Source organism: Chironomus tepperi, unplaced genomic scaffold, assembly GCF_022539635.2.
Source record: "Chironomus tepperi strain 1889 unplaced genomic scaffold, CSIRO-AGI_Ctep_v1 contig_316, whole genome shotgun sequence".
Lineage (NCBI taxonomy): Eukaryota > Metazoa > Arthropoda > Insecta > Diptera > Chironomidae > Chironomus > Chironomus tepperi.
The window spans coordinates 24,724-313,081 of NW_027226438.1; the positions used below are offsets into that span (position 1 = coordinate 24,724).

General features: G+C 31.4%; 3 protein-coding genes and 1 long non-coding RNA gene across 8 annotated transcripts; 1 reads left to right on the top strand and 3 right to left on the bottom strand.

Moving 5' to 3' along the window:
* Positions 1 to 17,247: 17,247 nt before the first annotated feature.
* Positions 17,248 to 237,049, top strand: LOC139092937 (RNA-binding protein Musashi homolog Rbp6-like). Of its 2 annotated transcripts, none has more exons than XM_070643510.1 (14): positions 17,248 to 17,386; positions 38,314 to 38,395; positions 56,753 to 56,806; positions 61,878 to 61,962; positions 65,756 to 65,797; positions 126,141 to 126,233; positions 159,756 to 159,804; positions 195,432 to 195,514; positions 195,914 to 195,998; positions 214,927 to 214,959; positions 215,889 to 215,972; positions 235,994 to 236,074; positions 236,402 to 236,628; positions 236,857 to 237,049. In XM_070643510.1, exons 1-14 carry the CDS (start codon positions 17,350 to 17,352, stop codon positions 236,896 to 236,898), a joined length of 1,077 nt encoding a protein of 358 aa, XP_070499611.1. In that variant the 5' UTR covers positions 17,248 to 17,349; the 3' UTR covers positions 236,899 to 237,049. The 2 variants fall into 2 exon arrangements, with proteins under 2 accessions (XP_070499611.1, XP_070499612.1); XM_070643511.1 differs by having other exon boundaries at positions 235,994 to 236,059; positions 236,857 to 237,048.
* Positions 140,927 to 146,286, bottom strand: LOC139092938 (uncharacterized). Of its 3 annotated transcripts, XR_011544653.1 has the most exons (4): positions 146,215 to 146,241; positions 145,986 to 146,134; positions 141,661 to 141,762; positions 140,927 to 141,476 (listed from the first exon to the last, which is right to left on the bottom strand). It is a non-coding gene; the product is annotated as an uncharacterized lncRNA (long non-coding RNA). The 3 variants fall into 3 exon arrangements; XR_011544651.1 differs by lacking the exon at positions 145,986 to 146,134 and having other exon boundaries at positions 146,215 to 146,286; XR_011544652.1 differs by lacking the exon at positions 146,215 to 146,241 and having other exon boundaries at positions 145,986 to 146,196.
* On the bottom strand, positions 181,607 to 187,833 carry LOC139092935 (uncharacterized). 2 transcript variants are annotated; one of them, XM_070643508.1, is made up of 4 exons: positions 187,678 to 187,833; positions 183,717 to 185,081; positions 182,375 to 182,490; positions 181,607 to 181,858 (listed from the first exon to the last, which is right to left on the bottom strand). In XM_070643508.1, the coding sequence occupies exons 2-4, from the start codon at positions 184,976 to 184,978 to the stop codon at positions 181,749 to 181,751; spliced, it is 1,488 nt and encodes a 495-aa protein (XP_070499609.1). In that variant the 5' UTR covers positions 184,979 to 185,081; positions 187,678 to 187,833; the 3' UTR covers positions 181,607 to 181,748. The 2 variants fall into 2 exon arrangements, with proteins under 2 accessions (XP_070499609.1, XP_070499610.1); XM_070643509.1 differs by lacking the exon at positions 187,678 to 187,833 and adding an exon at positions 185,141 to 185,213.
* Positions 237,050 to 279,225: 42,176 nt separating the features above from the next.
* On the bottom strand, positions 279,226 to 283,800 carry LOC139092933 (protein PFC0760c-like). Its single transcript, XM_070643507.1, has 2 exons — positions 281,863 to 283,800; positions 279,226 to 281,352 (listed from the first exon to the last, which is right to left on the bottom strand). Exons 1-2 carry the CDS (start codon positions 283,417 to 283,419, stop codon positions 279,226 to 279,228), a joined length of 3,684 nt encoding a protein of 1,227 aa, XP_070499608.1. The 5' UTR covers positions 283,420 to 283,800.
* Between the last annotated feature and the right edge of the window lie 4,558 nt (positions 283,801 to 288,358).

Sequence of the window (288,358 nt, forward strand, 5' to 3'; positions counted from 1 at the left end):
AACAAGACATTATGTTACCTTATGACATATTATTGTTTACTTACGAACCTAAAATGTCAAAACACATTCAAGCAGTAATAAAAAGAACCTTTTTTTAAAATTCTTCCGTTACCTTCTTTTCAAAAAAAAAAGTCCATCTTAAAGAAAAAGGAGCAAAAAAGAAAACAGAGAAAAGCTGTCAAGAAAATAAAAAAAGACGATAAGGAACGAGAGGGATAAGGCAAAATCCTACAAAAATTCTTATCAAAATCTTATAAGCTTTAAGATATTAAAGCTGCTTCCCATTTTCCACGAACCAAAACACATTCAAGCAGCAATAAAAAGAAAAATTCTTCCTTTTTTAAAAAAAAGTCCATCTTAAAGAAAAAGGAGCAAAAAAGAAAACAGAGAAAAGCTGTCAAGAAAAAAAAAGACGATAAGGAACGAGAGGGATAAGGAATGATAAAAAAAAGCAGCAAAGTAGAAGAAAAAATTTAGCATAAATACATGCAAACATATATACACCCACAGTATGACATCGATAGAATAACACAGATAAAAACAGAAATAGAAAATAAGTTGACTATAGCTATCATCAATCATAAGAAGAAATCCGTTAAAGTTATAAGAATGACATACGAAATTGATTGCCTTTGAAAAATCGATCGAGTGAATGTTTAGGCAATGGCAAATGTGGAAGTGAGTGAGAGAGAAAGTGGAGCTTTACTTCCCATAAATAAATCATTTTTTCTTCGTTTTTCATGCTTCTACTGCACGTACGAAATGTTTAATACAGACTAGAGTATAGTAATATCCCCTTCCAGACTTCCTTGAATTGAGTTGGTGTATTCTTGTGGATAGCTGACTAGTTGGGAGTTGTGTAATGATTTTGTTGTGGTTTAGGGTGTTTTGGTGGATGGGATTTAGTTTGGGGATGTAAATGCTTTGGGAATGTAGGTATGGATTGCAATTCTTGGTTCCTTTAAGGATTGACCCTCAATTGAGTACTTAATTGAGTTAAAAATCCGAGTCCAACTTTGAAACAGTCCAGGTTGGTTACTTACTTACTTCCTTCGCTGGCCATACTATGATCCATGTGATCCTCCCTCAGATGTCGCCTAAAGCAGGTTCTATAGCCGGCTTCCACCTGCCAATTGCCAATATCAAATGCAATGCTGTCTCTATCAGCAGCTTCCTTCCAGAAGTTCTTCGGGTTCTACTTCAGGTCGGTTAATTGAATTCAAAAGTCAGCACTGACGTGACTCTGACTTGGCGCTGATTTGAACCAAATCCAACACCAAATCAGAGTCTTGACAGTCTGGGGCCGGATATTCAATCGATCAACCGATTTGTGCTATTCAGGATTGTAAGGATGGGGGTTCAATACACCTACAAATCCACAAACAAGCACAAATCACTTAGTCAGTAAATGCGGAAAGATGAGTAAAAGTTAAATTGTTTGTCAATATTCATAATTTGTTGAGTAATATGATATCTCCTCGGAGGGGTATAATATACACGATATCAATGATGTTGTAAATGTCAGTAAAATTGCATGTATACATAAGACACATATACACATTTGATTTCGTGCATGCAGCGGTTAGGTAAAATTATTGTTTATTTTTTGATGAATTTGCTATATCAATCTATATCCTCATATATTTATCTATCCATCAAAATGAAAATCTATGCATGCACGAACATTTTCTTTTTTTTCGTATTTACAGCTCCCAATCCCTATTTGTTGGTATATATATAGGCATATTTTTTGAAGATTAATAGAATGTTATTGATGCAATTTGTCTTGTTGCCTGAATTTTTCATATTTCTGATCGAAAAAATTGTTTACAGGCACGGAATGTTCTTTTTTTGGGGTAAGCATAAAAAAGAAATCATTTGAGGAATTCATTCAATATTGATGAATGAAAATTAAAGTATCGGAAGTTGGAGGCTTGAAGTTGTGGATGAGGAAGTTTAGGATTTTTTTGGATTACTTGTGGGCATTTGTGGTATTTTTGAAGATTAATGGTGGTCGTTAGGAGAATTGCTTGTAATATTGGTATTCATACTTGGAATGCTGAGTGCCTGGTGGTGCTTACATAAATTGTTCGTAATATTGGTATCCATCTGGTATCCATACTTGGCGTACTAAATGTCTAGTACAATGGTAAGAAACCTATGTGACGAGCAGAGCTCAAAGTCGACTCTGATTTTGTATGGAGTCGAGTCGACTTGAGTCGATTTTTTCATGCAAAATCCGAGACGACTTCGAGCTTTGTAGACACGGCAGGAATAATCTGAGCTTTAAAACATCTATTTTCTATTTCTTAGGAGTACCGTGGCACAAAAAAGGTCGCGAATCACTGGTCTAGATGACTATAGATGTATAAATGACCAATGATGTCTAGATGACTAGCTTTGTCTAGATGAACAGTAATGTCTAAATGATGCATGCCAAAAATGCGCTTTACCAAAAATCCAAAACTTCTCCCTTTTATCAAACTCATGTCCGGCAACCTTTCAAATTTACATAAACTATAAAAGCTAAGCAAATTCCTTTAGTTTTTAATGGATTTTTTGTGTATCATATTTTTGCATCATGAATATTCCAATAAAATAAAAAGAATATCCAGATCAGTCGGGGATTTTTTCAATAATAAAACTTTGATCCATAAAACATTCAAACCGTACCTCAGTCCATCAAAGTCATCGATGATTTTTCATTTATTAATTAGCAGTGCTTTCATCAAATTTTCTTCAATATGAAAAAATAAAATGATTTTGATTCATTTATATTTCATATTCTCATCGCATGGCTGTCGTATTAATTTCACATAAAGTGAATAAGACTAAAATAGCATGAACGGCACAGAGAGAGAATTTAAGTATTAAACAATAAAGTACTTGTGCATGTATTCTTTTTGCCCTTTTCATATTACTTTATTCTTTTCAATTTCATTTACTTTATTTTACTTTACTTTTTTTTATTGTTGCTGTTGTTGTCTTGAATATCAAGTCACACGACATGTATTTATATTTCTGTGAATGACATGAAACAGTTGAGTAGCTAAGAATATGCTATTTTGCACAAAGTTATCTTATTATGGGTCATTAAATGGGAGATTAAGGTGTTGATTTGTCAAGGTGTCTAATTGATGTATGAATTTAATTGCTTTTTTGGGGATTGTTAGGTTGACTAAAGATTGAACTCAAATTCTTATTGAAACGTTTAGTCAATATTAATTTTTTTAAAATTTCTCAAATTTTTTAAAATTCTTTCAATTCTTTTTTTTAAATTCTTTCAAATTTTTGAAATTCTTTTAATTCTTAAAAATTCTTTCAAGTTTTTTAAAATTCCTTCAAATTCTTTCAAATTCTTTCAAATTCTTTCAAATTCTTTCAAATTCTTTCAAATTTTTTTCAAATTCTTTCAAATTCTTTCAAATTCTTTCATATTCTTTCAAATTCTTTCAAAATTCTTTAAATTTTGTCAAATTCTTTAAAATTCTTTCAAATTCTTTCAAATTCTTTCAAATTCTTTCAAATTCTTTCAAATTCTTTCAAATTCTTTCAAATTCTTTCAAATTCTTTCAAATTCTTTCAAATTCTTTCAAATTCTTTCAAATTCTTTCAAATTCTTTCAAATTCTTTCAAATTCTTTCAAATTCTTTCAAATTCTTTCAAATTCTTTCAAATTCTTTCAAATTCTTTCACATTCTTTCAAATTCATTCAAAATCTTTCAAATTCAACTCTTTCAAATTTTTCAAAAAATTCTTTCAAATTTTTCAAAAAATTCTTTCAAATTCAAATTCTTTCAAATTCTTTCAAATTCTTTAAATTCTTTCAAATTCTTTCAAATTCTTTCAAATCCTTTCAAATTTTTCTTTCAAATTCTTTCAAATTTTTAAAATTCTTCAAATTCTTTAAAATTCTTTAAATTTTTCAAAATTCTTCAAATTTTGTAAAATTATTTAAATTTTTAAAATTCTTTGAATTTCAAAATGCAAATTTTTGAATTTCTTGAACTTTTAAACTTTAAAATTTTAAAATTTAATAATTTTTCAACATTAATTCATTTTAAATTTAGAAAAGATTCTGACTGAAATTATTACAAACGTGAGAAAAATGCATTTTAAGACCACCAATCCCACAATTTTTTCAAACTCGTTCCTCACTTAAGCGACAATAAAATGATGAATAAAATAATATCACATTACTGAACATTTTTATTGTTTCTATTTTACTTTGCACATTTTCTAATGTTTTTCGTTCTTTTATTTTTTTATTTTGAGCGGCAATTTTCCTACTCGTGACTGACTCCGCTCGCTTTTGTGTTTGCCTTTTTATTCCTCCTATATATGTATATATTAGAATTTAATTGAAAAGAAAAGGGAATTAAATGAGTAATTATTGTTATGTATACAAAACGACATAATGTCTTTGGACTGTAAATTAACTTCAATATGCTTTATTTTTTTTATTCTTCTGCCTCACTTCTTTATTATTATTTTTATTATTCAGTCATTCTCCCTCGAACCAACAGCACACAACACACAACAATTATAATTGAAACAAATTAAGCATTTTAGACTGTCCCAGCGAGGAAATAAATTCTATTTTTTTTCATTCTTGGTTGGAAGTGTCGCAGCTGATTGGAGATTCACATTTTTATAGTGTGTGTGTGTATGTTAATTAATTGTGCTAATTAATTTAATCTGTTGTTGGAACATTTTTATATTTATTGCTAAAATAGAGCATTTAATTACGGTGTTTGCTTGTTATGAGTGTGAGGAAGTTTGAACTAAATTTTGATGAATTTTAAAAAACCGGAAATTTGATTTTAAGATTTAGTCAAATTACGATTTTTAAGACTTTCTTATAAATTTCTTAAACCCTACTTGTATGAGTAAAAAATTGAACTCAAATTCTTTTCTTGTAAAAAAATCTATTTCTATTTTCGTGACGGAAGTTAATAATGATGAATGTCTCTTAAGTCGCTCTTTTCTAGTCTTGGAATATTTTAAGAATTCTTTTAAAAAAAGAGTCGATTCTAGTTTTAACTTTTCTTAGAATTTTATTTATAAAGATTTTCTCAAAACGAATAATCTGAATCTGCCAAATTAGTAACATAATTTAATATCTGGGAAGAATGTTTTTGATGTTGTCAAGATTTTTTTTTTTTTTTTGTGAAAATAGAGGGCATTTTTAAAATTTTTTTGACTAAAAATTTAGAGAGGGCATTTTTAAAATTGGCCCGTCTCTAATAGTTACTTAGAAGTCCCAATTTATACAAAATATTCTTAGACATTTCCAATTTTTTTGAGGTTTTTTGGAATTTTTCTATTCAAAAACCTAGCAAATTGAAGAAATTATATCATTGATGTCCAATAATACCCCTGAGGTCTTTCAGAAGCTCCTTCTGGTTCAAATTTGCTTCCATACTTCACTAGCCATACAAATCAATTATGATGTTTTCGCTCAGATGTCGCCTGAAACTTGTTCTGCCCCTAATAGATGGATGGACATATTCACTTAAATGAGCATCCACATGAGTACATTCAATCAATATAATTGAGCATGGTCATTTTTGTGAGCATGATTCTTGTCTGTTAGGTTGTAATTGGGTATCACATGTCAATTTTTATCGTCAAATGCAATACTGTCTCTGTCAACAGCTTCATTCTATGAGTTCTTTGGTCACTTTCTTGATTTATTTTCACCATCACAAAGGCCACCTTAAAGACCTTATTTTACGGAGCTTCTGACTCAGATACTTGATCATAATCATAATTATTGCCAATTTTAACTCAAAAATAATTTGTCGCTCGGGTAAATTTTTGTCTAAAGTTCATCAAACTAGAAAGAAAGTAACGTATGAATTGCTTCAATAATTTCCTCTTATTTTCAAGTGCTAAGCTACAAATTTCACACATTTTCTGTCATGCTCCGCTTAATGTCAAATTATTTGAATTTCTATGGCTTCAGAAAAAAAAAATAAATGTCTAGAACATTTAGTTCTGTAATATTGGCATTTATGATAAATGCTATGATGATTTATGACGTTGTCATGGTATGACTCATTTTAGTGATGAGTTGAGTACATTTGCCATTAAGGTGTCAAAATTAGTTGCTTAATTTATTTATCTTATTAAGTTGCAGAATTTTGTAGAATTCTTGAATATTCAATAATGTCATTAACTGCGCATCAACCTCCAATTCTAGTCAAATAGACACCAAAATTCTCCCAACTGGGCGCCCCACAAACATGCAAATTGTAATAATATTGTTTTCCCTCTGTTCATTTCTCGATCAAACTTATGAGACACACTCAACGAGCCACATCTCATTCCACACGAACAGAGATAGTGCCGGCAAAACTGCAAAGTGAACAAACAGAATAAGAGACAAAAACAAAAGAAACTTAAATAAGAGAGAGATAAATTCTATAAACAAAAAAACATATCGCATTGAATTGATTTAAATTGATATTAAAATTTTCATATAAATGATGATCATGATGATATTTAAGTTTTGTGCCTATGTCTGATGTGTGCCTCGTTCGATATGTTTTATTATTGGAATGTATATAATTATTGGTGATTGGTAATTTGAGTAGATGTGGGTTATTGATTGGGATTTTTGGAAATTATGAAGTGCTTCTTAATCAGGCCATCTGCTGTATTTTTGCCGGGACACTGCTGTACTTTTCGCCCTGGCTTCTGAGTCCCGACAAAGCCCCAAAATGTCCCAAATTTTTCCAAAAGTGTCCCAATTTTTTTGCGAAAATCCTCTGGCTACCCTATGCTTAAATAACCAGTTTTTGACGTTGACTCACTTCTCAATAGGTTCACCGGGTTTGGCCATGAACAGAAGACCTGCATTTCTTGCATGTTAGATGCACTGCTCTGCATTTTCGCGTTTTATAGGCGCAGGCCTGCATTTTCTGCATTTTAGATGCACAGGCCTGCAGTTTTTGACTTTATCTTATAGCTCGTCAAAGTCTACAGGCCTGGAGTTTTGGATGAACCATAGGAAGCAGATTTGCAATTTTGGTAGGACCTAGTGCCGAAGCTAGAAAGTTTTTAAACTAGGGATTTTATAATTTTTGAATTTTTGAGGGAGGAGGAGTGGTTTTGGGCTATGGACCCAATTTCCCATTTTCTTCAAAATTATAGATCCCCTCTCCCTACTAATGCGGATAGCTTTATGAATGCACCTATAAAATTGTGACTAAACATGTCACCTAACAAGACAAAATCACCCAATAAAATGAACCTGTCATCAAATTAACTGACAAATTATAAAAAATAACCATTTTCAAGTTCAAGTGTGAATAAACTCATCGAATAAAATTCCACTTTTCATAATTTACGAGCATTCCGACTAGTATATGTGTATATAAATAAATGAATATATTGAGAGTTAAATCATGATGGCACACGATACAGTATTATTAGAACTAAAGAATGGGGAGAGAATTGAAATGACATTCAATAATCATTAAAAGACCGTCGATTCCCTATTTATAGTACACACTACAGAGATGATTGTGAATATCACGAAAACAAAAGAAAATGCTTTTTTTTTGTGCTGTTTATTCATTCTTTAAGTAACGAGTACAAAAAAAAAATTCTTTAAAGATTCTCGGTACTTTATTTCTTGTAAAGACGAACGTGAACATGAAGAAGATGAGAAAGAAAGAGTCTGCTGTGAGTAAATAATTGTGTACTTTATTTAAGATTTTTTTTTTTTTTATTTTTCGTTCATTCTTCGATTCTTATTACAAAAAATTTCAAGTATAAGGAATAAAAATAGCAGACTCATGACTTCTTTTATATTCTCGCAGTCTCTTCTCAAAAGAAACTTTTTTTTTTCCTTTCTTTTTTTTACGTTAAACACATTTTTGTGGCATACAAGAATAGATTTTTCCACTTTTTTTTTGTTCTGTGCGACTTCTTTCTTGAGAATCGAATTTCTTTGTACTTACTGACTGTAAGTTTGGAGGGATTCTTATGACATTCGTGGAGTTGGAGGGAATGCTTTATCAAGATTTCAATTTTTTGAGGAATTTATTGGAGCTTCTTCTTTAAAGAGGTTGTTGGTATGTGCTTGGTATTATGCAGGTCGACCCCCAATCCCTACCTAAACTCCCAAATGACTGTACTTTCTAAAATGCTCCTAAGATTTGACTGACATGATTGAACCGAACATGACCAAGCAGACAAGGTGCATGCTTAAGAAAACGCTCATTTATGTGAGTATGCTCATTGTCTGTTAGGGGTTAGCAATTCTCAGACAATACCAAGGGAACATTCGGAAATTACGCAGCGCAAAAATAGCTATTTAGACCCCTCTTCGTCACTTTAGGTGACAAAATCATGACCCAAAAATAGAACTCCGTAACAAAATCCTAGGTCCCTCTTCACTGCCCTCCTTCCTCCCCGCCAAACTGCTACCTAATTCCCAAACGATTCTCAAACACTCATACCCATTCTCAAAAAATTTCACCAACCTCTTAAACATTTCATCACAACACACTAATGTATGCATAGAAACAGACACCAAAAAACATTAAAATTAACACAATCCGAAGACAGGCAAACGAAAATGATGAAGAAGAAGAACAATAAATTAAAATGCAATCAATGTTAATTCTTGCGAAATTCGAATACTTCAAGCATCAAAATCCCGTCTACGTCTAGTGATGTGCTTGATCAGACACAAAAAAAAATGTTTAGAGCAAAAAGAAATAAATAGAAACAGAGACTGTGAATAAGAAGCAATGGCAAGATGTTGAAGGTTGATGTTTGTTGTAAGAGAACAGAAATAAATAGTAGTAAAAGTTGGATGTGTGGGATTTGGTGAGTGGATAGGGCGCATTAAGGTGAATTTGATTGGACATGAAGGATAGAAGATAATTGCTTGTCCGGAACTACTTTGTAGACTGTCCCATACCCTCTTTCCTAGCACATACAGACTTATTCTACTTGCTCTACTTTAATATACTAATTAAGCATGCTCACGAGCGTGTTCTCAACTGACACTGCTCTTGAGGGCTTGCTCTTTGTCTGCTGGGGCTGCTTACTCACGTCACTGGACATACAGACCAATTATGACTCATAGCCTCCCTCACAACATCCATAACACAAGACAAAACTCCAACACAACATCCCAATTCCTTCAAAAAATCACCAACAGTTTGCAAAAAGTGCCCTCATCTAGCTGAGCGATGACTATCTAATTCTGTCTATGTATGCAAAAAAATAACATCTCAAATGTACCAAAAAAGCAGCAACAACATGCTATAATAAGAAAAATAAACATCCAATTCATATGTATCGATAATTCCAACAATTTTTCATACCAAATCAAGTATGGCAATAAAGATTACAATTTTTGTCTGTCTAATGACTTCTGTTAATAGTAAATACAAAACAATAATAATGACAACTAATGATTGACATTGCTATTGAGATGTCTCAATAATTATTTATTAAGCTTTTCATATTATCATAACATTAAGAAGAATTGAAGGAACGAGAAGTTTGAACAGCTAGGCTTTAAAAATAATAAATTATTCACATGTCTAGAAAGTAGATTAAGCTATCTAATCAATTCACAACTTTCTTGACACTACTTTAGGATGATTGATGTGTAGGCCCACAGTTATGCGTCAAATTTGACTGAAATTGTCAGCAAAAAAAGAATGAAATAGATTTATTAATTTTTTTTTCGGGTGCTTGCAATTTTTTTGTCTGTTGTCAAGTGACAGGAGCTGATATATTGAGGAATTTGAGGATGAATTGTGGATCGATTGCTTTGTGACTGAGGACACTGCTCTAGGTGTCTTCAATTGATGGTTAAGGGGTCTTTAGGGGTTAATAGAGCAATTTTGGACAACACAACCTGATTAATCGATCCATCGACCCAAAATCCGGTACTAAAGCGACATGACTCTTGCAAAGTGCCTGACTTCAACAGAATCCGACACCAATCCGCTGTCACGACACCCTGATCAGATAAACTATTTTGTGCTATTCATGTACATAAAAGACATTCACGGGGGTATTCAGACTCCAAAAAATTTCAAACTTTTTTCCTGTCAAATTCTATTTTTATTAACCAGATTAAATCTACATCTACATTATTATTTTGCAAACATTCATCCGTTTAGGCTAACATAATATTGAACCATTAATATTCTTTTGTAAACGTTCACAATTTGCCTCATGAATATTTCATAGATCAATTGAATCAAAATTCTATTCAGTAAAAAATGGAACCTTGACCTTACAGTCAAATCTTACAGATTCATCGATATATATTTTATTTTTCAATTGAGTATGAATAATATTTTAGAAAATTGATTTAAATTATTTTTTATTTCGTTTCCTCTGTTCTTTTGCTTGTTTCCTCACAATCACAGTTTCATGACTTTAGTAAGCTTCAATCAGAACAACATTATTTGAGATATGCAAAATTTTATCAATTTTTTGATAACAAACAAATAAAATGAGTAAATGATATGTGAAGTTTGACGTCAAATCACCACACAGAAAGTTAGTTTTATGGTTGGTTCCATCATTGAAGGCTAATTTGTGATTATTTTTCGATTTTAATAAAAGAAGTCTGATTCTATTAAAGTGTAGTTAATTTGTCGAATTTATGGTTATGATTGTGGTCTGTAGGAACTTGTGATGTGAAAGTCAGGGTAGTGTAACGACTGACTTCGCTGGCCGTACAGATCAAGTGTGATCCATGGTCTCCCTCAGTCGGTTCCTCAAGCTGGCTCTATCGCTGGCTACCGCTTCCACATTACCAATTCCAATTCCAAGTAACGACTGACACAAGTCGGAAAATCAATCCAAAATCTGGCATTAAGCCGACGTGACCCTGGAATATGCTTAATGCTGGAATTTATTAAATCGAATTCGGTACAAAATCTGAGCTAAGTCGGTCTGGAGCTGAATATTTGATCTATTGACGGATTTAATTTTGTATAACAATTTGCATCCCGGATAGACAAGGAGCATGCTTATAAATATACTCACAAAATTGAGCATCCTCAAGTATATTGATTTAGAATAGTCATGAGCACGCTTATTTAGGTCAGTATCCTCACTGTCTATTAGGGCATCACCAACCCTGAACCACAACAATCTCTTCATTATCTCTACAATAGAAATCAAAAACAAATGAAATTCTTTATAAATTAACTTAAAGACTGCAATAGAATCGAAGAAAATGGGATCATTGATAGAGCATTTATTGACAAAAAATCAAGAAGAAAGAAAAATATCGACATCAGTAGATGATGAAGAAAAAGAATCGAATCAGCAAAAAATAGCGCACGACAATGTAACAAACAACAACATTTGAAGTTCAGATATTTGTAGAAATGGTGAAATTCTTTACTTAGAATGGAAATTAGATGAAGAAGAAATCGACACTCAAAGGAATTTTATTATGGGAATTGGAATTTGATGATCTTAAGCTATTTGGGTATTTGTCAGTTTTGTGGGGAACTGGAAGCTCATGTTTTGGATATTTTATGCCCCAGTGGGCAAGTGTATGTCTAGGAATAGCACAAATTGGTTATTAGACAGAAATTGACCTAGGTCGGTGTAGCTCAGAATTGAAGCTGGATTCAAATCGAATCCAAGAGTCATATCTGCTAGGTGTCGGATTTTGGCCATCCTGAAGGATTAGTCGTCCTCATAACTAGACATACAAATTCTTAATGCCTTAAAGCTTATCTTACATGAAATTTACTTACAACCATCAGACTTTATTCAGAAATCATTGAAAGACTTTAATAGATGACTTTTGTCCAAATTGTTCATTCACGTCAAGTCTATAAATTCATAGCTTTATTTCCCTCCAAAAAAAGAATCTTCTTCTTTCAGTGCCTCTTCTTTGCCTCATTCATCTGTTTATAGCCGTCTTCAACAACATCTCATCTCATTCAATCTCATGCGTACAGTTCAATAACAAAAAATAATGATTATATAACAAACTTAATAAATTATTCAAATCCGTAATAATAATTTTGACTTCAATTATCTCAGTTCCTTTTGTTATTCCTTCAACTTGATTGGATGTATATAATTTCTCATTAATCTGACTGGGATTAGTTAGTTAGTCATTATAGGATATTGAATAATAGTAATATTGTTGATTGTCCTTAAGCCACATGAGAATTAATCTTGATGATGTCTTCTTACTGAATTAAATGACGTAAAATATGCAGAAGTTCAATCAAAAATTACAACAATTAAAGAGATCCGCATCCACGTTTATTTGTTGTCATTCTGATTACTATCTTTATATAAATGGCACGTGAATTGTCATTTAATCTTCATAATGGCTTTATTGTTTTTATTTACATATTTTTACTCATGTCAACTGATTGTTTAATCTGTTCTTTTTTTTTGACAAAATAATTATGACAGTTACGATGACGATAGAAATTTTTCTGTATGTAATGTAATTACTGACCTTTGGTCATTAATTTAACCATTATTTTGTTCATGACGTAATGGAATCATTATTTTAAAATCAAGGTTCGACGAGTGCATGTATTAATTTATATAAGTAATTGGATATGGTGATTAAAATGATTTTTAGATGAGATTTCAGGTTTTTTTAATAATATTTAATTAATACTGGAGCACAGGAGCATACTGGGAGATCACACAGGGGTGGTGACTGTTCAATTTGCTAGGATTTTTCATGAAAAAATTCATAAAAATCCTCAAAAATTTTTCGATTCATACAAAATATTCAATTCTCAGCCTCCCTCCTCTCCCTAAATTTCTGTCTAAGCCTCTGCCAGACTGGGAAGACACACTAAGTAAAACTCTCCAAAAATTCGGCTCCAGGCTAGATTGACACTGGGAACAGGTCAAATTTGATAAAATTCGGCTTCAGGATAGAGTTAAGTCAACTTGGGACCGGATTTTCGGCAACTTCTATATCGTGTGAGATGTAGGGAGACCTGCAAGATGTGGCAAAACCAAACCGCATTTTTGCCATAAAAATGAATCAAAATAAGCCACAATTTGGGTTGTTTGATGCCATCGAGACATCAATGACAAGAATTTGACCCTTAAATTCCCTCAGTCAAGTAGATACCACTAGCTTGAGAGTTGACCATCAAAACACCAGGGCAATTTTATGTCTTATTAGTAATACAGCGACATAGCAATGCCCTACCAAGCCCATGGTGATGGTCTAGTTATTTTTTCAACATTCTTTCATTGAAACCAGAACTTGAAGTCGACTCGGATTTTGTATGGAAATGTCGACTCAAGTCGACTCGACTCCATATAAAATTTGAGTCAACTTCGAGCTCTGATTGAAATTTGATATGAATAACTCAAAGTTCATATAGCCATACCCTTTCCCCTATTCCATTAAAATTGAAACTTAATAAGTGAACAAATTCAATCAAAAAATGTAAAAAGTCAGTCAATTATAAATAATTAAATTAATAAGTCCATAAAATCACTAAATACTCAAAAGAATATTTCTCTTCATAAATGAGCACAAAAATTAACAAAATTCTCACTGATTTTACCTCATTTATACCAAAAATAAAAAAGTTCACTTTATCTTCCTCCCCTTTGAGTCTCATTTACATTCATTTACATTTACAAAGTGTTGTGAAAATTTAAAGATATAAGAAGAATTTAATTAATTAATATCAATGATTTAATCCTTTTAATTTACTGGAAATTTCTTCATTTTTATGTGTAAAAAAGGCACAAAAAAAAAGTAAAAAATTCCCACTCAAAAATCTCTTTTATGTGCCGAAAGTGCCTTAAGGAAATTTCAAGGCTGATACCTTTCATTGTTGTTGTTGTAAATACTTAATGAGCTTTCACACTGCTTTGGAATATTATTTGTATATTCTCAGAAAAATGAACAGGAACAAAAATAATTTCTTGGAGCTTTTGGAATGTTTTAAATAAAAATAAATAAATGATGATAATTGAATTGCAAATAATTTTGAGTTCCTTACATTCGTACGGTTCATTCGTGTTTAATTTACTTCATTTCCTTGTTTGTGGAGTACTTTGTGTCGGATTTTTTTTGGGAGTTTTTGGAAATGAAATTTTCATACTTCTTTTTTGATTGAAGTGGGATTTTGAATTTTGAATTTAATTTGACTTCAAGTATTCTTATATGAAAATGGAAATATGTAAATATAATTTATGTAAATAAGAGTGGAAATATGAATGAATTAAAGGAGGGGAAAGGTTTGATTTTTTTGAGTTGTTGGAGCAATTTTGGAGCTTAGATATAAATAGGTGCTCGTGATTTCTCGACTTTGACAGATTCTGAAGATTTAGATCAAGATAATTCCTATATCATAGATTCAGTTTCAAGAGCATAGGACATAGTCTCAAGGCAAAGGGATAGTATGACCTCTACTGACGTCTTGACTTCAGCAGATTATTGAATTTGAGACAAGAATGAGATCAAGACAATTAGACAGTCATTATTAAACATCATTATAGTCAACTAGTGCATTTGGTACCACCCGTGACGCCCATCTTCAGAATTTTCAGCTTCACACGGCTTCACAAAATGTCTTCACAAAATTGCCATACTTCACATGGCTTCCGTTCTTGTATCAAGCAAAATAATTAGATGTTTCTAATAGTCAATTACTGAAGATTGTCTTCCGATGGAAATTGAACCTATGTTTTCACAAGCATGGTGGGAAAATTCAGTGTGTTGCTTAACCACTCGGCCACAGCGGCCTTAGTTTTGCACCATCATAATCACTTATATATGACTTGATATCCCAGATTCTTCTTTGCTCAGATCAGGGATGTATCCTGAAATTTTATGAAAAGGGAAAATATTGAATTCTTTTTGCATGGATCGCAAACAATTAAAGGGAGAAGTTCGGATTGGGATTTTTTCATGAAAAAGTCTAGAAAATTGAAAAGTTTTTCCAACACCCCCTGAATACATCCATGGCTCAGATACCAAATTCAAAAATTTTAGAATTTTAGGAAAACTGGACTCTATTCTTGGAATAAATTAGAAAATTAATTCCAAATACTCCAAAAGTTGTTCAGCCATACCAACCAGAAGGGTGTTTCTTCACTCATACCCCCAAAATAGTATTTCAGTTATGCCTCAACAATAATATCAATGATAAACTACTGACCATATAATTGAACTGAGAATACTTAAATCGAAATAATGAAAATAAATTCGAATGATAGCATTTCCAATGCCCAATGTTCTAGCCACAAGCAATTTCTACCTTCTTTTTATTCTCATTTAATATCCATCCAACCCCCAAATGACCGTGAAACTCTCCAGCAATTTTAGATACATAAAAAAAAATAAATTCGTCCAACATACACACTCATTTACAGCGATTCCAATAAAATCAGACAAAAAAAAAGCAGAACATGCGTTAACATTAAGGGACCTCTCAACATCGTAAACTATAATTTAGCCTCTCTAATGCCTTGTCGAAACTTTTTTCTGCTTTTTATTTTAACTGCCAACAGCTACTTTACGATTCATTTGGTACTCTCTTAAATGTGTAATGGGCTCCTTATACACCTCTCTATATTTTCTACTCTTCCCTTCATCATACAATTTATCATTATTTACTTTACACGTGTGTGCTTTGTATCCTTAATATCAGTTTCGCTCGTTGCGAATATGTGTGTTAAAAGCAGCATACGTAAGCACAACCTTCCATACGTTCCAATCCGTAAAAATAACCCACGATAAGAAGAAGTAACGAAATCTTCTCTTTTTTTTGGTATTATGTTGGATTGTTAAGTATATTTATATCCATCTACACGTAAAATGAGTTTGAATGTGAGAGAAAGATGGAAAGAATTTTTTTTGGTGCTTACTCACTTCCTCAGCAAATAGAAAAAAAGGGGGTAAAAATATTTTATTTCTGCGAAAAGAAAAACTTTCGCTTTTTTGGCGTTCGTTGTTACTTGAATCATTCATTTTTCTCGCTTTTCTTCTTCTTGTTATGCCTTATGCCGCATGCTACACACTGCTGTACTGAATACTACCGACCTACAATTTGCTTTATTGCTCGTTGTTATATGGAGAGTAAGGAAGTTATTAGTATGGAGTGTGTGTGTGTGGAATGGATTTTTTTTGAGTTTCTTGTGTTTGGGGATTAAGGATGAATTTTGGAAAAATTGGAAGTATTTGGGGTTTTATGTCTGTACACTTGGTTTTATGTTGGACTTCTTCTTCTTGTTGAGGGAGCATTTCTATTTTGCGACTTAGCCTGACGATGAATACTTTACTTATTTAAGTACAGGAGCATATAGGGAGACAGTAAACGTCAAAATTCTTACTATTACGACAAAATACTTCAATTTTCTAGGGTTTGTTGAGACAAATAGGAAATTGGGGTTCATTGAGGGGTCGGTTGACGGCAGAACTTCCCCTATTTGGTGAAAATCGTACCTAAATATTTCCATTGAAAACAAAATAATTTTAAAAATAAGATGTTATACCAGGGGTGTAGCTCAAGTCAGGAACCTGTTCAAGGGGTTTAAGAGTGTAGGGGCTCAGGGTATTTAGGGTCAACTCTACCCATCCCTTGTTTTTTGGAATTCTTCGATCTGTTTGATATTTTCCCAAAACTCCCTAAATTTTGGGCAATCCATATGCAGCCTTGGATCAACTTTACTAGATTCTTAATCCAACATACTAAGCCATATCACTACAATCATCTTAAAATCCCAACAAATCATAATTTTGTCGCTGATTCTCTCCATACCACCATACCACCTCGACTGTCTTATCAGACGATACCGCCAATATTAAAATCATTTCCCATTTGACTCAAATCGATTTTTCGATCGTAATAAAAAAAATTTTATGATTTCTACACATTCCTATTTCCTCGAAAGTTACTCAACAAGTCCTACAGTCAAAACAAATTTTCATTACATTTTCTTCTTAGAAAATTGCTCAGAAGAAGTACACCATGTGGAAGCTTTCTCCAATATTTTCTCTTGCTCTTCCTCTTATATCGTTGAATGGAACTTAAAGTAAAATTGGAATAGTATTTTGAGGCTCTGTGTGATGGGAATGGGATGTAAAGGAAAAGTTTCTTATGCTGAAGATGAAAAATCAATTTCTTTATTCAATCTGAATGGATGGAATGTACAAGCATGTATGAGTGTTCATAAATTTATTGTTACAGCAGTTCTTTTCCTCTTATTCTTGATTTATGTCTGGATGAAGATGGATGGAAGTAGACATGGTCACATGTGCAACTTTTTATATATTTTTTTTTCATCACATCCTTGATATTTTGACTAATTTTTCCTCATTTTCTTTATCTTTACAGAAAAATGTTTATAGGAGGACTTAGTTGGCAAACAAGCCCAGGTAAATGTTTGATGATTATGGATTATATTACCAATGGCAAGTCATCCAACCAACCAAACGGCAATATGAAGAAAAAGAAAACCTATTTTTTGATTTTCAGATTAAATAGCGACATTACGATTACGACGTCATGTTTGCTTACGAATTTTGTTTTGTGTGTGTTTGCTTAAAATCTTTTTTTTTTCGTATCGCTACTGCTGTTGATGTTACTGCCTTTTACAAATTTGTTCGGTTGATGATTTTTGGCCAATACGCGGATGTGAATGGGAAGCCTGGTGGGGATTTTTTTGGGGGATCAGATTAACTAGGAATTTGGATATTATGGACATTATTAGGGATTTGGATATTATTAAAAGCTTGGAAGGAATGAACAGGAGTTAGATCACTAGTGGGTATCCTTTTATTTTTTGCGGCACACCTTGGGGGTAAGCCAGGACGGAAAACACGACATGCGGTTCATGCCATTTGCAAAAATTTTTGGAAGCTCACAGGTTGTCCATCACTGGGTAAGACATTTATCAGGAAGTATTTTAGGAGGTAGGACGGTTTAAAATGGTCTCTGAATTAACAATAGACATTAATGTTGAGTTAATAACTAGACCTTTGGCTGATTAATGACACTATAAACGAAATTTTCCATAAAATTTACATTAGTCGAATGATGAAGTTATAAACTAGACAATAATGTCGGGTACCATCACTGGGTCATCATAAATGTCGTTTTAAATCCAAACAACAACTTAATTAAAGACTAAATTTGAAGATTTAGGAAACTTATGATGTCATAAGATTGTTAACACAGTTAAATTTTTGATGGAAGTCATATGTGCATGACCCTTGACCCCATTACATATTTGGGTTAATCTGGTTATTCTAATAATCAATAGTGATGCTTATAATCAAAATAATTTCAATTCTCTAATGAATAATTTATGAAATCTACCTTCAATCCGTCCATTTTTCTCAAGTTTTCCACACAGGAAATTTACTCAAAATCCTTAAAATATCCAATATTATGGGAACGTTCAGAAATTAAGTCACGATAAAATTAGCATTTTTAGACCCTCTTTTACCACAATAATGCTTTATAACAAAACATGTACCAAAAGTTAAGTCTCCGTTCTGAAAATTTGAGACACTTCCCTCCCCCTAAATGTTACGTAATTTCAGAACATCCCCAAAAGATCCCACTCGAATATGAATTCCCATTTCCTTAATAAGTCACCAGAAACCTTTATTTTACTCTCCTTTTTCTTCCATCTTCTTACATTTTCAATTTAAATTTTGAATAAAAATTAGACCACTGAAACCACAAAGCATGAATAAAAGCCTTTCTCTTCTTCTCTCACATTCCCCACAGCCCACAGGTTCATATAATGTAAAAAAGGCCATCACTTGTGAATAATTAAAATTCGTTTCCACATTCATTCAAAATTAATTCCATCCAGTAGATTATGAAAATTAAAATACATAAATTTCCTACAAATTTTCTCCACTGGACTTTTTTTTTGTTCCTCCTTTCCCGCCATTCATTCAGTTCGGGTGCTGTTCATACAATATATAATAAAATTTTTTCGATATGAGACGAGAGGCAGCAAAAAAAAAATTGAAAAGTGAAAAACTTTATGTCAGAAATTTTCATTTTTTTTTTGTTACTTGTGCTATATTAAAAAAGTTGTATCAAAATGCTCAATGTATACATTACATATTAAGGGTAATGGAATCGGTTAAACAAAAACTTTGAGTATGTGAGCTTATAAGTTGGTGTGGGAATTGAGCGATTTTGATGTGATTTTTAAGGATTTTATTGTTAAATGACATGATGAAGCATTGAATTAATCATTTAATGATTTAAATCGATGGCAATTGATATCTGAGGCATATTCAGGCAGTAGAGGGGGTTTAGGGTCAACCAGGGTATCCAGACATCGACGTCAAATCGAGTTCAATTTGCAGTCCAGTCGACATTTCCATAAAAAATTCCAAATCAACTTCAATCTCTGCAATTTTCGTCCAAAAACTCAAAATTCAAATTTCGTCCACTAAAATGGACAATCTGCAGACCAAGAGTCATCTACTCACACTGCCACCCCCTCAAAAAAATCAGCACAAAAGGAATATCCGGAAAAAGCTTATCTGACATAAAGAAACACAATAAAAAATTGTGTGTGTATGTTAGCATAAGGAAAAAGGGCCTTTCCTCTTTCGTCCATGCCATGATGACGATGATGGTTTAGAAATCAATCCCTTAGTTAAAACGATATTATTATAATTCTAATGCTTTATTTGCCTCCTTTTTTCATTCTTTTCCATTCTTCTTCATTCTCATTTTTACTCGCCCAATTTCGTTGTCTATCACACTTAATTCTATAGTATTGGTCATGTATATCTAAATGCTTAGCCAAAAATAGAGCATAGAAGTTAGGGGGGATGGAATTAATAATTTATTGGACATTAAGCGCAGTCAGACTGGAAGGTTTGATTGGAGAGGAAAAGCAGTTTAAGGTTGCAAATGTAGTAAACATAGGCAGAACGCCACCCAGGAAGTAGGTTATTTCGTGACTTAGCACAAACAGAAACTTCAGTTCATTCAGTCATTGTTAGGATTCGTTCAAAATTGCAAGTATGCAGTCTTGGACGAACTATAAGGTACAACCCAAATCATCATCTAAAATGCAGCAAGTTTAAGATTGCGGTTCATACCCGAATCCTATATTTAAACTAAAATAATATAAAATTTTTGCAAAATAAAAAGATAACTTCATAGAACAAATACAAACAAATAATTTAAGTATTATAGAGCAATTATAGAGAAATTAAGGATTTGAACCTATTACTTCTTAGAAGTCAGAAGATTTCAAATTTTCAAAACTTCCTTCTTTTATTTTTAAAGTTAATTTGGCGAACGAGCATGTTTGAAGAATTCGACAGGCAAGGTTTGAAATATACGGAAAATAGCCCAAAATAGCTCAACATCAGGGACACTGGTCCTTCATCGTAATTACGAGAAGCCGTGAAATGGTCCTGTCGACAACTTGACGGATGATTTTGATCCATTTTACGGCTAAAATTGTGATTTACCTCATTTTGTAGCTCAGGTAGTGTCCCGAGTGCATCGTTAGCTTTCATGGGGATGTATCTAGTTAAGTTCTATTAAAATCCTGGTCACACCAGCCAAAGGGAATATTTCCTAACTTTCCCACGTCATGCGTCTTTCTAGATAAGCAGAACAAGCCAAATTGCTGCCCAAAAGTCCAAAAATCTAGCTTAAAAAATTGAACCAGAAATATAAAAAAATTAATATCACAACTCAACTGAACCCAAACAAAAAATATAGAAAATAATGTTTACATTCAATTATTATGTACATTCATCCCCGAATAAAAAAGAAGAAGAATAAGCAGAAAAAAGAAATTCAAGAGCAAGAATGAAATAGAAACATGCGATGGCAGAGAAAATTATCTGCAGAAACTCTTTCATGCGGAATTGAGATAAATGATTATCATTTTCTGCGTTGTGTGTCTTCTTTTGAATGAAACACATGATTATTAATGGTAATAATGTTTCGAATCCATATTATATTCTCAACGGTAGTCTCTAAATGTCATTAAAATAATTTTTTTTGTGGGTCTTGTCGGGTGATGTGAATGGTAATAAGAGTAGATGGTAGTAACTGACGTAGACGTGTTTGGATGATTGTCTAGATTAGTCAAGTGAAAAGATACTTTAATCGGAGTTACGTGCTTTAAATGGAAGCGATTTTTTTGGGTATAAAGAGCCCGAGCAGCATGAGACGGCGAATTTCATTTTCCATCGTTAATATAGGCTGAAATCAGCCATAAAGAAACTGTCAGCGCAACTTCATGTCTGTGCTTACTTACTTACTTCCTTTGCTGGGGTGCACGAGTGCCCATTGACAACTTTTATCCAAAAAGTCTGAAGTAGTTACTTTAAGGACTGGGGCGTCACTTGGTCTTCTGTATACATGACCTGCTCGACTCAAGCGATTCGCAAGAAGTTCATGTCTGTGCTACTCGAGCAATAAAATACTGTCTCGTGTTCTCTAAACAGTTATAAAGAATATTGTGGGAAAATTGATACTATTCATTCTATAGAAACATGCACCTTACAGCTAATTATTGGGAACTCATTAGAAATATCCATTCAACATATGACATTTCAAAAATATCTGACATTTAAAGATTTCAAATGAAAATGACGACTTACTGATTAATTTTCACAATTTTCTTGGAATTGTCTCATTCAGCACACACATGTTTGCAATTGATCTTTACCTTACTTTGGTGAAATTTAATATTTTGTGTAAAAGGAAATTGAGTAATAAGTCTATAGCTCGTAGGCAATTTGGATTGTAGGCAGTTGAAGGGAAAAGTCAACTCGTGTCGACTTTGAACTTAACAGACAGTGAGTATACTCATTTAAATGAGGGTGGTCATGAGTATACTTAATTAATCTTAATGACAATGCTTCTTGGGGGCCTTTAACTTAATTATACTTACTTACTTACTTACTTCCTTGGCTAGGGCGCACAAGGGCCCATTGCCGCACGTAGGAAATGTCTGAAGACAGCTCTATCGTTCGAAACCTTCTGCCAGTTCGAGATTTTAAGGTCTATAGCGTCCTTTTCAACACATGCAACCCAAGAACTTAATTATGAGGCATGTAAAAAAAAGGTTTATTGACCTTCCCTTAACAATTCTCCCTGAGAGCACTAAAAGCGTAACAAGCATACGGCCCCTTGTCTGTTCCGGTTCATTTTGGAAGTAAAGTACATGACATTCGGAGTCGGTATATTCCAGTCTAATGAGAGAACTCTGGACTGGGGACAACATTATTACCCCAAGCGGTACAATGCATCTAACTGCATTTCTCGCGATAGAACTAGGTCGAAATAAGCAATTATGATGCTGTCCGGGAGAATTAGTGTCTAACTGTCAAAACAATGACGAAGCGTTGCCTTAGCGATTACATTGTGCTATTTGGACATCTTTTAGTGCATCATTCGGATTACTATATAAAACTACAAATCAGCGACTCATCCAAGGGGGGATTCGGGAATAAATTTCTCATAAAATTCTCCAATATACTAAGGTTTTCATGACAAAAATTCCCCACCAAAATTCTAGTCATTATTTCATTTCAATCTTATTCCCATCCTGCCCATTAAAGCCAAAACTTTTTTCCCACCAAAAAAAATAAAAATCATTTAAAACTCCCCATGGGTCAACTCCTATGCATCTATTTCATCTCACCTCATTTCACTTCCCATAGAGAGATCTGCACACGCTATCTATGTGATATATTACAATTTTTTTTGTGTATGTTCACTATGTGAATATATCTGATATAATTTTTTTGTAGGATTTTTTACGACATATTTTATACGAGATTTATGTTACAACAGAAAAAAAAAAATAGAAAAAATAAGAGAAATGAACAAATTCAATACATTCACACGTGAAAACGGTGTGAATATAAAAATCGGGGCCACACAACATTCACAATTTATATATTTATTTGATGGCGATTGTATTTTGATGAGTATACAGAACGATAGTCGACCTCTTCTCTCACGATATCCATCTATAGTTTATGTGAATGGACAATTGTTCCATCCATAAAGCGTTGTGTTCCTGAAAAAAACAAGACGAAAAAGAAGAAGCACAAAAAAAAAAAAGAATTAATCGCATAAACTTTTGCTGCTCTCTGTTTTGTGCTTGATGAGGAGGAATTTGCCTTTTTGTGTACTTTGCGAAATTTTCTCTCTCAGAATTTTGAGAGAAAATTCTCTCACAAATACAAACTCAAATTTTTTACTCTCTCGGACTTTTTTTCCTCTCTCTCTCATTTTCTCTCTCTCAAAATTATTTTGGACTAGATTCTCTCATCAAATCAAAACAAATGATGAGATTCTCGCACATCAAGTCACATGGTTTGTCGGGCGAGGGAAAGGAAATGGAGAGTTGATTGATTTTAGTTCATTAGAGTATTTTACTCGTCATGTGAATTTATGATGACGACATAGAAAATGTGCTCTGTGCCCCTTTGGATGATAAATGATTTTGCATGTCTTGAAAAAAATTTTTAAGGAAATTTTCTGGGGTTTAAGGAATTAATTTAGGGCTATGAAAAAAATATTTTAATTTATAATTAATGATGAAAGTTTTAGATTAAAAGTTTGTTGTTGTTGTTCCTTATATGCGGTGAAATTTAGGGAACAAATTGGAGCTAATTATTCAGGGTTATAAGTTTTATGGCAGTCAGCAACTATAATTATTAGGTGTGTAAGTGGCTCAAATAAATTTGAGTGATTATAGAGGAACAATGCATATTTTTGAGGATTTTTTTGAATATTTAATTTTTGAAAATTGCCGGTTCCTTTTTTATGGCTTGACGTCATACATGAAGTTTTGTTGTTAAAGGTTGTAGTGCTGATTATTTTTAATGAAATCATGTGATTTTTTTATGTGATGAAAAATTGGCAAACTATTGAGAAATATTCTACGGTATACGGATAAATGTGCCATATAACCTTATAAAATGTGATATATTTTGTAGTTCTTCCTGAAAAAAATCATTCATAAATTATGTCAATTGTTTTACCTAGCAATACAAATTAGAAAGAGTCCAACTGGATTCCAAGTGGAGACTGAACTCAATTTGGCTTCAAAGGACAGACTTATGTTGTACCTAAAGGGTACTTTAGTAGTAAGAACTCCATGTGGCTTCATATATACAGTCTCACATTGTGTATAAAGGATATTTAGGATTAAGTAGAATGAACTGATGACCTCATACACAAAAGGAACAGGCTATGATTATTCGACCAAATGTCTAATTATGAACTTGATATTCTATGACAAGTTGCACAAATGTTAAGTTTACTATTAGAAATAAGGTCGATGAACTTGTGCAACTTGCCATAGAATGTCAAGTTTATTACTAGACATAAGGTTGATAAACCAAAGCCTGTTCTTCTCGGAATTTGATTTTTGGGATCAAGGTGCAATATTTTGGGTTGCCTTCTTAGCGTTCACCTTAATTTGTGTCTGGAACTCATTTTACCTCTCTTTAACAACCTAAATTCCAGGTCAAGACCATACAAGTCCATAGAAAACGTTAGTTAAACTTCAATCTCTTCTAAAAGTGCTTGTAACTATGGGAAGTGACTTCAGGTCGGCTAAGACTAATCTTGAAACGAATTCAGTGGGGAGCATTTATGCCGAGAGTCTTTAAGCTGGCCTAATGCTGACTGCATGTCAGATCTTTGAATTTTTTGGGATATTTCACCTTCCTTAAATCCCATTAATATTAGAAACTCCCAAAAAAAAAGCTTTAAAAATCACAGCAACAGACTTAAAAGTCAAAATAATTATCACAAAATACTCAAACTTGTTTATCAAACCTGACCATCTGAAAATTTTCCATCGACTCATTCATCTGCCCAAAAAAAAATCATCAAACTCATTCATCTCAATTTTCGTCTCGCAAATCACGCGCGAAATTTTCTTCTTTGCCTAAAATATTTCATTCAAGTTCTCATTTAGCCAAGACGCAAACCATTACGTACCTAAAATCTTCTCATTCATAAAAAACTTCTTCTTCCTTTTCATTTTGTTGTTTTGTCGATCGACGAAATACTTAAAATAAGAAAAATCTTTTTTTATAAATGAAATATTTTCATCACAACTGTAAAAATGGCAAGGAATAATACGGATGTGGAAATGATATTTATACGCTCCATTAAAATGGATGTAAAAAAGTATTTCAATTAAAAAATATTTCAACCGCAGATGTTTAAGTAATAAAGACATCATCATTACAGGCAGTTAATAATTTTACTCTTTTCTCAGCTCTTTTTTTATTGGTCGAAATATGAGCAAAATTGCAAATTGAAATCGTAGTTACTTTAATTAGAGTCAATGTGATAATTTTTGCACGTTTGATGGAGATCATGAGATTGCAATTGGAATTAGCATGTGACCGGATCAAATCATGTCTCTTGAGTGGTTATTTGAAGTTGTGTAATTTTTGATTGATGCTGTTTAAATGGGTCACAATCTGTTGTTACGGTACCGTAAGGGCAACTTTGAGTATTGCCGTTAATACGGTCATGTAGCGTGGTTCAAGTGAACATGCTGAATTGTTTCGGTAAGAATCTGTCTTTAGCAGCACAATGAAGCTGCTAGATTACCACTATATTGCCGTATTGACCGTCTCTAGCTTCACTTTGCCTGAAGAACACAAATTGAATAATGGAACCAAAATTTGGACCCAGAATGGCGTGATTCTTCACTCTGAGTTTCAACTTCCTGGTGCTCAATGAAGCCCATGTCACACCTGTCTGAGGAAGGATTTTTGATTGATTAACCTACCTACTTACTTACTTACTTCGCTGGCCGTTTAGATCAAGTTTAATCCATGCCCTCCCTCTGTTGGCGCCTAAAGCTGACTCTAACTCTTGCTACCACAAGCTAATTACCAATTCCAAGTGCAACTATCTCTATCGACAGCTTCTTTCCATGCTTGACAACATAGAAAATTAAATGCAAATCCTTTAAATCTACATTTTAATATAACTTAAAAATTGAAAGCTAGAAGGTATGCAGCATATTTCGGCCAGTTATAATACATCTGCAAAACTCTTCCTACAGCACATCCAAGTCACAAAAAACATCCTTGACACAATCATCCTTGCTCTCATGTGGTGAAAAAATTCTACATCCTTAAATTTAAATATTTTTTGACGGTTGATCTACCTCATAGTCACAAGATCCTTGGTAAAATTCTCTGAAATTAGCTTTACGGAATTACATAAACACAGTTAAATTGATTAATAATAAATAAAGTAATGAATCTTTTACCATTGAATTTTAGCGTTGGAGATAATTACATGATTATTATATTCACACCGTTTTCACGTGTGAATGTATTGAATTTGTTCAGATTGAAAAATCAGTTTTTTGGATTTTTTAGCAAAGTTAAGCACAATAACAAGTTTTGTTCTATCGCAAAAAGTTTGTGCCTGGAATTCCTCACCATAATCAAAAAACAGATTTGAAATTGGTTGAGGCATTGCTGAGAAAATCGAAAAATTCGCTTTCTGTAAGCAAGCAAACAAGCAAACAAACAAGCAAACAAGTTAATCAGCAAGAAATCTCAATAACGAGACATCGTAGAGACTTCTAGTTTTTTGCAAACGATCCGTGCTGCTCTATAGAAGAGCTGATTAGATTTTGGGCATGGCAGGAACAGCCGTTGCTTCTAAAAAAGCAAAAAACTTTCTTTTTCATACAAAATTTCAAAATCAATGTTTTCTATGATTTTTTGAATCCTTGAACGTTGTATGAAAATTATCAAACATTTGCCAAGCGAACCTTGGCCTTCCCGCTGGAGCCTAATTCCTCAAACATTTGCCAAGCGAAGCTTGGCCTCAAGCTTGATCCCTCAAACATTTGCCAAGCGAAGCTTGGCCTACCCGCTGGAGCCTGATCCCTCATTTGCCAAGCGAAGCTTGGCCTACCGACAGCTTGATTCCTCAAACATTTGCCAAGCGAAGCTTGGCCTACCCGCTGGAGCCTGATTCCTCAAACATTTGCCAACGAAGCTTGGCCTACCCATGGAGCTTGATTCCTCAAACATTTGCCAAGCGAAATTACTGGAATTCCTCAAACATTTGCCAAGCGAAGCTTGGCTACCCGCTTTACCCGCTGGAATTCCTACATTTGCCAAGCGAAGCTTGGCCTACCCGCTGGAGCCTGATTCCTCAAAATTGCCAAGCGAAGCTTGGCCTACCCTTGGAGCTTGATTCCTCAAACATTTGCCAGCGAAGCTTGGCCTACCCGCTGGAGCCTGATCCCTCAAACATTTCGGCCAGTTATAATACATCCAGCGAAAACTGGAGCTTGATTTCCTTTGCCAAGCACATCCAAGTCACAAAAACATCCTTGACACAATCATCCTTTCTCTCATGTGGTGAAAAAATTCTACATCCTTAAATTTAAATATTTTTTGACGGTTGATCTACCTCATAGTCACAAGATCCATTTGGCGAAATTCTGCCAAGCGAAGCGGCCTACCCACTGGAGCTGAGCGAAATTAGCTTTACGGAATTACATAAACACAGTTAAATTGATTAATAATAAATAATGTAATGAATCTTTTACCATTGAATTTTAGCGTTGGAGATAATTACATGATTATTAGATGATGATGTTGAAATATATCCGAGGTCGATTAAATACCAAAAAAAAAGGATAAAACGTTTTTTGATGTTACTGAGGATAATTAAATATTTATGTTTGAACAATTTACTTGTGCCTTTTCTTCTTTTTGAATTTGATTTGAGGAAGGAATGATTAATTATATTTTTTTTGGTATAGGCAAGTTCAAGGCTGAAGGTTGTGATTAAGGAAGGGATTTTAAAATCGGGTTAAAAATAAAGAATAAATGTTGAAGTTTGCAATCAATTAACGGAGTAATTAGGAAAACGTTGAACCTTGCTTACGTTGAGAAAATGAAGGATATGCCTCCTGAGTAGTATAAATCAGGGTAATTGATCAATTGTCTGACATAAGACTGTTGTGACTCTAACTTGATACCATACTTACTAACTTACTTATTTCGCTGACTATACAGATCAATTGTTATCCATGGCTAACCATAGATGACGTCTAAAATCAGCTCTATCACTGGCTACCGCTTACCAATTTCCGATTCCAAGTACAATACTCTTACAAGCAAAGAACATGCTTTCATGATCCAGACAGTATCAATACGGTGCCTAAAAGTAGTTTATTTGCCTGTTAGGAATACTGTCTCTTTGGACCAGAGTTGCAAAACAGGTGCCTGTGACAGGCGAAAACCATACAAATTCTTGATAATTTATATGGTTTTGTAGGAAAACTGTTTTGCAACTCTGCTTTAGACAGCTTACTTTCATAAGATTTTTGGACACCCAGTTGATCTTTTGCCATCCACAAAATCTACGGTTTAAATCTGGCATCGTAGAGAGAGTCAACCTAGCCTGATACCGATTTAGGATCAATTGACCGACTTGTGTTCTTCAGACTTCATACTTTGAAGCAGCACAAGATAATTGCTAGAGCGCTGCTACATTAAAATAGCTAGTTTAAGGCAAGATGGAGGGTATCCTGGTTGCAACGTTCCAGATGATTTAGTCATATTTTAACGGCAATAACTGAATAAACCCTACTTAACAAAGATCATGCTCTCGGGAGCTTGCTCAACTTAAATATACTATTTGAGCTTGATTGTGCGCTGTACTCTTAGATTACTCTGCTCTTGAAAGCACGCTCTTTGCCTGCTAAGGAAACATAAATTTTAAACTTTTTTGAATATATTCAAAAAATTCCACAAAATCTATCAAAATCTCTATAATTCAACAGTTTCCGATACCAACAGAGTCAATAAACCCAATAACTAAACATTCACTTCATCAACGGCGTCGCGTCAATTAACAATCCATTCCATCTCACTCCCTCAATTTTCAATTTAATTCCATACACAACTGCATAGCTCATGACAATAATCAACATTCATATTCATCAATAAAAAGAGCATATCGTGAACAATATCGACATTAAGCATACACACAAAATCCCTTACAATCAATTAATCATTCACAATCCAATTTCAATTTAAGTAAATTTTTATAGTTTCTGTTCAAATCATCAATAAAAATAAAGGAATTCAGTTTGATAAAAATCTAAATTGGCAGACAATTGAAAAAGTTGACATGGAGATACAAAATTATAAAAATTGTACACAATTACCCTCAATTGAGTGATAACAATGACCAATTAAATTCAAAATGTACACAAATGTACATGCAATTTACATATTTTTTTTGTTCTACCTCCCAACTTTTAAAATCCGCCCAACATCAGTTGCCCATACTCGATGTGTTTGTATGACTTTTCAATATGCATATACGCTGTGATGTTGAGAATAAGGCATACTACACGTGGTGAGCATGCGTCTTATGTTTTGTTTTTATTTTGTAGCTTCAAGCATGTGACAAAGGTTTCGTGTTTTTCGGTCAGTTTCTCTGTTTCGGCTGCTTTACGTCAGAATCTGATTATGTGATTTAATTAGGGTATTTATAGACTAATTTGAAACATATAAGGATCGGTGATGACACGATTGTTTGTAAACATTTTGAGCGTCTGATCACAACAACAGTTTTTATTGATCATTTCTGCTGAGCATATTATGGTGTTTTATTGTTACACACGTAAATGTGACGTTGACACTTAAAATTTCTGAATGAGTTTGTGAAAAGATGAAGATAAATTAGACACTTTTTTTTAAAATGCTTGGGAAACAATCTAGAAGAAATAAATCTCAAGACCAAGACGTTGAAAAATTGTCTTGAAGAGTCGGTCAAATTGCAGTCCCGCTCTTAATCTCAGTTTGGTATTAGGTGTCGCTCTCGATGTTGAACTCAGTTTTGGTTCCGACTTAATTACAATTTTAATGTCGAACTCGGTTCTTGTTTTGGTATTTGTTCCGATCTAAGTCTTGGACCTGTTCTTGATTTCAATTCCATACTTGATCTCGGTTCCTTTCTTAAGCTCGGTTTTAGTCTTGGTCATGAATTCGATCTCGAGATCTATTTTAGTCTTCGACTCGGTCTCGGTATTGGTCTCAATCTCGGTCTTGATCGCAATCTTGGTCTGAATTTCGGTCTCGATTATAGTAACTGTCTCGATCTTGGTCCTGGTATTGGTTTCAATCTCATTCTCGTTCTTGATCTCCGTCTCAGTCTTCGTCTTGGTTTTGGTCTCGAGATCGGTTTCAGTCTCAGTCTCGGTCTCGATTCCGGTAAGTTTCTCGGTCTCAATTTTTGTCCTGGTGTCAGTCTCGTTCTCGGTCCTTGTATCGGTTTTAATCTCGGTCCCGTTCTTGATCTTGATTCTGTTCTTGATTACGGTTCCGTTATTGATCTTGAGTTTTGGTCTTGGTTTCGGCCGTGAGATCGGTTTCAGTCTCAGTCTCGGTCTCAGTCTTGGTTTCAGTCTTAATGTCGATCTCAATATCTTTTTCGGTCTTAATATCAGTGTTGATATCGTTTAAAATTTCGGTCCCGATCTCAATCTCGATTTCAGTCATGGTCTCGGCCTCAAAAGTTCATCGAACTCTATCCGATAGTGGACATTTTTGAATAAATTTAAGTAAATTTACATACACTTTAGGTAAATTTGATTTGAAAAAGCAAGTTTTACGAACATTATTAATTTAATTATTGTAAATTTTCCACTTATTAATGAAGCACATGTCATTCGTTTCATAATGTTAAGCGCCATTAGCAACAGAAATTTACATGTCCAAAATTAAACCTGTTAATCAATTTCAAATATTTGCCATCCTATACAATTCAAAAAATCTAGATTTAAGTTTTCAATAAAAAATCAACACCGACTGATTGCTGAAATCATTTAAAGAGCGTTTTTTGCGTGTATCTTCAATTAACACCTCCAAAAAGAATTGACAATAATCATAGCATGGCATAAATATAACCAAAAAAAGCCAATGTTTGGCTAATAAAACCTTTAATTCATTTTTATCCTCTCTCACCTATCCGCCATGTCAGCACATTCTAGGCTGATCAAATTATATATTTTTTATAACAAGTCATTAAAAAGGAGAACCTAATCACCTTTATAGTAGATGTTTTGTGTCTGTGTATCAATTTTCCATCATGATACAATTTATTTTTTTTTTGTGCTGGATTTGCGAAGGTAAGCAAGAAAAAAAAATCAGTAGCGGTTGACATTTGATAGGCTGAGAAGAAGAGGACAGAAGGGGGAAAAAAAAAAATATTATCAATATATAAAGTTGTTGTGTATGGCAGGTGGATGAGATATTGGCATAAGGTAACAATTTATATACACACAGCATAACAATAACAATGATGATGACACAATGCCTGAAAGGAGGCGAACGAGAAGTGGAGAGAATTTTGTTTATGACTCAAGTAGGGAATGAATTAAGGATTTGGAGTTGAATGTGTGTGGAGAATTAGGCGCATTTATTTGAATGAAGGTTCTTAGGTGACTATCTAAGTTTACATAAAATAATATGAGCAACTATAACCCAACTATAGCCAATATTCTATGAATCTAGGAGTAGATCAAAGTAATCGTTAGGCCAACGTTACGTTATCAGATTGACTATAAAACGTCAAAAACACGCAGGGATGCCTTAATAGCACTGTAACGGCTGTTTTCGACTCATTTGACAACAATTTAAATGATCTTATCCACTGCATAGCGACTTTGTGATATTATACATGCATTCTTACCCAAAACAAGCATTTTTCACTTGAGCAGCACATAATAGTCGCTTAGAGACCATCATGACGGTAAAACTACTGTTTCCAGCCTATTTTGTCAGGACAGAATGAACTTGACCTTTCAGATGCCTTTTAAATATAATAAAACAACATCAAAGTCGCTCGTCGTTAGTTTGAGGTCTAAACTACTGTTTCTTACTCATATTTACAGTCTTGATTGAGCTTGATAGAGCAAGACCACAGCATACTGCTTGATTGATGTTGTGGATGAATCCTTACCTAATAAAAGTATTTCCAATCCGAACAGCACAACATAGTCACTAGACCATCGCTTTGTCATCATTTTAAAGGATTCTTACTATTTTTTGTCCATTTTGTCTACAAGAAATCAAATTTACCGTAATGTACAACTCAAGCCAGTCAGACACAAAACTCACCAACACAACAATCTTCCACCTTATCCCAAAACACGCTAAAAAAGAAGAGACATTGGCATGGGGTGATTAATTAAAACACAGAAGCCCATTATTTATAGCATAATAAAATTTATTGCATTCTCACATGATTAAAAATGCCTCGAATAGATATTGAATATTTGTGTGCCTGCCATTGCCATTGCCTGCTTGGTTGCCTACTACTGTTGTTACTCAAAATATACAATGATATTCTATATATCATTTAATGGTGACAAATACACTTGTATTACTTTGAAATATGGCCAATAAATATTATTTATATAGCGAATGAGAATGGAATGTGTTTATGTATTTTATATTGTAATATTATGATGTTATGCCTTCACTTTCTATGCCTTTTGCAATTTTGCCTCATCTCTTTACTGTTTTGTGACTTTATGAGAAATAATTCAAGATGTATGGATATTTTTTTTTGTGTATGTCTGCATTCTATGACAACGAATATGACTCTTGCAGGCAGATTCTTTTGTCATAAAGGCTTCCTTTTGTTACTGTCGTATATCCTTTTTGAGGCAGAATGATGTAGATGTGGTGGAATATTGGATGTATTTCTTATTGAATTGCTAATTGGTGAAAATTGATTTTTTTAAAGATTTTTGACAGCATTAGGAAGGTAAATTTGATTCAAAGTGGAAGTATGCAGCTATATTATCATCCTACACCTGAATCATAACTTCACAGCACTGAAATATCATTTAAATCCCTCAAAACATTTACAACCTTTTTAAATGAAATCATTTCCACTGTTAACCTTCAAAATTATTCCAAAAACTAACAAAAAAGAAGTCGTAAATTCCAACAAAAATTTATTACCATCAGTCTCTCTTCCTTCTTATTCACATTCAAGTCAATTAATTTGTAGGCACGAATAGCTTCTTTTTCTGTTAATCAAATTTTAATTATCAATGTGAAAATGTAACTATCGCTAACGTCATTATTGCTTTCATTGCCATAGTGTGGCTGTCTTCTTCATTTGGAATGGTTTTATTGGGGTTTTATAGTGAAAACTGGGGATGGAAATATTTGGGTTTTGAGGAGTTTTAGTGTATTTGATTGAAAAAATCGTTATTTATAGTTTAATGAGACTTCATGAGAGGTTGATCACCTGCTTAGTTCTTTAGATTGTTTTCCAATGAATGTATCTATATGTTCAGGAATTTCTTCTACTTTAGGAGCTTTTATGGCAAATGATCTCTGATTTTAGATTTAAAAACATCCCAAAATGTCCACTTTCTGGTATATAACAGCCAAAATTCGTAGAAATCAGACAGTGTTCAGACCTTTGTCACTTATTGCATAAACTTTTACTACTTTTACTTCTAAATAAAAGCCTAAAAGGCATGCGACGTAATAAAATCTGGAAAATAGTCCCAGCATGCTTAACATGCCCTTTTGTCCCTTGTCCAACATGCCCAAGTAGAAATTAATATTCAATAACTAGTTAAAGGCAGGTTAATGCCTATTTAATAATTTAATGTCTAGTTGGTTGTCTCCATTCAAAATGACACTAGTGTTTAGCCGGAATTTGCCTAATCCGACTCGAAACCAGAATCACGCTTGGCTATGGACACTAATTTCCAATTTTTCTACTCAATGTGCCTTGTTGGAAGCTTCATAAATAAATGACCCCTAAAAGACTCCAGAATAGGCAATAAACCTCTCTAAACCCCACCAAAAAACTCACCATCATCCCTAATGACTTCATAATCCAATTCCTCATCACACAAATAATCCAAGTTGCCATCTCAATCCATTTCCATTTAACTATCTCCTCAAGTATAATAAATATATACTGTAAAAGTCGTTTGTCGCTGAAAAGTTATCGACATAAACAATTTTTGTTGTCATTGACATAAAATTTATGGGTTATAAGAAGGCGCACATAATTAACATAAAAATGTCAAATAGCTTCCTGCTATTTTACATGAAAATGATAGAAAATGGAGGCACACCGCCTTCCTTAAAACGATGATATTGCGGTTGTGTCTTTTAACTCAAAATGAGTGATAAAAAGCTCCTTTTTTTTTGTTGCTGGAAGGGTTTCCTGCTTTCGTACGCAATTTTAATTAAAATCATCTTAAAAATATTTTTCATCATTATTATTATTATGTTGTGTTATGCTTATGCTTAATGTTTATGTTTACTCATGCCTCATAACCGCCTCACCTTCATTCATTTATTTAATTCTTATAGAAACAGACGACTTTTAAGGTTGATTCTCTCAGGCATGTCATAAATTATATTAAATTATATTTTCGTACATTCTACTTGAACTAGCTAAAGAAAATGCTTAGCTTTGCAGTTTCTCCTTCATGCTCAATTTTGAAAGTTTATCGTGAAAATTGTCTTCCTTTGTGTTTTTGTTGAGGAGAAATAAGCTTCTGAATGTGCTGGAGAAATTTATGTTTATGTAAATTAAAAGGAATGGAAAATTTTTTGGGGATTATTTAAGGAGTTTTTAGAGTGAATTTTTGGGGTATGGTTATTATCTTTTTGTTTGATTTCGGTTTTCTGGATTATTTTTGTTATGCATTATGAGCAATTCTGAGTGTTTTAATGATAATTAGCTTATGAAGTGCAGATTTGAATATTTTGGGTGATTAAAAAGTATATTAAAGATTGTGATTGGATGGAAAGTCTTCCTGATTGACATAACAACATATGCTAAACAGGGGCGCATTTAGGGAGGGTTCTCGAGACCAAGACTTGCTGTCTTCCTAGTCTAATTCTCGAGATTTGTCGAGACCGAGACTTCAAAGAATTCCAATGTTATCTCAATCTCGGTCCCAATCTCGGTCTTAATCTCAATCTCAATCTCAGCTCCATTATCGGTCCCAATCTCAGCTCCATTATCGGTCCCAATCTCAGTCCGAATCTCGGTCTCAATCTCAGTTCCATTCTGGGTGTCAATCTCGAAACTCAAAATCAAGAAACCTTAGTTTTGTGGGTCAAATCTCTTACTTTTGGGAAAATTACTCAATTTTCTAGTTTTTCGTGAAAAAAGCACAACTCCACTAAATTGTTGTGATCCATTTAAGACCCTTCTCCAAATATCCTTAGCTACCCCTCTGATGCCAAACTATGTATACATCCCAAAACTTAAATCCGCAAAATCAATCAAAGTTTCAATTCCTTTTAAAAAACTTTATTTATTTTCCACCAACAATATTTTATTACATACATTTTTTATATCCGATTTATTCAATTGACTTTATGTGCATTCAATTGTTCATGAAAATATTCTTTTATTTTTTCCCGGACTCATTCAAATTAAAGAGATAAATTGATGTGCTGTGGAAGTCATACAGATGGAAAGTAAAATCCTTTCGAAATAAAAAAAAATTCTCATAAAAATTAAATATTTCCGTAATGTTTTTAATGTAAATTTTTTTTTTGGGATACAGAATATTGTGGAATGAAAAATTAAATGCGGGAACGGGTTGGGAACTTTTGGGGAATTTCGAGGTTATTGTTTTCTCAATTTTGATGCTTAATTCTTGATCGAGGGGCATTTAATGGATATTTCCTTGAGAGACTGTCCATTTATAGTCCCAAATTGCACAAGTCACTTTATTGATGCCAATTCCACTTCCATGCCGATGCGACTTAGGCATGGTGTCTGCTTTAGATCAAATCCGGCACCAGTTCAGAGTCAGAACGACCTGGACCGAATTTCTGATCAATTTACCGATTTGTACCATTCAACAGCCTAAACTAGAGTCCCAATATCACCTAAGTTGACTGCCAACTTCTCATGTCCCCACTCTGCATACCACCAATGTGGAAATTAATAAATTTGAAGGATTCACGCGTTTTCTGCAAATAAAATAAATTCCAACCACACACAATAAAAGAAAATGCAACGGAAATGATATATCAAACAAATTCCGAGCCAAAAAGCTCATGAGCTTTTTCCATTTAGCATGTCTATAGAGGAAGCATAAAAGTCTATCCATGTAGTGGATACAACACAGCAAATAAAAGAACGAGAAATGAAAGAACTTTGATTGGCTTATGAATATTCATACAAAAAACTGTATTTATTTAAATTTTATTACCATCATACATATATGTGAGCTTTATAGCTATTGCAGATAACCATAGAGGGAAAGAATGGCAACAACGATGGCTATACACTGTATTTAATAACATCCAGACATGCAATGTTGAATAATAATAATAATATTTTTATGATGTGTTAAAATAAATAATTAAATCTGAAGTATATGCATAATTTAAGGATATTTTTTTTTTGTGTGTGTATGTGCTTTGATTTTCTTCTTTATGGACTTCCCTTGGTGGGATTTTGAGGGAATTCGGACAATATTTATATTTGGCAATATTTATATTTTGAGGTTTATTCCTGTTATGGTACGATTATTAGTAACGCAAATGAAAAGGGTGGTTCATCAAGGTTTCTGGTGCTTATGTTAAGTATGTAAATAAATCGGGGTTACTTAAGCCATAAAGTTGATCTGGTAGACATTCTATTCTGTTGAGTCATATCCTTTGGCTCAAAATTAAGAGAACAAAACCTTTAACTGTTCAAGATTATGAACCTGAATATCATGATGCTGTCAATTTTATTTACGCTCATAAAAATGGGTCATATTCAACCGTCAGGTCACCTTTACATCTTACCCAAGATATATAGATGTGTACATACAAAGTATACTCGACCATACTCGACCATACGTAATTTCGTATACTAATGTAAACAATAACATTTGAAAAATATTGTAAATTTACATTCAAAAATTTTCTAACAAATATAAAAAGAAACATTATTTTTGAGCTTTAGTCAGTTTGATTAGCATATAATAAAGCATTTACAATGCTTCTGTACTAACTAAACTCATCTAAAAGTAGAAAATTTTGCAAATCAAATTTTTATAAATTTTAGCAATTTTCTTTCGTAGTGTTAGTGTTTACAAAAAATTCAAATTTTTGACCGTTAAAAACGACCGAATTTTTATATGAACACATCTATATATCTTGGTCTTACCGTCAAAATGTCAGTTAGTACAGTCCTGCCATACATTGTGCTGCTTGAGGAGGACTCATTGAATACAGACATGATGACTTATTTGAATTTATAATCCATTTCATTCGTTCTGAATCGCAGTTTATCATAGCTAAATGTATGGACCCTATTGAAGTATTACGAGTGAAATTGATAACGATTAGTTATGAATTCTACTGAGACATGGACTCGCACTTCCTAATATTCATTCACTTCTACCAATATCAGTCGGGGTTGCTTTTCTAGGTTATATTCTTACTTACTGGGTTATGATAATTATCTGGAAAGCACACGTCGTAGAAAAAGCCAAAAATCTGGTAAAGAACTTCATGAGTTTAGGCCAAATTTCACTGAATCTGACCTAAAGTCGAATTTTTCATCAGTTCTACTTAAAATTGCAAAATATCCAGTCCCAGTCACAAGAAATCACACGACAAACCCCCTTAAAAATCAGAACAATTTCATCCTACCAACACTTGATTTTAATTCCTTCCCATGTGTCGGTTGAAAGCATGTTCATGCACATTTTCTTCTTTATTTACGATATCCATCTCCTTCATCTTCTTCTTACTCATTTTTTTTTTATTCCTCATAAAAAAAATAAGTTTTCTGGCCATTTATTGTGTGCATTTTCACATGCATATTCATACTTGGTATAAGGCTTAAGGGGCTCAATCTTACTTATTTATTCAGCTCTATTTTTTATGAATACAAAAAAAAAATAAAAAAGAATTTTAATATTCATATCTATTCATCCATCCATTGGATATGTATAATTTCTTGCTTAAAATCACTCATTCATACATGCATTCATGAGGTTTGAGTTTTAATGAACTTTTTAATCCACAATTTATTAAATTGATTTCCATGCTGAGGTTTTAGTTTGTGGCAACTATCATATGTAGAGGAGGAGTGGTGGGAAGTGGTATGTGGATGGTGAACAAAAAGAGAAATAATTTTTTTTTTTGTGTCAGAATGGATATAAAGAATTGGTTGGTTGATGATATGTGCTGTATGCAATTTTTAAATATTAAATTTTTTTGAATAATGAATTAATTTATGACATAATTTTTCTATATTTTATTCACAGAGAGCCTAAGAGACTATTTTAGTAAATTTGGAGAAATAACAGAAGTTATGGTTATGAAAGATCCCACAACACGAAGATCAAGGTATGTTGAATTTTATATTTAAATTATTTTTTTTTTTGGGGTTTTTTCGTTGTGAATTAATTTGCTGTCATTTTTTTACGGGTGGATTTTGATTGCTTTCTATGACTTTTTAATGAAATTTTTTGATGTCATGTCCAGCTTGATATAGTTTGGACAATACTTAATGATGACATATGAGTTAGGGGTCATTCAGATACTACTTAATGAAAAGAGCATGATCAAAATGGCCAATTGGCTATAATTTTTGCATTGCTGAGATTATGGTATGTTAGTGCTCGATTCATGCGACTTATCTGTCTTCATAGCTCCTGTGAAATTACTGTGTGATAATAATGTAGTCACAAGGTTCTTGTAAATAAAGTGATACGCATTCGTTTAGCCGAGACAAGTTTTTTAGAATTTCTTCTTTTCTATTAACTTTAACGAAACAACTTTTTTACTATATTAAATCTTATTAAAAATGTCAAATAACAAGCATAAATTAAAGACTGTTAAGTTAGGATTTTCACGGAAAACTGAAAAAAATTGAAAATTACAACAACAACAATACGCATTCGTTTAGCCGAGCTTCCAATTTTGTTAAATTTTGATGAAATTGCATAATCTAACTAACGTTTTATATTCTTAAACACTAACTATGAATACAACAATGCTTAATCATACTTAATACTATAGCAATACTACATAGTTATGTTAAAAATTTAAATTTCAAAATGGCGGCAAGAAACTTATGATTTTTCAAGATTTTGGCACGATAATTATATATTTTTTTGAGTTTCTTCAATAAATCTTACTGCTTTTTCATTAATCTTTCAGATAATATATAACTTGTTACTATTTATGTAGATTAAAGGGAAAAATTTGACAAAAACTTTTAGTTACTTGAAGTTTTATTCCAAAGTTTTTTTCTTAATCTTAAATTTTTTGTTATATATCAGCATTATGCAATTAAAACTAGCTTTTTCATATAGTATTTTAACTAATAAATCAACTCCAATAAGTTAATCAATGATGTAATGACGGATTTTTCAAAAAAAAGTAAAATTCTAGTGTCATGAGTCTACACTTATGAAATTTAGTGAGTTTCCTATGAAAAAAATTTTTTTTCTTCCAAGACTAGAATTTTACTTTTTTTTTGAAAAATCCCTCATTACATCATTGATTAACTTATTGGAGTTGATTTATTAGTTAAAATACTATATGAAAAAGCTAGTTTTAATTGCATAATGCTGATATATAACAAAAAATTTAAGATTAAGAAAAAAACTTTGGAATAAAACTTCAAGTAACTAAAAGTTTTTGTCAAATTTTTCCCTTTAATCTACATAAATAGTAACAAGTTATGTATTATCTGAAAGATTAATGAAAAAGCAGTAAGATTTATTGAAGAAACTCAAAAAAATATATAATTTCGTGCCAAAATCTTGAAAAATCATAAGTTTCTTGCCGCCATTTTGAAATTTAAATTTTTAACATAACTATGTAGTATTGCTATAGTATTAAGTATGATTAAGCATTGTTGTATTCATAGTTAGTGTTTAAGAATATAAAACGTTAGTTAGATTATGCAATTTCATCAAAATTTAACAAAATTGGAAGCTCGGCTAAACGAATGCGTATTGTTGTTGTTGTAATTTTCAATTTTTTTCAGTTTTCCGTGAAAATCCTAACTTAACAGTCTTTAATTTATGCTTGTTATTTGACATTTTTAATAAGATTTAATATAGTAAAAAAGTTGTTTCGTTAAAGTTAATAGAAAAGAAGAAATTCTAAAAAACTTGTCTCGGCTAAACGAATGCGTATCACTTTATAACCATGTTCAAATGCATTCACATGGCAACACAACATCACTTTATTTCGGAATAGCGCATATCAGTTAATAGATCAAGAATTTCACCAAAGCTCTGCGTGACTCTGACTTAGTCGCCAAGTAGTTGCCAAAGTCACTCTGGCCTTTTGCATGAATGTGGAATCATTAACCGACTTCTACAGTTCGAGTCAGAAATCATTGTCGTTCAGGATCCTGAATTTATGCTTGATCGATTTTCTAGTACTCAACCATTGAGGATGAGCTGAATGCGGATTTCGAAGGCGACTTCGAGCTTTGCTATTGAGTTTGAGTAGTTGATATGATGCTAATTCATCTCAGAAAAGCACTAGTTGGTTATTGGATCTAAAATCCGACACTTGACTTGCATGATTCTGACATCCGGAGTTGATCCAAATCTGGCTACAAATCAGAGTCATGCCAACCTCAGGCCGAATTTTTGAATGATTAACCGATTTGTACTATTCTGGATTGATTACTGATTATTATTGAGTATGCATAAAGTATCAATTCATACTCTGCATAGACAAGAACTTTCAAAAGATTGCACAATTTCAGTGCCAATACAGATGACACATATATTCCATAATGCTAGCAAGCCCTTCAACCTCCCCTAAAAAGTATCACAGCAAATTCAATTTCACAATGAAAAACTACAATAAAAGGAAAGAAACAATTACAATAAAATTTATAACCCCTTTACTCTAATTCCCATTGGGCAGTTTTAACCCAATTATTACAAAAAATTTTACATTTTCATTTCTCTGAAAAATGATTCATCATTTAAAATAAAAATCAGAAAAACTTTTAATTTTCATTATTTTTATTGCTACGAGACACAAACAAGCACATTCACTCTAATATGGAAAAAAAGCATAAATTGAACGTCATGATGGAGTTAAATGTGTCCTTTTTCATTTACAAAATAATGACAAACAACAACAAGCGAGCTAAAAATTATGAATACATAAGGCACTTAGGCATCAAAGTCATTTTTATATTTTTTGACATTAATTAGACAAATTCGTGTCAGGAAACATGATTATTATAGCTTGTCTCTTCGTTTTTCTATTCATTTCTCACACCATTATCACTTTTTAATTCTCACTCGTTCTAAAATGGAGACTGATGGGATATTGGCTTTGGAGTGGGTGACTAAGGCGCATTTTTAAGTAAAAACTGAATTTATACTCAAATTTTACAGGACAAAATGATTTAAAGTCACAAATTAATCTCAAAATTCAAGATATACCACCTATTGCTACAATGATGACGACGACAATGACGATAACAGCAACATCAACGAAAGAAAAACTAAATATACCTTCCTATGAATATATCTCTTTTGTTTTCATCTTATTCACGTTTTTCTGCTTCCTTTATGTACAATCAACATCATCGTCAATGTAATGATGATGAATAAATACGAAAAGAACGCACGAAAGTCATGAAAAAAAGTTTTCTTTTTTTTTATTATGTTGAATATATGAACATTAAAATATTGCCTACTTGCTTATCTTTCTTTTCTAGTTCTCCTTCTCTCTCTCTCTCTCTCTCTCTCTCTCTCTCTCTCTCTCTCTCTTGTTCATTCTCTTATCCATCCATGTGACAAGTTATTAAAAAAAGTCATCACAATTTTCTATTTAGCGGGAATTTTTTGGAAGGTATATGGAGGGTTATGTGGGGTTGTAGGATGACTTAGTGTCTGAAGTGAGTGAGCTAAGCTTATGCTGAGCTGTATTTTAACTTAAGCTAAGCTGTATGATGAAGATCAACTAACAACAAGTGAGAAACGAAAGCAGAAACTGATCCAAAAGTCATAGCGTTAATAAGTCGTAAACCTTTGGCTTCAAGTAGGATTTAATAAAATCTGGCACTACGACAGTAACACTGGCCTAAGGACACAATTAACTAGGGTTCGGAAAAGAACTGCAAATCTTGCTTTCCTGATTTTTTGTCTCTTGCATGTTTTGTCTCTAGATCTGCAACTTTGAACGAATACTTCAATTTGCTGACAATTCCATTACTTGAGTCTTTCGGATAAACCTCATCTTTTATTTCATCTTCAACTTCAGTGTATAGCTTAGCTCAAGCTTAAATACAGATCAGCATAAGTAGCATACAATCGGCCATCTGCTGTATTTTGGCCGGGACATTGCTGTATTTTTTTCCCTTGCTGCTGTGTACCAAGGCCTCCCACTCTAAGCATAATTTGATACAGAGCTCTAATCTTAACCTGATACCTCAACAATGCGTTCTCATCATCATCCATCCCACAAATAGTCACATTCAACTTTCCATTCCATATTCCAGCTTCCATTTTACCACCCGTTAATACACAAAGTAACTCACTAAGTAAGCATCTAGACATGTGACAAAGGGAACGAAAAAAATGTAAAGATAGAGAGCACTTACGTATATTTATGAGGGATTTATGTACGAATGGTAAAGAGAACTTTTTTTTACATTTTTTTTTTTTTGTGAATATGACAGCCAGTATTTCATCATTATAAATTTTTCTATTGTTCTCAACATTTTACACAAAAAAATATTTTTTGTCACCGTCAAGACGTCAAAAGCGAGTGTAAAATGTTAGAGTGGGAGAGTCTTGATGGTGTACAATTCTGATGATGAAGATACAACATTGTTACATAAGATGAGTGGCAAAAACAAGAATTTTTTTTTATATTTAAACTTATTTTTATTCAAAGTCACGTTATGATGTAAAGTGTAAAGCGTCAAAAGTTGAAAGAATGGCGAGGATATTGCAGATGAGTTGATGTTGTTGAAATCATTGAAGTTGGAAAAAGAATTAAAAAGAATTTCGTTGTTGAGAATGCGGATGTTAAGTTAGAAGAGATTACAAGAGGATATTTGTAGCTGGAAGAGTAATCAAATGTTTTTAATGTCAACGGAATGTCACGGATTTATTTTTTCACTTTCGATAAGTAGGTTTTGTATGGAAATTGTTGAGAGATTGTTTTTGAGATTTATGATTAGAAATTTTTTGAGGATTCTTGTAATGTTTTTAATGATTTTATGGGATATAAATATTTGTATTGTTTTGAGATGAAAGATGGAGTGGCACAACAGCATGATGCATTGGATAGGGCATCGTTACAATGTCGTTTGAATGCCAATACGAGAAGTTACTCTGATGGCACTGTGACTGAAGATTTAGTCCCATTTTCACGAAAAAAATGCAATTTATCCTAATGTTGCAATTCGTGGCAACCAATCAGCATAAAACGTCAGATAGAAGCTAATATACAGACCTTTTTACCAGTCGCATCGACACTTTTTGATAACGATGTAACAACTATATATTAATTTATTTTAAGAAATTCGAACCCTAAATACAATTTTTACCCACATTTGGGAGAACCTAAACTCAGAGTTGTGAAACGGCCTGATTTTATTGGTCGGCCAAAAACGGTGGCAGATAGGAACATTGGCCATTTATTTTTTAAAACGATGGCCGATAAAAAAACGACGAGCGATAAAAAAACAATGGCCGATAAAATCAATGAACGACTGGCCGATTCTATCGGTTGCCGACATCGGCAATCACACATCTACCTAGACTTCATATTCAAATATCAACAATTTACTTATCGTCTCGAAAATATTGCTTCTCAAACTATACTCTGCGATACACTAGTGTGATGCAGATTTCAGATGTGTCCAAAATTTATGGACATACCAAATTGACTATAAATCTTAGAGCCAAATATAACGGTTTTAGGTAATTAAATTTTCGTAAAACTTGATTTAAATATAGGTTCTTTGTCTGTTAGTATAAATTTGTCGTTAAGTGTATTGCGCTAAAAAACGTCGAGAAACAATGCCTTAATAGGAGTCAGTAAAATACTTTAATTATGACATTGCATTGTGTCCTAATAGATATGTGATCAAACAAATTTTTGAGAATTCAGCTGACAATCCTTACAAAACATCGTGATTGCACTCCTTACAAAATGTAATACGCTGTTGCCCTGACGGGATCCTGATGGTCAATTTCCGAACTATGCAACTTGAGAAAATTTGAAAATTAATTTTAAATTCTTAATTTATAGCAAAAACAAAGTCGCAATAAAAAGATTAATTTTTATGATCTCCCATCCATCTAATCATCACATCCAACAACATCAAGTTGCAAAATATAAAAAGTTCATTTCAACAATTAAAAACTCAAGCAATATAAATTACTTAGTTCAAAATGTTCAATCACAAAGTCACTTTTCCAAATTAAATTTCTTCTTTCCTTCAAAAAAATGTGTTATTCTAGATTTCAATGCATACAAAAGGAAATTTTTCGGATGCTCCATTAAAACATCATCATTCAAATAGAAAACGTACAAAAAAAAAGAAGCTATTCTATTTTATGAAAAAGTTTCTACAATACTCAAACAGAATACGAGAAGAAATTAATTTTTCAATTTAAAGTTTCTCTATCTCTCTCATGACTCTTAATTCATCTCTAAGGGCATAAAGTAGACAGATAGATAACTTCAATTATAACCTTTTTTTCTTCCATAGTTCTTCCTTGATTTCTCCATTTCAATCTTCAAAAAGTCCAATTTTTTGAAATGCTTTCATGAAAATTGAAAAAAGCTTCAAAATTCAATAAAAATCGGAATTTATGATAGTTTTCAGTTGAATTTAATTTCACAAATTGATTTCGCTTGTTATTAAGATAATCGATTTAGCAATATAATGGATACCTTTTTAATGTTTTGTACATCTTTTTTGTTTTGTTGTTTCCCTTCACATTCCCATTCCCTCCTTTTTGGTTTATTCGGTTATCTCTTCTTTTGTTCTCTGTAGATTTTCTGTATTGTATAGTTTTTTAGGTTTTGTGTGTGTAGTTGTGTATCGGAAGCTTTTGTGTTTTTCCAATCGTCCACTCAATATAGTTTTTATTATCATTCATTTTTATGGACACGATTGTCTACAATGTTGGTGGATTTGGTGGTATTTTGGCAGATTGGCTTAAGGTGTTAGCAAATTATTTGGAATTGAGTCAGTAGTTCAAAGAATTTGATAGGATTTGAGAGTTTTAATGAAAATCGAAGATTCATACTTATGACTTGCTTATAACTAGCATAATTCCAACATAATTCCTTGATTTAGAGATGAATTAAAGGATTTTATGATTACTCGGTCCCACATGATTCCTTCACCGTCACTTGTTCAACAGAACCGGGACGGGAAAGGAATCAGCGAACGCTAAGAGGAGGTCTTCCTCTAGCAGACAAAGAGACCGCTTTTAGGTACCGAAGAGGTCTTTCTGCAATATGAGAGCATACTATTTTCCTGTTGGGCTTCCTTAGATACCAAATCTTGCATAATAGGATTTTTCAACGCATTAAGTCACAATATCGATTCTCTTTTGATTTCAAAGATCCTGGGGGTCTGAGGTTCCTCTAATAACCTAATTATGAGATGTTTTTAGATACAACTTCCCCAATTTCTTATTGCAATCAAGCTCTGATGTGGATTCTAGGTTACCACAAAAGGCTTTCCCTTTAACTTTGGTGCTGGCCTCAATCCTGGCCTTAATACACTGTTTGTACAAATTTACTGCTAACCAATGCAACTGACATTCTCTCAGAATTATCATACGTGCCTCTGTTTCAACATTTATACTTCTATCTAACTCAGGACTAAACTAAGTCTATAAACAAAACAGTGATACCCTAACAAACAAAGAGCATGCTGATTAATTAATGAGTATACTCAAAGTATGCCCTTTGTATGTTGGGGATAAATACTTACTTACTACTTCCTTGGCTGGGGCGCACGAGGGCCCGAGGAAAAATACAGCAATGTTAATTTTAATTATAGAAAAGTCTCAAAAATGCGTCCACAACCCTTCCAACATCATCCTAACTTTCCAACTCTTTAATACTCTCTTCTCTTCTTTTTATTGAGTTTGGATAAATTTTTTTATACTGATTGTACACAATTCATAGTGTATAAATACATCAGAACCGTTCGTAAATGAATTGTGTGCGGAGATTAATTGAAAAGTTTTTTTTTTTGTGTGTTGGGGATGGACGAACTTTTTGTCTCACAAAAATTTTTATCATTCTCTGTTTAATAATAATAACTTTTTTTTTATATTATCTCTCTTGTTTGCTGATTCATGTCTATTTTGACATTTAATTGCTTTGTTTGCTGATTGTCATTCTGTGATGGTTCAATTAATGAAAGTATCCGAAATATTGAATTGAATTATTTTTTATGTGTACATGCATCCGTCTAGCGATATGTGACTGCTTTCTACTTTTAAGTTCAATTAGTGGAATATTGGATTGAGTATTGTAAGAATTTGAAGTATGTTGTGGATGAATTGATGAGATTGATGGATATCAGGACAGTACTTGAATTCTGCAATATCAATGTTGTGCTGGATCTCCATAAAAGCCCTTCAGAAGCTTCCATCATCCACAAATCCCTCCCATCTCATCCGCATTCACATACGAATCGAATATCCCATAAATATAATTCCAAAACAATCAATTATGACACAAAAAGAGCAAAAAAGAAGAAATAATAAAAATAATTATCCAAAAACTAATATATCAATTCATTTGGGAAATGAGCTTATACACAGACTACATAGAACAACTAAATTGCCGAGAAAATAATATTGCAATGCATTTTCCATTCATAGAGTGACTGCTTATACATAATTTATTAAATGAATGAGAAGAGAAAACAATTTTCGAAAATTAAATTTCATATCAATTAAAATCTTTGAAATAATAATAGCAATAATAATTTGGCACAAAATCTGAATTGTGCAATTAAAGCTTGATAATTTTTAATTTTTTTATATTCTATATCATATCTTCTTGGTGGTGGACATTGAGATGGAATTGGATGGAAAGGGTTGGGAAGTTTGAGATTTTACACAATAATCCGAACAGCAAAGTATGTTTGTGTAGTAGACATAGGCCGAACGCCACCTAGGAAATAGGTAACTCCATGACTTAGCACAAATTCTCAGGTGCTATATAAGTACAGCCATTTCCTTTACATTTGCTAGGGCACCAGTACGTCTCCAGATCAATAGTAAAATGCCAAGTTGCCCTTATGGCTCCTTGGCGGCGAATTCTGGCAAAAAAGGAGTTTGGGGGATATTGTGTCTTTAGGGTAATTTGGAATTTAAGAGTTTTGCTGTAAATTCTAGCTTGAAAAACTGAATCATTCGATTTTAAAGAGTTTAAGGCTTCTCTAGCGGCAATGCATAGTTACTATGACACCACATGTCTTAGTGCTGACAAGAAAATGTAAAAACTATGCAAAGGTGCTCTGATGATTACATGAGAGCTGTGTTGAGCTCATCCGAATGGCACTAGTCGGTTAATCGATCCAAAATCCGACAGAAGACCGGTTTGACTCTGGAAAGGTACCAAATTTGTATTAAATCCAGTTTAGATCTGGATTAAATCCGGTACAATAGCAGAGTCACGCGGGTTTGCAGGCGAATTTGGAAAGATTAACCAACTTGTGCTATTAGAGCCATTATGATGGCAATAAATGAGATTTGAAGCAACATCTTACTAGGCCTCACATCTCAACCAAGTTGCATCACCTTGCCTCCCATCTCATCTCAAGCATGCATCAAAATTAAAAACTTTCCGTCCTCTTCCTCATCTCTTGATCTCATTTCTGGTTAATTTAAAAAACAAAAACAACAGAAACATATAATCACAAAAAAACAAAAAATCCTAATGGAATTTTCATGAGTCTGTGTGTATATTAAATTTTTTTATGGTTTCTGCTAAAGTGCTTGCTTTTATGATGGCTAACCAGATATGAATATTTAGTTGCTTGTAAAAATCTTTGCGATTATCAACAATAAAAAGAAGTTTATTTTCTGTTTTGTTATGGTTTTAACCCTTCTTTAATAATGTTATACTGTTGCTGCTTTATTATCCAAAATTTCCTCTCTTATTTATCCGAGATGTAGAGAGACAAAACAGCAGCAACAGCGGCAACAACAATGTAAATGTGTAGCAATTCATAAAGAACAGCTAAACAGTGAATTACACATATATTTATAATAATCATAATGTCTTTTGTATATTTATGTAAAGGCTCGCATTTTAATATCCCAAAAATATCATCATCCGATTCCTTTGAGGAGATTCTAGATTAGGGTGTGAGGAACGGAATGAGATGAGAAACATAAAACATATGAGAAAAACATGTGGGGTCGTAAAACAATAAAAATATATATATGTACATTTATAAATGAAACAAGTTATGAAATGTCAACAAGTTTCTCTTGAGGGGATACTAAAGTGCAGTTTAGATCTGAGAATTAAGATGAGAGGGATTGTGCAGCAGGTAGAGATGTGTTGGTTAATAAAGATGAAGACTTTAACATTAGAAAACTTTAATTTGACAATGTGGAGCTGTCATGTCGACAAATTAGAGTGCATAATTGTAAATTTACTGTTTTTTGGTTACAATGGTGCTTGAAGGGCACAAAACGTGGATATGGTGGGAAATTAGGTTATGGCTCTGTGAAATCAGGCCCTACTCTAGAGTCATGATGGACTGCAGACAACATATTTCGCTATTTCAACGTTTTGTGGCTTTCAGATGCCATTTGAAGGTGTTTAGAGTGGGAGAAAGTCTACAGAAAATAAACAAAATCGCAATTTTGACTGCCAAGATTTGCATTGATCACCATTGTTCAATTGCAGCAAATTTTAGACCGTAAAACCTTAATATCAACTAGAAATTTGAAATTTTGTGAGAATTAGCGTTATAGGAAGGAGATTATCGATTGAAAAAGTATGTTCCTTTGTATTGGTGATTGGCAGATGAATGTCAGCATTAGGCGCCATCTGAGGAATCCAATGGATCATATTTGATCTGCATGGCCAGCGAAGTATTAGAGGAATTTGAGTTTAATGGTTTTAAACTCTTAGAAAACTCTTAAATCTGAGTCAAAATTCAGAAAACATGTTCAGTATCCAATAATATTCAATAAAATGCTGTACACCATAATTAGGGACAGTCATCAAACTTGGTCATTTCATCCACCTCCCCTATAAACAACCCCAGTTAAATGACGACAAAAAAAAGAGGAGAGGCATGACATTGGGGGATATAAAATGTTCATATACATAGAAATCAAAAGCACACACAATCGTTGTTTATTTTCATCTCAACATACTTATTGCATGTGCCTTGTGCCTTTTTTTATTTATATTGCTTTACATATACACAATTTATATTGAAGACTTTTTTCTCTCCTTCTTAAACGTACGTAAGGATTTATTCGTTTTTGCGTATAAATGACTCGCATACAAGCAGCCATGAACGATTGTGAGGAAGTAAAAGGGAAATCGAAATGAAAATGAAAATAAAAATAAATCTAGAATGGAATGTGGATGGGGGTAGGGTGGGTAATAAAAAATGGCATAATAGAAAAAGAAAAATCCGAGAGTAAAGCGATTAATATTGATCGGTTAAGACTTGAGGTTAATAATGAAAATAGAAATACAGGCACAACAGCAGCGGCACATGAAAAATTAACTTTACACTTGAATAAGAGATTTTTTTTCATAAATACTAAATCTTATGACAATTATAAAAGAGTCGTATTGGTTAATGGCTCAAGCAGGTGTCACATTCACTACAATAAGCTGTGAACGGAGAACATACTTTTTTTCTAAAAAAAGAATAAAAAAAAAATATTTAATTAAAGCAATGAGAGAAAGAAAAAGAATAAACAGTGAAAGAGCGAGGATTTATTATTTCATTTCCAAATTAATTGCCTCAAAAAAAGCTCTCATTGTGTAGAAATGTTGGATGACATTAAAAATCTCTCTTTCTCGTTTTTCTGGTTCCTTTTTTTGAGGGGAATTTTCTTGTTAAAAGAGTGAATTTATTTCAGTTTGACTGTCAGGTTGATAAGAGGGTAAATGTCCTTAGACCAAGAGCATGCTTTCATGATACAGAAAGACCACTATGGTACCTAAAAACGGTCACTTTGCCTGTTAGGGATGTTAATCAAGCATGATATTTAAAATTTAATTCTAATAGCAAAAATCGGTTAATCCATAAAAATTCGAAATGCAGGAGGACGTGACTCTGACTTGGTACTAGATTAGCTTTAAATCCGGAACTATAATAGCTTAGGTGCAAGTCTCTAAAATTAAGGAAATTTAGAATTTTTAATGAGGCTCAGCAGCTCGGGATAAAGTACATCAAACGGTCCATCTCAAGTCATTTCCAACTTCCTAATCCTTATGCGATATTCAGTAAATCTGCTCCGTTCAACCTTTAACATATAGTAGACCGAAAAGTGGTCACGATGTGTAATGACGGCAGTATAGTTGTGAATATCGTATCCATGTGGAATCACTCGTACACATCGTCATTGAGTGGTGTAAAAATTATCTATTTATGTGACTTACCCATGTCATGAAGGTCCTCTAAAATCATTTTCATACAAGCATGTTCACATTCATAAAGATATCATACACCCTGCTCACCTTTTTGGCCTCAAACAATTCCTAATTACGTCCCTGGTTCACACACATGCACATCAGGCAACTTCATCAATTTAACAGTCATTGAATCTGTTTAACAATTCTATCCAACTTCTTTAACCTTGACTGTCTAGAATTAAATGTTCATACATTCATCTAATGCGTTTTAATCATCAAAATTCACCAGTTAACCCCAATTTTCAAGCCAATATATTTCTAAGGGTAAAAGGTATGAAGATGAAAGAAATTATTACGAAAAATCGCATGACATAAATTAAATTCATTCATTTCATCTTCATTTTTACCTCTTCTTAATATTATTATTCTCCACAATTTTTGGAGGGGAGGGGTGTCAGGGGGTAGGGTGTGAAAAACAAGAAGATTTTTATTTTCTTCTTTTTAATCAAATGCGACAAATTTTTCATGTTATGACAAAACTTTTGGTTTTTTTTTTTCTGTTCTTTCCTTTAAAAGAAAATTGAAAGTGAGCAATTATTTAATTATGTATGAGAGTGTAAAATTACTTTATGAAACTTGAGACTTTATACTCAGAAGGAATAATTTTTTTTTCGAGGGTAAATTGGAAAGAAAACGAAATTATGAATAATTGGAAAGATGTTTAAAATATTTAAAGCAATTTAGAATGGAAAAAATGATTTATTTACTTGCAATTAAAAATGTCTTGAGGAGTGGATTTTGGTGTTTTAAGGTGAAGTAGCTGTTAAATATGTTTGGGTATGTAAATGTTGAGATTAATCCACTTCATTATTCTATGTTCTATCAATATCCTTCTCGTAATGTGGATCTTGTTCCAAATTTCGTACCATACTTCAAGATTCTCTACTTCCTTACTTACTTACTGGAATTATGCTCCGAATTGGAGACTAGGCTGCTTCAAAAAGCTTTAAATTTGATTTTATTGCTGGCAGTATCACAAAGCCATCTCAAGAATTAAACAAATCAAAGAACAAAGATAAAAGTATTTATAGAATTCATCTCTTTATGTACGCAATTACAAATTGGACATAAGAGTCACAACATTCACACATACCATTTCCCTATCAGTAAATAAATAAATTTCACCACGATGATTCCATAAATCAAGAAAAAAAGAATAAAATTTTGATAAAAACAAAAACCGAGAAACTTTTTTTTTATTGAAATTTCAATTTTTCATATCAAACACAAATTTTTTCTGCTATTTTCATATCATGCAGAAGGCAAAGTAAAGACACAATGTATGCATACATATATTCATAAATATTATATAGACCTATCAGACACACAAACAAGCATAAATTCTTTACACATTTTTTTTTTTTTTGATCTTCTTGCTTTTCTACTATTTACTATGATAGTACCAAGAACTATCAACTTAGAAGGACCAATCTCCTATCAAATTTTATTCGATTCTTCTTTTGTTTCTAACTTGAAAAATTGGTTTTCTTCTCGGTCTTTTTTTCCTTTTGGTGATTTTTCGTGGAAAACAGAAGGAAAGAAGATTGAAATGGAAAGTTGAGTAGCTTTGATGGGGAATTTGTGACTTGAAGCGCTGTAAATAGGCAGAAAAAGGAGTATTGACAGTTTAAGTGACACCTTAAAAGGTCTGAAAATGTCCCTAGGTCAGCTGACCCCTTAAAAAGTAAAAAGCATGCTTTCATGGTTCAGAATGACCACTATGGTCCATAAAAGCGGTATCCTTACCTGTTAGGAACCCTAGCGTGAGACCAGACTTTGCCTAAGTCGACTCAAAGATAGAGTTTTACGGAAAATAGTATCCTGATGCCAGTTTGACTCTGAATTCGAGTTGAGTATGGCAAAATTCGGATACATGCTAAGATCATGCTATCCAGGGAACCATGGGGACATTCAGGAGCGGTGGGGTTTGGAGGTTTAATTGACACATTTAGAACCTGAGCATTAAAAAGTTGCAATGTACTCTCTAACAGGCACAAACTCCGCTTTTAGGTACCATAGTGGTATTTCTGTACCATGAAATAATGCTTTTTTCCTATTAGGGCAATTCTTGCACGCAAAAGATATAAAAATATTGGTTGAAAAATATCATTGAGCATGAATAGTTATGTCTTGATTGTAAATCGATATTAGATTGATACAGCATATTATACATATTGATAGTATCATCATTTTTTGTTGTTGTTGTTGTTATTTAACCCTCAACTCGTCAATTCTGTCTTTTTTTTCAATCATTCCTCCTTGTAGTTCAGCACAAGACGTAACAAATTTAACATATGTGCACTCTGTATCATTTTTTTGTACATTTGTTCAGAAAAGTAGCGATATCATCCTTATTTGCGCGTAGATCTCTCTTCAGAATGCTTTATTTGTTAGACATAAAAGATTTAAATAAAAAGCCCATCCAAAGCCCGGAAGAATCAATCATTTTTCTCCCCTTTTTGTACCATCGTTCTTCAATCTGTTCTTCTTGTTGTTTTCGTACTTTTCTCGTGAACGATTTTGGTGAGGTTTTTAAGATGGAATTGGGGGGATTGTTCTTATTTTGTCTAATTTTCATGAAGAAGTTGAAGTTGAGTCAGATTAAATATGATGTTGAGTCAAAGCTAGTCAAGTCTTCTAGCTAAGCCCTAATTCACTACGAGCTCTGGTTCAGGTTCACAACCAGAAATTCAAAGAAGTATTTAACCTCAAAGACTTAGATTGGGGATTGATTCTTACGTGCTCAAGAAAAATTGTTATCCATGACATCAATTAGAGCGCTAGATGCTGGGTCTATATGTGGCGATCTCTGGTCGAATGGTCGACCAACCCGAACAGTCAAGGAACATTCTCATGAGTATAGATTCAGATAATTAATCATACTCAATTGTATTGATTGAGTTTTCACATGACTAAGCACATGCCGTAGCAAAGTCAAAATATCCGACTCTACATCACCATGAGTCTAATCTGAAACCAGATTTTACCAAAATTGTTCCTTAACCTCATGTCGGCTTATAGACAAACTTATCGCAAAAATATCGAAATAAGGCATCGCATGGACGATCAAAGAACTCTTGAAACGAAGCTGTCGATAGAGATAGTGTGGTGCTTCGCATTGGAAATTGGCAAGTGGAAGCAAGCGATAGAGCCAGCTTTAGGCGACACCTGTGGTTGGTCAAGGATCACGATTGATCTGTATGACAAGCGAATGAATGGTCGTTACGGGCACCTTTGCATCTACCAATCAATGCAGCAATGGACCAGAGTCTTAGTGATTCCAATTATTGAGCAAAATCCTTATCTTCCTCCGTATATTAAATGCAGAAAAACTCTCATGTCAATCAATCAAAAATGCGTCCATTTCCTTCAATTCCCACCAAAATTTACTCTTTTTTGTTGCCTAAAAATAAAAATGCACGCGTACATGACTGTTCAAATGATAAATGATTATCAAAATTATTATCTCATGTGTACATTAATATGTGATTTAATTTCATTTTGCTTTTCTTTTTCATCATCATCATCGTTTACCCTCTCACTTACTCTTTTTCACTTACTCAATCTACTGCAACTTATTATTCCTTTTTATTTACTTTTCTTATCTTCATTATCATGATGATATTTCAGTTTTTTTTGTGCAATAATAATTTTCGGAATATCAAATAAGATAGAAGAGATTATATGTGAATAAATTTGTAATCTGATAAATTATTCAAATTTTATCGTCTTTCGAACTTTTCTTCATGATGAACAATAAAACAGAGAAAAAAAGTCTGTAATTGAAGGAATTAAAAGTTTTATTGGAAATTTTATGAAATGGAAAATAATTTTAATATTTTTATTGTTTGTTGAAAGTTGAGTCGGGGAGGTTTTTAAAGGGTTTTAAATGTAGCATAAGTTTTGTTATTGATAGTGGCTGAGTGAGCAAGTTAACACAATGTCTTGAGAATAATTGGGTCTGGGGTCAATTGAGGCAACGTTCGGAAACTTCGTAATGCTAACCCCTCACTCCCTTAGTTAATACGTACATTACGGAGGATCCCTAACGACATTTTCTCAGGTATTTTCCATAAAATAGTAAAAAATAGGGCTAACTATCAATTAGACATTTTATCAAGTTGTCCACTCGGGGTAGAAAAATGAAAATTGACGATATAATAGAAATAAAGGGTTATTTAGGGTAATTTAGGGAATTTTAACTCATAAGCTACAACCACAGTAGCAAAAAGTCGATTATACTTAAAGATCCATGATACCGTAGAAATGCCTAATATGCAAAGCGTATAGGTTTACTTACTTACTTACTTGCTGGAACCATGCTCCGACTTGGAGCCTAGGTTGCTACAAAAGGTCTTCTATCTACGCCATGTTGCTCTTGTAGCTTATAGGTATTTAGGGGTCAAATCCTCAATGAGATCCTCAATGACATTATCTAGGTGGTCCCAAAAAGTCAGTCATCGTGAACACAAATTCACTAAATCTCAAATCTTAACCTTTTTGAATATTCAGCAAATGTTCGCGATTTTCCACAATTTAATTCAATATTCAATCTCCATTATGCACTTGAATACATCAAACAATCTCGAAAATCTGAATTTCTTCCCAACTTTCTTCCCAACATTTCAAAATAAATCACAAGACAAATTCAGCGACAAGAAATCTCTTCTCATACTTATCTCCATACATTTTTCATCCAATCCAATCCCCTCAAAATCTTTACATGTTATCATTTGTATAAAAATGGAAGAATATAGTAAAAAATTCACGGATCATTGTGCATTTCCTGACTGCATGTGATGTCATTTTGATTTCACATGAGACTTACAGCTTTCCTTGTTCACATTACTTGCATTAAAGAAATTGTTTCATGAAAAAAAAGAAAAAAATCAAGATTATGACATAATAGTCATGTGGAAGTATCATAAGTTATGAAATTGGCTTTGATGTTGTGTATAAAATGTGACATTTAACTTCGAAAAAAATAGAGAAATAAGTCATGTATTATTAAATATTAAGTTTGACAACTTTGGTTTCCACCTACATACTTGATATAGTTGTTTCTGTATTGTTAGTTCTTATTTTGTGGAATAAGTTGGCAGAGTTGAAAATTTTGAATGATGAAAATATGAGAAATTTTTAAAATTTCGGCTCCATTTTGGTGTTAAATCTAGACAACTTCCATAAAGACAGGTCGATAAGTCTTGGCAGACTCCATATGCCTGTGTATTGTCGTGGCATTGTGCATATCCATGTTATATCGACATCACCTTATATAATGATTGATTGATCGGTCTCTGGTTGAGATTGAACTCACGATCACACAAAAAAGTTATACAGACATCCGGACTGTTGCTTTATCATTCGGTTTTAGAAGCCTGGCTCTTGTATTGGAAGATTTGCGTTTAAATGGATATCCTAGCTGGGGTAGTAGACTGTCATGCTCCAAAAAGGCCACTCTGGTACCTAAAAGTGATATCTTTGTCTGTTAGGGATCGATAGCCCAGATTCTGGTCTGTTGGAATACCCTAAGGTGCCAAATTTAAGTAAATTTCATTTGGTGTTAATAGAAGAGCTTTATTGGACTATTGTTCAATTGTGCCCCTTGAGAAAATTGCAGGAAAACTGAGAAAAATATCAAAAAAATCCCAAAAAATCACAAAATAATCCTAGATTTCCATCTCTGATCCTTCTCAATACCAGACCGCACTACATTCCCTCCTTGTCTGTCTACAAACATCATTCATCTGACACACATAATTTAACTTTTTTTTTGTCTCCTACAATATGTCATAAAATTGAAATTCGTTGTTGTTTTTACGTGTCTTACTCATCATATCGCACAATAAGCAAAACTGATAGTGAATGAAATTTTAATAACTTTTTTCTGACACACACACACACACAAATATTTTTTAATGAGTTTTTATTTAATTTAATTAATTAAATTCCCTCTTTTTAATTGTCTCGAAACCCCAAAAAAAATTTGCATTGTTTTATTTAATTAATTGATTCAATATTTAGAGATATCTGTATGAATTATTTTTGCAGTTCAACTGGTATGGGAATAAATGACACAACAGGTCCGCTATTTTCTAGACCAAGGTAAGTGAACAATTTTATTGCTTTAATTAAATTATTTGGTACATAAAAATTGAAGAATTTTTTATTGAATTTCAATTAAATTTGATTAAAAATCATAAAAAATATCTTCATTTTTGTGGACAATTTTTGGTTATGACTTGTGATAAATTCTCGTGAATTAAGTTGTGAATTTTGTTAATTAAGTACCTTATCAGGTAAAGGACATGCTTTTGTGGTACAGAGATACCACTAAGGTACCTAAAAACCTGTTAAGGGTATCCAAAAGTATTGATAATTCAATGTTAAAAATTGTAACTAAATCTGTCAACAAACGCCACTCAATCACTTGACATCCAGTGACTAATCCCTCAAATTCTAATAATTTCCACTAACTTGTTAATTCCTGTATCTAAAAATAGCCCTCCAATACTCATAATCCCAAAATATCACTCAATTTACACATCTAGAATCTTCTATGAACAAAATAAATTTTATCAGAAATTCTTCAACCAAAATTCACGTCAGTTCTTTGACACACATTACATTCAAGGCAACGACAATAAACTTGATTAATTTTCACATAACAATATCAATGAATCTTTATTTTGTCATATCTATCTCCGTCTTCAAAGATGTCTATTTATAAATACATCACTAATTAAAAGAAAAACAAACAAAAACTCGTGAGATAAAAATATTTTAATTATCTGACACGAGAACGTGTTTCAGATTCTTTTTGTTGTAGACGAAACTGAAATTTTATATGAAAAAAATTCTTGAAGATGATTTTGTAATTGGAATGTTTTTGATTTTTTCTTGGATTAAATTTCAATTTTTAAATGGCAATTAATTTCATTAATTCTATTTTATTCTTTTTATTTTGAGGGATATGAGGAAGCCCCGATTCTTTCAATTGAACTAGAAAATTCAAAAAAATGATCAAAATTACTAGAAATTAATGAAGTAACTCACAACTCAAAATTCAAATTGTGGATATGAATTTGAACTCTAAAAGAAAAATCAGATTGAAAATTAATTGGAATTTTAACTCATTTTTCAAAAAGAGTTTTTAGTCAATCATTAAATTTGGTCATTATTAATGAACGTTAGGCTACAAATTTCCTTTTGGGGATTCAGAAAGGCATAGTCTGACTCCGAAGCTGATCAAGCATTAATTCTAAACCTTCTTGTGATAACTTATCACTGATATCCCCTGATATCGTTAATTACATCGTTGGTTGGATGAAGATTGTACCGAGGTACGAACCTAATTTGAGGAACATATTCAAATTCTATACAAACTACTTCTTTTATAGGATAGCAGTCTCATAATCAGGTCAGGGAAGGCTACTTTATGTTGTTAATTTTAACAGAACTTAAGAGCTTAACAAGGAATTTTTCAGATTTTTCCAATTATTTTGAGAGGGCACTGCTGTGTCGCCGTATTAAGTTTAAGACGCAAATTTGCCCTGATGAACCCATTCAAGCGAATTTTAACCTATTTTGCCAGCAAATAATTCGGTTCCCTGCATTGTGTTGCTTAGTTACTCCCTTGACTACACCCTCGCAAAACCATCCCTATTCCCATCAAAACTCATCACAAAAAATTTTGCTCAAGGTCCCCACGACATACAATAAGAATTTTTCTACATTTTCATGTTGCAATGTGAGCCTGAAAAAAAAATTTAAATGATTCTCGAATTAACAGCATCAAAAGAAGATTTTTTTTTCCTATTCTTCTTCTTGTTCATTCTATTCGCACGCTCATGACATGAACAAAAAAGAGAGGAAAAAGTTTTAACAAAGACACATTAAAACTTTTTAATGTCTATTGCGCAAAAAAATAACATAACTGAACATGCAGAGTAACACAGAACAAGAATTATGAATAAGAATGAATGAATTTGCAGAATGAAGCAAAAATCTTTTGCTGCATGAGAGAATGTTGCTGTTTTAGCTCACAAAAAGCTTCATATGTGAGCATTAAAAAAATTGTAGTTTTTTGTTGTTGTACGCGTGAATTTTAGTAAGGAGGTGTGGGTTTGGATGAGATGGAGGATTGTTGACTGTATATGGAACTTGAATTGGTATAGCTTTAGAGATTGTCTTGGGACAGCTTTGGGACAAAAGTACAGCATCGGGTGCATATGACTCTTGAATTATTAGAACAAAAAATTGATAAAATGGTTTAAAATCCCCTCGAGACGAACATTGCAGGTGCCCGGGTAGTCGCAAGGACACTGCTAGGTCTCTGCATTGATGGCAAGATACAAAAGGGTCCTAATAGCACCTGGATGGCTGTTTTCGGGCAATTTTTCTAACGAATTGTAAAATTTGCCACATCTTGTCAAATTATGACTTAATTTCATACTTAAACCTTCAGAAATGCGCTTTAAGTCCTCCTGTAGGTAGAGGAACCACCTACAACTAGTATTTTATATCCTTTTATCAAAAGAGTTATTCTACCTTTTATTGTGAAGGCAACATTTCTTTCTTTTTTTTCTGTTACAACAAAAAGTGATGAATAAATTCACAAAAGAAACTTTTCAGCTACGAAATATGAGTAAAAAAGAGCTTACATCTCATATTTCATAAAGCTACTTTGCATGATTGTTATTAGAATGAATTATAGAATGAGAAGCTTTTTAACTATTGTGTACAACTATGCTGTACACATATACACACACATTATAATAAGAATGATCTACAAAAGAATTGTTATTTATGCTTGTACACATTGTGTGTGTGAAAAAGTTAGTCTGTAAATCTGGGAGAGATGTAAAGGGGGTCTGGAGTAGTGTGGAATAACATATAAGTTAAGATTGAATAGGTTACAAAATTTAATAAGTATGAAATTAACAATTAAAAAATTTTAAAACTAAAAAAATTTGAAAAATTGAAAAAAATTGAAAAAAATTTGAAAAATCAAAAAAATTAAAAAATTTGAAAAAATCAAAAGATTAAAAAAATAAAAAAAAGAAATTTCAAAATTTTAAAAAAAAATTAAAAAAAATTCAAAAATTTTAAAAATTTCAAAAAATTTGAAAAGTTTAAAAAAATTTCAAAAAGTCACAAAATTTGAAAAATTGAAAAATTTGAAAATGTTTAGGAAATTCAAAAAATTTGAAAAAATTTAAAAAATTGAAAAATTCAAAAAATTTAAAAATTTAAAAAATTTAAAAAATTTGAAAAATTCTCAAAATTTGAAAAATTTAAAAAATTGAAAAAAAAATATAAAAAATTTGAAAAATTCAAAAAATTCAAAAATTTTATTTTTATTAGAAAATTCATCAATTTCTTTAGAAAACCATTTTACAACTAAATACGCCTAGTTTTCAATCTCAATCCTCCAACCTCAGCTCAACTAAATTCTTCAATCTTTCATTCCACTTCTTCTTCATTATTATTATTATAATTATCATGACTCAGTTACATTCAGGAATTGATTACATAAAACGGAGGAAATTTATTGTGTAATTTAGAGTACATACCTCCATACACAATAATCTACAGCAGTTGATGAATTTATAAATTTATATAACTTGCTAACTTTTCTCATCATCATTGTTAATCTTATTTGTTGTTAAAATATAAAAGGATGAGCAACTGAAATAAATTAATTAAATTCAACTCTTTGAATTTAAACATCCTATTATATATCTGTATCTAACTGTAACTCAGTGCAAATATTTGGATTTTTGTTTTACTTACTTGAAAAATTATTTCAGTTTATTTAACCCTTGTGAGGATGTGAGGATGAGTTTTTTTTTGTGGGAATTAAAGCAGATTTTTGGGGATTTTTTTTTTGGAGTTTGTGCATTTTAATTTGATTTAAATTTTGGGATTTTGCAAGTATTCTCAAGTGGAATAATTATAAGCTAAGCTCAAAGTAGACACGAATCTTATATAAAATCAACTATCCTTAACTCGACTTTTTCACACAAAATCCGAGTCGACTTCGAACTCTGGTTATAAGTGAAGTTCAAAGGATGACTAGTGTTGCTGTACCCGAGCGACATAGGTGTGGAATCCACCATCATGTTGCTGTTAGGACATTTTTGCTTCTAAGCACTTATAAGGCGATGCTATGGTACCTTAACAAATACAGTGTGCTGTTCGGGAATTAAACCTAGTTTAGGTCATATTTTGATAACAACATGACTATACATGTCGACCATAGAACCAGGATATTGACTTTTATCCAAAATTTCATAAAATCCTTCAATTTTCATTTCACACCCTATCAGGCATAAAGATAGAGCCTCATAGAGGCTTTCATGGTACATAAAGACCACTACGGTACCCAAAAGTGGTCTATTTGCCTCTTAAGGAAAACTACAAAAAATTTCCTAAAATCAAGAAAAATTACTACAACTAGGTATAATGAAAAATTGTTCATTATTCAATTAGTTAAACAATTAAAATATTTTAGTAACTACAGAGTTATGTATTTGTATTTCTTTAGACTATTTTTCAAGCAAATGTTTATGTTTGCAATTGTGAGCAGTTCCTTTTCCATTTTCTATTTTCTTTTGTAAATGAAAAGTTTGAGTTTGAGATTTAAATTGTGTAATTTATAAAATAATAGAAGAATTTTTGAGTTGGAATTGTAAAGTATGGAAATAATTTTTGTATTTGAAAGGAATTGATAGGAGAAAAATTAATTAATTAAGGGCTGATTTTAAGAATTTTTACAACTTTCAGATGAGTGTCCCGAACAGACAAGGAGCATGCTCATGAGTATGCTCACAAAATTGAGTATACTTCTTACTTCTTACTTCTTTGGCTGAGGCACACGGGGCCCATTGCCGCGTCTAAAATACGTCAGTAGGCAGCTCTATCTTTTGATAACTCCTGCCAATTTGAGATATTGAGCACTTTAGAACTCAAAAATTGAATATACTATACTAAATTGATTGAGTATACTCATGCGTACGCTCATGCATTAGTTGACAATGCTCATTGTCTGTTATGGGTCTCATCCTTGAGTTTTATCACAAACAAGTCTTTAAATTCTACAAAATTATCAACAACTATTTTTAATTTGAAAAACCAAAACTTATGAATTTATTTCTATTTTTTCTTATTCCAGGGGGTTTGGCTTCATCACTTTCGCAGATCCATCTAGTGTAGACAAAGTTTTAGCACATGGCACACATGAATTAGATGGTAAAAAGGTGAGTTGAACAACATTTCTATTATTTCATTAACTTGAACCCGAGTGGACACAATTACGTTAGAACCTGAGTTGCGATCTATCTGTGAACAGGCACTGCAAGAGAACAGGCAAAATCTGTGTAAGATACTGCCTGTAATTAGGCAATTCCTGCCAAAAGGCAAATTCTGTGACAAATCTGTTTCTTGTTTCTGTCACAGGCACCTGTTTTTGCAACTCTGGTTAGAACTAGACATCAACTGGACATTAACTTGCCAAAAACTAGTTACAACGTGTTTGTGTCCACTCTTGATCCACTCGGTGAAGAAAATTAGAGGAACAAGAAGAAGATATCCCTGCTTTATGTCTAGCATGCTCCCCTAAATGAGCGTGATCCTGAACATCCTCAGCCTGCATTTAAAAATACACAGATACACAAACAGCATGTCTATAAAGGAGACAAAATACTTTAAGGATCTTAAAATGTTCATTTCCTTATTTTTTCACTTTAATCTTTTCCTGTCCCATCCCCATCCACAATCACAATACAATAAAATGAAATAAATCAGCATAAATGTAAAAATCTCAGTATTTTAAAAATCGATTTTAATAAAAGAAAACAGCACAGCGAGAGGATAATGGCCATTTGTCAATATCCAAAATGTATATAGCAAAAAAAGCATAAAAAACACACAAGCAATTCCTCTTTGTGACCTTCCAAGAAAAATAAAACAAAAGGAAACGAAGGAGAAATAATTTTTTATGGCAGTGATAATGGTCAACATAACCGAGGGTAAGGAATATAGCACGGCGAATGAAAATTTATTTGCAATGGATGGATGGATGTAAATATGATTTTTGGGTCAAGACACATCAACTGAATGAAAATTGCTCACTTCATCGTTGTTGTCATGATCCTTATGATGATACCCAAGCAAATAAAAAAAAGAAGGAAAAAAGGAATATTATCGATGTAGATGTGTATGTGCGTATGTAAGCGATGATGTCAACATTTGTTAACGACGTCAATTCACGGGTACGATATTGCTTTCATGTGGTAGTTTTGTCAGGATTATTGGATATTGCTGATTTAAATGAGGACTTCAAAAATAGGAACTAGCAACTATTTTATTTTTCAAAATATTATCACGTTCTTTTGGGGCTAAAGCTGCTCTAAATATTGGTCATCGATCATCATCACTCTGTTCCTAAATCATGATGTATTTAATCAGCTCGAACAGCACAAGTCGCTTAATCGATCCAAAATGCGGTACCAAATCAGCGTACCTCTAGCAAGGTATCGGATTTAAATCGATCCTGCACCAAGTCAGAGTTACACCGGTCTAGGACCGGATTTTTGATTGGTCGATTTGTTCTATTCGGATTTTATTGAAGCTACAAGGATTAGGGACAAATACTAGCCCTAATCCACAAATAAATATATCTTAGATTCCAAAACAGCATATTATAGTTGATAGGGTGCCACTAGGCCATTCCGTTGATAGTCATTCTCGAGGTTGCTCTAAATACTCAAGACAGCTGATTCTGCCAAATTTTTTCAATTAACACTGAAACTTACCTAGTCGTGCTGCTCGAAATTGATGCTAATTAAATTTTTTAGCACATAACTACCTTTTTTAGGGACGTATTATGCTTTATTTGATGCTTTTAAATCCTGATTGGACTAAATATAACTACTTGATTCTCTGTATAGTCCCTAATCTAGATCCCCCCGTTCTATAAATCCTGCTTAATCAAGTAACTTCTTCAAGACACATCAATATGTGAACCCACCCCAACCCCATATTAGTCAGACTTGACTGCAAAATTTAAATAATAATACAAATCATCTTTAAATTCCACCCTCCTGCACCCCCCAAAAAGTATAAAGAATACCCCATCCAAAAAAATATTCTGACAAAACTCCCATCAAAGATAAAAAGACAAGACGTCAAGAGACATACATGCGGTATGGCTATCTTTGTTTGTTTCCATAAAAATGCAAATAAAATCTTTTATGGCAGTGCTCAATATTATTCAATATACATACATTATTACATCTTCTACAATCAATGTAAGATGGTCTGAGGAGATGGCGTAAAAAGCCAAAAAGAAAAATGTTAAGGACTGAGGAGGAAGAAGGAATCATAAATTGAAAAGCCTTATTGTCACTGATCGCTTTTTGCTGTATATGATTCTTTATTGGGGTGGTTCTCATTCTTCTTATTATTATTTCATTGTGTATATTAAGGACACACTTGGCTGTGTATATATAAAGACAATATTAAATCAAAAAAAGGAAAAATACCGCACGACGACAACAACAACAACAACAACTAGAAAGTCGAGGATGACAAGCAATTTTTACGGGGTGTAACACATGCAGATCATATATAAAGACTCTATACACTCCCAAGCATGCATGCATTCACATAATATGAAAGAAGAAAGAAGGAAAGAAGGAACAAGAACTTAGTGCTAGTCTAAGCTCAAAAAAATTGATGGTGAAGGCAATACATGAAGAAGATACACACAAATAGATAAAAATGTATATTGTGTGTTGGGGGGTGATATTATTTTGTATACTTGGGATATATTCCGGACAACATCAGCAATACTATCAGTATCAATGGATTAGTTGTTTCTTAAAAATAGTTAGCAATGATTTTATTGGAGATGGGTGGTTGATTGAGGTTTTGGGAGGAGGCTATGATGTTATTTTTGGAAATAAGGAATAAGGTGAAGAATCTGATGACAAGTTTATGACTTAATGGCTGTTAATTCTATTAAGATGAAGATTTTAATAACATAGTCATCATAGAACTGGTGTTTGGTCATTAAATCTTAGTAGACATTGATTTGTGAATATTTGAGTTGAAAATTTTAAGTTTTGTGAAGTTCGTGATAGTGAAGAAATTGCAAAAAGTCGGTCAGGATTGAAGGTTTTCATCATTTCATCACTCAAGCCTCAACCAGACCCCGAAGTCATCTTGGATTTAGTATGGAACAGTCGTCTTGATTTCCTATGAATTTTGAGTCGACTTCGAGCTCTGGCTTCAAATTTACATGGAATCAAATTTGGTAACCATCCATTTTAAATACAGTAAAATAGTTTATGCTATATGCGCTCCCAAGAAACCCAAACCAACTGCTAATCTTCAAAAGAAACCACAAACTTGCCTATTTTCTGTTTTATTATTTTCTCATAAGAACAGCAACAGCAACAGCAAAAAGGAAACAATACGATAAACATCAAGAGCGTTTCCTTATCGAAAAACTTGTCTCACTCGTACATACATACATGTATTGTACATGTAGATATACTTTAAGTTCCTTCATCATATTCCCTCATTGCCTTTTCTTTTCGGTACCATACCGTAACCATTTTAACAAAATTGCTGACTTTTGCATAAATGGATTTCAATAAACAAGATTATTTATTGTGTATGATGAAGTTTTTTTTTTCTCTTCCTTTACTTGTGCTGTGTTGTCTCCTATATCTTATAGATATGTCTGTGTGGATGCCTTTCTAAAGAGAACAATAAGATTTTATAACATTACCCCATTGAATGTGTTCAGTTAATAATTTAGGATGGGTTCAAATATTATCATATTGTCTCATACATGCCTTCTTCTTCTTACTACCCATATAACATTTATCGCCTTCTTCTTCCTTCAGATCTTCTTCTACTTTTTTCCTTATCATTTCTCATAATTTATTTCTTTTGTTTATTAAATTTACTTTTTTTATATTCCTTTCATCATGTGATTTACGTATTTGTACTGATTTGTTTGTATGCTTTATCTATTTACAGATTGATCCAAAAGTTGCATTTCCGAGACGGGCACATCCAAAGGTGAGTCTAATGATTTTAGTTATTTTGAATTTAATGAAATTCGATATGCTGCGGAATATTACATGTTTACACGAATGTTAGGGTACTTAGAAGTCTGTTTAAATGGCAGAATGTGGTGTCCGAAAACTAGACACTTGAAAGTCACTTCGTGCTGCGGTGATATAGAAACGGACGGCACACGAGGTTGAAAAAGCAAAACTTACGGCCAAATCCGGAGTATAATTTGCTTAGGGAGCAGATTCAGTGAAATTGGGATTCAAGGTTAGGCTTGCGTCAACCTGGAGCTGTATTTTTCATCATTTTTTCATTATAAACTTTTTGGTGGTATTTCAAGAATATTTAATAATTCATAGTTTGATGAGATGCAATGGTTGGGTGTACATAGGTCTCTAAACGGGCCTAATTTGATATAAATCCTTGAAAATAGTGGTATCATAGTCAATGAGAGGCTTATGGTCAACCACATTCTCGATATTTTGGAGAAACATCCCAAAAACCCTAAATAACTGGATAAACCCCAACTCAAATCCATCAACGTATTTTAAAAGCTGAAAAATTGAGCAAATTAAGAGCTCTTAATCCAGTTCCATCGCAGCCAACACAGATAGCCGCATAAATTTATGAAAATTTCTTATGAAAATATTTCCATCATCATTCATCGTCAGTTCCTCATCCTTCAGTCCATAATCAACAGCCTATTATCTCAATTCCTTTCTACCTCTTTCCCATCCAACTGCTGGCAACTTGAAAGATAATTTTCCAAGGTATTCTTATTCTCTAAAAAATAAATGTATTATTCTGAATTAAGTCTATTATAATCTTCAACATTTTAATATTATCCATTCTTATCACTTATGTCCATATGAATGAATAATTTCCTGTGCTTTTTTTTTTTTGATTCCTTTTTCTCATATACAAAAGAAAATTGAAAAATCATGAGAAAAAAGGCATGAAAAGTTTTTTTTTAAATCGCTTTTTATCTCTCGTAAGTCAGAGTTTGTCCAAACATTCTCATACAAAAATAGTAAAAGTTTGTAATATTAGAATAAAGGAAGAAGAAACAATCTTTTTATGCTGCTGCTGTTTGCTCTCAGAAATAAAATCAAAAAATTGTAAGAAAAACTTCTTCGAGAGATGAAAAATCAGTGAAAAAGAAAAGAAAATTATTTTTTAAATACGTATGAAAAACTTCTTACTTCTTTTGTCAAAAACAATAATCTTTTTAAGTTTCAACTATTTGCAGTAATATTGAATTTGCCTTCTGATTGTCTGTTTATCATTTGTAAATATATTTGCTTATTTTGGACCATATTTTCTTGGAATTGTGAGTTATTACTTGTTAAATGACTTTATATGCTTGTATAAACCGACAAGGATGATGCTCAAGAGCATCCTCACAATATTGAACATGCTCAGTTATGTAGATTGAGTATATTCATGAACATGTTCACTGTCTGTTAGGGTTAGATATTTTCACCTTCGGAGAAGGCTTCAATGGAATATAATTCGATTTCCCGGAAGGTATACGGCATCGAAATGGACAAAATTCTGCTACGGACGAGCTTTATTCTCTCTTGCTCAAGGTCATATCAGGAAAAAATCAGAAAATTGTATCTCCAGGACAGCATGATGGCGTGAGGCCAGATTTGAAGATTGTTGCAATGAGAGACCAAACTAGATTTTTAATCAAATTTCTTTATTGTTCTAATTTTTTCATTATTTGATGAATCTGACTAGAAGTCAGAGTCACTCTGGCCTATAGACACTATTTTTCGACTTGATCATGTCACGTACCTATCGGTTAAATGTTAAAACATAGAATATAATTGGAACAATGGGAATCAGAGCATTTATTGAATGTTTTGAGCAGTTTTAAGTAAAATATCCCAAAGCTCGAAGTAGACTTGGATTCTATACAGAAAAATTCGACATAAGTCGGCTTAAGTCATACAAAATTCGAGTCTACTTCGAGTTATGAAATATCCTAAACTCTTGATGTCTTACAACAAATCAATTCTAATCCATGAAAACTTCCAGTTGGTGTTTAAAACTGGTCGTATAGCTGGTTGCTTTTGCTAATAACCAGAACCAAATGCTTCACTGTTTCAATCACAAGCATATCTCGTAGAGTGTTTTGGCCATCCTCGTGCTGAATTTAGAATCACACAAGATAATTCACAACATAATTTTTCATACAAATTGAGTCAAAATTTTAAATTTTTTTAAATATTCAATTCTGAAAATCTGATTGTTGATTTTACAATTTTCATATTCTTTTCCATATTCCGAATCAAAAAATTGAATTAAAACAATCAACTAAAGGTCACTCACAAGTTTTCTTTTTAATCTTCCTATTCTTAAAATGTGCACATGATATCATCCCTCAATAAAAATTTCTAGACACATAAAACACCTTCCTATCTTTTCTAAATCTATAAATAAAATTCAAAATCACCTTTTTTCCGAAAAAAAAAACAACCCAAAAGCAAAACAAAGCCAAAAATGCGCCTCATTTGCATTCAATCCCATGACACAAAAGTGATTCCCTTAGCTTGTGTAATAAAATATATATAGGAAGGTAGAAGGTAGAAGTAAAATGAGCATTTGAATTGATTGTTAAGTGGATCAATGATATGTTTATGTAAGCAAAAGAATTTCAATTTTCGATAGGAGAAGAAGTTGAGTGAGTGAGATGGAGAGAGGAAAAAAAAACTTTTTTTTATATTCCTTATTTTTCAATTCTTTTTCGATTTTGTGTATGCACAAAAATCCAGCAATGTCTAACTTTTTTTTTCTTCTGTTCCTTAACATTGCTTTCTATCTATATCTTTTGGCTCACTCTCTCTTTTTTTTATTGGTATGAAATGGATGAGCAGCAGCAAGGTAGGAAAGTTCTTTATAGAATTTCATTTCTCTTGTTATTTCAATATTCAGCATTAAAATGGATGATATAATGTCGAGGATAATTCGCTTTTTGCTTGGAAAAATTTATTATTGGATTTTCGTGTTTTCAATTGCTCACTCTCTATATCCACTAATATTATATCTACTTTTCTTATTGAAATGTCTCTTAGAGTTTTTTTGCTTATTTTGCTTCTATTTTGACTGCGTTTTGGTTTCTTTGTGCTTCTTCGTCCCTTGAGTGGATTTTTGGACTATTTGAGTAATTGTGGTGTCCAGGGTTGAGCTTCAGTTTAGCTTTTTAAATGCTGTAGATACCAGAACGATGAATTGAAATTTAGTCATATACACTTACTGTAACCATGTTCCTATGTGGAGCTTAGCTCTCGATTTAGCTCTGTTGTTGGCTCTGTCGCCTGGTTTTTACAAATTCTCTGTCTACACATGTTATGATGGGATTCTATCAAGATTTTTCTGTGCAGAGTATCTTTTAGAGCTCCAGGCATCATATATGTTGAGCACCTAATTGCTCTGACCAATAAACTTGTTTTAGGTTCAAGTCAACGGTGACGTTGGGGTTCCCTAGACTACATGGTGCAAAAATTTCGAGGTTTTTATGCGAAAATTAAATTAATTTTCCAAAATTTGCCTTAAATTCTGACAAAATTCTCTTAAAAGTCCGTATTTCCTGTACTCCATATTTTTTGTTCCTCAATATTATTTTAAACCACACCAAAAAAAAGTTTCTCCATCACATTTTATTCAAGATTTATTAAAGGTAGCACAAAAAAGTGCCACCAAAATCCACTTTTATATTCATTCAATATAATAAAAGAAGTGGAAAAATATTTTTTTGATGACTTAATGCTTCTTTTTTTCTGAAATATTCATTCTCACATAAATTGGTTAAACAGATTGATGTACTTGCAAAAGCGATATGGAATTCTCAATGGAATTTTTCAATGTTTGCAGACAGTGCAGATTTTTATTTTTGTCTAATGGCTTGTCTTATGGGAATTTGATTTTTTTGGTTTAGATCGAAATTTCTTGTTTTTTATGCTTGAGATATTTTAAAGGATTAAGAAGAATTTTGGGTTGAAATTTTGGAAAAAAAACTTAATTTTTGTTCAAAATTTTCAAACAATTTTGCTAAAAATTTAATGCAAGAATTTAAAGTTTAAAGTAATCAGAATCAATTTTCAGAATTTTCATCCATAAATGCTCTTAACATAATTTTAAAGACAAATTAAAGTCCTAAACCTTTAATCATATTTTCTAAGAATTTCTTATAAATTGATTACAGTTCAAAGCTTTTTATTAATTTCAAAATATTCACAAGAATTCGTAAATAGAATAAAAGTTTTGATTATAATCTTCATAGTAATCCTTCTTGGAATTCAATTCAAAAGAGATTCATGTTCGTGACAAGAAAAAAGTTTCAATTTGAACTATTTAATACCCTTTTTAGGTTCCAAGTATTTATTTTTTATAAGATTTAAAAATTTATTCACTCAAATTTAAAAATTTGATAAAAAATACAATTTATTTATGAACATAAAACTTGAAATTCTTTAGATTTTTTTACTAAATAGAATGACTAGAAAATTTTAACAGAATGTCTACTCATTTCGCTACTCATTTTGCTACTCTACCCATGGAAATTCATTTTTGTTCACTAGAGTAGAGTAGACCTAAAATTGAGTAGAGTAGATTCTACTCAGAAAATGAGTAGATTTTTAATTCTACTCTACTCGAGCTATTAAAGCTAGTCAGCTACTCAGCTACTCGAGCTACTTCTTGAAATCTTCTTCCGTGAGTAAATACGGTGTTATTTTAAAAACAGAACAAATTTTCTTAATTTTGATTTTTAAATTTTTTTAAAAATTCTTCAATTAATATAAAACTGTGAGGTGAACGCTAATGAGATATTTTAAAAATTTTGCAATTTTTTTCCAATTTAAGAATTTTAAAAAATATGAAATTTTAATTGAAGAGAATGTGAAAGTATCAAAATTGTTAAAACCTCAATTTTTACAATACTGTCTGACTCTTGACATTTCAACGGGACTCCTGCAAATCAGTAATTTTTCGAGAATAGACCATTAAATTTTTAGTTTTCAAATTAAAGTGGAAAACTTGAAAATTTGTCTATTTTATGTTTAGTTACAATGAGAACTCGAACTTAGATTTCTAGAATGCAATGAGAACTTGCATCCGGATGCAACTCGTCTTTTGAACATCTATGTTTTTACATAATATTAACTGAATCCTATGAAAATTCTTTTGCTTAACAATAAAGCATTTATTGCAATTTTTTCTTCCTAAATATTGAACAAATTTGTTTAAAATACAAAATACAAACCCGAATTTTCTCCATGAACTCCATTTTCTCACAACCTTTTTCATTTCAACTCATAGTCTCTCCATTCCTCAAACAAAACCACTTTTTAAAGAAAAATTATTAAGAACAAAAGCAAAATATTAATGCATAATGAGAAAAAAGTGCGAAGAACAAAACAAAAGGAGAGAAACAAAAAAAAATCTTTAAAGAATAAAAATTACTCAACATTTTTCAAAGTGACAATAACTCAAAAAAGGCAAGCAGCAGCAGTAGAAAAAAAAGTCATTTAGTAGAGTATGAAAGAAGATAGAAGAATATAGGCTCGCACAAAAAAAATATTTCTTTGCATTGAAGCGTGTAGTAAATATGTGTGTATCCTTATGTACAGCATAAGAAAGTGGGAAAAGAAGTTGAAAAACAATAGATGGGAGCAAATTGGGGTCGATTGGAAGTGATGTCTGTTAAAGTTTGAAGTTTTATGGAAGGTAGCTTTAATTCAATGCTAAATATGAATGCATGAAACTAGACTTCCTGATTACTTTCTTAGCTGACCGTGCAGATCAATTGTGGCTCATGGACTCCTGAGATGGTGCCTTAAAGCTGATTCTATCGCTGGGTTTCGTCTACCAATTTCCAATATCAAGTGCAATACTGTCTTTATCGACAGTTTCCTTCCAATAGTTCTATGGTCGTCAGCCAGCTCATTACTATCATTAAAGTCAAATTTAAGGACCATATTTAATGGAGCTTCTGTAGGTTTTCTAATGGAGCTTCTGTAGGTCTTTTTATGGAGCATCTGTAGGTCTTCTAATGGAGCTTATACAGGTCTTCTGATGGAGCTTATGCAGGTCTTCTAATACAGCTTCTGTAGGTTTTCTAATGGAGCTTCTGTAGGTCTTCTAATGGAGCTTCTGTAGGTCTTCTAATAGAGCTTCTGTTGGTCTTATGATGGACTTTCTGCAGGTCTTCTGATGGAGCTTCTGTAGGTCTTCTGATGGAGCTTCTGTAGGTCTTCTAATAATATGTAGAGTCCATCCAATTCTGTTCACTTTGAGTGAATACCGAGACTTTCAATAAATCAAAAACAGTCCGTCATTTCCTAACAATCCCCAAAAAAAACCAATGACTGAGTAAGTAAGTGAGGAGGAACTCAAAAAGAAGGCACGGAGAAGGAAAGAAAAAAAAATATTGCTAAGAAGAAGAATAACTGAATTATCCTTTTAAATAAATCATAGGCAAATAAACAAACAAAACTTTTTCTATCCAATCCTCATCCTCTCTTAAACTTTTTTTCCATTCTTCTCAGGGGCTTCTTATTTTCCTCAATAATACGAATATATCAAATGAAATGAATATAAAAACTCTCTCTTTGCTTGCCTATTTTCTTCTTATTATTTCCATTTCTTTTCTTTTCAATTCTCTTCGTTTCTTACCAATAAGTCACGTGGAAAATTTTTGTCGCGCGTGCGATGAAAAAAATAACAAAAAAAGAAAGGAAAGAAAAATAACGAAATGAAATTTCAATAAAAATATTATTTTAGTGTCTTGAAAGTCATCTGATTATGGCACTAAATGCTTTCATTGTTTACTATTATTACATTTGTATTAAAGTACTGACCTGGCTGTGTCTGAAGCGGAATTTGTGATTTTTTGTTTTGTTTTTTGGGTGGAAATGGGTGGATGAGGAATTTACTGCGTTTTAATTTTTGGATGTTTTTGTTTGTTTCTTTGGGTGGCTTTGGAAATGCGTGATTTGGGAAGGTGAAGATATGGCTCTTGTGGATTTGAGTTTCTTTTGTAAGCACAAGGGACGGGGAATATTTTGTTCAGAGTTCCAGAATATTTCCTGGAAAGCACACAGCATAAAAGAGACATATTATATAGTTCCGACCGTCATGACTCTGACGTGGTTCTGGGTTTAGCTAAATCCGGTCCTATAGCAGAGTAAGGTCAATCTAGGTTTAAATTTTGGATCCTTTAATACAACCTGTGTCCGGTTGAATTTGGAATTATATTTGAGTCTACAAAAATTAACTTGCCTTTACATATTGATAACCAAAGCTCGAAGTTGACTCTACCCGAGTTGGCTTACCCGAGTCTATTTATTCGAGTCGACTTCAAGCTCTGCCTTAGGCTGGACTATATGAATTCAATTTGGCTTTAAACAAAAGCTTAAAACAAATTTTATAACGATATGGATAGGCTTGACTTCATGTATGACTCGAATCGAATTCGAGCTCTTCTAGGGAATAATAAAAAGGAAGTAAAGAATTAAGTCATAAAAAGCGCTTTAAATTGTTGTGAATCTCAAAATCTTCTTTTTAATCATCTTAAAAACCTTAAAAAAGCTTGAATCATCTTCAAAGAGTCATAAGCAATTTGCACGTAATTAAAACAATAATTTCAACTTAAAATCTCACAAATCATAAACAAAATTCCCAATAATTTAAATATCCATCAAAAAACTTTAATATTTTTCTTCATTTCCTTCAATAAAATCCTCAAAAACAACCCCAAATAAGCCCACAGCAAACAAAAGTCTTATCATGAAAATGTTGCACACAATTCGTCGATCGAGCTTTTTTTTCCTCACTGCTTTTGCCTTCGTAAATTACGATAAAGATTCCCCAATCGGAAGAGAACTTTCGAAATGCATTGAAATTCACCACAGTAACCGACTTGATAGTAAAAAGAAAAGCAAAACGTCTTCACATTCATCATATACAAAATGTATAGAAGAGCAAAAAAGGGCCAAAAAGGAAAGTTATTTGAAAGGGGCAGAGAAGCTTTATTCGCCGTTCGGCAAATGAGGGGAGCATGTCAAGTAGATACCAAAAGGGATATTTATCCTCGTGCTTTTAACATTTCGTATGGCAAAGGATATTTTTCCCCTTACGAGACATTCAGCAAATTGAACATAAAATTCAGACCGAGTATGCGCAGTTGGTGTCGCATGAACAGACGATATATTGAATGGTTAGTGGAAAAAAGGCAATTTCAAATTGAACGTAGACTCGCCCGGAACGACAATTTAGTGTAGTGCTTAGCATTCGCTGTTTAGCGCTTAACGAGTCGAGTTTGCACTGATTTACCGTCCTAGAGGTTACAAAAAAAAAGTTTCACAAATTTCTCATTCGCAAAAAAATAAAATATTAAAAAAAAATTTAGAGGAAGTTCAAAAAAATACAAAAAAAAAAATAAAAAATTTAGTGAATATTATTGTAAAGAATATAAAGTAGATAAAGCAAAAAATCACGAGATTTTAGTCGAAAAGAAGCTCATGCCGCATAGTAAATTGATGAATTAATATTACTTAGTAAATCAATTTTTTGGTGGTATAAGAGCATTAAGCATAGCCCAAAAAAGTTTCGATAATTTTCATTAAAATTCGAGTAGAATTCGCGATTTTTTTTGATATTCCGCGTGTGTAATTTTTTTTAAACAAAAATAAAAGAAGTGAATTTCGCGTGAATTTAATACAAAAATTCAATTCCGGTGTATCTGAAAAATATACATTAAAGGAGCTAAATATATAAAAAAGAATAAAGCAGAGTAAAAAAAAATTATTAAGTAAAATTTGTTCATGTTTTTCATTTTCAACTCAATGTGTTAAAAAAGAGGTATTGGCATAAAAGTTATTTAGTCTCGCGTTGTGGTCTGCAATCAACATTTAATTCATTTTAATTCTCGCATCGACATATTCACGAGAGGAAGTTCATTTTTTTTGACGTGATATCGCTGAATTAAAATTGTTGTGTGACTTTTTTGTGAATTTAAAAAAAGAATTTTTGAAAAAATAACAGAAAAAATTGTGAAATTTGAAGAATTTTTCAAGATTTTTTAAAGGTCAAGAATTAAAGTTGATTAAAAAAATTTGAAATTTTGAAATTTTTAGCTAAAAACTTGTTAATTGAAATTTGAAAAATAGCCTAAATTAAAATATTTTATCGGCTAAAGTTTGTTGAAGTAGATACAAAAATTGACATTTTTGACTGAATTTAACTTTAGTGAAAAATAAATAAAAATTGTGACTGAAGAAAAAATTCTGACTGAAAATTAGCTAAAATTCCAATTCTATTGACAATAAAAAAATTAAATAAAATTCTCAAATAAAAAAAAAAAAAACTTTAAAGAACAAAAAAAGAAAAATTTTTAAAGACAAGACAAGAAAAATAGAAGAAAAAAAAAGTGTTGTTGATTTTCACAGAGCAAGAAAAATTTTCCCAAGCAGCTTTAATAAGAAAACGGAGAAAAATTTCCTCATTCATCAAGATTTCAAGTGTCTCAAAGTAGAGTAAAAAAGTGGAAAAAAGAGAGAAAAAATAATTTTAAAGATAAGAAAAACTCTTGAAAAGAAAAGAAAAAATTAAAGAAGGAAGAGAAATTTTTTTCCCGTCCACAATTAAGGAACTAAATCCATTACAAACTATTAGCAAAGTCATCGTAAGTACACCCAATACTTTTTTTATAAGCAATTAAATTAAGCACCAAAAAGAGTTCAAATTAAATTTTTTTCGACTCTCGAATATTTTTGTGGATGTGCTGTTTTTGGGTTCTCAAATGCGATACAAAATATAATATTATTTGTGTATGTGTTGCCAAAAAATGAGTGCTTACTCCTACGGTTTGGGGATTTAGGAATGTTAAACATAAAAATAAACAAGCTTTTATCGTTGAAAATATTCTCGTTTTTTTTTCTGGCTGCTGCTGCCTCCCTACACTCCATCCATACACAACATTCATTCAGGGCTCATAAAAATTGCTTTAAATTTATCTCTAATGTGTATGTATGTGGCTTCATTCAATGTGCAATATTTTTTCGAGTTTTATTTTCAAATGATGGTCGTGCTTATAAAATGTCTATAAAAAATTATTTTTGAAAGGGAAATGAAATTGGCTTAAAATGTAGAACAAGTCATTGAGTGACTTTATGATGCAATTTTCAATTAATTTAATGATGATTTTTAATGCATTTTGATGATAAAAAAATATTTCTTATGGAAAAATTGAATGAAATTGCACTAAAATTTGACTTATTCTTTTCAATTGACTTGATGGGGAAAATGTTGTGAAAATTTAAATTTTGTGCAATTTTCTGAAACAAAACTTTTGAAATTTAAAAGTTGCTCTAAAAAAATTTCTGAAACTTGCAAATCAAATTAAATAAAATTCAAGTTTGAAAAAGTTGCAAAAACATTCAGAAATAACTTTATTTTAGTTGTATTTATTCACAAAACCCAACTGACCTAAAAATAAATTTTTTTCGTAAAAATTTGTATTTTATTTAATAACGAGAAAAACATTTTTTTTTGATATGTGCTGAACAGAAATTATTTGCGATGTAAAAATAAAAAAGTTGAAGAGGATTTGTTGTAGATTTCGAGTGGTTTTGTGAAAGTTAAAGAGAATTTTTTTTTCTGGTGAAAAATTTTGGATTGGATTTTTTGGGGGTTAATTTCAATTTGTAGGCTTTATTTTTGTTTTGGGTTCTGGTAACTCTTGATGTGATTTTAGACTGAAATTTTGAGAATCAAAAGTGTTGAAAAAATGACAGAAAAATATTTCAGAAAATTTCACAATTTTTAAGATTTTTTTAAGTGCTTAATAGTTCAAATTCTAAATAAAACGAAAAAGTGATTAGTCGAACTTACGTCTAGTTTAAGTTGACAGTTTTAAAATTTTCATGTGGTTTTCAAATTGATGGCAAATTAAGCCTAGTTAGTTATGTGAATCGGAAGTGTTAAGTGAATTAAATACATTTACAACTACTCAGAGCTCGATTAGGTTAGTGAAGTAAAATCAGAGCATATTAATCTTATTTAAATACAGTTTAAATTGAATCTGTTTGAATATCTATTAAATTGAATATTTGCTGTAAAAATGGGCCAAAATTATCCATCATTGTACCTTCATGGTGCCTTCAGATAGATTAACACTGTGACCTACAGACGAGGCATCCTATCGACTCATTGTCTTATCGACTCGGTGTCCTATAGACTTGGTGATCAGATATTAGTCCTCACATTTAGTAAGCCTTAAAGTACATAAAACCATTAAATTACTGATTGACAATTAAATATTAAATCAAATAATCAAGAAAAATTCTTAACAAAATCCTTCAAAACAACCAAAAATGGATAAAAATACAAGAAACTTGATTAAAATCCTTTCAAACACTTTATAAAATTTGCAATTTAAATTTTCCTAATTTCAAATAAATTCCTGAAAATGACAGCAATTTTATAAATTTGTTTCTACTCCAAACTTTGTCCTAGAAAAAACAAAAAATGATTTTTTAAAATTTTAATTAAAAGCACGTGACTTATTAATTGAGAATTTTTTTTTTCATGCCTCTCTCCCTCACTTCTGTCATAATTGAATAATTAAAAATTCATATCTGTTTGAAATATTCATATTGAGAGTTTTTTTTTATATTTTTTCGGTTCTGTTTTTATTCTGAATATAAGGCATTGAGGATAGACAAAATGTAGACATAAATCCATCTAAAGTGTCCAATTTCATTTAATTTCCAATTACTTTTATGCCTCCTTTGACAATTTACTTTCAATCCTTTTTATTTTTAAATAAAAAAAGTTTTTAATTCTGTCCCTTAACTGCTGAACTTTTGAAGAACTTTTCATCCAGCACTACCTCAAAAATTTGCTTTTATTAAATATTTTAGGGATAATTTGTCTTATCTTTCTATAAATATTTTGTGTGTGTAAATTTATTTATTTATTTATTTTTTTGGAAAATAACACACAAAAAAATAAAGTTTTTTGTCTGTGCGGTGCGATAATTTTTACAACCCCTGAAACGAGAGCAGCACAAATAGAAACAAAAAAAAAACTATGCCATAAATTACATACTCAAAAAAATAAAAAAAAATATTCTGTTGCCTTTTTTTTCTGCTGATATGTGCTTAAAAACTCATCTTTTGGGATATCAAATGGGAAGGCAAGGCACACAATGGCAAAGAGAGAGAAGAAAAAAAGGAAAAGAAAAGTGGAAAACTAACAACTGGCCCTAAGATTATTGATTTTCCCAAGAGGTTTTTCCTTTTATTTTATTTACGTAGTTTTCAATACAAAAGCAATTATGGCACCAATACCATTACATGACATTACAGCAAATTCTTTCTACTTTTTTTATACATGTTTGACGGCATGAAGGAAGCAGCCAAGAAGGTTTTTTTTAATGCTGCTGCTTCTCCTTTTCTCAATGCCGTTGATGATGAAAATGATGATGATGATGGTTGATGGTTAGCAGTTCCTCTTTAATATTATGTACATTTTTTTCATTCCTACATCCTTCTTACTGTATATGCTACAACATATATACAACAACATACAATGAATGAAATGAAAATACTTCAAGTGCGGGTAGATTTATTTCATCAGTTGAAATGAAAAATTTTCGCCAATCTATTTAAGTCTCGGTGTGTGAATAAAGAGAGAAGTGGAGAAAATTGAGTGAAATTGAAGCGCGTGTGGGGGGTGCGGTAGCGTAATTTTTCCTATTGGAAATACTTTTCTTTTTTTGATTTATTTCAGTTGATATTGGTGGTAATTTTGTGTTTCAATGAGGGTATTACAGTAATTTTTCATAAAATGACGGGTAGATGCAGACTTGAGAGGTTCTCTTGGTTGTCTTAAATTTGGTTAGAATTTGACAGGAACTCTGGCAATATTTTTAATTTTTCAGAACTTAAAATTGAGATTTTTCATGAATATTAGTTCAGAATTTGATCAAATTCACTTACTTCCTTCGCTGGACATACAAATCAATTGAGATTCTCGGTCTTCCTCGGATGCCACCTGAAACTGGCTCAATCTCTAGCTTCCACTTGCCAATTTTACTTCATTCCCCCAATTTCTCACACAACAAAACCCAAATTCTCAGCTGCAAATAAAAAAGTAAAAATTCACATCAAGGGTACGGCAAGCAGGCATCAGAAATTGAAGAATGAAGTTAAAAAAGTATCAGATTCAGAAGAAATTTTCTTTACATTTTCATTATTTTATCCATTCTCATTCAATCTAGTGGATGAACATTTCTGCTACTTAATACTTTATTGTGTGTATACAGCTATATACACATTTTTTAATACTTATGGTTCATGGTTCAGCTAGAGCTTCATTCCATTTTTAAGTGGCTTTCTCGAGAAAATTGAGCTTTTTAAATACGAGAAAGTTTTTTCAAGCAGAATTTTGTTTTTAATTTTTTTTTTTTGATTTCTTTTCATAAATAAATAAAATAAAAAAAGTTCTTCGAGTGGATATACCATATACCCTTTGCCATTGATTTTCCTATCCATTTCAAATCAAATGTCGATTTTTTCCTTCGTGTGGATGGAAAATTTGAAGGATTTTTGATCGATTTGTCTGACGTGAATTTTTGTGAAATTTTGAAGGAAATTAATATTTTAATGTCTAGTTAAATATTTTTTCGAGTGCTTAGTTTGGGTATTTTTGACATTGATGGGTATGAAAAATGGGGGATTGTAGAGTATGGCAAGCTTGGAAAGAATTTAATCAGAATTTGGAGATTTTAAGTGATTTTTTAGAGGTAAAATACAGTGAAATTAAGATTGTCGATTTTTAAGATCGTCATTTAGTCCTAGTGTCTTTTTGGAAGGCATACAACCTAGAAAATGTCCCAAAGTTGACAAGAATAGCATGCCTCTGTCTTAGAAGCAAATTTGGTGCAATTCAAGCATAGAAAATTGAAATAAATCTCTAAAATGTTTTAGAATTCAAGAAAATATCTCAAAACTCCCCAAAAAAATGCGTCAACAACCCCAGCATTCACTTATCACTCCACCTTCAATTCCAACTAATTTTCCCTTGTTATTCATTTATTCAATCGATGTCTGTTTCACTCGTCTATCTAACCTCACAAACCTACATTTTTATATATATTTTTTCCACTCTTTTCTCGCCTGAAAATCAAACTCAATATAACACACATGTGTAAAGATAGATCTATAAATTGTATGTGCTTTATTGCTTTTTTTTCTCTCTCCTCCTTGCTTCCATACACGATTCTTTATTGTACATCAAATAATAAAGTTTATGTTAGAAATTTCCACATTATCGCATTAATTGATTGAAAGCTTTTTTTCACTTGATATTGTTATAATATGATGGAATTTCTTTTACAATAGACAATTTAAGACATTAAAGAAGCTTTAAAACCATTCAACGACATGCTCACATACCATAGGTATCAATTTCATATGGAATCTCCATTTATTAAAGACATATCTATGATGATGATGATGAAGACGACGAGAAAGTTTTTTTTTTCTATATATGTATCTTATATTTTGATGAGGGGAACGAGAATAACAACATTAAAGCGTCAATTTAAAGTCTCCTTTTTTATGGTAGAAAAATATTTTTTTCATCTCCAAGAAAATCAATAAAATGAATGAAAAGAGACGAAAATTTCATACCCAAAGAACGGTTGAGATAAGAAAAAATTTCACACTATCAAGAAAAGTTTTTCTATTCTATGTGATTTTTTTTTTGTTATACCTAAAGTAATAAATATGTGCCATACTTTACATTGTGTGTATATAAAAGAAAAAAATTTTTCTTTCCTCATTCTTCTTCATTCGGTGCTTTTCACACAAAAACCCATTTTTTATACTCGAACTCAGTCTCTTCTCAGTCGAGAGTCGATTTTATATATTATGTACGATATTACACACATACAGAAAGCATGTAGGATGTTTCAAAAGAGCGAACAGCAAATTTTCCGGTTCAGCAAGGTGAGGCAGCACAAATATCCCTTGAAGATATTTTGACAGAATTGATTGCTTCATTGTTTTGATGGGGAGATGCTTAATTTTGAGAAATTTTTGGGGTTTGTGAGATTTTTTGGAAGATTTCACTTGAAAATCTGTGAAATTTGTGGAATTTTGTATTATTTCGAAGTCTTTATGTTCAATACTATAAAGTATAATCTGTCATTATTTGATGACATGTACGTGTCATCCTCATCAGAGTAGCTTGTAATACTTTTCATCTTGAACAAATACTAGTATTGTAGCTTCAGAGCATTCATTCAACCAATAAAGACTCTATTAGAAGTCAATATTCTGAATTAAGACTTTGTCAATCATCCCAAAGTGACAATAAATCAAAAAATGTAACGAATAGCTACCAAAATGACTTAATCCATTATTTCTCTAGAAATAGCACCAAATTTACAGCTCAAAGATTAAAATTGATCAAAATTTTGTAAAGATTAAAGCATTTAACTTCAAATATAATTCGAATTGACGTCAATCTCTCCAGAATAGTATGAGTTGGTGATTCAATCGAGACTCTAAGATCAGACCAGCACGATTTTAAATCGAATTCGGCTCCAAATCAGAGTCACATCAATTTTGCTGTTCGGGTCTTGTCCCCAACAGCACAGTATGACAAATTTCATTAATAATAGTAAAAATGACTTAAAATCAGTTGTCATGGTGCCCTGCATAGTCCTATTAGACCACTTCCATGCATTTCCTTAGCAACCAAGTTGTGCCATTCAAAAGTCCAGCTTATTTAAATATGTCTTTAAATTCATTCTGAAAAAAAAAATCATTAAAAATTCAACAACAAATAAATACCCAAAAATACAATTTCCCTTCATTCAACCCAAATAAATCCTCAAAACTTACAAAAAAAAAAAGAATCTCCATCAAAATATTTTCAAGGGTATCGTACCTACAAGAAGTGATTCTCATCCACCTTTTTTTTGTGCTGCTTTCTCTTTGTATTAAATAATATTTTATATAAAATAAAAATATATATATTTATGTACCTTCGTGTGTGTCTACGTGTAGCTATAAAGTGTTATATGTGTGTATAAAAAAAAAGTGAGAAGGATGAAGAAAATGTGTCACCTACCTTACTGCTGCTTCAACTGCTACTACCGATGCCGAAAGGTGTTTTTTTTTTTTTGGTAAAATATTTTCTCCATTCTTCATGATTCTTGTGCTATGTGCTCAACTCGTGCTTGTGAAAAGTACCGAGACGTGATAGAAGGATGTGTAATTAATATTTTCCGTATATACTCTTCACAATTTTATTTTTTTCTATCTTCATTCTTGCTATCTATTTCTATATCTACATGTGTCTATCTACCTTAACTTTCAAGTTCTCTCCAACACTTTTATTAGCTTCTTTTCTTACGTTTTTTTTGCTTCTGATGGATTTTTTTTTGGTAACATGATGACAATCTATGTCATGATACTTCCTAAACTTCTTTTTTTTACTTACTCGTATTTTATATTGCTGCGTGTAGAGAGGAGGAACACACTTAATGTTTGAAGAGATTGCTAGATACATGAAAAAATTTAATGTTGAAAGATATGAGGAAGAATTTTTGGGAAATGTGCTGAATACTTTTTTATGGGAATTTAAGGGGTCTTGAAAAATTGGGTTAATAATGAAGAAATTAGAGAATTTTTTAGTTTGTGCCAAATTTGTTTACTTACTTTACTGGGATTCAGGTTGATTGTGATTTATGGAGTCTCATTGGTGTCACTTGAAGTTAGCTTCTGCTTGTCAATTTTCAATAACTAGTGCAATACATTCTCTATCAAGAGCTTCTCTGCACGAACTCTTTAGATGCCCTAGTGAAGGTTTTTGTCAAAAAAGCAATCGCAAGAGCAAGAACTCGAAGATAATTCTAATTTTATATCGAAAAATATTCATAAAAAATCCAAGTCTTCTTCAAACTCTGTCAAAAAAAGCATAAAAAGCTAGTTTCAATAAATTTCAAATTTATTAGTTTCTTCCTGTCTCTGGTTATCCAAAGTTTCGGTCTTGATGAATTTTTGAAACCGAGACTGGTACTTAGACAAAGATTGAGGACAAAACTTCAAGAGCATTCTTCGTACAGATCAACTGTAAGCCACTTTAGTTGGAATATGAAGCTGAGTCTATCGTTGGTTGTCTTCTGTCAATTACAAACACTAAATGTAACACTGTCTCTATCAACAGCCTCTTTCTAAGAGTTATTTGGTCATCTACAAAATAACATGACTGACAAGTCTTGGTCTCTGTCTCAAAAGCCCATACTTGTCTACCATGCTTAACCACCAATATTATTGAGTGCTTAAAACACGTACCTTAAGTAAATTATGCACTAGAAAATTTTCTACCAATCAAAATTCCACTAAAATATTAATAAAATTACAAACTTAAAATACCTACCCATGCCTATTTAAAAAAATTGATAAAAAATCCCCAAATATCGTTTCCACATCAAAAATAACAAAATTCTCTCAATTACCTCAAAAATGTTCTCCATCTACGAATCAATTCCATTTCTTCAATTACTTTCATCACAAAAACAAAAATTCTTTCATAATAAAATTAGCGATCAAATATATAAATGGAATCTTTGCCCTTTCAGAGCAAAATATTCAAATTTTACATCCACAGATGAAATGTTTCATTTCAACTAATTTGATTTCAACTGTTTCCAACTTCTTCTTTCATCTCAATCGAATACTCTTTAAAAAGCAATCATAAGGGAAAAAGCAGAAAATTTAATTGAAAATCGATAGATTTTTTTTTCTTTTTTTGTATTTTTCTATTTCCCTCATCATCATCATCATCATCATGAGACATTCTCATACCAAAAAAAAAATGAACTTAATAGAATGTCAGATATTCAGATCAGAGACTGTCTATCTGTCTAATAATCAATCTCTCTCATTTTATTCATCATCTTTTCAATTTTTTTTGTGTTGCTGCTTGTTCGTCTTCATCGAATGAAGCAAAAATCGAAAAAAAAATGGCATAAAAATTGGACGCTTTTCTTCCGATTCAATTATGCATGAACGACATCAGCAGTAGCTTGAAAAAATTATTTTTTTTTTTCTATTTCTTTCTCCCTCCGGACGAATTTTTTAATGCTCGATATTCATTTATTGGCAAAGTTTTCCACTGCTTTCAGTTCCTTTCTCATCATATTTCAAATGTCTTTTGCCTTTGCGGAATATTTTTCGATAATTTTTTTTCTTTTCATTCTTTTGCATAATTTTATTAGCCTATTTTTGTCATCATTTGATGACATTATGTGGAGAGAGAGAACATGTATCGAAGGATTTTTCTGTTGAAATCATCAACAACATGAATATAATGGAAATGATAAAAATATTGTTGAAAAGTAGAAAGTTCTTTTGGAGGAGACTAGAATGGGGATTATGATGCTCGAATTTAGGGTGATACGGTCGAGACTGATGAATTTTGGGAATTTTCATACCAATGAGTTAGAAGAAAATTTTGATTTTAACTAATACTTTTGAAATTCATCCCTGTCAAGAGTCAGCATATCCAATAAATCAACTGTTATCGAATAATAAGAACTAAGGGATAAACTATTGTTTTGCTGAATTAGTACAGCATGCAATTGAATATTAATCACAAATTTGGCAATTAAGTTGATATTTCAATTCTAAGTCGAGTGAATTAGGCTGTGACTAGTCTACCATAGTTGATTATAGTCATCTAGTAGTAAATTTGATTTTTCTTGTCAGGATCTACTGAATAATATAGGTTCCATGTGATAATGGGAATATTCAGTTAAGAATAGTTTGGGATTCCTTTTCTGGAACAATTGACTAATTATTTTGAGTCTTTTTAGACGAAAATTCCAAAAAGTCCCTTAATTTGTGCGTTTCTTAAATTTCTGGCTCTGATCCTGCAAATGTTTCATTATAACTGATGCAGTTCCTTTTAAATTCCATCAATATTCTAGTTTAAAATAGAGTTCAGTACGTTTCTTGCAATTTAGTAGGGTTCGTCTAGATGCGCAGACCTGCAGCAGATCTACAGTTTTTATTCATCTATGCGCATCTGATTTTGGCAAACCCTACATTTAAGATAAACATAGATTCTACCATGGACGATTAGTTCAAGCTTTTAAGTTAACTCTTTCAGCCCTTCAAAGACTCGAAACCTGAATTTTTCCTCTATGTATACAAACGCGCTTCAAAAAACTTTTTCAAAAACATTTCCTTTTTTCTGATTTGGATGAGCGGAAAAATTTGCTTCTGTCATTGCTTGTGTGCATGTTATTGCTATACCAAAGTTATGTAGTGAATAATTACATAATAATGTTCAATAATCCATACACAAGAAAAAATGGATAATGGCACACGAGAGTGAGTGAGATGGAAAGAGAGAGAGAGACACACATTCAGGAATAACAATATAATAATAATAAAAAATTGTAAAGTCACATATAATGAACATATACAGGCTACGGTAATTTTATCTGCTGCTTTATTATTTATTTTTTTCAATGACTGTACATGAATGAATGTCGAGATATCATCACAGCAAATGATATAAAAAAAAGATCCCATTGATATTGAATTGTATGTATGTCAGTGGTGCAGAAATAACAGGAAACGAGAATATTTTATATATATGCTGCCATGTCTCTCCCCCTCATCTTCTAAAACTACTATAGCTGCCTTCAATTCTTCAGTCTGTTTATTTTTCTCGCAATTCAATGAAGAGTTAATTTGCCATCGACAGAGATTCAAAATCAGTTGCTTTATGTAGATATATGCTGGCATGTAAGAGAAGTCGAGGGTTGTCTCATTGAATTGAGAATAGAAATGGCAATGAGAGAGAGAGAGATAGAAAAAAGAATCAGTGGCAAGTAGACATTTATCTGACATAAATTAACATACGAAGGGTATTCACTGCCAGGTGGAGGGATTAAAATTTAGGAGATACTTGAAAATGTTTTTTTGTAATCTCAATAAGGCTTCCGGTGCTGTTTGTCTTGAAAAATGGGGATTAGATGGGCTTGAAATTGAGGGGGTATATTGTCGTATAATTTAGAAGGATTTAGAGAAATTTTTTCGTGAATTTATGGTAATTTTAGGGAAGTTGGAGTTACTTTTTGTAGAATATATGGAAATTCTGATAAGAAGTTGACTGAATTTTGAAGCAATTTTATGTGAGTATGCATAATAGGGGGACTAAATAGGTTGAGATGGATTCTTCGATTTAGTGACTAGAATTTTCCTATTTTTGACTCAAAAAGTACCCCTAACAGGCACAGAGTATGCTTTTAAGGTACAGATCCACCACTACGGTAAAAGCGGTCTTTTTGGCTATTGAGGCACTCAACATACCTAAACTTCAGGTCAAAAATCAGCCAAAATCTCCCCACTGGCTAAATCTCGTTTTCCTCTCTGTTATCCACAATAACTTCTGATTGTATGTACATCCGTATTTTTTTCAAATCCATTATCCGTATATTTTACACAAACAAACTATCTATCTACATATATCCATGAACAATTTTTTTTTCCTCCTACTTTTTTTTGTGCTGCTTCCTTTATTCAACTTTATACACCAAATAGTAAAGTAAAAGATACAGAAAAAAAAGTATATTTACAGTCACATTGAGGGAAAGAAAAAAAGATTCTTTCTTATTTTTATTCCATTTCTTGAAGATGTAATAGAAAGGAAAAATGAGGTCGGAAAGTCGATACATAAAGGAATAAGCGACAGCGCATTTCTTATGCATTATTTAGTTTTGTAATGTCATGAGAATAACCAGTTAATGTGATTTGAGAATTCACAAGGTGAGGTTTTTTTGTGGATATGTGAATGTTTATTGAGTGGGATAAGATTGTCGGGATGAATTTGGAAAATTGAGTGTGAATATGGGTATAAGTGTGGGAGATAAGCATCATTACATGTTTATTGCTTAAAATAACTGAGGATGTTCCTAAAAATTTTTACAATTTAACATAAAAACTCCAGTCAGCCCGACAAAAAGACCCCAAACATAATTCCAGCACTCAAATCCACATTTAGTAACTAATCCAACAAAAATAAGGCATGGCACAGTTGTCGTAAAGTAACAGCAAAAAAATAAACTCTACACGTTGACATCAAGAGACTTTTTTTTTGCATTGAAAAGCTAAAATAAAACTTTTGCCTCCACTTTGAGTACTTCTTACTTACTTTACCATCTTTTTTCTCTGTGCTCATTCAATTCCCTACATTTTTTTGTGTCTTGTCAGTTTGATGCTATTTTGCATGAAAATGGAAAGATGGGCAGAAAATAGAACATGGAAAAATTTGTATTTTTATCCTCTTGAATGGATGGAATTGAGTGGGTGTCCCGAGTAGCACAATCCTAACATGGTACCTATGGTACCAAAAGCGGCCTATTTGCCTATTAGGGAATTTGGTGAGCCAAACCAGTGAAACACCAGAAACACGGTGTCTAAGGGCATCTTTCAACTGACCGTTAATAAGGCGACGTGGAAGTACCTTACAAACATGATGTGCTGCTCGGGTTTTGTCAGAATTTTTCTAAAATTGCCAGAATTTTAAACAACTTTAAACTGATTAAATTTTCAATTTTAAATCAAAATTGTCTAATTTTTTTCCATATTTTACACCCCTGCATACCCTTTCAAATATGCAGAAAATCTAAGAATCTGACAGTATTCCTTCAACACCACCCCTCATCTCCATGATTTCGCCCCACATATATTTACATCTATTCTACCCAGAACAAACTTAACGAGACATTCACAGACATATTACATGTTGATGCTTATAGAAATATATAAAAATTTGTATGCAAGTCGGGAGGAGCATAAAAATTATGTTTGGGTGTATCACGAGTACATAAAATGCTCCTCATTGTGTCAATGACGCCAATATAGAATTTGCATCAAAACTTCATAATAATTTTAAAAAAAGAAATTTGAAAAAATCAATAAAATAAAATCAGCGATGAGTTTTTTTGCAAACATTATTGCAGAAATATAGTTCTAGCTTCATATGCAGCATAAAAAATAATAATAATAATTTTCCATAAAATATTAAAAACAGTCAGTAGCATAGAAAAATAAAAAGTTTGCTTTCCGTAAATGCCAACAAGCAATTGCACAGGCATTTTCTAGAAATTCCAACATATACCAATTAGTGCCTCTCCGGGCACGAAAACAATTTTTGCTGTTGTGTTATTATTTTTATTTTATTTTTGTATACAATGCAATATGAGCTCAGCACTTCCAATTTGATGAATCGAAATAATAGAGGCTGTAATGGTTGTGTACGAGTGAAGGCTTTTGTATATTTAGATGTGGGGGTAGTGAGAGAATAGGAACGGGAGGTAGGGTCGGGATGTATTGTTGTGTTGTGGATTGTAATGCACTAAATGCACTAGATTGGTAGGGATTTGTGGTTGGGGGCTCATTAGGATGGTAAAAATTACTACATGCTCAGTTTTAAATGTTAAAATTGAGTAATTTTGTATGAAGAGTTGAATGGATGAAAGTTGGGGTACATAAGCTTGGACCCAGAGGTGTAACCAAGGGGATGGATCGACATTACTTGCATGAATCGCTTTGACCCCCTAGCACCCCTTACCTACTGAATACACCCCTGTTTGTACAATTTTACAATCAATAAATCGCTGCAGCACCAGAAAAATCGACCCAAGCTCAACTTTCATGTAAATCCAACAAACTTTCAACAGAATTCTCAGAAAAATTTCCCAAAAAAATCTAATAAAATGTAATAAGATTGAAGTACCCCCCGATAACCCTAATAAGATTTCAATTTTCACCAATAATATAATAAATTCCTTGATTTCTGCAATATCCATAAACATGTCAATTCACAGCAAAACCCTTTTCAAATTTTTGTCTCTAAATCCCCCAAAAAAATATGTATGCTTATCACATAAAAAATTCAACATCCAGAAATTCCATCCGACAGATAATTTATCCCCTATTAAACTCCTCAAAAAAACAGCAACATTTTTGTTCCTACTTCATCATATAATGTGAATATGTTTATGCTATAAAGTGAATACAGCGTATGCTACACACCCACCTAACCAACCATTCATCCAACAAATTTTCCTTCCTTTTTCTTGCAGTTTTTTTTTTTTTTGGTTCTTGTGGAAAAAGTTTTGTTTTTTACGAGATGCTTTCTTTCATCCTCGTTTTCATGTTTAATGAGTTTTATTCCTTACTTTATTCCATCCTCTTCATTTTCAACTCACAGGATGAATTTCCTTCTTCTTTTTTTCGGTAACAATAATTGCTTCATTTCTAAAGGCATGAAAAAAAAAGTAAGAAATATTTAAATTGTATTCACAGAGTGTGCGGCAGCAGCAGCAGTATATAGTAAATAAGTTTTTATGAAGGAGAAAATCTTCTCCGGGTTTTATACAATTTTTTCGTGTGGCACATGAAGTTTTGTGCTTGTAACTACCAAGGATTATGCATTAAAAAAAAAACTAGAAAAACTTTCTCATTTTACTTTAAATTCTAATCAAGTTTCCTTGCGTGTGCTTCCTTAAATACAAATTATAAAAAATATATTTTTTTCGTGTGGTTTGAACTTTAAATTAGTTGCGTAGATATTAAAGCAGCTTCAGGGCTTGCATAAATATTTGTGAATAAACATAAATTTTTCTCACGTTAGTTCGTGTCCCTTTTTTTTTTGGATATCAAACGACCTTCTGTCTACCAATCTAAACTTTTTTATTTTATTTTTTTTTCATCTGCAAACAAGAATTTTTACTGTAGGACGATGTGTTGATGATGTTTGCTGTAAGCAAATCTATTGCTAAATTGACAATTTGGAGAGGAAAAAATTTTTGTCCGTGTTTGCAAAAATATTGAAGTGCTGATCCTTTTTTGTAGGATTATTGCCTTATACACATGTGAGGTGTGAGAATTTTTGTCATGCAAAAATTGCAATAATATTAGAGTTGGAATGTCCATTTATGCAGATTTGAATGGAATTTATGGGGGTTTAATAAGATTGTTGGCTGCTTTGGGTTGTCATGAATAATTGTGAATAGGTCAAATTGGGCAATTGATCAAAAATACGCAATTATGATGGCGTGACTCTGATTTGGTTAAATCCGACATCATGCCAGAGTCAAGCCTACCTGGCACATGATACTGGCCTAATCACGCTTGTCTGGTCTCGGATTTTAGATCAAATAACTGTTATGAGCTATTTGGGCATCATGAGATCAATCTTGTCTTAAACTCAACTGCCAAAATCCATTTTATATCCCAAAGTCACGTTGCCCATCACTACATAATGTCATAGAGTATAATTAGAGCAGTTATGTCTCTTAAACTTCCTTTAAAAAATCTCTAATTTTATCCAAAATTAAAATTCTCAAAAACCCAAACCTTAAAACTTTTTTTTCAAAAATATTCCTTTTTTCCATACCACCACAACCTTTGAGGCTACGTTAGCTTACACATTCACTCGTTCGAGTTTCCATCTACATCTTTTTTATATCCTCATTGCCCAATTTCGCATATAAACCAAGTTTTGGAATACAACATTTTTCTCTCTCTTATTTATGCTTTCGATATTTGACTGTATCTGTTTGACTTTACTTACACCCTTGTGCTACTTTTTTGCTCAATACTTTAACAATTTACTTCAACGCTCGCATGTGAGGCTGTAAAAGAAGAAGAAGAAAAACTTTTTCCTTTTAAGAATTGAAAAAAAAGTCAGAAAAAAAATTTTCCTTTTTGCCTTTTTTCATTGGTGAAACGGAGATGCGAGAGCTGAATTCGAAAATACCGGAAAAAAGTAGAAAAAGCATTCAACTGTGTTTATTTTTTGGAAATTTTTACTTTTTGTAGCTCTTCGCATCCCAATAAGTAATTGAATCAATATAAATATTTATTTATCTTTATATGTTTGGGGGGAGGTTGAATTGTTGCTTATACTTTTTTCATCCCCAATTTTACCCACATATCCTTTTTCAATATTATATGGATGGTATGAGAGCTTCTTGAACTCTCATCGTGACTAGTTGCAAGATACAAAGTATCATGGTATCTACTTACATACGTATGTACAAAATGAAGGAAAACATAAAGGCACATTGACTTGATTATTGCTTCTCATCATCATCCTCATCATCTTGGCAGTAGATTGAGGGAATCGACACAATATGTTTATATATGCTGGTTGGGATTTTTTCATCTCGAATTCATTATTACTTCATTGTATTGTAATTTTGAGGGCTTTGAAGGTTCTGCTTGATAGATAATTGAAGATATTGTTACTTAAATTGCATGAAATGTCGGAAAATTTATTGAGTATTTCCTATAGAAGATCCAATTGAGTTAGAAAGGTTGCTGATTAGGGGGGTCTTGAGCGGATGTTGGAAGGAGCTTTGAGGTGTGTCTGGGCATCTAATGAATGGGAATTCAAATCAAAATGAGTCTATGCAAGCCACAAGAGTCAACCAAAGTCGCACTAAACCTTAATCATCAAAATTCTCAAAACTTCTATCGAAATTCAATTTAATCTTCAAAATAACAGAAATTTTCCACCTTTTTGATCCCCAATTAAGCGGGTACCAATGATATTTTCTCACAAAACTTTTAATTCCAACCAATAAAATTGAGAATCCTCTTAATGAACTTCTAAATTTCTCTGGAAATTTCAAAGAAGAAAAAAACTTCAATTTACGCTTTTCCCAATTTTCCAACCCACAACACAAGCACCTCAAACCATCCAATTTACTAATTTTTGTTCTTTACTTCAAATGAAATGAAAGCGAAAAAAAAATAAAACTTTTTATTTTTCAACTCACAAAAAAGCAGAAAAAAACTTTTTTTTTATTCCATGTCCATTTGAGGAAAATTTTTTTATGTACACAATGTAGACACACAATGTGAAGATGGCGGTGATATACATTTCGATAGATAAAATAAACGAGAACAGATACAGATAGGTGAACAACTGTGCGTATTCGCGTTTTAATCTTTTAATTTAAAATATGTCAAAAGTTTTTTTGTTTCTGCTTCGAATGTAACAAGCATAAAAATGCTGGTAGGAAAAAAAAGAAGCTTTTTTGCCAATTACAGCACACAAAAAAAACCTTCGATATCTCCTCGTTCATATTAAAAACAAAAAAAAAAAGCAGGCAACAAAATTGTTCTATCGCACAAAAAAAAAGTTTCTCTTTCTCGCTTGCGTCGATAATTTTTATTTTATTTTATAACGCAGAACACATACAACACAGTGGAAGATACAGCATAGCAAGAGAGATATTCGTACGATGAAATTTTTTTAGCCATTGCTACAATTAAATTGTAAGAGATTCTTATTTTCCCATTTTTTGCATTGCTATTATTAAGTAAATATAATGATGAGATAAAAATGATGAAGCAAGAAGTGCTTTTGGGGTTTTGGAATAGGAATAAGGAGGAAAAAAGTTTGAAAAGATTTTTTGTGGGGATATTTGGAATTCTGCAGTAGTTTTGTGGTGTTTTTGAGGTATTTGGGGGAGTTTTGATCAGAGTTCGAAGTTGACTAGGGTTTGGTATGGAAAAGTCGGGTTGTTTATGGGGTCTGGCTTGAGACAATGAGGTTTTGATGTTTAACTGGTCAAAAATTCGTTAGAATTTGACATAAACTGGACATTTACTTACCATAAACCATAGTTTTGTCGACTTGAAATTGAAACAGTTCTTACAAGTTTTTGTAACCCATTCAAATCGAATCCAACATCAAGTAAGAGTCAAGTCAGCATTGATTCGAGTATTAGATCGACTTGTGCAATTCAGAATTGCTAGTTTTAGGTAAAAATTACTGATTTTTCTCAAATTTTGGAGTAAATTTGTCATTATTAACGACTTTTCCTTTAAAAATGGCAATGTGCCCTCGTGTGCCTTCGTCAAGGAAGTAACTAATTAAAAACCGGATATTTTTGACCCAAATTCTCACAAACTATTGAAAAAAAGTTCCGCAAACTTCAAAACGGAAACAATAATTGTTTCTATAGCTAAGCATTCCTCTTAATCCACCAATTCCCATTAAATCTCAGTCAACAAATTCTCAAATTAATCCACAAGAATTCTCAAAAACAAACCCAAAAGCTTTCAATTCCTCGAATTAGATCTCATAGATTTCTCAACATCAAATCTCGACTAAAACTCTCCCCCCAACAAAGCACAAAAAATAACAAGAAATTGAAGCCCACAAAAAAAAGCAAATTAGGAAAACAACAACAAAAGCCAAGCACTTGCACAGGAGCACAAGGAAATGGAAAAAAAAAGCAAGGAACTCAAGAATGAGAAGTGGAAAAAATAAATTAAATATCAATTTTGTGTCAAATTAAATAAGAGAAAAAAATAATGTGTATGGAAAAATGGCCAAGGAAATTTTCCACAAGGCTATAAAAAATGTGAGGGAAGAAGACGAGAAAAAGTGTAGCACAACCTGACAGAAATCTCACTCATTTGCTTGCCCTGTTTTATGCCTAAAGGAGCAGAATTTTGTTTTGGGGAAGGAGTGGGTGTGGCTCGGTGCAGTTTGTCTTTTCGGATATTTTGAGTCTTTTTGGGGGTTTTGTGGGGTGCAAATGAAGTGTGGTAATCTTAGTGGATTCTAGGAAGTTGTCCGGAGGGACACAATGTAGGAACGGAGCCAATATGGACGGTTAAGTCAAATAATCTCAAATTCCATCAACTTTTCTTACAAAAACTCACAAAAACTAGGTGAAATGCGTCTAAAACCCCCACAAAATCTACCACAAATTTCCTCCTAAATTTCCTATTTAATAGGCACAAAAATGGTCGTCGACATTCGAGATTGTAATAAAGTATAAAATGTGTGTGAGCCGAAAGAATGAAAAGAAAGAAAAAATTTTATTGTTGTCCGAAATATAATGTAATATGGGGAAGTAGCATTAATGCAGAAAAGAGAGAAGGAACAAAAAAAAATTGACCCTCAACATAAATTTGTTGTAAGAAAATTAAAGTGAGTGGGTGAGTGAGATGGAGAGTATATACATAAAATTTCATACCTAAATCAACTTTAACATTAATCATAATGTTTTCTTATTATTTGTTATTTACGATGAATGAAATTTTCTTGAATATCAAAATATTTGTAATTTAGCACAAAAAGTATATAGCCATTAATGACTTGAAAATAGAGCATGACATGGTCAGCTATGGTTGAATTTAATGTCAACTAAATAGTTTCTATTTGGGAATTTGAGGTGAAAACTTTAAGAAAGGATTGTCAAGTTTTCTGTCTCATTTCCATAAAGTTTTCACTATAATGTGCCAGACTATTGCTTATTATAGCCACCCTCAGGTCACTCAAGGTTCAAGTATCTTCACCAGACCCCCATTGATACTTCTTGAATAATATTTACCCAAACATTACCAATTTCTTCATCCAATCCCACCCCAAAGGACCAATTTACTTCCCCATCATGCATAAAATTTAACGATTATGCCATTTTGGGGTCTCTTCCTCGCCCATAATTTCAAATGAGATTCCAAAAATGTTTCTCTCACTAAAACGTGATTCTTTAATAAACATCAAAAAAAAAAGAATATTTTCGTGCCATTTCCATCCTTCTCATTTTCATTCGCTGCTATGTCTTTATGTCTCGTTTGCGAATCATGCTCAGCACAGACGAAAAAGAGCAAGAAAGATTTTCTCTCCTCCTTGTAAATTTTTTCTTCTCTTGATTCTCAATGTCATTGCGTAGTTTCACAGCACAGAATGCTGAATGTTTTTTTCGGTTGTGGATGTGACCCCTTGTGGGGGTTTTCGTGGGATTTTATGGAATTTTGAGTTGGATAATTTGGGGTTTTGGAACTGTAGATTTTAATAGGCATTTCACACTTATTTTACTTCCTTAGCTGGAGCACACGGTGGTCCATTGGATAATGGGAATAATAGGCATTGTTGGACCCAGGGTAGACATCATTAATGGGAGACTTCCCATTAAGATAGTGGAATTAGATGAATATTTACAAATATTTTAGTCAAATAATTAAATAAGCAGCAATTAGTAGCAGTAAGGGTCCTAAAGATTAATACCATGACTTCTTAAGCTCGGTATTGAGATTTATCATGACTAGAGCTTGAAATCGACTAAAATTTTTTGGAGTCATGGAGATTCGAGTCAACTTCGAGCTCTGTTTAAGACCAAGACTTCGAATAATTCTCTTCTAGTCTTAGACATGATCCTGATCTCGACCTCGATCGTGGAGTCGAACATTCGACAAAAACCGAGACTTTGGGAAACTTTAGGTATCATTATCAATGCTGCTTAGATAAATGGGAGATGATGATGGCAATTATGGTGAATTTTGGTGGAGCATTAGGATAAAGACAAGGGCATGGAACTGTCTTAATGATCCAAACTCACATAAGTTGCCCAAAAACGATCTAAACCGCTAAAAATGGAACTAACCAGTTCATCATTCTTAGATAAAGAACGAAATCCACCAAATAACTCAACAATAGCTTTACCATTGCTTTATGTCTATACATATATGTATATTTATTTGTCTATTGTTGATGCTTATTTGTTGTTATTTGCCATACACGTACATACACGAACCAAATTTTTCGGAGAGAGCAATCAATTTTTTATGATTTAAATATTTGATGAGTGATGAAATTTTGTGCGATGCCTATGAAAATAAAAATAATAAAAATAAAAAAAATTTAATACAATATTGATATTGTTGAATTGCTGAATGGTCGTTTTGCTAATTGAGAAATTTTGTTATCTGATTTTTTATTTTATGTATATTATTTGGGTTATATTTGATATTTGGCCGTTTTTAGTATGATATTCCATCATCAACACTGCAGTTATTTTTCATCAACAAATATTTTCTCATGTGAAAAACGAGAGGAGTGAATTGAATTATGAATTACGTACAATGCAATACATTAATGAGTTTCTGGAATTTCATTAAAAATGACGGATAATTTTTCATTTTGAAAATTATTCTAAATTTTAGTCACTCGAAGCCAAATAAATTATTTAGAATAAAGTTTTGTCAAATCAATTAAAATATTCAATTTTAAATCACTTTGTGGCTTTTTTGCAGTTTATTTTATGTGAGTTTTTAGAGAACATTTATGGTTTTTGAAATTGATAATTTGAAATGATTCGGATTATTTTGGTGTATTTTCCTAGAATTTTCAAAAAGCTGAACTCAAGTTAGGCTCGTATTTTGTCTGCTATCAAATTCTGCATACTTTCATAAGAATTTCATGGCTGCAATGTGCTGCTCGGGGTGCTAACTAATTAAATTCAATTTTTTTCAATATTCTTTAGCTAGTGCTAAAGTATACAATTCCTAAATAATGACTAGAGTTCGATATTGACTCTTAAATACTATATGGAGTCGAGTCGACTTAAGTCAACTTTCCCATGCAAAATCCGCGTCAACTTCTAGCTCTGATGGTAACATAATTTGAGGTATCCAAGCTTTTTAGATAAGAATACAAAAACGGGAAGCTTCCGTTTTCTTAGCAACTTTACTTCCTTTTCATTCAAAGGATGCATCAGAAAACTTAGAAAACAAACTACACAATAGTGAATAAAGAACTAAACAAAATATATAAAGATACAAGAAAATAGCACAAAAATAATTTAAAATGAATGAACTGAAATCTAATCAAAAGAAGGAATAAAATTGTTATAAAATGAAGCACCCCGACAGGATAGAAATATGAGACGAATAAAGAGAAATCAAGCATGAAAAACCCTGCTGGTAATCATCATTAATATTCCTGAATTTAAGACAGCGAAAAAGAAGGGAAAATTAGTGGGAAATGAAATATTCTAAAATATTATAAGGAGTTAAGGAATATCGTGGATTTCTAGGGTTGATGACATTGCGGTTAGCTTAAATCAGATCTAGAAGTCTACTTAAATATTATATGGCATCAAGTCGACTTGAATTGACTTTTACTTACAAAATACGAGTTGACTTCGAGTTCTAGCTTAAATTTGATAGAAAATTATTGAGAATCTTGTCCGAATAAGGCAATTGAACGCATTGCCTCCAGCTCATAACGTTGGGCCCTTCAAGCATTATATATTATGCAAGAGGCTTGATATCCAAAAACCCTTGAATACACCCCTGAAGACCATGATACACTATTAAGTCATTTATAACAGATAATCAGTTAAAAGGTCAAAATATCCCTATGACTACATACATATCATGCACTTTCGTCAATGTCAAAAATCCAAGTCTAGTCGATTAAATTAAATTTAAAATCCCAGCCATAATTGAAAAAATCTCCAAGCAGAAAAAAATCTTCGAAAAAATCCAATTTAAAGTAATTTTTTTTTCTGCTTCTTATTAAACCCCCCTCAACGATAATTTTCCTTCTCATATTCCTTTAACAACTGAATAAATGAAAAGAATTCTTTTAATATCTTACCCGCTGCTCCGACTCATTCCACATATATAAAATTTATATACATACACATCACAAATCCTGCTACTTTTCATTTGATTTCTTCACTCATATCTCATACATAAGACATTGTAGGCATTCTACATAAAAATCTTCACATACTCAACTTGTGTATGTATCTTAAGGATATTGTTATATATCTTGAAATATGATGAGGAATATACATTAAAATAAATTTTTTTTTTCATCATCTTCAAGGAACATCAGCAGCGGCAAGGAAACTCGAGTGGATAAACTTTTTTGCTGTTCCTTATTGCAAAGGAAATATTAAATTGAAATTGAAATTTATTCTCATGACTTTATAATCAATCAATTTCATTAAAATATTTTTGAAAAAATATGTCTAATCTCTATACCCTTGGGGGGTCGTTTAGCTGTTACGGTCGCTTTTTAAGGGGGTAAGGGAGAGTCTATGACTTTTTAAGACTTGAAACAAAAGAAATTGAGATTTTCTAACGAGAAGGGTAGGGGAGGGGGTCTAAAAATTCATTTCATTGCGTAACGTAATTAGAGAACGACCCCTTATTTGAGACTGTATTTTTTTGAAGGGTGATGTTGTCGATTATGATGAAAATTGTGGAGCGTATGTTTTGAAAAATATTTTTGGGTTACCAGATTGGGGGTTTGTTGATGTTCTGTGGATGACTTGAGAAATTGTCGAATTATTATGCATGGTTAAACAAATTGCTTGCAAATTGCTGAACTTCTTGGTTTTTCTGGTACGATTCAAATTGCAAGCCATGTCTAGAAACAGTTTGATGCTGCATTGAGAAGGTCAAGTGGTCTGCAGGACCTCACTTAATGAATTGAACAACCTAGCGACTCACATTTCCAAGTCTCATACTCAAAAATCCTCTTTAAAGCTGTACATCATCCAAAAATTCCACCCCTAATCTCATCTAATAAATTTAATGGAACTCATATGAATGCCTTTTTTGGATTATCAGACGAAACCTCAAGGCAAATTCTCCACATGCAGCCTCTCAAAAAAGTAAGAATAATTCACCAAAAAAACAAGAGTACAAATCAAAACAGCAGACACAAAAATTCAAGAAATTTTTTTTTGGTATAAATATAATATCTTTAGTAAATATGTAGCAAGAAAACTTTGTTCCTCTTCTTATATCCTCTGAAAAGAAAAGAAGAATGAAATCAGCAGATGTCACCGAAATTGTTTACAAATAAATTATACGATACGAGAGAAAAAGCACAGAAAAAAAGGAGAAAGGAAACATTTTAGCAAGCACCCCAGCTCATCCTCTTCCATAGTCTTCCTTCCTTTTTCATGAAGAATCAAACAAAAAAAAAATGAGATAAATTGAATTTAAGCTGAGAAACAAATTTCATATTTTTTTATATTTGTTTGCCATTCCTGTCATTATTGTCGACAGTTCCGTTCAGAATATGAGTTATTGATATACAAAAATTGAGGATCAATTTACCAAGCCAAATTGTATTTAGCATAATTAGACAATGGGATGAAGGGCATGGCAACAACTTGAAGAAGAAACGAAGAAAAAAATGCCTTGCATGCGCTTAAGATTTAGCGTCCTCCTAAAATTTATGCAAACATGTGTACGCAAGACTAAAAAGTGCCGATGGTGAAGGCGTAGTTTGTACTTTTTTTTTTGTTGCTTCTCTTCTCGTTCCACTTCTTCATACATCATATTCTGTATTTATTTGGAGCAAAAAAAAAAAAAAAAACTCGGAGGCTTATGGCATTGGCATGCTTAAGGAAATATGAAACTTTATCTTCTTATCATAAACGTTTCCTTTATCTTCGTCTTATTTTATTCTCATCTTTTACTTTACATTACTTTATCTGTCATTCCTTCACATTCGCAATTTTTCTCTCTCACTCACTCAAAAATTTGCTGCTTTTACTGCTTTCATGATGATAATGTGAAGGATGTTGTTCTCTGTGTGTTGAGAAGTTTTTTCATGTTTCTTGTTATTGCATGCCAATGTCATATACATGTGTGTGACATAAATATATCAATATATCTCAACTCATTTCATTTATCTATCCACATATGTATTTCTACTCCTTGTTCTGTAACGCATATTTTTGATGGATAAATGCTGAGGATATGTGCTTGATTTGGGATGGGATGAGGATGTGTCAGTGGTGATTAATTCATATTTTTTAAAAAGAGGAATTGGATTTATTTGAGAAGGAATCTTGAAGGGAAGTTTTATATTTCTGGAGAATAAGAGCTGTTGGGAATTTGGAAGGATTTTGATGAATTCTCGAATAATTTGCGAATGATTGCAATTCTAATGAATCATTTGGGATACAGGGATCATGTGGAACAGACTGTTAACGTTAGCTTCAGCCATGTTACCCGACTAGCAGTTAAGCTAGAATTAGGAATTTAGTAATGAAATAAAATCAACCAGGAGTTGAATTTCAAGCTCTTCCTCAATTCACTGGCTGAACAGATCAATTGTGCTTCATCGCCTTCCTAAAATATTGCCTATAACTGCTCTTATAGCTAGTTGTCTAAAAAATATGCAATACAATGCGCCACATACCCAAAAACCATCTCATACCACCCCAAACTTCTAATTTTTCTTGCTATTCAGCTTCAAACAATTCCTACAAAATACATGTATGTATAAAGAAATCATTTCATCCATCTACCATGTGCGTAGGCGAACGTACAAGTGAGTGACTGAAAGGAGACACAAAAAAGAGAGAAAAAAAATATTTTAGGAGAAATCAATCAATCAGAATTGCTGTGAAGACGTTTGACGATATGTCACAATAAATTTCTTTTTCTTACTTTTATCGTTCCTCTCTCTTTTTTTTGTGTATGTTTTTATTACAAAAGATATCTCTTTTGTTTTCTCGAGGGAATTTTTTCTTGTAACAAAATTTTTTCATATCTGAAAGTGCTTTAAAAGGATGTTTGGGATATGATTTTGATGTAATACTTTTATTGGAAAAAGATGAATATGATATGTTTGATTCATTGGAGAATTTGCGTGTGTTTAGACCTGGGTTGAATGTGCTTTAATCAGAGCATTGGTGTCGACCTCGGGGACGTAGCTAGATTATTCTTGGTGAGGGTGGGGGGTATTATATGGATCGGAAGCATTTAAGGGCGGTTTGGATTTTTATCATGATAAACCCTAGCAAAGAGGGCCCAATCGCCCTCCTACCTTCAAGAGGCTCCTAGTGTCTACTAGAATTTGCATTTAAGAGTCGATTTGAGCCCTGTTTTGAGCTTAGTATCACTATGAGCTTCAATTTCAAATGAATAGAACGAATTACTGGAATTTATATTGAAATTTTGAGTAATTTGATAAGAACTTCAATTTTATTCATAAATTCATCACTCGACTACCCTTAAAACTGACAAAAATTCTAAAATTCACCAGAATTTTCCCTTTAAATTCCCATCTTAAATCCAAAATTTCATGAAATTCCCAAATAATCATAAAAGTCACTCAAAATAAATTCAAACGAAATTTCTCATTCAACAAACATGAAAATTCAATAAAGTCAATAAAAATTTTTTTCATTCAATTTGCTTTCATTCAGAGACTCAGACTCATTTTTTTTTGGCAGACACATTGACATTTATGTCATCAGATGCATTCGTCAACACATACAGTAGACATGTCTTTTTTCATATTTAAATAAATTTTAAATTCTTTGAAGTATGTGATGCCGTAGAAAAAATTTTCTGTTTGTGCTTCCCCCATCCTGCGTTTCTAATTTCATTCTTGGAAAATGAAAAGAAAAGAAAAAAAAAGTCATTTTGCCCTTGTGCTTAATTTCATATTTATATTTCAAAAGAATGGTAAAAAAATACCTTTATTTTTATGACAAAACGTTGATGAAGAAAATAAAAGAGTGAGACTTGTATCGATTTATATGCTCGTGTGTATGTGTTGTGCGTATATGCCAATACTGGTGTTGCGTGAGGTGCTTCTCGATACACACGAAAATAAAAAAGTTCATTTTCTCGTTAAAATAACAATTTTGACATTATAAAAATCCTATAATTCAATTCATGACTGACTAAAAGTATTGAAGCTTCAACTTACAATTGGATGGGTGCTTCAAAGCCTTAATTACATTCTTTCTGAATTTTCATTAATCATTATCGATAAACAATTGAAAATTTACTTAACTTCTTATATAAATAAATTACTTCTAATTAGATTTAATTACTACTTATCGAAAATTAAAAAGAACAAAAAAAGTCGATCGACTTCCTCATCGAGAGACTATAAATGTATAATGAATATATCAGGCAATCTAAATATTTATCTATTAACTATTAAATAACAAATAGGTCTCGAAAATAATAATAATAATGAACGGCAACAACAACAACAGAAAAAATTACACTGAAAGCCGAAAGGAAAAGACATTAAGTCGACGACGATATGACATGACGTGACTTGAGTTCTTCATGTTCAAATAAAAAAAAAGTGGAAGAAAGAAGAAATGAAAAAAAAAAGGAAAATTGATATAAAAATGGTGAACTATCATGAACATGACAAAATTGTAGACATGGAAGAAGTATTGGGGGAGGCTTTAATTTTTTCTAAAGGATTAAGGAAGGAAATTAAAGACTTTTTGTTGATGAATAATCGTAGAATTTAAGTTAGTTGCCAGTCAGTGGAGTTGAGTCCATAAAACAGTCCAATAAACGATAAATTCCATCCAATATTTATTTTTCATCCATTCTCGCAATCAAATAAATTTTAAAACCATCAAACATGATACAAAAAAAAAGTAGAAAATTCCAACTTCATTGCCACAGGGATGACTCGTGCAGCAATTCATCAATATAAAATGTTCCGCTCTCAATTGCTAACATAAATATTTCACTACTCTATTTCCTTCCCTTCATTGACGCTAATGAAACTACAAACCTACATACAAGCTGCTTACCTTTCTGCCTACATGCTTTTTTCTTTTACTTTACTATCTTTTTCTCGACTCGACTTCTTATTGTTTTGTGAATTATGTGAGTACACATATCTCTCGTGTGTATATATAAATACATGAACGTACATGAGGTAGGCAAACATACTCATCAAGGAAGGCTTTTCTTTCTTTTTTCGTCGGAAGAATGAGGAAAAGGAAAAGAAAAAAAAGAAGTAAAATTACGTCGTGCCAAAAGGAATGAGCAAAGTCATAAACTCACGCGATATAAAATTTTCATTTTAATTTATTATTAAAAGTATTTTCTTTCTTATTACTATTTGGTATTTACACATTATACCCACGATATAAGAAAATGATGATGATGACGAATGGGGTTGGGGGAATGTTAAGCAATGGGGGTGGGTAGTCTCCAAAGAGACTTAGTAGATAGGTACTTTACTTTTCATAATTTAAGGACACTTTTTGTTTTGGGTTGGAATTGAGTTTTGTTCAATTTGAGAAGAAATTGGATGGAATGAAAGTTTGTATGGTTGGTTAATGGTGTTGTATAGGCATTCCTATATAGATTGTTGAGAATTGTTGTTGAAAATTGTGTCAATTTTCTGCATTCTTACGTCTGACATCCAAGAATTTAGAGGGTTTGGTAGGGTGTTTAGGCATTTTAAATCAAAATACAAACATGAGAAAATTTGTAAGACTATGAGATCCTAGATATGATGTATTACATTCTTCTTCGTAAGATACTTAATCCAGTAGGCTTGATGATACAAACACAATCAATATATCTCAATTTTTGTCAATAAATGCCTTGAAAACTGTCATAATTGAAGTGTCAGGGCAACTGTAAGTCCTTCAGGGTTTAATCGTTAACAAAGTTACATATTGGAGGCGAAGAAGCTTTCCTGAATAGCACAACATAGTCGTTTGGTTGTCGCTATGTCACCTCATTGATGACAAGACGTAATGGTGTCCTAATGGCATCATGAGACTGAATCCTTGATTATTAACAGACATTTCGTTTCAATTACTCATTAAGCTTTGATATATAGCATCTTATGTGATATGTGGACGACCCTTGTAACTCCTAAAAATTGCCTTAAATGACAAAGCAATCTCGAACAACAAAATGCCTCAAATCTAATTTTTCGCCATAAAAATGGCCAAAATATACCCAATAATTGCCACATCTTTGAAGATCTATTTATAGTTCATATTGAAATTATTATTAGACATAGCCCAATTTAGTCAACACACGTGTCTCTTTAGTTTCTATATGTAGCTCCGGATCCTCTCCAAACACATGAGCCTATCAACCCCACTTCAAAATACTAAATGACACATATTTCTCCATGAATTTACGTTGTTTATCACATGAAGGAAACAAAAAAAAGAACCCATCAGAATGTCTCATTCTACCCACTCTGTATATTTTTTATGTGACTCCCAAATGAGCCTCTTCAAGAAGTAAGGAAAGAAAAAAATTCCTTTTACTTTTTTATGCTGAAAGAGGAGTACAAAAAAAAGTAAAGAAAGGAAGAAAGGAAAGAATAAAAAAAATCGCTTTTCGTGTAGGAAATGGCTTTTGTCATAAAAATGTATGTTTAATTAAATTCCACTCTCTCATTCTCATTTTAATTTTATATTTTATTTAAAAAAAAACCGCGCTTTAGTCTATGCTGTACATGCATATACATACAATGTTGTATGTAGTAAAGTAATGGGAATTAAAATCACTTTTAGTCTGTTCCTTTTTTATATTTATTTTTTTTCGTCATAATGAAAACGTTTTAGATGAGAATTTGTACTTTTTAATTGGTATGTGTGTTAATTGAAGTGACTCACAATAAGGAATAGGGAATTATTTATTGTAAAATGCTTTTTTTTTCGACTTCAGCTTGTATGTGTGTAATTTTTTAATTAAACATACTTTGTAATAGCAATTATCGTACTATGAATGATTATTATCGTATTTTATAGAGCGAACAGGCTTTGAGGGAGGAATAATTGGAATTTTTTTATATTTTTTTTTCCTTCGTGCATTTTTTAATTTCTTTTGTCAATAGATTTAAATTGTGTTCTGACACGAATTATGAGTTTTTTTTGTATTTTTTATTGGAATTTGATGGTGACAGGGGAAGTTTGATGTTTGACAGGGAGTGTTGATGGAATGGGTGGGGGTTAATGTTAGGGAGAGTGTCAATATAAGCAAGTTTTTGGAGTTATATTCAAAAATATTGATCGAAACTCTATTTAAATGGGAATAATTGTTATAAAATACATCACGAGTTGACAAAATTGCTTTTTAAATTGTTAATGACTAGCAAGTGTCTTCCTGTATAGCACAAATTGGTTAATCGACTAAAAATTCGGCTCCATGCAGTCGTGACTCTTATTTAATGCAAGATTTGATGTAGTTTTGACAATATTCCAGAGTTACGACGTTCTGATGCTGGATTTCGAATCAATTAATCGTCTTGTCCTATTTTGGCTAATAGATGTCTAGTTCTTAGCAGAATCTCAAACTTAATCTTAAACAAGACTAGAATATACATTGATATTTCTAGCAATATTCATCTATTCTTCAACAAACAATTTCTCCTTACCTACTTCCATTAAAAACAAGCCAAAAATCAATTCCTAGAATAAAATTCAATCTTAATTGCTCAGTAAAATATCAAATTTCTCACAAGATTCCACTATCAATCCTCTAATAAATTTCAAAAAATCATAATAAATTAATTCCCCAAACCAACTATGAAATCACAAAAATTTACCCATACCCAAAGTGGAAATTCCTCTATTTCTATTATAAGAAAAGAAAAGTGATACCAAGCATCAATTTCATAGCAACGATTACGACTTTGTGATATATAATTAAGTTGAGAATTTTTTAATTAATTACACTGAGTCATTACTTTTCATTTTCTTTTACGGAATTAAAATGTTTTTTTTTTGTACTTCATCACCACCCTCACCCCTCACCAAATTTTGCTTACATCTTTATAGCATCCCACACCATAAGATATGAGCGATGCTTACTTATTGGAAAAGTAACTTTTCATTTTTTTCTTGCCATTTCTTCTGCTGCTGCTGATGCTCGTGTTTGCCAAAAAATATGAAATGAAAAATTTCACTAAATGTGTCATAAATTTATCAACACACAGAGTAAAAAAATATTCATTTTTCTTCTTTTTTTGTTCGAGTTTTTCTTTGGGTTTTTTGTGAGGTTTACATCTTTTGGTGGATGTGATGGGAAAGGATTGGTGGATTTTGAGGCAGTTTGTCTTTGACTGAGAGTGGGATTTATGTTAGGACTATTACAAAGGGTTCAATTGATTGAACAGATCATCTGTGATAAATGGCCAAGTAAGGACTATAGTAAAGAGTCTTAAGGTCCGAATTCACAGAGTATTTGATTATTATATCCCTAAATAATGCAATTTAAGTGCTCATGCTGTTGTCAAGTTGACAATAAGAAGTTAGGACGTCGTATTGACAGATTTTGACCAATTTTTACAGCAAAAACAGAAATTTCCTACATATTGCTGTTCTATACTGACTTAGTTGCATCTAAGGCTTCTATACCTTCCTAGCTACCTTCTTAGTACCGCATAGAAGCTCTAAGTACATCAAGATATGATCATATACCACATTCTAGGAAAACATATGGACAAAATCGCTCTAAAAAGGCGCGACAGCTTCATACAATCCCCAAACCTCACTTATACTTCCTCTCTTTATCCTTTAGCCTTAATACCCAAAGTAAATAACAAGAAAAATAAGAAGAAAAAAACAGTAAAAGAAGTGGAAAATTAAAATATGAGCTGCAGTTATTTCTAGACAGATTTTTGCATTATGGTCGATCTTCCAGCGAGCACACACAAAAAAAGCGGAAGAGAAAAAATTTCTTCTTTTGAGTAAACAGCATTGCATTATTTTTGTTCCCAATACATAGCTGAATACAGTAACAATCATTAATCAAAAAATAGAAGAAATTCATTTTCGTTTGTATTTTTTTGTCGGGGATTTTTAGCTGCTGTTTTGATTTCACATCTCACAATAACGATATTTTTCAGCTTTCATCATCCCAGCCCCCCACACTGACTTTCGCAATCCTCGCACTTACGCTAATGAAAAAGAGATGAAAATAAAATGAAAAATAATATTTTTTTCTGTGTGTAAATTTTTTTTGGTGTGAGTTTTTTTAAGGATGAAAGCTTTAAATCACTCAGTCGTTCTTTATGCTTCTAGTGCTGATGCTGATGATGATGTGGGGATTTTCCACATATGCTTTATTTTTTTTCAACCAGCTAGACGAGTTACGAGTAAAATAAAAAATTACTTTAAAATAAATGAATGTGGCGGTGGAGATGAGTGGCGATGGTTTGGGGCGGGGTTGGATGTGAGATTTATTAAATCATTTTCATTTCATTATTTTTCATCATCATGATACTTGTGCTGTTAAGAATGAATTTAAAATGATTTCTTTTTTTTTTTTGGGTGAAAGACGTCTTCGTATTCCATGCCAGGAAAGAAGATTATTCATCATAGCAACTAATTTAATCAATTAACTTAAATCTCTCTCTACTTACCATTTATAATCGTAGATTTATTTTTTTTTCTTACTCTCTGTTTGCTATTATGTCTGTCGGATTGTATTTACTATTACTACTTGAATTTACTTGTGCTGTTTTTGTGGAGGTTTTTACAAGCATTGTGGCTTGGTTGAACTTGATTGGTGGGATGAGGGGGTCCTTGTGGTGGTGTCATCAGAATTTCATTTGTATTAACGGACATCCTAGTCATCAAATGGACATGAAATTCACTAACATGCAAATATGTCACTTTTAGGTACCGTAGTGTCCTTTCTGAAATATGAAGCATACTCTTTGGCTTTTAGGAATTGCCAACAACTAGTTATAATGCATTTTTGTCTACTCGGGGTTGTTACACCAATTTTAGTAGTAATCTTCATACCCCAGGCCATGAATTACAATTGATCTGTATGATTAGTGAAGAATATTGTAACCTACATTCCTGGATTAGCCTCTCTTAATAGACAATGAGCATATTAATTTAAATGAGCGGGATTATGAGTACATTCAATATAAGAATATTCAATTTTGAGAGGATACTTTTACACATGCTCCTTAATTAAAAGGTTGAAAAATAGAAATACATCCATTTATCCATCTCAAGCTAGTTCCAATCGAACCTTGCATTCCTCAATTGCCAGTATAGTGCTCAGATTACTAAACTATTGGATTTTTGTTGAACTTAATGTTCATTTTCATTCAATACATGTTATATACTTGTCTATTCAAGCTTAAGTACCAAGATTCCAAATTTCTTCATCTTCTACTAACAAGCTTCAACCAAAAATCCTTCCAAAATTGTCCAAAAAATTCTGACAATTTTCTCTTCTCTAATAAAATCCCAAGCAATTCAACTAACAACCTTCAACCTCAAACAATTTATTCCTAATTGCCTAATAAATTCTCTCAAATTTCATCTAAAAAATTCCTAACAAAAATCCTCTCGAAACAAGAAGCAAAGGCAGCAGCAAAAAGAAAGCAAGAAAAATCTCTAACGAGAATTTCCACAAGAATACGTCTACTGTCTGTTTGTTATGACAATAATAAATAAATTCATAATGTTAATGCAGAGATAAGAAAATATTTTTAAATACCCTTCTCAGAAAGAATATTCTGTGACTCCTTCATCTCTCACTTTCTCGTACACATCTACATATTATAATACAATACAATAGTAAAAGCGTAAAATTCAATTCAAACAAAATTTATTTTATATTTTAATTAAATGAAGATAAAACCCAGAGAAACAGAGTCAGAAAGAGATGTAGGAAGAAGAAGAACAGCAACAAAAATATAAAAAAACTTTAAAAACGACCGCTCGAGTTTAATTCGTTCTTTTCATGTTCAGTGAGAGAGCAAAACAGCAAGCAACTCATTCCTTTTATTATTTCTGCTTGAAAATTTATACAGCACAAAAATCCGAAAGTGTAAGGGAATTTTTTTTCTGTGTGTAGCTGGATTTAAGGGTAGCAGAAACAAAATTTTTCTTTGTTTTTTCTGTGCTGTAGAAATGAAAATTTTTTAAAGCACTTATTAAAGCATGTTAAGCAGACAACATAAATGTGTGAATGGATTTAAGGGTTGGAATGAGATGAACTTTATGTGCCTCTAAACATTATTTGATTGATTTCATCCTTATTTATATCTTCAACATATTTAATTTACACACGCACGCATTTTCCCTTGCTACATTTCATCTCTCCCCTTTTTGTGCTCTTCTTCCTTTATGTGTATGTATGAATATTAATTTTCTTTGATAAAGAGTTTATTTAAAATTTTAAACTCTTATAAAAATATCAAAAGAGTACTCAGGGATGTTGATTTAAGAGATTTTACTTGTTTGTTTTAAATACTTTAAGGAAATTGGGTCAAGAAGGTTAGGTGTGTCTTGAGGAATGTAGAATTTAGATAAGGAATATATTTAGGGGGCTTTAGGGGTTGTTCGCAAATAGGAATCCAAAGCTTGCAAAGTGCATGCTCTTGAGAGTTTGCAGTCGCCTCAAATGAGCTAGATGAGCATGATTGTGAGCATTGCTCTGAGCTTACTCTGCTATTGAGAGCACGCTCTTTGGTTATTAGGCAAAATCTCACAAAATCAGTAATTCGAGCTTCAATTTTAAATACAATCCTAACAGACAAGATGCATACTCATCCAAATGAGCATAGATATGATTATACTCAATCAATTTGCTCAATTTTGATAACATAGTCATGTGCATGCTCTTTTAAATTTAGGGATTCTTAACAAATATTGAACATAATCATCCTATTCATTTCAATAACTATTGGGATGAGTATTTAAAAGAGTAATGAAGAAGCGGTGTAGCCATTGGAAGGAGAATATACTGTTGGGTTTACTTATAGCAACGGCACTGCGATCGATGATATGTTGTTACCATCCCAAATTCTCTATAATATGTCCTTGATAAAACTAACTATGTCCAAATAGCGCTGTTTTGGAAGTAACCAGAACTTAAAAATATTGAAAAAATCCAGATTCCAAATTAATTGCTAATATCTAGCTATAAATTACGAAATTCGTTCCAATTCGTCAGGTTTTCAAGCTTGATTCCAAAAAATCAACTTCAATTCCTCCTCAAAACCCAGGAACACATTTTCAATCAATAAATACTCACCTACACAGCCCTACAACAACAAAATATAAAAAAATTACAAAAGTCCTCGTGTTATTAATCGAGGGACTTAAGCGCATTTTTGTCCCAGCGATCAATAATTGATTAATAAATCACTTCCAGACCTCAAAACCAAGATCCAGTAGGATTCAGGGCACTTCCTAGCCCACGAAACGAGATCCAGTAGGATCTCCAGAACTTCCAGAACTTCAAAACGAGATCCAGGAGGATCCAGATCTAAAAACCAAGATCCAGTAAGATCCAGGTCAATTCCAGACCTAAAAACCAAGATCCAGTAAGATCCAGGTCACTTTCAGGCCTAAAAAACAAGATCCATTTATAACTTCCACAAATTTAAGAATTTCATTCCTTAACGGATTTTCATAATCAAACCTCATAACGGTCAAAAGAATTCAAACATTGTTCAGTAAATACTGTAAAAACATCGACAAACATTGAAGAACACTGGAAAACAATGAAAAAACGTGTTGTTGTTTTTGTTGTTGTTGTATATGAAAATGAAAAATTGTTGATTATAGCATTTATGTGTTGATTTGAAACTTTTAAATGACCGATAACCCAATAACTCGATGGAACTGAACTATTAAAACAATCTTGAGCTTTCTACGATGTCTAGTTTTCGAGATCTCGATCACAGCCGACCGAACGAACAAAGTGTCTTATTAAGCTACCTTTTTGAAAAAAAATTACAAAAGTGCGCTAAAAACTCATCTACACACCAAACCCATCTCGAACAAAGCAGATTTCATTTCCCTTTCTCCTATCATTTTTCTATCCATCCGATTCAAACTTGAAAAATTAAGGATATCATGCAGAAAGGCTTTTTTTTTTGTTTATTGTCTGTTTGCTTTTTTCCATCCTTCTCTCTACCCTTCGCCTTTCCTGCCTTCTTCTTATTCATCATCATCATCACTCTCGATGCTTTGTGCTGCTTTTCTGTTTCTACAATCCTCATTTGAAAGTGATTTAGGTTTTTTTGGTTGCAACATGAATTTGTGTTTGTTTGTTTGGGAGATGATAAGAATATATATGGATATACATTTTTGTGGGAGTTTGGTGTGATGAGGGGCTTTTTTTTTGTTATAATTAGAATAAATTTTATGAAGTAAATGTAAATTTCTTCTATCCTTATCATTGGGTTTAAACTCTTTTGCTGCTTCATCTCCATTCTTGACCTGAAATTTAAATAACTTAAAATTGATTAAATTTAAGGTTCTTTTCAGCATGTGAGCATGCAATTTTGATTCTCATAATAAACAAATTCAAAAATTTCTTTGTTAAAATTCAATCAGAATGAGAATTTTTCCATACAGCACAACACAAAAGGAAGAAGCACAAAATTTCTGAAAATAAATCATGTGCAAAATTTCCCTTCAATCTACTTCCCCATACACAAATAAAGTTTCAGTTAGTTTACAAATAGAAAAAAAATACATTTTGTGCTTCTCATCTTACAAATTCCTTCTCCATATCATCAATGCTATTTTGAATAATACAGTAATGTAGCATGTAGTAAAGTTGCAGGATCAGCAACAAAAAAAAATTGAGAATATGTACATGATAAAGTCTTATGGTCTATCTGTCTACATATTATACTTATCTGAATTGCATTGATAAGTAATCTGTCTACATCATTTGATAATCTTGCTTCCTTTTTTCTATTCCCTTCCTTTTTTGTATAAAATACAATCACAATGATGATGATGATGATGATGATGCACTCATGAAAACCAATGTGTTTTGTGATGAAGGGTACTAGAAATTTGGGCTCGTTAAGTTAGGAACAATTTGGGGAAATTGATGAATTTGAAGGTATTTTGAGTAAATTCTCAATTACTGCTTCCTGCCCTAACAGACAAAGAGACCGCTTTTTTGGTACCCTAGTGGCCTTTACACCCCATAAAAGCATGCTGTTGATTTGTTAGGGCTAGTTGAACCATAATCAGGCTAGAACTCCCGAATAGCACACAAAGGTTAATCAATTAACAATCCAGACATGTTCTGGCCATACTAGAGTCATGTAGGCCTGGTGCCGAATTCTGGATCAAATAACCATCTGGTGCTATTTGGGACTCAATTAGAACATTCCTTTGAAAAGCGAAAAATATAAAGAAATTGGACCTAGACACATTTCACAACAATTTTCGTAAGAATCCCTTACAATAACCCCAAAATTGAATATTCTCAATTTTGTGAGCATCCTCATGAGCAACCTACTTGTCTGCTTGAGCATCCTAATTAAAAATTATATAATCAACCAACCTGCTTACCTTTTTCATCTCATTTCTTTCCCATTGTCGATATGAAAAGAAACAAAAAAAATGAATGAAAAAGCAGCACACAAAAAAAGAAGAAATTCATTTTAAAATTGAAGATGAAGACTTGTGGATTCACTAAATAATGTGAGTGTGTGCGGTGTGGAACATAGAAATTTAATCTATATTAAAATGAGTATCATGTATGCAAATATATTACACGACGACTTCATAGAATGTTGAAAAGAAGAATTTTGTGTGTTTGTGAGCATATCAACATGTTCCATACATCCGTGCATTTTTCCTACATTTTTTTATTTTGTTCTATTCATCCTTGGATTTTTTTTTATTTTAATAATATGCATAGGAAGGATACATGCTGTGCTTTATGCTATGCTATGTCAATATCCATCTACTTATATGCAATGCATCATAATACATTCAGTTAACAGATGTGAACATCTTCATTTTGTGTATAGATAAATTGTGGCTTATTAAAATGATGGAAATATCTTCAAAAATATCGATTTTCCAGCACTTGAATCCTTCATAACCCAGTTATCAGCCCATAATCCACTATACTGTTTGCTCGACATCCAATTCCTCCTAAATCTCCCGCATACCAATAAAATGCGCATTATCCCTAAAGTTCATAACTCAAGCTGTCTCCTCCTCATGCTCGCTTTCAATCAGCAAAAGAATTGAGTACAAAAAAAGAAAAGAAGTAGAAGAACCCAAAAACACATTTCCATAATAAAAGGCATACACATACACACACACATATGCTGAATGATATAAAAAAGAAGAAATTGCTCTTAGCATATTTTGTCACACCACGTCTTATCTCTTTCACGAATATTTATTGTACGATATTTCCTTTATTTAAGGAAAAAGAATGTACTTGTATATATATGAAATATGAATTTTGAGAGTTGTTGTTGAGGAGAAGAAAAGCATTTGCTGAATAAGAATAAGAAAATATTGTAAAGAAATGTGAATCATAATACACATTGGTTATGTATTCATATGCTTTGTGTGCCAGTACACTTAAAATGAATTGCGCGCAAATAAAAGCTGTATAACCCAGGAGCGTTTAGCAGCATTTTTTTCGTTTGCTGTATATGCTCACCTTGTCATCTTCATGAGTTATGGAAGAGTAGAATCTGTGTGGATAGTAACTACTCTTCATTGTGTAGCTTTACAACTTGTACACCAATCAAAATGAGATGTTCACCATAATTTTGGGAAATTTCGTCAATTAATCCTCAAATTTTGACATAACTTCCTTCTTGAAGTACAGAATGTGCTTTTTTTGGCTGATTTATTAATATCCTTTAACTATTTTACATTATAAAGTTCGCTAACCGTACAGATCAGCTGTGATCCATGTCCTCTCTCAGTTGGCGTCTAAAACTGGCTTTATCGTACCTGTCCTTTGCCAATTGCCAGTCCCAAGTGCTACATTGTCTCTTTCAACAGCCTTCTTCCTAGAAATACTGATATTCTTTAGTTGGTTTAGTTTAAATAACCTTAGAAGAGTGCGCGAAGTCAATTCGGATTTAGTATCGAAAAATAGACTTGAGTCGACTCAACTCTGTACAAAATTCAAGTCGACTTTGAGCTCCTGCCTTAGAATACATCACGGTGCCATCAGAGCAACTTTATGTATCATCGATAATACGGCCTCCTATCGATGACTTTACAAAAGCGCTGTGCTGTTCGGGATAGAATAGAATAAAGTTCACGGTCCTCCAAAGAAGGAAACAGCTCAGCAAATTAACCAAAAACATTCCAACAAAACAGCAACTGCCTAATTACAAGCCCACACAATCACAATTCCTACCTTAAAACAAACAAAAATGATTCCAGCCTCCCAAATCGAATAATACACGTGGTTTGTGTTTTCCCTGGAAAGAAAAACGCGCAAATAAAAAAAATTGTGCGAGAATGATGACGGTAAAGGAGGAAGGAGTAAAAGGGTTAAAAAAAGCTCACACAACATTCATATCAACATGTAGACAAAAAACAAAACGGATGAGAGATATTTTTATTTAAATGCAAAAGGTTTTTTCTTCATCATCATCGTCGTTTGTGAATGCCACGACGAATATTCCTCTCACTTACTTTTTTTTCTGCATGCTGTATGCTTTTTTATTTCAACATACAAATTTCTGGTTTGGATTGAAATGAAAAAAATAACAGGAAAATATTAGAGTGAGTTAGCAATGCATAGAGCTGCAAAAGAGTCGCTTATTGAAATGTGAAAGTACACAGAATGAAAAGCGAGAGGAACAGAACACAATATTTATATATGATATTATCATGTTCGCTTTTTAATCATGAAGCGTACACAGAGAAAAGCTGAGGGGAGAGGAAAGACTGAGGATGATTTTTTGATCTGTTTTGAAGTGTGATTGGGGTGTCTGCACTTTGTCCATGACTTGAAACTTGAAATTTCAATAGATATGAGCGATATTAAGCATTATTGGCCCTAAGAAACCAACAGCATGTTCATGAGTGCTATAAAATGCTCAATGAGCTCTATAAGGTACCCCAGATCATACTCATTGTCAACTAGAGCTCTATCACTTAGATACCCTCAATCCAGAAGCGCTCTAGCCTTCAAATCAGTTCCAAATTCCATCCTCGTTACTATTTACTCGTCAAAAAGGAAACAGGAATTGTAGAAACGTAACATTACATTTTACCATATTTTTATCTCTTCCACCTATGCATACTAACATCCGTCTACATTCCACGCCATAAACGCACAATCTAAAAAAGGTCGTCTCCCCATTCCCAACCGACATCGAATGTCAAAATCCACTCCATATATTTTGTGCCATTTTATTTACTTTAAATTTTAAAATAATTTACTATAAAAAGTATAAAATAACAGAATAAATAAATTCGACAAAAAGTATATTAACAATTAATGCCATTATAATTTATAGATATAATATCCATCCCACATATTATAGGCCGTTCCAATCAGCCTGAAAAATGAGTTGCTCATTTGAGAGTATTTATCGATATCATTTAGCATTTTTTAATTGCTTTTAATATTTTTTTCTTCATCCTCTGTTGTGCTGGTTGCGCTACGAGTTGTACAATTGTTATCAACATTTAGAGCAGAATAGAAGTTGGGATTTTATGTCTGGGGGTGGTGAATTTGAGGGAAATTTAGGAAAATTTGAATTGTGTCAAATTACGCGCTGTAAATCCTCTCTATGCCATCCATTGTCCTCGGTATAATAAAGGGTAATTATCGAGATGCATTCTCATCTATAGCAAGGTTCATGGTAGGCATAGGGGAGGGGGGATGAGGGTCCTCAATATTAAAATGAGAAAACCTCCTCAAAATTCTCCTACAAACCACAAATCCCACTAAATTACCTCCAAAAAAGGTGCCCATCGCTAGCACTATTTAGTGTAATGAGAGTACCGAGAGTTGGCATGGAATAATAATTTGCATATAAAAATCTCTCTATTATTATACATATTTTTGGCTCCTTCATCACCCACTTCTTCTCATTTACTTTTAACCACCCCCATTCACCAGCCAAGCAAGAGTAGCAGCAATCATCATCCACGTACATACTACTCGTTTATACATACATTATACAGTAGCGTGCAAAAGTGAGTGGACAGTTCATAAATTTTGATAATTTTGCTTAAAAAGTATCTTAATCTCAACCATTTTACTTCAAATTTTCACAGCATGTCTATTTTATAGCAAGATTTCATAAACCCAACTCATTTTCTACTTTAATTAAGTAATTTAAAAAAACCGTTAACTATTCAAAATCGCTAACGTGCAAAAGTGAGTGGACAGTTACAAATTATGAAAAAATTAGCATAACTAGTTGTTTATGATGAGATTTTAGACTTGAAACATAAAATACCTATGTTCTTCTCTAATTCTGTCGAAAAAATTTCCATCAAAACCACGTGTTTTCCGATTTTTCTTGAATTCAAAATGGCGGACATTTTTCATCATTTTGAATGTTATTTCTCTTATATTACTGCATTAATTAATGAAACTTTTACATATTTCTATTGTATTTTAATTAAGCTTTCATAATATATATAAATTTTTATAGTAAAAGTAGTTAATATACAAAATTTTTGTAAAAATATTTCTTTGGATGCAATTTTTCTCAGAGAACAAAATATTTTATTGAGAAAATCTAAATAAATAATATGATTATATAGGACTTTTTGGTATTAAATTGTTGCATTTTGTTCATTTATTAATAATTACTAAGCTTTAAGTTACTACAAAAATAATCCAGCCAGTTACAAGCAATCAAACAGTGGGTTTAAAGAAGAACTTAAAAAGACAAAAATGCATATTTCTCGAAATAAGTTAAAACCTAATTATCGATTCAGAAAATCAATTTAAATGTTTAATTTCAACAAAAATAAGCATCTGGAATCAAAATCTCCCCAGAATATAATACAAAATGTGAATTTTGACACATTTTCTTTTTTCACTGGCTGAAGACTTAACACAACCCACTGTTTGATTGCTCGTAACTGGCTGGATTATTTTTGTAGTAACTTAAAGCTTAGTAATTAGTAATAAATGAACAAAATGCAACAATTTAATACCAAAAAGTCCTATATAATCATATTATTTAATTAGATTTTTTCAATAAAATATTTTCTTCTCTGAGAAAAATTGCATCCAAAGAAATATTTTTACAAAAATTTTGTAGATTAACTACTTTTACTATAAAAATTTATATATATTATGAAAGCTTAATTAAAATACAATAGAAATATGTAAAAGTTTCATTAATTAATGCAGTAATATAAGAGAAATAACATTCAAAATGATGAAAAATGTCCGCCATTTTGAATTCAAGAAAAATCGGAAAACACGTGGTTTTGATGGAAATTTTTTCGACAGAATTAGAGAAGAACATAGGTATTTTATGTTTCAAGTCTAAAATCTCATCATAAACAACTAGTTATGCTAATTTTTTCATAATTTGTAACTGTCCACTCACTTTTGCACCTTAGCGATTTTGAATAGTTAACGGTTTTTTTAAATTACTTAATTAAAGTAGAAAATGAGTTGGGTTTATGAAATCTTGCTATAAAATAGACATGCTGTGAAAATTTGAAGTAAAATGGTTGATATTAAGATACTTTTTAAGCAAAATTATCAAAATTTATGAACTGTCCACTCACTTTTGCACGCTACTGTATGTACAAAGAGGAATCGAGTGAGTGAGATAGAGAGAGCGAGTAGAAATGTATAACACAATAATAACAGAAGCAAACAATAGCAGCGGTAGTACAAACAGCACATTTATTGTATGATGGCAGGAATAGCAAAACAGAGTTGAAAAATCGATAAAATTATCTCGACAAAACCACATTCGACATGAACGTTATAAGGCAAAAGCTATTAATTGAAATGTCGAGAGCATAAATAATGAAATAAAAGATTTTTTCAAGCGAAAAAACCAAAAAAAAAGAAAAAAGCTCTCAAAATGTATTGTGGATATGTATATACATGTGGTGGAATATAAAGTATGATAATGTTTATTTATCCAGTGGGAAGATTATCCTCGGCTTTAAATAAAAAAAAATCTATCAAAATTGAATTATATTATGTTAAATGTTGAGATTTTTTGCAGCTTGCTAGAGCAAGATTTATCGGAATTGACTAAGAGCTTGCTGCTGAATATTGGACAGACAAAAATTGTAGTCAATTAAAGGATTAAAATTTTATGAGGACGATTATTGATAGTTATCGTTATTTATTGGCTGCTAAAGTGCTAATAATATGTTTATCTTAGTATGACTGAGAATTTATAATAATGTGTCGAATTTATATGATAATTTGAAATTTATTGAGTGTTATTGGATTGAACTTGAGGGGCTTTTCGATGGGGGTTAAGCTGATGATATGGCTTCTGAGCTGTTGATTTACTGCTTTTTGTTGGGAATTGAGAATTGAGTTGTATGATGCTGTTTAAAAGCTTCACTGTCGAACAGGACAGTGTGTTCGCTAGGGTACAGCTCCTGGGACGTCACTGTGCCAATGGTAAGACACAAGGTAGCCCCAATGGTAAGACACAAGGTGTTGAGAATTGAGAATTGAGTTGTAAACTGTCGTTGAACAGCTTCATTGCTTATCAGCATAGATTGTTCGATAGGGGACTGCTGTTGGGACGTCGTCGAGTGACCAAGTAGCCCCTGACTTCAACTGGGATGTTGCATAGCCCAATTTGATACTGAATTTAATTTAAACCATTTTATAGACACATCAATTCTAAATTTTTAATCGATTACAAGATCATGCCTTAAAACAACATAAAACTGAATATTAAGCCTTAATTTAAAAACTTTCAAGCTACCCCAGAGCTTACAAACTTCCTTTCCCAAATGCAAAACTTTAAATCCTCTCAATTACACCAATTCAATTAGCCAAGAAATTCTATTAATTGAAACTTTATCCACTGGAATGCAATAATTCCTGTGCATATACACAACACAACATAATTCCTTTATATGTACAATGTACATCCACTCAATGCAAAAGCATTTTCCCTAGAAAAATTATCACCTGTGAAATTGTATAAAATTAACTTGTTCACGTATCGTTTCCAGTCTAAGTGAATAAATAATTTAGTTTTGTTACTGTCTACTAATGTTTTTGAGACTCTTTTTTTTATATTCCTTGCTCTGTTTGCATTGTACATACTGGATTTTTTATTCATTGTGCTGTTTCACATGCGACAGTTGGGAATATATATGCCAAAGTATTATGTATTGTGTGTATAAGTAGTGTGAAAATATTTCCAACAAAAACAATAACAGCCAGCAGCAGCAACAAAAACAGCAGGAGGAACTTTTTTTTTAGAGTGTGTCTATGTTGAGGATGTATGGGATGTGGATGGATGTCGGTTTGGGTGGCTGTTTGGGGTTTGAATGTTGATTGATGAATTTAAGTATTTAAATAACTTTAAATTTCAAAATGCGCTCTAAAATGTCACTTTGAGGACTTTCTTACTTTATGTTGTGTAAACTGGCAATTTTGTTCCTCACTTCTTGTGCTAAATTTTCTCATTTTCAGTCTCTCGTGTTTTAAAATATTTTTCTCAACAAAAACTGTGTATTTAAATTCAATTTTGCATGATTAAAAGTAGTTTTGAATATAATATAAATGCCCGAGTAATGTTCACTTCCTTTACATTATTATTATGTTTTTTTCTCTCCATTCTATGCTTGCCCTCCTGTTGCCTCTTCTTCTCCTCACAACTTTAAATGTGAGAAAAAGTTTACTTGCAGGAAAAATTTTATTTTTCTGTAAAAAAAAGTTGTTGTCGTCGTCGTTGTAAAACTACAAACTATAAATAGTTGACACTTTTATTATGCTTATAAACATTTTAAACATTTAGCTTGTTATCGAAGTAGAAATTTGTTTAAATTGTACACTTTTCATAAACATGTGATAAGGTGAGGAGGTGGAGTTGACAGTGTTGGTAACTTGGGTGTCTTTGTCATGCTGTGTAGAGCACAAGGGGCTTTAAATGTGGATGTTGATAGGGATATTCTCAAGGCTGGGATCAATACTAGCGAGGACTTCACTCTACACTACTTACTTACTCGCTGGCAGTACAGATCAAGTGTGATCCATGTACTCCCTCAGTTACTGAAGCTGGCTCTATCGTTGGCTACCGCTTGTCAATTACCAATTCCAAGTGTGACACTATGCTTCATACAAATTCTCTTAGTACAAAGCAGACCTCGAAATAGACTTGGATTTTGGATGGAAAGGTTGACATTAGTCGACTCGACTCTGTAAAAAATTAAAGTTGATTTTTAGATCTCGTAGAATGGCAATGACACCAATAAATGTCCCTATAAGTCCATTTTGATCCAAACTTCATCCTTTTCATATAGTGTCTATTATAATCTTGATTCCGAAGGCTATTTTGGACACCAAACTCAATGATGATTAACAACTTCATTTAAAAACTGTTCAACCTGTATAACCAACCCTACCCCCCCACACCAACACCCTACAACCTTACTATGAATTGCCATGCTAATTCTCATTCACTTCCATCCAACTTTCCACCATTAAAGTTTCATCCACATTATAAATATTTTTCATGATAAAGCTCGACTTTTTTTTTTTTATCAGAACGAGAAATGAGTGAGCGTGATACACTGAAATTCAATTACCAGTCGCTTTTCAATCGCTTTATTCACACAACGCGGCAATGAGTGAGTGAATTTTATTTGTGTGTATTTGTTGATGATGAGGAACAGAAATAGAGAGACAGAGAAGGTGGTCATGAGGTAGAATATACAATAATATAAGCCAACGGTGACTGTCGGGATAACAAATTGAAATAAAAGTGTGGTATAGGATGTTATTTGTGTGTATATATGAGGCGATGAAAATTTGCATTTAAATTTATTTAGCACACATGTAGATTCATGCATGCTTAAAACAAAAAAATGGCAAAAAAATCATTTTTTTATTTATTTTTGAAGCCAAAATGAATAATAATCGAATAATTTTTTTGTTAACAGCCATGCTGGATGGAGTTGAGAAAAATGAATGTGATTTTCATATTTCCCATACCCCATAACCCCACCCACTTACCTTTCCTGTCAATAATTTAAATATTCACAATCCATCATCATTTCTTCCATTTGTTCATTCACATTAATTTTCACATTCGGAAGAGCTGCAAAAAAAAGAAAAATTTTTTTTTCAATCATTTTACAGGATTTGTAAATTTCCGATTTCATATCCGCTCAATGCTTCTGCTTGATTTGTGTCGTCTGATGCCATCCTACTTGTTTATGCTGTTCGTCATCGAGTTGACTACTAAGATAGATGCTTTATAAGGATAATTAGTTTTCTATGTAATGAAAGATAGAAAATTAATCAAGATTGAAGAGTTTTATTGAAGGAACTCAATTAAGATGAATAGGTGGAGCATCCTACTGTTTTTGATGCATTAGTCTTTGGCTATAGAATTTAAAATTAAAGGTCTGATAGACAATTTTGTTAACAATCTCAATTTTTACCAAAAAGCACATAAAGTCACATCCACAACCTAAATTCACAAGAATTTTGTCTAGAATTTTTTGAGCAAATCTTATCAAATAAAATTCTAAATCAAACAAAACCCCAAAAAATCTTCTTCATATTCACACATTTCCTACTATCCCTCCTACGATATGAGTCATGCTACTTCTTCATTTTCATAAACATTTCTTTAAAAATTTTACGTTGTGACATGCAAGGTGTAGAAATTCTCAAAAATCTCTAAGTGTCCATGAGTGGAAGAAAATACGTTAGAACCTCTAACAGGCAAAGATCATGTTCTCGAGAGCTTGCTCACCTTAAATATACTTGATGAACATGCTTGTAGGCCTTGTTATCAGCTTATTTTACTCTTGAGAGCATAGCTCATTGCCTGATAGGGAACTTGTCATCAACTGGACATTAACTTGCCATCAACTAGTTATAATCTGACCAGGAACAAAAACCTGTTCAACTGCTTTATTAACGTCCTACAATTCACAGTGGATCAATAATGGAGGAATTAATCATTGTCAGTGCTGTAAGGACCCCAAAAGATGTTCAATCAATTCCTGAAATAATTTTAAAAATCTATTTTTCATAATCCTACTTCAGTTGATGGTTAGCTTAATGAGGAAGCAGGGGTGCATTCAATGGGAGTTTTGGAAGTCAAAGACCATCCTTCTCTCCGTTTTGAAAAAAAATCTTCAATTTGCTAGAGTACACCTCCTAAAATTTTGCGATCCGAACAGAAAAACTAAACCTTAACTACCTCAACTATCCTTAAGCTTGCTACGTTCCTATAAGAAAGTGCTGAAATATTCTTTCAATATTTTGGGATTTTCGGCAGTTTCTACACCTTGACGACAAGTAAAAAGAAATGAACAAAATAAAAAAAAAATTCACATGAGTTTAAGTAAATATTGAAAGAGGATGGATGAATGAGAAATAATAAAAACATATGTGAAGAAATATGAATGTTCTCAATATAAAATTGCGAGATTCATTCATTCTCTGTATAATACAAATAAAAAAATATAAAAATTCAATGTTATGTGTCCTTAAAAAAATGAAGGCACAAGAAAAAAAGATATGCAGAGACAATTTTGTTGCTAAAAAGAATAATAATAATATTGGGGAAATGAGGATGATGAGAAGAAGCTACTCAACTGTACATTGGTATTTTTGGCATGTCTTTTTAAGGTTCTTTAGGGAAATTTTGTGTTTGAAGAGAAATTTTGGGTGATTTTTGAGGATCTGGGGGGAAGAAGGGGTCCTTTTTAGGGGGTTTGCAATTTTTAGTGAAACTTTTCATGAATTTTGATGGAAAAATTTAAAAAAAAATTTTAAAGAAAATTTGAAATAAATTCACAAAAATTTGAAATAAATTCTTAAAAATTTGAATTAAATTTTAAAATTTTGAATTAAATTTGAATTAAATTTGAATTGATTTCTTAAAAATTTGATGAAAATTCATAATAAATTCTAAAAAAATTGAAAATTTCCAAAATTCTTTCAAATCTTGAATCTCAAAAAACTGTCACAAATTCCTTCTATCCCTCAACTCCATCCTTTACATCCACATTTCCTCCTTCCTTCATTGCGTATTCCGTCGAATTGCTTCGTTTATTTTCATCACATACATTCATCGTGCGTCTCCTTTTTTTTCCTCTTCTTGTTTTTTTGTTGTGGAATAAAAAAAAGCGAAACATAAAAAAATTTCCTCTTTCCAAAAAAACTGCATGCAAGCTTGAAAAGGAAAGAACCAAGCAAGCAAAAAAATTCAATAAAAATAAATAAATATAAATGTTTTTGTTTAAAAATTTAAAAAGGTTTAAGTGATTCTGCCGTGCCTTTTTCTTTACTTTGGTGGGTTTTTGAAAATTGAAAGACATGTACATGAATGTGTATATACATTGAAAAGAGTACGAGATGAGCCACAAAAGTGCTGTATAATGAAATTTTGAGTACGTGAAGAACGTTAAAGAATTGAAAGGAGGAATGAGGCAGAAGAAAATTTTATTAACTTTCAAATAACGGCAAATTTCTTTAAAGGATTTCTTCATTGGATAATAAAATGATTTTTTTTTGTTCTCGTTAGGAATAAAGTCACAATAAAAAGGATTCAATCTTATATTTTTAATGTTGATGAAATAAAAGGGAAGATGTGGAATAGAATTAGGTAGTTTATGATGCATATTAGGAATGTTCTTATTATACTTGGAGGAAATTGGGAGGTAAATTAGGGTGGTAGAGGGGGTAACAAGACAGTATTTAAGGATAACATGGTATCAAGGTGAAATTCAAAGAATTTTTTGAAATTTTATGTTATTTTCTAAAATTTTTACTATTTTTCAAGACATTTTCTTGAGACCACAATCGAGATTGGGATTATAAGAGCTCTTCCTAGGCGTGGCAACTCTTAAATATTCCTGTACTTTCTGAATTGATTTTTAAAATCTCATTGTATATATCTAAGCTAATATTCAGCTGTATAGATGCATATAGAGAGTTTAAAAATCATGTTATTAAGTTCTGGAATCTTTTGGGATATTTTAGGGATTTTGGGGAGTTTTCTTGCTTTGGGCATTTCCAAAAGTCTATGTCTGGACAAATTTCGGAACTCTAGCCGGAAAATTTTGACCTCGGCATCGAGAAATCTTATTAAAAAGTTAATTTTAAGCAAACTTTCAGTATTGCTGTCAGGAGTCATAAAATAGAATGTTTCACTATCTTGTTCCTTTGTGTTAAGAGTTCTTGAGACCAAATTCTTATTAATGGCTCTTGAACAGGTCCTATTAACTGATTTGTGCTATTCAGCAGGATCTTGAATAATTAACGGATAGATTTGATCTCAATCTCAGAAATTTGTATGAATCGAAACATTAGGAATCATTAGGAAGACATTCCTGTAGGAAACATTCAAAAAATACCCAAAAAATCTTCCAAAAATTCCACATTACAACCAATAAAACCAAAACACCTTCCTCCCATTTCGAAAGTAAAAACATTCATTTGAAGAAAAGAATCTGATAAGCAATGAGTATATGCTCGCACGTATATAAACACAATTTGTATATGCAATGTTTTATATGACATTAAGCCTCCATTCTACAACACTCATAAAATGACATAAATTTGAAGTGAAAAGCAACATATTTTTCATTAGCAAACACAAACAAGCTCCATTTTTGTCTCCACGATGAGAAAGATGTTAAAAAAAGATTTTCATTTCTTTCCTTACTTCTTCGTCGTCAAACAACATTCAACACACAAAAGAATGGAAAGAAATATTGAAAGCATAATTTAGCTTCATTAAATTTCAGTCACATAATAATGGAAAAGTTTTTCTTTTCCTTTTTTTTTCTCCGTTCTCCAAACAAAAAAAAAATTATTTTTTATGTGCCATCAGTGCCGAAAGTAAAGAAAAGAAGTATATTTCCTAAGGAGATTTCATGAGCTTCTTTCCTTACGGTAAGGAACAGCAGAAAAAAAATTCCCTTAAGATTCTCATGCGCCTTACCATGTCGATTGTTTACTTTAAACCCTTCTTATGAGCATTATCGTCACTCGCATTCACATAAAATTTTGAAATTTAGTAGGTAAACAATGAATATAATGAGGCAGCCGATGCTGATGTTTGTGCTGCTCTACTTTATATTATTTCGGAGGAATGGGAACTTATTAGTTATTTGATATTTTAATAATTTTTTCTGTTGCTGAAGAGGGTTTTGTAGGATTTTTTGTGTATGTTTTGGTAATTTGTGATGATTGGGGAATGTGATTTTGTATGGAAAGAGGCATGAACAATTGGGGACATTTTGTTGTACTTCTTGGAATTTTGGGTGAATTTTCGGAAGGAACATAGCGTGGGAGAGGTGATAAATGTGGTTTCAGGTTGTTGTGAATCTGGCTTGAGGGTGGATTTTAGCAAATCTGACTCTATGTGAGAGTTACTTCATCCTAGTTCCGGATTCTCTGCAATTTCTATGGCTTATGGCTCTCGGAAACTAAGTCTCTAATTGTAAACGGATTTTGAATCACCAAACAATTAGGAATAGGCTCAACCAATGATTCTAATGATTAATACTCTCATCCAGAAGCCTTCAACATCCAATCAACTTCCCATCGCTCTTCCAACAGCCTTTTTGTCATCCAATTTTCCTCAATCTCTGCCACACAATGCAAAAATCTTTATTCTTATTCCTCTTAAAATAAGTAAATTAAGGAAAATAAATATTATTATTTAGAAAACGAAAGTTCAATAAATCTCGGCAGCTTGACGACACATAAGCACACACCCATCGAAGGCTGTTGAATGAACAAAAAAAAAAAGAGAAATAAAATTCAAGATTTTCCAAAAAAAAAAAGCTTTTCTTATAAATCAATGCGATTTAATCGTACAGAAATTTTCCTCAGTGGAACAATGAAAGTATTTTTGTGAAGGCTGAGGTTGAGGCTTGTGCTTTGTTTTGTGGGATGGAAAATTCTCTGAAAAAAATTGTTCGAAGTGGTTTGGAAAATTTTTCGTGGAAAAATCGAGTTTAGAACATTTTTTTTGTGGTTTGTGAACCAATTTTTTGCCTTAATCGTGTGCTTTGACCAGATGTTTATGATGCTTTCTCAATTTATATTAAATTCCTAATTTTTTTTTGGTGAAAATGAAATTAAAATTTAGTATAAATAATCAACAAGGACCTTCCAGTATCCCATTTTTGCCTAAATAAACACTTTTAAAAAAATCTCAACCGATCTTTTTTTAACCCAAATTCATCCCATCTTCATCTCACATCCTTTTGCTATTGAAAATTACTTTCTCTATTTTTTGGGGGTGTTCAGTTGTTGGGTAACATAAAATTTGTCTTTTTTGACACCCCCCCCCCCCACTCCTCCTCTCGTCCGCTTCGTTGTTTGTTTGAGGCTTTAAACACCTCTACCTCTCAAGTTAGAGGGGGCGGGGGGTATATCTGCTACGAGAGCTGATAGCACCACTACGTAACAAGTGAACGACCCCTTACCCCTTATGAAAATCCTCAAAATAAAGGGGGAGCTAACGGAATTAAATTAAAATGACATAGAAAGCAATTCTGTTATGTGAATAAAAATATATATTTGAGAGGGACTTGTGTAATGCGTGTAAACATTAATATTCTGCATAATTTATTAACGAGAATAAGAAAAACTAAATTTTCATTTTCTATTGAATAATGTATGCAATTCGTGACTTTTACATTTTCGAGAATATCTGAATTTCTTTACTTTTTATTGCTTTTATGGAGGCTTTTAACTAAAAATTTTATTTCATTTCTTTCTACCTTTTACAGATGGTGACTAGAACGAAAAAAATATTTGTGGGCGGTCTTTCGGCACCCACGACCTTAGAAGATGTTAAAAGTTACTTTGAGCAGTTTGGAACGGTGAGTTGAACTTTATTTTTATTGATTTTTTTGTTTCTCAAAACTTGTAGACACAAAATTACTGAAATTATGACAGAGATTACTAAAACAGACGTTTATGGGTTGGGCTGTTAAACTAAAAATAGTCAAGTTGATAAGCCGACAGGAGGCTCATCAGATTTTATTGTGGTCATAAAGTAATTATGATGAAAAAGCATAAATCACGTCTTAAGATAAGTGTGATGGGTTGTCTGGTCAGTTTATGATAATAATTTTGAGAATGAGTTGTAATCTGGTGATGAAAATGTGCTTAATTTTTGGTGGTTTTGAATTATATTGGGTATCAAGTAGTTGACTATTGCTTAATGTATATCAACTTTTGATATTTTTATTGAAGTAATTCGGAACTTCTGACTATTCTTGCAAGAAATACTCAAAAAATGAACTTACAAACCAAAGCTGTAGATTAAAAGCTTCACAAGACTAATGACAGTTTGACGAGTGAGGCTTAATTGCTCAAACCGAGATCTTCAGATTAAAATAAGCTCCGAGTGGCTTCTTTGTCGAAATCACTACTTTATGCCTTAAAACAGCGACTAGAGCTTAAAGTCGACTCGAATTTTGTATGGAAAAATCGACAAAAGTCGACTTGATTTTATTCAATATTTGGGTCGACTTCGAGCTCTGTTAGAGACTGTAAGCTCTTATTCCAGTGCATATGATTCCAAAAAGACCATTTCAACTCGTTTTTGAGGATATTAAGAGTATATTGACTTAATATTGAGTCTATCATTTCAACCATCTGCACTACATGAACTTTCAGACCCCCCTGTTGACACGACTATCTTCAGATGTTGCCAGACCAATTTTCATCTCAATTATTCCTAAAAACAAATAATTTTCATCTTATTCCTAAATTCCGTCATCTTTTTATCCAAAAAAATCTCAAATCTCTTCTTACAAATCATCAAAAATTTCCACTCAAACAACATTAGATTCCTCGAAGGAAATTCTTACAGTAAATATCTCTAAAAGAAAGAGAAATTCCATCAGCCAAAAACTTCTTCTGATTTAATTGAGCCAAAAACAATCATAACAAAACCATCACCATAACAATTTAATACATCCATCCGACCAACAAACAAATAAATGAACTCATGGACGAATGGAAATAAGAAATTGTCATAATTTCGCGTACATAAACAGCACAGAATCACAGATAGAGAAAAAATTATTCAAAAGTCATCAACTTTGATCCTTTTTCGATTCATTTTCCACATTTTCTTGTCCTCATCATACATATTTATGCGGTACGGCGCATTATTGCTGATATTGTTGTTATTGTTGTCGTTGGCCCTCCGACGAGATGATGATGATGTTGTTGATATTTTTTGCATAGGCGCTTTTATTCTGGCGAAGCGGAGTAATGAAATTCCGGCATAAAAAAGCACGATTATTGGCTTCTCGCTGTCGACGACTTAGAGGGCCTTTTTCCAAAAAAAAAGAATTTATCTCGTTGGATATGTTGGATAGACAGAGATGGATGGATGTTTTGTGAGAAAAAGATGAAAATTTTTATTCTTGCCAGTTAATGCAAAATGAGAAATATTGTGTATGATTTTTATGATGATGATAATCGTTATAATTGAGAATATTGGAATTAGAACTTTGGAATAGACATAGAGACATGAATATGAGGATTTTAATGTGGTAATCACTACCAGTTTGGTATTAAGTATTAAAATTTACAAAAGAAATAACATAGAAATTGAAATGAATTTCAAATTCAGACTAATTTGTAGATTTAGAGATGTTATAGACAAAATTATTGTCTTAGACTTAATGCCATATTTAAACAAATTAGTATGAGCAAGCATGCACATGTGATTCATGCGAATTCTAGGAATTAGCCTAGTAAATGCTGCAATATTCCGGAATTAAGGACGATACCTCTCACTTTACGATACTAAATGCATTATTACTAACTTACTTATTGCATCCATGTTCCTATGTGGAGCTTAGTTCACAACCAAATAATATCTGTCCGATTCTGTTGCTGACTTTGCGATCTAAATCTGTTACTAGCTCTGAAAAGCACTATTACTCACACTGTTTAAGTGTTGTTGTTTAAAGGTACTCAGTATCGAGTGTTCTCGGGCTTGATCCAGAGAACTTGTAGAAACTGAGACTTTGGAAGACCTTGAGTGTCGCATCATAGTACTGTCTTGTCTAATCACTTGACAAATTGGTCCCTGATTTCTCTTGTACTTCCCATGTTCATCAGTCCATTTTGGATATTTTATCGAAATATCTTTAATGAACATAACTCAAAAGTACACTGAAATCTCTCAAAAATTACTAAACTTTAAGTAATAGACAGTAGTAACATTAAAGTTCCTCCAAATAACATAATTTCCATCAACAAGTTTACATTCCATAACTTCTAAATCACAAAATGCCATCCAATTTCTAAACAAAAAATCTGTTCTCAATATCTCAACAAATAAATCATCAATTTCCATCAAAAATGTTTCCTAGATCTCAAAAATAATGAGCAAAAAAATTCTTTAAAAAATCTGATTAAATCTCTGACACAAAAAAAAATGTATCTCATCCAAGGGTATGACTGATATCTACATACACAGGGGTAAAAGGCGGAATAAGAAAAGTTTTTTTGTTAAGAGCATAATCAAATAAAAAAAAGGAGGCGAAAAAAAATGAGAGAAGAAAACTTTTTTCATTATCTAAACATGGCAAGAATGAGCTTAAAATGTATATTTATATACAAAAAAAATATTTTCTCACATTTGCTTCTCATTTTGCATGTATTTGCGCTGTTAAAGGACGAGAAAGAAAAAAAAAACTCATTTTTTAGAATTTTTTCTTCTTAATTTTTTTGTACTTTACTGTATCTTGTTGTGCTGTTTTTAAGACATCGCGGGAATAGCTGAAGGTACGAAATACGATAAATAATTCTTTTTTACTAGCTATTTTGAATTCATTCACTGATATTATGATGTCTTTATGAGATTATTATTATGAAGAAGAAATGGCAAAAAGCGAGTAAATGATGGCGTGCATGTGTGTGGGATGGAATCGACTTAAAAAAAAGAAAAGGTGAATTTTTAATAAAAATGAATATTTTTTATAGAATATTTATGGATATGCATATAAATAAGAATTGGGGTAAGAATGGGAATGGTTAGAATAACAATATGCTGAATTTTGAAAGGGTTTTCAAAGTTGAGGTCAGTGGAGATGCATCCATGTTTGGGACAAAGGCTATTGACTCTTTTGTTCTAAGACTCTGATTTAGATTATACCCATAATAACTTAAATTGGCTTTTTAAACGCTTAATCGACAGCAGTATTCAATTATAAATGACTTTCCTTATTCTTTGCATTTCGTGGCTATTGATAATGGGCTTGCTCAGCCTAAACACTCATTAATACCCTTCTCCGGTTGTACTCATCATTCAGGTGGTTTGAATAGCCAAGATGCACTACGAGGAGGTGAAGTGCATGGGTATGAGAGGATGAAGAACCACCTGTCACTACCCATTACAAACCCTTAACCAGATACCCCAAATCAAAACTCACATCATAGACATACTCAACCCAAAAGAAGAAAAAAAACTAAAAAAAGTTCAATACCAAAATGCCATAAAATATATAATCCAATCTAATCATACCTAGGTGCAGTATTTTACAACCAAAAGTTTCAATTTACGACTTCCATGCATTATCCCTTAAAATATATTCCACATGCAATCATACATGCATAGAGGTGAAAAAGCACATAATTTTTGGATTCATTCAAGTAAAGCTCACAGTGTCTTTGGCATTATCATCACCAACACCTCTACCCTTTCATGTAGATCTATAAAAAATAATATATTTCCATCTATCTTCTAACGCATTATCTAAAGGAAGAATACAAAAGAAGGAAGAAGTAGCAAAAAGTGAAAAATTTTCAGCAACATATTATGCTTTATGTCATACCTGAAAAGAAAATAAAAAAAAATAAAAACTTTATCATCATAGAAATTTATATCAACATTTTTTTCACATTAGGAAAGTAGAAATGAATGGTAGGATGAGGATGATAAAGCACATACACAAATACTCGCGTATGAAAGCACAAGAAATTTATATTAAAAGTTGTAGAAACGCATTCATTTCACCGCTAATTTTATAAATGTATTTTCTCCTTTTTCTAATAATAAATATTGTGTTTTTGGTGCTTTTTATCTCTTCACATTCATTCATTTTCCTTCTTTGTCTTTGGTTTGATGCTCTACTCTGGCATTTTTCCACTTGAATGCTTATTTGATAAAATAATAAAGTTATGATTAAATTTTTTCGTATATGTTATACATATATTAGAGTTTTTCTATTGCTATTGTTAATACTTAGTGCTATAAAAGAAATTAAATGGATATAATGATGATATTAAAGTTTGGAGAGGAAGTATTGAAGGAAGTGATTGAGTAAGCGTCATGTATGCGCATTATGGAAGTGAAGATGTGTATTAAACACTAATATTAAGCACTAAATTCAATTATTTTGCAACAAAACTCAACATTTGAGCAATTAGGTTCAAAAATTGAGCAACCAAGTTAAAAAATTAGCAAAAAAGTGCAAATTTGAGCAACAAAATGGAAAAATTTAACTAAATGGTTCAAAAATTGAGCAACAAATTTCAAAATTGAGCAATAATGCTCAAATATGAGCAAAAACACTTGAAAATTAAGCCACAAGGTTCAAAAATTAAGCAACAAGGCCAAAAATTTAGCAACAAAATTTAAAAATTGGCAATAAAGTTCAAAATTTGAGAAATAGCTAATATATGAGCAACACAGCTAAAAATTGAGCCGCAAGAATCAAAAATTAAGCAACAAAGTTCAAAAATTGAGCAAAAAATTCAAAAATTGAGCAACAAAATTCGAAAATTGATCAAAAGTTGAAAATTTTTGAAGAATTCTTCTAAAAATCTTGAGGAAAAAAGTCACAAAACAGACAAAAAGTCAAGCATCTGACTCCCAAACATCCCATCAATCTTAGCCATAAATAAAAGACATCTATTCAATTTATAGAATGAATTAAAATGTTTCAGTATTATATGTATAATTGCCATTGATACAATAGCTGGCATAAAAATTCCTCCTTTTTTACCTACAGATCCATTTTTCGTAAACTTTGTCTGTTTTTTCCATGGATCTCTCCCCTCCATTCAGTTGGATATGAGAATACATAGCATCATAAGAATTATTGTGTCGTAAATCAATTTTAAGTACTTTTTTTGTCTTTAATCGTTTGCTTTTACTGTTGGTAACTGTGCCATCTTTCGCGAAATTTTCTTCTCGAACTTCTTTTGTTATCATACATTATATTACACACCTTAATGTATTCTATTGTGGAACAGAAAATTTCCCTGCTTATTCGCTTTTAATAAATATGTATGTATGTAACACATACAATAAATGATGACATACAATGTTAGTGCTGTGATATATTGTTATGTTACTTTTACGGTTTAGATGCTCTTGCTATTATTATAGCAAAATTAAAATTAAAATGTGGAAAGCTCTTATAACAACATTTACTGTCGTATATGTGCGCATCATCTTCATATCTTAATTTTTTCTACTCATTCCATGCATATCAAGTCGATTTTGACACATGCACAAATAAGAAAGTTTCTAATTTTATGAAAATTTTCAATTCTTTTGTGTGTTCATAAACAAACACACACAATGCGATTTGCTGTTGATAAAATGAATTGGATGTCTTCATCATTTAATGAATCTCGTATGTGCAGTTTTCATCTGTCGAGACAACGATGATGATGAGAATTTTCTTTCTCTTTCGTTGCTATTTTCAATAAAATTTATGAGATGATGGAAACTTTTATTAAAATTAGTTGGATGCAAGGGATGGGCATTATTGGAGTAATTCATCTGCTTACAGTAATCTTGTTTGTAAGTGGAGCTTTGGTTACAATTTGAAGCTTTACGATTTGACTCTGGTGCTGTCTATATCCACTAGAATAGAATAAAGGTTAGGGTCCGCCGATGACGAAAGGCACTGCGATCTACGATCTGCTGTACCACTTACTAACTTACTTACTATGCTAGTCGTATAGATCAATTGTGATCCATGGTCTTCCTCAGATGGAGCTTGGAGCTTGAAACTAGCTCTATCGCTGGCTACCGCTTGCCAATTTTCAATATCAAATGCAATACTTGTCCTGTCAACCAGTTTGTACAAATTCACTGACTGCATGTTAAATTGTCATTCTTTCTTCACTATTCTACCACTAAGTAGTTGTTGGAGCTTCAAGACACCGCTTCTTGTGTTAGTAAATGTCTTTTAGGCTACTTGACTATCTCATTTAATAGCTGATTCTGTAGCTACTAAGAGATCTTAATGATAAACCCTTAAGACGTCCAGCATTTTGGATATCTATGGCTATAACTCAATAACATGCCCACCACTAAATTCCCAATAAAATCCCACCTACCCACAACACCCCACCATGTGGTTTGTCTTCACTAATTACTTTTTAAACATTTGTCAAGTCTCAACATACCTCGACATGAATAAATTTATTTATTTCTTACACGCCCATATAGAAGCCTCATACTAAGAGCTTCTAAAAATAAAAGAAATGAAAATTTATTTTATTTTTTGCCTACCATCAAAAAGGAAATAAAAGTAAACAGCACGTGGATCATTAATAGATTTTTATCAAACACATTCAATTTTGTGCTGTCAAGATGGGGCTGTAATTTATGGATTAAGATATGTATTTTTTGATCGGTTAGGTGATTGAGGAGGAATTTGCGTGGGATTTGGAGAATTTTAAGTGGGTTTTTTTTGGTAAAATGCTGTTCCTTATCAAAATTATGTCAATCTTTAAAAATTCTTCAATATTTTTGAATTTTTTACATCATTTAAATGTCACATCGTGTCTACAGAACAATATCATCCAAACAATGTTACCACTTAGTTCCCAACAAACTTCCCACCCCTTTTTGTTGCTCATTTCCCGTTCATTTCATTGCTGAACTTTTACTCGATAGAAAATTCATCATTCACATTTCATAAAAATTTTCTAAACACGACATAGACGAAAATAAGAAGCGCGAAAACTTATTATTTTGTTGAAATCATAAAAAAAAGTGGAAAAAGAAGAACATGAGACAGAACAAAAAGGAGCAGTCGAGTAAAATTGGAGAATAACAAAAAATGGCACGTAATGCATTAGTTTTAAATTATGGAAAGATGAACAATAAATTCACACTTTGTACAATATATAAACGTTATTTAGGTTATGTTCTGTAAGAAGCAGCACACAAAAAAAATGTAACGAGAAAGGAGATAGATGAGATGATACTATAAATTGTAAAAACATACATTACCGAAAACCATAAAATATCATGTAATTTTACATCGCTCCGAATCTGCTACTTCTGCTTTACTTTTAAAACCCCCTTCTTACTACCGTTATACGGGTGCCTTTACTCTTTCAATCATTTTATGTAAAGATGTGCTTATGCCTTTGATACTTTTCTCTGCTTCCTTTTGTCTGGTTTAAAATTGTGATGATGATGATGATGGTGGTGGCTGTAATGATGATCATGATATTTGGGGAGGTAGTTTGGGGATGGTGGGTGTCTAAATCTTGTAATAGTTAGAATCCTAACCTCAAATGCAATGCTAAGTTGCAAAAATCCAAGGTTTTATGGGTTTGAGCTACCTTCTTACTTAGTTCTTTGGCCGTGCAGATCAATTTTGATCCATTTTTCCCATTGAAGTCACCTAAAGTTAGTCATGCATATCACTGGTTACTGCTTGTCAATTTCCGATTCAAAGGGCAAAGGTATCCCTACAGTCAGCTCTTTTCCATGAGTTCCTTGACTGCCCATGTGATATCTTGTCATTTACAATGGAAGACTTAAGAACCTTACTTAATGGAGGGTCCACAGGTCTTCTAATAACATGTTCAGTCCAACGAAGCTGGTTGACATTGATGTCATCCTCAGTTAACATTCCCTAATCATTATAAATTGGATTTTTTAAAGCATTTGAGCCCCCCAAGAGTCCCAATCTTCAAGTATATGAAAATCCTTCAAAACTAGTCATCCATACAAGCATTCCTTACATTTTACTACCCTTAAAGCTATTTTAAAGACATATTCTCAACATTTTCCTAGAAAAAACTCAAATAACCCATAGAACATCAATAAATTTACACCCCCTGATTAATGACGGTGGTACCATAATGTATATTTTCCACTTTTTTACACTCCTAACACATAATTTTCCATCCAACACACGAAAATAAAAAAAAGAATGTTTTGTGAGATCAGATGTATATGTATATGCTGTGCAAAATTGCTTCAACATACACGCACATACCGACAAGCATTTATAAATGTTCACAAAAAAAAAGTGAAATATTTTTTAAGTTTATTGCCGCAGCAGAAAAAAGAAGGAAATTAGGATAAGCAAATTACAGTGACGATAATGTATGTATATGTACAGTAAACGACTTATATATGGGAAGGAAATAGAAGGTAATAATGGCAATGTTAAACATTAATTTTTTTTTTTTGGCAGTTCTGTTCTTTGTCAGTGAAAATTTATTTATTTTTGCCAAATTTAATATTAAACATACATTGAAATAGCTGACTATAGCTCATTTATGTCTGAATGTATAAATTCTCATAACAATTTAACTTTGTCTGTTATTTGCCTAGTTTTATTTTTGTGTACATGTGTGTGGCGTGGAGTGAAAATTTTAATAATAATCATGTGCTGAAAAATTATGAGCCTTTTTCTGATGATGAATGGAGGATGATTTAGATATGCATTTTTGAAATCATCATAATATTCATGAAAATAGATAGATTTATGCTGTATTTTATTTGTCGAGTGCAATAACAGCTCTTGGGTGCTCTTTTTATATATTTTCAACAAAGTTAGTGAAATTTAAAGGTTTTGTTCAATTTTTAGATGCTTTGTGGCTTTTATAGTCTGTGAACTAATAGCTGAAGACCTAGACACTAGGGAATATTGAACTTTGTGACTTTAAGGACTTAATTTTCATATCAACATTCGGAAATAATTGAACAAATTCATGAAAAGCTTTAAAATGTATTAAAATACAGATTGTCCCTTCCACATGCTCCCTGCCATCCCAGGCATTAAATCAAATTGAAATTTAAATCATATTTGGCATCTCCACAGTCATTACAGCATCCATTCACCCTCCATTCAGTTACAACACAATATTTAAATCCTAATTATAAATCCCATTTGAAAAAGCCAGAGAGGTTATTAATTCGATTGACCGATGGGTAATAATCTGTACGACAATCATAGGCCTTTTTTTTTGTTTGAATGCAATTAATGCTAATTAATTTCGATGAATTAAATCTATGGGTGATAATTATAATGACATGAAATTTACACATTATTTATATTTTAAATGTGAGGGAATTTTAAATGGATGTTGAAGCTGTTGCAGAGCTGTTTGTGAGGTGAATTGTGGATTGAACTGTTTGTTTTCCCGAGGAACCTAATGAGGCAGTCAGCCGTCAGGATGCAGTTAGGGCAACTTTGTGTCTCACAGTTAATATAGCGACGTAGCTCTTAAAACACGTTGTGCTGTTCAGGTTTACTAATCTGAGTCTGTAAAAATTGGTAAAAATTCATTGAAAATGCAAAAAAATCCAGCCGGCATGGGTCTGGGATGAGAATAAATTCAGTAGAGTCTAACCTCAGTCTAGTCAATTTTTTAACTCCTAGTGCCTTCCAGGACTATTCCCAAAACTACGTAATAACAGCAATAACTCGCCCAATTCACAAACTTCAACTACCAAATATTTAGCACAAATTCACAAAAAAATAAATCAATTCCCCTCAAATATAATGATTAAAAACAAATTTTCAGCTCTCCCTTCAAATTCCACTATAATTATTTTATTATTGATTTTCAAACATCGGAAGTGCAAATTTATTTTTCAGCACAATGACAAAATAATACAAAAAAAAAATTGCATCAAAACTTGAAAGGAAAAAAACAATTTTTTGTTGATTTTGATGTTGAACATTATTTTTTTGTGTGTTTGTGCTTATCGAGGTCGAAATATTTATTTTTAGCTACCATAATTTTCGGAATAAACAAAATAAATAAATAATTTTTGTATAAAAAATAGGAAAAAATTGTAAAATTTTTGCCTATAGCTGGAAGGGATGGTGTTTTTGGTTCAGGGTTGTTGACTTGAAGTCGTGATTTTAGGTCTTGTAGCTGTGGAATTGAAGATTATAACCTAAAAATTGTTAAAATTCAAAAATATAAATTTTGAGCATCAATTCCTCAACACCAAGCAATAATCCGGACTCAGAACCTCCGTAAGTCCACCTAAGGCCAGAATTTACCAAATCTGCCATATATTCCAGTGTGATCAACCACCTTAAAGCGGCTCGGCACCAACTAACTTCCAAAAGCCTTTATATTCATTCCGACACTAAATCTCCCTTTTATGAAGTCGATAAACAGCAGAAAAAAAGGCAACAAAAAAAAAAACTTTTTATTCATTTTACGATCATCACATTGAAATAATAATAAAGTCATATATTAGCGCTACTGCCTTCATTATATCCTGACTATCCGATGAGGTCACAAAACTTATTTACCACTTTATCCACACTAGTATACTTTAATGACTGTAGGAATGAATAGTGAGGTTGTTTGGTGCCGTACACTTATTTTTTATTATACAAGAAGCAGAAAAAAAACATAAAAAGGAAGCAAAAAAATGATTTTTTTATAACATTTCATGCTCCTCATATGAGATATATTATGATAAGACATAAATGTCGTCATGAATAGCAGCAGCAATGACGATATTAATTTTTGATCAAGTACTTCTTTTTTTTTGTTATTTAAATGACATTCGAGGGGGACATGAATGAGTGGATGTGGATGTTGGGATTAGATGATGTTGGATGGATGTATGGCATGGATTGTTAATTATTCATAACGGCTTAAATTATTCCTCCTTTCATTTTACATATCCTTTATGCCTGTATATATGAAAATGTATTTTCTAGGATTTTTTTTTTTCAAATTGTAATGAGGTTGAATGGGAAGTTTTGTAGGATACAAAATATTTCGAGTGGATGCTCAGGCTTTTGTTTATTGTGAACTCTTTAAAAATGCTGAATTTGTGATTTTATAGAATTTTTCGAGTGGATTTTGATGGAAATATTTGAATGCAGACCTAAGGGACACATTAGGGTGATGAATTGCATGTAATTGCATGTAGATGCATTCATCATGATGTCGTATCCGAACAGACAAAGAGTATGGACATGAGTATGCTCACAAAAGTGATTATATCCATTATATTACCTATGAGTATGCTCATTTAGGTGAGTATACTCATTGTCTGTTAAGAGTCAAGGCCATGAAACATCAAGGTGTCGCCAAGAGGTGCATTTACAGCTTCATCGTCATGTTGTGTCACTCGGGCATGATTTGGCTTGTAAGAATTGACAAATCTTCATCTAAATATGAAGCAACTGCTTTTAAATTCGACTAAAATTGAAAATTATATGAGTAAATGTACAAAATTTCAAAATAATTATGTAAATCCATCCCCTACCCAACTAAACCCTTAATTTCTTCAAAAAGCAATTTTCAATTCAAATCAACTTTCAATTTACAATTCAACATTTTTTTAATAAAATTCCATCCAACCCCATTTAACCAACAGAAATTTCTATTAGTCGTCCAATCTAAAAAACTTTCCATTTAGCATCAAAATTACCCAATTTTTTTTTGTGTTCCATCCCCAACATATATTCAACATATTTTTTAAAACAAAACCATGTCAGAAATTTTTCTTTCTTTTTCACTTCCAACAACAACAAAAAAAGGGGGTATTTAAAAGCATATACACAAAAGCAACATTTAACAATGAAATGAAAATAATATGCATACACATTGTTGAAAATGAGAGAGAAACAAGAAGAGATTGTAAGATATTTTTTGTGTGCTGGAAAGGAGCTGTATATATTTTTAGTAAAGTTGTACACATGTTCGCAAGAACCTTTTTTTAATTACATGATGATAAAAATTATATACATTTTACTCTCGTCTTATGTAAATTGTGGAGAATTGAGAGGAACAAAAAAATCTCGGTATGAAATTGATATTAAACGCAGTCGTTGTGGATGTTTGTGTAGTGGAAGGTAAATGTTGGAATTTTGGGGGGTGCATGCTTTGGTTCCTCCAACTGGGGGAACATTGATACAAAGTGAACTAGGAATTTAAACTTGTTATAGTCATAATATTACTTACTCCTACTTACTGGAACCATGCTCCGACTTGGAGCCTAGGTTGCTACAAAATGCTTTCCATCTGACTCTGTTGCTGGCTGTATCACAAAGCTTGTACAAATTCTCAGTTTTGACATCTAACTGGCATTCCTTCATTAACGTCCTACGCCATTTTGCTATAGTCATGATATAGTTAGTTGCTATTAAAGTTACCTGAATGGCTCAAATTGGTTAATCGATCAAAAATATAGCACTAGACTGGTATGGCTCTGACTTTGTGCTAGATTCAGTTTGAATCCCGACTTCTACCATCCTGGATCCATATTTTAATTCGATTGACTGATTTGTACTATTTAGGCTATTTTTGGATCCAAATGTCTGGAATCAAATCCCTTTTTGATTCGATTTGTTGTCTTTCAAAGCGATCATACAGCTAGTTGATTAAAAACATGTTCATCCAGTCTATAGCTCTCAAAAAAGATCTGATATTAACAAATATTCCTTACTAGTCATAGCTATTAAGGTTACTTAAGCCTGAATCTAAAGATACTTATATAAATTACCCAAAATATCATGAACATGCTCCTGACTTAATTCAAAACAGACATCCTAAAAATTATCAACCCTGACCCCCTCCCCTCATTCTCACATCCTCCCATAAAAATATTCTCTCCAAAAAACGTCCTTCTTCTTCTACACTTATTAACACAATACTGTATACAGTCATGAATATGTGTATTTGTATAAAGGTACTTATTTGCTCAATCTACATACTACACATTATTTTCATAATATTCATTTAGATATCCTTGCATGTCTCCCATTATACATAAAATGTAAGTGTACATATTATGTATAAATGTAATATGTAATGAGAGGAAAAAAGAATCAGGCAGCCATGAAAGATTTTTATGGCACCATATATAGAAGAACCTTTATAATAAAGAAGAAGTAACGCAAGCAACAGAAAAGAAATCTCTGAAAAAAAAAAACGTGTAGATGGTAAAAAGTGCTTTTGAAATAATTGACTGGATTTAGTTAAATACATTTCATAGAGGATGTAAGCTAATGTTTATAGCACATGAAACTGTAGATATACACGATGCTATAGAGAGGTGATGCTTTAATGACACCATCCTTTTTAACAAACTGTTGTCACAATCAGGTAGAAAAAAGGGACAATTTAAATAACAAGGATGGATATGCAGGATATAGAGATGGGCGAAAATTTTAGAAAATCGACCTTAAAGTGACACAAAAAAACTAATAGATAAACGTGTCTCTGCAGTTGCTCATAGTTTTAATGATATTTTCCTAAGGATTAATTTTTAATTCCATTCTATATGCTCACTATTATCATAAATGCAATCATGAGCTTAATTTAATTTCCATTCCTAAAAAAATGAGAGCAAAAAAGGGATTAAAAATTAAAAGTTAATGAGATGCAAATCATTATTATTAGTTTTAATGTTATAAAGAATAAATTTTTATTAATGCACATGGATTTAATCTCATAAAAAATTGTTTGTTCCAGTTCCCGTGTGGATTGGTCGTCTTTTCAGCTTTTGTGTTCTCTTTGTGGTCAGGAATGTTGGATGGGAAAAATTGTTTAATTAATGGCACACATTTTTACATATGTTCTCGTGCTGTGTTAATTATTGTGATGATGATGGACATGTTTGAGGGATTTTGAGGTTTTAAGTGACTGAATAATGATGCTTTAAGACTTGTGATGTTGAAATTGGATTGTTTGTGATGGGATTATGACATTTTTGAAGGGAATGTAAGATTTTTTTGATGAAATATTGCTTAATGGATGCTGTTGCTATGGCAAGCTCTACTTCCCGTCCTTTAAAAATAGTAAGAACTTATGATTGTGCTCTAGAATTGAAGGTCTTCCTGAAATGACAAATTTGTACAAAATACCCCCTTAAATTGAATTGTTGATGCATTTTTGGATAGGAATTATGAATATTCTTACAAATTTGAAGGATTTAAGGCCTAATTTAAGAAAATTTTCAAAGAATCTCGACAGATAATGAACATACTCATCTGACTTCAATGCTTTTTCACTCTCACGTGAGTGCAATCAATATACATCAAAGAATGCCCTAAAAAACAACTCATTCCTCTCTACACTTCAAAAATAAACTCACAACAGCCACAAAACTTCAAATGACATATTTCTAAAACGACATTATTGATGGTGCAGTCAAGTATTTCTGACACATATAGATCGAGTCAAACACCACAAAAAAGTGTCTGTGTTTTTAAAAAAAATTTAATTTTCTTAATGTCCATGCATTCAACTCGACAAAACAAAACAAGGAATTCACATAAATCAAATAGACACTAAAGTATCAAATTTCATACACAATATTTTATTTCCACATTTTTCTTCTTCACAATTCCTCATTTTTTTAAACCTAAAGAGAAAAAAAAAACATATAAACTTTTCAATTCTTAAATGTCAACCCAGTGAAGGAAGGAACAAAGAGCACAAAAAAAATGAATCTTCTCCATTTCACTGACTTTCTCGTCTTTTTTTTTCATCCGTTTCTGTTAAAATTCAATTGATTCAATGCTGCTGCCAGAAATTTTGACGCTACTTGAAACCGACTTGGATGATGAACTGACTTTGGTGCTTGATGATTTAATAGACGTTGATGAGCTCACTGAATGTGAAACTGATTTTTGTACACTTTCTGATTTCTGAAGATTTTCTGACACCGAGCTCGATGATGTTTCCGACACACTTTTTTGTACACTTTCTTGAACACTCTTTTCTGCTTTTTGAACTAAGCTTGACTGAACATTTCCGTCAATTCTTTGCTCGACACTTTCCGCAACGCTCTTTGCCGATCTGCTCGCAGATTCAATGACACCCGTCGCTGTTTTTTCAATGCTTGACTGCAAAAAAATTATTGAGGAAATTAAATTTTCAATAAAAAAAAAAGCAAGCACAAAAAAAAATAACGAGAGAAACATGACATGGCATTCAGTAGGTAAATATATTCATGTTAGGTGTATGTGTCACCTGCATAAAGCACATTCTCTCGTCTTTTTTTTTCATTTTAATTTATTTAATTTATACCTCAGCTGAACTTTCCGATGAAGCAGTCGAACTTCTCTGAACGTTACCGTTATTCACTTCAACAAGATCCATTTTTTAGTCAATATATGTATATGTACGGTTCTGCAACAACGAGAAGAAGAAAAAATATAAAAAAAAATGAAAATCTGGTTGGAAAATTGCTGACTGTCGACTATTAAATGAAATGAAATGAAATGAATGAGATGGAAATGGGAACAAATAAAAATGTTGAATATTGAGAGAACTAGATGTGAGAGTTTGCGATGTACTATGAGTTTTGTTTTTCGAAGACTTTTGGGGATTAAAGAGTTAAATGAGTAGAATTTTCAGGCTAGACTGAGTTGTTTGAATTGGTTGGGCGAATTGGAGAGAATTATTTGAGTTTATGGTTGATTAAAGCTGGAATAATGTAGATTACGAGTAGATTAGGTACTAAAAATTGCAGGGCTTGACCAAATCAAATGCCCAGGCTTGTGAATACACATAATCCAGATGTAGTATTAAGTTTGGGAACCTCTAAGTGCTTACAATTCAGAATATTGTTTGAAGCACTAGAAAATCTGATTTTTGACCACAATTTTCTTTACTAGTGGCAAATTAAGGAAAATTTGGAGATTCTTCTGTCATTTTCCAAGTTATTCCTTCAAAATGCTAATAATGAAGCACGCTGCCGGCTTTAAATTGATATTAGCCATTAATTTCTATCAAACCTAGCTTCATGTCGTCTTTTAACTTTCCTTGAACTCTTCTAATTAACCTAGCATTAAACCTACTTCATATAACTGATTTATGAATTTTCATGACATCCCAAATGACACTTAGAAGTAAAATTATGCATTTAACAGCTACAACTCTCATAAATCTCCTTTCCCTTTCCATCTCGATTCATTTTCAAAAAAAAAAAATAAACCGCACACAATAAAAATGCCATAAAAATATTACAAAACAGAATCATAGACTCAAAACATCAAACTATAACAGAATGACAAATGATGAAAATCATATACATAAATACACATAAATTGAGAGACAGCAGCGAGTTGAATGAATAAAAAAAAATCAATAAAATAGGAAAAAAAAATTTAAATGACAAGTGAGAGAATAAAAAAATTGCGAATGGAAAACAGCTGAAAAACGTTTTGAAGCGCGTCGCACACGACTGTGTTTTTAAAAATATTCCAATCCCTACAATTGCCTGTCTGCTTGCTCTAACGATGACGACGATGATGTTCGTCTATTTTTTGTTCTACACTTTTTTTTATTCATTTTCGAGTTTTTCTAGCCAGGTTGCCTTTAAGAGCTGTCATAAAAATAGACACTTCACCTGCTTTTTTCACGTTATGAATGCGCTATTATGCCTGACACTTTTCGGGAATCCCAATGGCAAATTTTTGAAGGGGGATATTATATTTTTGGAAGATAAATTAAATGAAAAATGAGGTATGGAACATTTCAGTTTTTTTTTCGTCGAAAATGAATTACAACAGCGGTTGTAATAACATCAAATGACTCGGCATAAACTGTTTCACAATTTCACTCTCATACTTTCGTCTAATGGCACTGAAAATGTATTTCCTTTGATCGAAATAAACACAAAAGTGTGAGAAATGTTTAATATCAAAAAGTAAAAGAAGAAGTGAGCATTAAGTAATAAACAGATGTGATGGAATTAATATTTCTGTGTCACTGTGTCGTTTTGAGAATTGTGGATGGTTTAATGGGTTTTGGAATGAATAGTTATGGAGTCAATTATTGGAGAGTAATGACTTTTTGTGTAGAAAGTATTAAGGTATTCTAGAATACTTTTAAATGAATTTGCAGATTCATTTTGAATACTTTAGGTATAGTAAGTTGGTAGGAGATTGTGAGGCTGAATTCTAAATGAATATTCCTTCAATTCTTTAAATAGCTCAGTAGAAATAGCGAATTATTTGATTCCAGGTCGACATGTCTCTAGCTTGTGATCAGATTCAGGGAAATCCGGCTTAATGCTTGGCTCATGTTTGCTTGAGGCATGACTTTCCGCTATTTCAACGCCTAGTGCGAACCAGGAATGTCTCTTAATGATGAAATAGTTTATATTTTGTGGAATATTATTTGCAATAATAATCAGTTTAACTTTTACAAAAATTCTAGAAGACTTTGAGCTCTATACAGACCCTAATCTTCTATAATTCTGCAATTTCCTCAAAAATTGATGATTTAACAGATCTAAGATTGCAGTATCTATTCAATTTAAGCAGATTTTTAACAATTCTCAATATATTTGAAGATTAAATCAATATTAACCTCATTTGCATCAAAAAATCAATCAAAATCATGCCAATGAACCCTCCTCATACCCTCCACAATCTACAACAATATTCCTTAATCGTTAAATTCATTCAAAAACCTCCCAAAACACAATATTAACAATTTATCCGCATGCCCAACAATTCAAATAAAAGCAGGAGCAAAACAAAATCCCTCGAGGCATCATTAATACAATAATTTACATTCCTGCTTTAATACTGCTCTGCACTGTTTATTTTCATTCAATTTTTCCTCTCCTCTGTGCTTCTATTAAGACTATATTATTCACTTTTCTGATTTAATTCATTTCTTTAATATTCGCTTAAATTTATACGGCACAAGAATAATTCTTAGTTCTTCTTCATCATCATCGTCTTCTTCTTCTTCGTACGCAAATAATTCATCTTCTTATTCCAATTTTTATTTCTCGCATTATCTCTTCTTTAATATAAGAAATAATACGTAAGAAAATAATGTTCAGATTGGAATGTGAGGAATTTTTTTCTCACGTTGAATATTTTTAGCCATGATGAGAATGAATTTCAAATCTTCTAGAAAAAGTAAGACTTACACAAAGTAGAAGATTAAATTTGAATTTTCAAGTTACTTTTTTTTGGCAAATCAGGAAGTTTTTAAGGTTTAGACGGAACTGAATATTCTTTAAAATTCACTTTAACCTTGACTACAAAATATATCAACTAATTACTAGCTTTACAATCCACAATTTCTCATTTATAACACGTTTATATCAGAGTTGTTTAATTCATGCCGCAAGCTATAATCATAAACAATATTATTTCAACAATACTATCAAAAATTGTATTGAAAGTCACGTCGTGATTCGATTCTGCTCGTTAAAATGTCTAAATTAAACATTTGCTGCTTGATTTGTATAATTTTAATTCTCGCGAATCTTGTTAAGAAGACGGCTGACTCATTAAAGAGTAAATTGAATGACTAATTCATAACTTTAATAAGATTAAAGGTTCTTGACTTGTTTCTGCTTGAATTGGGATCAATTTTGTTTTTGGAAAAGTGGATTTGTCACTTTTGAACATGTGTTTTTGTGGGATATTGATGATTTCCTGGCAGACAAAGAGCTTGCTCACTCCAAATACACTAGATGAGCATATTCGTGAGCTTATTATGCTCTTGCAAGCACGCTAGGAATTCTTTTTGGTTTAGAATTGATTTTCTTCTGGATCTGACTTTGGGAGGCATTCCTTTCTGTATAACTAATGTTCCTACATCTAAGGGATCATCTTAAACTTTAATAATAACAAAATATTACTAAGAACTTATCTAAAATACAAAAAACCATTAGAATCAATCCAAAAACTCATAATCAACCTTCAAAACCTTTCAAAATTCAAGATACAAATTGAAAGCCGGTGAAAATATTCAAACTGAATACAAAATACTTCGAGACAGACTTCACAAACAATGTAAAAAAAAAGTTAGGAACATTGCCAAAAATCCAAGTCTAATATAGAAATTCCAACATATTCACCTCAATTCGGTATATAATTCATAACCAATCTTGTAAGTCTCACAGAAAATTTTTAAAAAATTAATGAGTTTCCTATTCAGAGCCAAAATTATTATTCAGACGAGAATATAAGCTGACAAGCATGTCTAAGCCTTGACATAAATATGCCGACGATCTTTTTTCTAATGCGTAAATCGCTATTTAAAGGTGAATTTTGATGCTGAAAATCTTTCATTCTCTGCCTTTAACTTCCTCATCCTCTTTACTTACAAACCAGTAAGCATAAAATCTCACAAGAACTTCAGCATCATGAAAGATAATTTAAATTGCATTAAAAGTAAATTGCTTGTATTTTGAATGATTTGTAATGGATATTTGAGTCTGTACAGAAATAATTTTCGGCATTCAATGCACGTCGTATTGTTTCAGTTTTAGATAGAGAATTTTACACTTAACAAATATCACAAAATATCCCCAAAAATTGTAGCAATAACCAACAACAATAAGAGCAAATAGACATTCACAGAGCACTCAAGAAACTCACTTCAAGTTCTTCTGTTTTCCTTTCGCTTGCTTATATATTTTGAATGTGTGAATAATTTTAAGAACTTTAATTTAAAATTCAAAGATTGTTTCACAAATAGTAAAAATCCTGATGCTGTCTGCTCCTTGCTTGTCTCTCTTATTCTCTTTCTTAAGTATATGTATGTATATATGTATTTTTGATATGTTCTGTTACTGTATTATTATACTATAATAACTAAACTATTTACCCAACTGTTCTGTTCAAATATTCAGCCACAACTGAGATGTGAAAGGAACAATCATCGGAATTATAAATAAAAGTTTCAAGCTATAGTAAATGTAGCATGTGTTTGTGCTATGTACAATATGAAAAATCTTTCTTAAACATTTTCTCAGCTTTTCTTAGACAAGTGTAGCAGGAATTTTGTGGATGTGTAGGATAATATAAGCATTTTGGGGATTTTGTTGTTATTTTAAGGTTTGGATGGATGGATTTGGAGATGGGGAAGTGAAATTTGAATTATTTTGTGCATGCTGGGTTTAAGATATGAGGAATGGTTCTGTAATTCTAGTGAAATTGTTGGCAACTGTTGTAAGCCACGGTTCTCCAAATTGACCAAGACCTTCTAGTCTAGGTCACGGAATCTGTCGAGATCAGGGTGAGATTGAGACTCAGAAGAATTCTATTACTTCGCAGGTCGGACAGATCAATTGTGATCCATTTCCTCCCTTAGACGTCTCCTAAAGCTGTCTTCCGTCTGCCAATTACCCAAACCAAGTGCCATGATATCTTTATCAACAGCTTCTCTCCGTGTGTTCTTGAGCTTCGGTCTCGATCTCAAAAATTCGTAGAAATCGGTAAATTCTTCTTCTATACAGGGCTCGAAGACTTGAGTCGAGTCGACTTTTTCATACAAAATTCGAGTCGACTTATAGCTACGCTTTTGTAGCCCCAAGTGTTTCATGACTCATCTGGATAAATCTCATAACTCTTATACAACTCTAATAACTATATCCAAATGCTCACACAGATAAATGCGCCTCTACCTTCCCCAATACTCTAAACTAATCCACAAACTTATTGGCTACGAGGAAAGAAATTTCTTTTTTCTTTTCCTTCATCATCATCATCATCATCTGCAACAAAAGAATGAAATCATGACGTTTATTCGCCTTTTCTTTTCTTCTTCTTCACTCCTCGCTTACTTCATTGTGTTTACTTTTTTGAGTGAAAAATCTTTCTCTTAATATTACTCACCCGACATCTATTTTTAAGTTAAATTACTCAGCACAATAAAGCGCGGCGATATGATGACGATGACGATGATTATGAGAGATGTGAGAACACCCTGCCTTTATTCTCTTCCTTGTTAATATATGATGATTAATAAATAGATGTGAAATTAATTGAAATTTCTTTTTTTTTTTTGACACACATGTTAATTAATGTTTATGCAATTTTATAAAGCGACGACAACAACGATGTTGATGACTATTAAAATGCTTTTTGACGATGTGCTAAAGATTTAAGCAATTAATTATATTGAAATGATGAAAAAAATATTTTTTTGAATATACATACATAACATTACGCTGTGTTGTCTGAGTCATTTGCGGAAAGAAATTCCTTCAAGAGACAGACAAGTGATGATGGAATCAAAATGAGTAAGCAAATTGGATGGATGGGGGGAGAACAGATAAATAAGAAAATGAAGATGAGGAAATTATTTTTAAATTAAAATGTTGAGTGACTAATGATGATGAAATGGAGGGGCACCCTGTGAGGGGGAGGGGGTAAAAATAAATATTCATGACGTGGATTTTTGAGTCTTTAATAAGGAAATTTTTGAGATATTTTATGAATCAATTTAGGATGAAAATTACCGAGAAAATATTAATGAGTTTTATGAAAATTTTTCACTAAAATGTTTCAATTAAGAAAATCTCATCAAGATCTATTTCCATCTGCTACAATCTACAGTTTAAAGCTTTCTAAATTAAATTTCCTAAAATTCAACATGCGAAACTTTTAGAAAAAACAGAAAAAGATGCGCAAAAATTGATATTGAAAAGTCAACAACCGCATGTGGGGATTTGGAAAAAAAAGATTAATGAGCTGAACTGTATCAATAAAATACAATTTATTTCTGTTGAAATTCTCCTGGGGTAATTAAATACTGAAATATTAAGCCATTAAGTTAATTAACTTTAAATAAAGTTTACGCTTTATTTTTTTGTATTTGTGGGGGATTTTTCTGGTTAAACAAATTTAATTTGAGTTTTTTTAATGAAGAAAATTTGAGGAAAATTTAAAGGAAATGCTTGTAGATTATTGAAATTATTTCAAATTTTGGTAATTTTGATGGAAGGAAATTATGGAAATTTCTAAGAAATATTTAAAGATTATTAAATTTATTGCAAATTTTCATGAATTTTAAAACATTTTTATTTTAATTCTTACAATCAATCAATATTATAATCTATGTAAATTCTCAAAATTCTCAAAATTCTTTCATTTATTTTTGAAGATTTTCAAAAAACTGATTTCAATTGCTTTAAATTGACAATCAAATCGTAATCTTGACCTTCGAAAAATTTATTTATATTATTTATATTATCGAAAACCAATTTCATTGTCATCATTGAAGGTTACACAAAATTATTCTTCAATTCTTTTAGAAATAAATGTGTTCTATTTCCCACGAAATTGTCCTCAACTTTTATTTCTATTATTTTTCTGTAAATGTATTATTTAAAGAAATTCAGACTGAACATTTTGAAGAGAATATTTACTGTAAAATTGAATGGAACTCAAAATTTTCAATAGTTTGTTTACAACTTCTGTCTAATATAAATATTTTCAATCCCCACCTTCCATAATTTCTTAATTTGAACAAATCATCACCCTGAAAGACACACTAGGTGTGAGGAAGTTGAAAAACATTCTCAGCTGGTCGACTTGACTTTAGTCTGATTTCGAATTTTAACTCATTTGACAGAATCTCGTCAGATTAAGGACATTATATTTTGACTTTTTCACGATGTGTACCTTTCTGGCACTTTTAAAGCAATAATTAAAATAACTGTGTCACTTTCAAATTTTTGAAAATTTCACAAAATTACGAAATCGCAAAGAGTTTTCTCCTCTCGTTGTTTCTTTAATAGCTATCTTCCTATCGCGACTGTAAACAACACAAAAAATCTGCAAAATAACAAAAAATTCAAACAATTTTTTCACTTTCTAGAATATTCAATTATTCACACCTGTTTATTGCAAACATGCTCATTGTCAAGTTCATTTTAAAAATAACAATAGCCATAAAGTAGATTAATTGAGTGCGAAAATCTCAAGGATTAACAATTTCACTTTTATTGGCAAAGAAACATGTTGGGCTTTTAGAAAATTGCTGCTTAATCATTTGCTATATTTAACAGAAAGCAATTGAATTGAGACTGCAACAATTTAAATTCTGTTTATTGATCATATATGCCAAAATAAACAATCTGAAGAATTGAAAAATTTTCAAGAAAATTCAAAATAAGCTTGATAAATTTAATCAATAAGTAGCGCAGCCAGTAGGAGGGGCAGGAGGAGGGGAGGTGAGTGGGGTCGTTCTGGGAGTGATTTGAAATATTTTTGAATTTTTTGAAAATTCAGTGGATTTTTTGAAAGTTCTTCCAAGAAAAACCTAAAAATTTGAAGAATTCTTCCACAAAAGGAGGTTTGTGACCCCCTAAAGCTCCCCATGAATACACATTCCCTCCTACAAACCATCCCACCTTCCACCACCCAATTTCTCACCTCTCTCGCAATTACAAAACAGCTGCACGATATTATAAAATTCATATTTTATTTAAACGCCATGAGTAAGCTCAGCAAATATTGCAGCAAAAAAAAAGGTTCATAAAAATTCACGATTAAACAAACGCCGGAAAATGAGACGAGAATGAGAAAATTTTCACAAATGCAGCCAAACAAATGAATATGAAAATTTTTATCACATGACGTCAGCTTCTCTGAACAAGAACTGTAAATGAGTCTCTCAGATCTTGATAATTTTCATCAATTGACGTCAATTACTTTCCCGTTCCATTATGTAATTAAAGTGGAATGCAGATAGAGATTTTTATTTGTGGTGAGCATATACATGCTGCTTAAATTGATCAAAACTGATTTTCAAACTGATCTTTAGATTAATTTTGATGTGAAAAGTTTTAATTGGATAATTTTGGATAAGAAAAAGTTTGATTGATTTTGAGTTTGTTTTGTGATTTGAGAATTAAGTTAAGGGAAACATTTTTCGGGAATAATGAAAAATTTGTAAGCATTGAAAATTGTATTAAATTAGGGATGAAAGTATAGAGAAACTTTTTGATTAATTTTCAAACTAAGTTTATTTTTATCTGAAATTTTCCTTAATTTTTCAAATTTTACCTTTCTAAAAATTAATCCCACTGCATGTAACAGAGACTCACCATCCCGAGCGACACTTGACACTTGAGCGACACATGATGATGATGACATAATAATGGGAACAAGCTTAGAGCAATTGCTTAACACTTAAGGGGGTGATGGGGGTTAACAGTTATGTTACTGAATGCATATTGAGGTAGGGACGCATATTCACGGCTATTCACAGCGTTAACATGGGAGTAAGGCGTCTAAAATCCTTATTTTTAAGGATTCGTAATTTCCAAACGTTCTCTAAATGCTTTTGCACTTAACAGGCAAAGAGTATGCATTCAAGAGCTTGCTCATCTAAAAAATACTGGATGATCATGCTCGTGAGCATTGCACTTAGCTTATTCTGCTTTTGAGAGTACCTCCTTTGCCTGCTAGGGTATCATGTCGTATGAACGACACCAAATGACCATCTTATGACAAAAAATCATCATGCTTCCATCAAAATGAATGCATTAACATCATCATCATCATAATGTACCACTCGGGCATCCGAAATCCCACGCAAAAAATGTTAAATAACATAATCAGATCATTGACTCCCACAAAAGTTTTTCCCTTTTGCTCGTGTAACAAAGTTCGTCGCATAAATTGCTTCATTTCTCTTTTTTGGTCCTTCATTTCTCAACTTTTGATTGTTGAACTAAAAAAAGAAATTTCACATCATAATTTTTGTTCCTTTTTCTTTCAAAAAGAAAAACAAAACAAAAATGGAAAGTCCCATTCAAAGACCCTTACACGCCATTATCATTTTTGACTGTGAAAAATTTGCGACTTAATTTTCATCATAAATTATTGTGCGTACACATCTTTATGAAAATGTTGAGGATAAAAAGGAAGGCAAAAAAATATGCAAATAATGCAATCACGCTAACGATGGCTGCATTAATTAAAATGATTAAAATGTTTTTCTCGGCCTTCTTTTTCTCTCTCACTCTCTGTCCGTTGATTTCTCTTGTTCAATGTACTTAAATGCTGTTGGACGAGAGTTGGGGGTACGTACAAGGAGGAATGAAGAGAACGTCAAGAAATCACCGAAAGATATTTATTCCTTTTTGAACATTTTTTGAGAGATGAATGAAAATTTTTGGAGGGATGGAATTTTTGTTGTATTTATTTTGACTTAAAGTGTGGTTCAGAAAGAAGCAGAACAATTATTATTAACGGTCATTAGGGTTCAAATGGCATATGATGGTAAAATGGTAGAAAATGTATTTTGAGGGCAGGTTAGGGCTAGTTTTACGTCAAATCCAGCTTTACAGCGGCCTGACATCAGTAAAACGTTGGATAAATTGGTCAATACGTTTCCCGACATTAGTCCAGTAAATCATCGATTGGACATTAACTTAGTGGTTTAAAGTGAAGCACTTAGATCCCCCTTGGGTTTTATATTTTGGAATAGACCCCTAAATGGAGCATGCTGCAATGATTCGACCGTATATTTAATTAAAACATTGTAATTTGTGTATATTATAAAGTTCGTCTATAATTACAGGTCCGACGCTCTAACCATTTGACCATTGACGCTTTTTCGCTGCTCATCCTTAATTACAGGCATGCAACCTAATACGAACTTTAAGTACCACCCCAAAACTGCAAGCCTGTGACTTTAATATGCAGAAAATGCAGATTCGTGGTTCTTGGCCAAACCCTACTCTAATACATGTTTTCTTCATCATCCTTAACATCATTCTAACCTCAAAAAAATACAATTTTCATAGAAAAACATCAAAAAAATCCCCAAAAACAATTGATAATTGCAACAGAAACCAAAAAAATATCCCACATTGCCTAGAATTATTCTCCTTATTTAAAATTGACTTGCTTTCTCTTTTTTTTCTCATTTTCAATGTGCTCCTAAAGCCTCGTTAAAATTCCTCACTGATTAATGATTTTTTTATGTTGTTTCACTGAGAAAAAAAACGAGAGGATTCCAGCATAAAAAGAAGACTTCTATTTTTTGTGTGTTCTTCTCGCTCACACTAATTGAAGCAATTTATTTTGTTTTGACGAAGGACGAAAGTAAAATGTAAAGCGAAGGAGCATCAGAAGCAGTATCAGCACAGATGGATCGGTCGGTTCAAGAGGCAGGCGAGGGGGAAAATGCTGAATTGTTTTGCTCCGTTCCTTTTGCTGTGTACTGTGTATATTTTTGTATGGGATTCATTTAAATTTACAAAACGCAATCGTGGAAAAAAAGGAACTTGGAATTTCATTACGGACGATGACGATGGAGAAGAAAAAGAAGAAATTTTTTCAAGCACGGATTTTACATAATTCGAATTTTTTAAAGCTGTGTGCCTTTGAAGCTTGCGCAAATATTTTACGAGAATCTAAGCACCTCAAATATTCATTAATTGATGGAAGAATCTCTCTCAAGAAAATGATACTCATAATCCAATTTTAGAGGTCGACACTTGAATAATTTTGACCTAGTTTTTCATTACTTCTACCGAATTATAATTTATAGCACAAGAAAAGAAAAAAAAGTTCAAGGTTTTTGCGGTATTACAAGATGTTTCAATGCTTGTAATCAAAATTCAAGAGCCATTGAAGTCACTGTGCAAATGATGCTATGGAGATGTGAAGCATAAAATGATTGAATTAAAATATAGAGCACTGAAAATATAACAAATTGAGATATAATTATTATGGTAATGAAATGGAATAAATTGGATAGTTTGGATATTATTGAGGATGGAGGTTTTAATGTCGTTTGAAGTGTTGGGTTGTGGATTAAATTTTGGGAATTTTTCGATGATTCTGGGTTGTGAGTCAACATATTCTGGGGATTTGGTAGAATTCTGCGCATTGGGGGGTCAATTGTGACTTGCGGCACACTAGTGCGGTCGAGGCTTACCTTCAGGGTGTGCCGTGCACAATTTAGGATTGCCCATCACTAATTAAGGGTGTGCAAAGCATTATATAGCTTACAAAACACTAGAGTGCCCCAACATCACGCCTAATCTCCCGTAAAAATCATGTTAAATCCCAGAAAAATTCAAAAATCCATAAAAAGATCAAAATCCAATTCCTGACGGTCCAAAATGCCAAAATGATCCCCAAAACTTCTCCATCGATTCCATTCTTAAACTCAAAATGAATTCTATTCACATTCTTCCAACAATGTCCATCAAATCCTCCTTTTGTAACTTATTTTCCTCCTCATTTTCTTTTCTCATTTAAATTAAGACTCGACGCGGCTTTCACAATCTCCTTTTTTTGTTCTTTTCACTGTTCTTATTCAACTACAACAAAAAAATCTCATCTTATTGTTTAAAGTTTCTTTTTTTTGTTTCTTTATCAACGGATGGATGGAACAAGAAGAGATTTTTTTTATCATCATCAAGTGCTGAATGGAAAGTTGAATGAGAAAACTTTTAGCACCAAAAAATATGCTTTCTTTTTTTTTTTGCACACAATATGTAAGTTTTAAACACACGTTCCATTGTCATACATATGAATATAAAAAATATTACATATTTACGTCGACGGATAGCGACAAACAAACAATGACGATGAGAATGAGTGGAAAAAAATCGCACAGATTTTCTTTCGTATTTTTTTTTTCGTTTGCTCGTTCAAAGATTGATGATGTTTTTGTTTTACGACTCATTTGAGTGCAAATTTATGTTTACGAGAAATGTTTTTTTTTTTTTGCTGCTCCTGCTCCTCTCATGCCATACACACATAAGAAAGGAGAAACGAGAGAAAAATGCTGGAAGAAATTTATGACTTTGTGCTCTCTTCATTGTGATAGCTATGATACTTAATATCATCGCTTTTCTTTCATATAAATAATTTTTTTTTGTTGTCCTCCTCCTCTATCGTCTCTACTGTGACATTTTTGTGTTTTGTACGCGAGCGATAGTCAGTTGTTAAATGGAGTCCTTAGGTGGAAATTTGGTCAGAAATTTATGAATGAGAAGGGCTCAAGTGCTAGGAATACTCTAAGAATCCTATCACTTAGACACATCAAGGATATCACTATTTAGCAGGTCTACATTGATGGTTTATTACTTACTTACTTTCTTTGCTGGCCGTACAGATCAATTGTGATCTATGAACTTGCATAGATGTTGCCTAAAACTAGCTCTATCTCAAGGTACATCTTGCCAATTTCCGATTCCAAGTGTAATACTGTCTTTAACTTTGATAGATTCCCTCTTAGAGTTCATTGGACGTGATCCTTTACCAACATTGATGGCTTATTCCCCTTAATCTGTTGATGTATTTTTAGAACATTACTTAGAAGACTGTCGAGTATATGACGAGCAGATAGCATTTTTTTAGCTTATTTAGAAGTTTTTCGAACTATACTGTTTTATACAAACTTGCTCGAGCACCACAATGTAGTCACTTGGATGCGTTTTGAATGTCGCTTCTTGTCCGCATCTTAAAGTTCCCTAACCGCACCACAATAACTATTGGCTTATTTTTATGGCAAATCATGAAATATCCTGCAGTGTCCTTTTTGGCTTGATTTCACTTTTGTTTTTTTGGTGACTAAATGCTTTGACTTTCGTTAATCATCCTTCAATCTCGTTGAATCCACAATAATTCTGAATTATTCATTGAGTAAGCACAATTTATCAGAGTTGGCAGGACTTTGGATCCGGACTTTAAAAGAAAGTCCTAAAAGTCCGGACTTTGAAAGTCCGGACTCCTACCAAAGTCCGGACTTTGAAAGTCCGGACTACGAAATCCGGACTATGAAAGTCCGGACTTTTGGGACTTTGGGACTTTTAAAGTCCCATACAAAAAATTGTTTTTTTATTACAAAGTATTTTAATTTTTTTTTTCGGTACCACTGCGTAACCCGACTTGAAAAAGTGAATTTTTTGACATTTTTTTCGATACCACTGCGTAACCCGACTTGAAAAAGTGAATTTTTTGTGTTTTTTCGATACCACTGCGTAACCCGAGTTGAAAAAATGAATTTTTTGACATTTTTTTCGATACCACTGCGTAACCCGACTTGAAAAAGTGAATTTTTTGACATTTTTTTCGATACCACTGCGTAACCCGAGTTGAAAAAATGAATTTTTTGACATTTTTTTCGATACCACTGCGTAACCCGACTTGAAAAAGTGAATTTTTTGACATTTTTTTCGATACCACTGCGTAACCCGAGTTGAAAAAATGAATTTTTTGACATTTTTTTCGATACCACTGCGTAACCCGAGTTGAAAAAATGAATTTTTTGACATTTTTTTCGGTACCATGCGTAACCCGACTTGAAAAAGTGAATTTTTTGACATTTTTTTCGATACCACTGCGTAACCCGAGTTGAAAAAATGAATTTTTTGACATTTTTTTCGATACCACTGCGTAACCCGAGTTGAAAAAATGAATTTTTTGACATTTTTTTCGATACCACTGCGTAACCCGACTTGAAAAAGTGAATTTTTTGACATTTTTTTCGATACCACTGCGTAACCCGAGTTGAAAAAATGAATTTTTTGACATTTTTTTCGATACCACTGCGTAACCCGACTTGAAAAAGTGAATTTTTTGACATTTTTTTCGATACCACTGCGTAACCCGACTTGAAAAAATGAATTTTTTGACATTGTTACTAGGGATTTCAATCCCGGGACAAAATCTCAATCCCGGGATTACGGGATTTGAAAATCTGATCCCGGGATCCCGGGATTAATCGGGATTGGATAATGAAAAAAGTATTCTTTTGATATTGATAATTAAAGAAAAATAACACGTTTTTGGTCAGATTCCAGCACAAATAGAATACTAACTGTTTTATTAGAAATTTTAGGGCTCAATGAATCATTTCAAGCAGACAAAAATGTGGTAAAAGTACTAGTAAAAGACAAGTTAATGTCGAAAAATTTCTCAAAATCCCAATCTCGATAGATTTTCGGGGTCGGGATTAGAATTTTCGGGATTACGGGATTTTTCGGAATTCTCTGGGAAATCCCAATAGAAAGAAAGCATAATCAACACTATGATCATAATCACTACCAAAATTTTTAGTTGGTAATGGTCGTTAAAATGAATTTGGCTAAATTTTTGAAATCTTTAGTTTAGCTTTAACAAAATTTTAAGAAATTTTATGCAAATATATTTAATTTCTGGTCTTTCAAAATATTAGCAATTTAAAATGAATTTTTGAAGAAAGTTTCAATCTTCAACTTCTAAAATTGTGGCTGAAATTATTAAATCAGTTATGTAGTGACATACTACATAATTTTTAATTTTTTTTTAAATTTAAAACTTCAAGGTTGAAGTTTTTGTATCAATATGAAATGAATTCTCGATCCCGTAATCCCGGGATTGAAGCTTCTCCAATCCCGGGATTGCGGGACCGGAAAAACGTCCGGGATCCCGGGATCCCGGGATGCGGGATCCCGGGATTGAAACCCCTAATTGTTACACAGTGTAATCTAAAAAAATGTCAAAAAATTCACTTTTTCAAGTCGGGTTACGCAGTGGTACCGAAAAAAATGTCAAAAAAATCATTTTTTCAAGTCGGGTTACGCAGTGGTATCGAAAAAAATGTCAAAAAATTCACTTTTTCAAGTCGGGTTACGCAGTGGTATCGAAAAAAATGTCAAAAAATTCACTTTTTCAAGTCGGGTTACGCAGTGGTACCGAAAAAAATGTCAAAAAAATCATTTTTTCAAGTCGGGTTACGCAGTGGTATCGAAAAAAATGTCAAAAAAATCATTTTTTCAAGTCGGGTTACGCAGTGGTATCGAAAAAAATGTCAAAAAAATCATTTTTTCAAGTCGGGTTACGCAGTGGTATCGAAAAAAATGTCAAAAAATTCACTTTTTCAAGTCGGGTTACGCAGTGGTATCGAAAAAAATGTCAAAAAATCATTTTTTCAAGTCGGGTTACGCAGTGGTATCGAAAAAAATGTCAAAAAAATCATTTTTTCAAGTCGGGTTACGCAGTGGTATCGAAAAAAATGTCAAAAAATTCACTTTTTCAAGTCGGGTTACGCAGTGGTACCGAAAAAAATGTCAAAAAAATCATTTTTTCAAGTCGGGTTACGCAGTGGTATCGAAAAAAATGTCAAAAAATTCACTTTTTCAAGTCGGGTTACGCAGTGGTATCGAAAAAAATGTCAAAAAATTCACTTTTTCAAGTCGGGTTACGCAGTGGTACCGAAAAAAATGTCAAAAAAATCATTTTTTCAAGTCGGGTTACGCAGTGGTATCGAAAAAAATGTCAAAAAAATCATTTTTTCAAGTCGGGTTACGCAGTGGTATCGAAAAAAATGTCAAAAAAATCATTTTTTCAAGTCGGGTTACGCAGTGGTATCGAAAAAAATGTCAAAAAATTCACTTTTTCAAGTCGGGTTACGCAGTGGTATCGAAAAAAATGTCAAAAAAATCATTTTTTCAAGTCGGGTTACGCAGTGGTATCGAAAAAAATGTCAAAAAATTCACTTTTTCAAGTCGGGTTACGCAGTGGTATCGAAAAAAATGTCAAAAAATTCACTTTTTCAAGTCGGGTTACGCAGTGGTACCGAAAAATGTCAAAAAAATCATTTTTTCAAGTCGGGTTACGCAGTGGTATCGAAAAAAATGTCAAAAAAATCATTTTTTCAAGTCGGGTTACGCAGTGGTATCGAAAAAAATGTCAAAAAATTCACTTTTTCAAGTCGGGTTACGCAGTGGTATCGAAAAAAATGTCAAAAAATTCACTTTTTCAAGTCGGGTTACGCAGTGGTATCGAAAAAAATGTCAAAAAATTCACTTTTTCAAGTCGGGTTACGCAGTGGTATCGAAAAAAATGTCAAAAAAATCATTTTTTCAATGTTGAGAAGTCGGGTTACGCAGTGGTATCGAAAAAAATGTCAAAAAATTCACTTTTTCAAGTCGGGTTACGCAGTGGTATCGAAAAAAATGTCAAAAAATTCACTTTTTCAAGTCGGGTTACGCAGTGGTATCGAAAAAAATGTCAAAAAAATCATTTTTTCAAGTCGGGTTACGCAGTGGTATCGAAAAAAATGTCAAAAAATTCACTTTTTCAAGTCGGGTTACGCAGTGGTACCGAAAAAAAATATTAAAATACTTTTCAATAAAAAAAAAAAATTTTGTATGGGACTTTTCGGACTCCCAAAGTCCCAAAGTCCGGACTTTCAAAGTCCGGACTTTTCTAAAGTCCGGACTCCACTTTTTTTTTTCAAAGTCCGGACTTTGAAAGTCCGGACTTTCAAAGTCCGGACTCCACTTTAAAGTCCTGCCAACTCTGCAATTTATCCACAAAAAAATATCAAAATATTGTGGACAATTACCACAAAATCACAGCTACCCTCAAAAAATCCTGACAAAATCACCACCATCTACCACACTATAACTATGTGACTATGTTGTTACCACTTTGTTAGATTATGAAATGAAAATATTTCGTTCAACAACAGCACAAAACGAGCAAACAGAACAACAAAAGCATGTTGTGCTATAAAAAATCGTAAAAAATTTAAGATTCAATGTCGTTTCACGTGGTTGATGCTCCTTTAAATGCTAACTGCTATTTTGCAGCTTTTTATTATCAATATTTTTTTACTCACATATTTTTTTGTGTACACGATGAAGATTTTTTAATCTCTTTGACGACTTAATGCCTCACAAAATATTTTTTTTATTTTATTTCTTCAGCATAAAAAGGAGTGAAATTCTTTTTTATCGCGTTAAGTCTCACCTCACCTTTTTTCCTTACAATATTTATCTTTCTCAAGATTTTTTTTTCCATTCATTTTTTTATTATTTATAAATTTTTGTTCCTTCTTCGTCTTTGACTTTATGAATGTTTTATTTATCACTTAAAAAATACATTTATCGTTCACGTACATTTATTATCATATTGCGAGTGCTTATCTTTTGTAAGGTACTGGAAGATTTAAGTATTCTATGATGACTATGTGTTTTGATGGTTTATGATGCATATATTGTGTATTAAACATACTTTTTTTGCATCATTAAATCTAGAAGTGAAAATTGCTTTTTAAGCGCATCTTTATTGTCATTTAAATTTAAGATTTTTTGAGATAAATTTCAATTTTATACTTTTGGGAGACTTACTTACTTACTGGAACCATGCTCCGATTTGGAGCCTAGGTTAATAAAAAGGCCTTTCTAACTTTTACGAGAATCCACTGTGAAATTATTTTTTAAAAAATCTTCAATAATTTGTCATAATTCCTTCAATTTTGTGTCTATAAAGTTCAACAACCGACCACCCACAACACCCAATATTGACCCACAAAATTAACATGACATCACATCAAATTTACATTATTAATTAACGATTTAATCAACATCAAACTAATTACCATATTAATTTTTATATTTACAGATAGAGGATGCTATGTTAATGTTTGACAAACAAACAAATAGGCATAGAGGTAAGTCAACATGCTTAATCAATCACTTAATTAATAAAAGACTCATTAATGTTGCCTCAACATATGTATGCATATGATATACAACAGCGTGCATATTCATGGTATATTGGATATATATTGAAATAATTATGTTATAATTAGAAAAATTTAAATTAAGTTCAATTCACTTTCTGGTGATGATTTCTGTTAACGAAGTTATTTTATGTGATAAGCACAAGTCGGTTACTTACTTACTTTTTATTGGAACCATGCTTCTTTTTGGAACTATGGTTGCAATAAAATTGTCTCTATCTGACTTAATTGCTGGCTGTGTCACCTAATTTGTACAAATTCTATGTCCGCACATTCAACTGACACTCTTTCATCACTGTTCTGTTCCATGCAAGAGCCAAGAAGCTTTTGGAGCTCTACAAGGTCTTTTCCTTACGGATTTCAACCGACAATTCGGTTAATCGATCAATAATCCATTCCAAGATCGGCATAACTCTTAATTGGTACCAAATTCGGTTAAATTGGATTCGTTTGATTTCGGCTGTATGACAGAGTCTTATCAGCCTGATGCCGAATTCAGGATATATTATCTAACATGTGCTATTATGGAATTATGTCAAAAATGCAATTTTGGTATGGATGCTGATGATTATCCTAAAAATTTATATTTTTTCATCAACTGATTCATTATAGCTACCCAAAAATGTAACAACTCTAAAAATAATCCTGTAAATTGCCTTTTAAATTTTCATTCTAAATGTCTCTACCCAAGAACAAAAAATTTAAAAACAAACAAAATCATATTCATTATAAAATTCATCATATTTCTATCAATATTGCCACAGAATCAATTCTATTTTCTAGTCTGAAAATGAATGAATAAATTTATCACACAACACACAAAATAAAAAAGTGTTAAATTGCCTTTCATGCATCATCAACAAGCAAATAAACAAACAAAAATATAATTCAAACATCGTTTTATCAACGTTAGAGGAGGAATGAGGAGGAATAAAAAAGAGAGGAATGAAAAGAAGCACAAAAAATACATATTTGAATGAAAAATTTTGCTTTGGCAATCTCAATATTTACTTGAATATCGTGTTTGTGCCTACAATGTATGAATTCAATACATCTAAATGAAGGAGGTATATGGATGTGCTAGAGACATATGAACTGCTGCATCAGCAATGTATTCATATTGCAATTAAGTGAATAAGGATGCTTAGTTGAGTGAAAGGGTTGAATGTGACGCAGTTTTGTGACGAGTTTAGCTTGAATTTGGGGTTTTGGTCTATTCTACAGTCAAAAATCATAGAAATGTCATTTATTCGCTTCCTAGTAATTAACTTGGAAGACTTAAAACGTTTTTAAGTCGAAATGCAAGCTTAAGCGTCCGTGAGTCTAGTTTGAGACCAGATTTCATCTATATTAGCTTTTGACTAGGGTCACGTAGGTCTGCAACCGGATTTTTAGGCATTTCTCCTCCATGTGCCTTCCAAAACTCAATAACATGAGCTACTAAACATCAATTCAATTTAAATCACCTCCTGCATTATTGAAATTTACATAACATCAGTTCCAACACGAAAATAAATTAAAACCATACAAAGAATCCAAAAGTTTCAAACTGTTAAGTTAAATCTTATAAATCAAGCAATATAGACAAAGTACCAGACAGAACAATATTCATTGCTATCTCATAAACCCCAATATCTTCTACAAAATTGCACACATTCATATAAACTGCAAACATGTTTCAAATTTATCGAAAAATGACGCCGGTGATGAGAATATAGAAAAGGTATAAGGTACAGAGAAATGAGATATAGGAAAGGCATAAAGTTCGATGATGATGATGATATGATCGCATTAATTTAGCATCTTTAACAAGATGTTTCACGCATGATAAATTTATATTCTATTAAGGCAGAATAAATTTTAATTATACACACCGCAAACATTATATAGTCCTATCCCATCCTATCCCTCAACAATAATCTTGCATTTATCGTCTTCAAACTATCTCGTCTGTCTCGGATAGATACGGAAGGTGATGATGCAACATAGAGCATATCAGGAAAATTGAGTAAGAAAATATTTTTATTTTATACATAAAATGCAAAATCATCAGACATGTGTTTGTGTTTATCTACGTTAGGGAAATCGCTTATCGTGTTTCATGGGGATCATGATGGAAAATTTTACCTCATTCTCGAATTTTTGAATCTATCGTATAAACTCAAGTCGAATGTGTAATATGCATGAGAATGGTATCTAGATGCAACATTAATGTTTTCCACAAGTTAGGATTGGAAGAGCTTCAGATGCAGGAAAGATTTTTTTGGGAATCAAGCTTATGCTTTTAATTATCGTTTAATTTTCCTTCGAGGCAATTATCGATGTTTGTTACATGATAATTTGTGCAAGTTGTGGATTTTTAATGGAAAATAATTATATTATGTGGAAGATTGTTGAGGGAATTTTGTGGATGTAAATTGATTTTAAAGAGATTTTTTGGGGGGGAAATTAAGCTGCTAATTTAAAGTTTTGATTACTTGATTAGAATTGAATGTTATTTCAATTTAATTGAGATTTTAAATGAAGCAGAAAGTCACTGAATGTACCCAAGTTTTGAGTCACTGAATTCACCTGAAAGTCACTGAATGCACTCAATTTTTGAGTCACTGAATTCACCTGAAAGTCACTGAATGCACCCAAATCTTGAGTCACTGAATTCACCCTCACTTCGAGAAGTTTTTCACAAGTTTTTCAACATTTAATGCAAAATTCAAAGAATATTTTGCTGTATTTATCTTCAAAAAAGTAGCAAAAGTTGTTTTTTGATGCTTCAAACTTTCTCAAAGCTAATTAATCAAAGAAAATATCTCATTTTTATTTACGATTCAAAACTGCACGTACAATACTCATATCAAGTTCTCAACAATCTAATAAACATCATAAATACACCCTGTTATAATTCACAAGTCAACAAAAAAAGAGAAACTGCAAATCTCGGCAGAAGCAAAAAAAGAAATTTTTGTTTATCGACAGAAAGTAAAAATAATTGCAAAACTTGCCATAAAAAGCAGGAACAGAATATTTATTTTACTCGACTTTCAATGAAGTTGTTGTACAGCACCAAGAATAGTACTTTTAATTTCTTTTTCATTATTTTAAGCCAACTGTTGAGTTATGTGTGTGTATTTTGAACATGAAAATTTTTGTGCTGAATAGTTTGCTGCTTTCTTGCATAGTCTGCATATCGAGATCATGTTTGAAGAGCATAAATAACGTTGTGAGGACGTGGTTATTGGGTTTATTGGGCAAGGGGAGGAATATTGCTTGATTTTGTAGATTAATTTGTTATTTTGGCATACCTGAGCCACAGGTTAGCCATAAAAATACTAAATTAAACGTCATTACAGCAATAAAATGACTTAATTCTCAATCTTATGAAATTTGAATTTTCCAACAAATTTGTCACTTAAAATTGACCCCAAAGTGCCCACCCCCATGCAAATGACCACCTCAAATATCGAAATGAAAATGAAAACAATCGACAAAAAAATTGTTTTGAAACTTTTTTTCCCCCTCAAACCACCCCAAAAAATTGAATTCATTTTTCCTCTCCTTCTTCATCTCCTTCACTGTTGTGGTCTCCATTGTCAAACTATATTCAAGAAAAACTAACAAACAACAACAATTTACGTAAGAAAGCAAGCAAAAAAACTTCATCATAAGACATAAAATAAATATTTTTCTATGATTTTTTTTTCAACAGAAAGTAGAGGAAAGAAAATTTGAGGAAAGAAAGAAATACTCGGAATGGGCGTCAATATTTTACGGCGCCAATCTCTCCTTCTTTATTTCTTTTATTTTATTTTTTTGCTGTGTTTTTTTCGGTGGATGCGGAAAGATGCGAGAGTTGTTTGGTTTATATGGAAAATATATAGGAACATTTTTACTTTTGGTTCCTTATTTTGTGTCTTTTACGGTTGAAAAAGGGAATTCTTAGCTAGGAATTTTGGGATTTTAGGGTTTAAATGTGGCAGGTGATTATGAGAATTAAGGCAATTATCCGAAAATATTACAAAAATTCAAGTTGTTCTCATGAAACGCACAAGAAGTGGAAGTGACCATAAATCCTTCTTCAGACCAACTTGACTTTAGGCTGAGATAAAATTTGATCAAATTTGGCATAGAACAAGAGTCACACTGGCTTGTATCCGGATATTTGGTAATCTATGTGCCGTGTGCTTTTCGGGCTAATTGAACTCAAAATATCTAAGAATTTCTAGATTAACCTCTATTAAGCCACTCTTAAAATGTCTATTTAATAAATTCTGATACTGAAATATACCCGTAAATGCATGAGTACTGCTAGGGTTATGAATCCTAGAGTATAGAAAATCTCACGATCAATCAACTTCAAAATTACCAAACCCGAAAGTACACTGCTTCAATTTTAAGTTTTCCCTATTAAAACTGGGCCCTAAACACATGTCATGTTGTCTACAACGCGCCCTCACGTATTGTCGTGAAGACCACGACGTAGCTGCGCCCTAAATACTTTCTTATTCTTCTCGGGCAATCTTCCAGCCAAAATGAACCTCCCTCCAACTGCACCCCTAAATAAACTTAAAATTTATCCCCTTTTTCATGTCACCAAAAAAATAAAAAATCGAGAAAATAAAAATCAAATAAACAATAACATTGTCTACGACTAGAGACGATGAGTTCAGCACCATTCGCACAAACACACACATACAATCATAAAACCATAGACGAGATAGAAAAAAACATCAAAAGGTACTTTTTTGAAGATTATTTCACCCAACAAAATCTTATCAATATCCATTGGAATTGTAAAAGTCAAGCATGAGTTGATGTCGACTAAAGTGGTGGCTTTACAAAATCTACATACAATTATTATTATTATTACTATTGTGGCCATTATTATGATGGAAAATATTCATTCATAGTTGGATTGGTCTATCTCTAGTATTATTATTCTCTAGTATCATCAACAATGAATGAAGCTCCGTACGTTATGAATGTTGAATGATGCTCAATAAACATGATGGTACGCAACAACAAAAAAAAGTGCTGATTAGATAGTTTATGGTCGGCAAACACATTTGGACTTTTTTTTGATTTAATTCAAAAGAATTGAAGTGGTTTTGTTTGAAGGGGGAGACATGCTGGATGACTTTATGATATAATTGAAGATATTCGTCAATAGAAGCTATAAATTTGATGGGAAGATACATCTATTTAGGTCAATGACGGTGATGATGACGAGAAAAGATTTTCATATTTTTATTTGAGAAATTTTTGAGTGCTAGGATTTAACCAAGGCATAAGCACTTTGAGGATGCTTCAAGAATATTCTTCGAATTTTTGAAGATTAATCTTTGGATTTATATGACAACGATGATGGTGCTTGTGATGAAAATTATGGTGGGATTATTTTTCTAGAGAGTTTTTTGAGTTAGAAATTTTTTTAAGTCTACGATTTATTTTTACTGCTGTGGTGCTGTTGAAAATTGTTGAGTTTTTGAGGATCTGATTATGGATTTTGTGATGGATTTTCTATCAGATGTTCTTAGAATATTCATGAAAAATTGTGAGAAATTGAGGAATAATTGTAGAATAAACTGAACAGCATAACGTATTTACTAGGGCACTAAGCTGTAGGACTAGCTGAGCTGAGTTACTTACTTCTTACTTCCTTGACTGGGGCGCACGGGTGCCCATTGCCGCGTTTAAAGAACGTCTATAGACAGCTTTATCTTTCAATAACTTCTGCCAATTAGGGATATTGAGAACTCTAGCGTCCTTAGCTAGAGCTAGAGCTAGAGCTGAGTATCAACAATAAAACCTGAAATTGCCATGTAGGACGAAGAGTTTAAAATGGATTAAGAAGTCCAAAAATCACTTCTACTTGCTTGAGCAGCGACACCTGAACGTCCTGCAAACTTGAAGAGGCAGTTGACCTCTATCGACTAAATTGTCCTATTCATCAAGGCTACTCGGTAATGGGAGTACTTAGAAAATCATTTCATCCATATCAATACAAGCATCATCCATCACACATCCCATAAACCTCTTTAATGCCTCGTTTATTCCCTAACTCAAATCATCAACAAGATTGTCATCAAAAAATTGCAATTAAAATTACTTTCCCGCCTCATCTTAATTAATTTTGTTCCCATTTTAATTCCAATGCCAACAATAATTTTTTGTCTAAAAATAAAATGAACCGCATAATAATTTTTATATTTAACTGACTTTTTATTTCATTTAAGCTTCTGAAAAGAGAGATGAAATTTAAAGTAATTAATGGCATCGCAATAAAAAGAAAAAAAGTTTTTCATGTTTGGTACCCTTAAAAACCTCTTAAAAAGGAGATGAAAATTGAATGGAATGTACAATTTTAATCTTGATATATTGCGTTGAGGAATAAGCAACAGAGATAGAGCTTGAATGGATTTTTTGTGTGAGAAAATTTTGAGAAATTTTTCTTATTTTGCTAATGAGTTTTTGCCAAGTTTTTGGTTAAATTTAAAGAGTTGATGGACATGAATTTTAAAATTTCAATAAATTTTGAGTCAATTTTAAGAAATAATTAAATAAAATCAAGTAGAAAATTGATAAAATTCCACAAAATTCATCCACAAGGAACCAGCAAATTTCCCTTTAAAATTTAATCATTTTCCACATTCTACCCTGCAACAGTTTATGTACAATTATAAAAGCACTAAAAATTCAACCTACAAAATGAGAAAAATAGTAAAAAAAACTAAAAACTTCACACCTGACACCTGTAATTTTCCCAACATCGCTTCCTTTTCGTACTGTTGCCAACCTTATTTTATTGTATAAAATAAAAGTCTGAAGATACATCTCTACGAATAGAGCAATAAATGCAGAGGAAAAAAGTTAATGTTTAATGGAGCTGATATAGTTTTAATAAGTTTTACGAGAATATCGTTGACAGTAAGCACTTATTTCATTAATTCTTGTAATTTTGTTACAGTTTTGTGAGATTTTTGAGCTTTAAAGTTTAAAGGAAGGAAGGTTTAAGGGGATATGGATGAAAAACTTTAATTTTTGTTGGAATTTCAATGATTTTCTATTAAAAATGCATAAAAATTGAGAATTTTTCCTAAGAACTCGCTGCAGCACTCACTTCCTTACCGGAAACCACTCACAAAACCTTCCTAATTCGACGAATTTCCTCCTCATTCCAATTTTCATTCAAACACTCCAAAGCAATTTAAAGAATTCAAAAATTGAAAATTGTAGCAATTTAATATCGCATTAAATCCCTTAAGCGGCATCTTCAGCCCACTGCCCAATTTTTCATATTCACACCAAATTTTCAATTTGGGTGAATATATTGTTTTTGGTCTACCATGGAAACCACTTTTTTTGATTTGCTGGATTACCCTTGGGGAATTGCCCCATATAGTTGCTAGCCAAAAATCTGTGCCTGAGAATACCAATCCAACAGTGAAAACCGCATCTCGATTGGTGCTTCCAGTGCCGAGAAATCGCAAAAAAACGCTTTCTGTCCTTTAGTTAGCAAGTTAGTTAGCAAGTTAGTTAGCAAGTTAGTTAGCAAGTTAATCGGCTGGATAACTCGCTTCAAACTCAATATTAAGACTTCGGGTTTTTTGCATCTGATAGATATCGGTTATGGCAAGAACTGATTAGTTTTTGGAACCATAAGATGCTTCCAGTGAGGTACATGATGCAAATAACTGTCATTTTTTGCAAAATTATAGCCGATTATTCCAAAACACATTTCGAAAAAATCATATTTTTTGATCATTTTTTCGATGTTACACTGTGTAACAGTGAAAAAATGACCGAAAAAATATTTTTTCAGCACTTGTTACACAGTGTAACATCGCTAAAACTACCAAAAACCACTTTCATATCGCACCAAATTTTTAATTTCGTATTTTTTGATCATTTTTTTGATGTTACACTGTGTAACAGTGAAAAATTTACCAAAAAAATACGTTTTCAGCTCCGGTTACATAGTGTAACATCAAAAAAATCACAACAAGCACTTTCATATTCACACCAAATTTTCAATTTGGGTGAATATATTGTTTTTGATCTATCACTGAAACCACTTTTTTAGATTTACTGGATTACCCTTGGGGAATTGCCCCATATAGTTGCTAGCCAAAAATCTGTGCCTGAGAATACCAATCCAACAGTGAAAACCGCATCTCAATTCGTGCTTCTAGTGCCGAGAAATCGCCAAAAAACGCTTTCTGTCATTAAGTTAGCAAGTTAGCAAGTTAATCGGTGCGATAACTCGTTTCAAACTTAATATAAAGACTTGAGGTTTTTTGCATCTGATAGATATTGTTTGTCGCAAGAGCTGTATTGTTTTTCGAGCCATAATATGCTTCCACTGAGGCACAAAATGCAAAAATCTGTCATTTTTTTGCGATTTATAGCCAAAACACATTTTAATTTCTTCATAAAACCGAGAGTTTTCGGTTTTTTTGAATAATTCCGAAAACGTCTAGAGATATTAGCACATAGTTTATGTATGCAAAATTTCAACTCATAATAGTGAAACCACTGACCACCAGGGCTATATGAATGTTTTTGTTCGATTCTCCTATTGGTGCACATATAATGAAATTTTTTCTGCATAGGTAATCTTCTATAGCCTATAAAAATCCAACTGCAAAATTTTTAAGGTCTAACTCACTTTATCATATTCACACCAAATTTTCAATTTGGGTGAATATATTGTTTTTGGTCTACCATGGAAACCACTTTTTTTGATTTGCTGGATTACCCTTGGGGAATTGCCCCATATAGTTGCTAGCCAAAAATCTGTGCCTGAGAATACCAATCCAACAGTGAAAACCGCATCTCGATTGGTGCTTCCAGTGCCGAGAAATCGCAAAAAAACGCTTTCTGTCCTTTAGTTAGCAAGTTAGTTAGCAAGTTAGTTAGCAAGTTAGTTAGCAAGTTAATCGGCTGGATAACTCGCTTCAAACTCAATATTAAGACTTCGGGTTTTTTGCATCTGATAGATATCGGTTATGGCAAGAACTGATTAGTTTTTGGAACCATAAGATGCTTCCAGTGAGGTACATGATGCAAATAACTGTCATTTTTTGCAAAATTATAGCCGATTATTCCAAAACACATTTCGAAAAAATCATATTTTTTGATCATTTTTTCGATGTTACACTGTGTAACAGTGAAAAAATGACCGAAAAAATATTTTTTCAGCACTTGTTACACAGTGTAACATCGCTAAAACTACCAAAAACCACTTTCATATCGCACCAAATTTTTAATTTCGTATTTTTTGATCATTTTTTTGATGTTACACTGTGTAACAGTGAAAAATTTACCAAAAAAATACGTTTTCAGCTCCGGTTACATAGTGTAACATCAAAAAAATCACAACAAGCACTTTCATATTCACACCAAATTTTCAATTTGGGTGAATATATTGTTTTTGATCTATCACTGAAACCACTTTTTTAGATTTACTGGATTACCCTTGGGGAATTGCCCCATATAGTTGCTAGCCAAAAATCTGTGCCTGAGAATACCAATCCAACAGTGAAAACCGCATCTCAATTCGTGCTTCTAGTGCCGAGAAATCGCCAAAAAACGCTTTCTGTCATTAAGTTAGCAAGTTAGCAAGTTAATCGGTGCGATAACTCGTTTCAAACTTAATATAAAGACTTGAGGTTTTTTGCATCTGATAGATATTGTTTGTCGCAAGAGCTGTATTGTTTTTGGAGCAATAACCTGCTTCCACTGAGACACACGATGCAAATAAATGTCATTTTTTTGCGATTTATAGCCAAAACACATTTTAATTTCTTCATAAAACCGAGAGTTTTCGGTTTTTTTGAATAATTCCGAAAACGTCTAGAGATATTAGCACATAGTTTATGTATGCAAAATTTCAACTCATAATAGTGAAACCACTGACCACCAGGGCTATATGAATGTTTTTGTTCGATTCTCCTATTGGTGCACATATAATGAAATTTTTTCTGCATAGGTAATCTTCTATAGCCTATAAAAATCCAACTGCAAAATTTTTAAGGTCTAACTCACTTTATCATATTCACACCAAATTTTCAATTTGGGTGAATATATTGTTTTTGGTCTACCATGGAAACCACTTTTTTTGATTTGCTGGATTACCCTTGGGGAATTGCCCCATATAGTTGCTAGCCAAAAATCTGTGCCTGAGAATACCAATCCAACAGTGAAAACCGCATCTCGATTGGTGCTTCCAGTGCCGAGAAATCGCAAAAAAACGCTTTCTGTCCTTTAGTTAGCAAGTTAGTTAGCAAGTTAGTTAGCAAGTTAGTTAGCAAGTTAATCGGCTGGATAACTCGCTTCAAACTCAATATTAAGACTTCGGGTTTTTTGCATCTGATAGATATCGGTTATGGCAAGAACTGATTAGTTTTTGGAACCATAAGATGCTTCCAGTGAGGTACATGATGCAAATAACTGTCATTTTTTGCAAAATTATAGCCGATTATTCCAAAACACATTTCGAAAAAATCGCGGCCTCGCTTCGCTCGGCCGCAGACAGTTAAGATTGTTTCTTATCATCATTTTCTTTAAGTAAAAATTAATCATTTATATATGTGTTTTATCCATGATGTTATTTTAAGTTTATAATGTGATATGGCGGAATGCACTCCTAGGAGAGTATCAACATTTCTTCTTAGGTCATGTGTTCAAATCCTACAAGATTTTTTTAAATTTTTTTTTTTGAGGTTTTTTTATTGTACGCGTAAACTTTGCCCAAAATATAAATAATAAATCTAGTAATTAAAGATATCATAAAAAGAAATTTATGCCAAATTTTAGTTAGCAAAAACTATAGAAAAACTGACCGTTAATTTTGTGCGGTTTTACATGAATTTGTATGGTTTTCAGCACTCGAAATTTGAATAAAAGTTTAACGGTAAAAACACAAAATTTTCATTGTTAATGAATCAATTGATATTTACTGAATTAATCATATATATATTGATATAATACCTAAAATTTATTAACTAATTAACTGTTAAAATCAAATTGTATCTTTAAAATTCATGAAGAAATCATTTTTTTGTGATAATTTTAAACAGTTTTTGGAATTTCAAGCATAAGTACTAAAACGAATTCTCGATCCGTTTACGTTTGACTAAAACATGTGATAAAATGGACTCTTTTTGGAATCAACTAACTATGAAATAACTGTTTTTAGATCCCTTCTTTTTCACGCATAGCAGACATATGTATGAGTCTATCGAGCAAACTTTCATACAGATTCTAATGTGATCTACATTAGTACTTTAATCTACCCAAGTCGGGCGCGCGAAGCTCAGCCCGGCTCGTATAGTGATCTATATAAAGACTGTAATCTACCCAAGTCGGGCGAGCGAAGCTCAGCCCGGCTCGTATAGTGATCTATATAAGGACTGTAATCTACCCAAGTCGGGCGAGCGAAGCTCAGCCCGGCTCGTATAGTGATCTATATAAGGACTGTAATCTACCCAAGTCGGGCGAGCGAAGCTCAGCCCGGCTCGTATAGTGATCTATATAAGGACTGTAATCTACCCAAGTCGGGCGAGCGAAGCTCAGCCCGGCTCGTATAGTGATCTATATAAGGACTGTAATCTACCCAAGTCGGGCGAGCGAAGCTCAGCCCGGCTCGTATAGTGATCTATATAAGGACTGTAATCTACCCAAGTCGGGCGAGCGAAGCTCAGCCCGGCTCGTATAGTGATCTATATAAGCGCTGTTATCTACCCAAGTCGGGCGCAGAGCATTAGAAACTGCACTTGTATCAAAATATGTTGGCATGAGAAAAAAAATAGTTCGAGCGAAGCTCGAACTGAAGTAGTTCGAACGCAGTTCGGACTTGATTGAGCGAAGCTCACAAATTTTTGCGCCCTGAACGGAGCGAAGCGAGTGAAGGCGTGAAAATTTTCCGAAGCATTAGAAGCTGCACTTATATCAAAATATGTTGCCGCGAGAAGAAAAATAGTTCGAGCGAAGCTCGAACTGAAGTAGTTCGAACGCAGTTCGGACTTGATTGAGCGAAGCTCACAAATTTTTGCGCCCTGAACGGAGCGAAGCGATTGAAGGCGTGAAAATTTTCCCAAGCATCAGAAGCTGCACATATATCAAAATATGTTGCCATGAGAAGAAAAAAATTCGAGCGAAGCTCGAATTTAAGTAGTTCGAACGTAGCACCCAAGCATTAGAAACTGCGTCCAAGCGAGGCTCGAATAATCACATTTATTTGATAAATCTATTATTTTGTTTAAGTGGTTTTTTTAATTCTTACTTTTCTGTACAGTTATCTGATCTACGTATGGTGTGAATATTCCATGAAGCGTGATCCGCTTCATTACTAGTTTTGTTCATGCCATTACCATTCGTCGTCTTTCTTTTTCACACACAACGCGCAGCATACAATTTCTCCTTTATTTTCATCTGGTTCGCTCTCGCTTCTTCAAGCAACATCATTTTTCCTCCGCCTATTTCTGTTGTTGTGTATCAGCACCCAAAAAAAAAGGAAAGAAAAACGAGAGAGGAAGCATTGAGCATGCAATGAGAAAAGAAACTTGATGATTTGTGGCTAGGCATTAAGTCAAAATTATGATTCGCATGCTTATGTTGTTGCTCTAGTTTTTTTTTTATTTCCTATCAAATATATATCATTGTGCTTCTGCTGCCTTCATGGGAAATAAAATTTTTTGAGAATTTTGTTGTAATTTCGCACAAATACACACAAAATACCCCACGCATCTCAATGGTAATAATGTAATATATCATGTTAAGTATGAGAAAATGGTACCCGTTAAGTGTGGCGATTATGGCAAGTAATGTTAAGCTATAGCATCAAAAAAATGATTTTTCACATCCTCCATTAAATGACAAACAGCTCTTAAAAATTATATCCATAATAATGAGAAGATTTAAGCATAAGGAGGATAAAATGTAATGAAACTGTCAAGAAAACTGCGCGGCATGATATAAATGGATTTACTAGTGCTTCACATAAGGCAGTAAATAGACTAAAAAGACACAAAAATGTTTACCCCATATTATATGACTATATCTCACTCACTCTCTCACTCACATTAATTTAATTTCCTTTCATTCGCTTTTTGTCGTAGCTCACAACAGCAGCAGCAGCAGCAGCACAACAAGAAAGACAAATGCGTTTAATTGTTTGTTGCTAACACTTTGACAAATTGTTGCATTTTGCATTTTTCCAACTAAATCATAGAGCTTTTTTGTTGTTTGCAGCAAGTTAAGCAAGCAAGCAACAACAACAAAATTGTCGTATGGCAAGAATGAAAATTTACTTAAAAAGGGAAATGAGGGAAAATTTGTAAGTGAAGTGGTTTGAAAGTGAAATAATAAAATTAATGGACAATTACAATTGTATGTGGCTTAAATAATTTTAAAGGACATTTTGGATTTAGAATTGCTAATGGTGGTGGTTAGTCATGCATAAGTTATGAGTGGGTGGATTGGAAATAAAGGAATAAGGAAGTGGACATATGTAAATTGCAACGGAATTGAATAATTATGGTTGAATAATTTAAGAATTGGCAAGGAACGATTTTTGAATCGCAAATTTTGATGAAATTATTAGTTCGGTGGTCTGAGTTTGAGGTTGATTGATTTAATTAGTTTGGATTTTGTGGATATAACTTATTTGAGTTATATTCCAACTAGCTAGTCATGAACGCATACCTGAATTGCATAAATTGGTTAATCGGTCGAAATTCGGACCCTAAGCCTGCATGGCTCTGTCTGGGTTCCGGATTTGGTTCAAATACGTCCATACCTGGTCCATACTAGAGTTACGTCAGCCTGGTGCCTTATTTTGGATCGAATAACCGACTTGTGCTGAGAACTCATTCAGTTTCCATTACTCCAACTCCTCAACTCCATACAAGCTGTTGAACCCCTCCTTCAACTCACAATACCACCCAACTACTTAACTAGACACAACATAAAATATCACTGCATAAATCATAAGAAAATTAAGCCATGAAAAATGCATCGAAATTGTATCATAAATTACAATTTTCATAATTTTCTAGTAATTCCATTCATTCTTCCCTAAGTATCTCTCGCTGTCTCATTCATTATGGATGCACACATGGCCATAATTATGAATCGACATAAATAAAAATTTTCCTCCCATAATTGAGCAATTTTTTAATGGTTTTTCTGGAGTCGGTTTGGAATTGTTAGATTTTGTAGGTTGGAAATGTTTTTAAATTTAAAGAATTTTTTTAAATTTTAAGAATTTTTTGAATTTAAAGAGTTTTTTGAATTTAAGGAGTTTTTTAAATTTAACGATTTTTTAAAATTTAACAATTTTTTAAATTTAATATTTTTTTTAAATTTTGGCAATTTTTAAAATTTGACCAATTTTTGAAAATTATATCAATTTTTTAAAGTTCAAAAGTTTTAAATATCAACAATTTTTGAATTCTAAGAATTTTTTAAATTTTAAGAATTTATTAAATTTGACATTTTTTAAATTTGAACAATTTTTGAAAATTTAACAATTTTTAAATTTTATCAATTTTTTAAAATTTTATAGTTTTTAAAAATTCAACCATTTTTTGAAATTCAACAATTTATGAATTTCAAAAATTTCTGGAATTTTACAAATTTTCAAAATTTAAGAATTTTTAAATTTTTAGATTTTTTCAAATTTTTCAAGTTTTAATTCCAACTCATAATTTCCACAACATTGTCCCTATAAATCGATTGGAAAATTTCATAATTTGTATGTGTAAAATTTTCATAAAGCAATAATTCTTTCAATAATAAAACTGTATCACATACCCATCTTCCGCATCTTCTTCCACCCCTTATTTTATGTACTTATAATTCATAATAATTCAAGCAAAATAAAAAAAATTTTTTTATCGCTTTTCAAAAATTTTCTTTTTTCTTATTCTGCATGGAAAATAATTTCATAAAAATAAATTATGGAAGCAGAATGAGAGAGAAAGTCAGGAACAAGAAATAAATTTATCACCATTTAATGATTTGATATTTTATTTCCATAAACTTTCCACTGACTTCTTTGCTCATTGAATGTGTATCAATTTTCCTTGAGGCTGGAAGAATTTTCTTTTTTTTTATTTCTTGTTTTTCTGCTGTTACTGTCGATTCTCCCTCAGTGCCCTTTCAGAATAATTTTTTTTTTCGTCGACATTTTTCAGTTTTTTGATGTTTTTATCATGTTGCTTTCGCTCTATATAATTCTTTGTCGAGAGATGTTTTTTCATGGAATTGGAGATAATGTAAATGAAACATGACTTTTTGGGATGATTTGGATGGTGGCATTTTGTCTATTTGAGTGCCTATGAATCTCTGACCTCTAATTACTGTGAGGCTGATTTAGCAGTTATGAATTCTAGTGACACTCCAAGTGGACAAAGATACGCTATAACTAGTTAAAAAAAGGATATGTCTAGTTGATGACTATTCTTAATAATTTTTTGATCTCTCGGACACTGATTAATTTAGCTAAGTGTCAAGGTGGGTAAGGCGATTAAGAATATTGACTAAATTCAAAGCCACAGAAGTTTTAAGTGTCAAGATGGACAAGGAGGGCAACGGATCAAGAAAATGATGACTAAATTCAAAACTACTGCAGCTTTAAACATTGGTGCATAGTATGCTTCATAAAGAGACATAAGAAACGTTTCAGAGAAGCAATATTAAGGGGTTGATTTTGTAATGTCGTAAATATAGTGCAAATCATGGCTATATTGACAACACTCAAAATAATGATTAAAATATTGTTTTTTGATTGGATTCGAGTAAATTCACCTTTCAGAGTGATACAATTATTAGGTCAGTTGCTTTTTCAATCTGTTCTAATTAGCAGCAGAGCTCCGGAGAGACCCTTAACTCGCATTGACTAAATAGTCTATATATTGCTCGATACCCCTGATTTCACTCATTTCATACACCACAGTTTATATTTTAAGGGTCTTGCTTCATTAATTTGAATGATTTAAGAGTTTAAACATCACTTGATGCATATGATACCTGAAAATCCAATTTCTTAGTCTCATCACTAACCCAAAAATCAGCAACTATTTGAAAAACACTCAAAAAAACCCTCCCATAAAAAAATGCGCTTACATCCTCTTAATTTTCAAATAAAACTTTTCTTCGACCAATTCAGTATTTTTTCGGAAGTACTTTTTATACAAAAAGTTAAAACTGCTGCTACAATTTTCAATGCTACACGATAAAATACAAATAAATATTTTATGATTTTGAGGAAAAGAGAGAAAGCTAGCTGAAAAAAAAAGTAAAATACATTTTTATTACTCGTTCCTACCCTTATTTCATTATTTATGCGATACACAATTTTATGAAATTCTCATTTTTCCACTTGCTCTCACTCGATGATGATATTTTTTTTTGTGTTGCTGCAAAAAAACTACTGCTCCCTGTTCCTGTACATATTATGTTATTCAGTTGTGCTAAATTTTTTGTGAACTAAATATAATTGTGAGGTATATATTTATTTATGTGAGCTGAATATGGAATAAATAAAACTATAATAACTAAAAATTTTTTTTGAAATCTGAGGTAGTCACTGGCTGGTGCTGTTTTTATTGTTGGTCAATTCGGATATGTTGTACATGTGAGGAGCACATGTGAGCAGTAGAATGGAAAATTCTGCAAAAAAATGCTGCTTTTTTTGTTGATAATTGGGAAAAAGCGTCAATGTGATGTAAATTATGGGGGGATATGGAGGATTTCGGGTTGGTCAGGTGAATTTTTCAATAATTTTCGGAATAATTGCCTTCTAAAATTCAATAGAGAGACTCTTCTGATATTGATTCCTATTAGACAATGAGCATGTTCACATGGTACCCTAATTCCACATTATGATGCCATTCAAGAGGGTATTCTGAGGGTTGAGGGTCAAAATCCAACTTTTTGGATTAATTTACAAGCGTTTTTCTTCAAAAAAGTCCAAAATTACCTCAAAATTTAAGCAATTCATCCAAGAAACACAACCCCCTCCCCCTGCTACCACATGACTACTCTCATTGATTGCTAAACCGATGATATCCATGAATCTAAACCTTGAAAATCCTCAACATCCAAACATCCTCAATTTTAGCACCCTATAAACCACCTTAAGATATCGATTCTAACGCAATTCAAACACCAAACCCCCCTTCAAAAAAGCTATAAAAATAATCGACTTTACTTTAACCTACTAACTTTAATGTAAGCCACGAGAAGAAAGAAAATTGATCAATTCCATTAAAGCATCGCCTCGCATTTCGTCTACACATTTACAGCCATAAATGACCGTATTTCATTCTAAAATATCTCTATGTCTATATCTAAAGCCTATGAAAAAATATATATAAAAATGGAAATAAAAATACATAGAATTTATATGACTAAATAATGGTAGCACCAACAGTATCTCATTGTATGTATGTATGTGTGTGTGTGGTCCACTATAAGCCAACAAAATCAGGAAGTTGAGTTTAATTTTATGAGAGAGATTTTATGAATACTTAAAATTTTTCATGTGCCCTTCATGCAATAGCAATTTATCCACCGAAATTTTCATCCCCTCATTCCATTTTCTTCTCTTCTTGATGCTGCTATTGCTGTTGGTTTTGTTTCTCTCGTAACAGCAGTGACCGAAAACTCATTAACCCTTTAAACTGATCCAAAATGTTTCTACAATTGCTGCTTCATTATGATATAGAGTAACAAGCAACAGCAACTGTAATGTAATAGCATTAATGCTTGGAATGAGTTGGACTAAAAATTTGATACAATTTTTGTGTCTTTCGAGGAAGACTTTCAGCCACGACAACAATGAGTAAAATGAAAAAAAAAGCCAGTTAAGATAAAAGCTTAGCGATAATTTGATATCGCTTTTCTGATACAAATGGCTTTTTCTCACACAGCATTGATACTTGAATGATTTTATTCTTTTGGTGGTCTTGAAGGTTATATTGTCTGCTGTTGTTGAGGGGGTTTTTAGGTGGCTTTAAGTGTTTTTGGGGGTGCTTAAAACTGTTTGATGACTGTTGAATAGCACAAGTCGGTTTATCAATCCAAAGTCCGGACCAGTCCGGCGTAAGTCTGGCATGAGGCGGATTTGAACCAAACCCGGCAACAAGTCAGTATCATGCCGGTCTAGGGTCAGATTTTTGATTGATTAACCGATTTGTGCTATTCATGACTATTTTAGGAATTTTTAAAACTCGTAAATTGCTTCATAAGGATGGATGTGGATATTTAAAGCTTAATTTTAGAGGAATGTTCCGGAATTGTACAACTAGATCACTACAACCTAACTAAATCACTCCATGTGTAGGAATTGGGGTGGTGACTGAACTATCTTGCAATTAATGTGAAAGTCTAAGATAATTAAAAGCTTAGTCCATATCTTGTATTTCCACTTATCCTGATCGGCATGTGTGTCTAAATACCTTGTTTGCATGCATCTTAGGAGACTATCTATGCTACTCTGCAACAGACATCCATTCCTTGATTTTAAAATAATTCAAATTCCCATAAAAATGCAATATTTTTCCAATATAAATCCATACTCAATAAATCCATCCATTACCACCCAATATCTTCAATTTCCACAAAGTGTCACAACCCCACTATCATCATTCAACAAAAGTACTTCAAAGCGAAAATAAATATTCCATTAAAAACCAACCAAACCAAGTCACACATAACATAAATGACAGAGAGAAAGACGACAGTCGTGGATTCACTTTTTCTTTCTTATCATGATAAATCAAACCATTAGCAGCAATTTTCTTTTTTAACTGTAAATGTCTCATGATATACATATTTACATATAGCTATCTACAATGTGGTGATGCTGAAAAAAAAAATATTATAATGGAATAAAAAAAGGCAACAGCAGCAGTTTCAAGTTTTTATCATTTTAATGATTATTTTATGCATAATGTAATCATCACAAAAAGACTATTATGAGATTCTAGATACAATATCAACCACACGAGTGTGAGAGATGTGGAATGGAGTGGAACCAACCCAAAAACCACTTTACCATCCATATCATTGTCATTGTCATCGTTGTCGTTATTATTATCCTCTCATATGTGCAACTTTTTTTTTTTTTATTTCATTTTATGGATTAATATTAAATAAAAAAAAGGAAGCGAGCATCCTTTGTGAAATTGCTTCTAATACAAAAATTTTTTCGTTTAAAAAACATCTGCAGCCACATGGTCTGATGTAAAAAAGCATCCCCCCACCCCTCAATAATCACATTCAATTGACAATTATGCTGGCAACTACTTAATTGAATGGATGTACTTAAATAAATAATCTGAAGTACGTTCAGTCACAGTCATCAAGGCTAGAAATAATATTCACAAAAATCGTAATTTATGAAATACTTATCGCATGAGATTGGTCATGATTCATGATATAAATAAGTAGTAAATTTGTAAAACGTATGACATACAGCAATTCGCATGTGTTTTTGACAGCTCAGATATATCTGGGTTGAGAATGAATGTGGATGAATGAAAGTAATTTTAACAGAAAAAAAAACATACACGATAACAACAGTAAGCATGTAGCATGCAATGCCATTTATTGCTTCAGTTCCACCTCCTCCTCCCCGAACTCATTTGGGTGTCTATTGTTGTTGTTGTCGCCCTTTTTTTGTTGTTTTTAAGTGAAAATGAAACATTTCAACTTTTAATTGATAATTAAATGAAGCTTTCTTGCTTGCTTCACTTAAATGCTTGCTTTTTTATGATGATTTGTAGTAAATCATGCGATAATTATTGTGAAAGTGGATTCGCTGTTTTTTTGGGTTTGGAAAATTATTTTGATTGTTTTTTGTGGTTCTCTTGGGGATTTTTGGATTTTGGATGGGGTAATGTCAGGTTTTAGTGATTTTAATTGTTATTATTAGGTAAATGGTGTTTAGTTCTTGTTTAAAGGAGGTGGAATAATTGCTTGAGTCACCCTCTCTATGAAAACAGCATAATAAGGCACATCAAGCTAGATTTGAGATTGAAAAATTGCCAAACTTAAAGTTCTGAACATTTTAGCTCTAAAATCACCTTAAACAGCACATAACAACACTAAAATCACTCAATACTGCAGTCACACGCCTCCAATTAAATTCCATTTACGTCTACCGACTAAAATCCTCATTAGTTAACTAACTAGGCAATAAAAGTCAACACATTCAAATCACATTCTGCAGAATTGTGTATAAATTATGGAAATAAAGCTCCCTTTTCTTCTAGGCTCAAATTTATAGCTCATAAAATTATGACAAAATGGAAGAAAAAGTTGAACAACCTGCATTGTGTTGAAAAATTCATATTCATAGAGGGGGACGTCCATTAGTGATGTGTATAGTGCTTAGAGAGGGGTCTAGGGCTGTATGGCAGTTGAAAATGCTTGGAGCAAATATATAGTCCCTAAAACTCACTATGGCAGCAAAGAAGTGACTAAGGACACGTAATTCTCAAAATATTCCCATTCATCGATTTGAGACAAATTTTCAAGTTTGTCCTTTACGATGAAAGAAAATTAGCAATATTTCATAATTCTTTTGTCTCTCCAAAGTCATTTCTCCTTCCAATAAGCTCCTTTCAACTTTTTATCGCTCAAGTTTTCATATAAAAATGAAATTTATTGTGCAATTGTCTCAACTCAACTCTTATATTCTTAACATCCAATTCAATTGAATGTGTGGATGATGACAATGATGATATTGATATTTGAAAAATGAATGAAACAATTCAATTGAGCTTATAGTTCCAGTGAAGTAAAAAGAGCTTTTAAATAATTTGTTATCTCATTATATTGTGTTGCTATTAACGACTATTTTCATCCTTTTATCTTCTTAACCATTGCAATTTTTATTGGACACAACTTTTGTGATATAAGTTTTAATAGAGTTTTAGGAAGAGGTGGCAATGGATTTTTATGAGACCACCTCCCACAACTCACTTTTCAATGTAATTAACTTCATTTAATGTCTATCCATTGTTTATTTCTCGTAACATAACAAAACAACCGTATAACATTCATATATAGTGAGACAGTAATAAAAAAGTAAAAGAAACTTGATTATGATGATGATAATAATGAGCTAAAGCAAGTTGAAGGCGGAGATAAGGCGAGGAAGGAAAGCATAAACAGAGAGAAAATTAAATGAATGCAAATGTGCAGTAAAATTGTTAGCGGGAAAATTGTTTTTATTGTCCTCTTTTAGGCTTTTTTAATGGGATTATTTTATGATGTTGTTGTTCCTTTTGTGTTGAATTTGATTAAGATGTAGTGGGTCATGGGGAGTGGAGTTGGTGGGTTGACGCTTTGCCGTTATCGGCTCTTGATTTAGCGGTCAAATTTGCTTTTTTAATTCGCTAGCGATACAGATTAATTGTGTTCCATGGACTCGATTAGATTGCATTTGAAGTTGGACTGTTCACTAACCACGACATCAGTCTTGTCTTAGGCTAAAAGTCTGGCCAGACACTAACATGAAAATTGTAAAAATTGGACTTTTTTAAGAAATTTCTCTAACAACAAACCCAAGGACAAAAAGCTTGCTTTCATAGTACACAAAGTCCAATATGGTACCTTAAAGCGGTCTCTTTGCCTATTAGTGAAAATATCTGAGACATGATCTCATTCCTAACCAAACCACTTTCAAATTCCAATTCCAAATGACTCAAAACTCTCCAAATTACTTTCTTTATTAAAATCCTTTTATTCAGTTCTTTTGTTACCCTTTTTTTCATCTACAAAGCAACCAAAATAATTCACATTCACATTTCATTAAAATTGTACTATGTACTAGACGTTTTGTATCTATAATAGTCACTATATCACGAGTATAAATTCGAAGGCGATAACGTCAAACATGAATTGCCACTTTTGAGGATGCCTTTGAGCAGTATAATATCATCGGGTGTCAAATTCCATCCAGACAATTGTCCTGCAATTTTGAAAATTGAGATGAGAGAAATGCTTATTTTGTGGGTTGATTTTTGTGACGGGAATTTTGTCAGAATTTATAGGGAATTGTAGGAATTTTGATGTTTTTTAGTTTAATGGCTGGATCCTTTTAGACGAGGGGACAATTTGATGTTGCTATGTCTTGTGTTCTCTACCCTCATGTCTACTGATGCCGCTCAGGATCAATACTGCCAAAATTAACAAAATTCTGCCAAAATTCCCCACAAAGGACTCAAAAATTTACAAAATATTTAGTTACAGTGTAAATTTCAAATTCTAATCCATTCATTTACGTAAAATGAATGTGCATAAGAGGAGGCAAAAAAGGATTTTTAAGGGGAGGATTATTTTAAAGAATTTTCAAGTGCTCTATGTCTATATGCTCACATGTCTCATATGTATGAATTATTATGTGGGGTAGGATAGAGACAGTATTGCAGAAAATAAATTGAAAGGCTTCAAAAAATATATATAAAAAAAAATTTAAATATTTTACCAATAGACAATAATTCAGGAAGTTGAAGCAGTAGTTCTATCGTTACCATTGTTAAATTAGATGCAGATGTAAACCAAATGTCCTCTAATTTATTGAAATTGTAATCCAGTAAAATGCTGTACGGGTAAAAAAAAATGAATGAGAATTATGTATAAATAACATTAAGAGACAAAAGAGACCTACGCAAACCGACAAACTACAACAGCACATGATATAGTGTATAAATGCAAATAAATACGATAGGATATTAAGTAAATGTAAATGACACGAACAAGTTGTAAGTATTCGAGAAGGGATATTGAAGGTAGATGCAGAGTTGGTGGGATATTGATGGTGAGGAGTGGGAATGGGGGTTCTAATACTGCATTTTGGGGCTACACAAGGCATTGTTGTACGTTTTATCTGGATGAAGTTGTCAAAATTCAAGGTTTTCATCCAGATGGAACTGAAAGGACCTTGGACGTACAGATGGGGTACTAAAAGAAACAGTTTTGTACATATCCCCTTAAAAACTGCCCATACACCTCATTCATATTCATAATCAACCCCCAAAAACCCACTACAACCAACTCTGCACAGCATAAGTTTGCAGGACATGTATGATATCATATTTGATGATGGGAAATGTGTTAGGATATAAAATATATAAACGATAAAATAAAATAAATAAGAAAATGTTTCATGGGTAGCAGTAACATCACATGGATATTCAATGAGTACCAAAAAAAAAGAAGTATCAAATTGAAAGGAGATGGAAAGGAGGAATAGAATATATGTGAAAATAATATGAAATAAATAAAACTAGAGTAGGTGGAGATTGGCAAATAAAATATATAAAAAAACTAGTCAGGTATAGATTGAAGATTAGGAAGATGAAGTTACATGAACCTGCAATTTTCATTTAAAATCTAAATTGAGGAAAAAAAATAAATAAATTTTTCTTGATTATTGAATGAATGGATGGAGTGCATGGAACGTGTAGGAGATTGAAGGATATTAGAAATTAATAATTCAGAGGATAGAAAATTTCTTGAAGGTTTATGGCTTATCCTTTTTGGATTAAAATATGAAAATGCCTTTGTAAATTTTCAATTATTGATGCTAATCTGTGCCTGACTTTGGGGGTTGATACTTTGAGTTGTAATTTGGATTTTTAATAGAGGAATGGATGATTTCTCAAATAATACACAGCAGTTCTTAACATTCTACAATTTCTAGTCAAGTAATCCCTAAAATGGACATAATTCCATATAAAAACTGAACTCATCCCTCAAAATTCACTAATACTTCCCGAGAACTCGTCTCCAAACTCAATAATTCCTTCCATTTCCACAATACCCACCTCATCATTTCCTCCTCGGTAAACGGCACTTGATCGACAGCTAATCGTCTTATCGTCTGATGACAATTGCATATTAAATGTTGTAAGGCAATGGCACTTATCGGACTATTAAGTATCTCTAAGCTTTCTAAACGTTTAAAATCCTCCTCATATGCAATGTTTAGTGTTAACTCATCCATCATGTAAAAGTCTAGATCGATTAAATTCGGACAATATTTAATCAAATGTATGACATCCATAATACCACGTCCCTTCATAAATGTCAAATGATGAAATTGTGATCCCATTGTTTTGAGTATGGGAATAATTTCATCACATTGAAAGCGATAAATCTTTAAATGTTGAAGATTACGTAGCTTTGTCAAGTGATGAAGAATATTAGAGTTAGGTGAATCAAAATATAAATGTTTGAGATCAGGACATGTCTTGCACATGGCATTAATTGTAGATTCCATTGTGTTTGTATCATGTATATATTGTAATTTAGATACAAATTCAGGATTTATGCTGTCAATAATATACTGTAATGATTTACCAACAAACGAATAACAACCGAGACTCGTTAAATTTGGTATGAAAATCAATAATGATGCAATTTCAACATGATCAATATTCTCTTCACCCAATGTTCCAATATCGATGCATGTTAATGTCTTACTCACATTTGATGTACACAAATAATCAATTCCAATGTCTGTTATATCCGTTTCACCCGATATATCTAAATATAATAAATTCTTTTGATGATTCATTAAATGATAAAGGACATCATCATTTGCAATATATGGAATGACCAATTTTATCAAGTACGGTAAATTCTTAATAATGGTAAACATCAAACTCATCATTTCCTCTCGTATCCATATTCCTTTTAAATTCAAATAACGTATGCCTCGTCCCTGCATTGATATCACTTGCAATATCTTCTCATAATACGGATATGGAAAGATTTCTGTTGTCAATGATTTAACATTATGATTAAGAAGCATTTGTAGACATACAAAACGTACTGATGCCTGCAAATTATCCGTACTTAATATTGACTGGAGGAGCTCTTCATAAATTGTATGTGTTGCACCATTAGCATCAAGATATGAATTTATTTCGACCATAATTAGTGACATATCCAATTCATGTAAATTGAAATTTGTTGTCTCCATTGTCTCAGCAACTATACAATATCCAACTCCTGATGTTATTATATTTGCCAATCTACTCAATGACAATTCACTCAAGCTTATTACTTTATTTTTCTTTGACATCTTTCTTCCTTTTTTCTTGCTTTTTATTTATTTATGAACTTTCGATGAATTTTTCCCTTTATTCGATTTATTCCATTTCTATTTATGTTGTTTGGGTTTGGCTCTACAATAAAATATTTACAAAGTTGTGATTAATATTTATTGACATAAATGTATGCATACATGCGTAAATTTGAGAGGGATGAATGGCTTTTTTGTCTCCTTATTAAGTGTCATTAATTAGTTTTCTATTTAGTTTGATTTTTCTTCTTTTTGTTCTTGTTTGGGTTGATTTTGAGGGGGGCTTTATGGGGGGACTTGTTATTAAAGGGAGCATTAAAAATAGAAATTGAGGAAATAAAGGACGAATTTAATGAAATAAATTGAAATTTCAAAATGATGAGGGTTTTGAAGGGAATCCATTATCACTATTGATTGTAATTTGAATTAGGTCACTAATATATCAGATAAAACATTGTATTGGGGATGACTTAAACCTATTCATGCAGAATTTGGCTCAATGGGAAGTTAATGACCTTTGATGTCTCGTACTAACGTAGTTTTGTCTACTCGAGTATTTTTTGAATCTATTCCGGGTGGTCAGCTTGACATAATGCCTAGTTAATGACTAGATTTACATATGGTCGACTAGTGTCAAATTTTTTACGGAAAATTCCAGAAAAGTGTCATTAGTCGAAGGTAGGTCTTGTTATTAACCAGACATTATGTCAAATCATCTTCTCAAGTATGACTTAAGATGTCCAGCAAAAAATGTATCCTGTCGTGCTTTTTTACCTCAATATAACTAGGGTTCCCTAAATCCTGACCCTATTTGTCAAATATTAACTAAATATTCTAACTCTATCTACATTAGCCTCATAGCTATTCTGAGTCAAAATTTGACAATTTGGATTCTGAATCAAAAATCCCAAATATAAAATCATATAAATTACTCATATTAATCAATCACCAACTCTCCCACTAATAACTCAACAAAATATCAACAAAATGTTCATCATAAACGAGTTTCCTAACTGGAACGGATATAAAGCAACCACTTTGTCTTAATGAAAGTAATGAAAATGATTTAAACTTTTTTTGTCGTCTCTTTCTCGCCTCGTTAAGTCATTAATGAAAAAATAACACTCTCGAGTATGTCGCTCAATATCTTCAATCCACTTAGTCGCATTTTCTCTTCTCTCTCTATGTGTGTCTCTGTGAGCATCTCACGCTAATATGTCATAACGGAAAGTTTTCAATTTAATTACTCTTTCCAATATAAGAGTGGATGTATATGTGGTATTTCACAATTATCTATTTTTTTTTCCCGTAGCTGCTCTCATTTTTCGCCTCATTAGCAATTTTTTTCTCGTCTTGTGCATGCACAATTATTCCTTCCATTCCTCACTCCCTCTTCTATCTCAATTTAATAACCAATCAACTAAACTAACTAATTGAGTAAGTTACACTCGCTTATGAATTGTTGCTGGATATATGAGCGTATAATTATCATTATTTCACGATGATATTAATGAAGTGTTTAAATGATAGCAGAAGTGGCAATTATAATTTGATTATAGTGATGGATAATTTGCTTCTTCTTTGTCGTTCGTTTCGTTGTGAGCGTATACGAATATTTTTCAATTATCGATGGAGCTCTAGCGCTAATGAGGATAATGAATGAAATGTGATTGGAATTAATTTTTTTTTTTTTTGGATGGGATATGTGTCGGATCTTTAAGATTGAATTAAGATCAGATTTTTCAATTTTTCATTTTTTATTTTCGTAAATTTTCCGATTTTTTCATACAAATATTGTAAAAATCTGTGCCTGGCCCTTGATTTCAACTTATATTTTATCATATAATTCAAAACAAATTTCAACAAATTGACGAATGATCCCCAAACAGACACATACTGCCCCTCTCCCCTACCCCCATTGAACTTACCAAATTGACCGATTCAACTTGTAAATAAACATCAGACTTTCATGCCATAAAGCATCAGCTGTGCATTAAAATCAGCTGTTGTGTACACTTGACTAAAATAATAAGACGTATAACAAAAGTTTTATGTTTTTTCTCTTTCATAATAAAAGCCACGAAAAGTAATTGCGATGTGGAAAATTTCCCGAAAAAAATAATGTCTAGCAAGATGAAAATTTTCATCACAGACGAAATTTTATTCCAAGATTTATAAATTAACAGAGACACGTCAGGCAAAAAAAGCCGACAACTCCGGAAATATCGCGAATTTCTTCTTTCAAGCGTGTGCAAAATATTTGGATTGAGATACAAATATTGAAGCTGTGTTTTGAAAGGTTTGGTCTTCAATAATGGAATTGTTATTGTGTTTTGTAGAAAATTTGGTGTTTTATTTCCTTAGGAAGGCTATAAAATAGTCAAGTGCTCATCAAAAGGAATAGAAACTGCAAGTATTGATGTTTTGCTATGTATTAACTTAAAAACCAGTAATTTAACACCACAAACTAGAACTAGAATTGAACTAGAACTTTAAACCGCAACCTGTTCTGTTCTTTATCCCTTAATTCATTTAATATTGACCAAACTTGACAAAATCTGGCCCAAAACTCAAACTAACTTAAAAATGTCAATAAAATCTAATTTAAGAATTCAGACTGACATTGAAATTCCAGTCAAGTAAGACACAAGAACCAGCAGATTACGTAACTTATCAAGTCATCCTCACAGTCATCTTACCTTCCGTCTTATCCTCAATTCAACCAATCCTCAATTCTCCTCAATCCAATAATTCAAATAAAATTCAAAATTTTCCCATATAAAATAATTCACAAAAAGTCAACCAACTTTTTCTCTCAATTAAGTCTCAAACTTGACTAACTGTGGAATTTTTTTTGTGCCTCTTTTCATTTGAAAATAAAATTTTTCATTTCTCATCTTTTTCTCACTTAAATGAAAAGAAAATTTGTAAAGAAAAATCATCTCTATTTTCACTGAAAAAAAAAAGAAAAATTTCACTCGACAGTGTCGTCCTAATGCTGAGTTTTGTTGTTCATGTGATGCAGCTATTTTTATGTAAAAATACAGAATAAGAAATGATAGTAAAAAGGCATAAAGACAAAGTCCGTAAAAAAAAGTGAGCAACAAGAGAATTTTCTGTTAAAAAGCGATTTTTGGTGCCAAGAACACGTCTCAGCTCTTCTCCGTTGATTTAATTTTCGCCTCTGTATATATAGACATGAAAAAAACATTTCTCTATACTCAGACATAGATGATGTTGATGATGATAATGCGACATTGCTACAAATAAAAATGTTTTGGTTGTGAATGACTTGTGGGAATGTTAAGGAGGTGCTATGGCGCATTTATGGGGAGAATAAGTTTGAAGTAGCTTGAAAAAGGCAACTAAGTCTCGTGGATGCTGACATGTTGCCGTGTCGATGGCTAATTTAGTCAATTTTCAGATGTTAGAGTCACACCAGCCAAATGTTGAATCGTAGGTCGATTAACCGACTTATGCCACTCAGATACATTCAATACTCATGTTCCGACTCTGTCAATCCGACAATCTAGTTCCTTCCAACTCCGTCACATAAAAAATTCAACAACAGCCTCACTAAAAAGAAGAATTCAAGCAAAAAGAATAGTTTTTCGTGAGAAGAGCAGCAGCAAAAAATAAAATGTTTTTAAAATTAGATTTTAAACAGTTTAGAGAAAAATTTTTACTCCTGCATCTCATCTTCTCAAGTGCTCAATTGTCAGCATACATACATAAACTCAGAGCCAATGTTCTTGATGAGAGTCACACACGAAAAAAAAGATGAAAAAAAGTATCAAAAAAGAAAAACTTTTTCATTTGAACAGTGAAGAAAAGATGGAATTTGAAGTGCAGTATGCAATTGCTCTCACACACGAGTGGATGGCTATTTTTAACAATAGAAAAAAAGTTTCTTTTTTTATTATTCCAGAAAATTGTTTTGTATAGAATTTTGTAAACATTTATGGGAAAATGAGGACGAATTTGCAAATGATTTTGTTCAGGAGGGGAGCTAGGGAGGGGTATTTGGGGTCAGAGTCTAGTTTCTGACATCAATTCACAAATTGTGGTCAAAATTCATAGAAAAAGTCACAAAATTGATGACAAAAAGGAGAATTTGAGTGAAAATTCCCAAAATTTCCAATTTTTATTCAAAATATTTAACAAATTTTCACATTTTCCCCACAAAATTCAACATGACCCCCTAAATCCTACATAAATATACCCCATCATTCCATATTAATGCCACATCGACATAGTGTACAATTTCTCATTTCAATTTCAATTCAAATAACTTTTTTATGTTCACTTCCATTCGAAACAGCACAAAAAATTTTAAATGAAACTTGATAAATTTTCCATGTTGCGATACACAAGTTTTTTTCCAACTTTCACTAGTATCAAGGAACAAAAAACTACTCGAATAATAAGAAAGAAAAAAATCGTGTCATGTTCGACAGAAGCTGTAGCAAAAAATGGTAAAAGATTTTTTTCTCATGTCTCATGAAATATTTAAATTTAACATTGTCAATTGCTGAATTGACTCCTTCGATATTCTCAGTCGTTGTGAGAAAGTTTGATCAATTTTGACACAAACTAGAGTGAATGGTGGAATTAAATATGAAGGGAAATTTGTCATATGGAATTAAGTAGTAAGAATAGAATTGATTCATGTTTACAAAAGTTTTGTTGGAAAATGTTGGAATTGGGAAATTCAGATGGTGGATTTTGGGGATAGAATTGAGGGTAGGGGATAGGAAGAGGGGTATTGCTGATTACTGATGATATGTTGAGTTACATGGAAAGCATGCGACAAAGAAATGGCTGAAAATCTAAAACCAGGACAGCATGGATTCAACTTAAGGCCAGATTTGATGAAATCCTACCTCAGGCCAGTGTCAAGTCATGCTGTGCCGGATTTCCGGCTATTTCCACGCCTAATGTCTTGGGGGGTTTTCAGCTTAGTATCCTAAATACCTCAAAATTCATACAAATTCAGGAAATTTGCTAAATATCTTAAACTTCATAGTTCAACCTAGTTTTGTCATCAACTTTAAATCAGCCTATATATAGCCACACAAAAAATCGACCAAAAAAAATTGTCAGACACCTCAAAATAATCAATACTTCCCAATGCTTCTCCAAAAATCTTCTTAAAAACTTTCTCTTTCTTTAATTCCGCCTCAACAAAATTTTTCAAGGCCGAGCAACTTTTACAATTTTAATAAAAAGATATTGATCATTCTGACTGACCGCAGCTATCTCAGATTTTTACTACTGCCACAAAATATTTTCCTTGTGATGCATTCTTGCCATAGCCAAATATTTCCTTATAATCTTGATGATATTTTAATTATCTACCCTAAAGAAGCATAAAAAGTCTACAAAAAAATTTTGAGCTACGGGGTCACTTTTATGACCAGCGGTGCCTCTTTTACGACTAGAATCGTAAAAAAGTTTTACTTACAAATGAGAAAAGTCTCTTTAAAGCTGAACGACTCAAAGGAACTGAAAAACTACAAAAGAAACTTTCCTTACCTTAAAATAAGTAACACAAAATTACGAATGTGACCTTTTCTCTTTAAAAAAAAAAGTTTTTTGTAAATGATAGCACCTACACACATGTATAGACACTTAACTACGTAAAAAAAGAAAGTCTCCTCTTGTTCTTCAAACTTCCTTCCCCACAGCAATTTCAAGTTAATACATAACACTTATGAGAGTTTTATGTTACCATCGTTGCAATACCATAAGGCAGTAAATTGCCGATCAGTGCCTTTGCCAGTTAATGGAATAATATATAAGTTTTTTTTTGTGTATGTGCTGCCTCCACCAACCATCTAATGCCTTCATATGCTTCTTTCCTTTTGTTTCTTGGTCGATGGAAAAAATTGGCTAAAATTAAGAAGAAAATTTAATTTGTTATTTAGTAAAGGCTATCGTTGGTGCTTGACAGGGATGGATTGTGACTGGTTGACATTGTCATTGAATTGAGGGATTTGGTTGGAAGTTGATGGCTGTCAAGATTAACAGCTGAATTGATATAACAACAATTTTCATAATTTTCATCCAAATTAAAGTCAAGAAGCCAACAAACTAGTTCAGTAGAAGATTCTCTATCCTCTCTTCTATCCACTCAACCCCATCCCCTCCCCCAGCTCACCATCAGCAACCTCTCAATTCCATTCTCATGTCTCAACTAATGAAAGTCATTAATTTTTCAGCAAGCCAGTAAGATATGTAATAATTAGAAGCAAGCACGGTAGAATAATTTTTTTTTGCCGATACTCTATATGTGTAATTGTATCTTACATCCTCCATGAAGTAGCAGCACCCGAAAAAAAAAACCTAAAGTGGTATAAATCTTACTTTAAATAGCAACAATAAAAATAATCTTGAAACCTCATTACTGCTTTTCTTGCCGTTCTTATAAATATATTAACCTAACATGGTGGAATGAGGATGAGGGTAAAATGAAGCTAACTAATGGCAAAGAAGCGAATGAATTAAGATTCCACTCTTTTTATCCTTCTTCATGTAGTCATTGTATGGTGTAGTCGAGACTATACAATAGTTTGCCTTTTAGTGAACATGCATAATAAATAAATTTACTCATTTAACGTGAGGGGGGAAGCGTGAGGCACTTCCTATTTCCACGTAATAATTTTTACTCTTTCTCATTCACTCGACATATTCTGATTATTGTAATTCCTTTTTTTTTTTGCTGTATGAAAATATAAAAATTGCTTGTTCACATGAGCTATTCTGTTAAGTAGGTGAATAAATAGTTGGAGCTTATTTACGCATTTGAGGGATTTTTTTCTGTTCTGTTCTGTTGAGGTGTTTAAAGGAGTTGGAATGGAATTAAAGCTGAGTTTTGTGTATTTTAGTGGAAGATGTTGAGGTTTCTGGGAATTTTACAGCTTTAAGAAGCAGATGTGTCATCAAAAATGGGATATTTAACAGTTCTTAGTAGGTTGTGGACTCGTGAGAGTTGGATTTGGTTAATGTTTAAGTTAGGAAGCCTAAGGGTGCGGTTAAGCCCTTCAATCATTATAAAGACACAGTTTAGAGGCTTTAGAAGCTCAAGTTACAGAAACCTTGAACAGACAATGAGCATACACGACTGTATTGAGCGTGTTCATGAGTTTAAACTATCAATAGTTGAGCATGATCTATTTTGTGAACATAATCATGAGAATGGTCCTTGTCTGTTCGGGTACATTGTCCAAAACATGCAAGATACTCTTCAAAATCATCTCAAGCAATTCCTATCCTCTTACACTTAATCCCTTTAATTTCCAACCTCCTCACAGGCTCCTCAAGCTCCTCACCATCATCAATAAAATTAACAAAAATTTACTCACCCAAATTTCCATACAAAACCCATTCAAAAGTACATAAAAATATCCTGATTGCGTAAAGAGGAAAGATTTTTTTTTAATTTCCAACCAAATGGTCGGTCGATTGTGTAATTAAAATTTATGTGCAGTCGCCGCGTGACAAAATCGTGGAGCCAAGTGCTTTTGAATGTAAAAAATTAACAAAAAAATCGGAATGAGAATTTTTTCTGTGTAATTTATATGAAAAAAGCGCACAGAAGATAAATTCAAATATTGCAATAATGCCGCAATGAGAGTCAGTGTATTGTTACTAAGTGAATCAGTACATGAAGAAGAAGACAGTGAAATTAAAATGAAGTACTATTGCCATAGCAGTTGAACATAAAAATGAAATGAAATAAAATCATTTAAATGTGCAACAACTGCTAGATTTATGAGACTCTCCCATTTTTCTTACTTTTCAATTCAATCCTTATGCTGCTACTCAACATCACTATGTGCTGGGGATGAAAAACACATTTTTTTTTACTACTGTTGCTACTTTTCCTGCTTCATCCGCTTGCAGTTTCTCTCTTTTACATTTCCATTTCGGTGTGTAGCAATTCTTAAATGACTATGACGACCGTAAAGCTTTTATAGTGTAATTTAATTCCTACACAGTAAGCTAACGAGCAAGGCGAACAATTAACTTTTTTTTTTTATTCTTTCTTCTTCTTATTCTGGCCGTGTTCAGTTCTTTTAGTGCCATTTTATGGGAGTAAATGTGATGATAGTTTTGTTTTGGTTTTTTACTTGGCATGACTTGGAAAGTTGAGAGGTAGATATGGGTGGATGGGTGGCTAGACTTAAGAGGGGACAATTTTTGGGTGATTTTTGGATGATTTTGAGCTATTTTTGGTAGGATTTGGTCTATTAATGGATTATTGGGTAGGAAATATATAGCAAAGCTTTCTTAGGACGCACATGGCGTAGACAAGGTGGAAAATACAGCAATAGGCTGGCATGACTGTACCCTGGAGCTAGTTTCAGCTAAATCCTGCTTTAGTCAATCTTACTCCATCCTAAGCCTAGATTTTTATGGCTTATTGTTGTTTACATGACTCGAAATCTAGACATAACTGTACTCAATCTCAAAATCGAGTTATTGCTGCACAATATTCAAGTTCATCACCTAACAGACAGCTTCACAAGAAAATACCAAAATGAACATTCTTAACTCAATTAACAAAACACAAAAGCAGCGTCCAATCCTCCTCATTTTCTTCATTCTTATGAAATTTTCAGCACTCCTTTAATACACGCCGTTCCAAAAAGAAAAGTATCCACAAAAGAAGAATCTAAAAGATCTCAGATCTGAGAAAATATAATAAAAACTGAAAAAGCTGTGCACAACATTAAAAGCCGTAAAAATGAATGAATGAATGTGAATGGAAGGAAGGAAGGACATGAAAAAAGAGATGAATAAAAGAAGAATAGTAAATTATTTAAAATGCACACCGCTAATGTCTGAATGTGCAAAAGAAAAATCTCGCGAAAATTTTTCTTTGTGCCATTTTGAGTGTGGGCGAGCGGAGTTCTTGGATAAAAAATTAAAGCTGGATGATTTGAAATTTAAATAATAAAGGATCTTTAAAATTGAATTTTACTTTACGATGGTAATTTTTTTTTTGATGCCTTTTTGGAAATTTGGCTGACGTCAATTGGAAGTGGAAATGGAAAATGATATGAAAGACCTTTTCGGATTTCTTTCATGTTTTTAAGAAGTTTAAAGGTCAATGTGTGAATGGGAAGCTAATGTGTGACTTTTTGATTGGATTAAATGGCATGTGGATAGGGGTTGGTGCTCTTGTGCTTCTCTGACTGCTCATAATCGTCAGTATTCATGACTTTTCATTGATATGAATACAAAAATGCATGAAAATGCACAAAATCAACTTAAAAGTCTTCAATTAAATTTCATATTAATAAATTCATCCTCGCCGGTCATCAAAATTCCCTTCAATCTCCAACCCATGCATCTCAAAGCACACATAAAGTGTACAGTAATGAAAATTAAAAATCAAATGCACAATTAAAATGCAAATTCTCAAACGTGCACGGAATGAAGGCAATTTAAATTCCTCATTTTTTTCGACATAAAGGCAAATCCATGCAGCAGTAAATGTACGAAGAATGTCGAGTAGCATGGCAACAGTATTTAAAAAAAGGAAGCCAAGAGAAGAATAAGAAGTAGAAGAAAAAGTGTTGAATGTTGTGGAATTAAAATATAAATTAATGCAATCTCATCTCATGCCGCAATTTCATCATCATCTGCTTCGTTTTTCATTTACTGTACATTTTAGTATTCGTTCGGTATACCTTCCATATCATCATCATTTTCCTTACTTTTCTTCTACTTTCATTCCTTTTTTCAACAAATTTCTTCTCGTATTTCATTTATTATACAATATTTGTGTTGCTAGCTTAGTGCTAGGTATATGCTATGATACAATTTTGTATAGGTATGAATAGTTGAGGCAACAGAAAATACATTTTAATGAGTAATTTAAATTAACATTTTGAAATGATTTTGTTACTTCCTTTGGAATGATTTTTTGAGGGAATCACGTGAATTTTGTCCAAGATTCATCTTTAAATTGCTGATATTAATGGTTAAGGTCATTAATTCTTTAGAATTATGGATTAATCCACAGTTGTGTATGCTATAGTTTGAATCAAGTCCAAGAGCCCATTTTATGGGATATTGTATCAATTTTGATGCGATATCTGTAATTGTAGGCCTAGTTGCCATCTCCTTGGTCTCTAAAAGCATACATAATTATGTGGACTAGCCACACACTTGCAGATTGTGACCGCAAATCACCCAAACCATTCACAACAATTTCATCAATTAAATCTGCCTTATTCCTACAATATTCAGCATATTCCTCAAAAGAAATCATCCAAATCTCTCGATATGGATAATATCCAATTAGCAAAAGAATCATTCCAAGGGACTCACCATTTCTCATTTCAATATGAATAGGAAATGGATGAATATACAACATACAATAGCTATAACAAAATGTACATGCTTATTTAACTTTTATTTCTTCATTTTCTTCTCATTTCAGGTTTCGGTTTTGTGACCTTCCAATCGGAAGATGTAGTAGATAAAGTTTGTGAAATTCACTTCCATGAAATAAATAATAAAATGGTAAGTCAGACTGAACAAAATGCAATTTTGTTTGCTGTCATTTCCACATTTCAAACCTGTCACTCTCGCTTGAACTTCTTTCTATATTTTTTTTATGCTTGTTCCTTCCTCTACAAAATATTGTTATACAGTCACTCGAATGGATATATATTTAGGAATGGCATAAGAAAGATAGGAAAAAGAAAGGGGTTTGAGTCATGCGATGGCACATAAAATAGAAATCAATTAGATAATTGAATTCTCTCGATTTGTTTTGCCATTTTGCTGTCTTTATTCTCTTATTCTTTTAAGTCAAAGTTAGTTCCTTACTCATCCCTATCCCCATTTCAATATCATTTTGTCTTGATCGTTATTGACATATTTTAATGGAAAATTTATTTAAAACTTTTTTATTTATAGGTTGAATGTAAAAAAGCACAACCGAAAGAAGTGATGCTTCCAGCAAATTTAGCGAAAACGCGCACGGCTGGACGTGGAACATACGGTGAGTTGGTAGTATTGAGCGGTGGACCATCAGGAAGCTCATTAGGAGCATCTGTTGGCCAACCTACAGCCGCTGTACGCTATACTCCTTATCCTTTACCTGCTACAACAGCAGGTCATCAGCAAGCCAGCGCTGCTACACAAATTTTACCGTTAACGACAAATCCAACTTCCATAATACAATATGCAGCAGCTCCATCATTAACCGTTGGTGCCAGTACATCAAATTTGTATGCTGATGCTGCCGCAGCAGCATTATCATACAAGAGATTATTGGCAACAACGGCCGCAGCAGCTGCTGCATTACGTTCACATCATCATCATCATGCAAGACCACAACAGTCGCACGCTGCTCTCACTTATCCGCTTGGTGATTTGCTTGGAGTTCAAGGTCTCGATTTACCCGGACTCTATCAAATACCAACGGCCACTATTGGTCTATGACCTAATCCAAATGCCAATACTACAATCATTCAATTACAACGTCCTCAATAAAATTTAATTCAATTTCTTCTGAGATGATAAAAAAAAATGAAGAAAAGAAAAAAATTGAAGAAAAAAAAATGAAATGAAAAAATTGCTTGCATCATTCAATTCATTTCAAACATCCAAATGTACATATTCTCCATTCGTAAATCAACTTTCTATTGATTGAAAAGCTGATTCATTGCAATTCCTTTACTATCTATATCCCCCCTATAAACATGATTTTCTAAAGTTCTTTTCTACTTCTTATTTTTTTTTTTCAATTTAATATTATTACATTTGATTGAATGTAAGAAGAAAAGGAAATTGTTCGCTCAAACTCGACTTCTACTGATACATATGATGATGTAGTTATCATAAATATATTATTAAATACACAACGATTCAAGATAGTAGATATAAATAGACATATATAGTGGATTCTATAGTGAGAGAAAGAGAGTGAAAATAGCTTTATAATAATAATAATAATTCTCATTCCTTGTTACATACTTATTTAGTTTCACTACTCGATGTTAGATAAAACATAATAAAAAATCATTTTCTTCATTTGCTGATCTGCTCTGCTGATGCTGCTTGGAAAAAGTGATGCTTTTTTGTGAGCTTTTTTATTTTATTTATTTTTTCAGTTTTTTTATTCTTTTGAGATTTGCTTCTTGTTCAATTATTATTATTATTTGAGATGATTACTTCAGAACTTGAATTGTGAACTTTTCAAGACTTTTTGAGGGAATTTTTGAGTTTAGTTTTTGAGGTGTGCTGGAATGTTGAGTTGATTTTTAATGATGATTTATCCCTAAGAGGACACCTAAATAAATGAGCATGCTCATGAGTTTATTCAGTCATCTTAATTGAGCAAATTCAATTTAGTGAGAATACTCATTAGCATGCGTCTAGTATGTTCAGGTTAAACCTGAAAATCACATCTGAAGAATTGTCATTCAAAGTGGCATTGGTGTCACTCTTACTCAAGCTTAGAACCAAATTTACAATTAATGCTTGTTTCACAACCAAGTATTTTGTTTGGCCTTAAGAAATCCTTCTTGGACAAGTGGCTAGACCTCGAAGAATTATGGATCCTGAATTTGAACTGAGCTTGAAAGGTTCACGATGCAAAAAATTTAAAAGCTAGTATTCCCAGATAGACATGGCTATGGCATGTGGTCACGTTTAGATAATTTAAATTTTTTAAGGTCTTATCCCTTTTAAATGAGCAATCCCAAAGGCTAATTTTCCACATAATAAATTGCAATGCCATTACACATCTAAGTCCATAAGTCTTGAAACATATTTTTTCTACGTCAATTTCTTCAAGAATATTTTAATCTTTCTTACATAATTCTTACTAAGGACTTACAAATCCTGTAAGTAATTCCTTCAGATTATGACCAATTACATGATAAACTTGATGATATTTACTTCTGAAATATTCTACATCATTTAAAAGTTCATAATCTTGTCTCAATTGCTAGTCATGCAAGCCATCAATTAAAAAAATCTTAGAAATTCCAACAAAAGCTCCTTACTGCAAAAAAAAAGTTTTCAATTTTTAAACACAGTAAAAATCAATGATGGTTATAAAATCAGGAACTTGTAATTGAGTAAGTTGAATGAGATTTCTAAATAATCGATTCCATTGGGAATTTTTATTTCATTGCTCAATATACTCAATTTACCAACTTCTTGTTGGTTGTATGGATAATAGAGGAGGATTTTAAAGGCACATAATAAGCGAATTCTCTTGCAATCTTCTTTGTACAGTTTGGTTTCGAATATAGAAGGCTGTAATCCTTATTATAACTAGCCTAATTGTGGACGCCTGTCTGCCACCCTACAGGCCAGAACTTGACAAGTTCTCTTCTTTAAAATACTTATCCCGGCACAACAACGGTCGCCAAGTGTGCCATAGGATGTACTATGGGAAGGTGAAACACTTGACTCTTTGGTCAGCCATCAAGTCAGATCGATAACCTCCCAAACTCCCCACAATAAGTGAATGACCCCACTTTTTAAATTCAGGAATAAATTCCCATTCAAAAATTCCAAACTAAATGCTGCAATAAGTCCTAAACTCATTCAAACTGCCAATCCTTAATAAAAAAAAATCCTCCAACATTTTTTTGCCTCAACAATAAAAAAGTTCGAACAAAAAAAAATCATCCCTCAGCATGCAGTACAGCAACAAAAAAAAAACTATCAAAAATTCATCTATACAATTTTAGTTCCATTTCATTCTTATTTTCATTTGCCAATAGTAATCTAGTGATATCAATACATAGGAATTATTAGATTGAAAAGCGATTTTGATTGTTATCACGTTATAATGCTCGGTGGATTTAAACCTCTTGTGTTTATTTTTTTTTCGATATCTTATTGAGTGGTGGTTGAAGTAGATAGAATATTTTTATAGCTGAAAATACGAAAATATTGAAGATATAAAAAAAAAATTGTGTGAAATTCATCGAAATAGAATAGAATATGAAGGTGGATAGACATCATGGATTAAATTCACCCGGAATTTTATTTTATTTAGTGCCAACAATGATAGCTGCTTACATACCCTTTTTATAAATAGCAACGAAGTGGATAACGTGTGATGATTTCGTAGATAGATGATTTTATTTAAATTTAAAAAAAAAATGAGTTCATTGAGAATAGCTCGCATATAGACTAAAAGATGTGCACAAAAAAAATATCGACAAACAAAGCTTATCACTTCCGTATTCAAATTTAATTCATCTTCAGGGACCCGGTTATTCTCGTTGAATACGATACAAAAAAAAGTAATTCTTTAGATTTTAAAATGGAATAAAGAAATTGAAAATCAAAATGAAGAAATTTTCACTGACAATATAAGTAACTTAATACATTTTAGTAGAATACATTAAATTTTTGTTTTCATGGAAAGAAATCAAGTACCAAAAAATATCAAAAGAACGAAAAAGACTAATTTTAAGGTAGAGAAAAAAATGAAATATTGCAAATTTTTGAGGTTTTAGAAAATGCAGTAACTGATAGTGAATAGCAACTAGGATATACCTAAAGAATTTCAATTTTCACTGAGATAAAGACATTACATCCTCAAATATAGAAATTTTCACTGCATAGTGTCAAGAGCATCAGTGTTGCATTTAATTTTTCGAAGATCCCTAAAAGATCTAAAACATGAGGACTATTCAAAATGACCAAATACTTCATTTGGTGCTAAGATCGATTCAAGAAATTGTGACTTAAATGGGTGTAATCTGTAAGATTCCTTGCACCATAATTCTTAAAAGCTATCCTGAAAAGAACTAGTCACTAAATCGATTTAAAATCGGAAAATAGAACGGCGTGATTCAGGATTAAATTTTAAAGTCACGCTGGTCTGGACCGGAACTAATCTATTTTGTGGTATTTAAAACAACAAAGCTTTTAGGGTGCCCACATATTTTGAAACATTTCCTAATAGAATTGAAATTTTCTGTGAAGTTCACTACAAAATTAGAATAAACTGCATTTTCAACTTCATAAAACCTTTAAAATTTTTATTAAAACTAGAAACTTTAATTTAATTAAGTAAAACTTCGGTCGATAAAAGCCAAAAAAATTCGAAGAATTTCTTAAAATTCTCCCAAATTTTAAAATATCAAATAAGGAACCAAATCCCCCTTAGTAACTTCCAAAACTTTTAACTTAGAAGTTAAAACAAAAAAAATGAATAATTGTGCCATCGTAGATGAAATTAATCTTATATTAACTCGTGTGATACTAGAATAGAGACATATTGTGATGATTTTTTTGACTTTTTCTAGATAGAAATCTTTTAATGAACCAATAAACAATAAGAGAGAAATTTTAGTGACTTTTTTTAGTGATCCTATAAAGAATTGTGTGATTTAAGTTTTTTGTTAGTCTACAAATAAAAATTTTAGAAGATGATGATTTTAATTGAAAAGCAATCAGAACTGTGTAATGATTATAATGATGTTGGGATTGAAGGTTGATGGAAAATTTGGGAAAATATTGGAAATTTTAAAGATTAATCGAAAAGTTTCAAATTTTATTGAAAGAAAATTGAATTTTCTTAAATTAGAGCAAAGAATTTAAGCAAATTTGGGCAAATTTGATGAAAAAATTGAATAAAAATTGAGAATTGAGCTGAAAATTAGCAAAAAGAATGAAATTTAAATTGAAAATTTCTCAAAATTCTAAATTACAAAATTTTAAAATTCAATTAATTTAATGAGAAAATTTAAGCACAAAACAGATTTAAAAGTGTGAATTAAGTTGAAATTTAAATAAAAAATGCAATTTAAATGAAAAAATTTCTCAAAATTCCAAATTATAAAATTGGAAAATTCAATTAATTTAATCAAATGAGAAAATTTGGGAACAATATTGATTTAAATGTGAGAATTAAGCTGCAATTTACGCAGAAAAAATCTAAAATTCTAAAATTGCCAAAATCCAATTAATTAATGCTCAAATCCACAAATTACCCAAAAAAATCCCATAATATTCCACCAATCATTCAGTCTCAACATAACAAAATAAAAAGTAGTTGATTAAAAATGAAAAATTTATTTTTCTGAAGTGATTTTTCTAGATTAGAATCAATAAATGAGAGAGATTTTGTTTTTGATAGATTGATAGCTTTAGCTGAAGACATTGTGAGCAAAACATTTATAAAAAGAGTCGTGAGATGAGTTTTTCCTTAATTTTGTTTTTCCTTAAAAAGAGTGAAAAATTTAGTTTATGTTAAAATATCGATTAGTGAGAAGACAACGACAAATGAACATTGAGGAACAAAAACAAAAAAGTCGTGCGTTTAAAACCATTTTCCTCCTCAAGACATATTTACTTAATGCGAACATATTTCATTACTCAAATAACTCTCAAAATGGATTGTCATTAATTATATGTGCGTGTGTATGTGTATGTATATGAGAAATGCCGTCACTGCTGTTGCCGAGAATTAAATGATGAGTTGGAATTAAGAAGAAAATTTGTGAAGGAAGAGTTGAAGATGGAAATTCCAACCCTCATTTACAAACTCAAGGATCCACAATCCCTCCTCATATAACAAACAATATAAGCAGGCAGGCAGCAGCAGCCTTACTCTTATTAATATTATTATTATTACCATGTAAAAATGAGCCTCACAAAAAATTTTTACATTCATATTTACTACGAATAAAGTTCATTTACAACTTGAGCTGAGCTTCTTTTCTTACACATAGCCACATGCCTTTTTCAGTTTCTTGTCTACATTTCAAAAGTATTTAGCATTTCAACATTCTTGTTTGCAAGGGATTGGAACTTGCTGTTGATGGTTATGTGTAGGACTAGGAGTGCTGTGGGGTGGGGATTCAGGTTGAGTATTAAAATCTAGCAAGTTCTTGCTTGTTTAAGTATGAAGAGCTATGAACAACAAGCTAGTGTCTCATATGAGTCCCTCTTAATTTTTCAATGAATTTTTCATCAAAAAGTACAGAAAAATCAGTTTTCTGTGGTCATTAGCCCGAAAGTATGAACACATGTTGCCTTAATAGCATTATGGTCTTATGTTGAGCATGCTACGACTGGGGAAGGAATTTGAAATTTACTTGCCTCTTAGGGGACAAGAACATACTTTCATAGTTCAGATAGACCACTACAGTAGCTAACTAAAGGTGATCTTATCGCCTGTTAGCGCTATTGTGTGAATCACAAAAATCTACAAGGTTTTTGGGATATTTTCTCAAAAACCCAAGCAAATTGAAGAATTCTTAAAGATGACGGCAGGGGATAAGGATTGGTTGACCCACAAACCCCTCCTGAATAAAACCCTTTAGCCAGCTCATTTTCCGTTAGTCCACAGTCTCAACATCTCCCACCCCCTGACTTGTTCTCATAAAAATTCCAAATAAATTTTCCAAACCAAGAATTTCCAAAGAACAGTAAAAAAATTTCCATATTTTTTTTTACTCCTTACTCAGTCTAAATCCTCGTTATTTTCTACCCAATAGACATGGAAACAAACTCATCATTCTTAACCTCATTATTAGAGAATTCAAGAATGTAAAAGGCAAAAAATTTCTCATAACTCATTAAATTTTTCGCTTCTGCTAGTTCCCCTCACACACACATACATACACATTAATGCGAGAACATTTTCTCTATTATTTAATTATTTATGTGAAATTTTCTTTAATGTGAGGAAAAGAAGGAACAAAATTTTTTAACAAGATTTCATTTCACTTATTAAAAAAATTTAATTACAATGTGTGTAAATGTATGTGAATATGATTTAATTTGAATTAATAATTTAATGTCTTTTTACATTTATGATGAAGCATTTTTCAAGATGAATTCCTTGTGGGAAATGACATTATGAGAATTTTAAGGAGAAAAATCTCTTAAATGTTGCTAAGAAACTGAGAATTTTGATGAGATTTTTGGATTACAAGGCAGAGACTTGATAAAAATTTAATTGACTTTTTGGCTTAGGGATGCTTTTTGCTGAATTAAATGGAAGATTTTAGAGTCTTTCAATCAACGAAGGCATTTTTTAAGCTCATCATGAAATGCTCAGTGTTGTTATGTGACTTTATATCTGGTCTAGACTGTATAAAAAGCTATCTAAGCCCTAATAAGGCTGAATAAGCCCTAATGAGGCTGCCTAAGCCTTAATAAGGCTGAATAAGTCCTAATAAGGCTGAATAAGTCATAATGAGGCTGCTTAAGCCTTAGTAAGGCTGAATAAGTCCTAAGGCTGAATAAGTCCTAATGAGGCTGCCTAAGCCTTACTAAGGCTGAATAAGTCCTAATAAAGCTGTCTAATCTTAATAAGGCTAAATAAGCGTTAATGAAGCTAAATAAGCCTTAAGTTAGGTAGCCTAAGCCTTTTAAAAGGGAGTTCTCTGGGTAAGACACCCTAAGGCACTGCTATGTCTCCGTTTTGACGGTAAAAAGCAAAGCTGCCCAGAATTTGACTCAATTTCACATCAAAAAATGAAATTTGCCGCATTGTGCTGCTCAGGACTTAAAATTAATTCATAATCCCACCGAATGTCATAACCAAATTTGTTCAAATTGGCATGATCTCGGTAAATGTCTATATTTTACATCCCGCCTAGACATCTAAGCCAACAACGCTGAAAAAGCATGTCAACATACAAAAATACGCACATATAATCAAAGGAAAATCCCCGACAGAGTTCTATTTTGAGAAAGATCAAATAAAGTTTACCGACAACAACAAAAATTATCAAATAAAGCAAGCAAGCAAGCATGAAAAATTTTATTTCAATTCCTTAACATAAGGAAATCATGATGAACGTATCTTTAACACAATTTACTTACAAATTTATATATATCCAATTCATATCTACATACTTTTATTATATACAATCGTATGTAGACATTGTTGTTCTTCTTCATTCTCATGGCAAATATAAAAAATATAAGAAAAAAGTATATATGCAGTCAAGATGGAAAAAAAAATTATATTATGAGAACATGAAAATATATTTATATGAAAAAGACAAATGTATTCCATAGAAAATAAGTGACAAAGTCAAACAATATATCATTTTTGAGATATTTACGATTTATAATACACATATATGTCTTTGTGGTGAAATTTTTGGGGTGAATTTGAGAGATTCGTAATGGTTGGAATATTTGTGGATTGATTTTGTTGATAACATTATCAAAATGTTGTGAATTTTACTGAAAATGGCTTGAAATTAATTGAAATGTTTAAATGATTGTCAAGAAAATTTAAACTTTTTTTCAAGAAAATTGAAATTTTTGTCAAAAAATTGACAAATTTATCAAAAGTTTGAAAAAGTTCATCAAAAAATTGGAAAAGTTCATCGAAGAAATTGAAAATTTAATCAAGAAAATTGAAAATTATGTCAAAAAATTGACAAATTCTTCAAAAACTTGACAAATTTATCAAAATAATTGAAAAAGTTATAAAAAAAATTGACAAATTTATCAAAAACTTGACAAATTCTTCAAGAAAATTGAGAAATTCATCAAAAAATTGAAAAAGGTTCATGAAAAAAATTGAAAATTTTATCAAGAAAATTGAAGAATTTATCAACAAAAAATGAAGAAATTTCAAAATTTTTTAAAAGATTCTTGACAATTGCCCTCAATTTTCCCACCAAAAACTTCCCCACCAGGACATCCATATCGTAGATGAGAAAGCATATTCGTTATTGTAAGATTTTATATAGAAAATATTATCATTATTCTTCTTATTATTATTGCAGTGTATTTAATACGTTAAGATGATGTAGTAAATGAGAGAAATGGAAATGAATTTGAAATCGATTATTACTTACATATCGTATGGAAGGGATTAATTTTAGATTAATGAAATAATCACACATTACTTGCAGTTTGAATAACTTTTATTCAGATCTTATTTCTTATTTTTATGATAAATTATCGTAGATTTATGCTTTATTTCTCATTTTCTCTTTTATTCATAATTGATTGAGATTAACCACAAATTGGAATTGATTGCTGGAAAATATTGAGCTGATATATTAAGGCATAATGAAATTGTTCATGCCACTAATTTGACTTTTTTCTTTCTTCATCATTTCTTGTAATTAGGAAGTGGATTATGAAGTACATTAAAGTAAATTGAGTAACTTTAAGTTGGTGTGTTTGGGGTGTTGTTGCTGTATGTAATCGGAAATGAATTTTGAATTTTAATGTTGCGAATTGAACGTTTGAGAGCCTCTCATTTTGAATTTATTGTAAAAATTAGAATTAAAAAATTAGTTCTTAATTTCAAAATGAATTTATTTACAATTTTAAGAATTTTATTTAAATTTCTTCAAAATTATTAAAAATTGTTGTTAAGCTCAATCAATTAATTTAGTTTTTTACCCCATTATTCCTAATCTCAGGTCTAACTTTTAGTCAATATTTTATATTTTAGTCTTTAACTTTCAAAGTTATTTCAAATTTTTACAAATCTTTTTAAATAAGTTTAGATTTATTATTCAGAATATTAGTTAACTTTTTTATTAAACTTTTGAATTTCCTTTTAAAACTCAATAGAATTCTTATTAAAATTCTCACAATTTTCAACATTTTCATTATTAATCAGTTATTAAGTCAATTAATATCCTCAAATTTATTTATTTATTAATCAATTGCCAATAATGAAAATGATAATGTCTAAAAGCACATTGTGTGAGATTGATGGTGAATGTAATTTGTAAATGATAATGAATGGACATGAAAGCATATATTAAAATTAAAAGTTAATGAGTTAATAATAAGTTTGTATAGTGTGTGACACACAGGGGTGTAGATGGACATTTAAAAATGGATGGGATGTGAGGTTGATTTTCACAAATTTTCAAATTTTTTTTGAAGGAGGGTTTGACCCCCAAACCACCACATCCCTTTCTTAATTAACCCCTGGTTTGTGAGTATTTATGGTAGCTCTATGAGTTCCAATAGGGGGTGACTTAAGTTGAGCTCAAAGTCGACTCGAATTTTGTATGAAACTCGAACAGACAAGAAGCATGCTCATGAGTATGGTCACAAAATTGAGCATTTTCAATTATATTGACAGAATATACTCATGAACACCCTCATTTAAGTGAGAATGCTCACTGTCTGCAAGAGAAAAGTCCACTAGACCCCATACAAAATTCAACTCGACTTCAATCTCTGCAATAAATTCACCCCACAATAACTCTAGTGCGCACCATCGACTAAATGTTAAACGAGTGAATGAGTCAATTAACAAAAATTTAATGTGACAATATATAACCACATAAAGTACACAATATTTAGTGCAGAAGCATTATATAGCTCATATTATATATATTTATTCATATTTAATAACTCACGCACATTGATGAAGGTAATGATCGTATATCCCCCCAAACAACATTATGATCAACCTAAATATGGCACAAAAAAAGAATTGTAGTTGTTTGGTTGGAATTAACCATAAAAACCATACATACACAACATATATCGTATTTTGTATTAATTATATCATTAATTGAGCTGAAAAAAGTTGTATTTATGATGTGAGAAGGTAAATTAATTAAAAAAATGTGAGAGGAAATTGAGAAGTGTTTTGTTGATTTATTTTATATTTTTTGGCAATTTTTAAAAATGCATTAAAATTGATCCTATTCATATAAATGGAATTTAATACTAAATACGACCCCCATCTCTCTCAAATTTATTATATAAACACATAATACCATTATTTATGATAGAACAGATAATTATTTATTATAGTTTTTTTTAAAGCGTAAATAAAAGTTAATTAGTCAGACAGTTATTAAATGTAATCGATTAAAAAAATGAGCAGAAATATTTGCATTTAATTTGTAAATAATAAAAAATAATTGCAATAATTGTGAAATATTTATTGGAAAAATTGTACTCAGTTGTTCATTTAAAAATTTAGAAAATTATCACAGAATTTTAAACTAAATAAAAATTGTAGTCATTTGAGAGCCACATGACCTATTTGGTGACCATAAAATAATAATTATAGAAATTAAAATTGTAATCAAATTAACGATAACTAATTCAGATTTATAGATAAGATTTAGTTTGGTACAATATAAAATGAAATAGAATTCATAGAAATCTAACAGAAAGTCAATAGTTCAGATGATAAAGTCATAGAAATTCAAACTAAAAGTGGGATGAACTTACTTGCTGCATCTGCGAATCTTGCTTGTTCTAAACTTCATAGCCAATCAACAATGCAGCAACTAAGTTCATTCCATGAATTTATAATCTAGATTTCAATAGAATTAAAGGCTTGTGGCTCAAACCAAACAAAACCCAAAAAATCAAAAAAAAGCTCTTGAAAAATTTTTGTGATTCAAAAAAAAAAAGTTTAATTGAAATACATTTTTCTAAAATGACAGAAATAAAAAAAGATTTACAAAAATTTCAAAAATTTTGAAATCGTAAAATTCTTACCGAATTTGTTTTTTGAGAGTAATTTTCTTGTAGTTGAGATTTTACAGCTAATGTGTTGAGAAAGCTGTAGAATTTTTAAATTTTTGAGTAGTATGTGAGGTTAGGTGTAGGGTAGACTGTTTAAGAAGAGAGTTTAGATATAAATCTAATTTTTAAAGAAATGTTTTAAAATTTTGAATTTTAAGCTGAATATATAAATGCTTTATTTGATTCTTTCTGTCATTAATTGGCAAATTTCACAAGATTTGAGAATTAAATACAAAAAATTCTCTTTTAAAATGTTAAAAAATGCTTAAAACTTCCATAATATTTTTAAATTGTATTAAATTTATGAATATTTGCAATTTACATCTACACAGCGATAACTGGAAAGTTGAATAGTCAATATATGCTTTGGTCATGCAACTCAAATAGTACAAATTGTAATCTATTTAAAATCCGAACCTACTATCTGGCATGCGTCTGTCTTGATGCCTGATTTGGTTAAAATCAGAGCTCGAAGTCGAGTTGTCTTGAGTCAACTTTTTCATACAAAATCCGAGTCGACTTTAAGCTCTGAATTAAATTCTAGTTTAAATTCATCACGATAAAGTCATGCCTGCCTGGTATCGAATTTTGAATAGATTAACCGTTTTGTACTGACTGGATGACTGACTCGAGCAACAAACGGCTATTTAAACCATCAAAACATTACTACACTGTATATTGAATCACTTAAGCTCATTATAAAAATTCAACAGCTTTCTTAACAAAAAACCAGATTAAAACATTTTTAGCTTAGCTTCTAATAACAGAGTATAAAATAACATAAAAAGTAGCTAAATTTACAACTCCAGAATTTAATTCTTTCTCTATAATATATTTCATTAGCATCTATAGAGTAACAAAAAGTAATAAAAAGAAAAAAAAATGAGAATAAAAAGTTGATAGATTCAGTGACAATAAAAAATGGTACAGAGAAGTATGAATCCATATATGTAGACACAGAAAACTAAGAGAATAATAAGTCATAGAAATATCATTTTTTGTTGTTAATTAGAAGTGATTTAGCTTATAACGACCATCATCCGTTACATAATATATGCTACAACATCATCAACAACAAGAAACAAAAAAATTCCGTCCATTAATCCATAAATTCATCCACTTCGTTATCAGCATTAAAGTTTATTTTTTTTCAACAAAGCTATAAATATTTTCCAATCTTACAACCGCCCTCACCTCAAATCGGAACTAAGAGCTGTATATGTATGCACACGGCAGCTATCTTTCGCCCCTTTTCATTCTATTCATTCTCTTCCTGATTCTGCTGCTTTACTTCCATGTCTTCATATACACAAAAAAATAGAGACCATCATAAAAAGTTTATGGAAATTTATTGCCTCGTAATCTTCTACTCAATAGCTATCTACTTTCATTCCACCAACTGTGAAGATTGAATGTTCAATACACGAACGACGTAGCACACAAGAGAAGGAAATTATGATAAAAATATGAAAAATATAAGAAAAAGTTTTTGATTATGCGGGCCAAAGTTAGTAACTTAATTGATAAACCATTCAGAATTTGTTACTTTACTTCCTATTTATTTTAGTTACTTTATTTATTGGTTCATAGATTGTTAGAAAATTTTTCATTTTTTTTTCTTTTATGTTTATGCCTTGCCTGGCAATAAGTACATTATTGTGCTGCAGTGTTTTATCCATAAAACGTTAAAATATGATGTACTGAGTTGTTTACTCGAATGACATAAAATTGTGAAGGTTGTTGCTAATAGAATTGTGAGGAATGTAATGACTGGAAGGTATGACAGTTATTTGAACGTTTATTGAAAAGATTGACAGATTTATGATGAAAATTATCTGTTGAATTTATGATTATTAGTTAAAATGTTGAAGAATAGAAATTCAATGCTAAAGCTGCAGCTTACGTCAGTATTCAACCATTTGAGTCTGACTATGACGACAACCTTCACAATCTTAGGTCTTTTACACGAAATTTCACTCCTTATCAGCACAAAGTGTCGTTTTATTGGTTTTGGGCCTGTGTTTATTGAATATATCCAAAATACTTTAACCATTACTAATGAAGACAGTATTAAGTTGTTTAAACTACAAATTTGACTTATAGTAGCTTTTAAATGTAAATAAAGACGACTTAAAGCACTCAAAAAAACATATTAGGTGAAAAGTCGGAAATTTGTATTCCCAGGCCAGCGTGATTCTAGAGTTGTGTTGGATGGCAAATTCGACTTGAAATCAAATTTATGCCAACCTAATGACAGTTAACATTATATAAATTAATAGGTCCAGAGCCAAATAAAATGATACTTAATTGCTGTCTAGGTTACACACCATATAATATGATGATTATGTATTGGATATGGAGTATGGATTCAATTTGTGATGATTTAAATATTTAATATTATATGAAACCGTAGCTGATTACTGATGATATTTTTTCTGTTGTAAAAAATTTGTATTGGAATTAAAACTGCAAAAATTATTTCCTACAAAAGTCCCTACCGAGTGGGCAACTTGATAATGTCTGATTAATAACTAGACACATTTTCTGAAATTGACTATTTTACAAGATGTCCAAAAATAATTAGTGAAAAAAAGTCATTAATCGAAAATATGATTAGTTATTAATCTGACATTATGTAAAGTTGTCTTCTTTGCCCTTAATTTCCTACTTTAGTTAATATTCACTTCGGTTTTAGAAGATTTAATGTTGCAAATAAAATTAAGTACCGCAAAATATTTTTATTATTAAAATAATCCCTACAAAAAAAAATTAAAATTAAATTCTTTGTAATTAAATTACGTTTGGTTCAATGAAAATTTTCTAAAATTCATTTGAAAATTTTGAATCGAAGAAACCTAAAATTCAAATTATTCGATTATTTGTAGATAGATGTGTGTGTTTATTAATTTATTTTAGCTGATTAGATGTAGCTTATCTACATATTCAAAATTATTTGAAGCCTTAGTGGAGAAAAGTCTTTAATTTGTTAGATTTCTTTTTTCTAAAAAATTCCATAAGAATCTAACAACCACTAAGGACTCCGGGATTTTCGAGATCGAGAAAATGACATTGCAGAATCGGTCTCAAGATTAGTCGAGTCTTCGAAGAATTTCCTTGCTGGTCTCGGTCTCGGTCTCGGTCTCGGTCCCAGTTCACTAGTGTAAGTAAATATCTTTTATCTGCTAGGGTTTTGTTTAGCTTATATGTAAATGTCTATAAAATAATCAAAATGTTATCAAAAATTTGTAATATTAAATTTAAATTTTTTTTAAGAATAAATATCGTCGAAGTTCCCATAAAATCAGAAAAGATCACATTAATGTTTAGAAAAGATTTAGAACAGTTAATTGAAATTAAATTAGAAACTCAAAAATTTCATTATCAAAAATTTATAAATTGATTTAAATTAAAGAATCTAAAATAAATTGAAAATCACACACACACTATTGATTATAATTGAAATTTTGAATTTAGCAAATATTCTTACATGACACAATATTTAGTTCCATGTAAAAAATGGAAATTTGCAACAAGAAAATCATTTCTCGCACTTGTTAATCTCAAGTCAATTTTCAAATGCAACTTAAAGTTTATATTAAAGATTATAGATACTGTTTAACTTATATAGATTGAAAATTTAACAATTATCTCGATTGAAAAGTTTAAAACTAGTCAAAAAAATCAAACTGTTATTAAATTCCGAAAAATATCATCAGACAAAAAAATAATTAGTGTTAATAGAATAGCCAAATGAGCTGTAGAATAGCCAAACAATTTTCGATGAACTTATTAAATATTAAACCAAAATTGTGATACCAAGAATGGTTAATAGTCAATAGAATAGTCAACAATCTAGTTTCTATTATCTCAAGTTTTTCATCAAATTTGTTCTACAAGTCAATTTATTTTCCATTAAATTGTCAATTGAGCTTCATCGCTAAAAGGACAATCACTATCAAATGTAAACAGCAACTTATGAGCTTATTATGTCATTTTCAAAGAAAACTTATAAATACAGTTCTTTTAATAGAGCTCAATTTATTCTCAGTTCATTAAACTTCCACTTCTGCTTCTATAAATGTGATTGTAACAAGAAAATTTCAAGTCATTATAGATAAAAGAGAAATATCGACTCATTTAGCTCTCTTTAGAAAATTGTCAATAATTTTAAGAGTCATTAGAATAGCTTTAATGTAGGTCAATGATTATTACAATTTGTACATTTTACTTGTGCTTTTCTCACTTGGTGAATTTTGTAAAGATGATGAAAATAATCGACTTATCAACTAATTGGATTTTGACTCTTGAAAATTATATGGAGTGGAAATGTGGGAAGTTTTGTCAAAATTTAAATTATTTCGAATTAAATTCTGAATTTAAAGAAATGAAAATGATGTTTTAGGGGACGGAATGGAAATTTTCGATAGGAGATCTAGTGAAGGGACTTAAATGAAATTATTTTAATGGATATCCGAGCATTACTGCGAAGTCGGTAAGGCAATGCTCCTCAGCGACGTATTTAGGGAGGTTTTATGGGTCAACCACACTCTTTCCCTGCCTTTTTGGAGAAAAAAATACTGAATTTGCTAGGGTTTGCCATGGAATAATCTCAAAATCCCTTAAATTTAGCATATCAAACCTTAACCGCTCCGTCGCCGATTTAACGGCAAGATGTCTTGAAACTAAGGCTTTCTCAAAATCGGGCCTTCAAGATCAAGATTGATTTTTCGGATTTCTGAAATTCTGATCCGATAGAGACAAAACATAACTCTGAAGGCTGTTTTGGACCAATTTTAAAGCAAAAACTGAAATTTGACAAACGGTGTCATCTGTGTAGACGTCAAGTAACAGTAGAATCCATCTTACAATGTAACTAACTAAAAATTAAATAAATCTAGAAAATTTCCTGAATTTTCCCACAATCACTACATTACACGACGTAAAAAATGCCTGGAAATTCGGCCCCAGTTCAACTTGACCCTACTATGAGCTAAGGTCGAATTTCATCGAATCTGACCACATTTGTAGCCATTTAAATACCATGTGCTTTCCGGGATTAATGATACAAATTTAATTAATAATTCTTGAGACACTTTTTAATCCAATTTCTTATTCAAAGAAATTTAAAAAAAGTGCAAAAAAGAGAATCAAAGAAATTTCCTTTCAAGTAAACGACAAAGTCTTTAAAGACTTTCTTGTGAAGCTTAAAAAGCTTTTAAATAAAAATTTTCAATACGTGAGAATCTCACGAACACTAAAAAATAAGAAAGAGAATCTCATAGTCGTTGTTTAAAGAAGCAGCAACAGCTTCAGACAACGACGATGAAAATTATTCAACATGGTTGAAAAGTGAGACTTTCGAGTTAGTTTTTTTTGTTGATGAGAATGAGAAGCTTCTCAACAAGACATGATGAGGAGAAAATCTTATTTAGTTCCTTTAAGCTTTCATCAACATACATAAATAAGTTGAAATTGAATAGCAAGACAGAAAAGCTGTTTCGTGAATTTAACTTTTTTTTAAAGTTTTTTTAACTTTCAAGTTCTTTTGTTTCCTTTCTGTATCCTATCCTTCGCGATAGAAAATAAAATGAAATAAAAAAAGCAAAAAAAAGACATTGAATTAGAATTGAATGGAAAAGAAAAACTTTGCTCTCCTTTTTTAATAGTTTTTCAATTTTCTACTTTTATTCCTTTTAAAATAAAAAACTTTCTCCTTTTATTTTATGTTCTTAATGCTCATCACTGTCATTTTTGGATGTGAAAAGGAACAAAAAAATAACAATTTTTATTCAGATTTTCTTCAACAAATTTTTTTCTTGTTAAGTGAATTTAAAGTTTTCATTTTGTGTCCTTTTGTTTCTGAAATTGTCATTGTGAGACTTGATATTGTGTTTGTTACAATACTGTTATTGCTACTTCCAATTAAAATTTGAATGTAAAGTTGTTGAAGTTAATTTGTACAGACAAGTTAAGGGACAAATTAAGGATATTACATAATTATTTAGAATATTAAGATTTTAATGTGAATTTGGTGTCAAAATAGGTTTGTTGCTACTGATTAGCACATCAATAATGTGTTGCAGTCAATGCTGTGGATTTCTGAAATTGAATTTTGAAGCAATAATTGACTGGAAATCTTAAATGAGAGAATATAAAATTGAGGTGACAATTTTGAGGTTTAAGCATAATTGGGCTATATTTGCTCGAGTAGTTGGAAATGGAGAAATTTATCCTGTTCCTTATTGTAGTCCAAGAAGCCGTGCGACAAACAAAAGACAAATGATTTTTCACTTCTGGCCGACTTCTACGGCAATTCAGGATACTATACCCTCAAACTAAAAATCAGTGTACTATTATACTTAGTCGTAAATTTAATTTTACAATTATTAAGGTAGGGCATCCTAGGTAGCCTTAAATCTGGCATCATGCGACCCTGAGTCTGTCTCAATTCGGATTTTATGTTAGGGCGACCATTTGCTGTTTTTTAGCCGGCACGCTGATGTACTTTTCAACCTTGCTGCTGTGTCCCGAAAAAGCCTGAAAATGTCCCGATTTTTTGAGAAAATCCTCTGGCCTCCTTAATTTTAACAGATCTATTTATCGAGTCATGTCGTTCTTCATTCTATACGTCTGATTTGCATTAAAATCATAACAATCAAATAGCGTACCTAGTTAATGTCAGAGCTATAGTTTTGATTATTGTTGGAATAGCGCAAGTCTAAATTTCGATCTAAAATCCGACAACAGGCCGAAACGACGCTGATATGGTGCCGGATTTAAATCGAATCCAAATTTTGACTTAGAAAGTTGAGTGAATTTTTGAGAATATTTTTAAAAATTTGCATAATTATTGTAGATTAGTCAAAATAATTCCTACATAGTCCATAGTCTTAAAAATCCTAGAAAATTATAACAAATTATCTAGAAAATCTCAACAAAAAATAAATCAATAAATTTTCATATAGTCAAGAGAAGCTCATTGAGTTGAATTGTGTTTTAAATGTGTGTATCTATCTATATATCTCTATATTCTTTGCATTTGAATTTCCAATGACTTTGAAGATTGATTATTTTTTCCATTTTTCTTTATTATTAAATTCTTATAAATATATTCTCAATGTTGACTTCTTATAATTTCATTTCTTATTACTCAATTTATTCATTCCAACTTTTCTTCATTCAATTTATGATAATTTTTCATCATAATCTTGAATTCATTAAAATATTCTCATTTTCTTCTTATTTTTATTCTATTTGATTGATTTTTTCTTTTATGTGTGCGATTTCTACCTTTTATCATTTTATTTGTGCCTACAAAGAAGCCAAACAATGAAAATAAAGCATTTTTTATTGCAAACAAAATTATTATCAGAATCAAAAAACCAAAAAAAAATTATAAAAAATTGAAATGAAAAATTCTAAGTAGATTTTTTTATGTTTTTTTTTCTAAATATTTTCAACAGATTTTATGTGGTCGTTGGGAACCTTGAGCGATGGTAAGATATCTTTATTTCTTTTGATTATTGAATAAACATGAAAAATATCATATTAAACTTTTATTAGTTGTAGGAAAGAAAATTAGATTAATAGACAATTTTATATGCTTGATATTTAGAACAAAATAATTGCAAATTTATGGATATGCCTTAATATTGTGTTATAAAATGAATCTTATAGTTGGTTATTAGGTATCATAATGTAAATATTTTATTGGATATCAAAAATATTTCTATTGTAATATTGCCATAAAGTAAATGTTGGGTTTGACATACTGACTGGTGTGCCTGGTCTATTTAAAAATTTGACTTAATGCTGCACCATTAATGAATTTATCATGATTAAAAAAGCTGACTATCCTGAAAAAATACCGAAAAAATAATTCTTTCCTATAACTAAATCACTATATTCCTCATTCATGTCTTTAAACTCGTACAGACAATGAGCATGCTTAGCTACATATATGGGGATGTTCATGGACAGAGCTCGAAGTCGATTTGGGTTTTGTATGGAAAAGTTGACTCAAGTCGACTCGACTTAATACAAAATTTATGTCAACTTCGAGCTCTGCTTATGGGTATACTCAGTCAATATTATTGAACATGCTCTTGGGTATACGCAGTCAATATGATTGAGCATGCTCATTAGCATATACAGTCAATATGATTGAGCATATTCAACTATATAAGCATACTCATAAGCGTGTTCATTGTCTGTTCGAGAAAATTATGTCAATTTCGTGTTTTGACTTGAGTTTCCATGAGTATTTCAAGAATTTCATTTGAAGTCTCTATGGACAGCAATCCTTGGTTACTCCTAGTTGCTAAATACTCCTGCCAAACCACGAAATTGATCCTAAATCCTTAATAATTTAGTAATAAAATTCAACAAAAATTAATGATTTTCAATTTCTAAATTTCCATTTCAGGTTTTCCAGCAGCCGCCTATGCCGCCTACGCCGCTGGTCGGGGATTTTCAGGCTATCCAAGTTTCGGTTTACCATATCCAACAGGTAACAATAATCTTAATAATTTAGCAACATTGCATCAACATTTAACTAACAATATATTAAGTAATAATCATCATCACATTCACACAATAAATAATCACAATCATCATCATTCTATACATCATCCACTATTACAAGCCACATCTACATGTTATCCACATTTATACCATCACCACCATCATCATCCATTAGAGCATTTAAATATCTTTTCTGCTGCCACAACTCATTTACCTTTACATTTGTGAGAACAGTAATTTTCATAAATTTTATTAAGATACTGAGCAAAGAAAGTCATCGTCTTGAGTCTTACTTTTGTTGTCATTGTTATACCTACTAAAATAATAATAATAATAAAGTTTTCATCTTTGGTTAAATTTTATTCAATTAAATTCTCAAAATGTCACATGAAGAGATCTGCATAAATTTACATACATAAAATATGAATGAAGATGAAAAATATTTAAGAAATTTTTGTGTTATTAAATATTTTTGTCAGCGTGATTTGGAGGCAATTTTGTGTGAATTTTTGTCATGCAGTTTAGATCCTGGTCTTTTGGGAATTTTTGGTCAAAATAGAAATTGAGTGACATAAATGAAAAAAGACTCTGTCATGGATATATTAAATGGAAGCCACTTCCATTTGGCTGTCATGTGGATTCTACATGGAAGTTCCTTCAATTTGGTATCTCAATGACAGAGTCTTGTTCATTTGTGTCGTTCTGGGAGTGACCAATAAGGGGTCAACTGTATGATACTCCCGAATAGTCAAAAATACGTTAAATCTAGTCATTAACTAGTTATAACCTATTTTTGTCCACTCTGGTATTTACTGCAATTTAATATTCACATAATACTGTCTATAAGACATGATACCCCTTTAATAATCATGTAATATCAAAGATTATGTTAATGAGATTATACTTTGGAAGGACAAAGAGTTGCAAGAACTTAAAGTGAATTTAAAAGAGTCATTTAATATGAAAATACTTGGAACATAACAATAATTCCTAGAAATTTGAATTTTTAATTGAAAATTAAAGATGATATCGAAAAAGGATTGGATTGAACATTGAAGACGTAGCTATAAAAATACTTTCAAAGATAAAAGATTAGAAAATTTCTTAATTAACTTAAAATAGTCAATAATGTTAGAACTCAATTAGGATGAAGGAGTCACAATCATAATCATTGATTCTTTAGAAATTGAGAATTTAAATATTTTATAGCACAATATAGTCAAAATACTTTTTAAAAAATATATAGACAATTTAGTAAAAATAATTAAAACCTTCTCAGACATCATTAATATCTTTACGTGTCAATAAATGTTATGGCAATGTTAAACTTCTTAAAAAATGTAGCAAATAAATATTAAAAATCATAATTAGAGACAGATAAATTTCGTATTTACGAAAAGAATTGTTGCGAAAATTCGCATTTTTTTGCGATAGAAAAAATTTACAAGATTTAGATGCCCAATTTTAATGATTTCTGTTACGAAAATTTAATTCTATCTCATAAAAATTTTTCAAAAAAAATTTCCTGCAAGAATTTTAGTAACAGTTTTTTGAGATTCAAAATATATAATATTTTTATGCGCGAAAATTAAAAAAATTTGAAGTTCTACTTAAATGAAATTACAACAATGTTATGCTATAATGATTTGTAATTTCTTTAAATATATTTTTTCTGCCAAAATATTTAATAAAATTCATTTTTTTTAATTGATGCGAAATTTCAGCGAAATTTTTATTTTCACTCTAATACTTAAATCTAAAAAAATAAACGCGAAATTTACAAAAAATAGATGCGAAATTTATCTGTCTCTAATCATAATTAATTCTAGAAAATTAAATTTCATAGTTAAACGAGATAAATATTTCAAAATAGAATTTAAATTCAATGTTATTTCAAATAAATTTATTGATGTAGAACAAAATGTAGATGATAATGATAAATATTATGAAAATCAGACAAATGTTTATGCATCTTGTTAATTTATTAATTTTCTATACCTATATGTTTGTGTCTCAAAATGCACACCATAGCCGAGTGTATATAGTTATTCTTAGTCAGGAGAGAATCTATCAAAAGACAAACAGAATGTTGAATAATTATGAGTCAGAGTTGGTAGATGGAGGCATAAAGGGGAAGCATTTGTTGGGAAATTGAGAGTGAAAATGAAGAAGGAGGTTACCATGGAGCTTTTAAGCTCCGCTTAAGTTCTTTTGATTATTTAGTTGCTTCGCTTGTTCCATCCGCCAATTGTGATCCATAATGATCCATAGATATCGCCTAAAGCCGGTTCTATCGCTGGCTTCCACTTGCCAAAGCTCTTTTATTAACATCAAATGTAAGCAGATGCAATTCAGCTTCTAAATGAGTGTCATATGGCAGTGGAGCATAAAAGCTTCCATGGTAGATACCACTCTTAATACTAAAATCTATAAAAATTAAACGGAAAGCGTCCGACGTGAAAGTAGCAAAAAATCCGTCACTTGTCCGGTTTGACTCTAGCTTGGAGTCAGATTCTGTGAAATCTGACCATAAACTAGACTAACGGCAACCTGTGGTCAGGCCATTCACTTTTTTCCCCGCATGCTATCCGTAGCAACTACCAAAATTAGTCAAAACCTCAAAAACGTCCATCCCAACCAACTCTGACTCAAATTATCGAAAAGCAACAAAATTATCTCATTATTGTTTGTAATTCAATTCCCTAACAACATAAATAACAGCAACAATGTGTTATTATTAATTAATAAACGTTAGTGTCTCTAGTATTGCATATACACACGAGATATGAAAGAGGAAAATAAATTATTTGTGTGGATGCAGCAGGCCCACAAAACTTGAAAAGGTTAAAGAACAATTGAATTTGATAGACAAGAAATTTTATTAGCTTTATGTAATTTAATATACACACCTTCGTGTCAAACTAGTGTAATTAATAGTTGAAAATTTTCTTAATAATTATTGCCAAGAGGTGTTCCTTCATATTTTTCATCTCATACCCAATTTGCGCCACCCCACTTTCATGTCATCAATGTCTTATATTTCATTATATAAACTTATATAGTAAAACTAATGATAATAGATATAAATGAATGATTATATCAATTTTCAATTTCTGATAAATAATTCATAGTCAATTAGACTTAGCTAATCGAATTGTCGGTAGTCAAGCTAGTAACTCTTTACTTAGTACTATAAATTTTGATGAATATTTCAGCAGGTTAAAAGAGATTAAGAAGAAAAATAAACTTTCACACTAATACAATTGAATGAAAATTTATTTTGTCAATTTACCTTTCAATTTGTGTCACTTACTCTATATCTCCATCTCTCTCTCTCTCTCCTACTCACTCATCCAATAAATTGCTTAATTACTGATTACAAAACTTTCTATCTTAGTCCTTATTTACAGACATTTTTGGTTGATCAATCCTTGTGTTTATTAATTATTTAGTTTTGTATTTTGTCAATATATTTAAGATGAAATGTTTACGTATGTAATGTTATCGAGTGATGCGAGACTATTAGAGGTTTGGGGGATATGCATTGATGGTTTTGTCATTAGTATGAGGGGGTTAAGTAAATTGTCAATTGATGACTGAGTAGTATTTCTATAAGATAAGCTCTATGAAGTTTATTGAATATGTCAAACTTAGAAAATTTATGAATTTATGAAATTTTGTCTCATTTACACTGAAGAAAACATTAATCATGCTTAAAAGTTTGCATAAATATTCACCCGAATAGCACAAAACAGTTAATCGACATAAAATGCTGGCTTTACTATGGAATTTAAACCAAATCAGGTCATGTCTAGCCAGAGTTATGCCGGTCTGTCTGCGGATAGATTTTTGATAGATTAAATGATTAGTTCTGTGTTGAGAAAGCAGTTAGAGACACAAATCTTATACTGTCATCACGTTTGTGGTGTTGCAGTATGTAGAGCAAGTTGCTGGATGCTTTGAGCTATAATACAAGAGATAATGGTGTGGAACAGATTTATCACATTTTGATCATTTTAAATCTTAATTGATAAATTTTTGACCATTTTTTAAAGTTTTTGATCATTTTTTGAAAGTTTTTGACTATATTTTGATTAATTTTGACCACTTTTGGATCAGTTTTGCATCCTTGATTGGGGGTTCATCTACCCAGCAGCTGTATCAGCACTGATCCTTGTTTATACAATATTTCCCCAAATTTACTTATTACGTTCGCTTTTTAGGGGGGAGGGGTCAATTTTGTGAAATTTCACACCGTTGGTGGGAAATGGCGTTTATGTTTCACACCAAGTAGAAATTCGTTTTTTTGCATATCGTAATAAGTGAACGGCCCCTAAGCTTTACATCACTCGATGTATGCATTAGTCACATTGAAGCATAATCTGCTTTGAAATGTCAATTTTTAAAATTTAAATCAATTTTTTAAAATTCAAATCAAAAAATTTTACCTAAAATTCAAACAATTTAATGATTTTTTGACTTTTCATTAAATGTACGTCCTAAAACAATCCTAAATAATTCAGTTAATCTGCATAAAAGTTTAAAAAAATTCCAAAAATATTTTAATTAGATTATTACATAAAATTAAAAATACAAACTGAAAAAATATTCTGAAATTTAATCAGTTGCGAATGTTATTGTAACCATCCCCATGTCAACCCCACCTTTAATTTTAATCAGTTTATGTTCATTTTTTTAAAATAATTTAATTTTTTTGTGTGTTTTTTTTTTAATTTTTTAAAATTTAATTATGAGTTTCAATTTTGTTTATTTTGTTATTCTTTTTTTTTATTTGCTTCTCTTTCTCATAGGTGTCATGGTGTCCGACAATCGTTACATCGTTGGGGATCAATATTTAATGGCACCCACTACCACCTCAACCACTTCATGAAATTTTTTTTTGCATTAAATAAATGACAAAGAAAACTTTTTTTGAGAGGAGAAAAATTTTATTTTTTTCTTATATTTTGAATTCTTTTTTTAAATTTTAAGATGAAGAAAAAAATCAACACAAAATACAGTAAAATAATTTTTTTTTTGCTTTTAAATCGTTAATTGATTCAGTAAATTGAGGTCAAATTTGTTTAAATTTTTAAAACAATTTTTTTAATTTTGAAAAACATCTAATTTTAAATTTTTAATTTAAAAACAAATTTTAAATTTGTAAATAAATTAAATTTCAAGTTTGAAAATTTTAAAAAATTTAATTTCAAATTTGTAAATTTTTTTAAAAAATAAATTTAAAATTTTCTAAAACAAAATCTTAAAAAAATTACTTTAATTTAGCCAATTCATGAAATTTAACCCCAGTTACTGAATTATTAAGTTTTTAATTTTAAATAAGAAGAAAAATTTTCATGAAAAAGTTTTAAATTACCTGCAAAATTTGCATTTTCCACGTCCGTTTTTTTGAAAAACTAAAACTAATTGAAATTATAACAAAATAACAAAAAATGATAAAATACAAATTCAGGTGAATAATTTTCTAATCTAATTTTAATTGCAATAATTTTTTTTGAATCAAAGTGAAAAAAATTCTCAATTTGTTGATAAATTAAATAAATTAATTGATAATATTATTAAATAATGATGATGATGCTATGAATAATGCTTGAAAATTATCCAAAAAATGCAATTTGTTAATTGAAAAATATATTTTATAAATTAAAAAAGAATAAATTTTTATATGTGAAAATGAGACAGTTTAAATGAGAAAATGCAAAGATTAGAATTAATTTAAATGAAAACAATATTTAAATACAATTTTGTAAATTTTATTTTGTTAGTGTCCTTACTGAATTTAAGTCATTTTTTTAAATTATTTTAATCTATTTTAAAATGATTTTGACAAGTTTTTAGTCAGTAAGGATGCAATTTTTCCAACTTTAGCATTGGGGATTGAAAGATAATTTTAGAATATTTTAAATCAAGGAATTGATTTTTAAAGATTGGACCAAAAAATGTGAATTTGAATTAAAACCTTAAAAAAATTATTTTTTCTACCAAATATTCGGTCCAAAATTCAAAATATCTTGCTTAGGGTTTTTAATCTTAAAATTGAATTGTTTCCAAAATTCAAAATAAAAAATTTAAATTTTTGTTTCAATTCCGGTTTTCAATCCATTTTGAACCTTAAATTAAAAACACAAATATATCTAAATTTTCATCAAAATATTTAAAATTTATCTTTCAATTTCCAATCCAAATTATTCATTTCAATCTTTATTATTATTTTAATCAAAAAATTTCATAAAAAAACACAAGGATTTGACACTTACCTTTGACTTAAGCCACAAAAAATTGTCTTAGTAATAATATTTGAAAGCAATTATGTATCCCATTACTTAATTTTGTAGGAATTAATCGAGACTCGTCATTTGCAATATTTAGAAATTTGAATCAAAAAAAGTAAATTCCAAAAACTGAAAATTTACACTCCAGCTTTTGTGAGATTTTATTTTAAAAGAAGGAAATAAGCTCCATAAAATTTATATTAAAAGTAAAGTGCTTACTTAATGATGATCGGGATTGTTGAGGTGTAAAAGCAACAATTGATGTGGTGTTCTGATTGGGACATGCTGTTCACTTAGTAGTCACTTGACAAATGCACCTTTAGGATGTCTGAAGGCATAAAAGCCACCACTGGGTTTTAAAGTGCTATCCAATCTATAAAATCTGGATATCATCCCCAAAAGGCACAAGAAGTTTAAAAGTCGGAACAAAATGTTCCTAGACCAGTATGACTCTTATTTGATGCTGGATTTTACAAAATTCGACTCAAACCCAGCGTCACGCAAGCCTAGGACCACTATTCTCTGTAGTGCTTGAAGCAGAACTTGAATAAATGCCAATAAATTGTTGCTATTACAATTCAGCACTCCTGACCTCAACCGTATTAAAATGATACTCTACTAATGTATTATTATTCATTTTAATGCTTAAAAAACTATGCTATAAGAACTAATCCAACGAATCACTAGCTAGAGATCGAATGAAAACCCCTTAAACATTAAAATAATTAAACCTACTCATACTTAAGATAAGATCCAGTAGAGTTGATGTACCATAGAACAAAATGAATAATTTTGGCAATAAGCAATAGTCAAATATTCGAATTCAATTAACAGAAACTAGAATCACAAACCAAAAATGAACAAAAAAAACCAAATAACTTCTCGAACAAATTACTTAAAAATTTAAGATAATAAACTTTTAGTGGCAATGAGATTCTCGATTAGTTCCGACAAAAGTTTGTCCTTATCGAAAAATTGGATAAAGTCTTTTTTAATTTTTTTCTTCTTCTTATTCTTTATAATAATTAATTGTATCATTCTCTACTTTTATCAAAAGCAAAGAATACAATCAATAAATAAATTCTTTTTTTTGTAAAACTTTAATTATTTTTATTTCTTCTTCTGTTGAATGTCTTGTATGAAACAATTACACAGTTGTATGGTAAAGGGTATGGGGAATGGGGGCAAATGACTTACTGTTGCTGATTTGGTGGGTCAAAATTGAGGTGTCAGACATGCAAAATTGACTTTTCTTCGATTGATTTTAAAGATATTGTTTGATTAAGAATGCTGGTTGAATTTGAATATAATCTGACTCAATTTGAATAGAATCTGACTTGAGCGACACAATTGAAGAATGCAGTATGGTCATATGAGTACAAATAGCTGGCAATTAGCCCTAAAAGACAATGAACATGAACTCACCTAAATGAGAGTGCTCATAAGTATACTTATTCAATATTATAGATCATGTTTAATTTTATAAGCATACGCTTGACCATGCTTCGTGTCTGCTCGTGTAGAAGTGGCCTCCATTTGGCGTTGGTAAAAGAACTTTGACTTAAAAGCTCCATGACGGAATCTACTCCATTTGTGTCGTTCGGGATGAGTTGTTTTACTAAGATTGTTATGAAAAATTACATAGAATAGAACCAAGCGTCACAAGACTTCATTTGAAGACCATTTGGAGATAATATGAACTTTGGAATCCATAGAACTCCTCCTTCTACTTGCCTCTCATTTTACCGCTCGTGAGAGTTACTAGACCGACATCAACATAGACAGTATAAGTTCAACTTTCAAAAAATTTAATAAATTAGACTAAAATCTAGATCCTAAGTGAATGTAGTAAATAATTCTAATACTTATAAGCTTCGTTACTATAACAAAAACTATTTAATGTAGTGTGACTTCTTGAAAAAAAATAATTAATTTCTCTTAAAGGTGACTAGACAGTAATTTATGTCGGCCTCATGTATGACAAGGTCGTCTCTTCTTGTAGAAAATAAAATTGTAGGTTCAGTTCATAATAGTATAGTATTACGTACGTATAATGTAATCATAATAACACAGAATATTTGAATAGATAAATACAATAGAATGTAAGACATGACCGTAAATATAAATATACATGCAAAAGGGATATTTGGGAATTATGTAACACTTAAAGTCCCTTCTTTCAGAGCTCGAAATCGACTCAAATTTTGTATGGAAAAGTCGAATCGGCTTCATGCAAAATTCGAGTCGACTTCGAGTTTTCCCTTTTTTGACTTTCCTTCCTCCTTTGAGTTGTAACCAAAATCATGAAGGGAAATCTGGAACAAAATTTCAACCCGTTCTCTTACCCTCCCTAAGTGTTACGTAATTTACCAACATTCCCCAATGATAGTATAGCCAATATAGTAAATAGTGCAGTAAAAAAATTCAAAATTTAGCTTAAAAACATTGATTCAAGTACAAATTTCGGAAAAACGCTTTGCAATTTTTTCATCCAACACGAAAACACAAAAAAATCCTTCCATAATTTTTAACAAGTTCCATGCTGCAGTAAAAAAATTTTTTTTAAAAATATATGAAAATTACTGTTCACAAATGAAACAAAAGAAAAGTAAAAATTTTAAAGTTTTGTAAGTGCCAAAAATAGAAAAAGAAGAGTTTGTAAAAGTTTAATGAATGGAAAAAAAAAATTTAAAAATTTTCTGTGATTGATTTATTCATTAAAAGTTGAAAGGAATAAGAAATGGAAACAAATCAAGGAAGAAAGGATGAGAAATGTCTGGGAAATTTTAATTGCAATTTTTTTAGAGGTGCTTGAACTTTTTTTTTGGGTGTCACTGCTCAATTGATGTGTTTTTGAGGATTAAATTGAATTATTTGAATTTTAATTTATTAAAAGTCAATAATTTTGAATAAAAATAAATAATTTGTGCCAAAATTTATCAAATTAAAATATCAAGAAGACCCCCAAAAACCAAAGTTCAAGCAAACCTTCCTAAATCATCCAAAAAGTCAAAACTAACGATAAAGTTTTATTAAAAAATAAACGAAAAAAATTCCCCAACTTTCTAAAGAAATTCTCATTTCCTTCTTATCGATTTGCATTTAATTTTTTCATTTATTCATGATGAAGTTGTCTGACAAAATGAAGGAATTGTTATGACTGACTTAACTATTGATATTAAATTCCTCACAGAGCTCAATAAAAATGTATAAATCAAATCTACATTTCAATTTACACAAATAAAATAATCATAAAGCAATTCCATAATCGATAAGAAGCTTTCCTTTCATCACTATTGACTACAACGAAATAAATATAATAAGAATATATCAAAAATGAATGAATGAAAAAAATGGTAACAAAAATATCTTCATAAAGTCACAACGAGGTTCATAAATAACTATATGCAGTCAAGCAAAGGAAAATAAATATTTTTCATGCTTTTTCCTTTCGTTGTCAGTCTTTTTAAACGAGTTTGATGGATGTTGTGGAGTTCATAAAGTCACTTTGAGTGGGAATTTGATAGATTCTGACATTGATGTTGAAGATATTTAGCTGCATTTTTCCAGAAAATATGTATTGTGGCTGTTATAGCTGTTATAGCTGCAATTTTATTGAACAACTGAAATTTACTTTGAAATTTTCAAATTTATTTTAAATTGACTCGAATAATGCGTTAAAATTAGCTTTCAAGATGTCGTCAGGGCAATTTGGGGTCTTACTGTCAATATAACTATGTAACCGGGTTCTAACGAACACCTAGGGCTGTTCAGGTGGTTCAAATAGGTTCAAACACTAATCTGTTAATTATTGAAATTTTGCAATTTTTGTTAACAGAAAAAATTACAAAAATTGTCCAAATTTTGTGTGTATTAAGGACGTACTCATTCAAAAAGGTGAGAATTTGGTGGTCAAACCTCGATTTTTAGGAGAAAAACATGCCTAAATTAGTTAAAAGATTTTGTAAAAATTTCTAAAAGTCACCCAAAATTTTAAAATTCATGACCATACCCTTGAATTCATGACCATACCCCTAGAGTTGGTCGAGGGTTTGTTTTTCCAGGCATTTCAACTATTCTGAATGTTTCCAAATTTTACTTCATGTCAAAAACTATCTACAAAGCGCATTAAAATTCCAAATTTCCCATGAACTTATCCAACATTTTTCGAAAAAACATAATAATAATAAATATTGCGAATAAATAAAAAATAAATCAATAAATATATGAGAATAAATAACAATCTAATAAAGTAAAACGAAAAGGAACGAAATTCCGTTGAAATATTTTGTGTCAAATGATTTTCTTTTGTTGTTTTTCTCTTTGATTTTTATCACTTTTTATCACGAATTTTATATAAATATCCCGAGTATACAAAGAGCGTGCTCAGTTTTGTGAGCACGCTTCTGAGCATGCTCAAATTCATCGTTTTACGTGCTCACCTTAGCATGCTCTACTGAGCACGCTCATGAGCACACTCTGAATGTGCTCTCGAAAAATATAAAATTTTTTTGAGCGTGCTCAGGTGAGCACGTTCAACTGAGCATGCTCATGAGCATACTCAAAATCAAAATTTTGATGTACTCACCTGAGCACACTACTGAGCATGCTCTTGAGCACATCTTAAGCATGCTCATGCAAAATGGCATTTTAATATTAGCGTGCTCATCTGAGCATACTCTTGAGCATGCTCCTGAGCATATCTTGAGCATGCTCGTGTATTATGCCACATTTAATTTTAACATGCTCACCTGAGCACATCGTTGAGCATGCTCAAGAGCACATCCTGAGCACAACGAGAAAATGTGGTTTATGAAATTTCAGCGTGCTCACCTGAGCACATCGTTGAGCATGCTCATGAGCACATCCTGAGCACAACGAGAAAATGTGGTTTATGAAATTTCAGCGTGCTCACCTGAGCACATCGTTGAGCATGCTCAAGAGCACATCCTGAGCACAACGAGGAAATGTGGTTTATGAAATTTCAGCGTGCTCACCTGAGCACATCGTTGAGCATGCTCAAGAGCACATCCTGAGCACAACGAGAAAATGTGGTTTATGAAATTTCAGCGTGCTCACCTGAGCACATCGTTGAGCATGCTCATGAGCACATCCTGAGCACAACGAGAAAATGTGGTTTATGAAATTTCAGCGTGCTCACCTGAGCACATCGTTGAGCATGCTCAAGAGCACATCCTGAGCACAACGAGGAAATGTGGTTTATGAAATTTCAGCGTGCTCACCTGAGCACATCGTTGAGCATGCTCAAGAGCACACTCTGAGCACAACGTGGAAATGTGGTTTATGAAATTTCAGCATGCTCACCTGAGCACATGGTTGAGCATGCTCAAGAGCACACTCTGAGCACAACGTGGAAATGTGGTTTATGAAATTTCAGCGTGCTCACCTGAGCACATCGTTGAGCATGCTCAAGAGCACACTCTGAGCACAACGAGAAAATGTGGTTTATGAATGAAATTTCAGCGTGCTCACCTGAGCACATCGTTGAGCATGCTCAAGAGCACACTCTGAGCACAACGTGGAAATGTGGTTTATGAAATTTCAGCGTGCTCACCTGAGCACATCGTTGAGCATGCTCAAGAGCACACTCTGAGCACAACGTGGAAATGTGGAAAATCTTGGAAAAATCTATGAAAATTATCCACCTGAAAATACAATGAAACACCGAAAAAAATAACCAAAAAACTCTTAAAATTAATCAGTAAAAAACATAACATTTATATATGGTTTTTGCCATTTATAAATTATTAGGTAAAATACAGCGGTGGCGTAATGGTTAAGGCGATGGTCTCATATAGCAACGAAGCGGTCTCAGGTTCGAATCCAGGTAAAAGCGAAATTTTCTAACTATGGTTTTTCAGATTTATTAATTAAATAGAATTTATTACAAAAACATTTTCTAATACTACTAATATTATATGATTAAAAAAGTGCTCTCTCTCTCCTAAGTGAAATTATTTAATTTTTTTAAATTTTGCATATTTATGCATGCTTAGTGAGCACGCTCTAGAGCATACTCAGTGAGTGTGCTCTTGAGTATGCTCATTGAGCATGCTCCTAAGTATGCTCTGAGCATGCTCAACTTTATGTCACATGACACTTTTCAAAAAATGTCTCATGTCACACCACATTCAAGAGCATGCTCGCAATGTGCTCTGAGCACGTTAAAAGAGCATGCTCTCTGAGCGTGCTCAGAGGCGTAAAGTAGTGGCATCAGGTTTTGTATGAAAGAGCATGCTCACATTAGCGTGCTCAGCGAAAATTTGAGCATGCTCTTAGCGTGCTCTTTGTACACTCGGGTATGATGAGAAAAAAAATGTATGAATCGATATATATTGTTATTTCATATTTTTGTTGTTAAAGTAAGAAGTAAAGGATGATATTTTTGGCACAATTAAATGATACTTAAGAGATATTTTTAGGATAAGATAATTAAATTTAATTATTGTTGTAAACAATATTAATTAACTGTTTACGTTGATAGGGATGTGTGGCTGTAAATTGTTTGATTTGGTGATTTTATGGTTGACTTGCTTCAATTTTGGTTCTTTTGTATCAGTAGAACAATAGAGACTAAAATACAGGAAGACACACTGTTTAGAAATGGTCGAAAATTCTGTCCCAGGCTGAAATTACTCGAGTTGAGGCTGAATTTCATTGAATCTAGCTTTGAGTCAGAATAACACTGAACTAGTGCTGAATTTTTGGTCAATTCTGTGCCATGTGCTGTCCGAGACAATCAAGAACAATTATAATATAGTCGAAAGAAGATGCAATTGCATTTATCATTACGTCTTGACTACATCCAAGTGAATGCCAAGTGATACCCAGACAAATGCGCTTAGCAGCGCTAAAAGTCGACTAGGATTTTGTTTGAAAAAGTCAACTTCAAGCTCTGGAATTCACAACGGATGACATGATGTGTGAACGAGAGAATGTCAATAGACGCAAATATTCTAATGACAATTTTGAATTTCGGATTGTAAAGAATTTAAATTTATTTTAAAACCAATAATCCAAAAATCAGGACATTTACAGCCACATTCTCGTCAAAATAAATGTTGCTAATACATATTTTCACATTCCAATGTGATCGAAATTGTAAAATATTTTAAAATAAAATTTTTAGCTAAATAAATGTTAAAAGAATTTTTTGTAAATAAGAAACTACTAAAAAAATTCGATTTATTTTCAATTTAGATAGTCAAAATAAATTAGAATTAGACGATGATATTTTAGGATAGGAATTTTGATTCAAAAATGGGTCTGTTCGGCTGTTGGCGACAATAATGATCCTTAAATACTTGAATGAACTTTACAGATATTTGAAAAATTATTTTTGTGAAATTTACAAATTGCTCAATAATTTTAAAATAAATTTAGAACAAAAGTGAAAGAAATTCCTAAATAAATGTCAAATTATTGACATCCAATCAACCTAATGCCTATTATAAATGGTGAGATTTACTGCCTTAATTATATTAAAATTCTAAGAAAATTTTACATTTTAAAATGTTTACAAATGAATTATTATAGAAATTAGAATAGCTCATTAAGAGACTATATATAGTTCCAAAATTACAAATAAAATATTCAATATAAGCAGATTAGACTAAATTATCAATAAATCCATTAAATAATTAGCAAAAACCAGTTCATTTAAACAGAAAAAAAAATTTAGAATAATTTAGAATACAGGCAGACAGGAATAGATAAGCAATTTACTCATGCAAGATAAAATTTATTTGTTTAGACATGTATAACCTTAAGCCATAGTTTATTGTGTTCAAACATAATCATATTAATATCATAAATAGTGAAAATATTTTCATTCAAATAGAAAATAAACAGAACCAGCAGTAAAATTTCAATGTGTAAAAATTATCAGCACTACAAATTGTTTGTAAAAATTCATATGTAGAATAGACACAAATTCTTTTATCATAATAACTAAATAGATAGAAATGGAAATTTTAATTAAGATAAAAAATTGTGTGTGTGCTGTAAATTTATTGGAATGTGATTAATTTAATAAAATCGAGCTCATCGAGCAATTGGGTTTGCCAAAAAAAAAATAATAATTTCAACATGTGCTCATAAAAATTTTGCAAAATTGAATATTTTTGATAGTTTGTGGAGATTTGCTGACTAGTGGACAGGGGTGTATATAAAGGGAGAATTTTGGGGTCAATCCAACCATCATTTTAAGACAAAAATCTTCATCTTGCTAGGATTTCTCGAAATAAAAGTCCCAAAACGAACCTAAATGTGACGATTTAGACCAGAAAATTTCAAACTCTATTCTGGCTACACCCCTGTGAGTTAGGGATGTTTTGAGAAATAATCAGCATTTTAATGGTTGTGTCCTCATGGCGACCATCAAGTTAGTAATGTACTCATATGAATTATGCTTGGAAAGTAGTTAACCCGAGCAACAGGCCATCACTATTCTCATTTTATGTCATTCAGCATAATGTGCTGATAGCAGCCTTCATGGCACAGTCAATACATTTTATAGACTTTCGATACATTTTACAATTTTCGTAGAAAATTCAGGATCAGCGGGTAGCCGTACAGTTCAATTGTGATCCATGGCTTCCCTCTGATTGCGCGTTAAACTGGGTCTTGCGCTGGCTTCCGTCTCAATACCAAGTTCAATAATGTCTCCATCGACAGCTTAATTCTATATGTTATTTGGTCGTCCACGAGCAAATCTTATTGCAATTATAGTCAATCTTATTGCAATAAAACAGATATTCATCTATAAATCCCTCTAAAATCAATTTTAACCTCAAAACATCCCCCAAAACGACAAACTCCAAATAACATCCAAATTAAATTTTAAATTAGATAGACACATCTATAGCAAATAACATCCAAAAATGTCGATTTAATGGATATTTCACATTGATTATAGATAGCACAAAGATTAGATTTATCCATTTATTCATCAATTTAACCTACTCATTTATTAAGTACAACATTAATCCATTCATCGATCTAAATATATAAAATAAAATACAACAAAAATACACCAAAAATGATCACAATATAAAACATAAAACCATGTTTAACTGAATGATTTCATTTCACTTCACTGATACACGATATTCACATATTATGTACTTATCCATATTATTATTAATAGCATAAATATACAGACAGATACTAGAATATAGACAGATTTTAGTCAAACATTCATTATAGAGAGATTAGTTAGTTCAATGTTGTAATTCAATTAACTAATTATCGGTTTTCATAGCAAATATAAGTGAATGAGTGAGTGCGAAAAAGAAGACATAAATGAGCAAGTTTATTGAAATTGAAAACACAGCCTTTTTTATGTGTGTGCTTTACACAATTTTCTCGATAAAACAAAAGAAGCTTATTGCAGTTTTAGACTTGTGTGATAATTGAAAATGCTGTTGCTTTTGTGGGAAATTAATTGAAGCAGAAAATTATTGAATTAATTTTCGAGATTGATTTAATTAAGTAGTTTTGTTCTGTAATTTGATATTTATTGGGGCTTATTTTTGAAAGTTTTTTGGAATAATTAATTTAATTTTAGAGTTTTGAATTATAAATGGAGAAATTATTATAGTAAAAACTAAAGTTTTTACATTTTTTTTGAATTCAAAAATCTTAATCTTTATGTTAAAAATTTTTAAAAATTGTGAAAATTTAAAAATTGTAAAAATTCAAATTTTTAAGATTTAAGTTTTTAAAATTTTTGAATTTTAAATTTTGAAATTTTTGAATTTTAAATTTTGAAATTTTTGAATTTTAAATTTTAAAATTTTTGAATTTTAAATTTTGAAATTTTTGATTTTTAAATTCGAGTATTAATTTGAGTACAATATTTCTGTGATTTTTATGACTTATTTTAAATTTGGTGATTAACTTTAATTTTTGAATTTTAACAGTTAAATAAAGAATATAAAAGATTCGCATTCTCCTCATTCATTTATATTGCTGTGAAATATAGATTTGAATATTTTGATAGTCTATTCTAAAATTTCAACACTCAAAATTTGCTTAATCGATATAAATTTTTAAGAATTGATGATTATCGTCAAACTTAAAAGGTATTTAAAGAATAAAAATGTTTATAAAGTTATAAAAAAATTGAGTTTTTGGCACTCAACTAAATATCAAAATTGTTAAAGTTCATCACTTTATCGCTGATTAAATCGAGGATTTACACGGACGAGTTCGTTTTTGAATTTGAAATTTAAAACCTTAAAAAATATAAATTTAATTAGAAATTTAAAGAAATAAAACTTAATTTGAAATTTAAAGAAATTATATTTAAATTTGAAATTTTAAAAAAACAGTTAGAAAGACAAATTCTCACCAAAGATTCTTTAATAATCCTTTAAATTTCAAAAATATTTAAATAGAAGAAAATGCTTAGAAATCTTAAATCAAATAATAAACTTTATTTAATCAATATAAACTTTAATAAACAATTTACAACATAAGAATAAATACAAAAATTTCCTTCAAAACTTTAAAGATCAAAAGAAACTTTTCATGTTCTGTAAAATTCTAAGAAACTTTATTAATTCACCCCATTTTTCACATGAAACTTTTTCTCCCCGTGTCTCAACCACTATTTTAATTTTCCTTGGTATTTTATTCTTGTTGTTCAATATTTGTCTATTCTTTCCAAGAGAATTATTTCCCGGTTCTAAATGCTCGCATTTTCATGATTATCATGAACTTTTCTTTCATCTTCAACATTATTTTCTATTTGTGTAAATTAAACAGACAAAAATGTTTCTTGGAACATGGCAAATAAATGAAAATTTAAGACATTTTATCTTAATTAATTTGGATGTTTGTTGTTATGTGGAAGGATTAAAGGTATCGGTGATGGTCGGAGATAATTATTAAAAATTGTTTAAAGGTTAATAAAATTGAGATTAAAGTTCAAAGAATTTCTTTTGAAAAAAATCAATCTAGAATTTGAAAAATTAAATTTAAAATTTGAAATTAAACTTAAACTTTTAATTAAATTTAAATTTTAATTAAAATTTGAAATGATAAAATTGGAATTTAAAGTTCAAATTTTGAATCTAAAATATTGAAAATTTAAGTTTAAAAATTTAAAAATTTGAAAATTTAAATTTTAAGTTTGAAAATTTAGATTTAAAATTTCAAAATTTAAATTAAAAAATAAAATAAAATTTAAATTTGAAATTTCATATTTTTAAAATTTTAGAATTTCAATTTAAGTTGAAAATTCAAAATTTAAAAATTTAAATTTAAATCAATCTAAAAATACCTAAAAATGGACACAATAAAAAAGCAAAAATAAATTTCAAATCCAAAACTAACCCCAAGAATCAACCAAAGTGTAAATAATGATAAAATAACCAAAAAAATAAAATAAGAATTGTGGAAGCATAAAGAAAAGATATTTCAAATGATGGTAAACATGCATATATAACACACAACCCAATATATAATAATACACACATATATAGTTGAATAAAATCAAAATCATAGCATAACAAGTAAAAATAAGAAATGAAGGAAAACAGAAACGTAGCTTGAAAAGGGAACGAACAAAAAAATAATAATAAAATAGACAAAAATAAGAGACAAAAGATTTGTGTCGCCATTAAACTTATTTTTCCTCCTCATCTTTCGTCATTTTGTTGTTTTTTTAGCGTGGATTTTGGGAAGTAGGAAAAGGTGAAGTGGGTTGGGGGTGGGGAGGTCAGTTTTGAGATACAGAATATAATGAATCAACTGCTTAACAGTTCTTAAATTCAATTCGAAAATGGGAATTATTTAAATTTTGGATTGATAGGCGAGAGGTTTACTTACTTACTTTGCTGGTCGTGCATATTAATTGTGCTCCATGACCAGTGTCTTGGACCACCGGTGTCGCCAGAAGCTGGCTCAATCGCTGGTTTCCTTTCACCAATTTCCAATACCAAGCACAAAGCTAGAAAAGGCTGAAGGATCAAGATCAGCGTGAGTCCGACTTGAAGTCAGATTAAACCAAATCCCAATCCAGGCCTTAATCAGACTCAACTAATGCCAGAATTCTTGCAATTTCTATACCGTGTGGTTTTAGGGACAATTGATAATAGTTTGGTCCTTCAAGAACGGCTCAATATTTCAAGTCAAATGCCAATACTCCCAGTGCCTAATCCCAACTGCCAAGAACTATTCCTTCCAGTCCAGCTCCTCTCCTTTACTCCCCCAACCCAAATCCATTCTCAAATCATACACACTGTCTATTTTACTACTTTTTGTTGTTCATAGAACATTTTTACCATAGAACCATGGCAAATCAAAAAGGCAAAAAAAAAGCGATAGCTATGAAGATGAGTAAGAATAACAAATGGAAAAAGTCACAAAAGTGAAATGAGTAGAAAAGAAGAAGAAAATGAGTAATGAATGGTAAAAGATGGGAGTGAGATAGACGATAGAAATCGATATTGTTTACAATAAACTTCTTCGTTCTTTTCATTTCCCTTTCTTCTTCTTCTGCCTAACTCAAATCAACTTAACTCAAACTTAAATGAAAAGGCAGAGAGTCAGAGTCAGGAAATGAAGATAACAGAAGAAGAATATTATATGGAGAGGAAAAATAAATGAGGAATTGAGCGATAAGGGAAAAAATTGCCGTGAAATTTTCATTTTCTTATTGAATTACAGCGCGTGATGTTTGATAAATTTTCGGATTTAGGTTACTTGAAGATGGATGGAAGAAGAGGTTTTGAGATAGATTTTGATTAAAATTAAGGATTGAACTTTTGTTAATTTGGAAAGTTTCAAAATTTTTAAAAATTATTAGATTTTTAGGTCGACTTAAATGGGTTTTAAGATGTAATAAGGAAGAGATAAATAGTGAAAATGTGGGCTCTATCTAGCGTGACTGTAGTGTGGAGTCAGATTCAGCATGGTCTGGTCTCAAGGCCAAATCAAGCCGGATTAGAGCCATTTATTCAGTTTTGACTTCAACTATCAATTAACTCAAATAGCACAAATCGGTTAATCGATCATAAATCCGCCCATATGCCGACGTGATTCTGATTTGGTATAGGATTCAGATAAAGAAGTCATGTCGACCTGGCGGCGAATTTTGGATCGATTAACCAATTTGTCCCATTCAGTCAAACTGCTTTGTAGAATACTTTAAAACATTCACTAACTTCCATCGAGCTCACGGCGTAGAAATGAACAAAAAATCCTGCACCAGGCAAGCGTGACTCTGACTTTAGGCTAGATTTGATGAAATCTGACCTTTAGTTCGGATCCAACTATAATCTGTAGGTCTAAAGGGTGTGATACAACCGATATAAAATCGCAGTGACTCCAGCTCATAATGCTGGGCCCTACAAGCATTATATTTGGTCTGAATCAAGTCGGTCTGAAGCTGGACTATCGGAAATTTCTTGGCCATTTCTGGTCCGTGTGTCTTTCGGGATTTATCACAAAATTATCTTTTTAAACCAAAAAACTCGAAATCAATTAAGCAAATTTTGACTATAGAAATTTCATACCTAGAACTCATTATGTATACAATTTAGCGTGTTTTTTGAATTTTCTTTATCTACTTACTTAATTACTTAATTAATCAGACTAGAATTCAATATTGTCCTCATTATAATATTTGAACAATTTAACTAATATTTCAATTCCAAAATTTTCCTTTATTTCTTCTCTCTTATAGTGGATTTAAGTAATGGACAATTAACACCAAACAACAATACCCCTCTCCTCACTCAAGCGCTCTCAGGTGAGGTTATGTTAGGTATTTATGTTTTTTTATTTAACTTTTTTTATTTCTCTTTCTTCTTTGAACTTTTTTGATTTTTTTGTTGAAAATTGAATTGAATTTTTTTGTTTTGTAGCTTTTTTTATAGTGTAGATTACATTTTGAAGCATTTGCATGGGAAAATAAATGTTTTATTTGACTTAAAGGATGGAAAATTTTCCACAAATTTTCCACAAATTTTCCACAAATTTTCCATCCTTAACAAATTGAATTAATGCTTTCAAAACTGTAAAATTCCCTCAAAATTTCATCAAACTAAATTTATTTCCAAATTCTGATTTGCCTTCAAATTATCATCCACAGTTATGAATAATTATCAAGCAGCAGCCGCGCAAGGTTACGGACCACCAACATCACCGCACGCAACAAATACAAGAACTGGATTTCCAGCAGCAAATTCACCTGGACCCACAATAGATATGTATAGTTCAAATGGAGGCGATAGTGTAAGCTACGTGCAAGCGACAAGTCCACAACCATCAGGCTTTCCTGCCATTGCTGTCAGTCGCGCGCCACTTAATTACAGTCCTGTGAGTGTCTCTAAATACTTTTTATGGTCAGGGCATCTTTAACTCTAATAAAGGAGTTTAGTTTTAATGAAAATGGCATTTTATGACTCTCAGAAGACATTTCCGACATGTCTATTGTCCATTTATATAAACATTGTATGTCTGCATGCCCTTGCGACAACTCAACATACGATGAAGTTAATGAAAATTATTTTTATTTCTATTTTTATTTTTACTATCCATTCACAGGGACCATTAATACCAGCCGCATTTACTAATGGCTATCATTAAAGCAACTCGATGATAATGATAATGATGACTAAGATCGCCAATATCAAAAAAAAAGAAGAGAAAATAAGAGAAGAATAAGAAATTAGAAGATGAAAACAATTTTTTTTCTCTTTTCTTTTCACAAAAAATTAATAAGATAAAAAAAGTTATTAATTATAATAAATAATGAATAATAATAATAATATAAATAATTAATAATTATATTAATAAATTTTTTTCATAATCTTTTTTTTTTCTTAAATAAATCAAATTAAATTCAAAGAAAAAAAATGTTAAATAAAAAAAAAAGTTACAAAGTAAAAAATTTTTATGAGAAATTAAAATAAAACTTTTGTGAAGTTGGCCTGAAATTTCTCATTAAAATAATAAACAAAATTTGGTAGATAAAGGCCTGAAGTTTTTTTTTTTCGGGATTATGAAAAGTTTCAGAATGGCTTCATAATTGTGATAAGGAGGAAAAATCAATTGGAGAAACTCTTAATTTATTGATGGATTTTAAAGGTTTTAATTGAAATTTATTTTTGATTTTTAATTAAAAAAAAAATTTAAATTTTTTTAAATGAAATTTTTAAATTTTGAAATCTTAAATTAGGAATTTAAAAATTTCAAAATTTAATTTGAAACTTTCAAATTAAAATTTTTAAATTAAATTTTTGAAATTTTCAAATTAATATTTTGAAATTTTCAAATTAAAATTTTGAAATTTTCTAGGATTTTCAACATTTTTAAATAATTTAAAAATTAAATATGTTAAATGCTTGTACCCTCTTTATAAAGTAATTCAATTTAAATTGTAAATCTGTTTATGAACTTTTAATAAAATTGCAATAATTAGTCACAAAACTTTAAAAAAATTAATTGTTAAAATTTAATAAAACCTTTAAATTCCATAGATAATAATCAATAATCTCGTGAAAAATAATTGAAATAAAATTTAAATTACAGCTGAAATTACCCAGAATTTGGATTAAATTTGAAAATTTTTGAGCGGAAAATTGATTATTTCTGAATAAATTTTGAGTTTCTCTTGAAAAATTTCATTATTAAATTAATTTTTAAGATCATTGAATGGGAAAATTGAGAAGTTTTGATACTTTTTTAATGCAAAATGATTGAATTTCTGAAGCGGAATTGCAAAATGACGGACTTAGCCCTGTGAAGACGTCAACAACAGTCATTTCAAATAATGATTGACAATTCTTGAAGGATGACTGCTAAGTTGCACCAACAAACAAAAAAGCCTTCTTTAACAGTCAAACCCCAAAAAAAACTCAAACAAAAAATGTCAAAAACATTAAAAATTATGGCATGTCCCACAAAAAAAGGAAGTCACTTAATTTATTCCGTTAAGGTTAAATTATGATTCCAAAAAAAGCAGTTCCACTACTTCTTGATTAATTGCACAACCAAATATTTTTTAAACTTTTTTTTTTATTCTTCTTCACTTGATAAATTGCAGAACAATTGAAATAAATGAACTTATTTACCATCCATGCCTCCCTGTTCATCACACAAAAAAAAATTATTTCATATCCATTTTTATTTTCACTTGAAATAAACAACACAAAACAGCAGCAGCAGTTAAGGAAGCGATAAAGAATTTTCTTTTTTGTGTTCGTCGATGATAAATGGACAAAGTTTTTAGGAAGCAAAGAGAGCAAAATTAATCAAAGTAGGAAGGGGATGAGGTGGGTGAGAGATTTGGGATTTATTTATGATCAATATCATCAATTAAAATTTTCTTTTTTGTGTCGGGGTTCAACCCATTTTGTTGTGATGACGTGTTGGATGGGAGAAAGAGAGATGACAAGTTTTTGTTGCATTAAATGAAGTTAAGAGCAGTTTTGAGGGATGGACTGAGATGAGACAAGGGGAGTGCATAATGGTTCAGATCCTTGCCTTTTGAGGTTAAGGAATTTTAAGGCTTTCTTAACATTTTAAGAGCTAACTAACACAGTTCAAGTGGGTAATTGATCCAAAATGAGGCGCTAGATTGCAGTTTCTGTTTGTACTAAGTACCGGAGGTACGGAGGATGCCTATCAGTTAGCGGGTAGTTTTGCCTATAGTTTTCTACAGTTGGGGTGACTCTGGCATTGTTGGGATTAAACCTAAACCGGCAACTAGCCAGCCAAGGCAGCCTGTAGCCTTGATAGATTAACCGGTTTGTACTACTCGGATTAGTTGGACTAATTTTGCCTAAATTGAGAACTTCACTTACTAGCTTACTTGGTCATCCTGATCAACTGTGACACATGACCTCAGATTGATGACCCCTGAATCTAGTTCTATCGCTGGCTATCAGTTGCCAATTCTCAATTTCAAGTGCAATTCCATCAATCCTTTGACATTAAATTTGCACCTTAAAATTTCAAAATCTTAGAATTCCTGCAAAAAATGCCTAAAAATACCTTAAGGAAATTCAACCTACTCAGACATTTGAGAACCCCTCATCTAACAAATCCTGTCAATTACAACATCCTGCTCTTAGAAACCAAAAATATTCAACTCTCAAAAAATTCTTAATAGCAATTAAAATTCAAAAAAATACACCAGAAATATCAGCATACAGCATACGATAAAGTATTTAATTTCAAAATTTTCCCTATTTCAATGTGAATAAAAAATTTCTTTGTAATGAAAATTTCATGATAATAAACAATAATAATAATGATAATAATAAGAAGTAAAAAAAAAGTAAAAAAAAATTTGTTATCAATTTTCCATCATTCATTCATTCATTGAGTATTGATTTCAAATTAATAATTAGTGAATATTTTACCTTTATACTTATTTCACTTTACTTTGTTATTGAATTTCATAAATAAATTACGTCAATAAGAAGAGGAAGAAATTTATGAAGACAAAAAGATGCTTGGCAGTTCTCTACTAAGCCGTGGACATTTGAGATGCTACCAATTTTTGTGTCAGTTCCTTAAAGTAAGGGAAATTTAATTGACAACGGCAAAAAAAAAAATCGATTTTATTGAAGTACTTCAAATGATAATTAATGAAGTCCCGAAAAAAAAGGGTTCAAACGGAAATTTCATTCCTTACTCCATCCATTGCTTATTATTATTTTTTGTTCTGGTCATGGAAGGGAAAAAAAGGGATTCAGTTGAACTTCGCAGTTAATTGTGCCGTTAGAACAAAGAAAAATGAGATTGCAAGTACAGGCAAGAAGAAAATTGTTTGATGAAGGTTTTCACGATAAAATCGATAATGTGATAATGGAAGTATTGAGATACTTTAGAAATGTTACAGAAAAGCAGTTCTTTTTTTTTTGTTAATGATAATGGACTTTCTTTTCTTTCTTCATAGGATTATGGGAAAAAAATTCCATTATTTGTTGTTATTGTGAGTTTATTCAGTGGGATTAAGTGGGGGTGAGTGGATGGGGGAACTGAAAAGTAAGTTTTCTGTTAATAAGATTTTTATAGCTACTGTGGAAAGTTGGTATATATTTTAGCATAGGTTATTGGGAGTATTAGCATTTGGGGCTAGTTACTTGGTAAGGTCCTTAGATCATTTGGAGTAAACCCCTGAGCTAGAGCTCACCTCCAAATAGCACAATGCAGTTGGCAAGAAGTGGCTCCGTAGTGATCTTAAAGGAGAGCCATTAAGGTGCTCTGACGACTTCATGATGGTTAAATTTTATGACACAAATTGACATTATTTGCATTGTGCTATTTGAGTATCCAATGTCATACTGACAATTGCTCTCATAATGTCATGTTTGTCTTACTAAAGGACATCAAGTTCGCTAGGGTGCCGCTTCGTCATCTTATTGATGGTAAGAAGCGAAATCACCCTCAGGGAACCCTGTTGTGCATTTAGACTAATTTTTTAAGACAAAAAATGCGATTTATTGCATTGTGCCGTTCGGGTTAGTCACTCTCATCACTAGCAGACAAAGGGCATTCTCAAAAAAGAAGTGTAAGGTGAGAGCAACGCTTATGAGCATGTTCAACAAATATATGCTAGATGAGCATGCTCTCAAAAGGATGTTCTTTTAATTGTAGGGTATTTTAAAGTCACTAACTCAATTCTTGCAATCAAGACCAGTTTCTCCACAAATAGTTCAAATATCTCCTTAAAATTTACCACATCTTAATAGAGAACTGCATCTATAAATAGAAAATAATTCCAAAAACAATTAACGAAAGCATCTTTTACATCCGATAAAAATTTTTAATAATTCAAAAAAACTTTATCGTGATGTTAAAAAATCATTTTAAAAAAGTCAAAAAAACAATAAAAAAGAAGTCATGAGGCCGATGAAAAAGCAAGAAAATTTAATTAATAACTAATTAATACTTATTATGTGGATCGTAAAATAAAGTATTAAAATGAAAAGCATTAAGAATGATGAAAAAAAAAATATCAATGTTTTTTATTTCTGAATAATAAAAAAAAATGAAATGAAAATTTAGATAAATTAAGAATTATTATATTAGATATTTTCAATACACAACAAAAAAATGAAACAACAAAAAAGATAATTCAGAAAAAAAGAGTTAAGAACATCAATGAATATAAAAAAAATCATTAATTAAAATTCTGAAAATGAATTTTCAAGTTGATCAAATTTTGCAGTCAAAATTATAGACGTGCTTAGGTGTTAATAAGTAGCTATGACTCAACTTTTGATTCCTGAAAATTACATTTTCAAATTTACCCCCCACCCACACATTAACACACAGACACACATAACATAATTATCATGAAGAAAAATTTATTAATTAATTTAAGAGACAAATTATTAAATGTAAATTTAATGAGCATACTTCCGTGCTTTCTGCGTGGAAGTTTATGAAAAAAAATCTTTTTTGAACTCGAATTTCCTTTTTCAAAAACAACAAAAAAATGAATATAAAAAATTTTAAAAAATAATATAATTAATAAAAAAAATAAACCTCCGTGTTCACGCGCGGAAGTTCAAAGAAAAAAAAATCTTTAAAAGTGAAGACAAAAAATTCTAAAAAAAAAACGATTTTTCGCGAAAAAAAACCACAAATAATTAATTAAACAAAAATTTATTTAATTTAATTAAAAAAAAGTTACAATTAAATGTGAATAAATGATGATGAAATCTTGAATTTTTGAATGAAATTTTTATTTTGCCAAGTTAAATTTTTTAATTTTGTTAATCTTGATGAAAGAACAATACAAGGGAATGAAACATTTTGATTTTTATCAATTTCTATTTCTGTGTACCCTTAATGAAAAAATAGATGAATAAATTGTAATTGAACTTTTTGATGGTTGAAGCTACTTTGTGAGGATTTGAGGATTAATTGATGGTTTTTTAACAATTTAAAATTAGTTAAAATTGAGGTTTTTGAATTTTTAAATGAAAAAATTGCAAAAATTTGAATTTTTAAATGAAAAAATTGCAAAACTTTGAATTTTTAAAAGTTTTTGATAAGAAATAACATTAAAAATTTTTAAAATTCACAATTTTTACAATTCAAGTTAAATTTGAGGTTTTTGAATATTTAAATGAAAAAATCGTAAAAATTTGAATTTTTAAGAGTTTTTGATAAGAAAAAATATTGAAAATTTTTAAAATTCACAATTTTTCAAAATTTACTTTTGGAAAATAATTTAATTTAATTTGATCAAATTATGATTGAATTGAATAAAATTTCAATTATTTGTTGGAATTCGTATTAAGTTCATTATTCCTAATTCTCAAAAAAGAATGCAATAATTCATGAATTTTGGACTAAATTATGCAAATTTGAATAGATCTAATTAAAATTCTAGTATAAAATTGAATATAGACTCAATAATTCATATTCTAATTAAATTCCAAACCTAAGCAAATAAAAAGGCCGAATCAAACTAGAAACATCCCCAAAAAAATGCCCATCACAAAGCAGCTTCAACCCTCAAAAAGAACAAAAAAAAATTCAAAATCTACAAAGAGAAACCACAAAAAAGGAACAAAAAAGGAGAACAAAATTGTGTGCATGTATGAAGTTATGGTTATATTATAAATGAAAAATAATTGTTAGCAATGACCTTTTTCCCTCAATTATTTTTTCTTGGAAAATGCGCTTAACGATGAAATGAAAAGAAAAATTAAATAAATTAATAATGAAATGAAAAAAATGATGAAAAAAAAACTTTAATAAATGGTGAATAAAGTAAATTAATTAAAAATGAAAAGCGATACGATTTTTATGATAAATATTTAATACCAAAAATTTCCCCCCTTTTTCACTTGAAAATATTGTTTTAAAAAGCATTAATTTATTGTCTTTATTCGTTTTTTGAGTGGCCAATTTCGAGTGGTCCCGCGATCAGTTCTTTGTCCCCCTACCCCTTACACACAAACACACATCACAACCCGCAAATTAAAAAATTTTCTCATCATTATTGCGCTCAGTGTACAGTGGATGAACTTGAATAGCGAGAAGATATTGTGAATGCTTATCAATGGCTGACATTTTGTGAATGAAAAATTTTCGTTATTAACGGCAGCATTGGTAAGTTTCACAATTTTTTCTTTCTGTTTTTTCTATTTCTTTGTTGACTTTTTTTAAAGATTTTATTATTGTGTCATTTTGTGCATGATTATTGATGGAGACGACGTTGTTGAAAGGGAGTTTAGGTAGTTTAGGATACCCCAAGGGATACATTTGAGGGTTTTGCAAGAAATTAAGAACGTAGGTATTAAGGAACAACAAGTGTTTTAGCTAGAAGTCAAAGATACATCAAATAGAGTCGAGTATACTCTTATTAGGTCGACTGTTCTTGAAGTTGGTACTTATTAGATTTAAGTATCGATAATTATAATCTCCGAATAGCAGTAGTCAGGGAGCCACTATGTCGATGAGTTAATAGGAATACGTGAAGTACGATGACGAGTACGGTTGGCTCAATTTGGGTCAATTTTGTCGCATGATCTTCAGATTTGTTTGTAAAAATTTCAAGAAAATAATGTTGACCCTAAAATTGACTTAAGTTTATACCGAATGACTAATTTCTAGCTCTATTGTACATCATCTTTCCGATCATTGTCAAGGATACTTAATGAAATTAACTGTACCATCTAAACTACCCAACAAACACTGATGGTATTACAGGAATGCATCAGGGTGGCATAAAAGCATGCATCAAGGTGTGACCATGTACAATATCAGTTTAGAGCTAGTATTTGACTAAAAATCTCAACAATGCAAATTTCTCTACTGTACATTGAAAATATTTCAAATATAATCAACATTATCGCATCCATTTTATGCAACTAAAAACGCGCTAAAATCATCAAAAACTAATAAAAAGAGAACTATAGTTAGTCATTTATTTTATTATACAAGAAAATAATACGAGTATTAACAAAAAAAAAGTAAAAACGTAATAAAATGAAGATAAAAACTTACATACAATGCAACAGGGTAATAAAAAAAAATATTTCAAGCATCAAAAAAATTTTAAATTTCTTCATTTTTTCTCTAATAAAAAAAGTTTAGAATTGGTAAAAGTTTTTCAATTAAGGAAAAGATTTTAGTGTTTTATTTTAAAGTTTTGAAATGAATAAAGTCTAGAATTTGAGTTTAAATTTATAAAATTTCAGATTAAGTTGAAAATGAAAATTTGAAACAATTAAAAAATTTTAAAAAGGACCAAAAATACCGCAAAATATGAGAATAATAAAACAAATTGTTGGCAGCCTAAGAGGTTTAATATTGTAGTGAGCTATATTTAGATTTATAGATCGAGCTAATGCAAAAAGTTGGTTAAATTTCGGAAATCAATTTTTTAAATTTATTTAAAAGATTTTTTTAAAAATTTTATTTTTTTTTTAATTCCAAAAAAGCAATTTTAAATTAAATTCTCAATTTGATTACAAACAAATCAGCTAATTCCATACAAAAACAGTTTATCCACTTAAAAAATTCAATAACAAATCCATTTAACAACTTAATCATTTCAATTATTCATCACAACAACTTAATTTAATTCGTAGAACAGCCAAAATATTCAAAAATCCTTCAAACTTCAATGAAATTTCACAAAAACAAAAAACTTTTAACAATATAATTATGAATTAAAACAGGCTACAACTGCAATGTCTAATTAATTAATTAATGAGAGACAAAAAATTAGATTTTAATTAGATTTGTTAATTTAAATGAGGTTTTATGTGCTCTTTTTGCACATTTAAATTTAATTTGACTATTATGTCTCTCATTGGATTATTAAAATAACCAAATTGTTTAATTTTCATTTAATTTTATATGTCAAGGGGTGATAAAAGGGTAATAATGTGTTTTTAATGGGAAATTTAAAGTATTTTTTAATTTGAAATTTGAGATTTTTTAAAAATTATAACGATAAAGATAAAAATCATTTTTAAGAAATTTGAGTGAATTTATCAATTTATAAATTCAAATTATTCTCAAAAAGTGTCCATCCCTTGACAAAATATCACATTTTTAAATTCTAAAAATTCCCAATTTTGACCTCTCAATTTAATTTCAACCAAACTTTTAACAACATAAAGTCATAAACCCACCACCTCGAAATAATGAAAATGCTCTATAAATGAAGTCATTTATATACATAAAACATAAAATTAATAATGAAAAAATAGTTAATTCAAAATATTTTAATGACAAAAAAATGCTTTAAACGCCAAACAAAAAAAAATACATTTTACTGCATCCAAGTTCTTTGTGTCTCGAGTACAACTGAAAAATATATATGAAATACAAAATATTAGATGAACACGATAAAGTTTTTTGATACATGGAAAGTTTTCTTTTTAATTTAAAAAAAAATAATATTATTGTTTATTCTTGAAAAAAGTTAGCAACAAATAATAAAGAATTTTTGTGCTTTTGCCTGGAAGTTGAAGGAGTGACGATGAAAAATTATATACAATAAAATAAAGAAAAAGTAATAAAATAACAGTTCATATATTTAACAAAGTAAAAGAGAAAATTTCATTCAATAACTTGTCATTTGAGGAAGGTTTAGAGAGAGTCAATGGGGTGAATTTGAAGAAAATTACAAAAATTATTGAGTATTTTAGAATTTTTAAATTCTAATAAATTTGCGAACTTTTACAACAAATTTAAAATTTGAAGAGTTTTAAAATTAAAAAAAAACTCAGAATTTTTAAAAAAAAAAATTCTTTAAATATTAAAATTTCTTTAATTTTAGAAATTTGTTTAAATTTGAAAATTTGTTTAAATTTAAAAATTTTTTAAATTTGAAAATTTCTTTAAATTTGAAAATTTCTTTAAATTTGAAAATTTCTTTAATTTTGAAAATTTCTTTAAATTTGAAAATTTCTTTAAATTTCTTGAATAATTTCATTAAGTTTTAAAAAATCAAAAATTTTATTTGAATTTTAAGAAAATTTGAAATTTTTAAAATTTATAATTTATCTTAAAATTTAAACTTATTCAATCCTAACCCCGTCAAACCACTTTCTCAACTCAAAAACAAATTTTCAACCCGAATCGCGAATGAAAAGAATTTTTGAAAAAGAAAATATGAGAACTTTTTTGATGTTTTTAGCTTAAAAATTGTAATCATAAAGAAGAAATAAAAACGTATAAAAATAGCTTTTTCCGAGCCTTTTATGTGTGCATTTCTCATAAACTCTTTCTTGCTTTTAAATTGGCTTTTAACGTTGTAATCCCCTCAAAAAAATCACAATTTATCAACCAAAAAAGTAAAAAAATGATGAAAATAAATAAAAAAAGAGTTGAAATTATTATACATATATACAAATAGAAAATTATGAAATCGATAGTTGTTACGTTTCGTCGCATAAATGTGAATGAAGCTTTGACCACGGATACAAGTAATAATAATCATTAAAAGGCATGACGTTCTAACTTTATATATTTGCATATACATAAACACACACAATTATACATAAACATAATGAATATATTACAATATAATTATGATTATATTTACATCAAATTAAAATTGAGGAAAAGGAGTCGAAATAAAAAATTAAGTAAGAATGGAACTTAAAACCTATGCAAAAGAGTTGTAAGGCACACAATAAAAATACAAGAATATTTTGCAACAGAAATTAATTGTGAAAATTACGAAAAATCACAAAAAAAGTCATGAAAGAAATCAATAAATGTAAATAAAATTTATTCATTAAATTACTCTTTTTTGTTTCCAAATAAAAGCGATAGTTGGGTGGGTCTAATGTTGAAATTTTTGAGATTTTCAAAAGAAATTCTTGAATTTTTAATGAATTTTTAAAATTAGAAAACTTTTAAAAAAGTTAAAAAACTTTTAAAAAATCAAAATTAATATTCAAAAAGATTTGAAATTTTCAAAAAAAAAAAATGAAAATCTTCAAAAAAATTTGAAAAACAAAAAAATTTTAAAAAAAATTTGAAAATCTTAAAAAAAAAAAAAATTTCAAGAAAATCTTAAAAAATTCAAAAAATTCAACAAAAAATTCATCAAGAAATTTAAATTAATATAAATAAATTATTATCTTTTCAAAAATTATAAATTCATGTAAATATGTAAATTAAAACAAAAAAAAAATCATGATAACGATTAACTGACGTTTAACAAAATACAACAATAATGAATTAAAACAAAAAAAAAATTTTTGAATCAATTTGCAAGAAAATAAAAATAAAAAATTAAATGTGGCTACGATGGAAGTAAAAAAATCTTAAAAATTTAAGGAAATTCACACTCACAATTTTTACAATTCATGGATATAATCTTCACACACAGCACACATTAAAACACACTTTACACATTTGTATTATAAATATGTGAAAAATTTTTATCTATTTTTGTCGTTTTTCTATGAAAAATATTATAAAAAAAAAAAATCAAAAATATTTTAAGTTTCTCGTCTTATTTTTCCTGTTTCTATATATTGAATATTCTTAAAGAAAATATATTAAACTTTTCAAAAATTAAGAAGAAGCCTCAAAAATTATCAATGAATTATTGCAAAAGTGAGGCCTAAAATTGACATCAAAACTTGAATTTCTTGAGAAAAAATAGTCAAAAATGTTTAAAATGGAGAGTTTTTCGGAGTAAATTTGACTTAAATTTGAAAACTTTTGAGACATTTTGTAATGAATTTTAAGGTTATAGCACCCAATGTAGCCAAAATCGTTCAGAAGTTGTTCTCAGGTATTAACAAAAAAAAATATTTGCATAAGTTTTGGACGATCGTAGTTATGGGGAAGCTATTGAAGAATTTTAGAGCAAAAAATGTCAAAATTTTATTGAAAATTTGTCTCAAAAGTTCTCAAGTTCCTCTGTAGTGTCCATTTAGTGGACGTTACATTTTGAAAGAAATTTAAAAGACAATTTGTAATAAAATAATTTTCTATCTGAATCATAACATCTGTAACTATCATCAAACCTGAATAGCACAAGTCGGTTAATCGATCTGACGTCCGGCACTAGGCAGACATGACTCTGGGATGATGCCAGAGATTGTCTCTACCAAATCAGAGTCAATTCTGAAGAGACAAGAAACAGACTCAATTATATTGATTGAATTTACTCATTAGCACGCTCATTTAGAGTGAATATGCTGATCATCTGCTAGAGACTGTGGCCTAGAGTTGGATTTTAGATCAATTAACCAATTCATGCTATTCAGGAACTATACAGTGAGTGAAAAAAGACCTAAATTACTCAAAATTCACAACTAAAAATCGAATTAAATCTATCAATTCCGATAAGGAATTTGAAATATCTTCAAACAAAATGATGATGCAAAAATGAAAAAAATAGTATAGATAGGCTAATATATTAAAAAATTAATTAAATTAATATGAAAAAAACATATTTTAAATCAATGAAATTTTGTGCAAATTTGACGCACAGGAAAAAGTTTTTTTTTAATTTATTCAGAATAATTTTTTTGTCCTCCTTTTTACAACTTAAAGTCATAATAAAAAATTAAGTATGGTATAAAAAATACATTATATTCCTATAATTTTCAAATTAAATTAATGAAAAAAAGTAAATAAATGAAAAAAAAAAATATTTTCTTCTTCTTTCGTATTCGTAGCATAAAGTTAAATGATATACATCAAAAAATATATCTTAATAAATTTTTCAAAAAAAGAAGTATGAAACTTTAATCATTTCATTGAAGGAAGGAATATAATTAATTATATTAAGCAAGTCTATATGTTCTCTTCACTTTTATTAAATTCAATTAATGATGAAAAATTTTACCTGATATATAGTAAATGAAAAAATTTAAAACAAAAAATACATCAACACGACGTAGAGTAAAAGGTTGAAGGACCTTTTCTTTTCATTTTTTTGGAGTCTGGGGGTTGAGGTAGGCAATTTGGTTGAATAAATGAAATTTATGATTTTTTAAAAATGCTAAGTTTTCAATTCGTTTTAAAGTTTTACAAATTGTATGAATTCTAAGAAATGACACCAGAGCACCACAATTTAATCACTAGAGTGTCGCAACATCGCTGTGTTGACAATTAGACATGGTGACCTAACAGATCGAGGCACAAACCGAGATAACTAAGAAAATCTTCATAGTTTTGCCCTTGAAAGTCATGAAACTTCCAGGAAGTTTTGGTCTCGGACTCGAGAAATCTTAGAGTATAGATTAGTGTCCGTTAAAATTTAAAAAACAATTCGATCTACGATCTGTTCTATCATGAATGAGGACCCTTAAATTTGGATATTTACTTCGACTCTAGTTGAAAATTATGAAATTTTAGTTGAAATTGAGTTCTGTAAAATATTTAATTTAAATGAAGACTTAAGGTATTCAGCAGGATCACATAATGACCTGTCGAATGAAAAAAACCTTCCTGTAGTCTTGATCTGCTAACAGGCAACGAGCATATTCAGTTGTGTGCTATAACTCATGAGCATGCGATTTTTGCCTGTTCAATATTGGATCAAATTTCAGAAATTTCAAAACAGATTTTCAAATATTTAAGTTCAAATTTTAATAAATCATCCCCAGACTCACCAAAACCCAAAAAACCAAAAATCCCAAATAGTAGTCGAAAAATGAAACTTTATGAAATAAGGAAAAAAAATTACCTAAAGTTGCGTAGTCTTGTGTTCGCGTACATTTCGCGTTGACTGATTTGGAAAAATAAGCAATAATTTAAATCTACTCTCAATGATGAAGAAGTGAAAGTGTAGCAAAAAAAGACAAAAAAAACATTAAAATTAAAAGAATTAAATTAACGACACACAGACACGAATGATAAATTAAAAATATGAAAATTGTCAACTGAATGTGAAATAAAAATTTATTGATTGAGACCACACAGAGATATACAATATAGACATATAATGAGCGATGTATGAAGGCAAAACAAAAAATTATTAAAAATTGATAATAAAAAAAATATTTCAATTCTCAAATGTCAATTAAAAATAAATAGAAAGAAATTATGAAGCATAAATAAAAATGTTCGAAATCTAAATTAAAATTTTATTTCTAATCCAATTTGTCGAATTTTTCCTGTAAAAAAAGAAAAAAAACATTTTTCAATCTCAATTTTTTCAGAATTTGCTTTCAATTGGAAATTTAGAATCCGTAAATTAAAAAAGTTTTTATACTTCACGTAATATTCATTAAGAATTATGTAATAATAATCATCCATACAACTCAGTACTTATGAGAAAAGACGGACATACACATTGAACATGAAAAATTTTATGAGGAAGCATCCACCGATTATGGGAAAATTCTTTGGAAAAAGAAGCAGAAATGCTTCATTTTTTTAAACAAAAGATTTGATTGTGCGTGAAATTTTTGAGCATCGTGTGACAGTTTTTGAGGAACTTAGTTTGGAAAATGACATTCTGCTGGATCTCTGATTGAAGCTTAGCCAGACCTTGACAACCCGGATTGCACTTATTGGTTAACTGATCCAAAATTGATACCAGACCGGCGTGACTTTGTCTAAGTGCCAAAAATGATAAGAATCAGACACCATGTCAGAGTCATACTGAGCTGGAGTCGAATTTTGGAATATTCGGACATGATTTGTCTCAGTAGCCAACCACTAAAAATCTAGAATCAAACACTTGTTAAATATCACAAATTTTACAAATTTGAATTTGAAAATGTTATGAAAATTACGATTTTTACGATATTTACGATTGTGTCTGACCCTCGCTGAGTGACAAAATATTGAAAGTTTAACAAAACTGTCATCTAAGTTTCCATAACTTTCTAGCAAAACATAAAGGAATCAGATGAAAAATCAAGTCAAAAATTGTTGAAAGATCCTTTGAAAAACTGCAACAAATTTAAAGAATCTTCCAAAAAATCACAAATATTTCACACACAATTCAAATTAAAAAGAATTTTTTCAAAACCATACAAAAATATTCCATAATGTAAGAAAACATATCACCGAATATTAAACGAAAGTAATTAAATTACAATAAATATGATGATCATTCTGAAATTAAAAATATAAAACTCGAAAAAATTATCTTCAAAATTGTCATTTTAATGAAATTAAAACAGATAGTAGACATGAAGAATGGAGCTTAATTTGATAATTTATATTGAAAATCTATAAATAAATTTGACAGAATTCTCAAAATAAATACTTCTATTTGATATTAAATTCCATCAAAATTTATAATTTTAATTGCCAAAAAATTTGATATCTCAAAAAAGAGATTTATTTTCAATTTTAAATAGATATAATGAGCCTATTTTTAAATAAATCCACAATGATCTTTCCACCTTATCAAAAATAAAACTTCATTTTACATTCAAAATTTCAAAATTTTTTACCTCATTAAATCATCTTCAAATGCTCAACAAATCTGTCAAAACAATTTAATACCACATAACAATGCTAATTAGTTGAGCTTTAAATTTCAATTTAACTTGATACATGATGATTTAATAACAATTCATCAAAAAATAATTGCTTTTTAAAATAAAATAAAAAACCTCAAAAATACTCTTGAATTTTAAAAATCAAATTACCCCTACGATAAAATATCAGATGGCAGCTAAAAATATGAATAAAATGTATATTTTTGATCGTTTCATTATTATGACAATTTTGGATGTATTTTATGAGTCATGAATTGTAGGACTTTAGTTTTTAAGGATTAATTACGAAATTATTTGAAATAGTTGGTACTAAATGAATTTTAGAATTGTATTATTTCAAATTTTGTGGCTAATTGTTGGGGTTTTGATGAAAAATTGCTGAAATACTTAAATATTTCTAACAGGCAAAGAGAGAACTCACAAGAGCAAAGCAAGGTTAGCAAGCTCTCGAGAGCATTCTTATTATCTGTTAGGGAATTTTAGCTAGAAGTCGAATCGAATTTTGTATGAAAAATCGCTTGGATTCAACCTCGAGTCCACAATTAGCCGATAAAAGTTCTAACTTAGAACTAATCATTAACTGGACATCAAATTGCTTTTTACACCAAATTTTCAATTTGGGTGAACATTAATGATTAAAGTTTATTTTTGTATATAAGATTCGAGTCGACTTTGAACTCTAGTAAATCAACTTAGTCAAAAATCAATCAAATTTGAAGAGAATCTCAAAAGTTTAATCAAAACTAAAATTTCTTTGAGATAATTCGAAGTCAAATTCCAACAAATTAGAAATAAAATTCAAATTCAGCTCTAATTTTTCAAAACTAATTGTTTTAAAGCTGCAGTCCGAGTTGGGTTTTAGAATTCTTGTTTCCATCTGGAACGAAAACAGGAATTCCTTGAAATATGCCCGTTTATAGAAACCCTAACTCCGTTTGATACACATTAGGATGGAAAGTCCATGTTAAATATTAATTAAATCCTTAATCCTTATTAATTTTAGTTTATCAAAAGATTATCATTTCTGAATAATTTGATTCCATTGCATACACAAAAAACACAAACACATTCAAGAAAAATGAATAAATGATGAAAATATCTAAAACATTCAAGCTATAAAATAACAATTAATGGCAATGAAAATGAAACAAAAAATTTTATACTCAAAAATTAGTCAGAAGATGCCAACCGAATAGGAACAAAACATAAAAAATTGGGAAATGAATTTCAATCCCATGAGAATGGTTAATGAATTAGACGAAAGATGAGAAAGGAACAGAAAAATTTAAAAAAATAGGAATAAATGGAAATATTTGTAAATTAAGGAATAAAAAAAAAGTTTCGACAATATTTATATACACAAGAAAAAAAAATTATTAAATGAAGAAAATTAAGCTTTTTTGTTGTGTCGTGAAAATGAAGAAAAATTAATGAAAAAAAAAAAATTATAAAAATTTCTTATTGTGCGAATTTTAATTTCTAGAAAAATGAAGACAATTTCTTTTGTTCTTTTTTGAATGAGATGAAATAATAATAAAAAAATCTTTAATTCTTATAGCGAATTTCTTAGCGATTCTGTTTCTTTATATAGAAATCCCCTCTTTGTGTGCATCATCTCAATAGATTTGGATTTGTTGAAGTGAATTGAACAAAAATTGTGTTCAACAATAGGAGGATTTAAAAAATGCATGAGGAAATTCTTGAGATTGTTTTTAAGACATTGAATAGTAAAGAGGAAAATTGAATTTAGCAATTAATGGAAATGAAATGAAATTTGAGTGGATTTGTAAGGGGTCGGTCATTTATTAAGGAACGCCACAATTCAGACACTCATCTAAGAACAATAGTCATTTAAATCTTGGCGCAATTTCCAAATTTCTGTATGAAAAAATTCTAAATATTGTACAATTTTCACAATTTTAGTTAATGGAAAAATTGTACAATTTACTTGAATGTCTGAGTCTTGTGTAGCGCGAAAAATTGACTTTTTGAAGTAAATGAACCTTAAAGGAATCTGGGGATTGAAGAGCCGTTATACTCAGGGTTGTTAAAAGCAGAATCTGGTGTGTTTTGAAAGTATGTCACATGTAAAAATCATCAATTCATGCACACATGAAATATGTGACATATGTGTACACATTCTGTAAAACAGAATATGTTGTAACAACCCTGGTTATACTCTAGAGTTTACATAATTTGACAACCATACCCCTCAAGGGATCCTTATAGTAAACCCCTTAAAAGCATAAAAATTAGATAATTATTGATAATGAGTAATCTGCAATAATATACATCATCTAACCAATTTTGCAACTATTCCTGCAACTATTTAAAATGTCAATATTGAGAATAATGTGTACAAATTACTTGACACAAGCTAGAGTTGACGCAAGAACATACGTTAACAATTCAATCGACTTTAAAGTCAAAAGAAGTGCAAAAGTCGGAAAATGATGTCTACAGTACCGTGTAATTCAGGTTTTGAGTCAGATTCGATAAAATCCGGCCTGACGGTAGAGTCATGTTAGCCTGAGGACATTTTAATACCTCATGCATTTTATATAAGTTCAAGACTTCATTAAAACTCCTACAAACCTTCTAGTTCGCATTATCGCAATAAGAATTCACATTAAGACCCTAAATCACATAAATTCAACAAAACATCCACAAAAGAGGGGAAAAAGAAAAAAAATAATAAAAATTCTTACTATAATTTAATCCTTACGTTAAATCTTGTCTGTTATAACACTTTTATCATATGGGCCTTAAACTATTTAAATGTACTAAACAAAGAAGAAAAATAATTAAAAAAAGGATAAAAAACATGAAGAACAAGAAGAAGAATAATGAAAAAAAATTTATATATTAACAAAAACAAAAAAGTATATTTGAATCAATACAAAAAAACCAAGTAAAGTAAAATGGAAAAAAAAACTTGAAAAACCCTATTTAAAATCTTTATGAAAATAAATAATGAAGAAAATGATTTTATCGTGTTTTTTCTAAATGTGTCTGCATGTTAATAATTATATTATAATAATTATACTCTAAGCAAGTAAATGAGAATAAAAAAGAAATTCCATGAAAAAAAGTCGATCTAATATTAAAAAAAAGAGAAAAATTTTAAAATCGCATTTTCATCTTAAACGCAATTTTTTATTTTTTGTTATTTCCACGCTCTCATAAAGAAATTTATGATAATTCATAATAATGTTGTCTATAAAAAAAAATGGAAGAAATATGAAGAAAAAAAATTGCTAATGATATGTAATGTAAGATAATGATGGTTAAATGTGGGGATTTAGGGGGTGTTTTTGGGGTTGGTTTTGAAGTTTGAGGTAATTTGGGTATTGAATTAAACCCTAGCTGATAAAGAGTATACTTTCATGAGCAGAATAAACTGAAAACAATGCTCACGAGCATGCTCATCTAGTATATTTAAGATGAGCAAACTCTCGAGAGCTAGTTAGGGAATAAAGAATCCTTAAGAACAATCTAGGGATATGAAACATAAAAATTTCTTAAAAAATTAACGTAATTTATTAAAGAACTTAAAGATGAGAGCCTAACTGATACAAATGATGAATTCTCCTCTGCAGATCTTTAAAGGCTCCCACAAAGCTCTCATTATTAACAACGAATAGAAGATTCCTCCGTTTAGCATACATATAGCTGTCAAATAGAGCTTGTTTCCATTCGGTGTTGATAAATGAGCTTTATTGAAGCCATGAAAGGACATTGTTGAATAATTCATCATTTGTACACTCGAGAGAGATTAGATCATGCAACTAGCATTTTTGCAACATCCAAACATGTAGGGATCTCATTGATGAGGTAACAATTGAGTAAAAGATCAAATCTCAAAAACTAGACTTTTTAAAAGCAAATAAATTTGAGACCGCACTCATATTAGTCCTCAGAACTTCAAATTGCGATAAAAACATTAGCTGTTGAGACCTTAAGATACATAGCTGCGCGTTTACATGCGTTTAATGGCTTTTGAAAGTTTAACGAGTGAGGATAAATTACGATATATTTAAGCCTAATTACCTTCATTCTAGAGTAAGAAATCGACTTAAATTTTGTATGGAGTTAGAGTCAATTTGAGTCAACATTTCCGTACAAAATCTGAGTCGACTTCAAGTTCTTCTCCATTTATAAAACCAACTCCAAAATCACCTACCAAATCCATTGATTTAAGATGAATTCAAAGAAAATCTTTCATGTAATTTCACGTGGAAGCATTTTTTTATTTAAAAAGAAAATTGAAGCATTATCAAAATTTATTCATACCATAAAAATATACAATTATGCCATATGAAAGAAAAAAAAAAATTATGACCAATATATTCGCAAAAAAAAACATGAAAATATTTACCTTCTTTTTTAAAATTTAATGAAAAAAAAATTTTTCAATTCAATCATAATTAATTAAATTTAAAAAAAAAGAATATAAATAAATGAGTAAGGATGAAGAACAAAAAAAATGAAGATATGAGAAATTTTATTGAAAAAATTAATTAAATTAATTGTTGTAAATTATGAAAGCAATAAAGAATTATTGATGAAAAATTTTTAATTGTAAGCAAAAATAACTTTTATTTGTAGTTTTTAATGGTTTTGGATGAAATTTCAGCAATTTTGAATTTTTCAGATTTTTTAATTTTTTACAGAATTTTTTGCAAATTCATCAAAATTTCAATTTTCTTTTTTAATTCAACTTTTTTTTCAGCTCAAATTTCTTACAGACTAGAGGTCATTCACTTTTTAGAAATTAAATTCAAAATGAACAATTTTAAAATTAAACGAAAAAAATCTGAAACTCTTGACGATATCCTTAATATTTGTTTATAGTGACTCACACCGAAAACAACAGCTATCCTGAAATATTGTTTATTAAAAAATTTTTAATCGACAAAAAATAACGGAAATGTAATCTTTTTTCAATCTACTCCCGGAAATACACACCCAATAAAAAATAATACGAAAAGAATATGGCAGTAAATTGTTTAAACTCTCTATAATTGTTGTTGATGTTGTTAAAGGAGGGAATGATTCAGTTTTGAATTTTGAAAGGAATTAAAAAAATAAATTTTATATAGTCTATTATCTTCAACACCTGATTCAACATTATCAATTTCATGTTAAATTGAAGTTTTAGAAAAAAGGAGCAGAGGCGTAGTGATTAGAATATCAGTAAGTCGACCCGGTTTTGATCCTATTTTGTATTGACAATTTGACACTAAGTCGAGTTAGTAACTAGGGCTATTAGTTTACCGTAGGTCTTTATTAACTATTCACAGTGTCAAATTGTCCACTCGATCAGGAACAGTTCAATTGATTTTTTGCTTTGAACAAATGAATTTTATCTATTTTTGCTGTTCTTATCATGAAAATTCGATTTTCAAGATTCACGACTTATAGATTGAGACTAGATTTACTATCGGACTGAATAAATCATTGATTAGTTTTGTGAATAATGACGTAGTCGAGCTTAACATTAGTCAAATTTCAAAGTCCTCTGAAAGCTGCAATGGACCCACATGTGCCTTCGCTAAGGGAGCAATTGAGTTATTACATTGCATTCCTTGGAGCCATGGTCTTTGTTGCTGTAAGCTTGCTTAAAATTAACTGTCTTTCATATTATTAAACTATAAGTCACTTATTTTAGAGAAAACCAATTTTTAAAGACGAAATTACCAATTGTCGTATAAAAATAAATCAATTCTCATCAATAGCTGCATAATAATAATGGCAGCACAAGCATTTAACAGAAAATAACGTATTAATAAATACAAATACATTTATGCTTATATAATACACACGGGAAATTAAAAAAAATGTTAATGTCGATCGAAAATGAGAAAGGAAATTCATTGAGAATGAAAAAAGCAAAACTGAAATGAAGTTATTTTTTTAATTTTACTGTTGGAAAAAAATGGGGACAGCAGGGTTTGCGTTGTTGTTAGTTAGGGATGATTTGAGAAAATTTTAAATACACTGTTTGAAAAATAATATTTAAAATTAAAGTCAATTTGAGAAAGTTATTTGAAATTAAAATATTAACTTAAAAAAAATTTGATTAATATTAATATTTTTTAATTTTTATAAATATTTTAAACTTTTAATTTTTGTATATTTTTTAATATTTTTATAAATTTCAATATCTAATAAACCTTTTAAATTTTTTAATAAATATTTTAACTATTTTTAATAACTTTTTAAATTTCTTACATTTTTGATAAGTTTTTAATAAATTATTTAACGTTAATTTAACATTTTTAATAAATTCTTAAATAAATTTTTAATAAATTTCCAAATTAAAGATTTATTTCAAAAAATGATAAAATCCTTCAAAAAACCAAGTTTCAACCCCGTTTTTTGGCCATTCATCATAATTAAAAAATTCATTCCCTGGCTATTTATTTTAACTCGGTGACATATATCGGAAATAAATACGAATAAATATCAACAAAGTAATGATAATGAAATAATAATTTAAAAAATATTTTTTAATAAGTTTCAGCCAGTTTCAGCTTTATTGAATGTCGACTGAAATGAATATTATGATCTACTGTTTCCAATTTATTTATTATGACTACTTTAAATGATAATTTTAAATTATTGGTCTTATAAATGCTGTTAAAATAAGGGGCTGTTCGCTTATTATGTTCAGCAGGGAAGGGGGTTGATTCCATTCACCCCGAGTTGATATTCCGAGACTTCCATAATTCTCTTATTCCGTTATCCTGTAATGTAATGAGCCCAAACAAGCAAAAAGACCGCTTTTAGGTACCCTTGTGGTCTTTCGATTACATGAAAGCATGCTGTATGTCTGTTTGGGATAGGTCCATATACTGGATTATTAGAGTTCTACTGGGGCATGTTCTCTTATAGGGATTAAGGGTTTGAGATTCGTAGGGGTCAAAATGATTGATTAATTGCATTCCGGAATAAGTCAACAAAACCTAAGTGTATGATCCCCAATGATTTCCAAAAATCTCAGCATTTGCATCCATAAATACCAAAGCATTAAACATTCATCACTCACCTGACTCAAAAAGTCAAGTTAACTTCCACAAATAAATTCATCAAATAATTTCAAAATTAGCAAACATACAATTAGTATCCACATCGAGTTCTCTCAACATAAATTCCATATTCAGCATGCCAACAACTGCCAATTTAGATAATAACCAATTCCTAATGCTCATCCATTAAATAAATAATAAAGTAAATGAAATTGACATGCATAGAGAGTAGCCATCGACATGTAAGTAATCAAGTAATTTAGAGGAAGAGAAGGACATGATAATTGCATAACATTGATGAACGTAAAACAGCCCCAAAAAATGAGCGAATCGGAAAATTACAAAATCAATATTACATCAAGATCATCAAGTAGCATAAAAAGCGATTCCAAAGTCATCTACATAATGTTTTTTAATTGAAAAATTTTCATTTACACGACACGGTTCAAATGACACGACTACATTCTTGCAATTAGTTTTGCAAACATATCGGAAGCTCTTGCATGTGTATACAGCAGCACGGTGGATGTACGGCAAAATCAAATAGCTTCAAAATGTTTAAAATTTTCATTAAAAATGTTTTATTTTTTTTTTGGCTGAAATAAAATGAAAAAAATTCTCGCTGTTCCTTTACAAATTTCATCTCATTCCGCGTTTTCTGTCATTTCGTTCAGTGTAACATGCATGCATGCAATTTTCAGCATGATGAAAACTGATTTTTTATTTATCTCGCGCAAATATTTGCTTGAAAATTTTTTTATTTCTCTTCCTGGCATTTTGTTTTAGCATTTTTTAGTGCAGAAATATTATGGAACTCTTAGAGTCGTAGTTAGATTGATTGTGGACTAAGTGACTGGCTGTGTTGGAAGATTAGTCGTAGTTGGGACTTAATTTGGCCGAATGATCATATTCATGATGAACTCTAAGTTAATTAGTTGTCTAGAGCAGTGATGGACAACCATTATTGTATTAAGGCACACCTCAGCCCTAGAAAATGTTGCGACACATGGTTTGCCCTACAATGAGATAAACCCTAGTGGACAAAACGTCATTAGAACTAGTCATTAACTAGACGACAATTTGCTTATAACTAGCTTTAACCTATTTTTGTCCATTCGAGGAAGTTTTGAATATTCAAGGATATAGACAGCAAGGAGGGTTGGTATTTGTGCTATAGCTAGGATTGGGCCAAGAATCACAGATCTGCATGTCTTCCATTTTAGAAACGAAGACCTGATGCTTACCTTATAACTCGTCCAAAGTAGTAAACCTGCATTTTTTGTCTGCAGGCCTGCGACTTCGCTGCACATTCAGCTTCAAATACAGATTCAATGTTCAATAGATGAACCTTATCAAAACGACCAATTTTGCTATCTAAAGCTTTTTCTAAGTAAAATTGACGTTCATTTCAAAATCGCCGCATTTCCATACCTAGCCAAACTTCCGACTAATTTCCTCATATATGCTTAAACTTCTGTTACACAGAACATTCAATGATTAAATAGTCAAACGAGAATTCGAGAGAGAAAATAAAAAACTCTACCATTTTTAATTTAAATGTTTGTCAAATCGACGACTGATGTAGAAATTAATTAGCTGTGATGGTACGAAATGTGAAAAATGTGAATTGGTAGGGCGTAACAGGGATGGGTGGGGGATAGGACGATGTAGTGATTGCGATAATTAAATTTTTACAAATGAGAATTTTCAATTTTTCTGTGAAATTTATTGTTGCATGTAAGAGTAAATAGGAGTTGATTATTAACTGTGTTGATTCGTTGTTTGCTGTGACATGGAGCTAGCCTGAATGGCATGAATGAAGAAGGCTTCATCAGTGATCTTTTGAGTGTAAGTTGGGGATACAATTAGTGATGCCAAATGGTAGACCCCTCCGTGAGGAAGTCAAATAGCTACTAAATGAACAGGGCTTCATACAAGATTTTACGGCGACTTAAAGAATCCAAGGTTAAGCCTTCTTCATTTGCGTTGTTCGGGTTCTGAGTTTAGTTCAAAATGATGCTTTATTGTACATACTTACTTACTTCCTTGGCTGGGCCGCACGAGGGCCCATTGCCACGCGTAGAGAATGTCTGAAGACAGCTCTATCCTTCGACACCTTCTGCCAGTTCTTGATATTAAGGACTCTAGCGTGCTTTTCAACGCATGCAATTCAGGAATTTTTCGGTCTTGCTGTAGGAGTATATTAGAGCTATTTTTGCAAAAGTTGATCATTGATTTTGTCCAGTTTTTGTGAAGGAATATACAAAATTGTCCAGTTAAATTGAGCAATCTGCAAATTATTTATGTTATCAAAATCACTGATAATCGACTGCGGACTTGAGAATTGTCTATTTTGTCTATGTTCATCAGGAGCAGATGTCAGTTATTCATCAAAAATCAGATTCACGTTTGAGTAGACTATGTTGATGGCTTACATATGTCTGTTCGTTCTGTTAATTGACTGAATTTGTCATCTTGAATGGCATTTCTTGGCTGCCTTGATGATTTACAATTAACAAGAAGTGAAGTCGTTTTAAAAATAATTTCAGTTATTTGAATTGTTTTTTGTATGAAGTACTTAGGTTCTGTGACATGATTCACCTAAGTTATAAGTTTAATAAGCTCCAATAATGAATAAAAAGATGGTTTTTGACGAAAATTCCGACTTCTTTCTATCACAGTCACTTTATCCCTATCTACATCTGTTCTATTATTAGCATCAGCTCTTCAAAAAACCTCTCATTTCAACAACAGTAGAACCTGCTGATCACAACACAAAACAGATAAAAATTCATAAAAATTTATAGTCACGTTTTCACAATCAATGTTCTTTGATTTTTATGACTCGAAAGTCAATGAAGATTTTTTCATTCATCCATTTGTGAACATCAAAAAAAAGAAACCTGTACCTTGAAAATGAAGCAATGAATGTGATTCATAGTTTGTCATAAAAGAGAAGCACACAAAATAAGCCTAAAAATGATGACGAAAATTATCTTGCGAATGAATCGTAAAAAAAGATTTTTTTTGCCTGCAAACCGCCTTCATTCTTGAGAATTTTACGAGATTTCTGCTCGACTTGACATTTTTTTGAGATTATTCTACGTTGAAAAATAAATGTCAGCGATGAATGGCAAAGAATCCCAAAAATACATGCACACAAAATGTTTATGATAGCCATCAAAACAGGAAGGAAGAAACCAAATCTTTGTGAATATTTTGACAATAAAATACTTTATAAAAAAAAACTTTTAAAAAACCTCGTTTTTCGCGTAGACTAAAAAGGAGAAAATAAATTTTATTTTGTGCTGTAGAGAATTTGATTTGAAAGTTGAGACGACACATAAATTACAAACATGCACCTTGACCTTATCGTAAAGTTCTACAACAAAAAACGAGGGCGCTTGTTAACAGAACTTCATCAAAGCTTTGCGCCCTCGTTTTAAGTTGTAGAACTATACGATAAGGTCAAGGTGTATGTTTGTAATTTATGTGTCGTCTTAACTTTCAAATCAAATTCTCTACAGCACAAAATAAAAGTTATTTTTTGCTTTTTAGTCTACGCGAAAAACGAGGTTTTTTTAAAAAGTTTTTTTTATAAAGTATTTTATTTTCAACTTTTTAGTCAAATAATTAATTAATTTAATATTTCGGTAAGTTAAGAACATGTTTGAAGAACTAAGCTAGACCGATAGGCCAAGCATAAGTTTGATGAACTAAGCTAGAGTGATAGGCCAAGCTTCGCTTGGCATAAGTTTGAAGAACTAAGCTAGAGCGATAGGCCAAGCTTCGCTTGGCATAAGTTTGAAGAACTAAGCTAGACCGATAGGCCAAGCTTCGCTTGGCATAAGTTTGAAGAACTAAGCTAGACCGATAGGCCAAGCTTCGCTTGGCATAAGTTTGATGAACTAAGCTAGACCGATAGGCCAAGCTTCGCTTGGCATAAGTTTGATGAACTAAGCTAGACCGATAGGCCAAGCTTCGCTTGGCATAAGTTTGAGGAACTAAGCTAGACCGATAGGCCAAGCTTCGCTTGGCATAAGTTTGAGGAACTAAGCTAGACCGATAGGCCAAGCTTCGCTTGGCATAAGTTTGAAGAACTAAGCTAGAGCGATAGGCCAAGCTTCGCTTGGCATAAGTTTGAGGAACTAAGCTAGACCGATAGGCCAAGCTTCGCTTGGCATAAGTTTGAAGTCCGAAGCTCCTCCAATAGGCCGGACAGAATCCTGGACAGAATCAATACATTGAATTTTATGAAAGAACACAAAATTTTCGAAAAAAAAGAAAACGCTTAAAAAAAAAGTCTGCTCATGGCCTAGGCTTGAACCCAAGACCTCATGTTTATTAAAACCTGCACTCTAACTATTACGCCACCACGACATATTATTTATATCTACTAAATGGTTAAATTCGTAATATTAATCAAAAAGTATTTATTTGATATTATTGTTATAATTATTATTATTATCAAGAAATTCACATATTAGCTTTAATTTAAATTTGATTTCTGATAAAAAAGGAATAGTTTTTTCGACTTTCTATCATGAGGACAAAAACATAAAATTTTATGTGACAATGCGTGATGAAAAATATTAAACTCCAAGAAAATATTGGAAAAAAGCTTAAAAAAGTGTGAAAATGGAAAACTTTATTTTAAAACATTATAAATTATCAAAAAAGTATGAAAAAGAATTGAAAAGTACGACAAAAGAAGTTGGAAAATTTGAGACTTGAACCCTTGACTGGCTTGGAATTTTATAAAAATTATCTTTTAAGGACTGAAAGAATTACGTACGTAAAACGTACGTAATACGTACGTAATACGTACGTCTTTTTTTTATAAAAATTAATTAATTATAGCAAAACTAAGCTATATTGTGATTAACTAATGCTTAAATATTGCATTGTCATCGAGAATACACATGCATGAAAAATTTGAGCTCGATTAGAGCAGTAGAAGTGGTCGAAAAATCGATCGCAAGATTTGACCTCGACAAACAGAAAGACAGACAAGAAAGCAAGTTAAGAAAAAAACGAGGTAAACGAGGTAAAATAGAACGTAAAATTAGATAAACCATAAAAAGTCGAAAAAAAGTAAAAATGAAGAATGCTTTAAAAACTCATAAATCACTCAAAAAATAAACAAACCCTTTTTTAATTCTAACGTAAGCATTCATACACTTTGGATAAGAGAGAAAAAAAATGTCTTCTTATTCAGTCCGCAAACACAAAAATTTTCCTCTTCTTAAAAAGAGGTTTTGGTAAAGAAATTCTACTTTTGGATGAGTTAAAATGGGGATCTAAGCTGAATTTTTGTAAGTGGTCTATTTGAAGATTAGTGTATATAATTCACAAATTGGAACCAAATTTCTAGTGAATTTTGAATCTTGACTAAGTGAGATTCTATGAGGCTAATTGCTCAGTACAACCTGAGTGGCCAAAAATGGCAAATTTCATTTTTTGACACATAAACGAGGTGACAACTGCTTTCAAAGTATCGTCAGATTTTGACGGCATTTTATGCATTAATCTAGGGTTTTTCAGATGACATGAACCTGCTCAACTGCTTTATTTAAGCCATACAATTCACAGTCAATCAATAGGAACTAATCATCATTTAGTCTTGAAAATAGCACTAATTTGGAAGTGACAGGATTCGAATCGACGACCTTCTAATTACTTACTTACTTACTTCCTTGGCTGGGGCGCACGGGCCCTCCATTGCCGTCAATTAAAGAACGTCTGTAGACAGCTCTATCTTTCGATAACTTCTGCCAATTTGGGATATTCAGAACTCTAGCGTCCTTATCAACACAACACCATCTAATTACCCAAACCAAGTTTGAGTCAAGTACCTTACTGATTATTCCACAGAAGCGCCTAACTTCCTAGATCTAGTTACACAAATTATGATTTTAAAGTAAAAAATTTTGATCTGATTCCGCAGTCACAAATACCCTAAAATTATGTCCAAAACCTAAACTCCATAAAAATACACAAGAACTCAACAATCTTGAAATTCCTATTAAGTCCCCCTATTCACTGCTTATCCATTTCTAGTTTTCCTCCATCTCAATATTGTAAAAGGACAGGATGAAGAAAAAGCGAGAAAAAGGCAATGCCAGGGTTAAAAGAGGTGGTCAAAAAAGGATGAGACACTCACCACCCACACTCAAAAAAAGAGTAACCGGCAGTAGAAATAGAATACACTCAGCAGAGGAGATGGAGATTGAGGATATAAAAGAAGCGAGAAAGCATTTTAATTTAAATTCAATTTGTCATCGGCAAAGTAAATAAAAAGCGGCATAAAATGTCAACGAGGATGAGATAAAGGATGGGAAAGGATATATATTTTTATAGAGTCAGTGAGAGAAATGGAATGTACATAGGCAAACGGGCAGGTCGGAGACAAGTGAGTGATATAAAAACATCAGAATCAAAAATTTAAAATGCAATCAATAGATGATAGATAGGCACGACAGACACTTGATGATGAAGTGGGATGGAATGGATTGATAAGCATAAATACACACATTGTTGATGCCTTCCTTTTGTGGATGTTTCTTACCTTATCATCATTTTATTGAATAATTTTGTGCTCATTTCCTTTTTGATTTCGTTCCTCAATCGATTGCTATTGTTTGTTCCATCACACATACATGAAATGCCTGTATCAATAATGGAAATGAAATGTATCTAAATGGAAAGTGTTTTTTTTTTGGTGAATTTGCTTTGATGTTATGCGACACAAAAATCAGCATCGAGATGGTTATGAGCGGTTGACCCTTCGGGATTGTGAATTATCGTATTTGGTGCTGTGCTGTTTTCTTTTTGTGGGATTTAATTTTGATTTTAGGTGATTAAATTTGAAAAAATAAATTTTGGGCATTTTCAATCAATTTTTGGAGCATGTCAATTGTTCTTGCCAACTGGGGTAAGAAGGGTCACAAGAGAGTGCTGCATAATACGTACTAAATCTTGCTTTCTCTAAGCAGTACTCAACTCACAGCTCTTATCATTGAATTGGAACAAGATACACTTTTGCTCTACGATAAGACCCCGTGCAAATTTAATGTCCTCATGTTGGATGGCAAACGGCAATTCTACAAATCAACGCCTAGTCCGTCAACAACATATTTATTGTACTAGCTCTAGATATGAGTCTTTCTAAAATGTTGCCTAAAACCGGCACTATCTCTGGTTTTCATCAGGCAATTACAAATACCAAGTGCAATCCTGTCTCTATCGATAGCTTCCTTCCAAGAGTTCTTTGGTCGTCCACAAGCTCTAGAGAAAAAGAGACACTTCCTCACAACATAGCCCAAGTGTGACTCGAACTAACTTTTGAAGTAAAATTATTTTAATTTTATTTCTAAAGCCTTACTTTCTACATTAGAATTTCGAAAAATTTCCACATTTTCAAAAATCACCATCATTTTCTACCTGATTTCACACACACAAAATTTCCCCCCATACAAAATCACAAATATAAACCAGAAATTAATCAAATTAATGAACCATAACAACAATTTAAAAACCTTTAATTCCAATTCCAACCAAAAATCCATCTTCAAATGCTCTTTCATCTTCAGATTTAAAATTTAAAATTCAACATGCGTTGCCCAACCAAAATTGAATTTTTTTTTTTTTCAAGCTTAAGATTTGCAATCACCTTTGTGTTCATACCGAGCATTCCAGAATCAAATAATTCTTCAAATTCCAAAGCATTCACGCTCTTTTAACGATTTAGTGTTTGAATGCGTACATAAAAGAAAAATCCAAAATCTTCCTACTTTATTATACAAAAGGGGATGCTTCATCAATAGAATTTGGAAAATAAAGGAAATTTTCATGCTCTTTTATCATTCAAATGAATTTTTCTAGAGGTGGAAACTTGATGCATTAATGCGTGAAAGTGCTTCCTTTTTTGTGGGTTTTGATGGAATTTTTAAGGAGCTCTGCATGTAAAATTCAGGTCTTCAAAAGGTGGTGAACGTATAATGTTTGTGGATGTAGTCACTTCGCTTGCCGAGCCGATCAGTTGTGTTCAATGGCTTCCCTCAGATTTCGACAAAAACCAGCTCTAGCCCTGGATACCGTTTGCCAATTTCCGATTCCAAAAATGCAATACTGTCCTTCCGATTGAATCCTGTTCAATTTGACTCGCTGCAGTCATACCAACCTCACCTTCTTGGGGTGGAGACCGTCAATCCTAGCCGCATATTGTGGCAGAATCGAACGACGTTCTGGTTAATACATGGTGCGTTGGCCTTGCTTAACTTCAGCATGGATCAATCTCATCTTCTTGCGGTAAAGACCGTCAATTCAAGCCACCTAGTGGGGAGGAGTCGAACGGGTCTCTGGTTAATGCAGGGCTCGTTGGTCTATCAATCCGCCATCGTTAAATACAACCTAAGAAACCAATGTGAGGTCATGGATCAAAATTGATCTCGACGACCACCGAAGTAAGTAAGTAATGTCATGTAAAATCCATAAAAATTGACAAATTTCTTCCCAAAATTTCACAAAACCTTTCCAAAGTCTTCAAGCATTTACAAGAATTCTTCAATTTCCATGCAATCTAAATATCCATCTCTATTCTCATCATCCAAATCTCCAGAGACGTATCAAGCCAAAATTCACAAAAGACAAAAAATCAGCTAGAGACTGTAACAGAAAGTTGATAATGGTATTTAATCGCTGTAAATATCGAGTGGATGAGTGAGTCACTTTATTATGCAGATTTTTTCTTTTCTTTTCCTTTTTTTCCTATTTTTCATCTCCTCATTCAGCTTCACTCATTCTGATTTAGATGGATGACAAAATAGACATAGAATGAGAATAGAGGTCAGAGGCATTAACATTTTCAAATCCCTTCCCATTTGTTCATGCTGCGATGTTCATTTTTATTTTTATTTATTCTTCTTTTTTGAAGTTTTTTAGATTTGAAGATTTTGGTTGGGGGGTTGGTGGATGTTCTTTGTGAGTGCATTGGGTGAGTTCTGAACTAGAATGTATTGTTAAAATAAATTGGTTGGGTTGAAGATTCTCATAAACTCAAGATCTTCGTTATTTAGGAAGGTTTTACTAGTTTTGTGTTTGAATTTGGTCCTCATCTATTCAAAATGTTCAATTTAAAGCAAAAAGTCTGTTCCTGAACAGTATCAGATACACCAAATTGTATTTTTCGCCTCAAAAATAAGTCAAAATTTCTGAAAAAGGTCAAAACCTTATATTGACTTCAAGGCACTCTTATGTATTATCTTACACTACTTAGAGTAGTTTGGTGCAATAATCCAGGGTCAGACACTCTAAAAGTCCAATATTACAGTTTGAACAGTACTGTACTTTAGAGTATCAGATCCATGCCAATAATTCAATTTTTAAGACATTTTTGCAAAAAGCAGAGTTCTTACTACAAACTAATTGATTGGTTTATCAAGAGTATGGTTGAAATTCTAAATGCGGCAATGGACCCCCATGCACCTTTGCAAAGGAAGTAAGTAAGTTTGGTTGAAATTACTTAGAGAGTTTCTGGTCAAGCCAGTAATGTTGTGTAGCTTGAGATTCGTAATAAATGTACGCTATCTAAATATTAGAGAAGAAAAGCAAGCACCAGGTCGACGTAAAGCTGGTTCACTGTAGAATTTGAAACAATTTGTATCATGACACAATCTTTATGTCTCATTATGGGGTGTTTTGGACCCATGTCCAAAATGAGCCTGCTATAAAAGGCGTCTGATGGAGGTCTTGGATCGAAATTGATCTGTAGGACTAGTGATGCAAGAAAGTAAGTGCCTTTTTTGTTGGTCTCAGATTATTAATTTGAAATTACAAACTCACTAAGCCTCAGAAGTACTTTAGCTCATTCTTATAGCTTCAACAGAAATCTTGACATTTTCCCTCAAATAACTCCAAAAATTCAACATTCAAACCTCTTAAGAAATTCCATGAACCCCTTATAAATGCGCTTATGCGATTAAAGTCATCAACAAAAGCAAAAAATAAGAAATCTTCAACCACTTTTTTAAAAATTCCCCCATTCAATCGATATAATGGGAGCAGCAGCAGCAGAAGCAGCAGAATAAAAAGAAAAATAAAAGAAAATCTTTTTATCATGTAAATTGATTGATTGCACGCCAACATTGAATTTTCTTCTCATTCCAATCATCATCATCATTTTTTTCATCCTTCTTCTGTTGTTATTGCCTATGCCTGCCAATGCTCTGCCTTCATCGTCACACACAATAAAGAATGGAATTTTTTTTTTCCTGGTGCCGCTGATGCTTTATCATTTACAATGAATTGATGGGTGGAAAAAGAAGTGAATGAGATGGAATGAAAAGTATATGTATGGATGGATGGATGTACGAGAAGCAGCACAAAAAAAAACCCTTCTCAAATTTCCTTACGACATCTATCCAAATCTCCTTTCTTGAGGATTTTCATATTTTTACATCCTCTTCAAAAAAAGAAATCCCTTTTGTGTATTTTTTCTTCCTCTATTGTTATGTTGCTGACTGTGCTGCTGCTGCTGCTGCTTATATTGACGGTAATCACACATGAAAATTATCGCCAATGAATTGATTGCTGTGCGTGTATGTGAATGTAAATTTGTTTATAAGTTTGTTTATTTCGATTGAAAAGGGGTTGGAAAATTGGGATTTAAGTGGATTTGGAGATCTTTATAAGGCTATTGCTGCGAAATTTAAATAAAATTGTGAAGTGAATGCTATTATTTTATAATGAATTTTTTATGAACCCTTTGAGACTTTACATGCTCTTTTAAACAAAGGAATTCTCGAAATTGAAAACCCTGACCAGATGTCGGATTCGATTTAAATCTATGCCTGTAGCCGATTTGTCCGGGACGACAAGGTATGGTTACACCACTTGTACTATACAATGATACACCTGGTAAGGCAAAATGTATAACTGTTCCTATTCCCTGTCCCTGTTCAATAACAATGGTACACTAGTATACTGTATAACGTACCAAATTGTACCGCATAACAGCGAAATTGGCTCCATGGTCAAGTCAAACTGGTGTCGGATCCTGAATACCCAAACACCCTGAGCGACACAATTTCGGAGAATCGGATTTTTGCCATGAAAATTGGTCAAAATCCACCATTATTATCCAGTCAGAGCACTTTTGCGTTTTATTGTCAATACTGGGACGTAGCAGTATCATAGTGAATATGGTATGCTTTTCGGGCAACCTTCTAAGCATAATCTAGTTGAGCATAACAATCCAAATTTCTGGATCACTGCTCATTACACGTATATCTCCAAAATTCAGATCAAAACATGCGTATCAATTCAATTTCCTAGAAAACAACAAATTTTCAATCAAAATTTAACTCATAAGCACAAATATCCAATAAATAACAAATTACTTATGAATCCAATTCCAATTCCATCTAATAAATCTCTCACAATGTTAAGTAAAAATATGAAATAATGTCTACACATGTGTATTTGTTTGTCAAATTTAAAATTCAAATTTATTTGCTTATTGATTGATGTATGCACGATAAGAACAAAATATTCTTTAAAGCCAATTGTAAGCAATTTAATCCACAAAATGTATTCAGCATCTCATTCAATATACTTCTTCATCACAACATGTCATGTCTCTCTCAAGTCTCTTCACTTCCTCTTTTTGCCTTTCTTTTATTATCTGTCTTTTGTGAATGAGGTAGTTCCAACCCATTCGATGTTTATGGGAAGTTAAAAAGAAAATTTTTAAATTCAATAGTGATTGGGGTAGATGTCAAGGGGAACTGAATTTAAAGTGTTGATGGTTTAAAGGGGATAAATTGGATGAACATTTTTTTGAAGTGATGAAATTCATTAATTTTGAAAAATTCAATAATCTTCAAAAATTATCCTGAAATAATGATTTATGGTTCCATTTTTAATAAACTAGAAGACTATGCATATTTTTAACAAATTTTTAGATTAAGATTATTAATAATACACTTTGTTTGACTGGTTGGGTGGCTAGCTGCCTGACTGGATGGCTGGTTGACAGGTTGCCTGACTGGCTGATTGGTTGACTAGTTGCCTGGGTGACTCCCTGCTTGACTGGCTGGCTGTCTGGCTGGCTCGCTGGATACTTGACTGGCTGGCTAGCTCGCTGGCTGGCTAGCTAGCTACATGGCTGGAAAATTGTCAAAATCTCAACAGTAATAAATTGTAGAAAGCTCTAGTTCAGAGATGGACAACCTAGTGTATAGCCACACCAGTGTGTCGCCAAAATATTACGAAAATGCCATAAAACTTATTCCGTGTCCGTTTTCTGTCGAGCCTTACCATCAAGTTATTCTGGTATCGATTGATCTGGATGCACAATCTCTAGTCTGATTGTGGGGTAATGCTTTTCAGACGAGAAGATTTGGATAGTTTTTTAATATAAGTATTCTACGTACTTATCCCTACACATAGCTTGAACGTCAGCAGTGTATTTAGCGCTATCAGAGGATATAACGAGAATATATACACTTGAAATTTCGTCAGTTGCAAAGTCAGACTTGGACTTCCTCAATCTCCCAATTATCAATCTAATTTGACCCTTAACCATTAAAATTGCTTAAAAACATCGATGCAATAAAGAATTCACTCTCCTTAAGCATCACTCATCATACAAATAATATCAATACCCAATAATTTTCCAACTATATTTATAGACTTTGCAAGTTTCCTTCTTCCAAGTCATAAAATAAAATTGAGTAATAGAAAAAAAAAATTTCTCCAATAAAAATAATAATCATATTTTATTGCCCATCCACTTTTGCATCATATATGTGCTGTAAAGTCATTGAAGTGTCACAATAATCATCTTCCGTCCCTCCACTTTAACGGAAGTCATTTTTATCATAAAAAAGTCTTCTTCAATAATCCATTATTGTGATCAAGTTGGAACGGAACTCATAAGTATTCAACTACTGACACACATTCAATGCTAATACAGTTCCTTATTCTTTGGGATGTCTTAATATACATACGCATATCTTCTGCTTATTATCATCATTATTTTGCATTATTTTATGTCAATTGTCTGCCTGATATTCAAAAAAAAAAAAACTTTTTTGCTTCCCTTTTTTTCACTTATCCATTTTCTTTTTTGTGTGTGCCTCTGGTTCACATGTTATGGAATATATGAAAAATTTTATATATGCATAAAGTTACTTACTCACATACTTATGTGATATTGAAAAAGGGCTACGATAAAAGCTCATCTTTAAAATCCTTATTTTCAATTTGCCTTCAAATTTTTTTTTTCTTGTGTCATTTATGAGCTTCTTATTCCATCTTAATGCTGCTCATGTGCCACTGATGTTTGGATGTGCCACTTCATATTCACAAACACGAATAAAAAGGGTGGGCATGAAGAGTAAGACACTTTCAATTTTTTTGTGCAAATGATTGCTTTTGTGTTTATTAAAGAATAAGAATGACTCGATGAGGATGGAAATAAAAATAATTTTATTTTTGAGGATTTTCAGTTCTGTGGTTGTTATTTTGGTGGTTTTTTAATAAAATTATATTAATGTTCTTCAAGTTGAGGTGCTTTTTGTATTGATATATATACCGGTAAAATTAGAGAACAATTAGAAGAAAATGTTTGGATAATTCAAGAATTCTGATGATTGTGAAGCAAAAAGATAGCCATGCATAAATGCACAACTCACTGTTATATCTCTGAAATGCGCACGACGTAAAACGGATCTTAGACTAACTTGACTCTGTCCTGGGACCAGGCTTCTTCTGAAAGTCATAATTAGCAATAATCTATCAATTAGCAGGAACATCATAAGATTAACCTTAACAGACAAGAAGCATACTCTCAAAAGTTTGTTCTGCTTAATTTTATCGATTGAGCATGCTCGCGAGCGTTACTCTGCTCTTTAGAGCACTCTGTTTGTCTGCTTAGCTTTAGTAACTTAGCTTTTCAAAATTACTGAGATTATAAACTAATCAAAGAATCCCGGGCAGAAAATCTTAGTTGACATGTCACCACTGTATAGCAACATGAAAGATGTTAATCGCCACGTAGTCATGTTAATGGTACTCTCCTTTATTTTTTAGTAGATTTTGCCAACAAGAAATCAAATTTGCCTCATTGTGCCGCTCGGAAATACTATTCATACATATAGAGGCATTAAAATTTCAAGAAATTTTGAGTATTTCAATTTTGAAGAAGCAATAATAAGGAATACATTTGTGTCTTTAGAGCTTACTTAATTACTGAATTTTACAATACACTTCCAGCCAGCTAGAGTTTCCAATGCAGAAAACACTCCCAGAATCCGGAACACGACGAGAAACTCATATCATATTATACCCAAATGCACTCTAGTCTACATTGAAATCAATACCATCTCATACTCAAAATTTACATTGCTCACAATAATTGAGTGAGGTTGTCACATTGCAATCAACTTAACCACATTTCAATCGACATTTTTTCCTTGTTGTTGTTGTTTTTCCATTTGAATTTATTCGAATCAAAGTCAATTTAATGAAATGAGAAAGAAAAGAAAAGAAAAAGGAGTAAGAAAAGATAGATGATATAGAGAATGAAATGGACGTAGGTAGTTCAAAGAAAGGAGAGGCTGAAAAAAGGTCAACTGGAAGTTCCGTAATCAACAATGTGTAAAAATTCCATTCGACATATAAAAAAAAAAAGAAATGGTTTCACTGTGGGTCCCACACCACATGCCAGTAATGTGTAGTTATGTACATGAAACAATAGCGATAGTAGAAGGAAAATAAAATGTGAAGAAGGCCACAGAAACCAATCAACTTTCAACCCAGCAGCAAAAAAAAAAGGAATTTCTCTTATCGATAAAAGGCCAACACAAAAGAATGAGGAAAATAAGCGACGGAAAATGCGAAAGGAAGCAACAACAATGAAAATTTATTTCCCTGAAATATACACACACACATTTTGAGAATGAGGAGAGTGAACAGAAAATGGACACATCAATGAAGTGAAGGCACGTTAACAAAGTGTCAGAAAATGAAATCAAGAATTTCATTACCGAGAAGGCATGGAAAGGAAGTCAATTGATGTGCTTGAATGAAGGTGATCTAGCGCATTTTTTGAGTGATAAGTTAGTGACTGATGTCAATTGGATGAGTAAATACTGTTGAATTGTTTGGGTTTTAATTGGAAATTGAGGATTTGATGAATTTCTATTTATTGTTGGAATTCAAATTCTTATTGCCGAAAGATTTTGAATGTTTAAGAAATTCCAGTCAGTGCTATTTGGATGACTAAAGAAGGCTTAATACACTATGATCATACTTTAGGATCCAGTAACGTTCCCAAATAGCATAAGTAGGTTAATCGATTCAAAAATCGACATCAGATCGATGTGACCCTGGCATGTTGCTAGATTCAAGTCGAGTCCGGCATTAACCCAGGATCACTTTGACCTAGGACCGAATTTAAGATTGATTAATCAATTGATCCTATTCGAACATAGGAAGGGAAAGTGAAAAAGAATTGTAACTGAAAATGTTAACCTAACCGTCTTGCCTGAAGAGGGAACACTTTATTTCTAGCTGCGAAAATTGAAAATGTGACATCGAACACTAAGCACACTTGCTAAGCTACTGCTGAGATTAAAACCAGTCATTAAGAGATTTATTGTCAATTAATTACTTTGAATTAAATTAAAACTATCCAATTGGTTCTTCAATTTCTTACGAACTCTTTGCAGACCACATGACAGCATTGCATTTGGTATTGTCAATCGGCTTGTGGAAGCCGGCGATAGAACCAGCTATATTAAACTTTGCATTTTATGGAATGTTACACAAATGTCGAGTTTAGACATTCGCTCGACTAATCTCAACCTGTTCCACTAGGGAAATCTACAAAACAGCCAAACATATCCTCAAGAAAACTACCCCATTTTCCTCGAAATTCAAGCTAAAAGACACGAGATTCAAAGAAGGAAGAGAGATAGAAACAAAATGTTATATACACAACAATACATAACAATGTCTATCGTATAAAGTCTTCAAAATGTGTGAATATACATTTTATAGACACCGAATAGTGTACGAAAATGGCTGTACATATATGTATAAAATAAATGAGTAAGTGAAATGAAAAGATAAAGGAGAGAGTGAAAATTTGTTGAATTTCCGGAATGTATTCAATTGGCACGTGAAACATATACTTACACTTTGTGGCTCTTTTGTCGATATGCAATCAACATCTTCTCATTTTGACATTTCATTAAATGTAAGAAAAAGAGGAGAAAATTACGACGAAAATTGAATTTGTTTTATTGAATTTTCTACATTTTCAGCACAATAGTCTTGTTTTGAGATTTATAAAGTGACATTTATTTTCGTGCAGGAACTTTAGACACTTTATCGTGACTATAAATTGCTTGTTTTTATGGACACTGTTGGTATTCGTATTGGAGTAGCCAGAATAGTACAAATCTGTTAATCGATGTAAAATCTGGTCCCAGGCCAGTGTGATTCTGTCATAGCACCAGATTTGGTTCATATACGAGTAATGATCCAAGTAATGATTTTGCTGACGTCAATTAAGTGGAAAATTGCTACATGGACGCCATATGGGCCCTGGTCAATATTGTGGCGATCAGGAGGACGAAGAAGCTTTGGATGGAATTCAGGATTGCTCGACCTCATGTTATGAACAAAAAGACAGAGAATAAAGTCAAAAACCACGTCCGACGTCACACAATTAAAGAAGAATCTCTGCATAAAAGACAACAAATCTCGGTCCCTTACATTCCCTATCAACAGCATCTCCATGCAACCAAAACCATAAAATCTCTAAAATATGAAAATAAAGTCGACGTATACGACGCAGGTAAATAAATATTGTACATTTATTTACGTTTATGCCAATAGCACAGAACATATATTGACAAATTTACAATCTATTCATGATCCTTAAACAGCAACAATGGGCAATTGTGACTAAATGAAAGGAGGAATCAGCAAGAAAAGAGTAAATAGAGTGGAAATTGCGTTATATTTGAACAATAAATAGTAAAATAGCAAATAGAATGAATTGGGCGTGGGCCAACAACCCAAAAAAGAGCTTCTACAATTTTCTTACCTCATAAACAATTAACGCTACAGTTTCAATCAAATTAGGAACTGCTAAATTACATTTGATGGAATTTTTTTGTTATATTGACTTTTCGTCTTGCTACTCAGGAACGTTCATTCATTAAATATTTATGTTTACGTATTGAAATGTATTTTGGAAGTAAGAAAATTTCATTTTCTTAATTCGAACAGCAAAGACGGCTGCTAGTGTGGGCGATATTGCGTGTATTCCAATGTGACATTAATTTTTATTAAACTTTAATTAGTCTGAATTATTCACAAATTAATGTAATCTGGTTGGTCATGTGAGGTGGCTTAAAAATTGAGTTTTTAAAGGGATATTCTTACTAAAAAGTAAATTTATTAGCAGAGCTCGAAGTTGATACATTTGAATCCGACTGGAGTCGACTCACCTCGACTTCGAGCTCTGGAAATTGGCCCGAATAACACGAATAGGTTAATCGATTAATAGTCCGGCTCTAGAACGGCATGACCCCATATCAGTCAACGAGACCGCTTCTGTACCATGAAAACATACTCTTTACCTCTTAAAGTAACAACACCTCTGACTTGATGCCATTTTTTACTTAATTCGCTGGTCATACATATCAATTAGGATCCATGCCCTCCCTTAGATGCCGTCTGACTTCCACTTTATTTAAATCCGACTCGACTTAGCTTCAAGCTCTGAAAAATAACCCAAATAGCTCAAATCGGTGAATCTATCAACAGTACGGCTCCAAAAAGGCATGACTCTGACTTGGTCTTGCAACTTACTTACTTAGCTAGCCGTACAGATCAATTGTGAACCATGACCTCCTTTAGATGTCGTCTGAAGCTGGCTTCTATTCGATTTAAACCCAAAACCTTGCCATAGTCACACCTGACAGGTATAGAGTCTTATATCGATTAAAAAATAAACAAAAATTCAAGTACGCAATTCAATTCTGACTCAAAATGTCCCACCTAAAAACACACATAAAAGAAATTAATAGAAAATCAATCTCAGTGACCCCATCTTGAGAACAGTCGAGTCGTTCCCCACTGTGTAGTTTCTCACTGTTGGCCTCGCGTTATCTCGGTCTCAATATTATCATGCACACCAGAACAACACGATTCTTTCGTCTCATTGTGTTTATTTCTTTTTTTGCTTCTTTTTCTTCACCTTTTTGGTTGGAAAAAAAGCACAAAAAAATTCAATCAATCTTATTCACTTTTTTCTTACCTTTTGCTTTCACGTTTACCCTCTACTGCTTAATGAAATGTGTAACAACAAGACGATATGGCGTTGATTTTTTGAGGATTTTTATTTTTGCAATTTAACAATGAATTGCTCCTTTGTGATGATATGGACGAGTTTGTGCTGTGAATTTATTTTTAATAATGAAGTACATGAAAAATTTAAGATCTCAAATGCTGTGGATTGTTGCGCACGGAGGACCTTGGCTGGGGCGCACGGGGAACCATTGCCACGTTTAAAGAACGTCTGTAGACAAATCTATTTTTCAATAACTTTTGCTTATTCGGGATATTGAGAACTCTATCGTCCGTACTCTACATACTGGGGCATCTTGTGGTCGTCTGTTCACATGACCTGGCCATCTCAAGCGATTTACATGAAGAATAGTGGTTATTTCAGCATCCTGGAAAGGATAATTATACCTTCATCGGTACACTTCACGTTCTTTTGCAGGTCCCGAAAAATCCCGGGATCCCGAAAATTTCAAAAGTCGGGATCGGGATTAAAATTTTCAATTTTTAAGGTAATTTTTACATTTTTAATGTCATTTTTTAAAAATTTATTAGAAAATTGATTAAAAATTTCATTTCATTTTCTAATATTTCCTCAATTTTCCAGCTTATGTATGTTAGTTTATCAATTTTCACTCTTAAAATGTTCAAAAAACTTCTTAAAGACACAAAGAGCTTGTTCATCTGCTTGTGTAGAGTTCCAGATTTCTGAGTCGTACAATGCAATGACCAGGATGTATATGAATAATTCAAATTTGGAATGAACGTTAAAATGGAATTTAAATCGAGTTCAAAATTAAGTTTATTGTGTAATTTTATTTTTGATTTTAGAGTTATAAATTAAAAAACTAAATAAAATTCTTGTTTCTAAGAATTTTTAATTCTTAATACTTAACTTAATAGCACAGTGTTAGTTATTCACTTCAGTCTCATTGACTTAAATTTAAGAAAATAAATCTTTTCGCTTAATTATTAATAAGAACTTAATTAAAATGTTTCTAAATTAATTTATCTTTTTTCATTTTCAAAATCAAATTTTCAAATTCTCCATTACTTCCAAAATTTTCAGTTGTAACATCACTTTCAATATTGACTCCATTTTCTTCTAAAATCTCTTTAATGCTTTTTTGATTCAAATGTGTTTTTTGAATGAGAAGTTCATTAAATTGTTCAGACGATAGGAAATTTGTAGTTTGATGCCAAACAATTTTAAGCTTTTCCAGATCTTCCAACCATATGCAGACATGCAAAATATTTCCCGAATCACTGTTGCAAATTTTCATAAGATTAAATATTTCAGGTTTTTTCAAGAAATTTTCGAGAAATTTTAATAAATTTTGAATTTTACGGGAATCAAAATTTGATGATAAGCACAAACGATGGAATAAATTTCCTTTATAACTTGTGCATTTTAATGCTTCATTTATAAATTCATCACTGGTTCTGTTTTTCACTTCCATTACAAAAGATTCAAATATCTCAATATCCTGACTTGACTCAATAATAGCTGGAAAAACTGATCTTTTAGTAATTAATGTTTTTAAATTTTCTGTGTCCATTCTGGCGAATAAAAACTTTTGGAATTTTAAAAATAATTCTTGATTTTTTGTATTTGACGCTATATTACTAATGAATTTATCTAAAATTTTAAAAATTTTACTAGAATTAACATTGTTGAGAATATTCATGACAAAACTTAATAAATTTTCATGATTTTGTGTAAAATATTCATCAAAACATTCGATTTTTTGAAAAGATTTCAAATAGCTTCCAATAATTTTACATTCAATTTTCTCAAAAATTGAGAAATCATTAAAAGCATCATTTAAAAATAAACGAACTTTTTCAAATTGCTTAAGTGTTAAAACTTTAACAAATATGTCAAAAAATGAATTTTGAAAAATTTGTCTTTGTTTCTGAATAAAATATTCTTCTTGATTAATATTAATGATTTTTTCAAAATTACATGAAATATAGTCAGCAATAAAGAAATCTTGAAACATTTCATTCCTAAAAATGTAATTATTGTCTTGTTTTGTTATCAAATCGAAAGCAATTGTTGATATTTTTGGATTCTTAAAATGTTGACTATTAATGCCATAAATACATTAAACTTCTGGAAATGAAGTGTTGATAGCAACAAAATGATGAAAACATTTATAATCAAAATTTATAAGATCATTAAAGCTTTCAAGTGAGACTTTTTTCTCTAAATATTTTGCAAAAAAGTTTTTAAAAATTTTTCCACAAAGTTCAAATTCTTTTAAGTCATTAACACAATTTGTGTTGTTTTTGAAGCCATCAGCTGCCATTTTGAATAATCTTGGTAATCCAATTGACCGGGATCCAGTCTTGGATATTTTCTTAGAAATTTGAGATCCATTCTGTTTGTATTCTTGATATTTACTTGAATCTTTTACAAAATTTTCAATTTCTTCTAAATTATTTAATTTCTCATTTTTTATGTCTTCTAAAATCCAATTTTTAGCTATCAAGTCAATTCCTTCAATTTGAGAAAATTCATTTAATTTTAATATTAATTTTAATTTAATTCTTTCTCTTATTTTGTCTTCATATAAATCTCTTGTTGAGATCCATATCTGATTTCCTGCATTATGTATGTCAAAAGATTCTATCAAATTTAATATTAATCCATGTTTTGAATCAACTTCGTCAAATCCATCAAAGAAAATTATAACTTTTCCAGCTGCATATAATTTATAAAAAATATTTTCTTCTAAAGAATTTTCGAATTTTAAAACAAATTCGGCAATAAATTTTGGAAAGTTATAATTTTTTTGTGATTTAAAATTATTTGAATATTGCTTCAAATCAATATAAGATATCCAAAATTTTGGATACTTTTGCTTCAAATCTTTTGCAATTTTCCTCATTATCCAACTCTTTCCAGATCCTGCAATATCAGATACAATAATAAACTTCTCTTTTTCAAAGCTTTCATCCGGTGATACTTTTGTTTCAGCCCAACCCATTTTCTTTATCAATTGTCTTGGTTGAAATAAAAAGTCAAAATATTCATCTTCATCTTTTACATCATTTTGTTCAAGATTCACGTTAATTTTAATTCTTGAACTGTCTAAAAGAAAATTCATTAAATGACAATTGACAATTTTTGAAAAATATTCAAAAACTTCTTTTTCTTTTTGTTCATCTTCAATCCTTTTAGAGCAATTTTCTAAAATATCAAAAATTGTAAAATCTTTTCTATTTTGGAAATTAAGTTTGGATTGAAGGAATAGCTTTTGGTCACTATGAGTTAAGTCGTTCCAATTAAAATTCAATTCTTCATTTGAAAAAATGACATTCCGTTTTCTTAATAAATCTATTAGCTCTTCCTTCAAACGTTTATCAGAAAAAATGAATATAAACCTGTCTTTCGCAACATCTAAAACTTCATTTTTTACAGCTATTGAGCAATTTACAATTACTTTTAAATTTGAATATTGCATTAATATTTTAAATAAATTTTTAAGATTTTCAGATTCATTTATAAATTTAATATCGACAAAAATATATTCTGTATTTATAAGAATTCCAAATTCATTGTAAAGGTAATTTTTAATATTTATAAGTAATAATTTCGGAGAATTTGTGGTTACAACTACTAATTTACTGTTGACTATTCGTTTAGTTGTATCTGGTTCAATAGAGATCTTTAACTTAATATTTGAAATATTTCCAAACAATTTAGAACAATTGTTGAACTTTCTAACTGTTTGTCTTTTTTTCATGTCAAATTTTTTAAATTCAGGAATTACAGAATTTTCAAAAAACTCAAACAGTATGTTATACTTATTTTCAAGATGTTTTACTTTGTCATCATCATCATCAAAATGTGCCAAAATATGCACAACTCTTACAATTAGTTCTTGATGAAATTCTTCGATTTCATATAAATTAAAAACATTTGAAATGATTTCATTGCATTCATCGTCTTCATGCTCATCACTTGTTGACCATTTATCAATACTTTTGACAATTGATGTGAACTTTTCAACTATTTCATGTTTATGCTCAAAATATGGATTTTCATTATTTTCAAAAACTAAGCGTAGAACATAATGGCATAGCTCATGTGCTAAAACTCCTTTGATATTTTGTTCACGACTCTCTCCTGAAATGTCATCAAACAATTTGGCGCCAATAAAGATCCATTTATTAGTCATAAATGTTGCACCCAAAGCATCTCGTTGTTTTAAACTCATTTTTTCAATCTAAAATTGACAAAATAATTTATTTTAATATTTCAATATTGATATATTTCCTAGCAGGCAAAGAGCTTACTCTCAAGAGCAGAGTAACGCTTGCGAGCACACTAAACTACAGGGGCGTCCATCCAGGGGGAGCCATTGGAGGCACTGACCCACTCCAAGAATTGGAAAACCGTTTATTTTAAATTTTTTGCATGATTTTTTAAAAAATTGGAAAAAACGGTCGGGCAACCCCAGGAAATTTTTCTGGCTTCGCCACTGCTCAACTAGTGTATTGAATTTAAGTAGCACTCAAAAGCATGCTCTTTGTCTGTTAGGAATTGCTAATATCAGAGTTGCAAAACAGGTGTCTATGACAGGTGAAAACCGTACAAATTCTGTATAATTTATATGGTTTTCATTATAAAACCGTACAAATTATCAAAAATTTGCACAGTTTTGCCTGTCACAGACACCTGTTTCGCAACTCTGGCTAATATTACATAAAATTTAAAATATTTTTAAAATAATTACCGTTTCGGATTTAAAATCAAAAACAATTGTCAGAGAATCACATGACGCTGCAATATCAAGCAACCAGCTTCCAAATTTCATCTTATTGATATCCTCAAACCATTTATTAATTCTTTTTCGATATTCATTCTCTTGATTTCCTTCGATTTTACAATTATGTATACGTGATTTTGTATTAAGCTTTGTTATGGAATTTACTGTTTTTGACACATCTACATTTGTGATTATCTGATCAAAAATAAATTTTTCAGCTATTTTAAGCTCTTCGGCATCTAAAACTTGATCAATATCATCAAATTCTAGTGACAAGAATCCTTTTGACACAAGATAATAGTAAGCTCGGTAATTTCTATATTCTAAAGCTACACTTAATGCTGACTTATTCTCAAGATTAAAAAAATAGCTGCAATTATAATTAACATTTTCGATGATGTCTCTTATGTCAGAATTTACATCTTCTTTAACTGCATTTTGTAGCTTTATTCTCGTTTCCACAATTTTTTGTAGTCTTTCGTGCTCAAATTTGACATTTGTAAAATTGTCAGGAAATGGAAAATCACAAATTTCGACTAGATCACTAAACAAATCCAGTTGCTTACTATTAAAAGCCATGTTGGATACTTGAACTTTGTAGTCAAAAGACAGCTTTTGGATATAACATGTGCAGTCAATAATCAAATAATCAATAATCTCTTGATTCATATTATTTATTGCAACAGATAAAATTGACCGATCTAATACTTTGTTTTGAGTAGGATCATTTATGCTGGATCCCGAGAATGTTGCTCCATCAACTTGATCTGACTCTGCTTCTGCTGATTCCAAATTTATGTCAAAAGTTAAATTTAAATATTTTTGTGCTTCGATATTTAAAATGTTTCCATCATCTCGAAATGGTACATCAAGAAGAGCCTGCAAATCAGTTTTTGATCCATATTCAGCACACTTAAGGATTAATGAAGTAAAATCAGCATCATCAACTTTCATGAGTCGCAGAATTTTGAGAATTAATTGTAAATTTTTAAGTTGATTAAAATTTTCAATGATATGATTCAGACAGTAATCCAGATGTCCATTTAAAATTTCATTTATGAAAGTTGAAAAATTTAAAATTTTGGAATTTCTTTTCGTTCTGTCAATAGATTCAAATGCTTCTGATGTTTCCATTTTGTAATAAAATTTTGCAATATTTTCATTTTTTGAAACTATTTCGAGGAGAAGTGGACGGCTTTTATCAAAATTTATAATTACTTCCTTTAATTCCTTAATATCACTGATCTCACTGATGTTTATGATAAAAACGAAAAGATTTGGAAACTCATTCCTATCCAAATTTCCAATTATACCCAAAATTTCATCATAATTGAAATCAGTCGATAATTCAATAATTTTGCAGCATTTTTTCTCATGATTTGTAAGTTTACTTTTTCTATCTTTTGTATAATTTATAAGGCACGATTTTTGAACTTCTTTAGAGACGAAATCAATAAAATTAATTGTTGTTTCAGTTTTTGTTGCAGTATCTTTGGTACCGCTACTGTTTTGGTCAGAATTCATCTTTTAAGAATTAATTGTAGTATTCTAGTTGTTGAAGCTCATGTTATGAAGATTTGCAAGCCTGAAAAAATTAAGATTATTTAATTTATTTGCAATATTCAAGTCGATCAGATGACGCTTCATGGGAATATCCAGATTATATGTCAGGGGCGTAGCCAGAAAATTTTACTAAGGGGACCCAACCGTTTTTTAAATTTTTAGCGCATTTTTGAAATTTATTTCAAGAAGGTAGCTTAATAAGACACTTTGTTCGGTCGGTCGGTCGGTCGGTCGGTCGGTCGGCTGGAACGCGAGATCTCGAATACTAGACATCGTAGAGAGCTCGGAATGGTTTTAAAAGATCAGTTTCATAAAGTTATTGGCGCCCCGGGCATTTAGAACTTTCAAATCAACGCATAAATACTATAATTAACAGTTTTTCATTTTCATTTATAACAACAACAAAAACAATAACACGTTTTTTCATTGTTTTACAGTGTTCTTCAATGTTTTTCGATGTTTTTACAGTGTTTACTGAACAATGTTTGAATTTTTTTTTGACCGTTATGAGGTTTGAATTATGAAAATCCGTTAAATGATGAAGTTCTTAAATTTTTGGAAGTTATATACGGATCTTGTTTTTTAAGGTCTGGATGTGACCTGGATCTTACTGGATCTTGTGTTTTAGGTCTGCAAGCAACCTGGATCTTACTGGATCTTATGATTTAGGTCTGGAAGTGACCTGGATCTTACTGGATCTTATGCTTTAGGTCTGGAAGTGACCAGGATCTTACTGGATATTGTTTTGTGGATCTAGAAATGACCTGGATCCTACTGGATCTTGTTATATGGATCTGGAAGTGACCTGGATCCTACTGGATCTTGTTTTTGTGATCTGGAAGTTATATGGATCCTACTGGATCTTGTTTTTGTGAATCTGGAAGTGACCTGGATCCTACTGGATCTTGTTTTTGTGGATCTGGAAGTTATATGGATCCAACTGGATCTTGTTTTTTGATCTGGAAGTGACCTGTATCCTACTGGGTCTTGTTTTGCGAATCTGGAAGTGACCCGGATCCTACTGGATCTTGTTTTTGAGGATCTGGAAGTTATATGGATCCTACTGGATCTTGTTCTATAGACAGGGAACTGACATCAATTACTGATCGCTGGGACAAAATGCGCTGAAGTAACTCTATAAGCGAGTACTTTTGTAATTTTTTTATAGACTCGTGCCCTTAATGGTCTCCCCTGGCAACGCACCTGGAATATATTGTTCAAAAAACGTGAAGTACGCCGGGCTTTATGACCAAAATTGACCCCTCGATAAGCGCTTATTATGCGATGATAAGCGCTTAACATTCGAACCCTAAAAATGTCTTTAAACAGGTCAAGTTTCAGCTCGAAATTTAAAGTTGACCCGGCGTACTTCTGACAGGCCACATTTCATTCAAAAACTATATCAATTTATATTGATCCTGAAGAGATATGCTGATTCAACAATCTGAAATCCAGTTTTTTAACAAATTTTTGTGCATTGCATAGTGACGTTGGCACATAAGTGTGACGCTCAAAATTTTTGGAAATTCTATTAATCGTATGTCGTCTATAGTTTTAAATGTATACGTCTTGATATTTTGCATGAAAAAATTTTGAAAATGTTGTCGTCAAAAACACAACTTCATAAATTCCAGTTGTGACGTCATTTGAATCAAATTTTTGTTTCTGTGTGAGTGTTTTGTTATGTATTTCATATAATTATTTAGGATATTTTTTGAGAAAATTAATAACTTTTACCATGCATGAAACGTGTTGTAATCTGTCCTACATTAATTCAATATATTTAATTTCATTTATTTCACTTGATTTCAATATTTTTTACATTAGATTTATACAACTTTGATGCGAGAATCAATTGAATAAAAGTTCACAGTTACTTGCAGAATATAGTTTCAAAACGTTTTTAATTAAACACTTTTTTCTATAATATTAAGGCTTTTAAAATATAAAATATTCAAATTCTTTGCTAAAAATTGATTTTATTCTTTTGCTACAGATCACATCTTATTAAAGTTATTCACAGAAATTGACTGATGCTTCAAAATCAAAAAAAGAAAATGTATGCCGTAATATTATGCAAAACTCCAAAATCAAAACTTGCTTATCTAGTTGTCATCCGGTTTAATGCATATAAATGTGTGCTTCAAATTTTTTCAAACATAAAAATTTAAAAAAAAAATAATTCTTCGTTTCAACTCGAACTGAACTAATTTTCTTGATTAAAAAATAAATTCGACTCGAATTGGCTCGACTTCGTACTCTGAAAATAACTCACTTGTTGTGGGTGATAGTTAATATATTTAAAACAATTGGTTTTATTATGTTTCATTTTTCAACATTTTACTAATATAAATATATTTTAAAATCTTTACTTACTTACTGGAACCATGCTCCGATTAAGAGTCTAGGTTATTACAAAAGGCCTTCCATCTGACCATTGCTGGCTACATCACAAAGCTTGTACAAATTTCTGTTTTGACATCTAATTGACATTCACTTTTTAGCCGACTTTTTCGGAAAAATCATTTTTTTATATTTTTTGGCGAGATGAATCCATTTAAAAACCACATCAGGTATTAAAATGGTTCTCTCCATGAAGTTCTAGGATTCTCAGTCGTTTAGCAAATATGACACAGAATTTTAGTATTTCATATAATGTACAGTTTTAATAGGTAACATCATTTTTAGACGACTCAAATTATACTGAAAAATGCAATTTTTAAATAATTTTAGCCGCAAATATTCGTCCTCTGAAATACTGTTCTCTAATCGAGGTGAAGTGAGATTTTTGATGCTCCAAAAAAATTGTTTTTGATTTAGAACTAAATCTTCAACCCTAAATTTATGATTAAAATGAGTAAAAATTTGAATATCTAAAAGAATAACGAAAGATGTCCACTATTTTGTAAAAAAGAAGATTTTATTGCCAAATCTCTGAAATTAATTGATAAAATTGAGATTAAGAATCACTCTTAGAACAACATGTAGACAGTCCATTCAATTTTAAAAATAAATAAGTAAAACAATATTACAGCCATAATTCTCATTCCGAAAATTTCATTTCTTTTCTTATATTCTCAATGAGCACCTAACACCTACCTTGAAAACACACTTAACATAATTTACATTTTTCATTTCAATTCCTTTTTTTGCTATCTTTCCATGAACAGTAAATTTAACATGATGAAGCAACATAAATTATGCTCAACTTGCCTGCTACTCCTTACTGATGCTATTTCTGAATAAAAAATTGAATCCGAAAGGTACGAATGCAAAAGACTTCTCATCTCTGACCGTTCATCGTTTTGTGAGTGTTTAAATGTACAAGTGTGTGTGTGCGGTGGCTGTGATGTTAAATTTGTTATCGCTATTAAAGCATTCAGACGAAAGTTTCATGTCATTTTTCATGTCTCGTACTAGACGCTCATGTTGTTATAACTGGATATACATATATAGGACTAAAACCTTACCATGGCAATTTTCATTTCTTTTTATACATTCATTGTAAGCTATGAATCTTTTAAACATGAAAATTCATCTCTCACATTTTATTTTTTTTTTTTGCTGTGATGAAATAAAGGCAATCTTATACAGAAGTAGCGTAAACGGAAGTTGGATATAAGTTTGAAAATTTTAAATGTGCTGTGTGGATAAGGCGCATTTTTTATATTTTTATTCTTGATGGAATGGGTGTCATTTTGATGGAATCTATGTAGTAGCCTATCAACTGTATATCATTGGGATTGCAGTACTAAGGAGGATACAGAAAATTTGTAATTTAAAGAGTTCGGTCAAGAATCGCACGCCTGCACTTCCCATAACAGGCATAGAGCATACATTCATGGTACAGAAATACCACTACGGTACCTCAAATCGATCTCTTTCCCTGTTAGGGTTCCTGCATTTCAGATACGCTAGCCTGCAGTTTTTGAATGAACCATTTAATTCGTCCAAGGCTGCAGACATGGATTTTTTGCCTGAAGGCCTGAAGTTTTGGACAAACTCTAGTAATTTTTACATGTCATTTTATCATATAATCTAGAATCCTTCGATAGCTCAGTGGTAAGAGCACGCATCCTGAAGTCATGATGTGGATACGAGTCCTTCTTGGAAATGTGTGCTTCATTGAGCATTGTCATTAGAGATTGCGTCAAATTTAGTAAGGCATTAGGACCAATCTAAGACCACATTTCAAGTAAAGCAGACTCCGATTAGTTGACCCGAACAGACAAGAAGCATGCTCAGGAGTGTACTTACAAAATTAAGCATGCTCAACTATATTGACTGAGTAGTCTCATCAGTACACTCATTTAGATGAGTATGGCCATTGCCTGTTAGGGCGAGAGTATGTCTAGTTATAAACTTGATATGTCATGGTCAAAGTTCCTCAAATTTTATGTTCATAACTAGACATAAGATCGTTTAATCACAATCTATTCCACTTGGGTCATGATCAGGTTTACTACATTTAAGTGCTTTACTATAATCAAGGTCCTCATGTGTAACAATATATCGAATATTCCCCTCAATATATCCATTAAAAGTAGTATTTACAGCACCGATTCAACAACTCATTTTACTTACCAAAAAAATATGCTAAAAAAGTATGAATATAGGTAGAATAATTAATTTAATTTGAATAATCATGAATTCATTTTTTCAGCTTCCTTTCCGCTTTTTTTTTTTCAATATTAGAAATCCGATCTTCATGTAAATCTGATTAAATTTTCTTCTACTTTCTTTTTTCATCCTCTCACTTACTAACTTTTCTTTCATTCTTTCTTATCATTGCACGTTGTATTTGATTTCACATTCAATCTGTGCTGTTCCTACTGTATACATCGTATATAGGATGAGAAGAATGAGAGAAAAAAGTTAGATACAGTAAGATATTCTCCAT

What these genes read in the sequence shown, in the direction of transcription:
- LOC139092937 (XM_070643510.1), top strand. Translation starts at nt 17,350, where the DNA reads ATGTTTATAGGAGGACTTAGTTGGCAAACAAGCCCAG. An exon ending in TAGTTGGCAAACAAGCCCAG is followed by an intron (nt 17,387 to 38,313) that starts GTAAATGTTTGA and finishes TTTTATTCACAG; the next exon opens with AGAGCCTAAGAGACTATTTT. An exon ending in CTCAGGTGAGGTTATGTTAG is followed by an intron (nt 236,075 to 236,401) that starts GTATTTATGTTT and finishes TATCATCCACAG; the next exon opens with TTATGAATAATTATCAAGCA.
- LOC139092935 (XM_070643508.1), bottom strand. Translation starts at nt 184,978, where the DNA reads ATGTCAAAGAAAAATAAAGTAATAAGCTTGAGTGAATTGTCATTGAGT. An exon ending in ACCGAGGAGGAAATGATGAG is followed by an intron (nt 182,491 to 183,716) that starts GTGGGTATTGTG and finishes TTACCCGTACAG; the next exon opens with CATTTTACTGGATTACAATT. An exon ending in TCCTGAATTATTGTCTATTG is followed by an intron (nt 181,859 to 182,374) that starts GTAAAATATTTA and finishes TCAAAATTGCAG; the next exon opens with GACAATTGTCTGGATGGAAT.
- LOC139092933 (XM_070643507.1), bottom strand. Translation starts at nt 283,419, where the DNA reads ATGAATTCTGACCAAAACAGTAGCGGTACCAAAGATACTGCAACAAAA. An exon ending in TTGATTTTAAATCCGAAACG is followed by an intron (nt 281,353 to 281,862) that starts GTAATTATTTTA and finishes TGTCAATTTTAG; the next exon opens with ATTGAAAAAATGAGTTTAAA.